This window comes from Crotalus tigris, unplaced genomic scaffold (assembly GCF_016545835.1).
Source record: "Crotalus tigris isolate CLP2741 ecotype Arizona unplaced genomic scaffold, ASM1654583v1 scf7180000017771.5222438, whole genome shotgun sequence".
Taxonomy (NCBI): Eukaryota; Metazoa; Chordata; class Lepidosauria; order Squamata; family Viperidae; genus Crotalus; species Crotalus tigris.
Window position 1 is genome coordinate 4,999,816 of NW_024096622.1, and position 222,623 is coordinate 5,222,438.

At 47.3% G+C, this 222,623-nt stretch overlaps 8 protein-coding genes across 27 annotated transcripts; 6 read left to right on the forward strand and 2 right to left on the reverse strand.

Annotated features, from left to right (window-relative positions):
• The first annotated feature begins 554 nt into the window (after window positions 1–554).
• On the forward strand, window positions 555–5,541 carry SCN2B (sodium voltage-gated channel beta subunit 2). The gene is made up of 4 exons (XM_039341797.1): window positions 555–1,253; window positions 3,014–3,180; window positions 3,510–3,720; window positions 3,942–5,541. The coding sequence occupies exons 1-4, from the start codon at window positions 1,205–1,207 to the stop codon at window positions 4,139–4,141; spliced, it is 627 nt and encodes a 208-aa protein (XP_039197731.1). The 5' UTR covers window positions 555–1,204; the 3' UTR covers window positions 4,142–5,541.
• A 3,189-nt stretch (window positions 5,542–8,730) lies between these two features.
• Window positions 8,731–18,064, forward strand: SCN4B (sodium voltage-gated channel beta subunit 4). 3 transcript variants are annotated; one of them, XM_039341798.1, is made up of 5 exons: window positions 8,735–10,012; window positions 13,938–14,098; window positions 15,197–15,443; window positions 15,669–15,798; window positions 16,095–18,064. In XM_039341798.1, the coding sequence occupies exons 1-5, from the start codon at window positions 9,730–9,732 to the stop codon at window positions 16,183–16,185; spliced, it is 912 nt and encodes a 303-aa protein (XP_039197732.1). In that variant the 5' UTR covers window positions 8,735–9,729; the 3' UTR covers window positions 16,186–18,064. The 3 variants fall into 3 exon arrangements, with proteins under 3 accessions (XP_039197734.1, XP_039197732.1, XP_039197733.1); XM_039341799.1 differs by lacking the exon at window positions 8,735–10,012 and adding an exon at window positions 10,022–10,403; XM_039341800.1 differs by lacking the exon at window positions 13,938–14,098 and having other exon boundaries at window positions 8,731–10,012.
• A 1,614-nt stretch (window positions 18,065–19,678) lies between these two features.
• Window positions 19,679–25,696, forward strand: SMIM35 (small integral membrane protein 35). The gene is made up of 4 exons (XM_039341808.1): window positions 19,679–19,934; window positions 22,424–22,540; window positions 23,111–23,144; window positions 23,623–25,696. Exons 1-4 carry the CDS (start codon window positions 19,928–19,930, stop codon window positions 23,747–23,749), a joined length of 285 nt encoding a protein of 94 aa, XP_039197742.1. The 5' UTR covers window positions 19,679–19,927; the 3' UTR covers window positions 23,750–25,696.
• A 279-nt stretch (window positions 25,697–25,975) lies between these two features.
• On the reverse strand, window positions 25,976–32,568 carry IL10RA (interleukin 10 receptor subunit alpha). 2 transcript variants are annotated; one of them, XM_039341801.1, is made up of 6 exons: window positions 30,808–32,562; window positions 30,492–30,667; window positions 30,116–30,279; window positions 29,775–29,925; window positions 28,932–29,053; window positions 25,976–28,178 (listed from the first exon to the last, which is right to left on the reverse strand). In XM_039341801.1, the coding sequence occupies exons 1-6, from the start codon at window positions 31,113–31,115 to the stop codon at window positions 27,546–27,548; spliced, it is 1,554 nt and encodes a 517-aa protein (XP_039197735.1). In that variant the 5' UTR covers window positions 31,116–32,562; the 3' UTR covers window positions 25,976–27,545. The 2 variants fall into 2 exon arrangements, with proteins under 2 accessions (XP_039197735.1, XP_039197736.1); XM_039341802.1 differs by lacking the exon at window positions 28,932–29,053 and having other exon boundaries at window positions 27,984–28,178; window positions 30,808–32,568.
• A 2,516-nt stretch (window positions 32,569–35,084) lies between these two features.
• Window positions 35,085–50,847, forward strand: LOC120307258 (transmembrane protease serine 13-like). Of its 3 annotated transcripts, none has more exons than XM_039341803.1 (13): window positions 35,089–35,811; window positions 40,213–40,384; window positions 40,836–40,946; window positions 43,957–44,079; window positions 44,197–44,326; window positions 44,756–44,848; window positions 45,852–45,895; window positions 46,408–46,567; window positions 46,973–47,145; window positions 47,248–47,346; window positions 47,588–47,730; window positions 49,187–49,339; window positions 50,047–50,847. In XM_039341803.1, the coding sequence occupies exons 1-13, from the start codon at window positions 35,791–35,793 to the stop codon at window positions 50,059–50,061; spliced, it is 1,437 nt and encodes a 478-aa protein (XP_039197737.1). In that variant the 5' UTR covers window positions 35,089–35,790; the 3' UTR covers window positions 50,062–50,847. The 3 variants fall into 3 exon arrangements, with proteins under 3 accessions (XP_039197739.1, XP_039197737.1, XP_039197738.1); XM_039341804.1 differs by having other exon boundaries at window positions 35,091–35,811; window positions 40,213–40,294; XM_039341805.1 differs by lacking the exon at window positions 49,187–49,339 and having other exon boundaries at window positions 35,085–35,811.
• A 1,090-nt stretch (window positions 50,848–51,937) lies between these two features.
• Window positions 51,938–64,003, forward strand: LOC120307260 (FXYD domain-containing ion transport regulator 6-like). Of its 2 annotated transcripts, none has more exons than XM_039341807.1 (8): window positions 51,938–52,409; window positions 60,657–60,724; window positions 60,984–61,022; window positions 61,128–61,202; window positions 61,719–61,755; window positions 61,854–61,903; window positions 62,236–62,273; window positions 62,605–64,003. In XM_039341807.1, exons 2-7 carry the CDS (start codon window positions 60,664–60,666, stop codon window positions 62,256–62,258), a joined length of 285 nt encoding a protein of 94 aa, XP_039197741.1. In that variant the 5' UTR covers window positions 51,938–52,409; window positions 60,657–60,663; the 3' UTR covers window positions 62,259–62,273; window positions 62,605–64,003. The 2 variants fall into 2 exon arrangements, with proteins under 2 accessions (XP_039197741.1, XP_039197740.1); XM_039341806.1 differs by having other exon boundaries at window positions 51,947–52,409; window positions 62,233–62,273.
• Window positions 64,004–77,261: 13,258 nt separating this feature from the next.
• On the forward strand, window positions 77,262–184,761 carry DSCAML1 (DS cell adhesion molecule like 1). Of its 8 annotated transcripts, none has more exons than XM_039341811.1 (33): window positions 77,262–77,684; window positions 86,518–86,835; window positions 88,630–88,776; window positions 137,338–137,484; window positions 140,248–140,526; window positions 141,270–141,545; window positions 142,270–142,566; window positions 143,890–144,162; window positions 148,220–148,498; window positions 148,765–148,884; window positions 149,081–149,257; window positions 154,821–155,020; window positions 155,490–155,586; window positions 156,419–156,547; window positions 160,493–160,660; window positions 161,557–161,627; window positions 165,163–165,403; window positions 166,771–166,917; window positions 168,179–168,334; window positions 169,425–169,564; window positions 173,858–174,038; window positions 174,119–174,236; window positions 174,318–174,481; window positions 174,650–174,748; window positions 176,021–176,209; window positions 177,442–177,729; window positions 177,832–177,987; window positions 178,702–178,732; window positions 178,830–178,948; window positions 179,339–179,491; window positions 180,396–180,590; window positions 181,583–181,894; window positions 182,550–184,761. In XM_039341811.1, the coding sequence occupies exons 3-33, from the start codon at window positions 88,674–88,676 to the stop codon at window positions 182,990–182,992; spliced, it is 5,748 nt and encodes a 1,915-aa protein (XP_039197745.1). In that variant the 5' UTR covers window positions 77,262–77,684; window positions 86,518–86,835; window positions 88,630–88,673; the 3' UTR covers window positions 182,993–184,761. The 8 variants fall into 8 exon arrangements, 7 of the variants coding, with proteins under 7 accessions (XP_039197745.1, XP_039197743.1, XP_039197744.1 ...); XM_039341809.1 differs by lacking the exon at window positions 77,262–77,684 and adding an exon at window positions 78,014–78,207; XM_039341810.1 differs by lacking the exon at window positions 77,262–77,684 and adding an exon at window positions 78,014–78,207 and having other exon boundaries at window positions 173,885–174,038.
• An 84-nt stretch (window positions 184,762–184,845) lies between these two features.
• CEP164 (centrosomal protein 164) lies at window positions 184,846–214,366 on the reverse strand. Of its 7 annotated transcripts, none has more exons than XM_039341817.1 (25): window positions 214,193–214,364; window positions 214,002–214,113; window positions 213,209–213,419; window positions 211,116–212,600; window positions 209,963–210,073; window positions 208,878–208,985; window positions 207,308–207,396; window positions 205,461–205,655; window positions 202,269–202,400; window positions 201,040–201,256; window positions 200,329–200,406; window positions 199,432–199,608; window positions 197,827–197,949; window positions 196,620–196,751; window positions 193,845–193,913; window positions 193,116–193,294; window positions 192,700–192,832; window positions 191,809–191,876; window positions 191,459–191,663; window positions 190,839–190,946; window positions 190,240–190,354; window positions 189,059–189,409; window positions 187,905–187,980; window positions 187,413–187,535; window positions 184,846–186,048 (listed from the first exon to the last, which is right to left on the reverse strand). In XM_039341817.1, exons 1-25 carry the CDS (start codon window positions 214,272–214,274, stop codon window positions 185,949–185,951), a joined length of 4,779 nt encoding a protein of 1,592 aa, XP_039197751.1. In that variant the 5' UTR covers window positions 214,275–214,364; the 3' UTR covers window positions 184,846–185,948. The 7 variants fall into 7 exon arrangements, 5 of the variants coding, with proteins under 5 accessions (XP_039197751.1, XP_039197752.1, XP_039197753.1 ...); XM_039341818.1 differs by having other exon boundaries at window positions 199,432–199,563; window positions 214,193–214,363; XR_005556485.1 differs by lacking the exon at window positions 184,846–186,048 and adding an exon at window positions 188,529–188,657 and having other exon boundaries at window positions 187,478–187,535; window positions 214,193–214,365.
• Between the last annotated feature and the right edge of the window lie 8,257 nt (window positions 214,367–222,623).

Genomic DNA, 222,623 nt, shown 5'->3' on the forward strand with positions numbered 1-222,623 from the left:
GTTGGCTACCTATCTCTGGGATTGAAGGAAAAGTAAGCCAGGACTCGGACCGGCCGCGCTTCTTCTCCCTCTGAGAGACCCGAGGGGGTCTTCTTCGGGGTCTCGCCTCGGATGTCAACAGGGAGCACCGTGAGCTTTGGAAACCCAGCAAGAAGCCGCGTCCACCCTTGCACGGGTCTGCAGGCAGAGCAGGACGTTCGTCCGGCTCCAGCCGGGGACGATCCCATCTCGGGCCTCATCTTTTCTCCGCCGGGAGCGTCGCCCTCCGCCCCGACCGCCCCGACGCCGTTTCTGCCGAGTCCTGCAGGAGTCCAGAGCGGGAGGGGAAACGCCGCTCCTGCAGGACAACGGACAGCGACGCGGCAGAAGCCGAGCCGCCGCAGAGCCCAACTGCTCCGGCGGCGGCGCGGCGGTGACACTCCCGGGCCTTAAAAGAAGCGAACCCAGGGCAGAGAGGAGCCCCCCCCGCCGCCGCCCCGCCCCGCCCCGCGCCTCCCGAAGGCGCAGCCCAGTTCGCCGCGCTGCAGGCGGCCGAAAACGGTGGGGGCAGCCCCCCCTCCGCCAGAGCCTTGGCAGACACCCCGCTGCAACCTCTTGTTTCACGTCTCCACCCGCTCAAATTTGCTAGCAGGAGCAACGGCGCTCGCGGCTGCTTTTGAACTGGAAGCGCGGCGCAAAGGGGCTCGGGGCTTTTTCTCGGTGTGCGCGAGAAATTACACCCACCACTCTTTCCATGGTAACCGTAGGAGCCGCTACTTGGAGGTGGCTACTGTATAATCCTTGGGTTATATGCAATGGTTCCAGAAGAGGGGAAGGGGGCCAACGCGCTGACCCCAGCCCCAGGAGCTGCGACGTTTCCCGCCTGCCCTTCTCCGGGAATCAGCAATTGAGCCAGAAGAGCTGCGGTCCGCGGGAGGATCGCGTCGAGGACCAACCCCACGCTTGTTCTTAGCCACAGCCCTTTCCCGCCCTCCCGAATCCTTCTTTGCTATCCATCAACCAAAGAATTTTTCTGTCCCCCGATTTTTGGCAGTGGCGGCGGCGGCGGCGGCGGCAACAGTGGCCGCCGCCCCTCCAGCCGGCCATCTTGGAGCCAAACCCCGCCGCTGCCCAAGGACGATGAGTGCTCCGGACGGACGGACGGACGGGCACTTGACCTTCGCCCTATCCAGCTGCTGAGCCCCGCGCCCTGCCGTCCTTGAGGATGAGCTCCGCAAACCCGGCGCTGCGGCTGCTGCTGCTCTTCCCGCTGGGTAAGTACCGCGGGGATGGCGGGGTGGTGGTGGTGGTGGTGGTGAGGCAGGTTTCCGAGCTCCGACAGGTCGGGCGGGTGGGGGGCAGAGGACACCTGATGACGAGTCACCCTCTTCACATGCGCTCCCAAGGGCTGGCCTGCATGGCGGTTGGAGCGGGAATCATTGGAGAAGAGGGGTGCAGGGGGTGGGGTCGAGCTATCAACCCAGGGTTATTTTCCTGAAGGCTAGCTTTGACTCTTCCTCCTAGATAGCAGGGGAGTGGGGGCTTAGGTAGTGGACGAGAGGAGACCCCCCCCTCTTCCCTTCTTTGTCTGAAGCAAAGGCCAGACATGATGTGAATTCATGTGGGAATACTGAGCAGGGGCACGGATCCCCTTTCTCCAGGCCACCCCTCCCCCTGCCTTGCGTTAATTCACCACCCTGCCCTGCTGCTGCTCCTGCAGTGGGGGATTCAGCAGCTGCTTCTGGCTGGCCAAGCAGATCTCTCTTAGTGTGCCCGCACAAAGCTGCAGAGGAGGTGCCAATTTAAGCTGAAATTAGATCTGGGCAGAACTGGATAACCCCCACCCCACTCCCCAGTAGCTGCATCTTGTCCCCTGCAGAGTGGACTGGTCCTACAGCCCCTGAGTCCAGCTCTGCTGGGTGTAGCCTGGGTCTCTCCCTCCATTAATGTATCCTGGACAGTGACTCTGGCAAGGGTGGGCACTGGCACTGGTATCATGCTGGTAAATTAAGCAGTGAATGTCGGAAGCAGAGCAGTTCTCTGCAGATACAGCAGTGGGAAGGAAGAGCAGGGATCTGCTGGGAATCCCCAGGGCTGAATGCTAGAACCTGTCGCTAAGCCCACCCTTGCCCTAGTATGATCATGGATTGCCCCGCAGACCTTGGGTGCTATCCCCTTGGACTTTTCCTGCCTTTCTCAAGAATGATCCCCTAAAAGCTGTCCTCCCTCTCTCTCTCTCTCTCTCTCTCTCTCTGATGTCCCTTTTGCCCAGGGCTCAGGGGAGTTAGCTTATGTACAGCTTATGTACTTCCACCAATCCGCAGCTGCCAGTTTGGGGTTTGAGGGCTTCTGGCTGAAGACAACATGAAAAGCATCTGAAAGCCAAAGGCAGGAGACCTCTTGTTCCCAGTGCAGGTGTGGGGAGACTCACTGGAGTGGGGAGGGTTTTTTTCTTGTACTCTACTCCTGCCTCAGCCTGCCTAGAGATACAGGATTAGAGGGCTTCTTGCTGCATCCAACTTTTTTCTAGTGGAATCTTCTGTGGATGCTCTATGATTCCAGCTGCGTTAGCAGCTCTCTGCTGCTTTGGCCATGGCTACTCAAGGGGCATCTGGCAACTCCCAGTGCTTCCAAAGAGCTCCAAAAGATCTTGGAGTTTTTTCTGGGGGGTTTTTTTTGGGGGGGGGAAGAGCACAGCTGAGAATTCATCTCCACCTGGATGAAGAAAAAGAAAGGCTGCATTACTCAGCATACCAGCCTTCCCCTGGACTCCCCCCCCCCAAAGCACATCATTTCCCATCATTCTTGCTCTCTCTCTCCTGAAGGGTGGTAAATGCCAGCATGCCCAGGGGCCCTCCAAGGTTTGCAACAATATACACTCAAGGTAGGAAACTTAGCCAGACATGGCAGTGCCAGTTCCGTGGTAGCCACAGTTTCTATACTGTTGCCCCCCCCCCTTGGAAGGATCTGCAGTATGTCTTAGTGCAAACAGGAATAACAGCATTGTGTGGGGGGGCTCTTCTCTCCTTGCTAGTGCTGAACACGCTGGGCATGGAGCTGATGGCCCCAGCCACTGTCTATGCTCTGAATGGCTCTTCCATCCGGCTCAGCTGCACTTTCAATTCCTGCTACCAGGTAGACAAGAAGCAGTTCTCACTGAACTGGACCTATCAAACCTGCCAGAACTGCACCGAAGAGATGGTGAGTATCTGGACCGGAGGGCTGGACAATCCCTGTGCCCCATGCTTGAATGCTGCTTGTGCCTCTTGGCCTATCAACTGTGCCAGGAGGAGGGGAGCCAGTTTCCTCACCCTCCACAGCTGGGCTTTGCAGCACCTGGGTGGGGGGGAGGCATGGGCCATGAACTGGGTGACCCTTGTCCAAGTTTCCTAAGCTCTCTGCCTATGCTCCCTCCCACTCTGCCCACCACTGCCAGGAATTCCAGAGAGCGGGCCAGACTGGAGTGTGGGGTGCTCCGAAGACCCTGCAATTCTTCTGATTTTCCCATTCTTGTCCACTCTCCTCTCCAGTTCCTGCAGTTTAAGCTGAAAGTGGTTCCTGTGGAGCTGAAGCGTTTTGAGGATCGTGTGGAGTTTACAGGGAACCCCAGGAAGAATGATGTGTCTTTCACCCTCCATAACGTGCAGCTGGAGGATGCAGGGCTGTACAACTGCTACGTGATGAACCCGCCTGACCGACAAAAGGGCCATGGCCAGATCAGCCTCAAAGTCCTCACAGAAGGTCAGGATGTGACTCCACCCCCTTCCCTTCTCACTTGCTCCCCTTCCTGGAGGACCCCAGAAGCCCACTGTGGGACACAGGGGGATCCTCTCCTCCCCAGGTTGCTCTTTCCCCAGTTTTCTGGAAAAGGGCCAAGAAGCCTTTCCTGCTGCTTGTGCTGCTGCTACTGGGAGTGGATCCCTGGTGCTGTGCCTTGCCTGATACTGGGCTTCTCTCCGCAGAGCCCCCAGAACGGGACTCCACTGTGGCTGTGATCGTGGGGGCCACTGTGGGGGGCTTCCTTGCTGTGGTGATCCTCGCCTTGGTCATTGTTAAGTGTGTCCGGCGCAAGAAGCAGCAGAGGCTCAACACGGATGACCAGAAGACTGAAGAAGAGGGCAAGACAGATGGGGAAGGGAACCCAGAGGAAGGCATGAAGTAGGGGCACTCTCCCCCCAGGCTGGTCTCCCTGCTCCTCCTTGTCCCTGGCCACTTCTCCCACGGACTTTCTCAAAAGCAAAGAGCTCCACCCAACATCTCAGAAAGACCCGGGTACTTTCTCCCTCCTCACCAGGGTGCTCTTGGACCAGAGCACAGCAGGGACTGGCGGCTAGCAGTGGGTTTTTATGGGGGGGGGACTTTGCTGAAATTGGAAACTGCCTGGGATGAATCTGTATTCCTGTCCCAGACAGGTGGCTCCTCCATTTGGACAGAAGAGGCCCTGCTTTATGTCCCTGGCAAGAAGGCCTACCCCACCCTCCACCCTGCTGCTGCTGCCTTCATGGCAAGTCTTGGGGAGGTGAAAGCTTGTTTCCTTTCCTCATGGAGCACTGGGTTCCCTGCTGGAAGGGGCCTGAGAGGAGGCAGCTGGCTTAGGAGCCGATGGGGTGAGGGCTCACAGCTGGAGGGGGGAGAAACTTCCAAAGCAGAAACTGCCATTTCTCACTTCCCACCTTGAATGCCAAGCACAACTCGCCACTGCCAAGAGAATTCACTGCCTGCCATGGGCCAGCAGCCATCTCTCTTGCAGGACAGCACTGTGCCCCCCCATCTTGCAAACCCACTGCTGGATTGTTTGGAAGGAGTGCTGTTGACCCTCGCACCCTTCTCATGAAAAACCCTGAAGGTTTTCTGCCTGGCATAAGCAGGAGATGTGTGCAAGTGCACATGTATGATCTGAGGGGGAAGGAAGGAAGGAAGGAAGGAAGGAAGGAAGGAAGGAAGGAAGGAAGGAAGGAAGGAAGGAAGGAAGGAAGGTTGGTTGGTTGTTTGGGGCTTAATAGAAGAATTTCCACCTGGACCCACTGCAGCCAACTGGTCTTTGCTTTCTCTGCTTACATCTTTCCTGCTAGTTAGAGCCTCAAAGCAAGAATGGCCCTGGAGGCCTCCATCCCCCCCCCCCATTTCCGCTGCTGGGATTCTCCACTCAGCAACCCCTGAACAAGCTCTGGGAAGGTGGCTCCTTTCCTAGGATGCTCCCTGGGGGGTGAGAGCAAGTGATTCCCCGGTTGGCTTCTGACTGTGCTGATGTCTTTGGCTCTGCTGCTTCTCCCTGGAATTGCACTTTGCTGTCTGTTGATTGCAAATCATCCCCCTCAACCCCCCCCCTCATGTTCCCAACACCTGCCCTCTGCTGAGATGGATTATGCAACCTTTCTGTCCTTATTTTGCAAAATCTGCCATTCAGTTTGATAAGTCTCAACCTGAAAAGTTTTCATCACTCTTTTTGTAACTGCAGAATTGAGGTGACCTCCATTTGCATGGACATCAATATTTCTTATCCTGGGTCTGCTCAGGAAGTCCAACAGTCACCTGAAATAAAGCAGAGCTTGCCTCTCAACACAGGCAGACCTCTGCTTCTTTCCCTGGGGGGATGGGACCCTGGGGCAAGTCCTCTCTGTTTCCCCATCTTGACACACCCCGTGGGCCTTCTTCCCTATTTATTCCTACCAGTGAAAAGGGAGGGAAGGGGGCTGTTTGTTGATGTTGCCCCTTTTTCCTCAATTGAGGAAAAAGGTCTCTCCAATGGGCAAGTGGCCTTTCCCTTTCTTCAACCGCTCTCCACTGGGCCAACTGGATTCAAAGCCAACGGATCTGAAGGGGGCTGAGAGCAGAAGCTGCTTGCATTGCTGTTGAAGGGGAACCCGGGGCAATCAGGACCTCTGAAGCGGCTTTTGGCCCAGAATGCCTGTGCATTGGGGCCTCAAGGAAGGCTGTGGGGTGACGCTCTTTGAAACTTAGGGTCACCAACCTGAACCTCCTAGCACAGATGGAGGGTCTGAAAGACTCCCACCCACCCCTGCCAGCCACTTTATAGCAGGTTAAGTAGTTTGGGGTTCAGTACTTACACAACTCTTGAAAGCCTTTCGAGAGGGGAGCCGTCTCGGGTGCTGAGGAAGAGAATAGCCGGGACAAAAGTCGAAACTGCCGGAGGCCGGTACTGCAGCAAGCGGCACTGGGGAGATTGCAGAGGCCGCTGGCTGCTGTCCCTCCCTCCCTCCCTCCCTCCCTCCCTCCCTCCCTCGAGAAAGGGATTGAATCCCTTCCCAAGATGCACTAAAGCCCAAGGCGAGAGACTGAGTAAGCCCCCCTCCCCGCAGCCTTCCTCAATCTTGGCTCCCTTTCTTGGCCGGAAGGCTAGCGTGGCTGCGGAGGTTTCTTCTCTTTCAGCCCTCGGCCAGGCAAGGGAATCCGCCGCCCCTTTGGGTAAGCAGACCTGCTATCCGGCCTGGAGGCGCTCAGGAAGTGCCTGGTCTCAGCTGTGACCCTGAGCATCCGCAGCGCCCGTGGATTGGGCCCGCCATCGTGGCAATTTGGCCACAGAATCTTGGCGTCGGAGAGCTAGGGAAGGAGCACCAACATGCTACAGACCCCACTTTAGTTGGGCGGGTAGCTGGCCGCCCCCGAGGATCAGAGCCGACTGAGCTGCTGGGCCCGGTTTCTCCTTTTCCTCTCTTCTTTTCCTTGGATGCTGCTGCGCCTCAGGCTGCTCCGGATCAGGGCTTTCCTCGGCCCTCAGTAAGTTCTGCAGCGGCTCATCCAAGAAGGGCTGCGGGGGCGCCTGACTCTCTGTTTCTCCATCCCACCGGGGCTGAGCGTCTGCGACCAGAAGGGCGGGAAGGAAAGAAATAGGGCAGGACTGTATAGCGGTCCTTGCTGGAGCTACAAACCCGCTCGGGCCGACGGACAGCGGACGACAGCTGCGGGGTTCTTGGCTCCCTCCCGGGCAGGCCAACAGCGTACCAACGAGAGAGGTGCCTCTTCTCTGCCGCGCTTCTTCCGCTCCTGGCGGGCGGCGGCTTCTTTCCTGGAGGATTCCCAGAACTCCGCTGCAACACTTCGGCGGAGCAGGAGGCAAAGGCGGCCACCTGGTTTGCAGCCCAGGTGCGGGAGATCCCGGTAGAGCGAGAGCCGCTATGGCTCCGGACTCCTTTGGCCGGGAAGACGAAGCGCTGGCTTAGGTCGGGTTTTCTCAGGAGTTTCTCCGAGGGGCGGTGTCCCTCGGGCGTCTGCAAGCATCTCCCTTGGCGGCCGGAGAAAGCGGCCTCGTTGCGCTTCTCAGCCTCCCTTGAGGGGCTTCGCAGCAGGACGTCCGAGTGCGCGCGCTAGACCCTTTCTGGTCGGGAGAAATTCCGAAAGAAAGGGACAATCAAAGCTCCCTGGCCCGACTCGCGTCCTGCCCTCCGAATAGCCCAGAAACGCGAACCGTCCCCTCATCTGAAGGAGCCCGTTTCCTTGCCTGGTGCGGAAGAGAACTGGCTTCAGAAACCGGCAGTGCCCCCGAGGAAGCCTGGCTGTCTGGCCCTGCAACTTCCCCGCGCTCGGGTGAGGTCAGCGGGAAGAGGCCCTGCTTCAGGCTGGGGAGGGGGGCAAGCGATGCCGCGAGTGCGGAGCAGCCAGCAGAGGAGAGGCTGAAGCAGCAGACCGCTCAAGCCGACTGGGCGGCCAGCAGCGAGAGCTGGGTGTCCCAGGGCAGAGGACGTCCGCAGAGGTTCTTGGGGCGTGTGCAAAGCGCCTGGTCAACTCGTGCTTGCTGTCCTCTGGAAAGACACCCCCCCCCGGAGGCGGAGAAACCCAACTCCTCAGCCTCGACAGCAGCTTGAAATCCACGGACGAGAAGTTCTTCCGGGACGCCCTGCTTTCCGCCGCCCTCCTCCCCCCCCCCGGAAGGGAAGATTGCTAAGACAGCAGTTTGCTTCGCGCCAGCCGGGCGCGCTCCCGGGCCCTTCTATTATTGCGCCCGACGATCGCTCGTGGAGAGCGAGAGGGTGCAAGGAGGACAAGCCGCCGGCCGCAGCCGCGCACCTGCGAAGGCGGGGACAGCCTGAGAGAGAGGATCGCCTCCGCGGGAGAGGGCTTGGCGGCCAGAGAGCCAGGCCACGTGCCCCTCCCTCTCCTGCGAGGGCCCTTTTCGGGGTCAGGGAAGCCACCGGATTTCCTCGGTGAAGTCTTCGTAAGAATTCGCCGGCGCCGACACGGAGAGGCTGCGTGCTGCCGTTAGGCTTCGCAGAGCCGCAGAAAGCTTTGCGGGACCGATAGCTGTGAGGTCTTGGGGATAAACTGCCCCCTCCCGGCTTCCTTCCTTGGAGGGGTACAAGCGGCAGAAAAGAACAGAAGAGCGTCGGAAAAACGGAGCAAGGTTGCGTTGCTGCGGCCGCAAGAAGCCAAGCGTCTCCAGCGAGCGCTGGGATTTCTCTCCGGTGCTCGCTCTTTGAGCGCTGAGGCTCCCTGGCACCAATAAAACTCCCCTTTGCATGGGGAGCAGGAAGGCCTCTTCTCCTCTGGAGAGTCCTGGCCAGCTCCTGGCTGAGGTCCAGCTGGCCTCAATGGGGCTAGGCTCTTGGCCTAGTGCCCCTGACTTTCTGCAATGGTCACCCGCAACAGAGACATGGAAAAAGAATTCCCCTCCTCCCATGCAGTAAGAGTTGCTCATCCCCACCCCCCACCCCTAGGCTGCTGCCCAGAATTTCTGGCACCTTTACAGCTTTTTCTTTCTTTTTTTCTTTCTTTTTTTTTTTTTTTTTTTTTTTGATCTTTCACTGCACAATCCCTGAGTCATGATTCTTTGGGAGCTTCAGAAGCTGCCACTACCGCAGCATCTCCGCACCATTTACCTGCCACATCAGCAGAACCCAGCCTGTGGCTCAGGATGCCCCTCCCCAAGACTGGCTCCTCTGCCCTGCCCCACAGCTCTGCCCCTTCAGCCAGGAACTTTTCCTGCCTTCTTTTCTCCATCTCTTCCCTTTCTATGCAGCACCAGAAGGAATTCATTGCGGGGTGGGGGGGTCTAGTTTAGGTGGTATTTCTCTGGCACACGCTAGGCCAGGCCAGGCCGAGGATCGCTCTCCTGAAATGGCCACTGGCTGCTTCCCAGAGAGTGGGATGCTGGAGCCCAACCTGTCCTTAAAGCTGGCTGAGCAAAATTGGCAGCAAGATCCCAGCACCCCAAAAGTGAAAGAAGTCCTTCCCTAATCAGCACAAGGTCTTCCCTCCTGCTGCTTCAGCAGTAACTACTCCTTTGTATGTGAGAAAGAATCTTCTCTGTGCTCCCTCACCTGATTTTCCTTTTCCCTGCTCCAAAAGTTCGAACCACCGCCTGTCTAACCATCTGGGGAAACCTTCTCAAGCCCGACATATCCCACTGGAGAGATAGATATCTGTAGCTTCCCCATTGCCCTGCGGGGGATCCAGGGCTGAGAAGAGCCAAGCTGAGCAGGGCTTCCTTCCTATTCTAGTAAACAGATAAAGGTGTCACCTCGCCTGCCCCTTTTTCGCCCCCAAAAGCTTCCTTTGTTGAATGCTTGGAAGTTCCCAAGGCCTAATTCAGCAGTGCGCGCACCGGCCAACCCACAGTTTGCTTAACCATGGTTGGGGGAACAGACCAGGCGAACACTGCATCCCGGCGGGGTAAATTCAAAGCAGCCAACGCTGGGAGGGCTTGGCGTGTCTGCTCCAGCCGTCTATCCGGCGCTGCGGGCGGCAGGAGGACAACGGCCTTCGAGGAGGACGGCGCTGCTCCCCAGGCCCGGTATGACGAGGCTGCGCGCGCCCTCCGCGCCTCTGCGGGACGCCTGGCATCAGCGCGGAGGCGGTTCCGGGAGTGTCCGCCTCCTCCTCCTCCTCTCGCTGCCTTTTGGGCTGCCGGCTGCTGGAAGGGGCGGCCCGTGCGAGGAGCCAGAAGCGGCAACTGCGGCGGCTGGTCTGTCGCGAAAGCAACTTCGGGAGTCGGAGACTGGGGCGTCCACGGGAGAGGAAAGAGGCGGCCAAGTAGTTGCGGAGATGGCCTTGGACTGGCTGGGAGTCGCCTTGCTGGGTAAGGACGCGGAGCCGCTCTGAGCTTCGGGGAACCCTCGGTCACCTGGGGGCCGAGCCCACCGATCCGTCCGCGCTCACTTAGCAGGGCGCGGGGCTCGGATAGAAAGCGGGGGAACCTCTGCCTTCCCCGTTCCACTGGCGCGTGCCACGACTGCAGTTCCCTTGACCCCGTCCCGCCTCCGCCCGGCTGCCGTCCCTGCGCGAGGTCGGGGGCAGGCTAGGGGAAGCCCGGGACTGGCACGTTCTTCCGCACTTGCTGTAGCGTGTTCGGAGACTTTTTGCTCTAGCTGGCGGTGTCTTCTGCGTGCCTCTTCTCCCTCACTCTTCCCCCTCCCTCTCCCGGATATCTTTTTAAAGATTCGAGTAGAATCCTAAACAACGCCCATGAAGTAAGTACGACATCGCTGCAAGTTTGCTTTAGCTCCAAGAAACTTGGTTTACACACAGTTTGTGGCCGTTCGCGCTGAACTTCTTGAAAGTGGGGTGCGGGGAGGGTGCTGAATCTCCCGGTTGCTCTGAGAGGTTCAGAGAAGAGGATCCGAGGCACCTTCCCTTCCCCGTCTTTACAGGTGATGCTGTTTTCTTTCCCTGGAATGTGAGTGTAAGGACCCACCCCACTTTGCGTCTTAAGAAGACAGAACTCTTGGAATAATTCTTCCAACAGGAATCCTTTATTAAGAGAAAATGGTTGCAGGCGTTCTAGACAGGACTTGGGGTCCAAGCTCTCCCATTCGAGGTTTTAAGGGGTTCCCCAGTAGTCCCATCCAATCACCCCCCTCTTCCAGTGACAGTTTCAGGCATCACAATCCCACCCCCTTTTCCTTTCTGCCGGCTGGATGGAGACTTCAGAGAAAACTACATGAAAGGTAAATAGCCTTTTGGTGCTATCCACATTCAATCCCTTTGAAGTTGTACCGAAGGAAGTGAGGGCCATAAAGCCCCTTTGTTCACCCCCTTCTCTTTCTTGTATGACAGAATCCAGAGAGGGCAGAAATGGGGTTTTCTATAATTGATAACTGGAGATGAAGTATAATTGGATTCTGACAGTGAGTATCCCATCCAAGACCCCTGAACAAGTCAGAAGGATGCCAGGTCCCTTAGTCTCAAGTCCTTTCTCTGGAGCAAAGGCAAGATGGCATGCATTCAAGGAGAATCAGATGGGCCTTGTAGTCCCCCTACTTTAAATGAATTCTTTTCCCCTACTGAGAATGCAATTTTAATTGAGCTCTTGCAAAAAGGAAAAGGGGGGAAAAATCACTCTACTAATGTTAGCAAGATCAGCCCTAAGTTATTTTGTTTTCTGAATGGCAAATACCTGTAGTCAAATAATGTAGTGTCTGATAATTACTTCTGAAAAACTTTAATTACAAAGCCTCCCCCCTCCCATTTTCCTCCCTGGCTCAGTTGTGTAAGAGAGCTTGACAATTGCTCTGCTTTAGGAGTCCCAGAGAAACCAGAGGCTCCTGGGGTGCCAGCTTGCATTGGCTAATCAGCTGGATCCCACTCAAGGGTTTGGCACCTTGCAGAGGTCTTGTTCCATTCAAATCCCTGTTAATGCTTCCACCTTACCTACATCTGGGCCAAAAATATTCAGAGCTCCATGACTTTGCAGAATCTTTGGTGCTGTGGGGAGCAGGCTGGATGACTCTCTGAGCAAGGACTAGTGCTGGGCTGGTACCTCCCACCAGTGACTGCCAAAGGAGGCTGAACCCACTGGAAAGCTGAGCCAGAGGTGAAGAGGCTCTCGGTTTTTGGACAGGCAGCTACCTTTGCCTTTGACAGTGGAGGCTTCCCCCTTGAGTCTGAGAGAGCTCTCTTCCTTGAGACACCAGCTCTATCCATGGTGACGCACCTGAGTTGCTCTGGGGTCAGGTTCCCTTTGGGGCAGAAATGGAGAAACTGCCATTGGCTCAGGGAGTGAGATGGGTGGATCTGAGTCTATATCCCTTTTGTTTGGTAGAGGCGTCTTTCTTCCAACGGCTGAAGACAGCTTCCTTGAGTCTCTTCTTTCAGGTTATTCCCATAGCAGCTACCTCATGGGGAGGGCTGAGAGAAAATGATGGGGCCAAAGTTACCCAGGGAGTTTCCATGGCTGAGAGTGGATTAGAACCTGGGCCTGCCCTTCCCAACTGACCCCATGGTCTCCCTTCTTTGGGTGTGTAGCTTTTGAATTCTAGGCATTGGCTAGGTTACAAGAATGGGGTGGATTGACCATGCACCTATGTGCTTCTGATCAGCAGGCAGAAGAGCAGCACACCCTGCCACAGATAGCAGGGGCTCCTGTTGGACAGCTGCCATTTCCTCCCATGGAACCCAGCTTGACAATACTTAGGGAGGGGATTCTTCCAGGGCTGCCCTCATTTGTGATCATGCCACAAACAAGTTTAGTTCAAGACACACAGCAATTCAATGTCTGGAATAGGGATTGCACCCATCTCAGGCCATGGTCCCAAGTCCCCTTGTTGATGGGGTGACCTGGCTGGCCAGTCCTGCCAAGAACTGGGCTGACTTGGGCACATGTAAGATGGCTTGGAGGAGGTGCTGGAAGAGAATGTAAACAGAAGCTAAACCCCTGAGTGTCCTTGAGCCATGAAAGAATACAGCTGACTCTTCTCTGTACCACCATCCCCCCTCCCCCGCTGCACCTGCTCCAGGAACTCTGCTCTTCCGCCATTTCATGGGCTCTAGAGAGCTGCCCTTGGCCAAGTTTCAGGGAGCACAACATAAAGAAGTCTTCTTTTTTAGGCATATGTGGGACCTAGATGTCTGAACTGGGAACCAGAGCTGAAATTGCAACTGGGTCCCCTAACCTACTTCATACAAAATGCCAATTTGTTTTAGCTTGTCTAGCATGTCCTGTGAACTTAGTCTGTATGTTAAGCTGCAAAGAAGGGGGAAAGTGGGCCATCTAAGAAGTTTGAACAGTCACCATTTTCAAAGAGCCCCATAACTCTATTATTGGCTTACAAGAGGTAGAGCTATCCTTCCCTTCAGACAATTCTGTTTGGTTGGTAGCATCGTTGGAAGACATACTTTGGCTGAATTGGGACCTTCTCGGCATTCTGCTTAATTTGCCCAATTGTTGCATCTTCAGTTGAGGGTATAGAGGCTCCTTATTTTATAAATTGATTTATGATGTCAGTAAAGATCCAGTTCTTCTGATAGACATATTCTTACACTTGGTCCAGTGTAAGAACATGTTGGTCCAACATGTTTGGACCATTTGGTGCATCATCTGGAAATTTGAGAAAGTAGGGCATGACCAGGTCTTCCAGCATCTTCATTGTGCTTGAACTGCTCTGCTTTCCTAATGGTCATGTCAAAACTCTGAGTTGGGGCTATGAGATCATTTCTGTTTTGCTCAAGAGGAGTAAAGTGGTTGGATGGAGCCTGTAGGCCATGGATCAGGAAGCAAGCTGAAGAACAAAGTTATCTGTGACTGCTGGCTACTAGGGATGATGGCTCTTCCCCCCCCCCCACCAAAGCTGGCTTTGCAGAACCAAGGTCCACATGTACACAGGAAGCTGTTCAGTTTGCTGTGACCTTTTTATGTGGTCATTGGGCAAGCCCCCTTCAAATAAGGGCAAGGACACACACTTGATGTGAAAAGAGTCCATCTGATCCAAAAAAGTCAAGTCAGATAAAAACAATCCTGCCAAGATGTAGGAGAACTCTAGGTAGCAACTGCAAACTCTAGGCAAAATGGACCACAAGGCTCTCTGCCTTCCTCTGTTTAGAAGGTTTTGAGTTCCTTGCCATGGCTGTGTTGGGAAAGCAGCAACACAAATCCAGGAGGGGGGGGGGTTGCCCATTTTTGTAAGCAGAGACTCAACTCTGAGCATCTTTCTTTCTTTCTTTCTTTCTTTCTTTCTTTCTTTCTTTCTTTCTTTCTTTCTTTCTTTCTTTCTTTCTTTCCTCCTTAGGACTTCAGCTGTGTTCTCGGACACTGGCCTTGGAGGTGTCAGTGGGCAAGGCACCTGTTATTTATGCCAAGAATGGCACCAATGTGCTACTGCCCTGTACTTTCAACTCCTGCATCGGCATTGAGAAAGCCAACTTCATATGGAGCCACAATCAGACTGAAGTGCGTGGTCTACTGTGATTGACAATGGGCTGGGCTGGGCTGGGAGGGAAGTTGATAGGCTGCTTGGCTGGAGTGGTAGAGGTTTCAGTGAAACTAGATTCCAAGCAGAAAGCAGAGACACTTATGGCATCTTGAAGATGAATGGATTGTCAGATAGTCCTTGCTTAACAACCACAAATGGGACCGGCAGCTCCATCATTAGTAATGTGGTTGATAAGATACCATGTGACCATGGCTTGCGATTTTATTGCTACCTTCTCCATTGACTCTGTTTGTCAGAAGCTGGCTATGAAACATGCAAATGGCAATCATGTGACTGTGGGATGCTATTTGCAAAAGCAAAGCTGCCACGGTTGTAAGTGTTGAGGACTGGTCATAAAGTTACTTTTCAGTGCCTTTGTAGCTCTGAATAGTCGCTGAACAAGGCAGTCATTAAGCAAGGTCTACCTATACTATTCAGTTTATGAGATAAATTCCTTATTCTTTAAGGTATCATGATTGTTGGTGCTTTTATTAATGGTAATGTAATGTAATGACAACAAGCCTTCACATTTAATAAGTAGCAAGGAAAGAGATTCTCCCAAATCCTCAGCCTTGGCTGTCTCTATTACCAGCCCTACAGAGCCTGATTCTGTTACTTGGTCTGCTTGGAGAACAGCTAGAGAGCATGGACAATTCTTCTGTTCCTTCTTTACAGTGTAGTCCAGAAGCTGCAAAAGAACAGGGTCTACTCCCTGCATTCTAGGGCTTGTGGAAGCAGATGGAAGCAATCTAATTCCCTAGTTCTGAGAGAGGCACAGCATTCTCCCTTGTATGGCCCATTTTCCAAGAAACAGGGTCCAAGTGTGGAGGGGGAAATGTGGGGCCCTTACGGAAAAGTCTACATTGCCAGGAAGCCCAACTGCCACTGTCTGCACAGAAGGGGAGGAGGAGTGGGGACAGCTCCCTCAACCTCACCCACTGTGACTCCTTCTCAGCACTTTGCTGAGAAGATGCTTGGTGAGCTGCACCAGGTAGTTCTTGGATAGCACCTTGACTCCACCTTGGGGAAAGGTTTCGGGAGCCATGCCTTCACTCACTGCTCTTCACCTGCTGCAGATATTCAAAGGGGTCGTGAAGAACAAAGACTCCAAGCCAGAGCCTTATCCAGAGTACAAGTTCAACCTTAAGCACATGTTACCACCTGACCTGCCACTCAGCAAGGACAACCGGGAGTTCAACGTTTCCCTCCTGTTGCTTGATGCTGACTTTGAGGACTCCGGGCCATACACCTGCTTAGTCAAGAACCCCAAAGAGAAGGATGCCAACCACAGTGGCACCTTTACTCTCAAAGTGGTTGTGATGTGTGAGTAGCAGCTGGGCAATGGACCCTGGTTCGGTCGTGCACAGTTAGAGGCAACCGATTGAGGCAGGACTGCATTTTTCAGCTCCATAGTTGGGGTTGTGGGAACGGGCCTTCCTCCGAGCCATTGGCTTGCTGAGCTTGGGTTTGGGGAAGTCTGTGGCTTGAGGGTGCAAGGCAGGGGGCTCCTTTCTCCATGGCCCTCATTGCCTTCTCTGCCTCCCCCAGTGGAGAAGGTTGACAACACATTGACGCTGATCATTTTGTCTGTTGCGGGTGGTGTCATTGGGCTCCTCATCCTTATCATGCTGACCAAGAAACTGGTCCTCTTCATCCTCAAGAAGACACGGAAACAGAAGTGAGTGTGCTTATGCTGCCTTGGATGGAGTGTGGGCAAGCGGCCTTCTTTGGGCCAGTCGTGGCTGGCTCAGTAGCAAGTCTTCAAGCGACAGCCATCTGGTTCTCCAGGCAGGAGGTCTGGTGTGGGAGCAGGCTCTGCTGGCCCTCCTGCCATTGCAAACTCCTCCAGGCAGAGGAGCTCCTGAGAGGCCTTGCCTTCCCACTGAATGGCATGGGAAGGAGGAGCAGCCCCCAGGACAGCCCCTCTGCTTGTATGAAGCAGGACTAAGCCAGTCTGTTCTCTGTCTCCTGCAGGGAGTGCCTGGTGAGCTCTTCAGCGATCGAGAACACGGAGAATGGGCTGCCAGGCTCCAAAATAGACTCTAAATCAGCCCCGAAGGCCTGACTTTACGAAGGGCAGATCTCTGGGATCCAACCCTCCAGGTTGATCTGCCAGGCTCTGGCGAGGGCAAGAGAAGACCCTCTTTCAAAGGACTGACGCTTGAGACACAACTATGTTACTCAACTGGCTGCAAAAAAGTGCTGCTTCTTGGGAGAAACTCTGCAGATATCAAGCCTGGCGCTGCTCATGTCTGAAGGGTGCAGGGTTCTGGGTTCAGACTGGGCTTTGGTTTCAAGAAGCCCTGTAGCTGCAGGAATGGACACGAGACCAAAGACCTGGTTCTCCTTCTGACAATTAAATATCATCATATTGGGGTGTTGATTGGAAATGCTGCCTTCCTCCCTCAGAAAGTAGAGGAGAAAGAGAGGACTGAAGGGCAGGGTGGGAAGCTGGGTCTGCTTTAACTGCATCTTGAAACCAGTAGGTGCTCCTCTGCTGAATACTGGTTTCTGTGATGCATCCCTGTGGAGAGGGAGGCAGGCTTTGCTGGAGAAGGGGCCTTTTGGAGGCCCAGCGGAGCTCAGTGTGGTTTCCTTACCCTCTTTAGTGGTTCTTCAGTGCTTCAGGACTGAAGGTGGCTGCACCTGGACATGGGTCTTTCTCCAGGTCTCCTCCTGGCAAGACAGCAGAGCAGATGTGCAGCGATGCCTTGAGAGCCGGGAATCAGGTGGTGTCTCCTTTGCAAGGTCTCACAGTTTTAGGCTGCCCTTGCTCGGTGAGCAAGCTGATTAAGAAGTGCCCCCTTGCCATGCTGCCGATTCTCCCCCTCAGCTTCTCTTCTTCACTCGCACGCTCACTTCCTGGTCCCCTTGCCAGGCAGATGTCTCCCTGCAGGAGCGAGCTTTTTACTGGAGCTTGAGGAGAGCAGCATTTCTAAGGCCTTATTACTGAATCCATTCCTGGCCCAATTTAACACCCCATCTATAATAAGCAACGAGCACCTGCCCTCGCTGTGGCTCAGATGGATCAGATGCCAAGTCAAGATGGTGGAGGAGCAACTGCATCCTGCTGGGTTCAGTGCCCCCTTCCTTTCCTGACTCTCTGCAGCTGGCAGCCTTTCCCAGATCAGCAGCCAGGCCAAAGGATGTCCAGAGACCTCATGCTCTTCTTGGCCAGGCGGTTCACGCCCCCCCTTGCTTAATTTATGGTGCTCCTCTGCCTGAGGCAACATCTTTAGATTTTTTTATTTATTCTGAGGTATAATTTGGGGCAAGAAATCATTACCAGGTGTAGCTGTTGTGATTGTAAAAGATATGACCCCCACCTAGACACACATCAGCTACATTCACTACCAAACTTACCAGATGTCGTCCTCCCCCCCTCCCCGTCCCCAATACATAAAAGCTCTTATAAAGAGCCCTTGTAAAAGAAACTCTCACAGCAAGCTGAATTGACCAGACTGGTGATAGGGAAAAGACTCAGTCAGGAATCTGTGGTCTGTTCACTCTTCTGAACGATAATATGGCCAGCAAGTGACTTAACAGGAAGGGAAAAATAACAGGAAAGCCTCATGGATGGTTTTATTTCAAATATTCTAACAGCACTTTGTCATTTCCACCGTCTCTGCCTTTTCCTCTCTTTTGTCTGGCTATAGAAGGCCAAAGGTGCATCAGCACTGGCTCTGCTTTTGCTCAGGGCTGCTCATCTTTGCTGGGAGCCCAATATTGTAGTGCTGAAAATCAACCTAGCAAACAAAATGGAGGTGGCATCCTTTCCCCACACCCTGTCCTCTCTTGGGACCCAGGTCCTCTCTTTGCCCAATCCCTTCAGACCCAAACTGACAGCCCCCTGGCCCCAGACAACTTAAAAAACAGATGGGGCCCCTCTTTCTTGTGATGCAGAGACTCAACCATCCTTGCAATAAACACTTTTCTTCTCCCTATGTTGTGCTTCTTATTTTGGCAAAAATCCACAACAGTTTATATCATATGCATTTTAATAAAACTATGCTCTTTATTCAAAGTGATTTGGTTGCCTTAGGTGAGCCAGGATTGGCCACAACACACACAAGACACTATGCCTCAGTGCTCAGAGTTAATATAGTTCTCGAAGAAGATGATATATAAAACCAAGGTGACAAGTGGTGCAAGGAAGGAGAGAGCTTAATGCCTTTCATGAATCCCACATCCGTTTGGGAGGGACCTCTCCTTCTCTTCCCTGGGACTCTTAAGAACTTTTCCACCAGGATGAGAGGCAGTAGGAGGCCCCCAATTCCCAACTGCAGGGAGAAGAGCTAACACCTCAATGCTTCTGGGAAACCCCGGCCCCTCCTTGCCTGTCTCGGAGAGGGTGGCTGCCCAGAGCTATCTGCATTTCCAGCTTCTTCTGAAACCGAAGAGGCTTTCCCTTCGAAGCAGAGGGCTTCATGAGCGAGGAGGAGGCTTGGAGAAAGAAAGCCGAGGAGGCTGGCAGGATTCATTTCCTTTAGCTCATTTCGGCATATGGTATTGTGGCCCAACTCCGCCTCTTTCCGAGCGGGCAGAGGGTCTTCCTGCCTCGGGGAACGGTCAGCCCGCGAGGTGCTCCTTCCAGCTCCACGGACCCCGAGCCGATGGCCTGACGGTTGAAGGGCTTTCAAGATGCTGCCGCTCGCCAGTGCCAAGCGCTCCGGAGCCCGTTTCGCCCCCTTGCAGCGAAATGAGGACGGCACAGCCGCGCCGGAGCGCCGGGCTCGAAGTTTCTCTTGGGGGGCTTCCTCGCGGAGCTCAAGAACCAGCCCGGGAAATGCACACCTCCCTTTTCTCGCTTTCGCCCGGGTGGTCTGACTGGCGGGGGGAGCTGGAGGGCCGGAGGGACTGAGAAGCCCCTCTCGCCCGCGACCGCCGGCGGCCCGGCTACTTCCTCGGATCTCCCGCCCCGGGCGAGGCTTCCGGCTGGGTAGGGCTGCGGTGCGCTGGAACCATTGCGGGGGCGCTTCTCCCTGCGGCACCTGCCGAGTTCCCGCCCTGCGCGCTCAGTTCCGAAACAAGCGAGCCTCCGCCCCCTCCAGCCAAGGCGCCCGGAGCAGCCGCATCGCGACTCCCGCCACTGGCCAGAAGCAGCTGGCCCGGCTGCCAGCCTGTGCACGCGCCTCCCGCTTCCTCCTCACAGCGTTGCTCAGTGATTCCTGGCAGAGCCGGGAGGCTTCCTTTCTCTCCAAGACAATAGCCAGGATGGACTGAGACTCTAGCGGTCAAGGGTGGGCGGAACCGAGCTCTGGGCTAGTGGTGTTAAATCCCGGCCGGAGAAGGAACTTGTCCAACAAGGGCCGCTGCTCTTTTCAGCCATTAAGCCCCAGCTCGGCGTAGGGTGGGCATGACCTGCCCACCTCCCGTCCGAGGCGTCTGGGAGAGGTACCCAGAGAAGGTCCAAGCCTCCATTCTTCATACCAACCGGCTCCGGACAGTGACTTCTTTGCTAGAAGCTGCTGTTTGCCCCCCCCCCCCCCAATGGCTTTGGGTTGTCTGGGCTGCCAGGAGAAAGAGGCGGAGCTTCAGAGCAGCCCGGAAACCAGGAAGCAAGTGCGCTGCTAGGCGACTGTGTCAACTCAAAGATTTGCCCCTGGACCAGTCATTGGGCTTGTGCTAGCGGGGCCGGCCCTGAAGGGAGGGCCTCCCCGGGCAGGAGGATTCCAGGAGAGTCCCTGCAGCTGCCGCCGCCGCCGCCGCCATTGCTGACAGCTCCGGGGGAGCAGCTGCTTTAAGAGCCCTTTTGGCCAGAGCAAAAGCATCAAGTGATCTGCTGTGGGCAACCTTTGCATTTTACAATGACAGGTAAAGGTTGAATTTTCTGGGTTAGCTCCTCCCCCCCCCGCCCCATGAGATGCAGGCCTTTGAAGATGGGTGGGGGTGGAATCCCAGAACTCTGAGAAATAGCAGGGTTGCCATCTGGCTTCTCCTAGAGGTTTAGCATTGCCCTTCTTCTGGGCAGAGGAAGCAGGAGAGCTGGGTGATGTTTCAAGGGCTTTGGCTCAGCACTCTCACCCTAGACCTGTGTCAGTTGTGCTCCAGGGATTCTCTTCCTTCTGATGAAGATGGGTGTGCAAGGAAACATTGCGAGGGGGCTTGTGCCCTTTGGGTCTCTCAATTACTTGGGCAATAGAAGACACTTTCTCTGAGGGTGCCTTGAATTTAGGTGATAAATCTTTGGGGAGAAAATGTGCAGAAATTCTGGAGGACTTGTGATGACAGTTGTTCATCATCTCCTGCTTTGAATGGACTGAGGGCAGTAGCTGTGCTGAACAGGAGAAACAAATGGTACACCTACAGCAAATGTCTGCTGAAAACCTACCAGAGGATGCGCTTAGATTTTGCCCTTATTGGAAGGACATACGTGGCCTCAGTGGCCCATCCTCAGTTATCTGTGTCTTCCAGGGTTGGCACAAGAGGCTATGTGCAAGTCTCCTCTCAGAGGCTGCTAAAGAAAAGAGTTTGCTTTCAGGTAGAGACAATGACTGTTCTCTGCTTCTCCCCTCATGCTACACCCCCCAGTGCAATTCAGGATACTGCCTTTGATCTGGCATGGCTGTTCAGGAAGGATCAGGGCCTTAAGGTTTGCAAACTCTTATCATTCCTTAAGAGGCTGATCAGTTGCTAAAGGAGCACTTCTTCTACTTGACTCCCAGTGCTATTTTTTCAAAATTTACTGGATATCATTTGTATTGCTATATTAGATGCTTAAAATTACATTTTCAAGGGATGCAGCTTACCTTCTTGGAAAGTTTCTCTTAAAAGAAGAGAAATGTATAAACAAAGAAAGAACAAAGAGCACCACTCCCCTGAAAATACATGGAGTTTACTTGGGAGCAGTTGATAAGAGAGGAAATTGTATTGTCTGCTAGTAATTAGATAGTTGCAATTGAGAAATATTGCAAAGAAGTACAGCTCCCAAGATGGTATTTTTGTCAGGCAGATAGGGTGCCAGGATGGCCAGCTGGTTTTGAGTGAGTTTGAGCCCCTTCTGTGAGTGGGTGGCTTGTGACCTGAACACACTTGTGACTGTCTGGGCTGGACGTCACAGCTCCCCCTGCTTCCTGCCAGCCTTTGGGGAGAGGTGAAAGTATGAGCAGATGTCCTACTTGGGGCTGAGTCCCTCAGAAGAAACAGGGCTGCATTGTGTTGACAGGTTGCTACCTGCGGATTTAGGGAGTCCAGATAAGGAAAAGGAGAGGGAGGTGAGGATTTTCAGCTTCCCATCAGATGCTGAAATTGGAAAGCCTTTGCTGCCCCTCTTTTGGCGGATAAAGGATTGTTCTGGGGACAGCTGGAGGCAGAAGGTCCATCCCCCCCCCCACTGCTTAATGGATGCCCGCCACTGAGGGAATGTCAGTGCCAGGCGTGCCATAACCCGGGAGGCCAATGGGCAAGAGGAGCAGGGCTTTAAGTGTAGCTCTGGCGGAAAGACCTCCAGCTGGCAGGAGGGAAAAGACAGCACTGTTAGAAGTGGGAGGGCTGGCTGAGGGGAAAGTGGGGCTCTCCTCCCATCCAATGAGGGTGCCTCAGGTGCAGGCTCACCCTGAAGGCTTCCTCTTTTCTCCAACAGGAGCAGTAAGATGAGGATGTTTGCTAGGCCAAAACAGTGCTGCTCTCTCTGGGCAGCTGCTTCATGTCCAAATTTTGGGGTTCTTAGAGGAATTTTTGTTTTAAGCTTTTATTATAAAGGTGTAGTCACAATATTCTTCAGGGTGACAATAAAACAATAGAAGCTAGAGAGTGAGATGCTTGAGTCAAAATAAGGAAATCAAAAACAACTCAAGGAAAAACTTGCATTAGGGCGAATCTGCCTTTCCTTCTATTATTCCCAGGAACTTCTGCATGTAAGAACATCATCCGGGGGAATTCTGTCCTTTCTTTTCTCTCTCCTTCAGGGCTCCTGTGGCTTTCTTCTTCCCCAGTGATTGTCTTTTGTGGTGCCTTCTTTCATGGAGAGCAGACAGGATTCTTTGGATCTCCGTTTTTGAGGGGAAAAGAGAAAGGGGATGGAGGAAAACCTAGTTTGTAAAAGTTGGGTCCCCCCTTCAAAAGTTTTCAGTCTAAACGTTTGGCTGCAGCTCCCTGGATGTGAGCCAGTGGCTCATGAGCACATCCATTCCCTCCCACACAGATGTTTGCATGTGCACAGCAAAGCCTCCTAGACTGCCCCTCCTGTTGGTCGGGAATGGAGTCAGGTGCTCCAGGCTCAAGCTGAAGGGCCTTTCATTTGGCAACTGATGTCAAACAGCCCACTGCCCCATCTTCCCCTGATCTTACTATTTTATTTTCAGGAAGAGGGTCCATCAGCATCCTTGGTTTGATCCTCGGTGTCAGCCTCTCCCTTTTGATCCTCGGAGTTCTTGGTTATGTCCTGGTCAGGTGGTACCGGGAAGGACCCCGCTGGGACAGTAAGTTGGGCAGAATAGAGTCATAGATAACTGGTGGCCCTTAGAATTTAGGGACAATTGACAAAGCAGGAAACGGGTTCCTGCCTGGGGAGATTTCCTCACCTCAGACAGTGGAGAGTAACTGTAGCCCCGTAGACTTATCACTATGGCAGACAGCAGACTCTCTAATGTTGAAGTCAGATTTTTAAGAATGTAGCCCAATTTTTGCAGGGGATTGAGGGGAACCCGCCCTTATGTGACCCTGCAGCTATGTCAGTGCAGATGGGGGTTCTTATTGTATGTGTAGGGTGGTTAGCTGTGCATGACAAGAGTGATAGAAATGGAATCTATTTTTATTTTATTAAATATGTATGCTGCCCATCTCACTATTGAAAGTCAGTTCGAGGGAAATGATTAATACTTCCACAGCATCCCCCCCAGGCTGCCTGGGCTTGTTCCTTACTATAACAGTAGAACCTTAAAGAGGGACTCCATCATCTCTTTTGTAATTTTTCTAGAGAAGAAGTATTAAAGAATCTGGTGCTCAGAATTTAACTGTCTCTCTTGCTTGCCTTGTTTTATTTCCTCCAGGGCCTAATTTTGTGTTCAGGTTTTATCACATCTGGTAAGTGCATTTCAGGAAATTGATTTGGGGTTCATAAGAGTTGCAATTTATAAAAACATGTTTTCTGCCTTAGAAGCATACTTTTGTTCTGCCTGTTTATTTATTTATTAGATTTATGTGCTGCCCATCTTGTCTTTTTTGCTTTGAGTCCACTGCTGATGCTCTGCTATGTTTTATTAATTTATGGGAGTTGCTGATCAGGGCCATCATGTCTCCTGGAGATAGCCCTTGGAAGGGCAAGAAACAGGCAGCTGCAGTCACTGAGAGCAGCCTCCATCATAGGCCAGCCCAGGGAACAAGTAGAGAGGCTGAGGCCCAGCCCTCCAGGAGGCCTATGTTCAGGGCTGGCCTAATTTATTCTTTGGAACCAGCTCTTTTTTCTCCTTGAATGGATGCATGTGCCTTTTGTAGTCTTATGAATAACACTAAGTCCACCACTGATGTGCTTCTGCCAGATTAATGTCTTTGCCCCCTTTAGCAACCTGAAGACACTGGGACTGGAGCTTGTCCCTCCCTTCACCATCAGTGGCTCCATGCATGGAACAGGACCTGGCTATGGGCAATTTCATGAGAGGGACTGTAGGATGGAGATGTGCATAATCTGACCGTGAGGCTATTCCAGCATCATCCCGGGCCAGTTCCACAGCTCTCATGAGGATCTGAAGTGCTTGGCAGCAGGAGGGCAAGCTTTGGGTGGACTTGAGCAGCTGTGTAATTTCTTCCTGAGAGCAGAACTTTGTGGACATCCGCTGCCCCCACCCCTTCTGTATTGCTCCCTAGTATCCCAGATTGACCTGAAGTTGGCTGGCCAACCACACTCAGTGTATGGTCCTCAATGGAACTACATCTACCTGGAGGGAAGTATACAGTGGGGTTCCTCAGGGTCCTGTCTTGGCCCCAGTGCTCTTCAACATCTTCAGAAATGACCTACATTAAGCAATTAAAGGAGCACTCATCGAACTGTGGATGACATCAAGCTGGGTGAAATTGCTAAGACTCTGAAAGATAGACTCAAGATTCAGAAAGATTTTGACAGATTTGAACATCGGGCCTAATCCAACAAGATGCAGTACAGTGATGAGAAAAGTGAAGTTCTGCATTTAGGCAGGAAAAAGCAGATACACAGGTACAGGATAGAGAGTACCTGTCTCAACTGTAGCTGAGAGGGATCTAGGTGTCCGGATGGGGCCCTGCTTAAGCATAAGCCAGCCGTGTGCTGCAGCTGCCAAAAAAGCCAAAGCAGTTCCAGGCTGCATTAACAGAAGGGTGGCATCAAGCTCACGGGAAACGATAGTACCGCTCTATAAGACACTGGTGAGTTCACACATTTGGAAGGCTGCACCCATCCAGTTCTAGTTGCCATAATACAGAAAAGATGCTGAGGGCCTAGGAAGAGTGCAGAGAAGAGCAACAAAGATGAAAAGGAGCCCCAAGGAAAAACCCTATGAAGAACGACAAAGAAACTAATTATATTTACAATAGCTTAACAAATGTCTAAGAAGATTCTCAATCATCTGGGTCATGGTTATCCTGAAGGTGGTTTTTTTCCAAAAAAAAAAAAAGAACGGAAGAAGCTTCTTGGATGAGAAGTGAAACAAAGAAAAAAACAAGAAAGTCCAGTTACCCTTTGGAAAAAAGCACCTTTGGGGAAATAGTTTAACAAAGAGAATACTTGAAGGGTGACCACAAAGCAGATTTATGTTCTCCAAAGCACCTGAGGTTAAGGCAAGAAGCAATGGGTGGAAACTATTTAGAAGGAGATCCAACTTGGAAATAAGGATGACATTCCTGACAGTGAGAATTGTTAAACAGTTAAACTTTCTTCCTGGAGTTGTGAGCGCTCTATTGCTGGAGGTTTTCAACAAAAGATTGGTCAAGCATTATGTCCGAGATGGCATGAGGACTTCTGCCTTGCATAGGGATTGGATTAGAAAACCTCCAAGGTCCCCTCCAGCTTTATGGTTCTGTGATAAGTGTTGCTGAGAATTTAAAACCATCCTGGAAACAATGCATGGGGGATGTGATCAAGGCTGTGACAAAGAGCAGGAATAACACCCCCACTTGTATCCCTTTTCAGGAGGGAGGGTGCGGGAAGCATGTGATGTTCCTGCAGGTTGAGTCATGTGTCTTATTGGGACTTTAGGGAGGTAAGATGGATTATTCAGATCCCTCCTTAGCTGTTTTGCATGATACTGAATTGTCAGGTCCCAGCAATCCTGACTGTGTACATGCCTCCCTCGTGCTCAAGAAAGTTACAGCAACCCTCCCTTTAGACCAATATTCTTGGCCAGTTGCAGTTCAGAATGAGCTGCAGTAACAATCCTGCAGCAAGCCAGCCCATCTGGACTCTGTTTGGTTGACTGTGGGGCAGTTCACATTTTGGGTTGCTTTTCTTGAATTTTGGATTCTCTGCAGACAGAGAGTAGGTATTGTGTGTGTGTGTAAAGTAGAAGGACAACAGTTGCTTGCAGAGCTGCTGTTTTAACAGAGAAGCGTTCTGGATGGGTTTGTGGCTCAGTCAATGCCCCCCTCTTATAGTGTGAGTAGTTCCCCTCCTCTTCCCATTTCTGAGACAAATCCTTGTTTTTAAATGCTGCCAGAGGGATCCCTGCTTAGGACAACAGGAACTTGCCAGCCCTCCTGGCATAAGCCCCCCTCCCCAGCCATGGGCAAGGAGGTTGAAGCCCTTTAGAGGAATGTTGGAAGGGGCCGCTTTCCTGATAAACATCTAGTCCACCAGGGGAAGGGAGGCCCTGTTCCCCAAAGTCTTAATTTACCATCGTGGGAATGCATTCTTTATTGTGCTGTATTCCAAATTTAATCCTGAAGTATCACATAACTAAACAATATTTATTAAATAAGGCAAAAGACATTGGTGAAGATACTTTAGCTGAGTTTAAAATAAATTAAATAAATAAAGTTGGTTTGATAGTAAGTCATTTGTTGTAAGGTCTCCAGAGTCACACTGTCAGAGATGGGTGGCCATATAAATTCTTTAAATAAACAAACAAATAAATAAATAAATAAAAAGATAGTCTGGGATGCCCTCTTTAGGAAGCTTGGCCTGGGAGGACAGCTCTTGGTGGGGCAAGACTTTATGTGGTGTTGAGTAGCCGCTTGGTGAGCATCCCCTCCCTTTGTTGCACAGAGCCCAGCCAAGAAAGCTCCATTCTAAACCAAGAGCAGATTCTCTACCCCCCACATCCTCAACCCAGAGTCCTTCATGAAATCCAGATGGCTAAGGCTTGAGTCTTTATCACTGCTTCAGTTCCTTCCTAGGTGAGGACTCCAGACAGACCTCTAATACCAGTTCCCTCCTGTTTAGGAAGGTCTGGATCTGGATCTTTGCAGGCCAGTAGAGTGATCACTGCACAGCTTCTCCATCAGGAAAATCCTGCAGATTTTTGAAAAAGCAAAACAGGGCAGGAGGAAGTGATTTCTTAGAGAGAAATGGATGGAGCCTCATTCCAGTTGCAGCTCTGGGCCCTTTGGATTGCACCCAGGCACCCATTTACCAACTGTTGCAGAGGATACAATGCAGGTCTTTTTTCTACTAGAAACCTCCACTCTCCCCTTTCGTAGCACAGCTCTCTACAGACTTGTTCACATTTTCTTGGGCTCTTTCTTGTGTGTAAGGCCCTTTTTGTCTTCCTTTCCTTTTCAGAAAACAAGGGAGAGTGAGCTATACTACAGGTGTTCCTTGCTTAATGATTGCCCTGTTTACCAACTATTCAAAAAGATGATGGTGCTAAAAAAGTAACTTTATGACCAGTCCTCACATTTATGTCTGTTGCAGTGTCCAAACACACGTCCTTGAGATTTGGACACTTTGCATCTAGCGGGCAGTTACAATTATCATAGTGTCCCATGGTCATGAGCCCACCATTTATGAGCTTCCCAGCAGCTTTATACAAGCAGAGCCAACGGAGAAGTTGGCAGTAAAAATACAGGCTGTGGTCACATGATGGCCTGTTTAACTACTACGTCACTTAGTGACGGAGTTGCTGGTCCCAATTGTGCTCATTAAGTGAGGACTGTATTTGTTTCTGTTCCTGCATTTGGAATGCACAGTTTCTCCTCCAACCTCATAGATAGGAGAGTGCCATTTTCAATGTTTGAGCTATGTCCAATGAAAAGAAGAGAAAATGTAATGAGGCTATCAGGAGCTTTGCCTCCTGGATCCCTCTCCCCTTCTGTACACTCAGTTCTCAAGACAGATTCTCAGTTCTCTGCAGGGTTCTCCCATTGTGGATCCTGGGGAGGAAGCGGACCTCTTATATCCAGCACCGAGAAAGAAAGCTCTGGGGATGGGATTCCAGATCAGCTGTCACTGGAGGGGAACAGCAGGTATGTCTCTTGTCCAGAGAAGCCCAGTCCCTGAGCTGACTTGCAGGGCAATTCCTATGGTCCCACAACATCCAAGGACATGCTGCTTGTGAATTGCTCTTTCTCCTGATCCACACGATGAAGAAAGTCCTTTGGGAAAACAATCCCCTGCAAGCCAGGGGGGTCTCCGAGGAAGGTCTGCTTCAAATAGCCAGCAGGAAGACTAGGATGAGAAAGTGTCTCCCCATTCATGCTGGAGGGAGGCCTCAGGCAATCCTCAGGATCCAAAGGAGCTCCTGACTGTTGCCTGTACCCAGAAAAATGGACCTGAGTCACATCCTTGGATGCTAACCCCTCACCCAGTTGCTTTTTTACCCCCAAACTGCCTGCCTCTTTCTGCATGCCCGTCTTTTGACCAATGTCCAGAGTGAAGTGCAGATTGCCCACACTGCCAGAGGTTTCCCGCAAGCAGATGCCACTGTCTGCACTGCAGCCACTTCCTTCCTTTGGCCCTCTGCCCTCTTCCCGTTGGCAGTTCCTCTCTGGAAGCGCCACTCCAGTGCGATGGCTCCCTCTCCTCTCCAAGTGTGCATGATCTTGTGGACCCAGGGAGAACAGCTGCTGGATGGACTCAGTCTCCAGGTGTAGTATGCGGCTTTCACTTTCCTCCATCAGCCCCCAGCAGAAGCTGTGCCCAAGGGGAGATTTCTGGTATCCAAAAGAAAAGAGGGGGGAGAGTCAGCCTGCAGAGCCCTCTGGCAGCCCAGCTAGTGGTCATTCCAGCTTTTCCAGGAATCTCAGCCAATTCATGAGATTCTTCCCAGAAAGAAGATTCTTCCCCCCTGCTTTTTTCAGGCAGACAACAATCCCTTCCAGGGGAAAGAAGAGTCAGCAGTGGACAATGGCTGAATCAATCAATCAGAATAGAGCTGGAAGGGACCTTGGAGAGACCTTGGAGCTATCTGGCCTGGGCTATGGAGATTCAGATCCCTCCTCTATAGCGGTGGATTGATCATCCTCTCTTAGCTTCAGGTAGCATGCTAAGCTGTGATTTGTCTAACTACAGCTCAGTCACAGCTGACTGAGCCCAAGCACCCCATTATGGTTTAGCAAATCTTGTGAACAGCTGCAGTCTTAATCTGGACAATGGAAATATAATAACTAATTTTATGAGGGCTGTGATGGTAGGGTTTTCTTTTTTTTTGACAAACATTGGCTTGTAAGGGGAAGTTTAAAGGAAGTTGACAGTTTGACTAAGTCATTGTTGGGGATGGCAAAATACCCTGGAAACGGGGGGGGGGGAGCGGGCCTCTCGCCCTTTGAAGAGCAGATACAATTCCTTGTTTGAGAGTTTTTGAGGGGCTGGGATTTGGACATCAAAGAACTTTCCTATTTGCTTCTCTGAGGGCCCGCTGGTTTTGGGAAGCAGTGGTTATTTTGGGGGCGGGTGAGGAGTCTTACCAGGACTGAAGGCATCCTTGTGGGCTTCTTCTTGTAGGCAGAGGCCAAGCCCAGCCCTGCACCCAGAATTCCAAGACTTAGAAGACCCAGGAGGGCCAAACTCGGGGTAAGGACAATGTGCTCTGCAAAGGAATGTCCCCACATGTGATTTATAAGGGTAGCCATTCATCCAAGATAGGCAGTGCTGGGCAAATTGTGCCCTCTCTCTCTAGCCACCACATGTACCAGCAGTTGTGTAGGAAACAACCAACAGCTTGATCCAAAAAGACACAGCCACCAAGAATGGTTATCATATTTAGGACAGTAAAAGAACTAGGAAGATCCTAATGCTGGGGAGCTAGATAAAGGCCACTCCCCGTTAGTCTTGGGCTGAGATCAATAGAGCCCCTCCCCACTCAACCAATTTCTAGTCTAGAAATACCAAAACCAAATTGTATCTCAAAGCTGCTCAGAGGCCTCCAGACTTTTAAAGATGGACCAACAGAGGGTTGCCTATCAGATAAGCTTCTCTCTCTCTCTCTCTCTCTCTCTCTCTCTCTCTCTCTCTCTCTCTCTCTCTCTCTGTGTGTGTGTGTGTGTGTGTGCGCGTGTGTGCGTGTGTGTATAAGAGAGAGACAGACAGAGAGAGACGAGGGGGGAGAAAGGGAGAGAATCAGGTTCTGGTAGTACCTGCTCCTCCTTTGTGATCTCCTCCAGTGCCTCACCCTAACCCCAGTTCAGACACCATCTTGTCCTCAGCTGAGCTCTCTGTGGAAGCTTGGCTGGGCTGGCTTTGCCACAGGCTCTGGCTTCCTCGGGATGAAAGGGGTGAGCCAAAGGTACAGAGAGAAGGCTGGTGCTCACCTTCTAGGGGGGGTATTGAGACACACTGCTCCTCTGTCCAGTCGGCAGCATTTGGCCTGGAGGCCACACGAGGCTTTACACTGATGCAGTACTGCTCCCCCCATAGCAATGGGGGGAGGTCAAATTCCAGGCTGTTGTGGACATGCACCAGCTGTGGAGGAGAATGGGCAGTCCCTCGTCAGACCAAATCAGTCTGCCTCCCTGCCAGGCTCAGGTCAGGCCACTTGTCCCAGCCATGGCACCCTTAGGCTCCTGAGAGACTCCTGCTGGTGCTTCAGCAGCTGCCATTTCAACTTCCCCAGTCAGCTCCACCTGGGTGCTGGCAAAGGACAGAGGCTCACCTCTTGATTGTTGGACACTTTTCTGACTCGGACAAGATATTCCCCCCATGCCTCATAGCTGCTTTCATAAGTGAGGTTGGCCCAGCAGCTGGTGGGAAGCTTCACGGAGGCACGGAGCTGGTTGCCGCTCCTGGAGAGGGTCACCTTGGAGAGCCACAGAGTTGCTGGGAGGGGGGAAGGAGGTGAGCAGTAAACCTGGAGGAAGCTGCGCGGCTTGCCACCCCAGGGGTCGCCCTGAACAGCTCCCCCTCCCAGGTTCGCCTCCTGGGACAGCCACCGCCACCCGGCATGGCTGCCTCGCCCTTGCAGGAAAAGCTAGCGGCTCTCGGGTCGTTTCTTCTCCCCGAAGGCGAGGACCTTGGGCCTCTTGCGCTACCTTCGCTAGGCGTAAATCGGCGCGTCCGTATCCAGGGGGAGGAGCGGTTCCCGGCTACGGCGCGCACCCGGGCCAAGTAGTGAACCGCGGGTTGCTGCGTTTCGCAGGTGAGATCACAGAAGTCGAGTGCGATCCGGGTACAATTGGCGGCGGCCCTCCAGCTGTCGTCGCCGACCCTGCGGATGCGGGAAGTGAAGCTGAAGGCTGTTCTGACACGGGAGACGGGCAAGGACCCGACCCGGCCGGCCTCTCTCTCCTGCCCTGCCCGGCCCGGCCCGGCCCGGCCCGGCCCGGCCCGGCCCGGCCCGGCCCTTACCGCCGATACTGCACATCGTACAGGATCCCGCCGCCTGGCTTAGGGCCCGGCTTCCAGCGAAGCAGGTGATGGAAGACGCGGGCCTGGAAGTGTAGGTCCGAGGGCGCGGCGAGGATCCTCTCTCCTCCTGAGGTCACAGGCAGCCCCGGGCGGTTAGCAGGTCCTGCGCCCGTCCCTCCCTCTCCCGCTCGCCTCCTGCGGGTCGGCCGCTCGGCAGTGGCCGCGATGGCTCTTCGCTCACCGTGGCCCGGAAGGCAGGGCAGCAGGAGCGGCAGCAGCACCAGCGCGGACACCAACATCTCGGCCATCCGAAGCGTTTGCCGGAGGGCGACTGAAAGTCGAGCGTTTGCCGGCGGGCGCCGGAGCAGCTGGCTCTGCTTTCACTTCCTCTGGGCATTCCCCGCTGGCCCCCTCTTGGGGAAAGCCCCGCCCGCGCCTCCTCTCTGCCGCTTTCTCCAAGCACCCGCCCTTTCCGCCCAGAGAAGGAGCGCAATGATGAGCCCTGCGGGGGGGGGGAAGGAGAAGGGGTCGAGAGGGCTACCGGAAGCCCTTCGCCGGCCTGTCCAGCCCGTAGCTGGCGGCTTGCCCACCCTGCCGCGACTCCCCGCCTGACTGCTTCTGAACTGGGACCCTTCCTCAACTCTAGACGGCCCGCTGTCTGGAAGGAGCTGGAGAATCAGTTTGGTCTAGTGGTTAAGGCACCAGGCTAGAAACCGGGTGCCCGTAAGTTCTAGTCTCGCTTTAGCCACGAAAGCCGGCTGGGTGACCTCGGGCCAGTCCCTCTCTCTCAGCCCAATCCACCTGACATGGTTGCTGTTGCGGGGAAAAGAGGAGGAAGGAGGAGCATTAGAGGCTTTCCCGGCGCCTGTCTTGACTTTCAACGGCTCGGCCTTGGGTTGTCCTCACCAAAGATGAGCCCCCGCGTGTCCGTCCCGTGCAGAATTTACGAGTTCCACAACTCACACTCCGTCCTTCTCATTTTGTAAAACTCACCCATTGGGTGGGGGGAGTGACATTGGGAAGGCTTTAGATGCAGCTCGTTTCGTTTTCACCTCCCCAGGTAGGGTCAGACGCCTCTGACTGGCCGGCTTTCCCGGTGCGCAGAGGCGGGCTTGAAAGCAGCCTCTCCTTTGGATAACCTGGCGCCGCCTGGGCAAGGTCCACCTCGAAGCTGAAGCCAAGCTCCTTTCACCAAGGGGGAGCAAGACTGTCATGAATCTGGTACTTGCCTCCTTCGCCCCCCCCCCAAATCGCCCCTCCCTCAGAGCCTCTGGCTCTTCCTGGGCTCACCAGTGGCCAACTGGTGCTCGGTGGCCATCTAAAGTGTGGCTCTTGTAAACAAAAACCAGGTATCATATTGGGTGGACATGCCCTAGATCTAAAAGATTTTGGTCAAAAATACACATATGGTTGGAAAAAATGACTAAAAAACATATAATTTCAAGCCAGAACTGTTTCTGTTAGGCATAATAGGAGGAAACTACGAGAAAGATTGTACATATATAATTTTACATGTATTAACTGCAGCAAGAATTGTATTTACCCAATATTGGAAAAATTGAAAGAACTAATTAAGAAAATTTTAGATTGTGCAAAAATGGACAGATTGACATTAAAGATAAAGAGAAAGAAGACTCAGTGTACTTTAGAACATGGGACAATTTTAACCAATGGCTAGAAAAGTGAGTTAGAAAGGAACATGATATGTACTATGTAATATTGAATATATGCTAGTAAGAAGACTATTGAGCGATTAACATATTGATTATAATATAGAAATTAACTCTTACTTATTGTTTTTTAAATACATGAACTCAGACAATATGCTGTCTGCTAAATATTAAGAATGTTATTTTTAAAAAAACCCAACCCTAACCCTAACCCTAACCCTACAACACACACACACACACACACACACACACACACACACACACAATGTGGCTCTGTGTGCAGCAGCACCTGTCCATACTGCTAGGCGAGCTTCAGTGGAGTAGGCTCGGACTTCTTCCTTTGCCCCCTACGAGAAAAGGCTGTGTCCCTGGCAGGAGTCTGGCTCGGTCTGGCCACCTTCCAGGCTTCTCCCTGGCCCAGAAGCCTCCATGTGTGCAGGGCAGTTGAAGATAGGTGGGGGGGAGGAGGAGGAGGAGGAGGAGGAGGAGGAGGAGGAGGAGGAGGAAGGCATCTGAAGCCACAGGGAGGGACTCATGTCCAGCTTCTTTCCAGCCTTTTCTCTGAGCCCTCAGCCTTCCCAACTGGCTACCTTATGTCAGACTAATCTCTGGTTAGCCCAACAACTTGACAATTGTGCAGAAGAAATTTGCCACTGCCTCCTTTTGGGATGTTTTGTCACTTCCCAGCCTGATCTTTGGTCCAGGGATCCTCTGGTGGGCTCCCATCAGAGTATGTTTAGTTTCTTCCAATTAATCTGATGAAAGAAATAGTGGTCACTGAAGCCCTCCCTTTGGTGCATTGGCTTATTCCCCTCCCTCACTACTCTTGTTCTTGCCCATTAGGAAGTATACATTCCTTAGTTTAATTGTGCTGGATGCAAAAAAGAACTTCCTTAATCTTTCCTGAATTTCTCACCATTCAACTTCACTAAATTCTGGTATTATAAGAAATTAAAATCATAAGGTTAAAATCTCTCACAATTTTCTTGGGAGTGAGAATGATTTTATAAATATATATCATGTTTCCCTTTTAAGAAAGAAACAGAAACAGGAAATCCCCAAATGTTGTAATCGTTCTGCGCTGAGGAATTTGTTCAACCCACTTCCCAATTTCACTCATGTTCCAGTTGAGCAGTTCCCCCCTGAGAAATAGTCACCATATCTGTACACAGATTTGTCTCCACCACCTCTGCCAGTAGCAGTTTTATTTTCAGTTCCTTAAGGGCCTCAGGAGCACGTCTGCTTTTTCAGTTGGCGAGGAGTAGGAGTGGGAGATGGCTCCATTCTTCAGGCTGTTCAATGCAGATCTGTGCATGTGAGGCTGGTGTCAAGCTTTGGAATGAGAAGCACCTGTTTATACTAACTGGAGCCAGTCGGGGGAGAGCTGGTTACTTTTGGTAGCCAAATATCATTGGTGTCTGTTGCTGCCCGACTCCTCCTGATTTTAGACATTAGAACTATGGTTCCAACTTTCACAGGCAATCCAAGGGGCTGGATCTCCATATTTTTATGGATTCCCACTCCTCACAGCTTCTGAGCCAACAGCAGGGGTGGGTCTTTCTGGTCCTTGGCAATTTGCTGATGTGGGGGAGAAGAAATGAGTGTTTTCCATCAGTAAACTTGCCCACTCAGACTGACTCCACTCAGTACGATGATCCTGGGCTCATTCAGAGAGTGAAGTCCATTCTTTGAGTCATAGGGATAAGTTCTGTAATCCCCTGGATTCACTTCTTTGGGCTTTTGCTCTGAGTTACCTCCCTTCCCTCCCGCTGTCATTGCTATAGGGAAACTGCTGCTTCTGATGACGGCCTTCTCCCCCCCCCCCCAGCTTTCTGACAAGAGGCATGAATGGCCCATGGGCAAAAGCACTCCAGCTGCAGAAGGGTCCCCTTCAGGGCCCCTCTGAAGGCCATTTGGCTTCCAGGCAAACCAAGACCCTTCCATTTGGCCTGGTTTCTTTCATTGTGGTGGGATGTTTTGTCCTTGGAGACTATACTGTTTGCAATGTGCTTATTTAAATTTGCTTCATTTTTTCATAAGCTGTTTGGGCATTTTGATGAAGGGTGAGGAAGTTATGAAAAATGAAAGAATTATTTTTTCCTTCTAGGTCTCTAACCACCCCAGTTGCTGTCCTCTGGACATATTCCAGTTGTCTTTCCTAAAATCTGGCATCCAGAATTGGCTGTTATATTCTAGCTGAAGTCTGACAGCAGAAAAGAGGAATATTTGCTTTTACTTTTGATGATAAACTTATGTTGATGTAGCCTAGGATTGCATGTGTCTCCTTGACAACTGCGTCCCTCTTAGTGGATGTTCACAATTTGACCCAACCAGAACGTCTTCCCAAGAACTGCTACCAACCATAGTTTCTCCAACCACAGGCCTTTGATTTTGCAGAAGAGCTGTAGAAATTGGGAATCTTTAGCCTGTAGAAGAAAAGATTATGGAATACATTGTAGTTGCCTCTAAGGATCTGAAAGATTGTTATGTGGAAGATTGGGCAGATTTATTCAAAAAACCAAGGAAAGAAATGATGAGTTTAATTGGCAAGAAACAGCAGCAGCAAAAAAAAAAAAAAAAAAAATCTCAACAGCAAGAGCAACCTGGGAGAGGGTTCTTCAGGAAGTTTCTCTTTTGCTAGAAATGTGTAAAAAAAGGGTAGGTGGCGATTGAATGGCTTTGGAGATGGTCTCCAATGCCTCTTCACCACTCTAGGATTCCAGAAATGCTCTCCCGCCTACCTCTTCCAGTGGCATGCAATCTGGTGGGAAGTAGAATGGACTGTTTTTTCTTTCTCACTCTTCCTGTTCTCCTGAGTCAGGTACTCCCTTTGGATGCCCTGCCTTGGGTGGGGCTGCCCTGATACTGCCTCCTTGCCTGGGGAGACCAGCTCAGGACCATGGCCAGGGAGCTTCAGAATGAAAGAGCGTTCAGCAAAAGTCCCATGTGAGGGTCCATTGACTAGCCAGGAAGAAAAACCAATTTCTCTTATCAAGGGAGGGTCTCCATTGGGAGACCTGAAGCCAGCTGCTCTCATAAACCTGGCAGGAAGGCTGGGCTACGCAGAGTAATCTTTCAGGTCAAGCCAGTTTCTTCCCTGCCTAGCTCTGGAGGTTGCCACACACAGCTAGCAGGGAGGGAGCCAGGCAAGTAAGACAGGTGAGCTTCCCACTCAGCACAGTTGTCCCAGAGCTACATTGTTGGCTGCTGGCAAACCTCTGAAGCTCCTATGTATGCTTGAAGGAAGGCAGAGGGCCATGGGCCTTGAAAGGTTGCAGTGACCCACCAGGGCTCCTGGTGGTGGGAAGAGGCCATGGAACAGCCCCCCCACCTGGTAAGTCAGCTCAGGGAGGGAGGGAGGGAGGGAAGGAAGGACTTGCTGATCACTGGAGTGATGGGATGTGGTCACTAGACAATACATATTCCTGAATTGGTAGAAATGAACACCAGAGAGGAAGGAGGAGTGGCCTGGGTCTCCAACAGTCCTAGGACTGGATGGCTTTCTATTCTCTGAGGCTGTTCCGGGGGTGGGGCACCCTGGGCAAGACCAAAGCAGCTCTCCTTGGGCAAATGCTGTAAACCCCCCCCCCCGGCCCTCTTCCCTTGCCCAGTGCTCTCACCAGAATTTGGGGTGGGGGGGTGAGGGCTAGAACAGATTGTGGGCAGTCTTTCTATTCTGTGATTCTGTGATTCTTCCCTTGTGATAATCATCTTAAGAGCATTTGCCACCCCACCCACCCCACCCCCACCCCCATTACAGTCCCCTCTCATTTCCTGTATCTAAGATGGCAGGAATAAGCTGGTAGGAATAGCCAACACCCCAGAAGACAAGCTTAGGATCCAAAAAGACAGACTTGAACAATGGGCCCTAACCAACAAAATGAAATGTAATATGGAGAAAAGCAAGGTTTTACATTTAGGCAGGAAAAACCAAAGGTATAAGTAGAGAGACCTTGAAGTCCTAGTGGACGATCATTTAAACATGAGCCAGCTGTGTGAGCAGGAGCCAAAAAAGCAAATACAATCCTTAGTTGTATAAACAGAAGCGTAGAATCAAAATCACATGAAGTATTGTGCCACTTTATAAAGCCTTAATAAGGCCACACTTGGAATACTGCATCCAGTTTTGGTCACCACATCACAAAAAAAAGAGGTTGAAACTTTGGAAAAAGTGCAGAGAAGAGCAACTAAGACGATTAAAGGCCTGGAGACTAAAACATATGATGACCGGTTGCAGGAATTGGGTTTGGCTAGTCTAGAGACAAGAAGAACTAGCAGGGGCATGATAGCAGTATTCCAGTATTTGAGAGGTTACCACAAAGAAGAGGGGGTCAACTTATTTTCCAAAGCACCAAAGGTCAGGACAAACAATGGATGGAAACTAATCAAAGAGAGAAGCAACCTGGAATTAAGGAGAAACTTCCTAACAGTGAGGACAATTAACCAGTGGAACGGGTTGCCTTTAGAAGTTGTGGGTGCTTCATCACTGGAGGATTTTAAGAAGAGACTGGACAGTCACTTGTTTGAAATACTTGAGCAGGGATTGGACAAGAAGACCTCCAAGGTCACTTCCAACTCTATTCTGATTGATTGATTGGTAGGCAAGGCTTGGTGCCAACCTCTCACCCTTTCAAGAAGCCCAGCCCTTTTGGAGTAAAAGCAAAAGCTTTGATCTGCAGCAGCCAAGGAACAGCAGCGTTCTTTGCCCCCTTCCAATCTCAATCAGCAGAGAGGGGGCAGGGCTGGGTCATGGTGGTGGGGCTCCTTTCCTCTGGCTCTTTGCCTCCCATCTTCTCCAGACGGTTGGACGGTGCTGGTCTTTCCCATCTCTGTTCTGGCACACTTTCCGAGAATTGGTGCTGCCAGTCCAGGACGCAAAGTGAACTGATGGGAATAGGCTGTGGCACAGGGGCCAAAATGCTGGAACTTTGGCCCAAGGAACTTGTTCCATTGCCTGATGAACTTAATGTGCATTATGCTTCAGTTGCTTTTTGGTTGGCATAACGATCTGATTTAATCCTTGTGAATTATATGAGTTGACTTAATTTATGATTAAAAATAACCTGGGAAATAATTTCCGGATGCATAATAAATAAATCCATCGTGGAAAGACTGAAGGAGGCTGGGTGGGACTGAATGCCAGCCCCCCCCTCTAGATTCAGTGGGTTCTGCCCTTTGGGAAAGAGCAGTATGGGCCAGGAAGCAGAGCGCAGGGATGTTTAGCTGAGCAGCCGGTCTTTGTCCATGGCTTCAGGGAGGCTTTTGTGGTCAGACCGCATCTCTGGCAAGTGATATGTCTGGCAAGCCTTGGAAGGAAGATGTTTGATGGAGGTGGGTGCATTTGCCAGAGGGCTCTGGGCCAAGGTTTCTCAACTCCCCTCCCCCTGAGCTTCTGATCAAAAGAAATGGGCATGGCCAAGGTCTGCATTGTCCGGCCTGAAGGAGCATCTGCCAACACTGGCATATCTAACTGGAGGGCTCTAGACTCCTTTTTGCCCCTGCTGTGGGGTAAAAGGCAGCATCTCCAGGATAGTCCAGTGTCCTCCTTGAGTCCCGGTCAATCTCCCAGCCACAAAAGAACCATAGCAGAAGGGAAGTGGGGGAGAGAAGGATAAGTTATCTAGACCCCTTTCAGTTAGGTATGAGGCCCGATCATGCAACAGAAACAGAATTGGTCACACTTGTTGATCTCTGGTGAGAGTAAGATGGTGGTAGGGCATCTATCCTCACTCTCCTTGACCTCTCGGCACCTTTCAGTGCCATTAACCATGGTATCCTTTTGGATTGGCTCTGGGATTTGGGACTGGGCAGGGTAGTGTTGCAGTGGTTCAATGCTTTTTTCTGTATCTGGTTCCAATCAGCATTAATAGGGGGCCAGAGCCTCTCCTTTGTGGGGTACCACTGGGCTCAGTACTCTTTCTGCCCAACTTTAACACATACATCACATGTGTCTAACCTTTTGGCTTCCCTGGGTTGCATTAAAGAAGAATTGTCTTGGGCAGCATATAAAATATATAATATACTTAATGTATATAATGCAAATAAATCACATAATAGTGTTAAAAGCTCACAAACTTGTTGGGCCCCATTACTAGCTGTCCAGGGCTGCATGCAGCCTGCAGCCTGTAGATTAAATACCCCATATCTGCATGGAACCACTGGGTGAGCTCATCCAACAAGAATGGGATGAGAGATTTCATCCCTGGTGACCCAAGTGATACCCTGGCTGCCCTTTTGCAGTGCCTGGAAGCCATGGGGGCCTGGATGGGGGACAACAGGCTTCAAGGGAACCCCGGTAAGAGGGAGCAGCTGTGTGCATGCAGAGCCTTGGGATCCAGAGACTTATCATCTTTGGTTCTGAATGGGGTGCAGACCTGGTGTGCATCCTGAGGGTTCTCTGCTCAAAGAGCATGTGGAAGTCATGGCCAAGAGAGCGTTCACACAATTTTGCATGGTGTGCCAATTGCATCCTTTTCTGGATCGTGAGGCCCTGTGGCACAGCCACTCATGCCCTGGGCATCTCCTATTTGGATTATTGCAATGCTGTCTTCATGGGCCTACCCATAATGTGAACTGCACTGGCTGCCGATCTGCTTCTGGGTGCAATGCAGGGTGTTGGTTATTCTCTTAAAGCCATTTAGGGAATGGGTCTAGGATATCTGTGGAACCGTCTTTCTCCAAAAGGATTGGCCCACCCCACTATGCTGGCAGGAGAGGCCTACTACAGATCTCAGCAGCATGGCTCCTGCCCTTTAGAACATCTTGCCAGAAGAAGTAAGGTCCTTTCTTTTAGCCTTCAGAAAAGTCCTCACAACTTGGCTATGCCAATTGACATTGAGTCCTGAAGGAGGAGCTGTTGGCTGGAGGTGGTTCGTGGGCTAACAGAGAAGGCACCTCACCCCACCTCTTTACTCCAATCCATGGTTTTTAGATTGTTTTAATTTTTTGTAATTTTAATATGTTTAATATTTTAATTGTAATTTTAATATGTAATATGTTTGATATTTGTATATTTTATCATATTATAAGCTGCTTAGAATTTCCTGAAACCACAAGATGGGCAGCTAATGAATTTACTACTAATGATAAGGTTGCAAGTGAATCACAAACTGAGAATCTGATCCTCGGGGTGACATCAGGGTCCAGCAGGATTCCGGGTGGCCCAGGAGGAAGTTGCTACTTTGCAAGCAACCAGGGCAGGATGACTCAGAGGGGACTAAGAGCCACATTGCCCAATCCTGAGTCCTTTTGGGTGGCTGGGGTCCAGGCAGACTTCCAGTCAGGGGCCTGGACTGGCTGGTCAGGAGATTCACGGAGGAAGAGTCCCCTGCTGGTGCAGCTCCAACAAGCACAACACACACACCTCAGGTTGCTCCTCCTAAGAGGGTCAGGGCTGGGCCCTTTCAGAGCAGAAACAGCCAGAAGGAAGAGCAATGCAGCCCTTGCCCTTGCCCTTGCCCTTGCCCTGCCTTGCCTTGCCTTGCCTTGAAAATGGAGCATAGCACCGGTGTCCTAGTTTAGATAGGCAGCTGCAACAGGAGCACACCCAGTTCCTTGGCAAAGAGGCCTGCTCAGAAGCAGCTCCGGAGGAGTCCCTGGGTATTCTCTTGGCCTGTGGTGCCTCTGGTAGAAAGAGTCCTTGGCTGTGAACAGCAAGCTTGCTGGAGAGAAAAGAGGGGGTTTAGGACCACCACTCCTGTTTGATCCTTGATCCTTTGGTCTTCTTTGTCCATAGGAAGGTCCATTGCCTTCTCAGGAGGTGCTGAGCTCTGTTTTCTATGCCTTCCCACCTGGTGTCTCTCAAGAAGCCCCATCAGGTAAGACCATTCAAGTTGCCACTCTCAGACCTTATGCTACAGAAGCCAGACCAAGCTCCCCACCCTGCATAGCTGGTGCAAGTCCAAGTGGTAAGACCCTGCTGGAACCTCCTGATGAGGGTGGGAGAATACATATAATGATGGAGCAGTTACACTGGGGAGGTCTAGTCTTGCAATAGAGAGGAGCCCTAAGTAGGAGACTGGGAAAGGTAGCATTGGGGGGTGGGCTGAAAGAAACAGAAGCAGCCATCTGGGAAGCAACCAGCCGGCTCTTCCTTGTAGCTCCAAAGCCTCTTGTCACTCTGCTCTGTTGTGCAAGATGGCAGCTTCAGCAGTCCAGCCCTCTGGTTATAGAGGGAAAGGATGGAGGAAGGCTGAATTCAGCCTGCAATTTAGCCTAACTCTTCCCTGCTTCCCAGTTCCCTCAGCTCCAGCCTGCTGGAGATTCCCAGAAGAGAAACCTCTTGCTGCTCAGCATCCCTCTCCTCAGTCTTCTCCTGTGTAAAGACTTCAGCTTGTCCCACAACTTTCCCATCCACAGCTTCCTCCAGCCCTGCTGCCAAGGTATTTTGGGAAATGGGCCCGAAGAGGGTGGCCCTCATCACCTGTCTTATCATCCTCATTGTGCTGCTGGTTGCCCTCATCCTGCTCTGTGAGTTTTTTTCCTTTTCTCTTAGAATAATAGGATTGGAAGGGACCTTCTAGTCCAACCCCCTGCCCATGGCAGGAGACCCTGGCCTATATCATTCCAGACAAATGGCTATCCAATTTCTTCTTTAAAATCTCCAGTGATGGAGCACCCACAGCTGCAGGAGAGAAGCCATTCCAGGAATTAATTGTTCTCACTGTCAGAAAATTTCTCCTTAGTTCTAGGTTGGAACTGTAATTATCCTCCACCAGTTACTTCTTGTTCTGCCCCCTATGTTTTGCAGGAATGACTTCCTGGTTCTTTCCACCTAGGCAGAAGCTCTGCTGATATCTGAGGGGAGGCTCAGCCCAAAGAGCCAGGTCTCTTTGGTGACCAAAGGAATTATCAGCACAGTTTCCATTTCTGGTGAGATCAGGTTCCATGACGGAAGGAGTAATATTTGGAACCTCGGATGTATGGCCATGCCCAGTGGCTCTGCCTCAGACCAACCACTCTCTGCTCTGATGGGGTGAGGGACAACTACAGACACCCCTCAATTTTCTCTTGTCTTCTGTTGCAGGACAGGAAACACGGCTGAGTCCCTGGGAGGGAGGGTCAATCTCACCCCCCCAGGATTACTTTGTCTTTTTGCAAGAATGTTGCTGCCTCATACAAAGACGTCATCATCTCCCTCCTCCCATGTTTTTTCATATTTTAGGCAATATCACTGCACATTCTGTATCCCTAAATCTCACCCTGGTGGAGGAGGACTACCCTTTTTTTCTGAGCCAAACACTGGCCAGTGACTTTCTGAGCAGGAAGAGGTCCATCTTTTTCTCTTTCTCAGAGATTCACAGATTGTCCTCCAGAAGGGGCATGAGCAGTAATTTCTGAAAAAGGAAATAGCCTACTCTGATACAGAGAAATGCATGTAAGTTGGTGTAAATGGGTGTCCCAAATTTCCAAGTGATGACTCTGCAAAGCCTCAAGGAGAAAACCAGATTGTGACCTGGTTTCATAGTTATTCCTACTTCATGGAAGTTTGCTGGGCCCATATTGCTCACAGGACATGCCAGAAACATTTTCTTTCCTTTCTCTATTGTTGACTTTGGAATCCATACAGAGGAAGAGAAGGAAATAGAAGGAAACCAGCTGCATGCCAGGACTCTGTCTCCCTCTCCTCCTCTTCTTCCATTCATGCAGTGGATGGAAACTAATCAAGGAGAGAAGCAACCCAGAATTAAAAAAAAAAAAACTTTCCAACAGTGAGGACAATTAATCAGTGGAACAGTTTGCCTCCAAAAGTTGTGGGTGCTCCATCATTGGAGGCTTTTAAGAAAAAACTGGACAGCCACATATGAAATGGTATAGCCAGGTTTCACCTAATTTGCATTCATACATTTAGTTTTTCCTGGCAAAGTGTAAAACCTTACTTTTCTCTACATTAAATTTCATTTTGTTGGATAGGGCCTAGTGTTCAAGTCTATCACCTGGGGTGTTGGCTATTTCTGCCAGTTTATGTCGTCTGCAAATTTGATAGTCCCCCTTCTATTCCCTCATCTAAGTCATTGATGAAGATATTGAGGTGTACTGGGCCTAAAACAGAACCCTGGGGTGGGGTACCTCACTGTTTACTTCCCTCCAAGTAATGTATTACCATTAAGAACCACACATTGAGTATGATTTGTCAGCCAGTTACAAATCCTTCTAGTGTTCATGCTGTCTATCCCACATTTTTCTACTTTAACAAGAAGTGGGTTGTGGTCAAATGCCTTACTGAAATCCAAGTATACTATGTCCAGAGCATTTTGCTGCCCTTCTCCAAAGCTGCTCAAAAGTACAATGTCTGGAACTGGTCAATGCAAAATAAATTGAAATGATTCATTATGTACTTTGGAAACGACACATGACCCCCTCTGTGCCACATGTCTGGCCCCTTCTGCTCCTTGGGATGTGAGATGTTTCATGAATGTGCCTAGGATTGGACTTAGATCATTTTGGAAACTGGCATCTGATCCCTAGCAAATACTACTCAGATTTCGATGATGCTTCAGAAGCATTCTCATCCCCTCGTGCCACTTGCACAAGCAGCCCCAACTTGTCCCTCTTTTTGTGCCTCTTGGAGACACAGAAGGGGGGGGGGTGAGAAAGGGAAACAGGATAAGAAAGAGAAGCAATTATCCTCTTAGCAAGTTTGCTGTCACAAGGAAAGGGCTTCCATGTCCTTTCTTCTCAATTGTTGAGGCTGCTGCACAAGCTGGTTTTTAATAGCATGGACATCTTTGAATAGATGAGAAATGAACAAACTGTTGCATTTCTGTGCCCCAGAGCACTTTCCCCGGAATCAAGGAGGTTCTGCTAGCATCCTTTGCATTATCATATTTTATTAAGAGGCAAGCTTTCACGAGCTGCAGCTGACTTCACCAGATATATGGATACAGTTTGGTGGTCAGAAATGATGCTACCAGACTCCACCTGATTTTTGGCTATCCTGGACTAACATAGATCTCCTTTAAAACTTTCCCCCTAGAGACTCATCTATGGCGATGCTTGTGCATTACAATGCTGAGGAATGGCCTCTGGCACAGATGCTGCTTCCAATTCTCTGCAAGAGTCTCTGAAGGGAGCATATCTGTCGCCCGCTGCCTAATAACAATAGGAACTGGGAACTTGTTCAGCTGACAGTGCCAATGCTGAAGAGGTGCAGTTGCAAGTGCCGTGTGTCAGATATTCCTCCTGGCAATTTAGATAGGACAGTTTATCCAAAGAGTGAGAAGCTCAGAAGCTCTAATCAATAGCCTTTATGAGAAGGAAAGCTGAGGGGATGCACAAGAATTCCAACAAGTCCCTTGTTTGTTTATTTCTCCCACTTTCTAGGGGGGGGGCAGAAAGTTTGCATCTTTTGGGGGCCGTCTGCATTGGTTTCCTGCTTGGTGATCTGGAGTCTGGATTCCTTTTCTCAATGTAAGAAATAATTCCTCTGCTCACCTAAGCCTCAGTTTGTTCATTGTTCTTGCTTATGTCCTATTCCCAGTTTTGTTCTGGCGGTCCAGCACCGGCATTGTGTACAAGCAGCCAGTGGAGAGCTGCACTGACCATGCTGTGCGGTGCGATGGGGTTCCTGACTGTTCTCAGAGCAGCGATGAACTGGACTGTGGTAAGTCCAGAAGGTTTGGGGGAGCCAGAAGACGAAGCTTGGACTGAGGGGCTGGGAGGCTACTTCCCTCCCAGGAATGCCCATTTGGGTTCCTTCCTGTTCTCGCCTGTTCTGCAGTGCGCTTTGGGTGGAACCAGTCCTTGCTCCATGTCTACTCGGGAGCAGAGAGGCAGTGGCTGCCTGTCTGCAGTCAAGCCTGGACGGAGGCCTTCTCCCGAAAGACCTGTCAGCAGCTGGGATTCCTCAAGTAATTCTGGGTCTCCTCATAAGGTGGGGAGGGAGTCCACTGAAGGAAGGAGAGAAGCTCCTGTTTTCTCTCAGCCTCTTGCTTGCTTTGCTGGTCCTGTTCATGTGCAGAGTGCCCTGGTGGCAACTTTGTAAGCAGTAGAAAGAGTTGTTTGTGGACTGTACTCCTTCAGATGAATGGGGGTGGGGTGGGGGACTTGTGGTGAAAAGAGATGAGGCTACTCATAAACTGAGGGTCTTGAGGGGCTGCATGCTGTGCTGGAGATATTTTGTAGTACATATAATGCTGACTTTTTAGCCACTCCTGACCAAGCTGTGTACATGGTGGCCTGGCCTGCCAGGTGCTGGGGAGCTACTCCACAGCTACTCTGTGCAACAAAACTGTCCTCCCCAGGCCTCCTTTAACTTCAGCTCCCTTCTGCCTCCCCAGCACTTCCGACACAGAATATGTCCCTCTGTCGTTTTCTGGGAAAAGTCTTGTGGCTGGCGAGATGCGAAAAACCATTCAGCAGAGTCTCAACAGGTAATGGGCTGCTTGGGATGAAGTGGTGGGTTGGAAGGAAGTCTCCACTGTGATCCCTGCCAAGTGCTAGCAAATCCACGCCATTTGGGGCAGATGGACTCCGGGGACTTCCTGGCCAAGGACAACTTGGTCTGCTAGGATCGCCCTTGGCTCAGTGACCCTCAGGGGTCATAGAGGATCACAGACCTGGTAAGGTTTGCGATTCATTGTTAGTGCATCAATGCACATGCACAAAGACACACCAAATTCTAGTCTTTTAACTGAAAAATGAAAAAAAACTAGCTCATCTTTGGCTTGTTCATTATTTGGCCAAAAATTGCTTTGGAAATGGAGTTGTACATTTCTCAAGATAGTTTGCTATGTGTTGCAGAGCCATCTGCTATGACCTATTATTACTGAAGACATCAATTTCCTTTAAGGAACAAGATCCCAATACATCAATAGAGTAATGAAGAATTAGAACATTCACACTAGCCTTGACTGTGACCCTCAAGACTAAGTGTAACAATTAATGCTTAGTTAAGCTCTTAGATCATGCTTTGGTGGAAGGTACTTGATCCTCCCATTTGGAATCACCACCAGAGGTGCCCACCTGCCCAAATCCAAATTCTGCTGTCATTTGGCACTTGGCTTTGTAGTTCCCCTCCCCTCTAAATATTTCCACTTATCTCCCATCTTCTGCCCTGGCTTGACCATCTATAGGCTGGCAGATATCATTTGGTGCAGGCAGAGACCACAGCATTATGTCTGCAGGGACCACAGCACCGTGTCATGGAGGACTTGAACCATTCGTCCTCAGCGTCATGTGTGGGAAGGGACTCACCCGTCCCTCATTGCTCTCTGCAGCTTCCCTCTTGCTGGGCCCTCGAGAAAATGTGTCTTTCTTCCAGACAGGCAGACCGACTTGGGGATTCTGTGCGCTTCCCCTTTGGCTGGTGAAAGTCCCTGTTGGCTGCAGGCTCTATTTCTCACTTAACTTCTGATTTGTTGATCTCCTCTATAGCTCCAAGTGCCGTTCTGGAAAGCATGTTTCTCTCCGATGCACAAGTAAGGAGACAGAGGAAGGTGGAAGTGGTGGGCCCTGGCTCTGACACCAAGGGGCTTTTTTATTTCTGTGCCATAGTTGAGGAGGGAGGAGGTAGCACCCTAGGGCTGACCTCATGCCCAGGCTAGGCTTAGCCACACTCTTTCTCCTTCTTTCATAAGCTCCTATCTAAAGAGATTAAAGCAGCAGGCAATGCCAAGCCACCGAGTGCCCCTGCCTTTCAGGGCAGTACAGAGAATACTGTACTGTCTTCACACTTTGAAAAGCAATGAAAGTTATAAACATCATGGAGCAGAGCCTGTCAGAGTGGGGGAGAGAACCACCCTTGAAAACCTAGGACATGCACATCATGCGGGTTCTGCATGGGGCTGGGGGCTGGGTGGGAAAGGTAGAACAAAGACGGCTAATAAAAGGACCTTACATACATCTCTAGGTGGGTAGGTGTGGTGCATGTGTATGTGGAGGGCTTGTCTGTGCTCCCCCAACTGAGGTTCTTGGCTGTTTCTTCCTGCAGACTGTGGGCAACGGATATCCGGCCGCATTGTGGGAGGCACTGAAGCATCAGCCAGTAAATGGCCTTGGCAAGTGAGCCTCCAATATGGCTCTGTTCACATCTGTGGTGGCACTATCATTGATGCGCAGTGGGTGATGACTGCAGCCCACTGCTTCTTCATGTAAGGTTAACCTCTGGATTAACTTGGGAGGGCAGTGGGAGGCTCTGAAGATGCCCATGGAAGGGAAGCTCCCCACCAGGATGTCTGCCAGAAGGAGGAAGCCAAAGGGCCAGGCTACTGCAGAGAGGCACAACTTCCCATCCGGTGTCCTGTCCATTATTCTGTCATTTCTTGAGACCCAGCAAAGAAATGAGGTCAACCCCCACCCCACCCCCATAACTGTCTCTCATCAACGTCTTCTTTCAGATCAATTTGCTGTCTCAATTTGAATAATTAATTGGATTGATTTTCCAAAACAACCCTTTGTGTAGGATCAGCCTCATCTCAGAGAAATCTCCCTCTGGATATCTATGCTCTGAGCCAAAGGCAGAGACTCCTGTAAACTTTTGCCTTTGGACTTTTTAGAAATAGCGTGAAAATCCTGGATGAATGGAAGGTCTATGCTGGTATCTCTGATCTCAAGCAGATGAAGGAGGGGATCCTGGTCTCTGAGGTCATCATTAATGCAAATTACAGTGATGACCATGATGACTATGACATTGCCCTGATGAAGCTCTCCCAGCCCTTGGGCCTCTCAGGTGAAGTTCTTGGATGCCTTCTGAGCGGCTCAGCTCAAATGCTAGTAGGTCCGTTTAAATTTTGTTCAAGGAAGGGCTCACTTGCTTGTCCCTCTGTTCCAGCTCAGGTTCGCCCAGCCTGCCTTCCCATGTCAGGCCAAAGGTTTCTTCCTGGGAGAGCTTGCTTCATCACAGGCTTTGGCAAAATCAGTGAAAATGAAGGTAAGATGCGCGAGTGGACCTCATTTGCTAGACTGTGGCACAGAAAAGGTGAGGTTCCCCCCACTGAACATGTTCTAATAAAGGCTGAGCAGTCACCTGCCAATATGCTTTAGGAGTGGGGTGGGGACTTCTTGGCTATAATGAACTTTTTCCATCTGAGTTTCCATGATAATTCCAGCACAGGAGGCTGAGAGATGTCCAGGGCTCTCTTTTCATCACATAATTTGTTTGCCTTTTGCAGAGAATACATCGCCCAAGCTGCGGGAAGCAGAAGTGAAGATCATTGACTATCGGCTCTGCAACAGCCATAATGTCTACGAGGGATTCTTGACCCCCAGGATGATGTGTGCTGGATTTTTGCAAGGGGGCAAAGACTCTTGCCAGGTAAAAGAGGCTTTCTTGCTTGGAGAGGAAGCGGAAGAGTTCTCCTATGCAACTTTAGACTGATGCAACTAGTTACAAGTCTGGCAGGTTTTAGTAACTTGTAAATTTTCCCACACAAACTGAGACAGAGATAAGGGAAGATTATTAGGAAGATACTAGCAAATGTCCTTGAGGAAAAGAAAAGTGCTCATCTAGTCTGTGGTTCCATGTGAAGTCCTTGAAAGCAGATCCAGAATCCAATCCCTGGGCAAAGAACAGGCAAGACCTGGAAGGGATGGCCTCAGGACACAGGTCAGAAAGCAGGAGACTTTCTTCCGGGTAGGAAAGGGTGGGGGGTATCTGGAGGATATGCTTCTATATTCGGAGTTCCCAGTTAAAGCTGCCTCCCTCCCTCTTGAGGTCTCCAATCTCCCCTGCCTGGTCATTTTTACCTGATGGCTTGACTGTGGACCTCCCTGAAACAACAACCAGATGCGCTGAGCCTAACTCGCAAGGGATGAGTAGCCTCCTCAGCTGGAGACTCAGAGTCCATCGGAGCTCACAAAATCAGGGGTGTCCATTACTGAGGTACCACAAGAACAAAGTCGAGGGGAGTCCCTTCTGGCAACCCTTCCTGATATCTTGCACGCTTGCAGCAGATTTCGAGCTTTGGAGAGCTGCTGCTGCGGCTCTGGCCCCCAGGGCTCTGATCCCCCCCCCCAGTGGGACGGTGCTTTCACATTCAAAATTACGTTGTTATCACTTTTACAGTATTTGAATGTGCTACATCTTGCTGATTTAAAATTAGCTTTAAAATGATTTTATTTCTGTGATTTTAAAAATATTCTACAAATGTGATAGAACAGCTTTCAAACTAGAACTTTCAAACAGTAGTTTAAGATACTGATCTTAAAATGAAACCATAAAAACCCCCAGTTTTCTATCATCCCCGCTGAGCACAATATTGAGAGTTTTAGAAAATAAGTTCTGAAGAGTTAGTGATATTGTGTTATGCAACTATACCAACTTCATTTAAATGATATTTCACTAAACTTGAAAATTACAGACAGAAAAGCTGATGGAAATATCCTGTTAAAAAAGAAATGGGCTAATCCAAAGATGCCACCTGTAAAGGTGATGGTGGCTGCATGTTGTGCTGTGACTAGACCTTCCAACTCACTGCCTCATCACCTGAACACTCTGCAGTTGGCATTTTTTTTCAGGAGAAAATCAGATCTTTGGCACTTTTAGGAAAGTTAGATGGACCACCAGGGAACATTGTTGAGGGCACACCAACACACTTCATAAAAGAAGAAAAGACACTTCCCTTGCAGGATAGGGAGGCGCCCTCCACTCAGGGTCGGGCTCTTTTTCTATGAAACCCCAGTTCTGGGCCTATCAGTGGTACAAATTACCAAACATGGAAATGCTAGGTGGGGATTGCGACCCCCAGTAATGCCTGTCTCTCTTTGCCTAGGGTGACAGCGGTGGCCCCCTGGTTTGTCAGGATAGTAATCGATGGTACTTGGCTGGGGTCACCAGCTGGGGAACTGGCTGTGGTCAGCAAAACAAGCCAGGCGTCTATACCCAAGTCACCAAGTTCCTTGGTTGGATTTACAGCCAAATGGAGGTGAGAGGGTCCTTGCTTGCTCACTTGTTTGGAGGGCTGTGAAGAGAGGAATTCGGGTGGCATGCAAAAATTAGAAACGGGCATGGAAAGAAGCTAGAGCAAGAGGGGCACTTGGACCCACTCCCGACATGCTTGATTAAACATAGGACAGAGGCAGGCGTAATTGAGCCCCCCCCACCTGATGTGGCAGGGATTTGATTCAGGCCTGGCCATACTTGGCATCCTGCAAACCGCTCTCTGGGAGAAGGACTGAGCCCTTCCTTGTTTTTCCCAGAAAACATGCAAGCACAGAGCCTCCTTTCTCCTACCCTCCTATGCAGCTATCAGGGAGGGGGAAAATAAGCAGAAATGACTGGGAGTGGGAACTACCCCTCCAACTCAGATTACGCCTGGTGCTGCCTTGGGGCACAGCAAAGGAAGGTTTGCCTTCCAATGACTGGGAGAGGTGAGCTATTCAGGCTGTGCAAAGGGGTCACTGTAGATTTAAATGGCAGTCCTGAAATACTGTTTATGCAATGTTGCCGCTAGCTTGGGAATTTGCTTTAGCTGAGCGGTGTTTCCCTCTTTCCTTTGACCCTCAGCTGGCACTGACCAGACAGAGGCTTGCTGGCTACTCTGTGCCTGGGATGGATTTTCTCCCACCAGACCAAAGGCTGATTCTAGACCTTGTTCAGGAATTCCCTCCTTCTTCTTGTTTTGCCTTGCAGAGTCAGAGCCCCTAGAAGAGAATGGCACCTTCACTCCTTTCCAGGGAAGTGGAAGAAGCGCGTGGAGGTGGGCCGACCTCACCAGCTGGGCTTCTCCCAACATCCTCTGGGACCTCTGGGCTGCTTGTTTGAAGGATGAAGCTGGTACTGAGGCTAGAGCCAAGTCCTTGGCGAGACATGCTAGGGCAGGATGGGATGACCTTGCTCTGTGGAAGTGCCCTTCTGAGATCTGGCCACATGTGAACACCAGACAGTGTCTCTTCGGAGTTCTCAGCAGACCAAACAGGGTCAGCCGCAACCCCTCCTAGGGCAGGATCTGACTGGCAGCACTACAGGCCCCTGGAAACTGGACTCGCTAGACCAGCTCTCTGAAACCTCGCCACTTCAGTGCTTCTGTACCTTTGCCTTGGTGGCCCACTGTGACCCCTCCCCTGGAGGGGGAATTGCAGACGTAACACCTCCACCCACCCACCCAGTATTGACTTTCTACTCCCAAGCACACATCTCCTTCTGTCTCTGAAGTCTTTTCCTGAAAAGGAACATTTTATTTGCTGAAAACAGAACTGCCATTCTGGGCCTGCTCATTCTGCAGATTCCTTGCCCCAATTTGCTTCTCTGAATCATGGGAGCAGCTGCCCCTTGCTGCCTCCCCACCCTCCCTGTCACCTTCTTTCTCTGTCTCTCCTTCTGCGATGGCTGGGAAATGGCCTCTGATAGCTAAGCCAGAGAGGGTCTTCTTAAACTCCACTGTCAGGGATTACCTTGCACATTGGCTGGTGTTACAATTGGAACCTGAAATATGATTTGTGTTTGTGCATGTGTGTGTTAAAGGTTCTAAGACATGGGGAAAAGGAGAGGCAGCAGAAGCGACTCAGAGGCACCTCTTGCCCCAAGGAGCTGTGGCCAGCAGTGCTAGGAGAGGCCTCCAATCTGTGTCCAGTCAGGACCTCCCATTCCCTCCTTTGATCACATCATAAGAGACAGGCAATTACTTCTTCTGAAACCACATGTAAATGGAGAACTTTAGGGTGTGACCTTTCCCCATCTGTGGCCAATGTAATGCATCTCATAAGCAGACAGGTGTGGACAGTACCTTTTGCTCTCACTGTTCTGAAAACTCCATTTAGCTTTCTCCTCTGGCTGTGCTATCTCCCCCCTTGATAAAGACCCCCACTGGTCAAGATATAGCAGGAATGGGGAGGGGAGAGCATTGGGACCCCTGCCTGGGCTTCTCTAGTCTGCTTGCCTGCTCTCTGGACACACACTCTCAAGTCCACCAGCTAGGTCCTGGAGAACAGGAGAACTGCAACTGACCAGCGGCGGGCACCTCAATCTCAGGCTTTAGAGGTGTGGGGGGAAAGGATTGAAACCAGCAGATAGAAGAACCCAGGCAGTCAAGCTGCACCCCAGTTCACCCTCCCGTTTGCTTTTGGGACCTGACAAGCAAAGGCAGAGCCTCTGTGTGGAAAAAAAAAAAGACTGCGGGACTGCAGAAACGAAGTGGCTTCAGTATAGTGGATGCCATGGGCAGGGCCACCACGAGATTTGTGTTCCAGTTGCCTTTCTTGCACAACCCAGCAGTGGGATCATCCAGGTGACTGGGATAGGTTCTGACCCACCTGGAAGCTATAGTTTGTTGACCTGCATGGTTGGCTCAGTGGTACCTAGATGAATTAACTTCCAACACTAATTGGATCAGGGCTGAAGGGCTCCCTTTTATGACTCCTGGAGATTCCAAGCCAGAGGAGGCAAGCTTCCCAGCCCAGGCACGGGACCTCTCGGGCCTCTCCGCTGTCAGATAGCACAGCTGGCAACAGGTGGACTCAAAAATCCAGTTTTCTCTCTAGGTAGAAAGCTGCTTCCCCTTCCCCGCTCCAGGAAGGGCCCCATCCGCAACGGCAGGGACCCGCGCACCGGAACAGTTCCCAGCGAAGAGGAGGCACGGAGGGCTGTATCTTGGCTGCCCGGCCCTCCTTCGCCAACCCGGCTGGGAGACCGGGGCTTGCTCGAGAGCCTCGGCTCAGAAGGCCTGGGCGAAAGGGCTCCCGGTGCGGCCGCACGTGCTGACATCACAGGCGTAGGGAGGGAAGGAACCCCGACCCCGCCCGGGCACGTCGAGCGCAGCCAGCAGCCGCCCGCCTTTCCTCCGGGCGCGCGCCTAGGTCTCCACTTTCGCCTAGCGCCTGCCTTACTCCCGGCCGAGCGCGGCCATGCCCGAGCCCCTTGCACGCCCAGCCCTTGCCAGCTGCGAGGAGACGCGGGCTTGAGCCGCGCCACAGTCGGGAGGCAGGAGACGCCCAACCTGGTGCGCGGGTTTTCCCTCTGCGGACGCCGCCTGCCCGGGAAGGACGCCCGAGGGGAAGGTAGGAGGCGGGACGGGAGGAGCCAAACGGCCGCACCGACGGCCTCTCCCCTTCTTATGCTCGGCTGGTCGAGGGCTCCGTGGCTGGGTGTTCGAGGAGTCCTGCGTCCCTGGGAGGCGGACGGGCGGCCCCTCTGGGCGGCGGGGGCCCTCCGTTTCCCGAGACCGAGCGCTTCGGACTCCGGAGATCCTCTCTGCAAGGGGAGGGGTCCGGGGACAAGAACCATCGCGGCTCCACGGAGAAGCGGCTTCTGAGCACGTGCAGGCCGACCCGCAGTCCGCTTGTCGAGCACAGCCGGGCGGCGAGGGGCGGTGGACTGGTCGGGCGGAAACGCTGTTCTTCCGCACCCCGCCCTTCTGGGTTGCTGATCGCGACCTCCGCCGGCGGGGAGGCGGCGCGCGTGGGTCTGTCTGGCGCGGCCTCCCGCCCAGACTCGCAATTGGCTTTCAGGTTGCCGTGTCAACCGCGGGCTGGCACGGCACTCTTGCGCGGGGTTGCCTGGTTACCGCTCATCTCCCTCCATGGAGCGCGGGGCTGCCCCTCCCCGCCCGTCTGCCGCGCCGTGACCGGCGGAGAACCGCGCGCTCCTCCCCGCCACAGCTGGGGCGCCGCGGCGGACTCTCGTCCGCCCCTTGGAGTCGCGCTGCTCGGGCCTGGGGAGGCTCCTGCTCTCAGCCCGCGGCCCCCGCGCCACGACTCTCGGAGACCCGGGCGGGTCTCTCTGGCGCGCCTCGCTTCCTTTCGGCCAAAAGGGCTGCGAGCCCCGGCGGGCAGCTTGGCGGGCGGGTCGCGCTTTGTTTACCGGCCTTGCGGGGCGGGACTGACATCGGCCGGCGCCGTTACGCGCAAAACATCTCGGGCAGCCCCCCCCTTCCCATCGTGGCGCAGGCGCAATTTTGGCAATGCCGGGTGGGGGGAGAAGGCTGGCTGCGTCGGGCTTTTCGTTGTTCTCTCTTCTATATTTGGAAATAAACACCGTCCCCTCCCCCCTCCAAACAGTTGGGAAGCAGCCGTGGCGCGAGGCGCCCACCAGCCAATTCGCTTGGATGCCTAACCAGAAACGGGCGGGTTGTTTCGTCGGGCTCTGGAATGAAAGGAAGGACAGGCGCCGCCCTGCGAGGGGGGCCCAGAGGGCGCTTGGAGGTTGGGGGAGAAACTGTCAAGGTCGTGCAGCTCTGCCCGGCCAGAACTCTCTCACTTCCACCAGGTGGCCTTGCAAACATCTGGGGGGGGGGCTGTCATTACAAGACCACAGCCTGAAGGAAGTTGGCCTCAGTTAAGAAGTGAATGGATGAGAGCTGGGCCTCCTCTTGAGACTCCTTTGGTCTTCACCCATGGAAATGGCTGTGGGGGAGCTCAGTGAGATTTCTCACACCCTCCTTTCTTCCAAGAGGCTCTTACTGATGAGAGATGCACTTGCTTCAGACATGAATGGCACTCTGCCCTCTTTACCTGTGTCCAGAGGACCCCCGCAGCCCACCAGCTGCCACAATTCTTGAAAGCACAGTATGAGTCGGACCCTTCTTGACCTCTGCAGCACTGCCTGCCAGACAAATGGGAGGGCAGCTCTTTTCTGATCATCCTCCTGGTTTTGAAATAGTTGCATGTGTGCAGTAGTTAATGCCAACTGCATGATAGATTTTTAATCTGCTTTGTGATGGTTCTGTGCATTGGCTTAAGAGGGCTGTTTGGTCAGGGACAGGCTGGGAAGCCACCTTTCTGGGTCTGTCAGTTTCCTAAACAGAGATTTCTCTGTCTAACTCTGCTTCTTGGCCCAGTGATGGTCCTGATCCAGAGGGAGTCAGGTGCATCTATCTGGGTTACAATACTGTGGCAAGTTCCCAAACATGACTGAGTTTAGCTTATTCAACTCCTGCAGTTCAGTATGTTCAAAGATCCCAGTCCACTGGCTTGCTCAATGCAATCATGGTTAACAAAACAGTACATGGCTTTTTGCTTTGGTCTTGAGCTGGTTGGCAGATAGATAGATAGATAGATAGATAGATAGATAGATAGATAGATAGATAGATAATCTTTATTGTTTTTTTTACTGTGGGCACAATGGCACACAGAATGGTTGCCTCTCAATGTGAGAATGTATTCTAGACCACAATCACCTTGCATAGTGAGGGGGAGAAATTTATCTGGATGAGGCCTTTCCTTGTGGCCTCACTATCCATGTGTCAGATCAGTTAAAATGGGGAGAGAAACTGCTGATGAGGATTTTGGTGCCTGAATGATCAGTATGTAAGGTGTTTTCCTGACTTCTATAACATGGGAGGAGAATTTTATTTATTTATTTGTATCTTGATTGTATTTGTACAAATATTTTTACAAATAACTCAAGATGATGAACAAATCCAACATATCTTCCTCCTATTTTTTCCACCAAAACCACGCTGTGAAGTGAGTTGGACTGAGACTTGCCCAAAATCACCTAGCCAGCTTTCATGACTAAGGCCAGACTAGAACTCAGTCTTATGTTTTCCAGTCTGGTGCCTTAGCCACTAGACCAAACTGGCTCTCACTGAGGACCGAAATGGCTAAAAATGTGGGCCAATGTGGCCGTGAGAACCATTAGTTGCTCTTGTTCTTCTTTCTGGCATTGGTGGGGTAGGATGGAGGCCAAACAGCCACTGCTTGAGAAGGAGGCGTTCTTCTCCCTCTTGCTAGGACTCCTGCAATGGAGTTCCTGTTCCCTCCCATGAAAGGCCTGCAGATCTTGCTCCAAAAACCCCATAGCTTTGAAGCCTCTGGAACAAGACCCTGAAAATGCTTCTCTTGGTTGGTTTTGGATCCTTCTGCAGGATTCAAACTGAGTTAGCTTTCAGGCTTGTGCTGGAGCCCCTCCCCAGGGCTCTAAAGACACACTCTGGAATGAAGGCGAATCTACACATCCCAGAATAACTTTGCAGGATCCAATCTGGATCAGTCACTGGGACCAGAGGTTTGGTCTTCCGAGCTTTAGGACTCCTGGTGGAGCCCATCCTGAGGGAACGTCTCTCTTGCAGCTTTTGGCTGTTCTCTGCGTGGGGTATTTATATAGTGCCTGGTTGTTTGTGGCTTTTCTGAGTTCCCTGAGGATGAAAGCTTGAAAGAATAAAACTTTGATCCCAGAGACAGATTGGATCCTGCAACATTATCCTGGGACTGCTACATTGGCTTTCATTCTCTGCCATGCTGGCAGATGCCTCCCATTCCTTCTAAGGTGGATAAGTTACCCAGACAGTGCTGGAGCTCTCAGCCCCACCTCCTGACAACTGGGGTTACTTGGGAGGTCTGGCAGCTCAGCAGGGCCTCTATGTTTAGAAAAGGCATTTATCCTTTGAGACCTGACAAATAATTTGCAGCCCTGTTGTTGAGATGAATTGTCAATTTCTTTAGCTGGTGAGGTAGCAAATAGATGTTTTTGTACCTGCCTACTCTAGGGGACAGATAAAGAAAAAGGAACATGTAATACAGCAGAGGAGAGAATTCTTAATGATTAATTCTGGTATGCCAAGGAGAACCCATGTGACGTTTCATTTATATGGCTAATGCCATAATGCTATATGTGGGGTTCAAGAGAGCTGGGAAGAACTGGCCACGGAGGGCAACCTGTGGCTCTTGGGGGGTTCTGGAGTCTGCTTGGGATTGCCAGGCCTCCGGGCTGCACCTTCTTTTGGCCTAGGGCAGGGAAAAGGAGGTGCACCTGAGCAGCGCCATGATGGTGCAGCATGGTGTTTTTGCACCTGCTCCAATATCCTTCTGGGCAGGGAGGCAAGGTCTGCAGCAAGGACTTGGGGGCAAGGCAGAGACCCCTTCTCCTTCCAGTCTTCCTTCTGCCTGGTTCTTAACTCAGGGTGTGCTGGGCTACTTGGCTTGCAACATCTCACCTTGGAGTGGTGCTAAAAACTGATAAATGAAGAACTCCCATCATATATCCATGTGGCCACTCTGTGAATCTGATGAAGTGCTTGGGAGCTGATAAAAGCTTGTGCCTTTTAAAGAAATTTGTTATTTGGAAAAGCTGCTGTCAGACTCCCAACCTGGCTCTTCTTTTGTGATGACCCCAGGAAAGACCACAATCTGCTTTCCGTTCTGCAGTTTTCCCCCTTGGAGACTGTCTTGTTTGCCGCTGCACCAGAGACAAAGCAGCCTATCTTCTGCTTTTCAGATATTGGAATGTTGCTACCAGATCTTCCCTTAACCATGTCTAGACAGAACATCCTAGAAGGCTCACTGTCCCTCAGCTGGTCCTGGATTTCAGGTGCATCTTAGTTGGTGTCTCTTCCTGTAATCTGGACATCCAGCTTCTGTTACTGCGAGCAAAGGTCACACAACCACTAAGCATTGCTGGAAGAGTTTTTGTTTCGAGATGAATAGATTTCCTTGCAAGTGCACCCATCTCTCTTCCTCCCCACCTCCAGCTTCTTCCATTCGAAAAACAAGATTCAAGTCTTGAATCTTCTTCACAAAGTCTTTGTAATACTTATAAAATCACATTTATCTCTTCATATGCTCATCTTTTTTTCTTGTTCAAGTTTCCTCAGAAACTGCGTTTCTACGCAGATTTTGGAGGACTTTCACCTGAATTTACCTTTAAATGATCAAGGGTTAGGATTTTCTCAATTTGAACACTATTTCCCTGACCATAAATTGATAAAGGCCTAAGGTTTTAGAATTTACTCTGTTGCCCTTTCTAGACTCTTGAGCATCGCCAGCCCTTTCCCTGGGACCTGCAGAGATGTGTCTTGAGCATAACATGGTTCACTTCCCTACCTCTATTCTGAGGAATAAATTCTGATGGTGGCAATCAGTGTGTGGGAATATAGGTCTTTTTATAGGGGAGGAGCCCTGACTGCCATTGAGTAGAATCGCTGGCTCAATTTACCCCGATAACACAGTGTGGATTACCGTATTTTAGGGCTTCGCATACCTTTTACAGCAAAGACTTGGTGTTCAGTAAAGACATGACACAGAACACTGTTTTAATGTTGTTTGTTTAGTCAAAATCTGTTTATTTATTACAAGTAGCCCTTGTTTACAGACCACGCATTTGGCAACTGTACAATAGTGCTGAAAAAAATAAATTTATACCCAATTTACAACTATTTATGACCTTCACAGCATCCCTCAGTCTCGTGATTTCTATTACATTCAGTATGCAACCTGTGTTTTTGTTTTCCTCTCCTTGCGGAACTTCTGATGTGTACCAGAGAGTAATCAAGCATCCCAGTGCTCCAGGGAGGTGGGAGCAGGGTAGGAGGCAAGCAAAAGCAGAAGGTAGGAAGCCGACTCATCTTGCCTTTTTCCATCGGAGAGCACATTCCCAGTCATTGATTTCCCACATAGCCAACTCTTTGCTTAGCATTAGGGTGATCCCACTAGGGTTGTTAAGCGAGGACTACCTGTAAGAAGATGTTGATGAAGGTCTGGTCACTTCTGGGGGTCCTCAAGGATCCCAGGGTCCCAAAATATTCTGTTGCAGCTGAGCTGTTCATACTTGCTGGGAGCCATTTGGAGAAGCCGTACCCTCCCGGATTGGATATCCGGCCCTTGGAGTCTATCTACGACCGGAATTCCCAGGAAGCTCCGCAGCCCCCAGGCAAATAGCCTAGGCCAGTTTTTCTCAACCTGGGCAGTTTTAAGATGCAGGGACTTCAACTCCAGGAATTCCCCAGCCAGGAGTTGAAAGTTGTTGGGGTTGAACGCCACTCTAGGCTGATAGTTGCTGATCCAAGGACTGTCATGAATCAGTCAACCCTTTTTTGAAGCCAGAGAAACTGTTATCCAGCATGACACCTCATGGTAGCAAATTCCAAAATTTAATTATGTATAAAAAAAAATCTGAAAGTGAGTTGAGTGGTACCTTAATCTGACAAACAAATAAGAAATAAATAAGAACATCCTCTGAAAATTTTAGCTTTTGTGGCAGTCATGTTTACACAGCCCACTACTTTTTCCCAAAAAGTAGTGTATTTAGTGATACACAAAATTGTAAAAACACGTATTTAAGGAAGCATTCCCTGTTTTCTGTTGAAAACTATGCCATAATGCAGAGTTTCCCATTTCCTCTTTAGCTTCCAACATAAACTGCCCAGTGGACTTCCAGCTATGATTCGTCCAAGGTTTCTGGGAGAAAAACAGCAGCATCCTGGAAGGATGGAACCCTGGGTGCTCTGTGGTTAGACGTGCAGCATTGCAGGCAAACTGCCCACAGCCTGGAGTTCGATCCCGATGGGCTCAAGATTGACTCAGCCTTCCATCCTTCTGAGGTCTATAAAATGAGGATCCAGACTGCTGGGGGCAACACGCTGATTGTAAACCACACAGAGAGTGCTGTAAACTGCTGTGGGGCAGTATACAAGTGCTATTGCTGTTGGTATCACCCAAAGTCAGTTACTATTGTTTTTAAGAAATTTTAAAGACTACTTTTATGAACATTTCCCCTGATGAAATGTTCCAGAACAATCAAATGTTCCCCCACTCCTTTGTGCCATTTTGGAAGAGCCTGTCCACCAGCAATCAGCACCTAAATGAGCATACATTAATTCCAAGATTAACACCAGACCAACAATCGAACAATACATCAATCAAGAAACTATCAAATAAACCAACAATAAACAGTCCAACCAAAGAATCTCTTACTCCCACCAACACTGACAGAGCAAGCCACTAGAACATAAACTGAGAGCAAATCCCATTACTTACTAGTACTGATGATGTTATCTAGTTTGGGTGATGAAACAACTGCAAGAAAACAACTGAGCTCAGAGAGCGCCAAACTCCTTCATTTCAACCCCGAGCTGCAAATATTCCCTTTATAGGAAGGGTGGGTCAAATGAATAATTGAGTCAATTAAAGATTGTTGCTGGGTTCCCCATCACCACCTATGAAATGTGCCCCAGAGCTACTGCCTCTTAGCCCCATTACACAAAGAACACTTGCTGGAGGCTAAGGATAGAAGCAGCCACAGACTTTTCAGGCAGTCCCCAGTGTGTGTGTGTGTGTGTGTGTGTGTGTGTGTGTGTGGTGTACTTTGGGAAAGCCCTTGTGCCGTCCCCTTCCTTGGTTGTCTTGCAGCTGCTGAGGCTGCTGTGCTGAGCTGTGGACTGAACTTTGGGTGGGGATTCAGAGGCAGGCAGGCAGACAGATGGAGAAGCAGAATCTGCTTCTTGCTGGGCTGAGAAATGACCTGGGTCTGGAGAGAAGTGTCTTCTGGAGGATGCCTCTCTGTATATAGAAATCTCTTTGGGTGGGGGTGGCTGAGGTTTGGGTCCCTGCCTTGCTGAGCCAGGAGACTTCTGCAGGAGGAATGGTGGCTGGTGGGGAGAGCCCCTGGCCCACGGGAACGGCAGGAGAAGAAAGCCGGGTGCTCTCCCTGGACCTGGGATTCTCTGCCAAAAAACTTGAGCAACAGACTTCCCTCAGCCTGAGCTGCAAGCCAGTCCATCTTGTCATGATCCAGCCAGATTGGTTTCTTAGCAAGAGAAGATAGCACAGAAGTGAGCTGCGCGGACAGGAGATCACAGTTCTGCAAGCTGCAGGTGATCCGAAATAAAGTTGTTGTTGTTAACTGCGAAGTCGTGTCCGACCCATCGCGACCCCATGGACAACGTTTCTCCAGGTCTTCCTGTCCTCTACCATCTTCTGGAGTCCATTTAAATTCACACCTACTGCTTCAGTGACTCCATCCAGCCATCTCATTCTCTGTCGTCCCCTTCTTCTATTGCCCTCAATCTTTCCCAGCATTAGGCTCTTATCCAGTGAATCCTTCCTTCTCATTAGGTGGCCAAAGTACTTGAGTTTCAACTTCAGGATCTGGCCTTCTAAAGAGCAGACGGGGTTGATCTCTTCTAGGACTGACTGGTTTGAACGCCTTGCAGTCCAAGGGACTCTCAGGAGTCTTCTCCAGCACCATAGTTCAAAGGCCTCAATTCTTTTGCGCTCAGCCTTTCTTATGGTCCAACTTTCACAGCCATACATTGCAACTGGGAAAACCATGGCCTAGACTATACGCACTTTTGTTGGCAGGGTGATGTCTCTGCTTTTTAGAATGCTGTCTAGATTTGCCATTCTAGATTTAGAATGCTGTCTAGAAATACAGTCCCCACAGGCAAAGTGCAGCCTGGATTGTGAGGAGGTTTTGGAAAGTCCACCTGATATTCTGAGCCCAGGAACCCTGACTATACTTGTCTCCTCTCCTGGATCTCTGAGAAGTAGGTCCCCAGGCTATCTGATGTGCTCTCTTTCTGTCTCCTGCAGCACAGCCATGATGGAAGGAAGCCTGCTTTTTCTCTGCTCTTTCCTGATTCCAGTGATCTTGGCAGAGGGTATGTATAGCTTGGGTGGGGTATGTCCCCCCAGAGTCTGTGCCTCAAGCTACTCTTGTGGCAACTGGTGGGAAGGAATAGATTTTGGTGGTTTCCTTGCATGTGCTGCGAAGTCAAAGCAGCAGGCTGAGGTCCAGGATCCAGCCCTCTCTGGCTGCGCTAGGCACGTGCAGAGGAGGAAGAGGAGGAGGACTTGTTCCCCCCCCCTTGGTTGCCCACAGAACTGCCACATTGTGGATGTTTTGTTTGCTCTTTCCAGTGACCGAGCAAGAGAAAGAAAAAGATCCCTTCAACTATGGTGAGACAAATACCTTTATTTGAGCCTGTCCAATATTTCTGAGCATTGCTGCCCCTTTGGAACTGCAACCCCACTTCCCTTTGGTCTTCCTCATTCCTCTCCCAGACTACCAGACCCTGCGGATTGGTGGCCTGACCTTTGCCGTAGTTTTCTTCACGCTCGGCATCCTGCTCATTCTGAGTAAGTGAACTGCACTCATTAAGGGCAGGAATGCCGTTTGCCCAGTGACAAACTGGTGCAGGAAAGGGGTGATGGTGCAGGAAAGGGGTGATGGCCTGCCTCACCTGGCCAAGGTGAGGCTGTGGCAAGAAGGGGACCCCAGGGGATAAAGTTTTCAGCACCCCCTTTGTACACATGAAAAGAAAGATGGAAACAGGAAGCAGCTGACAGCTACATCCCCTGGGCTGGATCTGCCCAAGTTGGCTTTGCGGGTGAGGCCAGAAGGTGCCACTGGCTTTGCTCAGGAGGTGCCCATGCCAGACTTGCCCTTGTCCAATGGAAGAGGAAGGCCAATGATTTGTGCACAAGGCAGCTGCTTTGTCAAGTTCCCTCACTGAGCTCGGCATCTGGTCTGCTCTGCCATGGTGGGAGACATTCCCAGGGTGCCAGGAGAGCCATGGCCAGAGAAGGCTTCTCCAATGTCCCCCACCCAGAGCCATCTCCTCTTGCTTCACTGTGCCGTGTCTTTTTCCCCAGGCAGGCGATGCAGGTGCAGCTTCAACACGAAGGCCAGGTGGGTGAGGTGGCATTGCTTCCTGGCTGCCCTTCTCCCTGTTGCCTCCCTGGGGAGTGGGAAGGTGGTGACACATCCTGTCTGCTCTTGCTCTGCAGGGCTCCTGGTGATGAGGAGGCACAGGCTGAGAACCTGATTGCTTCAAACGGTAAGGCTTGGCCACACCCTGCCCCCATTCAGGAGAAGGTTTTCTGGCCCTGAAAGGGGACAAAGATTTGTGGAGTCTATTAAGTCTTCTGCTTGCCAACCCACCCCCCCCACCCCCACCATGCTTGTGCCCTGCCTTCAGTGCCACTTGCTGGAGCAGGAGATGAGCTTGGGGTTGTCATGTAGTCTGGAAAGAGTGCTGCATTTGCACAGAAGGCGGTCTGGCCTTCTCGAGGGGGCTTCCCTTTTCCTGTGACTGGGAGGGGGGATTGGGCCCACCAGAGCAGCCCTCCTGTATGGGCCATGCATCAAAGGTGTTTTTTTTTCCAGCAGCACCGCAGAAAGCAGAGAACTGAAGCGAAGGTGTACAGGTGAGTTTTCAGAGAAGAAAGTATTTGGGGAGGGGAGGGGTTGAATGGCAGAAACGGAGCAAAACTTGCTAAACTGAAAATTCAGGGACTGTCCTGGGAAGAGGAAGAGGAAGAGCTGACTGTGGAAACCTGAGTGGACAAAGACAAAGAAGCCTTGTTTCTGGGCCTGAACTTTTTGCGAGATTTTCATGAAAAGTGATCTTTGCTTTCTCTTAAGAATGGCTACAATTGGCAAGCCTTTGTTTTAAATGTTTAAAGCCAGATGTACCTTTGTGTGCTGCAGAGGGTCTTTCTGTTTTGCCACTGTCTTCTTCCCCTTCTTCTTCTTCAGCAAAGGAGAGCTGACACTGGACCAGTGGATCCCAATGCAAACCAGATGATAAAGGGACATAGAAGTGATGGCCCCTGGTCCTCTAAGAGAATCTTGACATTTTGGTGTCCATGTTGACCTGTGTCCTGGAAAATCAGTCCTCCGCTTAACTATTCCCCACCAAATCCTTGTCTGATTACATAATGTTCATCTGTCATTACCGTGGTTGTGGTCTTGATATTGTCCTTGTGCAACTATCTCCTCTGTGCCCCTCCCTCTTCTCCCATGCTAGTTTGATATTCTGACCCTCCCAGGAGAAGACCTGGCTGTTGCTGCCTTGGTGTGCACAAAGGTTGTGGCTGCCCTCCCCTCCCCAGCTGAAACAAGAGGAGGGGAGGACAAGGCCTGTGGGGAGGGACCAGACTGAGAGAGGAAAGGGAGTCCAGGAATTTGGTGGTGTTCAGTCTTGGCAACAGCAGCCTGGGGGGGAGGCTGCTGTTGCCCTCTGGCCCTTCTCCTCCCCAGGTGGTGCCTGGGTCCCTCCAGAAGCTACTTGTCAGCAAGGCCATAGTGGTCTGTGAACGTGCCCAGTGTCTCTGAGGCCAGCCAGCCACAGGGCCAGAAAAGGCGTTGGAATGGGAGGGCTCTTCTCAGAAGTCTTCACTTGGCTCCCCAGGAGGCTAAGAGGGAAGTCTGGCAGTGTGCTTTCTTCTCTGGTAGAGATCTGCGGGGAGGGGGGGGGCAGGTCTTGTGAGCTCTTTTGCAAGGCTTTCATGGGGTGGGGTGATTCCTGTTACCATTGACTTGATTTGGATAGGGACATAAGTTCTGCCAAGCTCTCACCCCTGTGGATTGCAACACAATATCCTGCAAGATTTGGGTTCTTGCAAGTACAAGAATGAGAAACTCAATTCCAAGATGGTTTCCATTGGAAGTCCAGAGAGGAGCAAAGACCTCTTCCAGATGAGGGTGGGAAGTAGGGTTGGCCTGACCTTAATACCCCATTTCTCAGCCCTAGAAAGCCCCCCCCCCAAGGCTTCCCTGGTTACTTTTCATCTTCTGCAGCCACCTGGTCAGATGCCACCAGTTGAGGAGAGCAGAAGAGGAGCCAACCCCTTCCCTTCCTCCCCCTCCCCGTCCCCCTTTCCCTTTCCTTTCTCCTCCCCTTCCCCAGTCTTGTCTTTACTGTGGTTGCCACACCTTCTGTGTTGCCACGTGACTCTGTTATCTCTGTAGTGTGCAGTAGATAGCAACCATTGAAAACATCTGTGTACAAATGTTGTAATTCCAAAACTCAAGCCATGGTTGTGCATTCACTTGGTGTAGGCTGCTGTGTGGTTATGATAAAGGACTCCCACATGTTTGTGCTGTGTCTCAACTCAAGAGAAGCATCAAATAAAATATTGTTTCTATTTCAGTGCCTCGGTGTCCTCCTGCACTGCATGAGGGGTCCTTAGGAGGGCTCCCTGAATAAGGAGTTGTGTCTCCTGCACTTACAGTGCAGTGCCCCCCTCCCTTTTCCTGCTTGCAAAGGAGAAATGCAGCTGAGGAGTCTCTCCTTTTCTGTAACAATGACTGGTTATCTATCATCTCTCTCTATATATCATCTCTCTCTCTCTCTCTCTCTCTCTCTCTCTCTCTCTCTCTCTCTCTCTCTCTCTCTCTCTCTCTCTCTCTCTCTCACACACACACACACACACACACACACACAAACATCTCTCATCTCTACTATCTATCTATCTATCTATCTATCTATCTATCTATCTATCTATCATTCTCTCTCTCTCTCTTCTATCATCAGAAAAGGCTGGACAAATAGTGATATTTACAAGTAGGAGACCACTCCACTTGCAGTCACAGAAGGTGGGAAGCAGAGCTATTTGTGTCTGGCCAATTTAGTTGTGTGACCTTGGGAGGGGCTGCCCCCTTTGGATGGGATATCACCAGAGAGCAAAATCCCACAAAAGCTGGACAAAACACAAAGTGTGGTAGGGATTGGAGGGGTAGAGATTTCCTGTCTCTAGGTGGTGGACAAAAAGGAAAAGGGGGGGGTGAATACACCTTCCTGGGAGTGTGGGCTCTGAGTGGAATCTGTACCATTGGAATGTCAGATGGGCAGCCAATAAAGGACCCCAAGGAAGTTGTTCTGCTGAGCGGCTTGATGGCCTGAGAGCCATCAGAGGGTGTTTCTGGTTGACCTTGGAGAAATCCTTCCTGGGCTTTCTGGGGTACACGTTGCTTTAGTCTCCTTTAGGAATTTCCCTGTAATGACAGAGTAGCAGCCGGACAGCAAAAAGCATTTGCTGGCACCTGAAAGATTTAAGTGGATTATTGCAGATGTTTTAGGGGATCACAAGTGATGGAAAAATAAACATGTTGGAGAACTTCGAAATCCACATGACTTGGTTGCTAAGATAAGACTGTTCACAAGTAACACAGTATCTGTGCCTGCACCCCACGTTTACAGCTGATTGTTTTAAGCCTTTCTGCACTGCTACAGCAAACATTTACAGCCATGAGCCAGTGTCAGAAATCCTTCCATTGGAATAGGAGCCTCGCCCAGGAGCTCACTCGAAAGGTTCCCCCAATAAAGGGCCAACCAAGAGGGAGGCTCCAAGGACAGTGCAGTGGCCGACTCTGCTGGCCCTTCCCTCTGGCTGCATCACTCTACTTCTCCAGGCCAGAAAGAGAGGACGCTTTGGCTTTGGGGTGGGAGACCACTCCAGCTGTTTGGCTCTGGGGTACCCCAAGTGCTTCATTGACAGGGAGACCAGGACTGTTTCCAGTCTGGATGCAGACATTCCATTCACTTCCTCTTCCTCCACTGCTGCAATGTGACACTATGGCTGCGTGGAGCTTAGATAGCTGCTCCTCAAAAGAGGGCGAGCCTCCGCATTCCCAGTCTGTGAGATGAAGATCAGCCTCAATGCAGGCAGAAAGACCTGTGTCCAAAGATCAGGACTGAGCCCTCTGCTCATTCAGGAGTGGGTGGTGGCAGGCAAGAGACAGGATGGAGATCAGCTTCTCCAACTGGACCCCTTATTTGCCTCCTCCACAGCTGAGCCTCTCCCTTAACCCTAGTGCCAATTCTGGGGCGGGCAGCCACCCAGGCAGCAGGATGGAGCAGAGCAGAATCGGGAGACCCTTGGGTAATCCAGGCCTTGGCCTGTGCCTTGTTTTCAAGGAGACTGAGCTCTTCCAAAGGAGGGGAGCCTCCCTCAGGCTTTGCGTTGTGACTGGGATAAACATTACGGGCAGCAGGTTAATGTTTATGGAGATATTTGTCCTCCCTGCTCCCTATTACAATGTGTGTGTGATGAAGCTGGAGCTGGCCAGTCTCCAGACAGGCTGGAGAAGGGGAGGTGGTCCAGGCTCTTCACAGCTGGAGAGGAATTACCCCCACCACCAGCCCCCCTTCCCACTTCCTCCAACATAAACGGTTGAATGCCAGAAAGCCGGAGGAGAGAGTAATTCCGAACTGCTGATCCAGCCCACTTGGAGGGCCTAGATGGCCAAGTGGAAGGGTGAATAAAGAGCTCCATAGGTTAAGGCAGCACCGGATTGTGCTCACTGGGGGCACTAGCCAGGGGCGGGGGGAGGGCGGGGGCGTTGGAGTGCTGGAAAAACCCCAGAAGAGGCGTCCTCATCAGACGCAGGAGGGGCTCTTGCTTTGGGCCGGTGCGGGCCCTCTATTTATTGCCTCGCGCAGGTAATCTCCAGTCCTCTCCGCAGCGAGATCTGAGCACCGCCGAGGGACGCCGGCAAAACCACCGGGTGGCGCTATGGGACCGGCTCCTTTCTCCCCCACCGATGGGGCAAGTGGGTCCTTTCTTGTACTTGCCGCACGCACGGGGCGCGGGTGCCCGGTTTCAGGCCGAGGGCCTCTGTGGGGCCTCCCGAGCGCTCCAGGGCTGCCGCACCTTTCCTCGGCTGGAGCTCCTTCGTGGGCTTGGCAGCGTAGCCGGCAGTTTCGCAGTTGCTCCGCCAGCCGGCCGGAAAGTTTCAGGCGCCGAATGCACTGGGTCGCACCGCCCGGCTTCTGATTTGGTTTCTTTTCTCTCCTCCCGTTCCCGCCAGAAAATTTGCCGGAGACCGAGAAAGCCATATTTTCTTATGGTAAGAAGTGGCGAAGGGGCTGACCCTCGGATGGGGCCGTACAGGGAATTGGCCGCCCTCTTTGCTGCCCTGGCAGGGGCTCCAGAGAAAGGGGAGACGGGCTTGCGCTGCTCGGACTACGGTCGACCTCCGAGGAATTATACTGTGAATAAGGGAATTGAGAGGAGACCGAGCACAACTAAGACTTTTCCCTCCCCAAAATATTGATTTTATTTCTATATCGCTTCCCTTTGAGAAAAACACAATAAAACATGTTTACGTAAGAGATCAATAAATATGGGAACACACTCCAACACAATAAAAAAACCCAGTTAAAAAGGACCCCGCCCCGCTTTCCGAGTCGCGCTGTCCGGAGACTAGCGCGTCCTTTGCCACCTTCCTTAAGCCTGGCCGCTCAGATCCGCCGCCCCTCTCCGCGCGTTTTATTCACAGCTTGTTTGGTAAGTAACCAACCGGGGCATTCAGGAGGAGCAGCCCCTCGGGTGCAGTTTAGTGCGGGGTCCTTGCCCGGCCGCAACCAGAGGTAAATTCTGTAACCGCCCCGCTTCTCTCCTATCCGCAGGCTCAGCCCCTGTTTGTGCTGAGCGCTTCTTCTTGTCTACGAGACCATCCGCTACGGGGGGCTCATCTTCGCCGTGGCGGCCTTCCTGATCGGGCTCGCTATACTCTTCAGTAAGCGGCGGGGAGGGAGGGGGCGCGAGGGAGGTTCTTGTGACCTTTCCCGGGACACAGGAAAGCGGGTGAGACGCCAGGCTCGCCCCTTTTTGCGGGGAAGGCGAGAGGGAGGGCATCGGGGCGGCCAGGCTGAACCCCCAACAGTGCCGTTGCAGGTCGGCGGTTCCGTTGCGGAGGGAAGCAGCAGCGACGGTGGGTACCCCTAGCCCAATTATCCAAGACTCCCGGGCCCGGGGACTTTCCTGATCTCCGCCTGCTTTCCCTTCTCTCTCTGCAGACCCGACGAAGCGAACGAACTGTGAGCCCGGGTCTGCCCAGCGCACCTTTCTGAGGGCCTCCGGCTCCTGGGAGCGGGACAGGGGGTGAAGGCGGCCTAGACGGCGGTTGTAGCACCACTCGCGGCGGAGGTGCTTCTACTCTCTCCCGGGAGCAAGAGGCTGCGGACCGCGCAGATGCCGCTTCTTGCTCCGAAGGCTCAATCGGAAGCGTCTCCGGGCGCGCGTCCGAGGAAGCGACTAGCCTAAACCGTGCTTGGCTACTGCCGCGCCGCCTCCCAAGTCGGGTTTTAGCTTGATCATTTTGGCCATCCCAAGTGGGCGGCAGCTGCGACGTTTTTGCGACTGGAGCGTGCTCTCTGATAAGGGGAGCGGGACGTGGGGTCTCGGCCGGCGGGCAGGAAAAAACGGGGGCTTTTCGTGCCTTAGGTCTGGGGACAGAGCTGCCAACCAAAAGAGGCCGGCGGCGTGTGTGTGTGTGGGGGGGGGGAGGCAGGGGGCAGGAAGATTTTCTCCTCTGCAATTCAAAAGCAGAGTTCAGGGCTGAGGACGGCCGGACTGTCTTTCCTTCGATCGATGAAAGGAGAAGGCCGAAAGGGGCGGGAAGCAGCCCGAAGAAGGCGGGAGGGGGTGAGGGGGTGAACTGTGGGCACCAGCATTCTGTATACTGCCACTCTTGAAAGACCCCCTCCCGGGCCAGAAGGCATCTGCATCTTCCTTAAGCCTGAGCCCCAGACTTGAGCTGAGGCTTTTGATGCAATCTTAAAGGGGCAGGCTGATTTCATTGGCAGTCACAAGGAGACCTAGGATGTGAGCTCAGCCAGAGTCCCTGCTAGCCTTCTCTTTCTTTTGACCTTTCTCCACAACTGAGTCCAGGTGCTCTCCTTTGCCATTCTTGAGTTGGCACAAAAATAGACCTGCGTAAAATTGGTGTCCCTATTGCCAATCTCTTTGCCTCTTTCTGAGTCCATGAACTGGTCCTGATTTGTGAGCATGTCCATGGTTGGCTTTCTTTGTAGCTTTGGTGCCCCCCATACACCCCCATTGATAAAGGAAACACCTCCTAGTGAGGAGATGGCAGGAAGAGGGAGGGTGGAACTTTGGGACCTAGCTGGGCTTTGCAGGCAAAACTTAACTTGCTCTGTCTTCATCAAGAGGGCAGGAGGGAGAAACTCTTCTAGGAGGTTGACATTCTTTGTTATTGGAGTTTCTGTTTCCTGACCAGGCCTGCTCCGAAGTGCTGAATGTGGGGATGGTGAAGGCCAGTGAGCTCCCCTTTCTCCTGGCTCTCAGTCAAACCCAATGCTCCCTAGCCATGAACCAGTTGTTGGCCAATAGGGCATCTATTCTGTTCACACATAGCACATTTGACTGCTCCAAGTGAGACTAAGCGGGACAGGAACATACAAGCTGTGGGAAGCTGGCTGGGGACCAGACTTCCCACATTCCTTTGCAATGTTCCTTCTCTTCTCTCTATTCTTAAACGAAAGGAGAACCAAACACCAATACTTTGTAAAGGAGAAAGAAGGCCACAGTCTTCCCTCGTGTGCATCAGCTTTTGCAGCAATGATTGTTTTTTAATTGGGGGGGGGCATGCAACATTTCTGATAAGATAGGTACCGCTCTTGAAATGGAGGACATTGATTGAGTGGCCCGCTTGTATACAAAGTGAAGAACTGCACTTCAAAGAGATCCACTAGAGGTCAGTGTAGGTTCATAATTTGTTTTATAAAAGACAGGCAGAAGAATTGTGTTGGTGGCCTGTAACAGGATCTGTATCTTGGTTAGGGACTTCCAAAATGGCACAAAGAGTGGGTGAGCTTTTGATTTCTCTGGAACACTTCAACAGGGGAGATGATCATAAAAGCTGCCTTTAAAATTTCTTAAAATCAATAGTACCTAGCTGACTTGGGTGATAGCAATAGCACTTACCGCTTCATAATGCTTTATAGCACTCTCTGGGCAGTTTACAATGTCAGCATGTTGCCCACAACCATCTGGGTCCTCATTTTAATGACATGAGCCCCATCAGGAACAAACCTTGAGCCCCATTAGGATCAAACTGCTGGCACTCGGCAAAGTATGCCTGCAATACTATATCCTAACCATTGCTTCACCAGGATGATCTCAAGAAGCTTAAGCAGAGTCAGGCTATATTAATATTTGAATAGGAGACCACCAGGAAATCTCAAAGTGGTGGACTATAGCTGCACTACTAAACAAGTAACATTTCCTTTACCTGTTAAAACAATTTTACCCCAGCACAGATTCAAGGTGTAGAATCATTATCTATTGGTCTTCTCTTTTTCCACCAGTCCTTGGTTCTGGAGTTCCTTTCAACCCCTTCCCCACCCTATTTTAGGCCTAACTCCCCAGAGGAGAGGGCAATAGAGCTCCACTATTCACTGGGGAAGAAAAGGGAATATATTGGAGCCATTTTGCTTCTGCAATCCTGGAGACATAGCTTCATTTTTCCACGCAGAGGCTCTGCCTTTGCATGTTGCCGGGTTCAGAAAGCAAGCAGGAGGGTGCTGCTGGGGTGCTGCTTGACTGCCAGAGTCCCTGGTATCTACTGGTTTCAATCCATTCTTCCCACACCCCTAAAGCCTGAGATTGGGGTGCCCACAGCTGGTCTGCTGCAATTCTCCTGCTCTCCAGGACCTAGCTGGTGGACTCTAGGGTGTGTGGCCAGAGAGGCAGGCAAGCAGCCTATTGAAGCCCAGGCAGAGTCCCAAAGTGTCCCCCTTCCCCTCCCCCTTCCTCCCCCCTATCCTGACCAGTGGATGAGGAAGGAGGGGCAGCAGCAAAGCAAAGGGAGAGAGCCAACCATTGGTGCATCTCAAGTTAGGACAAGATTCAGAAAGAGGCAACAGAGACAAAATAGAGATTGGCAATGGAGATGCCAACTTTTATTGCTAGTCTATTTTTGTGCCACCTCAGGAATGGTGGAGCACATCATCTTCACCAAGTAATAAACTAACCTGGGTAGTATTTCTCCTGAAATGGACAAATTGCTACACTACCTGCATTTCACAGTGAGGTGAAGCCCAGGAGACCCTGCATGGGAAAGTTGCTCAGAGTTGTACCCTTGCATGTTATCAGCTCCCCATTGTTTGGTGTACCAACTATTGGGAGAAATTTGAACACTGTTATCTATGAGTCTGGCACACATACAAAAAAATCAATTTCAATCATATTATTTCTGCCTCGGAAAATTAAATGCAGTTTTGTGTTTGTCTTGGAAGAAAATAATTAATCCCTGCCCTCATGAAGAGAGACCATCTGCCCCTCTGTGGAGTGTCTGAGCTGTAAATCTCAGGGGAGGGGGATTATATCTAGATATATATATATATATATTGTGGAGGGCCAACACCTTGTTTCTCCCTCCCACACTAAAAAGTGCTTTACTGGTAGTAATTTATTCCACATCAAGAACTCAGTGGGATTCTGTGTCAGGCACAGATGGAAGAATAAGACACCATCACTACCAGTGAGCCTCACTGGGAGTTATATTTCCTCTGTGTTTACCCTTTCCTCTTTCAGCAGGTTGTGTCCAGGTAAGCTATTGCAATTGGACACCTGCAAGGTAACTCAGCAAAGGCTTAGCCATAACCCCCTTCCTTCTTCTGGCAAAATCTGGAAAGAGGAAGCACAGGCAGATGGGAATTTACTCTCAGATACTTTCCCCACGACGCTGGAGAACAGATTTTGCTTCTTGGTCATTCCAGACCTTTTTGCAAGGACAATATTCCCTTTCCACAAAACACCCCTGGAACCGAGATGTATCTAATTTGGGGACAATCATCTCTAGGGAATCCAATGAGCTGACCAGACCCTGTGAAAAACTGAGCAAAGAGCACCCTGCAGGGCTTATAAGTCTCTGAGCCTAAGAGAGGCGAGATCAAGCTCTCCAGGAGAAAGAAAATATTGTAGACACCCCGATGAATGCTGGTGAACTCTCTGGCCTAGGAAGGGCCCTTCCGGCATGGCTCCTCTGAATGAGCCCAATCTGGAGGGCTGCTTCCCGCAGGGTCTTACTCTGGGAATTAATCCAGGCCCAGAACGGGGAGGCAGTAGAAGAACAGGGATTGGAAAGGTCTGCAGATAGAGGAGCCCATCCATGCTTAGAGGAAGGAGATCTGGGGTTCCTAAATTTCTGGGCCAGGCAGGGCTCTATTCATGAACACAACGACTGTTTTGATTTTAAAAAAGAGTTGCAGTCAATAGCAGGAATGGCTTCCCTATCTAGACTGGGATCTCAGTGAAGGGTGAATAGATTTTTATTTATCTATAATATCTGTGTAGCCCCTAACAGGTTTTCTGGTCATATGCAGAAAAATTGAAAAGCACATACAAATACAGAGCAATATTAAAATAAGAAAATACAGGTAGTCCTTGGCTTACAACCACAATTGAGCCCAAAATTTCTGTTGCTAAGCAAGAGTTGTTAAGTGAATTTTGCCCCATTTTGCAACCTTCCTTGATGCAGTTGTTGAGTGAATCACTGCAGTTAACTTAGCAACATAGTTGTTAAGTAAATCTGGCTTCCCCATTGACTTTGCTTGTCAGAAGATCGCAAAAACCCAGGACACTGCAATCGTCATAAATACGAGTCAGTTGCCAAGCATCTGAATTTTAAACACATAACCACGGGGATGCTGTAATGGCTGTAAGTGTGAAAAATGGTCATAAGTCTATTTTTTGGTGCTGTTGTAATTTTGAATAATCACTAAATGAACTATTGTGAGTTGTAGCCAGTTCAAGACATTAGAATACAAAGTCAACAACTTGTGCTGAAAATGACACATACCCCAATACCCCTGCCACCCATGTGATATAACTACTGATGAAAGGCCTTCAGCTGAGGAATACCAAGCTCTTCTTATCTGACTATGTGGACCAACTAGCATGCGTGAGACTTGGTGCCATGACCTCCAATGGCCATATCTGAAGCCCTCAAAAAAGTTCAGGACCAAGAACAAATGTGGCACAGGATTAATCTGTACAACTGTGGATGGAACAGAGCTGGCACCACAAAAATAGTGACTGGGCAGCAGGGCCAGAGTTCAAGAGCTCTTGAAACTCCACAGTTGGATCCAGGACCCTCCCTCCAAGCATCATCAGAGTAAAGCTTGTTCCTGGGTCTGCGGTTCACTCAAGAGCAATCAGTTCTTGAAGTTACCACCATAACCATTTCACCAAAAATTGACCCATCATAATGATTTCCATGAATCTCTGTAACCCATCAATTATGGGTGCCCTCTATACATGAAATGGACATCTATGATTAAGCAGTAGTTTGGAGGAACTCATAAGGGACTTATGTTTTGTGCTTCTTAGAGCGTAAAAACAGATTTGAGGATCTCTTCTGGGGGCTAAGATGAACCTGAGAACAAATTATGAGTTGTGAATTTTACTGGGTTCACAGAACCTTCTCTCTTCCTGTTGCTTTTATTGATCTGTTCCTTTCCCTGTTGCCTTTGGTCAGCTGGGCTATCATCTCTGCCCCCCCATATGTCTCTTGATCCCTTTGAATCTACAATATCATTTTTCCACCCTTTCATCTTTCATCTGGTTGCATTTAGTCTTCCTCCTGTGCCCCCCCCCAGGCAGTCTTTGCTTTTTCCTTCTCCAGCTTGCTTTGAGGGCTTGCTGGGCTACACCCATCATTTCTGAATTCTGGGTGGCTTTGGGCAACTCAGATTGCAAGCCTGCACACTGAGAATTTTGATCAGGGAAGCTCTAATTTCTCCATACGTAATGGTACCTTCAGGTAGGTAAAGCAGTTCCTGCAGATTTTAATCTGTTAGTCATTGCCTTTAGGGGGCAGTGCTCATCTCCATTTTGAGACTGTTGAGCCAGCACTGTCCAAAGATATTTTTGCATTTATGGGTCCAGCATGACATCATGGAACACTGTTACCTTCCCTCCAAAGTGGTACTTATTTATCTACTCGCATTTACATGTTTTCGAATTGCTAGGTTAGCAGGAGCTCAGGCGAGGATGGGAGTTCACCCCATCATGCAATGCTTGGGTCTTGAACCTTGAAGCCCAGTGTCTTAAGCAGTGAGCCACCACACCACACTTCAGGACCTGTAAAGTAATGAGAAAGGTAGTCCAAGGAGCAGATCTCAAGTCCCAGTGTCTAGTGACCTCCATCACCACCTGACATTACTCTGAGGGGATCACTGGCAATGGCCTACCTGGAAACTTTACACATCAGGAGAAGAAAAAAGATCATCGCCTCCAGGGAGTCATTAGCCCAGAATTGACCAGCTTATCTCTGCTGGCCTCCTGTTAACCACAGAATGTTTGTGTCCAATTATAGTAAATCAAAGATGAGTTTATTAAGGACAGCAAAGACAACCACATGGCAAAGGGAGAACACAGCAGCCTTCCAGCTGGGCAAGTGACAAATGTGATCTGCAAAAGATTGCCTACCTGGTTGAGGGCAAAGACTGAGGTCATGGGGATCGTTCCATGGCTAGTTCCTCCCTGGAGGAACATGCAGCCTCCCATAGGATACAGTTTCTCCCTCAAAGAAGCCAGGCTCCAATTAGTATCTTGGCAGAATGGCAGGGGAGCAACTGACCATCACCTGTGGCCCATACTTTACATTTTGCACTGCATATTTGGCAAAGCAGCATAAGTACCCTTCTATTCTCCTGTCCACTTCCAAAAGGCTCCTAAGACTTCCTTTAACTTGGTTTCAAAAAATTAAGGGCCTCTGATAGTTTGAAGTAGCTTATTTGAATTTCATTAAACAGTTTTAATGCTTTTAAACATTTTTTGTCTGTTTTTGGTTAGACTTAACTTTGATTTTGTGTGGTTTTTATTTTTGCCTTTGCTTGCCTTTTGTTTGATTTTATCATAGCAAAATGGGCTATATATTCCAGTAAAAAGTTTTTTCCTATTATTTTATCTTAGCCCTGAAAAGAAACATTTTCTGGGTTATTTTCTGCATTCTTCCAGGCCAGAGAAGATTGGACAGAGGAAACTGAGAAGAACAAAGGGGTTGAGGCTTTGAAGAAGGGCAACGCAGAAGATCAAGAGAAGGCATGGTCATCTCTGAGGAGAGAAGATGGTGAGGGGTTAGAAGGATAACACTTTTTGAATATCTAATTTTAGGGAAAGGAAGGCAGGTTTCTGAGGAAGACAAAAAAGAACCTCACCTTCCCAAGAGTAAGTAATCTGACAGCAATGAAGAGCAGAGTAAGGGCCCTTCTGCCGACTATGGGTGAATGCCAGTCTTCCTGTATGCAGATGGGGGGGGGGAACTCAGAGAGAGGCAGTGTGGTGAATAAGCTCCCAAAGAATTTAAGACACAGAGGTGCATCCCTCATCACAGGGATGGCTGTGGGGTGTGTGTGACTAGACCTGGGCCTTCTCAGTCAAAGGATCGGACTGCAGAATCCCCTACTGGGGGGAGGCGTGGAAGGCTATATCACAGTCAAAGGTTCTATACCCCCCAATGAAAGAAAACACCAGCCATGCTCCAGCCCCTTGGTATTGCTTGCTTGCTCTTTATTTACAGTACTTTTGTGCTGTTCAGTTCCATTTTGATTCCAGGCAAGTTACATAAAATGTAACATAAAACATAAGACATGTAGAAACATGTAGAAACAACAGGGTTCTACCAGAACAAAAACAGAAATGAAAACAAAAATAGTTGCCCACATAAGTCACCATCCTATTGAACTCTAAATCTCTGCAGAAATGTAATGTTTTTGCTAATTTGTGAAAGGCTAAAAGGGCAGAGGCTAGGCAAACCTGGCAGGCAGTAGGGGGCGTATCGGAAAGCGTGGGGCTGTCCTGTTTTCCCTACCCCCAATTGTTGTAGGGATGGGATCTTTGGCATCTCTTCTTGCATGTTGTGAGACAGGATAGTTTTTCCTGAACAAAACAGTTCCCAAGTTCTTGTAAGTCTTGTTCACAAAAGAGACGAGGCTCCTCCCACTGTATCAAAAATTATGAAAAAAGTCAGAATCTTGCCAACTTAAATTGCCTATATAAAGGTTTCTCGTTTGAGAGTTGAATGCCTTTTGGAATCGGAGTTTTTTCCAATAAATATTACTAATCAGAGCTCTGAGAGACTTGATTTTTGTATTAATTATTTCCTCCCAAGGTATCCTTCCCACAGAGCCTTCCTCCCCAGGTTACTATACTTAGGCCTCGACTTACAACCACAGTTGAACCCAAAATTTATGTTGCTAAGTGAGACATTTGTTAAGTGAGTTTTGCCCCAGTTTACCTTTCTTGCCACAGTTGTTAAGTGACTCACTGCAGTTAAGTTAGTAACATGGTTGTTAAGTGAATATGGCTTCCCCATTCACTTCGCATGTTAGAAGGTCACAAAAGATGATTACATAAACCTGGGACACCACAACCGTTATAAATACGAGGCAGTTACCAAGCATCTGAATAGTGATCACATGACCATGGGGATGCCGCAATGATCATAAATGTGAAAAATGGTCATGTCACTTTTTTCAGTGCTGCTGTAACTTCAAACAGGTCACTAAATGAACTGCTGTAAATCAAGGACTACCTGTATTAAGATATTATTATATTAAGGAGCCCCCTCCCTTCCCTGACTTCAGAGGGAGCTCCCTCGGGGAACTGGACAGGGCCAGTCCAGATCCGTTTCTTCAGCACAGCTCCTTTAGTAGTGTCAAGGCACAATCATCTCTGGAGAATATGTCATCAGCAAAATGTGCCAGGGATGACTAAATCTTGATTATTCTCCTCTAATTTCTGGAGGAGATTTTGATCAAAAGACTTCAGAGTTTAAAAATTCCTCACCCATGAGAGATTCCTTCAGGGGACCTCTCCAGAATACGCTGCTGCCTTTGCATTATTTAGGGCAGGGGTGGGGAACTATGGCCTTTTTATGAAGTGTAGACTTCAGCTCCCAGAATTCTTGCATGCTGGCTCAGGAATTCTGGGAATTGAAGTCCTTAGTTCCCCACCTCTAATTTAAGGGAAGAAGTCCCAGCTGAGCTGGCTTTGGGATCACATCTCCACAGAGCAAGCAAGTAGAGCTGAGTCTAGCTTGCTCTTCCTCTCCTGACTATGCAGACCCCATACATCCCCCAGAAACCTCTCCCGTTCCAGGGGAATCTTCTCAAGGGAGGCTTCCCTGTCCAGGAGAGAGGGGAGGTGGCCTGGGAGGAACGCATCAGGAAGTCAAGGCTTCACCGACCCTGCCTATTCAGACTTGGGCCGTTCGCTCTGATCGCTCAACCCAGGACCGGCCGGGGGGGGGGCGAGCTCGCCAGGACCCAGCGCGGAGAGCAGGAAGAGCGGCGTCCGTCGGGGCCGAGAAACGGGGCTGCCTGAGAGGACGTCACTGGAAGGAGGGAGGGGCGGGGGGAGCCGCCGAGTGTTGAGGCGTAGCTCGGGAGGGTCGGTCCTCGGCCCTCCGGGGCACACCGGCGGCCCCGTCTGACCGCTTCGAGAGGGGAGCTCCTGGTCCGTTTCCTCAGGCGGAGGCCGCCTCCCCGTCTGCCGAAAGGTCCCCTCGTTCTCAGGCGCGGGACGCGGCCCTCCAACAGACGAGCGGAGATTGGCTCCGGCTCACGCTCCGGTAGTGGGGATGAAGCTGTGGCGCGACCAGCGGGAAGCCAGTGGTCCTCCGGAGGGCCTTACCCGTGGCACCTTGGTTGGCCGGGGATTGGAATTCGACACGTGAAGGGCTGGGGTCCCGCACCTGCCGGGCAGGCAAGCTCCGGGGTCGCTTGCCTTGGGCCTTTCGAGGGGACCCAACGCCGCCGGAGGGCCGGCTGCCAAGTCCCCGACGGGTCCGCAAAACTTTTGTCCGCCTCGGAGAGGAGACGCGGGCAGTTCCTCCCTTACCGGCTGCGCTAAGGGGAAACCAGCTGCACGGCGCCGGAACCGCCTGCCCGCCCCAGGTTCGGCCGGGAGCGAGAACAGGCCGCCGCCGCCGCCGTCGTTCTGGGGAGCGCTCTTTTCCCACGGCCTCCTTCCTCGGAAAGGCGAGGCCAACCGAGAGGAGGCCGCTCCCAGCTGCCAGAGGTAAACGGGGCACCCAAAGCGGCGCCCGGGGGCTTCGACGGGAGCCGGCCGGGCTGAGGGGAGGGCGGGTTCCCGGGCGGGAGGGCGAGCGGGCCACACGGATCCCTGTGAGGTGGGAGATACGGCACGCGCCGGCCCGCCCGCCTTAGCGGGGCACCTGCTCAGGGCCGGGCGCGGAGGTGTCCCTTCTCCCCCTCCCGGCTGGTGGGCGGGGATGTGGGAGGCCGCCCGCTCCTCCTCCTCCTTCGCCGCCCGCCCGCGCGTTCGTTCTTTCGTTCCTTCGCTCGCTCGCTCGCTCGCTCGCCGGCTGACAGTCGGAGCGCCTGAGCGTAGCGCGAGGCTGGCGGGCGGGCGGGCTGGCGGTGCGGAGCGCGGAGTATCCTACGACGGGGGAAGCTGGCGAGGGCCGGCCGGGGACACGGGCAGAGGCAGGGCGCCCGCCCGCCCGCGGCACCGGCCCCCCTGGATGGCATGTGGCTGGTCACTTCTTGCCTCCTGCTGCTCAACTCCTGGACCAGCCCAGGTAGGAGGCGGCGGGGCGAGCGGGCGGCGGCGGGGCGCCCCGTCGAGGGCGGGAACTTCAGGAGTTTCTGCGGGAGCTGTTTCCCTGTCCTGGACGTCCTTCCCTCCAGAAGAGGCCGGAGCAGCTTGCGATCCCTCTGCCCTCCCCGGCTCAGTTAGGGGCAGCGGCTAAGCGCGCCCAGGCTTGCCACTGAGGTTTCTCCCGGCCGGCCGGCTGACAGCGTCCCCTCTGGCGAAGGGATGGCGGCCTCCCTTGAGCCCCGGTTGGCCGCCGCCCCTTTGTCCTGTCGCCCACGGTGGGTTCGGGAAGCCTCTTCCGAAGAGGCAAGGACTGCTGCGGGACCATTTGCCTCCCGGCCTCTGCCGGGATTGAGCTGGCAACTCTCCTCCGAATCCCAGCTGGCAGTCGCACCGTTAGAGCCCTGAAATCATTCAATAGGAAATTAAAATGAATCCCACCCTCCTCCCTCAGCCCATCGCCGCAGAAACGTTCTTAATTACATGAATGTCGGGTAGGCTCTAGCGCAGCGTTTTTGCCTGTGCTCCAAGCGAGAATGTTCAAGGCTTAACGCGGAGCGCGTTACTTTTAGAGCTTTGTTCTCTTGTCTCCAGTTTTCAAAGTAGATGGAGAACCATCTTTGAAACCCAGGAAACAAATATTCCCTAGCCCGGCGGGCCTTTAAAATCTGGAGGTGCTTCCATAAATCCAACCCAGCAGCTTGATAGAGATGGGATCGAGACGAAGGGGGTAGATGAAAAATGCAATTCCTTCAGAAGCTTAAGCTTCAGCTTCAGATCAGGAGCAGCGATCTTGTGTGTCAAAACTGGGGCCAAACTAATGAAGCTGTTGAAATGAGAAGGCGATGGGAGGTTGCCTTGGATGAAATTACAATCCGATGTAGAGTAATCGATCTGCGCTGCATAAAAGAACGGGCAGCGGCAGCTTCTGCCATCTGTTTGGTGCAGGAGCCTCCAGCCCCATCGTGCAGCCGCGGCGCCGGCGGCATTTCGGGGGTGACTGGCTCTCCTCCGGCTTCATAGGTTCTGGCATCAGCTTATTCTCTCCTGCTGAGCAAGTGTCTCTCCCTTTTGGTTCAGTCGGAGACAGAGGGCAAGATGCAGAAAACATTTACTTATTCCTATTTATTCCTTCTAGGGACATGTCCAGGTACCTGAAAATGGGTGATTAATCATCCCAAAACTTTTTAATTAAAGCCAGGGCTCTCCTGTTTTTCCAGAATACTACCCAGATCTTTCTCCTTGTCGCTGCCATCCATGCCAGCGTCTGATTTGCCTTCATTTGCATTTTGACTGTGCGAAAGGCAGGGGAAAAAGAAGACACAATCTGAGCTGAGACCCTTTGATTTTTCACAGCCAGACTAATAACTTCATGTGAGATGCAATGATAGTTTTCAGTGCCAGTGGCGTGGAAGGTGTTGGGGCTGGTTTGGTTTTTGAGACGACCAAATTGAACAACCTTCATTCTGAAAGAGAATCTTCTCCAGCCTCATCCCTTTTTGGAAGCCATGATTAAAAAACAAGAACCCTAACTGCTTCTTTGTTACAAAGTATTATACTGAAGCAGTTCCAGAAAGTGAATAATAATGCTACTGAGGTTAGGTGACATTAAGAAAAGAAATTGAATCCCTTAATGCATGAAAAACCTTTTGGATATTTAATATATTGGTGCATCAAAGCACAGAAGCTTAATGGTTTGTTCCGTATGAAATGGGCTCCTATAGAACAAAAAACCTGACTATTTGTTCCAGGAGAACATGTAAGTTTGGGAATATCTCTCAGTAGATTAGACCCATTTTGTTTTCTTTATTATTAAAAATCCTCACTTCCCAATGAATGGTTTGCAAGAACAGGTTGGGAGTTTGCCGGGTGGAGCTGGGTGCCATGGCTTTTGTGACAGGAGAAGGAATGGAAAAGAGCACCTTGGCTTCCTGTCACAGGCGGGAGGTGGTCCAGGTGGCTTGGTGTGATGGGAATACCAGTCATGTTTTGTCTTCTTATTTAGTTCAGGCAGCCATAGGGTCTCCATTGAAAAACCTTCTCACCACACCCCCCCCCCATGCTTTGTTTGCTGTGGAAATTAAACATGGATTCTCATTAAACTGGGAAAAAACTGGCTTTACGCATCCCAAGTTCTGCTGAGCAGTTGCATTCAGAGCAGGTAATAGATGGGGCAGCTGTACCTTTCCCACACCCACTCAGCACTGATGGACCTTAAAGCCCTCCAAAACTGGGCAGTGGCTGCAAAAGATATCTTGGTTGGAATCCACCTGGAAAAGTTGCCCTTGTCTAGAGGGAGCTGGGCAGAATTTCTGGCTATGCCATTCATGCTATAGGCATTTCCTGTCCCTGGCAGCACAGCAAGAGAAGAAGGGGGGTGAGCCTCCCCATCTGTTCCTGTCTGCATCAAAGCTCTGGGGGAGAAGAAAAAAAGCTGCCTTCCTTTCTGTGTTGAGCCTCCCAACATGGCGGCCCACCCATTCTGCAGTGTGCTGCTGGGAGGTGTGAATTCATCCTTTGGTCAAGGAACAGAGACCAAACCCTTGCCACTCTCCAGCAGCCAGGAGGCAACTGTTCTCAGAGCAGGAAAGGGAACAGCCAGTTTCCAAATAAGGAATTGCATTTTCAGAGGCCTCGTCAATTTTAGTTCCTTGGGAAATCAGAAATGGGCAAAACCATTTATTGCATCTCAGTAGATGGAAGGAACCTGCTGATTCCAGGATGTGCTATTTTTGTGGAACATTTAGTTCCTTCCAGTTATAGGATTGCCTTCAGAGGACAGCCTTTGCTTTGTGCACACTTTTTAAGGGTTCTTTGGCAGCTGGACTTCAAGACACTGCATGCCAGGGTCCCCCTACTGGCTCATCGGTGGCTTATTCTGCGGTCAAGCTTTGTCTTCCAAAGCCCCTGACCCGATAGGGTCCCCAGTGGATGTGACCTTGCCCTGATGTGGGTAGGGGCAGGAGCCAGATGCAGTGGATGAATTCTTCCCTCCCCCTGGCCCATCTGCTCATAAATCCCAGTGAGGAAATGCTGGCTCTTAATGCCAGAGGAGGGCACAGCACAACCCACCTCCTTCCTTTGCCCGTTTGATCCCCAAACAATGAGGCAGGCCTGGAAAAGGCATGCACAGCGTTGGGAGGTAGGGGCTCATTTGGATGCAGCTTCCCCCACTAACTGTGACAGGGTCTTCCTTATGAGTTGCAACATTTGCATATTCATGGCTCGAACCCTGAGGCTGTCTTCATCTGGTGTGGCTCCTCTTGTCACATTTTGACAAAGGCTATTGCCTCTCAGAGAGACACAGCCTCAGCCTCCCTGCCATGAGTGGTACCTGGGCAGAGAAGGACTTACTGGGCAGCCTCTCTGTAGCCTCCATTGGGTGAGCCTGGGTCACCTGGCCCTGCCTGTTTCCTCTCCTGCTGCTCAGCCAGGAACAGAACCCTGCCTTTGTGAGGACAGAAGCTTGTCTGTGGGCTATCTGGTCTCCTACCTGGCTTTTCTAAGGAGGCAAAATCCTTGCTGAAAACACTAGGTCACCAATGCCAGGGTCCCCCTACTGGCTCATCGGTGGCTTATTCTGTGGTCAAGCTTTGTCTTCCAAAGCCCCTGACCTGACAGGGTCCCCAGTGGGTGTGACCTTGCCCTGATGTGGGTAGGGGTGAAGTGGGAGGAACGACATTTAGGCTGGACCAAGCTCATGAGAAGGGACAGGATGTGTCTTCTTCCAATCTCAGAGGACAAATATTTGCTCTTCTACAGTTGTCATCCAATATTGCTGCACCAGTTCAGTTCTGGTCAGCTAAGCAATAGCACTTAGGCTTATATAGTAGTTTACGGTCCTCTCTAGGCCCTCTTCATTTGGGAGGGCTGTTCTTTGGCATTCCAAATCTTTGTGCAAGAGCAGCTAACTCACAGTTACCCCTTTTTCTCTGAAGATGGCTAACTGATAGTGATATCCACATCCTTCCTGTTTTGGACCTCCTGGGCCAAACTGATCTGCTGGGTTTGGAAACACCTCTGGGATTTACAACTGTAAATGGGGGGGGGGGGTGTTCCCCAGCTAGGCTTTGCCAACATTGTAAAAGTTGAGCTAGGAAAACAAGTCAATATTGGAGTAGAACAATAACAAATATTCCTTGAATAAAGCAGAAGTGTTAATATTTCAATACTTTTAGATTGCAATATCCTGCAGTTTTGGTAGATTGCTCACTGAGAACTTGAAAATGTATTTTTTCCAGTGCTGGGAATGCAGAGTCTTTATCTGGGTACCACTGTTGTTCTGCCCTTTTTTACATCATTTCTGAAGGTAGAATCTAAATTAATGCCTTTGGTATGTAGGTTACATCCAAGGCTTGTGACCAGATGCCAGAAGTGATTTCTGTTTTAAAAATATTGCAGGCTTTTTCTACATTTTTAATCTCTCTTGCTGATTTGAAGGCAGTTTTATGAAAGATGGAATTAGGATGATGTACACCGTTAAATGGTAAAGGAGATTAGATGGATTTAACTCTATGCGTCTGTCTCATAACTACTACCAATCCTGTAACTTCCATTTTACATGAAAAATCTATTCTGCCCTTTTTGACCTGCAGAGGCTTTACCAGCAGTCTGAATTTCTTCTCTTTATTTATGAGATATTTTGCTGTTTTCCATTCCTGGATTTGCACTCTCCGCTGCTATTCTGCTGGGGACTCTCTTTCAAGGAAGGTGTGTGCCAAGTAGTGGCTTGGCCACAGAGAGAGCTCCATGGGAGGCAGCTGCCACTTCTTGGGTGCCCCTTTGTCTCTAGAAAGTGCATTCAGTGGCTCAAGGGGCTGGAACTGCTCCATTCTCCATTCTCATCTAGGCTGTGTGTCGATTTCATTAAGGACTTCCTGAAATATTTGTCAGCCACTTTTCACCTCCCCCAAGGGTCTTATATTAAAAGAAATAAAAGAAGTTAAAATATTGCATAGCAGGGGTACAGTAAGGGTTGCAACATGTGCTTACTGTTAATGGTCTTGTAGAATCATAGGGAATCATCATTATTTTGAGTGAGGATCTTTCTCTACAAAGCTGTTCTCTCCCCAGGCCCCACGGAAAACCAATCCACACACTCTCTTCTCACTTCCAGCTCTTGGAAGGCTGCTGGCAGGAGAGTCCCTCTCAGTTGTGAGTGGTCACCTTCTCTTCTTTAGGCTAAAAGAGACTCTGCTCTTTTAACCATTGTTCACAGAATTTAGTCGCTTTGCCTTTTTGTATTTTTTATATTTTATTATGAATAATTATTTGTATCTACAAGAGCATAGCGATATAAATGGAGGTATATAAATGGAGGTTCTCATATAAATGTGGTTTTGTGTTGGTAAGCATAAAGTATAAAAGTAGGTAGATTGCAAATTTATTATTTTAACTGAGTCACCAAAATGGCCAGGCTGACACCACAGGTAATCAGTCCCTCAGATAGAAGGTTCTGTGTCATGAAGGGCTTGATAGATTATAGCCAGCACTTTAAACCTCACCTGGAAGCAAGCAAATGCAGTTATCACAGGGGCAACTTAAGGCATGCCTGTTGCTGCCAGTGCTGCTGCATTCTAGACCATTTGAAGTTTCCGGGTGCTCTTCAAGGGTATCCCTGAATTTCCACAAACATTCCACAAATTAGCTAAGATAATTTATTAGTGAAGTAAAATAGAGACTACAATAAAATCATAAGGTGCCAGGCAATATCAAATTCTGATGAGAGGCTCTGCTTATTCTGCTCTCTCTGAGCCAAGATTTTCATGATGTATAATTGCATGATGTTCCAGGTGCCATATTTGCTAGTGAGATTCTGAATGAGCCGAGGGCAGAGTTTCCTGAAACTCTGATTGTCTGTGCCGAGGATCCTTTGCCCTAGAAGAGTATACAGCATGGGGCAGTTTCAGCTGTTTTGAAATCCACCAGCTTCAAGGGGCATTTGTGAAGCTGGGAAGCGAAGGAAAGCATTTGAGTTGCTGTTTTTCTGAACACCAGCCAAAAGGACTTTGGTGCTCCAGCTTCCAAATGGCTGCCATGATGATGAAAAGACAAACATTTTTCCCACCTTGCTTAGCGCTAATGGCCTCATCACTGCTTTGTGATGGGATGTGAATTGCTGCTGTGCCCAATGCAGCTTTAATTCCTTTCCTCAAATGAGCAGTTGGGACGCATCCTCCCTGGAGGGCCAGTAAAGTACTTGGCTTGGAATATTAATATAGGAGCTGTTTTGCGGCTGCGGCTGTTCCTTCTCCTCCAATTTCCTTAAAAACAGCCCTAGGGAAATAGGCAGGCAATGGGGAGCCCCTTGCTTGTAGGGCTGGCGCAGGAAGGCTCTGCCCTCCATCTTGGTCTTGCCACCTGCCTAAGCATAGCTGAAGAGAGGGCTCAGTCCAAATGGCTCTGGGGCCTCCAGCCACCACCGAACCCTTCAGCAGCCAGGGAGAGACCTGTGGGTGAAAGGGGCCATGAGAGAGTTGGGGGGGAGGGCTGGATCGCAGCCTTGCAGGGAGTAACCAGAACATCTCGGTGAGGCCTGGAGCACAGCAGGGCTTGGGAAATGGCAGTGGGGGCAGTAGTGCTGTGAGGGGCTGGATTGTTTTAGGCCAGACTAAAATGCCAAAGCTTCTTTTGCTTTGGCAGGGGTGTTACGTGGGCATGTTGCCTCCTGGATTCCATTCCTTCCCTTAACTTGTCAGCTTCTTGTTCCCAACAATATTCATTGGTGATTCCGAAATATCCGCATCTTCCTAGATTTCCTGTTAGTGCGGGTGAAGTCTTTTGGGACTGGGAGTCTCAGTCTTGACATGGCAGTAGATTTAGTTCAGAAAGGCTGGCTCTGGAGATGGCCTGGGCTGGGGAAAAGCCCACCTGATCTTGGCCTTCAAGAAAATCTTGTACTTTCCCCTCAGGAGCCCATTCCCTGGCCTGGAGCACTTTGGGGAAATTTTGGTGATCCCTAGGCCTACGAGTGCTAACTCATGAAGTTTCTCCTAGCATTTAGTGACAATGTGGCTTCTTTTCAGTAAAAGCCATGATTTGTGTTCTTCTCTCTGGGGTGATGGAGGAAACTGCTGCCCTACCCGCTCCTCCCAGGGAATCTATGGGGCACGGCTGGTGAGATAAGAGACCCGCTGGATGAGCCGGCCATTCTTATGCCAGCCTTGGCTTTCCTCCCAGGGCCCAAAGGGATATCTCTAGGAATGCACAAGCAGGAGGTGGGGACCTTTCCTCTCCCACCATAGTTTTCCTGCAATGGGTATATGAAGACAAGCCACCCTTGCCTCAGAAATAAGACTAGCCCTCATTGTTCATGAATTTCTTCAGTCTTCTTTTAAGATACCCAGGTTACTCATCATTGTCCCATCTTGTAGGAATGAATTCCACAGCTTACTGATGTGCCCAATTCCAGTATGAATTCTTGCTGATTTATAGTTAAAAATAAATCAATCCAATGCCATTTAGGTGTGAATCAGATCATTGAGTGACCATTGATCCTACTGTTTGGGTAATGAGTGCGTGTATGTTTGTGTGTGCCTTTAAGTCAGTGTTGACTGCAAGCAACTGCCTGGGCAAGTCCCTGTGATTTTGTTGGCAAGATTGTGGAACTGGTTTGCTACTGCCTGCTTGCTAGGGCTGTGACAGAGTGACTGGCCCAAGGTCATTCAGCCAAGGTGGCCCTAAAATAGAAGGCCTCTCAGTTTCTAACCCAGTGCTAGGTGCAAGAAATCAGGAAGAAGGCAATTCAAATGAATATAGATTTATTGCATGCTAACACTCTCTACAAGAATCTGAACTACTAATGGTCCAAGCAAATTGGGGATAGATAAGAGTCAATGGAACTCAAGGTGGACTGGACTTAGGTCTCTTGTGGGTGTAAAGGGACTCCAAACTGATGATGCGGTTGACCCCTTGCTTGGGCTTTGCCTGGTCATCTCCTACAGCCGGTGCCTTCACCACTATGCTGAACTGTCACAAATCAAACTGGAGGAGGGAAAAAAATACTGATGGCCCACTTTTCCCTGCTAGGCATCATGTTCCAAGTCTGAACTGTATTCATTCCCCCCTGCCCCCCCCCGCCAAGCTTTCTCAGCAAAAGCATCTAATCTCTACTAGCCTCCAGGTCATTTGGGCTGCTCTTTTCTGCACTTTTCCCAACTTGCTTCTCTCCTCCTTCGAATCGGTCGAAGGGGAGTGCTGAGCCAGGAGGAACAAGGAAGGGAGGCAGGGGCTTGGCAGGCTCAGATGATTTTGTTCTTTGGGAACTGCATTCACTTTCTGCTTGCCCCCACAGCGCACACTGAAGATGTGGGTACCAGCCTCTATTTTGTGAACGACTCCATTCAGCAGGTGACCTTCTCCAGCTCTGTGGGAGTGGTCATCCCTTGTCCAGCAGCAGGATCTCCCAGTGTCACCCTTCGCTGGTACCTTGCTACTGGGGATGACATCTACGATGTCCCACACATCCGCCACGTCCATGCCAATGGGACTCTACAACTTTACCCCTTCTCGCCATCTGCCTTCAACAGCTTTATCCACAACAATGTTTACTTCTGTACTGCAGAGAACTCTGTGGGCAAAATCAGGAGCCCAAACATCCGGGTCAAAGCAGGTATTGGCTGGCTGAGGGAGGGCACCCTTTCTTCTTGACTGGTAGGAGAGGGTGTTGCTAGCTAAGTTTGGACCCAGAGAATGATATTTGCTGGGGGAAGGAAAATACACTGGGGTGCAATAGGTCTTCACTTGCCATGGTGGAGATCTGATTCTGCTTTCTGGATGGCATTTGGGCCTCAGACACATCCTTTTGTGAGCTTCAGGCTAAGCATTGGAGGACCAATTAAGCAGAGGAAAGGGAGGAGCAGATGGGAGAGCATTTTTGGTCAATGATCAACCAAGTGGGTGGACGAGGAGCCCCATCGGTTCCATTAGGTAAACTATTAAACACCGATTGTTGAAGTGCACACACACCAGCTTGGTACCCAGCTTTTTCCTTCCTTGCCTCACAGGGTGAGATAGGACATTAAAGACCAAAAAGTGAATTATTTACTTGAATTACAATACTAGTTATAAAAATGCTTCTATTTGTGCACATGGTTTTATTTTTATTTTGAGGGCACTATGCCATGATGATTTCCTTAGAATTCTTAAAAGGCAGCCTTTAACCTTCTTTTATATTCTGTTCCCTTGGATGTGAGGAGCAAGGGGGAAGAGACTCTTTTAAAATAGACTTGCGATAGTCCTTGTTTCTTATTTCTTATAAATTTATTTCTTGTTTCCTCCTAGTTGGGAAATTAGCTCAATAGTTTCACATGGGGCTAGCCAAATAAATGCATTGCAGCACCCAGCTAGATCTTTGGAACACCAAGACTAGATCATTGTTGGGTGGTGTCAATAATCCAACATTGGGATGTGGTTCTGGATTCTAACTCACATTGCAGTGGGATCCACTCATTCCTGGAAAACAAACAAAATTTTGTTTGCATTTATCTTTGTCTATGGCTGCTTCAGAAGAGGTGCCTAAGGATAATAAAGGCAGGATATAAACAAAAAAGTAAAAAAAGAAAGCTGGTCTCGTCCATTGGGCAATGGGAGCTGCCTTGCTCTTCTGCATTTGCATCGGGGGGGGGCCCCCCGTCCACTGGCTCATTTCCCACTGCAGTGGAAGTTCAGCAGGGGCCAGGCCTATGGAAATCCTCCCAGGTGTTGAGTCCAAAATGACCTGTCTCCATTTCTTAAGTTGTTAGGGCCCAGCACAGAAAGGAGCAGCATCAAGTGCCAAGAAACTTGAAGTCTGTCTGGAGAAAATGAGGCACAGCTGTGCTGGGAGTGAGATTTCACTGAAGGGCCCCGCAAGCCCCTAGAAAAACCTAGTGCATCTGATCATGCTGGAGGAAAGTTTGTTCAGCTGGAGGAAGCTAGAAGATTTGTCCACTCTGGTCAGGTGGGGAGAGATGCACCTCTGCCCATAGGCCAAACCTTAGGTACTCATGGGGAGCAGCTGATCCACTTGAAGCTGAGTCAGGGCTATGATTGTCTGGCTTCAGTTTGGACTTCAATTGGCTGCGGCAACTCAAAAGATACCCTGTGGAACCAGAAGAAAGCACAGAACCTTTTGGTTGGTGATTGGAACAACTTTCTTGGAGTAAGAACTCCAATATTTGGGGCTTCATTAATTAGAAAAATAAGTGGGTGAATGTGAACATGATAGAAGGTATAAAGTTATGCATGCTTTGAAACAGATTAAAGCATTTTTCTCCAGACTTCTCCCAATTAATGAAGCTATGGTCTGGGGTATTCTTGGATGTACATCCTGTAGGGTGAAGGGATGTGGGAAGGTGTGAAATTAATTTTGGGTGAAATACACAAGTTGCTAATCTATCTGCTCACCTGTTGTTTTTCTTCCCAGTGTTCAGGGAACCTTATACAGTTCGAGTGGAGGATCAAAGATCAATGCGTGGAAACGTGGCTGTTTTTAAGTGCCTCATTCCTTCTTCAGTGCAAGAATATGTTAATGTTGTATCCTGGGAGAAAGATACAGTTTCTATCATCTCTGGTAAGAGAGTTAGCGGCAGTGTTCCCCCTTCTATTGCATGGCATTTCTAGGGGGGGGGGGTCTCCTGAAGGTCTACTTTGGGTGTGTCTCCAAAAGTCATTGGTCAAAAGTACAATCTAATCAGGCTGATCACAAACCTTGGCTAGGTTTTCCTCAATAGTAGATCTCTCTGAGGATCTTTTTGCTTCAAGTGGTTTGCCAAGCTTCTAACAAGTTTTTCACCATTTTCCCAGTATCTTTGACTCAGGATATTAACACAAGTTTAGTTTGCTGTGGTATTATTCAGCTCAGACCTGTTTTGTTGCACCTCCCTGCTTAAACTTTGGTAGGACATCTGGCCATGTATACCCAGAGTTTTTAATTTATGTTTCAAATTTGTCTCATATATATTTTAATGGTTTTTCTTTTACACAGCTTGTGTGATAATACAACTGTGCATGTCACATTTATAAGTTTTGCATTCAAAAATTGGAGGAAGATCCATTCCTGCATGTAATTTAAAAGAGAAAATGTGAAGCTGATTTTTTATTCATGTCAAGAGATAAAAGGATTGGGATTGGTTGCAGTCATGGAATAGGAACTAAAACTAGTCCTCATTTAATGACAGTAATTAGAATGGAAATTTCCATCGCTAAGCGATGCAGTCATAAAGCACAATATCAGTGACTAGGCCTCATAGCGGTGACAAGTTTGTGCTTGATTTGGAAATACATTAAAACAGAATCCACCATAGATGGGTGGCTTTCTTGAATCTGGCTTACAGTGAAATGCTTTTTTGAGTGAAGTCTAGAACTCTACAAGGCCCCATGTTGGATCTTCCAAGGCCATCCAAGAGAAGATTTCATGACCTTCAGTTTTGCAAACACTATATGAATAGTCCTGGAAGAGAAAGAAAGGCATGTGTCTCACCCCTTTCCAGTATACGATCTGCGTGATGAAAAGAAGAGGAAACAATAAATAGCTCATTGATCTGTAAGTTGCACTTGCCTGGAGCATTTTCTGTTTGATCTGTAGGATAAATGTTGTCCCTTTTTGAGAAATTCTGAATAGATCCTACTGGTCTTGTGATCCACCAAGCTGCTGGTGGTTTGGGCAGCTTGGAAGCGTGAATGAAGTACTTGGCTGTCAAGGAACTTCAGAAAGCTGGCCTCTATAATCCAGACGTTTTCCTCTACAGTCTAATGGTGAAAATCCAACTCCATGTTGATGGGTGAGAGGGAATCATTCAAGTCTTTCTTGGCTATGTTGCTGCTCCTGTTGGAGGTATGGCATATGTGTGTGTGTGTGTGTGTGTAGATCTTGCTTTCTTTGAAAAAAAAAACCCTGCAAAAGTGATTGCCTTGTGGCAGAGACTTGAACCAGTCTGCCATTGAGCAAATACTTGTGTTGTATATTGGAGGGGAGCTGAAGAGGAAAACAGTTTTGGCATTAAGGCCTCTTATGGTACCTGGCAAGCCTTTTGGGCTATTGGTGGAACATAATTCTGTCAGTCATAATTCATATTCAGGAAGCAAGTGGAAATTGAGAAGGGCACATGAAATGTCTGTGTTATACTGGAGTCGTTCAGTTTCCAAAGATGGGTCTGGATTGCAAGGGTTAAACTTATGTCCTAGCCTGACTTGGTGTGGTGGCTCTGAGGTGCCCCTGACTTCTAGGTGACAGGAAAATTCTTATAATGTCAAACTGATTTTTTTTTTCATTTCTTTTTTTTACATTCAATCATCTCCCAAGTCTTTAGTCCTTGAAGCAGCTTACTATCAGTTTTGAATATTTGGCAATATCCAATGTGAATTGGCAAAGAAGACGGGAAAATCAGCTTGACAAGATATTGTTAATATCCAGTTACTGGATATTAATATTTCCTATTGTATTGTTAACTATCCACCTATTTAAGCATTTTTTTGGGGGAAAGTAACCTACCAAAGAGTGAAAAAAGAATTGGCTAATAATTCCTTTTCTGAGGCTTGTCATCTTGCCAGGTAACAGAGTGTGGTTGCCAAACACATGGCTGATTTAATACCAGATCACTAGTAGATGCTGTTTCTCTGAAGCATCTCACTTGTTTAACATCTGAAGCCTGTTATTGGAGACTGACACCCACAACCTTCCTCTTGAAGTGAAGTCTTTTTAATCAGAGTACTGCCGACACCATGGATTGGGTCCAGAAAATAACTGGTATTTAATCCTAACACTTAATATTGACATGGTAACTGGGAGTGGGTTGTTTCCATTTGTCTCATGTGCTGCTGGCAACCTTAGAAAAAGAGATGATGAAGTTCCTGCCTTGCTGCCATCACGTCACATAAACTCCTACACCAGGTCTTGTGGAAAACTTTAGCAAGACCTCTAGTGCTGCAGCTTCAATTTGCCTGTATCTTTGAGCCATCCCATCTCTAAAACTAGGCTTGCCTGGAAGCGATTATTGTTGATTCATGGATTTTAAGTGTTGAATTGAATTGAATTGAATACTTAATTGGCCAAATATGATTAGACCCACAAGGAGCTTGTCTCTGGTACAGAAGGACTTAGTGTTGTGTTCACTATTTGATAGATTTCACCAAGAAAAATGGAATGGGCTTACATCTGATGGTTGACATGCAACACTTTAGCAGTCTTATCCAGGTACCAAAGTTTCTTATTGTTGCTCCTCAAAAGATCATGCCACTGTTGAAGAAAGAAGACTTTCACTTTGTAATCTGGTTTGACATCATCATTGCCTGAGATTTATGGTGATGCGCTCGCTCAATCTTTGACTTACCCATAGGTTTTTATTAAAGGCATGTTTGGTGCTGCAGTCCCCACTCTTAGCTATCCCACAGCTGGTGGCTTCTGGTCACCACCTTGTGTATCTTACTGCAGAAGCAAATTGCCTCATTTGAGAACTGGTCAACTTTCCTAGCATAAAAGTCCTTTTCCCCCCAGGGTCTCTGTTAATGAGGTTCAGGGGTGAGAAGGTTTGCTGCCCCTTGGAGCTCTCCTTTATTCTTTATCAACCGGATGCATCATAGCAATGGCAAAAAAGTCATGATATGTCACGACACATCACGTGACGTTGCGAGTTTGACACCCCTGCTTTAAGTGTCATCACCTTTGCCATGCTTTCCAGGCTGCTTGGCTTGTTTCTTGAGCTTCTCAGATGTATCCACTGTGAGGCAAACGGATGGCCTGTTTTCAAAGCCAATATTTTAATGCCTCCAATTGGCTGTTCTTCATCAGTTCCAGGCTGCTGCAGCTGCAGTAGCTTCCTCCTCTCCCCCTTGTTAAATTGTTGACTGTATTATTTGATTAATTTGGCAAAGCTGAAATTTACCCTGAAATCAAAGATAAATTCCCTTATAGAAGGTTATCCTATACATGAACCACTATTAGTCTGCCTATTTTTGTTTAATGCCTAGCTCACTCTGCTTCTGTCTAAAAATGTGTGTTTAGTCAAGTCAAGGGTTGCAGAGAAATTATAGGTTTCTGAAAACCCATTTACTTTGCTGGTGCTCCTGTCAAGATCAGTGTCGCCTTGAATTCTGAGTCCTCCTGCCAAGAAGTCCTTGTTATGGATGCAGGAGTTTAAGGAAAGGTCGTGGGACTAGAAATGGGGCCATCCCCAAACAGCCATGGTGTGTCTCTCAACTTTGTGGCTGGACAGGCATCTGGATCTACTGGGGCTCTAATGGGAAGTATGACACAATTCAGAAAATCTGGAATAATGTACTGCAAAAATTCATTTTAAGCAGCAAAGCCTGGCCTGGCAGAGGTGAGACAATGCAGCACAAATGATATTTTGCCAAGTGTGAGGAGGAAGCAAATGCAGATATCCGAGAGCCTGGAAATATTCAGGTGCCAACCACGGCTTCCTTTCTCCATTCCTTCTCCTCCTTTAGGACTTTGTATCCTTTCTGTTGGATCTGTTCTTCAGAGACAAGTAGATTCAACTACAGTAATGTTGTACCTCTTCTGAAACCTTAGGAGGCATCTTGGAGAATAAGGCTCAGTTTCCCCAAAGGAGGCCATCTTTCTTCAGCTGGGAGGTGGGGGTGGGGTGTGTGGAAAAGCTTCCTTGTTCTGCAGGCAGTGCTAATTCCCCTCTTTGAATTTTGGAACTGGCTGTTCTAGAGATATATGTCCTCATCTGTCCCAGAGCTTCATAGGTATCTTGAAAAATGTGCTGTTCATCCCATGATAATTTAAAGCTGATAGACATATCACTTTGAGTTGGGGATAGGTGGGTGGGCTTTGAAGCAGAAGGCTGGGAGGCAGTTGGTAATCAACTGGAAGAGAACCATTTTCTGTGGTGACCCCCTTTGAGACAGGGATTACAAGGCACTCTGTGGCAATCCAGGCCTCCCACTCTGTCCAACTGACATGGACTGGGAGCAAGCTGCCTGCGCCCTCCCAGGCCCTTGACTGGGAGTCTGCTTTATTGGACGAGGGCAGGAGATTTACTGTCCAGAGAAGTAAATGCAGAGGCGACCCGTGTCCGTGCTGTGAAAACCTTGGTCTGCCCTAGACTTGTCCTTCTTTTCCCTTCCTACCCAGCCCCAACCCTCCCACCCCCAATTCTAAGCTTTGCTTCTAGCAGTGGTCAGCTTGTGGGACATTCTGAAGCTGATTTGGTGGCAATACTTTTTAGGATGCTTTGTCATGGATTAAATTTTAGCCTTTAATAATCTGGGAATTTCACAAAATTATATTTTTAGAAGTTGTTTATTTCCTTTCCAAATGTAATGAACTACTGGAGATTCAGCATGAAGCTACACCAAATTAAGGCTGCTGGCGATATTTACGGCTGTAGCATCCACATTCATATTCTGCTGTCTGAGCCAAGCCTTTGCATCATAGAGTGCCCAGAGGTCTTGAACAATGCTACCTCCTGCCTTGTGGCCTGATCCAAAGAATCCGTATGCTGGGCACATGTCACCCTGCCCTGCCTTTTCTCCAGGACCCCTCTCTCTGAGGGCCAGCAAAGTCTCCCACCAAAGACTGTGTGCTACCATGAGGGGAAATTGGGTTGTCCCTCCCCAGGGCAGTGGCTTCCTGTCCACTGTCCCGCCCCTCCCTCCTTACAGACTGCAATTGCAAGACTCTTCTCTGGAGGGAAGGCATGAGTTGGACTGGGATGTGTGTGTGGATGATCTGAAACAATCTGAAATAACGTCCCTGTTATTAGTGAGTCATGGTTTTGTGTCACTCTGTGGATGAAGCTCTGCCTCTCTGTCCATTCCCACCCTTAGCTGGGAGTTCACAGTTTGGGACAGAAGAATTGCATTCTGCTAAGGAAGCATCATCAGCTGCAAGGATTCCCTCCTCAGGTGACCCTTTTGCTTGCTTGAGTGGAGCGCAATGAACAATCCCTTTCCAGGAGTTGTTGAGCAGGTTCCTAAGGTGACCTGGGTCAGCGATGGGAGGGTGGGGTGGGATGAGGCTCTAGCTCATCTCCTAGATCTGTACTGTGGGAGGTGGGAATGTGCATTGGGGCCACTGCTGGTCAGCATAATTCAAATCCAGGTTCCCGTTGAAAGCATTTCAGCCATATTAAGTAACTCCTTTGGTTGGGCAAAATCTTCAGCTTTTCATTCCACTCAAGCCAGCCAAATTATGCAAGTCTTGACATGTGTGCAAAAAAGCTCCTCAGTGGGGCATGTGCTGTGAAATGTGAAATAATGATCTGTCCTCATTTGAATATATTCTGTCTCTCCTTGGGAATTTCTGTGTGTGTCTGATGCTTTCAAGAAATCCCACAGGGGCTTTGCAGCAAAGCCGCCCACTGGTGCACCTGTGACCATGCCAGCTTTTCCTCCCACCACTGCTGACCAGCCCCTTCCTGAGGCTTATGCCAGTTCAGAGAGGTCAAAAGCATGGCATCCTTAGCACAAATCTCAACAACAGGATGAGATTCTGTCTGCAATAATTCACCCCTCCCTCCAGTCTTGGTGTGAATTTTATCTAATCACCATGGCAACAAGATAAAAAAAGTGTGAACACCACGTCTCTTTTACTGTGATAATTCAGATTTAGATATTCAGATCAGATGGATATGAAGATTTCAGATGGAGTAGCAAGACGAGAGATGCTGCTGCGGGTGTGAGTGATCATCCTGCCCTTTTGAGAGAGGAGGGGGCAACATGTCGCCTGCTGATGTATTTGAAAGACAATTAATTTGTCAAATGTGCCTTAATAATTCAGTTTTGTGTTTGTGTGTGTGTGTGTGTGTGTAGCTAAGGCAGAAATGTTTGCATTCTGTTGGTGCTCCTATACATTTTGAATATGGTGGTTTGAAAGCTTTGACACTATTTTACAACCATGGGTAGTATTACTTTAAACATGGATCCTGGGAACAGCTATACTTTTTTCCAAAGGCCCAGAGAGATTTAAAAGTTCCATTTTAAGTTCTGCCCCTCAGCTAAGCGCTTTTGTTCCTTGTTCTCCTTCTCACCCCATGTGTGCTCTGCTTACACGGCAGCACCCAACTGCTCCATGGGCCTCCTCCTCCTCTTCCTCCTCCCCCCATCAGTAGATCCTGCTTCCTGAACTTTAGTGGGCAATTAGCTTTGGCTGCCTCAAGTATCTCTTGCCTTGGGCACAAGGAGCTGCTCCCCAGCCAAGCCCTGTGGAGGAAGGGGCTTTTACCCATCTCCCTGCCTGCTGAGTGGAACATGGGAAGGGGAGGTTGGGGGAGGAGGGAAAAGACCCCGGTAGATCCCTGGCCCACTGGTAAGAAGGTGGTTCCAATGATTTTGAGAACTCTTAACCTATTTATAATTTCCCAAGTCACCAGCTTGTTGTTAGTTGTTTATATTAGTGCTTCATGGGGTAGATCTTATTTTCTAGGATTTTTTGGCCAGATGCTGAATAATTTAGCAAAATACCAGACAAGAACAAGACCTGGTGATCTGAAGTTGTAAGTGCTGTGGGAACCTAGGCCAGCTCCACAGAAGGAGCTGTTTCTCTGCTTTGGTCTTCAGAGTGGCTAGATGGTTTCCAAGCCTCTGTAGGGCAGGACTGAAAGCACCTTTGTGCCTCAGGCCTTAAGGGAGGCCCTGGCCAAGGTGAGTTTCCTGGGGTCTCCTGAGAAGATGATATCATTTCCACAAAGAGGAAGGGGTCCTGTGTGGAAAGGCAGAATGGCCATCAAAGGCTGGGCTTGTTAGCCACATGGACTCTGACCTGCTAAGTGAAGAGGGATGGCTTGCAGAGGATGGGTAGGGTGGAGGGCTGTGTGGGTCTCCAAGGGTGCTGAAGCCAGTGCAAGTGGCAGTCCCAGTAAGCTAAGCTATGAGCAGTTGACTTTGGACTTTGGCTGAACATCACCTTCCTTTGCTGTTCTGGGCGTCGGTCTTTAGGAGCTGGAGGGAGATGGCCAGTTCAGCTGGGAGCAGATGACCTTAGATTGCAGTAGGGAACGTCCTGGCTCAGGGCTGAGGATGGGAGCCTCTGGCTCACACAGTCAACAGCTCTGTGCAAAAAGAGTGAATCGGGGTCTGGGTCAGCACTTGAGGAGGGGGGAGATAAAGGATCTCTGTCTGTTCAGGTCCCCTGTGACTTTTTCTCCGAAGAAGCTTCAAAGCTCTTCCTGCAGTCTCTCCCTTCTTCAAGTGAAAATACAGTCCTTGACCATAAATGAGGCTAGAGTTATGGTTATAAGTCATTGCAGTCATAAGTTGAGGCACCCATATGACTGGAAGTAAAGTTTCAGCTTTTTTGTATGGCAGTTGTTAAGCAAATACAACAGTTATTAAGTGAACACATTTATTTGAAAAGGCATTTTTTGTTGGAAACCAGCAAAAAACATCACAATTCATAGTCATATGACTGTGGAAATGCCACTACAATGGTAAAGCTAACCTTCCTGACATGCAGTTGTGTAACTGAGAGGCATGTGACCGTTGGGTCAGCTTTATGGGCCATAAAACACTCATTCTGTGGCTGTTGTAAGTCAAATGGTCATAAAACGTAAAATGACTGGTTGTTAAGCGGGGACTACATGCAATTTCTGGTTTTTTTACTCTCACTGCTCAAGGCAATATGCAACATGTTCAAACTGGGGGGTGGAGAATTGATATTTTTCCTAGTGCTAGCTGGTAGGGTGTCTCCCCAGCAAGCTGTGGCATTAACTGCCATTTGTTAGGAGAGGCCTCCAATGTCTGTTCACTTCATGAGCTCCGAAAGATGATTCCCTCCCCATCCCCCTATGCTCAAACAGGCATGTTAGGGCATGGATACAAGCATCCTCCTCCTCTTGCCCCAGAGGCAGAGCTGGAAAAGTTTGTGAAGTTGGTCCCTCGGGACGCCATCCTTCTCTTCCCTGCCCCATCCCTGCCTTGCCCCAGGAAACATGTGTGCCTTGCTCACCTCTCCTCTTGCCCACTTTCCCTCTTCTTGGCACTTTGTTTTTACCTACCTTCACCTTGGCTGTTCACCTAAATCTCTCAGCAACCATCCCTTCAAAACTCTTGCTGGACCTGCTGGTGTGGCAGAAGGTTTCCCAATAGTCTAGAACACCTCTAGGCCTTTCCTGAGCTAAACCCTCAAAATCTGAGGAGGAAGACCTCTTCTTGGCTACAGATATGCTCTAGACTCGCTGAAAGTCACCCGTGATTGCCCTGTGGCAGCATGGATTTCAGGGGCTGTAGCAAACGCTGTTGGGAATGATCCCCAGACACACAGCAGGCAAAAACACAGATCTTTCAATGCAGAGTACATAAGATAACTATTCTATCTATAGTAGCCTTCCTGGCTACCTCATTGTTTGGCCCAAATAGCTCTTCATAGGAATCTCCAAGGACAGCCATGTGTGTGTGTGTAAATAGGCTACCTAAGGCAAGAGATTGTATGGCTCCTGGTCCAAATAGCAACAGCACTTAGACTTATATATGGCTCCACAGCTTTACAGCAGGGTCTCCAATCCCTGGGCCATGGCCCACTACCAGGCCGTGGCCTGTTCAGAACTGGGCCACAGAAGCGGTGAGCGAGCACATGCATATGTGCAGCTCTACTTGCGCACACAGCAGGCAGGCAAGCACATGCGTACAGCTTCATTTGTGCAAGTGACAGAACCATCTCCTCTCCTCCCCTCCCCCCCCGCTGGTCTGCAAAGCCAGAAATACCACTGCTTTACAGCACTCTCTGAGCGATTTATAATGTCAGCATGTTGCCCCCTATAATCTAGGTTCTCATTTTACCAACCTTGGAAGAATGGAAGACTGAGTCAGCCTTGAGCCGGTCAGGATTGAACTCCTGGCAGTGGGCAGAGTTTGCCTGCTGTACTGCATTCCAACCTCTGTGCCACCAGGGCTCCCTAATAATTCACCATTCCTGAGAAAGACAAGGAATGACATGCCACCTTGGATCTCAAATGCACGCATCATGCAATCAAATACTATTAGTCATGGAAGAAAGCTCTGAGAACCAGAAAATAATTGTCTGGCACTCAGTGGGCTTACAGGATGGCTATCTACAACTTCTTTCCAGAAATTCCTCAGGGATCCACCACCAGTTCAAGGCTCTCTCTTTTGGCCTGTTGTCAGTTCCCAGAATATTCATGAATATGATGGAGAGCACTGTAGTTTAGTTCAAATTCATACTTCAACCAGTACAACAGCATCCTCCAATTGTCACACACCCTACAGCATCTTGGTGCCATCTTGGATATCAGAAGTGGCCCATTTTCCCTCTTAAAGGAGCAGCAAATGGAAACATTCAAATGGTGGTTGTCCTAATCAAGTTCATGTACCTTGCACTAGATCCACTTCATCAAAGATGCCATGGATGGGAGCCAAAGATAGCAGGACTTTCCTGGAACTGCAGTCAACATGGTAAAATCTGAACAAATTATAGATTATTTCAAAAGGTCAGTATATACTAGCAGGTTGTTAAAGACCACATCAAGAAAGAGGGAAGCAGCAGATCAAGGCAGCTCTTGAGGATGATGGAGGCAGACAAACTTCTACACTGGGCAAAGGAAACCATACCCTCTCTCATGGCAGATCTTACTGGGGGAGCCGCAAAAAAGCATCAGAATATTTTAGCTTAAAGAAGCTGGATCCTGGCAAATAGTTGCTGATCTTTGGGATTGCATCAATGGAGTTCCTAGCAATTTCCTTCGATTGCACCAGCTCCAATTTAGAGAAGGATTCACCTGAACAGAATGGGAGAATTCAATCTTGAATAATCTTGTTTTATTTTAAAAGCCCTAGTTAGGCTCCAAAGCTTACCTCATTATAATCTCCAGGTTGACCAACTAGCCTACAAGATTCAGAATAAGCCTACCCCCTCCCCTCCAATGCCAAGGCCCTGGCTGTCCTCAAAGTGAATGCTCCATTGGTCTTCCATGTCTTCTTTTATACTGTCATCAGTATAATATTATCTTGTGCATCTTGGCTGCAGCATCTTTCAGTTGAATTATAGAAAACTGTTCGCTGTTAAAACTGGTCTCCTCCCAGGGAGAATCTCTCTTGGGAATGCCCTGATTCCACTGAAGGAAAACAATATATTGAATTTACCACAAAGATCCTTTTTTCACAGTTCTTGCGGCCCGAGCAAACATTGCCAGGAAAAAGAGAAATCCTCACTGAGAGGCCCCTCTGTATTGGCAACTGACATGTAGATGGTTGCTTCCATCCAGTATTTCTGCTTTCTCAAATTTTATTTCTTGAAGCTCTTTGATTTGTCATTTTGAAACTGGGGAAAGGACTCTCCTCTAATCTCACACACTTTTCCAGCCCCGCAACTGAAGCTGGTGGAAGGGAATTCACAATGGAAAGGGAGCCTTCACAGCAAGTCCAGCATTGTGCATTTCTTTCGTGTGCAGAGGTTAGGTTCTTGTGGTAGTGAAGAGCAGGTGCTGAACCCTTGGATGGGTGACAGTTGCATGTTTCCACCCCACCTGCAGTGCAAAGATGACTGCATAATGTATGCAGTGGCAGAAGCTGAGGGATGTTGACTGTTCCCCCTCCCCCCCTTCCTAAAACAGGCTAGGCTTTATTCCTGCTTTCCAAGTCTTTCGTTTTGTAGGAGAAACAGATGTGTGGGCTGCAAGCCTGTTCTTCCCCGAAGAGAGAGGGTTGCCTTGTTTTCATCTCCATCTCCTCTCATTTTAGGACAAGGAGAGCCCTATTTCTCCCCACACACTATGGAGATGCAGCTGATCCAGCAGTATGTTATTTTCATCCTGGAGGGTGTGAAGGGAAAGGTCGCTCTTCTTGTGCTGATCTCTTTCCTTCCGTCCTTCTATTCTTCTAGAGGGAACCTCACAGCTTTCCCCAGACTTGGTTTCTTACTGGCCTAAGTTGTTGGGCCACACTCTTCTCCTGCAAGAGAGTCCTTGTGTGTGCTGAAGCACAGAGGGAAGGGAAGAGGAAGGGGAAGGGGAAGCCACTCATTCAAGTCAAGTGCCCTTCTCTGCCCAAAAAAAGGGGGAGCAATGACCTAGAGCTATGGGGGAAGTCTCTAACATAGTTAACCTAATAGAGGGGGGAATTATGAAATACATATTGCATTCATTTCATGTCAGCATTAAATCTTAAATTAAGCTTTCTTTTGTCCTGGCCCAGCCCATTTTTTAGAATTTGATCTTGCCACCCAAAGGCTGCAGACTTAGTCTGCAAAAGATTCCATACATTTCCCTAATTTAGAAAAACATTAATCAGACCAGTTTGGATTACTGCTAATTCATCCAAAGTTATTAAAATGCATTCAGAAAAAAGTATGTTTGGTGAGTCAGTGGCAGCTAAGTGGAGGTGTGTCACATTCAGTGACGAAGCTAGAGAGGTGCTAGACAGGTGCCCACCCTGAATCCAGAGCACTTTCCTTGCCTTGGATCAGAAGATGCTGCTTCAGCCCCACTGACCCGACTTCTTCTCATGATTGGTCAGTTAGCCCTTCCCCTCTCAAAATCAGGGAGAGGGTTGCTGCTCTCATTATCACCCCCTCTTCTGTCTCTGTCCTATTCTGGGTTATCCTGATGTCCCCCCAATGGTGTGTTGGTCAACCCTCATTGTTTTTTATGCACCTTGGAGCCATCCTTGGGTAGTTTTGGAAAAGGGGAAAGTTTGGCTAAGGAAAACCTAAGCCTGTTTCCCCCTAGAGCTAGTGACAAGGTCAAGACAGGGATCCCCAGGCCCTGCATGTGTGTGTGTGTCAGGATGAGGACAGGTGTAAGCAGGACATCACCCAAAGTAGCAGCTTGATGTTTAGAAGGTCATGGCCAGTTGAGATGTTTGAAGCACATAGGGCACTGCATCAGGCAGTACTTCCTTGCTGGGCATTAAATGTTTTGGGCCATTGGGAATCAGGAGTATTCTTAGCAAGTATCTGATCATGAGTTTCCTTGAGTTGGTCACTTTCTATCAACCCTAGGAAGGAGGCAATAGCAAACTGCTTGTCGAGAAACTCCAGACAGTCTCCAAGAATTGGACATGACTGAGCAAGGAAAAAAGTCTGTTTAGAGAGATACTTTTTGGAGGAAAAGCTCCAAACACCAGGGAATCCCCCCCTAACACTCTTTTTCCTTTGAAGTCTATCCAACTTCTTCTTATTCATGTTACCATGTTTTGATGGCCTTCAGGAATGGCTTGCTTCAAAAGTGATGAATCTTCAGATTTACAACAAGCCTGTGACTCTTGAAGAGGCCACTGAAAATGGATCCCTGTCTCATAGGGTATCAGCAGTTCAGCCCTTGCCCTTGCCTGGATCTGCACGGACAGAACAATGCTTCTAATCCTGACTACAGCTGGAAGCAAAGCACTTGCTCTGAGGCTGCTCCTACTGGATTGCTGTAGGCCTTTGTGTTGAAGGAGGAGCTGTGCAAACGTGCCAGTATGGATAGCAGTGGTTATGCCATCTGGCATCTGGAGGTATGGAGATGCCCTTCACTTGGCAGAACTGCCAGTCACCCACAGTAGCCAGGATGTGGGGATGAGGATGGAAACTCAGTTCCTGGACTGAGCCCTTGTTGATCTATGTGCACGGCAGTTGGGCGCCCCAACCCTTCCCCCGGCATTCCTGAAGTGGTCCTCAGAGCCTTCTGCCCGTTACCCTCGTTACCCTCGGGGCTCTGGTTTAGAGAGGATCTTGTGACTGTGAGGTCTTCTGTCCACTCTGGGGGCGCTTTGAAGGGTACGGATTCTGGAAAAGTATGGCTATTCTTTTGACTTTTCTACAAGAGCAAGACTAGCAACTGTCTGTCCCTGGGGGCCCTCCAGCCCATTTATAGTATCTTCTGCACAATGTACCACAGGATGTTGCTGAAAATGAGCCTTGTTGTGTTTCTGCTAAGCAGTGAAATATGGAGTCTCAGCATGTTCTCTGGGCTGGGAAGGATTAGGATTGCAATTTATATCTAGAATTGCCTTCCTGTGAGAAAGGGCTTCCTGATGATCATGCTGTTACATGGTGCTTCCTTAAAACTATGGATAGCTGTTTCCATGTGGCCACTAAGTCCTGACCTGCCAGCTTCTGGGGGTCCCTCCCCTATTACCCCCCCCCATTTATTGTTGACCCTGCAGAGGAGAGGAGTAGTGATTCTAATGTATCCATCAAGTCTGCTGTGTCTCTGGCCGTGAAACAAGGAGGGCTTTTCTGTGTTCTAATTAGGTAGTTCTTTGCCCCAAGATACACAGCTTGGAGCCGGTGGTGGCTGTGAGGGTCAGTTGTGCTCAGTGTTGTTGGGACTTCTTGGGTAGGATTTTTATCATCAGTGATGGAGTAGTTATTTGTTCTTTTTAGGAGGCATCTGAAAAGTGGCTTCTGGAGAGAGAGGCAGAATGGGAGGGCAGAGATATTTAGGAGGCAGATTTTGTAGCAACTGATGTATTCCAGCAAATCAGAGAAAGTCTTTGCAGTGACGTACATGATTAAATATATTTTCAGTAGGTGAGAGAAAATTTAAAATTAAGGAAAGAAAATGGTCTAGTGGTAACTTTGAAAGAGGCAGAAAGTAATTTGGAGGAAGGAATTTTGACTCTTTCCCCAGGCATTTGGACCAGAGTGTTAGGTAAGTTCTGCTGCTGTTGATATATGAGAGGGAGGGAGGGAGGAAGACTGGTGTGTGTGTGTGTGTGTGTGTGTGTGTGTGTGTGTGTGTGTGTGTGTGTGTGAGAGATTATTTTATCCTTGGGTACCAGGTTTTAGGCTTGTAGTTTTCAGGTTGGCAATCTTTGCATGTTTCCCAGAGTCATCTGCAAGAGAAGAGTGGCCAACAGACCAATACGTTTTCCACAGCCACTATGTTTTTTTGTGTGAGAGTACTTTCTAAATGTTTAGATAGTTTATATTGGTATTTGCCTAACAGTCATCAAATGCTTGGGTGTTTGGTCTTAGGCTGAGCCCCCTGAAGGTGATCTTTGGAGAGCAAAAGGCCTGAGATCTCGATACCTGCTTTTCAGACAACCATGAGGTTCTTAGTTAGAATCTTCTTTAATAGTTATTAAATATTAATTTATTTAATATGTATTGTTATCTACTAGCCAATCTCTCAAGGCTAGTATGAATTGCTCTGGTTTTGGTCAAAGGAAGCCATTTCCAAAATTGAGTGCTAATTCCAACATTTACTCAATAGCACATTTGTACAGCAGTCTTAGACTCCAGCAATTTTTATCTCTGTGATGAAGCCATGTTTTTAATCAATATTCTTGCATTTCTCTTAAACATCAGATAAGATACTATGTCTCTCTCCAGAAAAATTATGCTTGATCTTTATTTCTATTGGATGGCCGGGGGGGGGGGGAGGGAGACAGCTTTTAAGCACTAAGAAAATGCATGGAGCCAAACAATTGGCATTTTAATCATGTTTTTCCATAATTTGAGCAATTTTTTTGAGTCAACTGGATTTGAGAGAAGGATAAAAATTAAAGCACAATTACAGGTGGATTTGTTTTCAGGGGACAGGTGCACAAACAGAAAATCCCATTTTGCTTTTGTCCTTCTGTCTGTTCCAGTTAAGAGCAGCCACTGAAGGATCAAAAGTTTGGTCTGTGCTGCCTCCTTCTGGTGTCCCTCTGCATTCTGCAGAGGCTCCTGAAGAGCCCTGGAGAGGACAGGATCTGGCATTCTCTTCCTCAGACCCCTGCCCTGCTTGGCTTCCATCACACAAAAACCGCTTCTAACATACTCATATTTTTAGCTGTGCACATGTCTGGTACCTGGACGATCACTGCTTTCTTTGTTAAAACTGTGCCTATCTCATAGTTTCTGTTCCATTGGAGGAGGGATGCTGAAGCCGCTTATCATGTCTCCACCAGAATAGCATCCAGTCCTTGCCTTAGTTTCCAGCCCACACCATCCAATTGTGCACACTTCTCTTAGATGATGGAGTGATATGGGGAGGGGGGAATTCGACTTTGCAGAGGGAGTTAAGGGAACCTGCTGGAGAGGCATTGTTTTGCTTGAAGTAGTGGCAGTTGCCTCTGTTCAAACACTCCCAGCAAAAGAGAGTCAAGAGTCTGCCGTGTTCCCCTCCAGTCTTCTCTTCTCCTGCTAAACATATCCATCCTTCCAGTTTTTATTTGCAGGCCCTTTTCTCTTGGCTGCTTTCTTTTCGATCCACTCCAGTTTGTCCGTGTCTTTCTGCAAGTACGATGCTCAGAGCTGGACTCAGGATTCTAGTGCAGCCCAACCAAGACAGCCTAAAGAGGAGCTGTGACTTCTCTTGATTCCAGCAGTTTCTCTCTGTTAGCGCAGCCTAAGATTGATTTATTTTATTTGCAGCTGGGTTATGGCTTGAATTCAGCTTGTGATTCCTCACAACTTCTCAGTTTCTGTCTTTTGTTCCAGTTTATCCGAATCTTCCTGAATCTTGATATTCTTCTCTAAAGCATTTTCTATCCTATTTTTGCATCATCTGCAGATTTGTTAACTCTTATCCTGATTTTCCTCCAGAACAATTGATCAGCATGGAGCAGAATGGTTTCTTCTGAAAAGACCAGTTTCTAAACTCCGTAAGAGCACTACCCATGGAAGCAAACAAACCAGATAACCATTTGTCTGAAATGATATAGGGTTTCCTGCCTGAACAGAACTAGAAGACCTCAAAGATCCCTTCCAACTTCATTATTATTATTATTATTATTATTATTATTATTATTATTATTATTATTATTATTATTGATGGATCATTGCACAGTCAGCCAGATGTTCAGACTGGATTTGGCATTTTGTCTACCTATCGAGTCCTTACCCAGGACCTGGGATAGGCAGATGTGGATCTTTGATGATATTACAGGTATCGTCGCAGGATGGAAGCAGTTCCTAGTAAGGCCGCTTTTTGCAATTGACTAATAGCGAATTTGTCAATGCCAATGGTGTTCAAGTGGTGCTCCAGTTGTTTTGGGATTGCACTCAAGGAGCCTATTACTGTTGGTACTACCCTTGCTTGCTTTTGCCACAGTCTTTCTATTTCTATTTGTAGGTCTTTGTATTTTGTTATCTTCTCCAGTTCTTTCTCGTCTATTCTGCTGTCTCCAGGCACTGCCACGTCCACTATCCAGACTTTTTTGTCTTTCTTATCGACAATTGTTAAGTCTGGGGTGTTATGTTGCAGGTGCTTGTCTGTTTGAATTCTGAAGTCCCAGAGCAGTTTAATTTTATCATTTTCTATGACTTTCTCTATTTTATGATCCCACCAGTTTTTGCTTACAGGCAAATGATATTTTTTGCAGATCTTCCAATGCACCATTGTTGCTACTTTGTCATGCCGCTGCTTGTAGTCAGTCTGTGCAATCTTCTTGCAACAGCTTACCAGGTGGTCCACTGTTTCTTCAGCTTCTTTGCATAGGCGGCACTTACTGTCTGTTGCTGTCTTCTCAATTTTGACTTTATATGCATTTGTCCTTAAGGCTTGGTCTTGTGCAGCCAGAATTAGTCCCTCGGTCTCTTTCTTCAATTTTCCTGCTCTTAGCCATTGCCAGGTCTTGTTATTATCTGCTTTCCCAGCTATTTTTTTAATGTATTGGCCATGTAGTGCTTTGTCTTCCCATGCCTCTATTTTGTTCTTCATTTGGTCTTTCTTGTAGGCCAGTTTGGTCTCTCCAGTAGTCAGTAAGCCTTCCTGATATACTAATTTCAGTGCATCTTCATCATTGTTCTTCAGATATTCTTCCAAAGCCATTTTTTCTTCTTCAACCATCTGATGTACTTATAGCATTCCACACCCACTTATTTGCCTTGGTGGATAAAGTCTGTCAATGTCACTATTATTATTATTATTATTATTATTATTATTATTATTATTATTATTATTTGTGTTTAATGTTTTTTATTACCATAATTAGACAGCAGAAGATTCTTTGCATGAATTAATATCTTAAGAAGTTCCTGTGCTTTTTGTTTGTGGCTTAGGGGAAGCTATTACTTATTTACTTAACATTTCTGCAGTCAACTCTGAATCAAAATCAAACAAATTAGACAAGAAACTCCCCTTTACAGATAGAAAATGAATGCCACAAAATGATCAACTCAGATTGAAAGAAAAAAGGACTTGTTGTGACTGACTTTCACAAAACTAGGAGGAAGAGAAGTCATAATGTCAAAAATTCCAGAATACATGCTGGTATTCTGATAAGAATAGTTTCAAAGCATAGCTTTGGATTGTTTGATTTGAATAGCTGAACCATCTGAAAATGCTTAATACGAGTACTAGAATTGGGGGTGTTCAGAAGAGAGATGGATTAGATCCCAGTCTATCGAGGGCACTGGAGAAATTCCCCATTTCAAGTTTCCACCTGATGGGCTGGCAATTTTTCCACCAGACCTGGAAGCCAGACTGCCAAGGGCAGTTGGGCAGGAAGGGGGGCTGTCTTAGCCTGATTGATGCATGATATATGATGTGAGGGACTAAGGTGACAAGTTTATTGCTTGTTTCTGATTCATTATATGCTTTATCTCTATACCATGGTAAGGATATTTCCTGGGTGATTTTAACCCAATGAACCTTTGCTCTCCCAAAGGAACAATAGAAATAAAGAGGAAACAAGGGTATCATCTGAAGGTTGCCATATGCAACCCTAAACTTTGAGCTGTCAAAGGATCTGGTGAAAAGGTGAGCAGAGGGAATTAATATGGATGGGTAGCTCTTTTATTGCATCCCTAGAGAAAATGTTGTAAGGTGAAACTGGAGAGAGTGAAGGACTAGTCTGGGAGTCCTTCTGAAAGGAAGGGATGAAGGGGGCGAGGGGAATGATGCTTCCCTAGGGAATCCTATGCAGCATTGCTTGCCCAGTCAGTTCCAAGGCTTGGAATTTGGAAGACAGAGCAGTCCCGTTTTGCAGAGTAGTGGTTGGGTTCAAGACAAAGCTGGATTTGTATGGCATAATTGCCAAGGATGAACTTTTGGCAACTTTGTGCCTCTGCAGTTCATCTTGCCTTTAGAGTAAGGTGGGGCGGGGGGGGGGAGATGTTACTTTCAAGTGGGTTAAATGGAGAAATGAAACCTCTTCGATTCAGCTGAAGACCATGAGAGCCTGAAGCCTCGTCAAGGATATCAGAACAGGTGTGGATTTGAAGCAGATGGTTCCCATAACAAAGTGAACTTATTGATATGAATGATATAAGACGTTGGGGATTTAGCTGGGAAAATTATTATATATGTATGTCTATGAACTGGTGTTGGAAACTCAGAGCTAGGTTTGCTTTGACAAAACCATGTAATATATTCAATAAACAGTAAGATTTTCAGAAACAGAATGAACTCTTGAGCTGGATGTTGACAATAATAATAATTAGTTGCTCTACAATCACTTTCCAGTCTTGTGTTTAAAGTTCTATTGGAAGATCTCCAGAATCTGCATGGGAGCTTTGAGCTCTGCCCATGGAGGGCTGAGCAAAATGAAGGGGAAGCTGAACCTGCCCCTCATGCACAGGACATCCCACTGCAGGACTTCTTGTCTCTCCCCCTCTGCCACTCAGAATGCGGCAGCTGACCAAGGATCCTTCAGCTTTGAGATGAGACACTTGGTGGCATTCACATTGCTTGGCCAGAAAGTTGCGGGCAGGAAATTTCCAGCCATTGGTGGCAGTTTCACTTTGACAAATTTCTTAACTTTAGCTGGAAAGACAAAGAAACAGAAACTGGATTAAAATCTTGCATGGACTGAAAAACAAGGACAGATACTTTTACTTTCTCACGTGCAGTTTTAGAACTTGGGGGATCCTTAATGAAACTAAATTTGGGAAAGTTGTGGACCAAGATAAAAATCTTCCTTGTACACTGTGCAGAGTTACACTATGGTGGTAATGGCAACTACTTTAGTGGACAAATTCATGGTGGGCAGAACAACCCAGGCCATGAATTCTGATCTTGACATGGAATCGTGAGATCTTGCCCCCCTTGTTGCAAGTTCTCCAGATGTTTCTGGTTGACTAGCGTGGGTCAGATCTGGCAGAGTGTAAGGATACTCTATATTCATTCATTCATTCATTTCTCAGGCTTATATGCTCCTTCAGTTGCAAATAACCCTAAGCAATATACAGGTATGCTCTATTCAGTAGTGGGATTCAGCTGGTTCATACCAGTTTGGTAGAACTGGTAGCTAATTTTTTGTTGACTTCGGCAAACTGGCTGAAGCTCTGGCCCTTTTTTGTAAGGCTCAGAATGGACCGCTGGAAGTGCATGGACGCTGCTTCTGGAAGTTCGTTCTGGTCCTCAGAGACCCAGTCCCAGAATGGACTTCCAGAAGCAGCGTCCACGGAGAGAACCAGTTGTTCAAGTATTTGAATCCTACCACTGGCTCTATTTGAGTAAAAAGTGTTAAAATGATACAAAGCAAGATAGTAACAATGCCACCCATTCTTTTGTACCAAGCAACATACTCCCAACACTATAAATCATCACTTCCTATGCAGGAGAGTCTATTTCCAGTCCCCAAATTAGGTTTGATTGCTGGCTCCCCAGTCCCACTCCTGGTTTGGTCCCCCTGCCTTTTCCAAGAGGAGATGAACTATTGTGTGGCCATGCATGACGGTAGCGGCTGCTTTCCAAGGAACAGGCATTTGGTGGGCATTTTGTGAGGTAATTCGCATGATAGGGAAGAACATTCTCTTGAAGCTGGGGCTCTGGCTGTTGCAAATGAATGTATTCATTTTATTTATTTAAAACATTTATACAACCACCCACCTTTTGAACAACCCTGGGCGGCTCCCAATGACAGGTTGCTCTCCCAAATTGCCTTTGGGACCCACAAAGGCGAACAAGGTTGTGAGCGCCCCTTCCCAGCGGGCCCCTGGTGAGGGCCTTCCTCAAGCCTGGCTGGAGTGTGAAACATCCTCTTGGCTCTTTTGGGGCTGGGAAAAAAATGTGTTTGCAGGCCTCAAAAGGAAGCGTTGGGGCAGTGCGGCCCACAGTCCTCCTGCAGTGAGACTTCACTCAGGCCAGAGTGTTCCAGAATGGCAGGGCTGCCTCCCCACGAGGGGCCCCTTGGTGGGTAGACCAGGTGCCCACCCCCCCTTCAGTTTAAGACTCCCTCTTTTCCTCCTCTCCTTTCTGCCCAGGTGGCCAAGAAAGAAAGGCCAAAGTCACAAGGCTGAGCCAAAGTGTCTCTCCCCCTGCGCTGGGGGGCTGGGGTGGTGGTGGGCATTGTGGCACTGAAGCCTGCCCTTGCAACTCCATCTGGTCAGAAGCCTCCCTCTTCAGATCTGGCCAGGGGCTTCATAGTGGAGGCTTGAGCAAGGGGATTACTTGGGAGGGAGGTGCTTTTGGCTCTCCGCCAGCTGTTGGGGGTCAGGGCCCTTGTGGCTTACATGAGCTTGTCAGCCAAGATGAAATGTTACTAAGATTAAATGCTACACAGAACCCAGTTAAGCTTCCCACTTTTGCATTTCAGGAGGGCTTTAGTCAGCCTGCCACGGGGTTTCAGAGGGACCAGCCTCTAAAGTTGTGTCTCTGTGTTTCTGCATGTGCACAGGCAAACGCACCCACCATATGCACAGAGAAAACTCCTCTGATCCCCTGGACTAGCTCCTTCTGTGCCCCTGAGAAATCAAAGTTGCTGCTAAAAGAAGTGAAGGCTAAAAAACGGTTATTTGCACACTCATGTATAAAAAAAGTCTATATTCCTGGAAATCCCATTTGCAGGTTGATGTTTTTGAAGCTGCAAAAACGTTGAGGATGTCTGTGGTTATAGCAGCATTTTGTAGCTTTGACATGACAGACTATTAGCTAAGCTTTGGTGAATAAAAAAACATATATATATTTAAATAGAAATACAAGGAAAGAAGTTTGGATGTTATGTTTTCTTTGACAGCTTTTTTTATCCAGACTAGCTGCTTAAATATAACAAACATCTGGCATTTGGGGTTAAAGATTGAATACTATGTAAGCCAGTGGTTCTCAACGTTTGTGTGATGGCACCCCGTCACACGGACGTGCCGCCCCCATGCGCGGCGCGGCGCGCATGCGCGGCGCCACCCACATGCGTGGCGCGCATGTGCGGCGGCGCCCCCTGATAGCGTTGTTTGGCGACCCCCATAAAATGGTCGTTCGACCCCAAATGGGGTCGCGACCCATAGGTTGAGAACCGCTGATGTAAGCAAAGAATTTCCTCTGAGTTAAATACATTCTTAATGTATTTTGTATATCTCTCAACAGTGTTGTTGAGTTCAGAAGAGCTTACCCCCAGTTATGTTTTTTATGTTGAACTCCTGGAGACTTCTTGGATTGTCCCCTCAGTTTTCTTGGCAAGTTTTTTTGACAATGGTCTGCCATTGCCTCCTTCCTAGGACTGAAAAAGAAGGACTGGTCCCATGTTCCCCAGCCAGTTGCATGCCCAAAGCAGACTCAGTCAAGTCTTCTGGACTCTAGTTTAGAGTTCCAATACAGGTTGTTGGAAGATTGAAAAGTGCAGCTTGATAATAACAGGAACACATAGACCTTTCCATCTAACCTGCTTTATATAATAATTTCTCAAATAAAAGTCTACATATCTGTGAGAGTAGCCTTTGCACTTGGCTACATTTGAAAGTTTTGAATTAAAACTTAAGAGCATTGTGAAACTGTGATTAGTTCAGAATTATTATGAGACCCCAGGTAAAGATAATTCCACGCCAAACATTTGGTTTCCTAATAAACTCCAATTAGGTCAGTGGCAGTGGCCATGAAGGCACCTCCTTGGGTCCTCCTACAAAAAAGTCAGAGCAGTTGGAGTCCTGGCTCTTCATTTGGGAGACACAGTACAAGAGAGTTTCTCTCTGTGGAGCTTGACCCTTGGTTTCTCTATGTGGACCTCTCCCCATACAGTAAGATTGTCAGATCTGACAGTCTCACATCCAAGAACTAATCCCTCCGACATTGCTATCAGCCAAGGTCACTGTAATTCTTTTTGTAGACTACATTGCTATGAGGTTCTCTTTTAGTTAAGGATATTTTGCTGCATTTGGTTTTTCAGGGGCCCTAAGGCAAGTGCAGGAGACAAGAGGCACAGGCCTGAATCTGGATCATCCCGGCCTAATAGGGACAGATGGTGTGTGAAAGAGAATGAGCACATGAGTGTGTCAATTTGACATGTCCTGTGTGCATAGTGGCTGCCCTTCCATCTAGCCACAACTTTTCTTTGATTGCTGTGGCCTCTTCTCACATTCCCATATCTACTAGTTCACCTGGCCTGAAGATCACAGGGAAGCCTTTGGCTGGGCTAGATTTTGGGTGCTTGGTTTGAAGCACACACAATTTGAGTCCTTTTTATCTTGTGGCGACTCTCCTTTTGATCATGAGCTCATTCTTTAAGATCTCATTTTCAGATAGTCGTGGCCTGCACCTTTTATAAATTTGTAAAATATACTCTGTCTGATAGAATTCATCCCAAAGTCCTTCTTTTGGGAGCCCAGCTATTTTATAGGATAATCCAACTAGCTAGCAGGCTTTTAGTTCCCTCCTTGAAGCAGTGGGTTGAAATTAGACGGTGAGGGAATGATTTGAACCCTTTTTGGAAGTGACTCTTGGTAGCGCTACATTTTTAGGCTCTTGGTAGAATACAGGCTGTGTATTCTTCCACTCCTTGACTTGCTTTGGAACTGGGACAGAGAATGGAACGTCCCTTCCTTCTATCCTCCAGGTGGCTATGCTTTGTGGGCACCTGGAGCCTGGTAGAGTGGGGCATGGTGGGGAGAAAAATGTCTGGGAAAGACATTTGTCTCTGTCTCCTTTGACCTCCCTTCCTTTCTACAGTTATTTGCTACAGCAAGAGTCTGGGTGTGCATGCGTGTCTGTCCAGGTATATAAGGGTAGATAAGAAGAAACTGGGATGGTATCCCTGATAGCCAAGGAAAGTTCATGAGTCTGTTTCTCTGAGAAAGAGCTCTAGCCAGCCCAGAAGCAACTGCAGGAGGATTATTGTAGTGAAAGCCAATGCTCATTCTGAAAACTGATAATTTGGGCTGGATGGCAGAAAGAGGGAACCACCCATCCCATCTGTGGTTTTGTGCTCATAGTATTTTTGAAGGTGAGCCCTGAGCTTGGACTGTGGCCCACAACTTGTCCCCAGAGTGCTGTGCTGCACCTTTAATTTCCATCCTCCCCAAAGGAATTCATCCTGCCCTCCATGGATGTTTCTCTCCCCTCTGAGTTAGGGAAAGGCTGATGCATTTGCAGAGGTGGGTCAGGAGAGACTTTAGCTATGCTCTCTCCCAAAGTTGAAAGAGCAGCTGCTCCTTCTGGGTTTTTCAGGGCCTTTGCCACAGATTCTGGATGAGGTGTCTGTTCTATTCCTGCATCTGGAAGAACCCTTTTCTGCTTTCTTCCAGAAAAACCAGGATTTCCCTGAGCCACTTTGACTTGCAGCTATGGCTTGGAGAACAGAATGCTTGTTTGAAGCTGTCAGACAGGATCCTCCTTGAATTGTCTGGTGGGAAAAGGCACCGTGGCAGAGGGGCTTCAACAGCCCCAGGTGGCAGTGGAGGAGGCATGGATCTGTCCTTCACTTGTAAAGTGGCCACCTTTGGGCAGGGAAGTGGGAGTGTCTGACACAAATAGCTTTTCATGCTTCTTTAACTGAAAGTGTCAGGTGATCTTTCCTCATATTTTTCCACTTGGAGTAGCCAATGTATTAATACCAGCACAGAACCCTAGCAGCCTTGTAGGATCGATACAGTCAGGTTATGCCTGTGACATTTATATTACTGCAGTAACGCCAGCAAAGTGTTGCTAAAGGCTTTAACAACATGATGCAGCCCAGGGGGTCAAGGATGTACAATAGTTGCAAGTGCTTTTATTTGGTAACAACTTTATTGAATGAGTCTAAAAGGACCAAGATGACAGGTACATAGTCCACTCACAAGATGCTGAAATTACCACTTCACCAGGAGAAGATTGCAATCTGGTACCCAGGCAACTGTTGGGCAGGAAGGCCTCATTTCCTATGTGTTCTTTAGATGTTGCTTTTTCAACAAAGAAAAAAAGCTTTCAAACAGCATAAGGGAATCCCGTTCTCCTCAGTCTGAACTGGTTGTGTCCCACCTATCTGAACCTAGTACAATTGCAACATTAGTCATGAATGTCTTGGATATTGGTTTCAGTCATGAAGGTTCCTGGAATCTGCAACTACTGTCCCATCTGTAGTGCAGGACGATGTCTGCACAGGTAGAGCAGGAAAATGGCCAGAATCTTTCATAATATTACGTGTGTGTGTGTGTGTGTGTGTGTGTGTGTGTGTGTGTGTGATGTGGGGGGAGTCTTTAACAAGAGCCTCTGTTTGCAAATCCATCAGATAAAGGAGAAAGGTGAGTCCTTCACCCCCAGCTGTTTCCTCAGAGGAGATTTCCTGTAGGTTGTCTGCAGCATGCCAGGAGCCTGAGGACTGGTGCCTGCTTTTAATCCTGGAGACCCCTCCCTGCTGCCAGCTCCCTTACATGGATCTTCCCTCCCACCTCTTGAAAATCAACCTAGTTTTGCAGGATTCTGCAATGTTGGACTCATTTAGCATATTTCTGGCTGGAATATGGAATGCTTGTTGACTGTTTAAATAAACCAGGACAGTTAAGGGAACTTAGACTGCCTGCATCTTGTGACTCATATGCTATAGGGTGAGGCCAGGTAATCCTTTGAAATCACTTGGGCAAAGTTTGACTTGTGGGAAGACTATACACAAGGGTATCTACCTCTTGAAAGTCCTGGAGAAATCTGCCATTCTCTGACAGCTTAGCACAAAGTGGGTGGAGCAAAGCCATTGTGACCTAATTTCTAAGGCTGACCACTGGACCTAAGCACTGCTCCCTCTTAAGCCATGCTGGCAACCAACAGGCGAGCCTCCCACATCATTTAGTCTAATCCTTCCAGGTTTGCTTGCCTGCTGGGATTTCATGACTGCTTGGAGGATTCTGGCTGGGGAAGAGTGGAGCCCTCTTTGGATTAATTTGTGAGTTGCTTTCTCTCTAGATTATGCAGGTGCTTGGCCCTTCTCTGTCCCCTGAGAAATCCCCATGTCCAGTGACTGATACATCTGGTATCTGAAGCTGGCCTCAATTGCTGCTGAACTGGATTTGGAGGTGTCTTCAGCAGCGGATACTGGAGCTCTGTAACATCAGGTTAGGAGGCACTCTTCTCCTGGAACAGGTGCCCCATTTGGTCCTGGATGCTGATTGTTGGCACCCTGAGTGGAGGGTGCATCCCAACCCCCCCCTCTTTGTGCAGCTGTTGTATCTCCAGACAGAATCTTCCAAGTGCACTTCTTTGTCTCATGACGTGATTGCTAAGTTGAAAGGGAGGGACATTTTTTGGCTCTTTGTACTGATGTATGTCACCAAACTTCTACAAATGTATTAAGAACATTCTTTTCCTTGATATTTTTTGTTTAAAAGTTATATTCCTCTAACTGGGTCAACCAACCTTATACTGTAAGCCTCTGAGAGCTTGCTGAAAAAATTCTGTCTGAGTGCACATTTTCCAGACTTTCCCTTTGCCTGCCAGTCATTCCTCTTTCTGAAGAAAGAACCCACCTATTAGTGGATAATGAGCACCTGGGGCAATGGCCAGCATTGGAAGTGGCCTTCTTGAGATGGAGAGCACTGAAGGGTCGATGGGATATAGCCCTTCTGCACTGGGGCTGAGGAGGTGGGCAGCAGTGCAGCCAACTAGGTGGATGTTTGGGCAGGACTAAGCACTGCAGACATGGTTCCAGAGATACTCAGAAAATCAGAAGCAGACGAAAGATTGGTGGCAGGACAGCTAAAGCATGCTTGGGAGCCTTGGATGAGAGAGTTGTATGGGTGTGAAGGAAGGTTTGATGGACGTCTTTATTGTGTGATGCAGAGGGAGGCCAAGACTTTGCAATTATTTGACAAAGGAACTGTATGTGTATTTTGATCTGCTGCCACTTTCTGCTTGTCCTCTTGTGCCATGCTGGAGGAAGGCAGTTTGCATATGCTCAGAATAACACTTGTTGCACCAGAGTGCTGCCTGCTAGTTTAAACCCAGTGGTAGGTCCAGGAGTCTTTTGAACATTTAGCCAGCAAAGCTGAATTTGGGTGAGAGAAATGCAGTGGGTGAACAAGAATTAGAAAATTAATGGTCTCCTGCAATTAGTGTAATGACCTCTGCTAGAAGAGTTTATTTACACTGGAAATAGAACTCTTGGCTATAGACACCAGAGTGTCTTTGTTAAGCAGAAAGCTAATAGTGAGCAGGCTTGGCCAGGAAATCAGAGGTGCTGCCTTCCATAGGTTTTTGAATAAAGATAGTGCATGTGAATATCTAGATGCATAGCAACCTCCCAAAAGTGAGCTTATTGCTGGAACAGTCTGTTGGGCTGAAAAAAAACCCTCTCTCTGAATGCAAGGGGATTGGTGCCTTGTGCTCTGTTACAGAAAGGGCCGTATGTGCATGCAAGTCCAGTGAAGCTGAGACTGGCCTGGGTCCTTTCTTCTGGGCTGATCTATCTAGGACAGAGTTTCTTAACCTTGGCAACTTTAAGATGTATGGGTTTCCAGAATTTCCCAGCCAACATGGAGAAGAAAGAATTACAAGATCTCACCCCTTTGGACTTTATTGCAAGCCACAGCTCATGTTTTTTTCCAGGGGAAATTGTGGATAGGCTTCGCCATAAGATGGCCCATCTCTGCCAAACAGACAGCCTGAAATTCTACCCATGATGCCAGCAGTTGATGAGTTTTTTTTGCTGGGTAGGAAGAGGTTGACGTTGTGACCCAAGGTGCCTGGGCCTGTGAGATGCTTGCTAGTTTGGTGTTGTCTTCCTGTTGCTCTCTCCTCCCTTTACCTTTTCAGTCCATGATGAGGCAGGGTAGGCAGTCTTGGAGACCATCTCGGCAGCATTTTCCTCTTTAGGCAGTCCTGACTCACCATGCTGTTCTGGGCCGCTTGTCATTTTAGTCCGGAGGAAAGCAAATGTGCGGATACAGCGTGCCCATGTGCCAGCCACTTCCCCTGCCTAGTGCCAGTGGTGACGACAGTTTCCAGCTTGCCATCCTTGCAGGTGAGCAACAGGCAAATGACTCGTCCCCGAGGGTGAATGCTTGCCACTCTTCACCCTCCTGCTGTATGATACTTGCCAGTGTTGCGGAGGCCCGAAACAGTGAACAGGAACCTCCAGACGACGTCTGCTGCTTTTCCACTCTGCTGGAGAGAGCTGGGCCGTTTGTACTGTGCAGGGTGATGACTGCCAGGGATTTGTTCCAAGCACTGTTGAGATGGGGCTTACATCTGTAAATCCTTTTCCGCATCACAGCCCAGCCACAAGGCTTTGTCCATGTGACTGCCCATCGCAGTGGCCAGGCCTCTGCTGGCTGAGGCACCTAGGGCAAAGAGAAGGCAGCCCCAGGGTGTTGCTGCTGCTGCACTCACCTTCCAGGGGCAGGCGGCAGCAACCTGTCTAGGCTGAGCTTGCTCTGGACTGGAGCTGAGCGTCCAGCCCCGAATCCTGATCAGCAGCTCCTTCTGTGACTGTACTGGACCCTGTGGATGACTCTTTCATGGCAGGGGGAAACTGGTTGTATAGCCAAGTGCCCCTGGTGGATGCTGACCAGGGAAGGTGAGCAACCGTCTGCTCTCCCTCCACCCTTTGCTCTGAGCTGCTGCTTCGCTCTTGGGCCAGAGAAAGGTTTTCCTCAGGTGAGTAAGGTTTGTCTGCATCGAGCTGAAGAGGTGGCTGGAAACATGAGGAGGGCAGTTCCTGGTCTGAGCGCCTGTGCTGGAGTCTCTCTTCACCTGGGATTATGGCAGGATTGGGGTAACTTAATCATGAAGTCACCTTTTCCCATTTTTAAGGAAGTCACAAGAACAAGCATCTTCCCAGATGGCTTCTGTTCCTCACTATCAGAGAGAAAGATCAAGAGAAGATACAGACTAAGGTCAGTTAGGAGCAATCACAGTGAGCAATCATTAAGATGTCAATAGCTAATAATGTGCTTTAGGAATACCTAGGAAAAAACCACTATTGATAGTAATTCATGACTATTGCTAAACAAGGAACATGGTCTACTCTGCAAATAATAAAAATAATCCAAGTGGTTTCTTTCTCAAATCCAAAGGAGTTTGCATCTAAATGCCCATCCCGCAAAACTTCTCTCCAGCAAAGCACTCATGTAGCCTGCTAGAGTGAAGAAGGGGCTTGCACCAAGGGACGCCTTTTCATGGAGCTGGAAGCAGAAGACCGTAAAAGTGGTGAGTGTAACAACATGACTATAGAGCATGTAAGCTCTGTATTGCTGCTGTTCTTCTGGGTTATGACTAGAGCCCTGGAACCCAGGGTGAATGAGAACACCTGGTGGATCTCACGGCACTGGAACCTGTCCCCTTCATTCAGGGTTTCTCCAGAACTGCCATCTAAGGCCAATTGTAGGCTGACCTGACAGCATCTGAAAGTGTCTTTTCCCGTGCCAAGGAGAGAGTGTGCCCAGTGCAGAGTCATTCTTTTTGTGGGGCTCTTCGGGTGCTGCCCCAAACAAGTACTTCCCCCTTCTTTTTATCCTGGACAAGAAGTTAAGATCCCCGTGATCCCAAACTTGTGGGTGCTGCCCATTTGGGGGTATGGTATTGGATTACTGCTGGTATGATTAATTGACTTCCCAGCTACTCTTCTCAGACTTCTATTTGAGTGGAGACTAATTTCTGTATAATAACATTTTGTTATTTGCAATAAATCATCCACAGTAAGGTGACTGGGTTATGTCATTATTTGCAAACCTACAAGTATAATTACCCTGAGCCTGAAAAACCTTCCTTTGAAGTGTTGGTTGTGCCAAATCGGAATACAGTAGACATGTGCCTCCTTGCCGACTGTCCTGACTGAAAAATGACGGGTGCAGGGAGAGGAAAGGTCCACCTGCGTCCTGCCCTTCCCAAAGAGGCTTGAAGCTTCCTCAGTGATCCCAAGGGAGGGAGGAGAGACCCACGAAGCCACAGCAGTCATGGGAAACCCCCCCCACCCTGGGTAAGGAGAATCTTCTCTGTGGGTCAGCCTTTAGTTAATGTTATTAGAAGACCTTTGTTCATCTGAGCCCCAGGTGCCAACTTCTCAGCTATCCACTAGTGAACATAAAGCAAATAATGCAGGGAAAACTTATATTTTTTTAAAAAATATGTTTCTGCTTATTTATCTGCTCACGTATTTGTGGAATACTTATTGACACATCCCATACCTCTCAAACAGTGTGGTTAAGTAGCAGTTAGCCGGATAGGGCTTTAGTGATAACTTTTCATTCATTAACTTATGTCAAAGGGCCCTTATGGCATAGTAGAGGTTTGCTCCATAGCTTTTTCTGCCATGACAGGAAATGCATTTTTTTTAGGGTGGAGCCGATGAGCAGCTGGGCCACTTTGGTTCAGTTCAACTCAATTCAGAATTGCCTTTCTGAAGATCCTGCTCCCCTCTCACTGAACCACTGCCCTCGTGGGGCTGGAATTCCAGAATTCTAAAACATGAATGTTTCCCTGTTGTGAGTGTTCTGGGGGCAGAGATGTTGCAGGCAGGATCCTTTCTCTTGTTCTGAGAAGTGCCCTCTCCTCTGTCACTGGCAGTCCTTGCAAGCCCTGGGAGATGGCAGAGCTGCCATTTGGCAGAAGAACCCAAAGTAACGTGGGTTGTTTCTACAAGTTGTGGTGGTGGACTTGGGTGGCTTTGAAAGGGGAGCACTAAATTCAAGGAAGACAGATTTATTTATTTATGCCATTTATTCACTATCTCAATCCTAGGAAGTTTTAAATTTTAGAGATAAATTTAATTAATTTAGTTTTAATTAAAATTAAATTTTGATACAGACATAGACATATGCCTGTAAGTGTGCTGTTGGAATCCTAACCAGATTATTACCAGCTTCTACTCAGAAGGGTGCGAGTAAGGGTCTTTTAGCTTCAGGAGGAAAGGTTGTTTCATTGAAGAGGAACTTTTGTCGGTCCCCTCTTGCTATGCCTACTCTTGGAGGGGGGCAGAAACATAGAATCTTAGGGCTGGAAGGGACCTTAAAGGTCTTCTAGTCCAACCTCCTGCTCAAGCCAGAAGTCCTCATACCATCTCAGCCAAATGCTTGTCCAGTTCCTGACAGTGAGAACTATTAAGCAGTGGAACAGCTTCAGGTCCCACAACTTTGGGAGGCAAGCTGTCTCACTGTTTAATAATTCTCACTGTCAAGAGCTTCCTCCTTATTTCCAGGTGGAACTCCCCCTGACCAGCTTTCACCTGTTGATTTGGGTCCTATACTCAGGTGCTGTTGAGAATAAATTGATGATGTCTTGCCTGTGGCAGCTCTTCAAGTTTTGGAAGATACTATCAGGTCTCTCCTAAACCTCCTCTTTGTTAGGCTAAACGTACCTACCATAGTTCCCTTAGTTGTTCATTCACAGTTTAATTTCCAGATCCCTTATCATCTTTGTTGTTCTTCTCTGCATTCTTTCTAGGGCCTCAGCATCTTTTTGTATGGTGGTGACCAGAACTGGATTCAGTCTTCCAAATGTGGCCTCACCAATATAGTAGAGAGTGGCACTACCATTCTCTAGATCAGTGGTTCTCAACCTGTGGGGCGGGACCCCATTTGGGGTCGAACGACCATTTCACGGGGGTCGCCAAACAACGCAGTCCGCCATTTCCCCCCCTTTTCCTTAGCTGTGCTACTCCCTTTTATTCTATTGGCTTTTGAAATAGAGTCTAATTCTATTGGCTTTCAAAAGCCAATAGGAATTGTCCAGGCTGTCTCTACCCTGCTGAGCCTGCCAAAAGTCCCATTCTGCAAATGGTGCTGCAAGTTGTCTGCAGTGAAGGCGAGCTGTCTGGAAGTTTCCACCCTTCCCTGCTGAGCAACTACTAAAAATGTAAGTAAAAGAGGGCCAGGGGTGGGAGGTCGTAGGCCGGCGGGCGCAGGGAGGGTTGCTGGCGCGTGTGGGGCCCGGCGGGTGCCTTACTTCCCTTGGGCTGGGCCATTGCTGCCACTTGCCAGCTACGCCTCAGCCGGCGCAGGGGGCGGCACCACGCATGCACGACGCTCCCGGGCAGGGAAAGTCCTCGACTTATGACCAGTTGGGTAGTCCTCGACTTACGACCGGTTGGGTAATCCTCAACTTACGACCGGTTGGGGTCACAGCATTAAAAAGGTTGAGAACCACTGCTCTAGATCTTGATGCTATCATCCCTCTGCCAACACAGCCTAGGACCACACGGGGGTTTTGGAAGCTGCAGCACATTTCTGACTCATATACATTCAGGGCACCTAGATCCCTCTCAACTACTGTTGAACCAGGCCTATCTTGTATCTGATTTTTCCTGCCTAAGTGCAGGACCTTACTTTTCTCACCACCAAATTACATCTTGCTGGATAGGGCCCAATGCTCAAGTCTGTCAAGCTCCTTCTGAATTTTGAGTATTTTCCAAAGTGTTAGCTATTCTCCCCAACTTAGTGTTGTCTGTAAACTTGATGAGAACCCCTTCAAGCCCCTCATGTTGGTCATTTATGAAGATATTGAAGAGCACTGGGCCCCAGACAATACCCTCAGGATCCCAACTGCATACTTCCTTCCACGTAGATGTGGTTCCACTGAGGACCATACACTGAGTGTGGTTGGCCAGCCAACTGCAGATCAATCTGGTGATGATACTTTGTATCATACATTGTTCTATCTCATTAAGAAATAGGCTGTGGTCTACTTCATCAAGTGCCTGATTGAAATCTAAGTATGCCATATCCACAGAATTTCCACTAATTTAGTCATTTTATCAAAGAAGAAAGTAAGGTTTGTTTGGCATTATCTGACATCTTTTCCAGCATTTCCCCAGCCCTAGTAAGTCCTCGCTTTCTGTTTGGACAGGTGAAATCCATGTGGGGGAAATGGTCTCTTAGATACTCATTGCTCCACAATGAGGATAAGAGTGACCATCCTCCTTTCATCCTCTTCCAGTTGTTGTGCCTCAGTTGTGCTTACAGCCCCAGGCCATGGCTTACTTATTTGTTGAGGGCCTCATATTATCAGCCAACTCTGGCAAGATTCAGAATGCTTTTGAATTAACAGGCACTCCATCTTGCTCAGGTTGAGTCTCAGCTTGTTTTTCCCTGATCTTAAGTCTGACGGATTCCAATCACAGGATCAGGGTCTGCATAACATCTCCCATTTGGCCTGTTGAGGACCTCTCACTCTGAGCTGGATGGCCTCTCCCCATGGTTTTGTGTAGATGTTAACAGATCTATCAAGCCCTGAAGACTTGGGGAGCCTCCAAAGAGTAGGGAAGCTACTGTGGGAGAAGAGGATGTCTCTATGGCAGCGGTTCTCAACTTGTGGGTCGGGACCCCATTTGGGGTCGAACGACCATTTCATGGGGGTCACCAAACAATGCGGTCCGCCATTTTTCCCCCCTTTTCCTTAGCTGTGCTACTCCCTTTTATTCTATTGGCTTTTGAAAGCCAATAGAATAGACTCACTTGAATAGAGTCTAATTCTATTGGCTTTCAAAAGCCAATAGGAATTGTCCAGGCTGTCTCTGCCCTGCTGAGCCTGCCAAAAGTCTGCAAACGGTGCTGCAAGTTGTCTGCAGCGAAGGCGAGCTGTCTGGAAGCTTCCACCCCTCCCTGCTGAGCAACTACTAAAAATGTAAGTAAAAGAAGGCCAAGGGTGGAAGGTGGTAGGGCGGCGGGCGCAGGGAGGGTTGCTGGCATGCGTGGGGCCCGGCAAGTGCCTTACTTCCCTTGGGCTGGGCCAGCTGGTGGCTCAGCTGGTGGTTGCCCTGCGCCATCGCTGCCGCTTGCCAGCTATGCCTCGGCCGGCGCAGGGGGTGGCACCATGCATGCACAGCGGTCCCGGGAAGGGAAAGTCCTCGACTTACGACCAGTTGGGGTCGCGGCATTAAAAAGGTTGAGAACCACTGCTCTATGGCCTGCTTGTAAGCACCCAAAATAACTGGTTGTCCCTTGGCAGAAACCTAAGGTTGGATTGGGATGTTCTTCTGGTGATGGGCATGCTGGGAAGGAGGGCTGGGACTTCCAATTCAACTACCAGTAGCTGCCAGCACCTTGCAACTGTGGTGGATTTCCCCCAGCCACTTTATCCCTTGAGCAGCAATAGAATGCAGAACAACAGAGTTGGAAGGGGCCTTGGAGGTCTTCTAGTCCAACCCTACTGCTCAGTCAGGAGATCCTATACCATTCCAGACAAATGACTGTCCAATCTCTTCTTAAAAGCCTCCAGTGACGCAGCACCCTCAACTTTCAGAGGCAAGCTGTTCCACTGGTTAATTGTGCCCATTGTCAGGAAATGTTTCCTTAGTTCTATATTGCTTCTCTGTTTGATAAGTTTCTTCTTGACTTTATGTTTTGATCCCCCTCTTCTTTGTGGCAGCCTCTCAAATATTGGAACCTGAAGCAACTGCTCCAAGGGTTGTGGCGATGCCTCCAGTTCTAGTGGAAAGCCATGATGGAGAGAGTTTTCCTGCTCCTGTTTGCCACTGTCCCATTCTCAGCTTTGGATAGGAAAGCCCTTTGCTGCCTCCAATGCTGCAATAGTCACCTTGCTCTCCAGCTGTTCTCCAGATGCCTCTCAGGGGTCTCTTCCTCAGGGGTGGTGGGGCTTTCTTCTCAAGCAGTTTCCTCCTTCTCTATCCTCGTCCCCAAAGCAAGGCCCAAAGCTCCCGTGACAATCTAGAAATAGGTGAAATAAACAACTCCCACACCAGATTTCAAAGTTAGAATCAGCTGGATAACAAGTTTCTTGGAATGGGACAGCTTGGCACGGCCAGCTCACTGCCACTGGCTCGCCACTGCTAAGTCGCTTCTGCCAACTCACCGCCACCAAGTTGCCGCAGAACAACTCCACACAGCCAACTCGACATGGGGACAACTTGCCATGGGTAGACAGAGGGAAACCCAGGTGGGTGAGCAAGCGAGCGGGTCGGTGGGTGGGCAGAGCACAGAGCAGTGGCAGTGGCTGGGGGCATCCCATTTTCACACACTCCTCTGCCTCCCCCGCTACTTCTGCCGAACACTGGGCTGAAGAGGGCTGGGGGGGGGAACAGGTGATGGGATGCAGCGGCTGGGGGCATCCTGTTTTCATTTTCATTCATTGAGCTGAGGTGGCGCAGCAGTTAGAGTGCAGTACTGCAGGCCACTTTAGCTGACTGTGTTCAGCAGGTCAGCAGTTCAAATCTCACCGGCTCAAGGTTGACTCAGCCTTCCATCCTTCCGGGGTAGGTAAAATGAGGACCCAGATTGTTGGGGGCAATGTAAATATATATATACATTGCTTACTGGTGTACACCGCTTACAGAGTGCTCGCACTTAAAGCAGTATATAAGTCTCATAAATAAATATAAATAAATAGATAAATATCACCTGCTTCTTCAGTCTGGGGCTCAGCGAGGCAGTGATGGCAGGGTGTGTGAAAATGGGAAGCCCCCAGCTGCCATCCTCACTGTGCACTCTGCCCACCCGCTCGCTCAGCTGCCTGGGCAGGTCTCCCTCTGGCTGTCCGCATCAATTTGTCCCCATGGCAAGATGGCTGTGTGGAGTTGTCCTGCAGCAACTTGGTGGTAGTGAGTTGGCAGAGGCGACTTGGTGGTGGTGAGCTGGTAGCAGTGAGCTGGCCATACCAAGTTGACTGTGGTGAGTTGTCCTAGACACCAAGTTTCTCCTCTCTCCCTGCTGCCATTGTCCCCAGTCTGCAATATCAGTGGCCTGGACTCGAGCCATCCTTCCAGCCTTTTTTCCAGCCTCTTGCAAGTTTGCCTTCCTTTTCCTCAGGCTGTTGTGCTTGCGACTGGAATAGCTGTGATGGATTCCACCAACACAACACCTACACTCCTCTCCATTATCATAAATATTTAAGAATAATTGAATAAGCATTCATTCTGCATCTATTTCTGCTCCATTTCTTCTGTGGCTGCTCTGGGCTGGTGGCTAGTCTGGGTAGCAGCTGGCTGATCTTTGGGTCTTCAGGGCTGCCCAATAGCATCTTTGCCCATTGGCAATGTGGCCAGCATGAGCAGAAAGAGCTGCTCTGGGTCTGGCACCTTAGTTCTGGCATTGAGATAGAACTCAGTTTGATTCTACTGGAATCGAAGGTGCTTAATTAAACTGCCTGTGAAGACATCTGCAAAAAGAGTGATGATCTCAGGAAAGCTGTCTCTCAGAAGCCCCATGGAATCTCTGCACTTAAGCTTGGGCGGTGGTGTCACTCAGCGAAGGTCCTGCCCTCTTGGATTATTCCCTACCAATCCCAGAATAAGAGTCTTAACTTTAATTGCATTCCCTTTGTCCGGCTGTGACATTCTATTAGGGAAAGAAAGCTTTTCCTAGTGGCCCATTGATTATTCAGCCAAGTCTGATTAATGGTCAATAGCTTATAGCTTCATTAAGCATCAAGACCTTTTTTTACATAAGCAAGGAATATGAGAAAAAATGGGAGCAGGCTGTACCATTTAGAAATGCCCTGAATCCTATAGCAGATTTGGAAAACTAACCATGTCATTTATGTGTGAGGGGCACCCTTTGCCTACCTCCCTACCCCATCAATCCTTCTAGGGCTGGCTGCCTTCTAGGGAATGGTGATCTTATGGGAAAGGTGTTCTTTGAGTCTAATCTGGATGGCTTTTTCAGGCATGTGGTCAGGAAGCCCAGGGCTGTGGGTTTCTTGATGTCCCTTTAGAAGGCCTTTGGCGTATCTTGCCAGACAGGGCATTCTCCACTACAGAGATAAGGTCTTGAGAATGAAATTTCTCTCTCTTCCCTCAGCTTTTAGAAGGCTGCGCTTGGATGATTCTGACATTCTGGAAAATCTGGTCCAAACTTCATTCTAATAAGAAAGTGTCTATTTGGTTTAAAATAAGAGGAGGAAGGAGAATTAGGTATGTTCACTGCCCCGAGTTATTTATAAAAATAGTAAAGGTGAGATGAAACATAAACAAATAAACACTTTGCCTCTCATGTTCCATGTCCAGCATTTGTATGATTACATTGGAAAGATTGGAATGAAAATGGAATTTTTGTGGGGAGGAAAGGAGGAACTATTTGAATCTGTTCTGGAGCATATTTCCACAAGGCTTTTTGTGATAAAAGTCATAGCTAAAGACACTTGTATGTCTTTTTGGCTAGTTGTCCCACAAAAGCCAAAATGAACTTTTATGCTTTTGCCCATCATGTATCTCTGTAGTTTGGGGTTTTGCAGGAAAAAGATGTTTATCTTATAGTGTATTCTATAGAGATGTCATTAATGTGCAGAGGTAGCTCTAACAAACCTGTCATCTGCAGTGGCTTTTCTGAAAGGAACCTGTTCAAGTTTGGTGGGGAGCAAGTTTGAGGTAGGAAGAAAGATGGATATGCCTCATGTTCTTTCTGTGTTTGGCCCTTGATCTTTCTGGGACAAGAAGATTCAGAAACTATGTGAGAATTGGGAAATGCAGAAAAATTTTCCACCAACCTCCATAACTTACGATTGAGAATATTTTCCATCACTAGATTGTTGACCTGATGGCTAAGGAGGATAAGATACAGTAACATTTTGATACTGAAATAAACACAATGATGGTTTCTTTTATTATTGTTCTTCAAGAATGGTGACCCTCTTTAGTTTTAAAAGTGTGATTCCTTTGCATCCAGAATGAGAGATTATACTGTAAGCTGGCACTTTTTACATTTCCTGCAGTTTGGAAATAGTGGCTCTTGTTTGTCCATGTTGCCTTTCCCGCGACTGGAGCTGGGCCTGAAGTTTCTCGCTAGAAAGCTCCTACTCAACTAATTCACCTTTGCATTTCTGCAGTGCGGTCTCCCCTTATATTGTCCATTGGAAATCCACTTTTTGGTTTTCTGATCAACTCAGATATAATGCCTTTAAAATAAAGAATTATAAATGAATGGTTTAGCACCACTAGAAATGATGCTTCATTTCCCATGGAGAACTTGAAGCAGCTGTTTAACCATTCAGATAGTTGTGGCTCCCTGAAAGCTCTCCAGGAGACAGATGCTCTCCCTCAGAATGCAGGGAGCATTTGCTGCATTCCTATTGGAAGACCCTCACCTCTAGCCAATCCTCGCTGGGGCTTCTCTCAGCCCGTGAGCCTCTCGGGACTCTTCTTAAGGAGGGGTGCCATTCAAGCAAACTCCTCACCACCTCCCCTGTCCCATTGGTGGCCAGGGTTTCCAGGACAGGGGATGCTCTGGGGTCAAGTTAGAAATCAGTAGCGGTGGACATTTTGGACTTTGCATTCAGGCTTCCCAGAGTGAAGTAATGAACTAAGCATCTTGAGGCTTTCCACAAATCCTGGTGGGAAGTTAACCCTGGCAAGGAGCAGAGATTTACATAGTAAGCAGGAAAAATCATTAGCAGTGCTGCTAGTGTCCTGCTTAATTAAGACATACAGCCTTCGTGTGGGCAGGAAAGGGGGGGGGACAATCTCTATTTATGGTCTGTGCAGAGGCATCTGTCAGGGAGAAAACACAGAGCTTGTTAGTGTGCAGAAGATGTCGCTTGCCCTGGATTTCAGCAAGCCCCAATTGCAGTCATTTTTCCCCAAGCTGTTGTAATGGCAGCAGTGAAGAGAGTAGATGGAAAAATAGCAAATATTATTTTTAACCTGTTTTGTACTCCAGATTGCTTCTTTTTTTCAGGAGGCAACAATTCTGGAACATCCTTAAGACATTCCTTTTTCTAGGCCTAATACTTTATAACTATAAGGAGTTCCTTCTTATTTTATGTCTGAGAAAATGTGTTCCTTGGCTGTGTGGCTTATTTTTAAATCTACAGATGGTTTTGGCTTCTTCTGCCCTCAGCTTTTGCTGCAGCTTTCCACCTCAGTAAACTGCTTTCTAATTTAGCCAGAGGCTTAGAGCAACTGTGCTGTCATATTTGGTTGTCCATTCTCATCTCCTTTGCATGTTCTCATTCCTTCTTTGATAATGAGCAGCTAGAGTGCACATCTGTGCTAGCTTGCTCACTTTGTAATTCTTGTCCTGTCTGTAGAAATAATGGTGGAAACTCAGGGCCAGAGCTTGCCACATGGTGAATATCTTCTGTGGAACCATGTTTGAGGCAGGGATATACTTGAAAGAGGGCCACAGAGATCAGGGACATTGGAACCACAGAAGGTGAAGGTGATCTAGCTAACTAACTGTAATTTTGAGAACTCTAGGAGCACCAAAGATTGGAGGAGAAATAACATTGTTCTAGTTTTTTTTTTTAAAAAAGGAGGAAAGTAGACTCAGGAAACTATTGTTTGACAATACCCAGAAAAGATAATCAAGCAATAGGGCTACAAGCCCTTCGGAAGAAACAAGGTAATCACCTTGTTTCTTCCGAAGGGCTTGTAGCCCTATCTAGAAGCCAGCATGAGTTTCTTAAAAATTGATTGTGCCAAACTAATCTTGCTCCTTTTTTTTTTTTACATTCATAGACAAAGGGAATGAAATGGATGCAGTCCACATAGACTTCAATAAAACATTGGTTAAAGTTGACTGTAGACCCCATTTCCATAAAGTAGAACAGTGCAGGATGGATGATCCCACTACCAGGTGGATTTGTTGTTAGCTGTCCATGGTCCTTAATGGATCTATGTCTACAGTATGTGAATATCCCAGATGCAGTGGGATACCTCGGGGTTCTGTCCTGGGTCCAGAGCTCCTCAACACAGACAAAGGGCTAAAAAGGTTTGTTGGAGACATGAAGCTGGGGGGGGGGGGGAGGTTAAGGGGATTGCTAATACCTCAGAATTGGGGTTCATATTTGATAGATTTGAATATTGGGTCCTTTAAAGTAGTTCTGTTTTCCTCAGCAATAATGCTTGTGAGAAGGATGTGGGAATCCTGGTAGACTGCAAATTAAACCTGAGCAGCAGTGTGTTGCAGCTGCCAAAAGAGCCAATACAGTCTTGGGTTGCAATATCAGAGGCATAATGTTGAGATTATGGGCAATGACAGTTCCACTCTACAGTTCTAGTCAAACCACATCTGTTGCCAGTTTTGGTTACTACAATACAAGAGGTGACTAAGGACCTGGAAAGAATGCAGAGAAATGCAACAAAAATATATTTTTTTAATTGAAAAGTTTTATACAAGTTTTTAACAATATCCCCCCCAAGAATAACCCCCCTCCCTCCTTCCCCCTCACTTCCCAGAGCTGGTTACAGGGTTACAAATAAACAAGCAAATTCTAAATAAACTTATCCAACTATACAAATAACAAAATCAATAATGTGCTTTAACCCAAATACAAAATAAATTTAAGCAAATTAAAAAAAACAAAAATAACAATATAAGCAATTCCAAATTAAAAACTAAAAATTATTCATAATCTAAATAATACTTTTTAGTCCCATATCAACTCTGATCATAATTTATCCATTAAATCCCATATTTACTCTGCATGTAATTTTCTCCACGCCGAGGTGTATATTTCTTTTAAACAACCATTCATCCATAATAAACACAACATTAACCCAACCAACAAACTTACATTCGATAAACTTGGCTCTTTGCTTTTTTTCCCCACCCCTAGGTAAATTAACCCTCCTACTTAAGAAGTTTTAGCAAACCTTAATCACTAAAATTCTCACCAACAGAGATCATTAAAATTTAAATTCTTTTACATCTTTACCCATAACATCTCATAATTATTTTTATACACTTTAAATTAAAATGTATAATATATACTCCCAAATATTTAAACTTTTCCACTAAATCAACACCTTCTATTATTCTTTTTCTTTACATCTACATACTACACAAGTCATTCACTATTCCTTTAAAACATACTAAATCAAACTACCAGTTAAACTAACATTTATTGTTCTTTTTCTTTACATCTACATATTACATGAATCATTCACTATTCCTTTAAAACATCTTCTATCTCAAAAAACTACTACAAAAGTTCATCATTTCCTTTTCTTTATTCCTTCTGCTGTTCTTTTTCTTTACGTCTATAGGCTGCATGAGTCATTCTCGGTTTCTTTAAAAAATCTTCTGTCACAAGAGACTGCTGCAGAGATTCAGCCTGTATGTCTCCTACATCCAATAACATAGCACCTTCAACCGGCTGCTCTTCCAACTTTTCTTCTATTATCTCAGGTCGTGAAGATGATGGAGAGCCCGCCTTCAAAACAAAAATGTAAAAATCTTTCGCCTTTGAAATTGTATTAAATCTATAATATATCCCGGCATAATTCACCACTATTCCAGCCAGTATCTCCCATCTGAACCGGACCTGTCATTTTTTAAGCTCATCAGCCAAAAAAGAAAAATCCTTTCTTTTTCTAAGAATTTTTGAAGGTATTTCTTTTAAAATTATAACATCTTGTGCTGCAATTTGAAATCTCTGCTTATAAAAAGCCTGTAAAATTTCATTACAAAGTGATATCCTAGAAAAATAAATAACCACGTCTCGTGGCAAATTCCTTTGCCTCGCAACCCTTGAATTAACCCTAAAAACTTTTTCCGTCTCTCTCAGTATTTCTTCAGGCTCAGCCCCCAAAATAAAAACTATATCTTTTACCACCACTTGTCTCAAATCCTCTTGCGTATTTTCCTTCATTCCCCTTATTCTTAAAACAAATTCCATGTCTCTATATTGTAACATAGTAATTTTATCCTGTATTATTTCCACCTTATTTTCTACTTTGTCAATTCGATCTTCCAGTTTTTCAAAATTTTCCACAGCATCATCAATACAATCATCCAGACGCTCTATATGACCAATGAACTTTTGAAACACAAACACTATGTCCTCTCTCATTTCCCTGATTTTATTTTCAAAATATTCCTCCATCTCTTCTTTAATCTGTTGTACCATATTTCCCAAGGCATCCTGTAAATCTTTAAGTGTACATGTTGATGATGATGGAGAAGATGGTGGTAACTTAAACTTAGCTTGCTGAGCTGTCTGCATTACCGGGAAGATTGAGGCTTTAAAAACAACAGAGGCTCCGAGACGCTTTGAAGCCATTTTATTTTTAAAACCACTCGTTAAAAAGTCTGCTAAAATCTTATAAAATCAACAAATACCAAAAAAAAAAGAAAAAAAGGGGAGGAAAAAAAAAAAGACAAAAGCCCCCTTAAAAGAAAAAAAAAGATTCTTGCATTTTATATAAATACAAAATCTGTTACATTGTTCCAAATAGAAGTTCCGGTCCTTTCACTCAAAGAATCAACATCTCAACGCCATTTTTCACTACTCTTAATTGAAAAAAGGAGAAGATAAATTCTTTTCCAGAGTTAAAGTCTCAAAGTAATCACCATTTTAATCTCTTCTGGTCAGCTCTGTCTGCTTTAAATTTTACTCACAAATTCATTTCAAGCGCAGATGTGGAAGCAGTGTCTAGCTTTGCCCTGGAGAAAAATCAGGGCAAAGGCATCCTGGAATGTGGAGAACACCTCAGACTCCGTGGGAGCTCTCACCCTCTGACCACCAAAAAAGAAAGCTTTGGGGTCTCGGGGAGCTCTACCACTATCTGAGGAAAGCTCACCTCCTCCCCTTTTCCCGGGGAGAGAGGTTCCGAGCCGCGAGACAGCTGTTGCTCGCTCTCTCAGCAGGCTTTGACACATCCCAGGGCGGACGGCTTAAAAAAAAAAAGCCGCCATCGGCGCGGCCGTCACCACTGGAAGTCCACAACAAAAATATTGAGGGTTGTGGAGCCAAGTCCTATGAAGAACTCTTAAAGGAACTGATATTTCTTCCTATGAAATCAAAATGATTTTCCTCACAGTAGAAAAGACTACGGGGACATGATAGCGGTCTTCCAATACTTGGAGATTTGTCACAGGAAAGGGTGTAGATCAGGCCTGCACAAACACGTGACCTGCCAAACAGCCTTGTATGATCCACGAGTGTTGATTAATAAAGAATAAATCCGCTGTCATCCTGGAAGTCATGCTGCTGAGCATCTCTGAGCCTCAATGCCATTGCCAGCTCCAGCACAGCTGCCAAACAGCTGATCAATAGACCAGCTATTATTTGTGGCTCCAAAGATTTTTAATTTATTGAAGTTGCCTTTTCTACTCTATGAATTGTGTAGGACTGGTGTAGATTTTTCCTCTTTAGTGACAAAATCTAATGGGTGGGAGCTCTACAGAGATTCAAACTTGAAAGAAGGAGAAACTTCTGCTTATGAGAGCTACTCTGCAATCCTGTGGGCTTTGCTGCAGGAGGGTTTCAAGCAAAGGTTGGCTAGACTTTTATTTGGGATGTGCTGAGGATTCCTGCCCTGGACTCTGAGCTACTTTGATTCTGTGATTCTCAAATTCCAGGACTTCCCTGTTGAAGTGGAGGCTCTGAGATGGTCAATCAATCCTTTGCTAAAGGCCCCTTTCCTAGAAACCAGTGGCTGCCCCAATGTGGAGCTGCCTTTCCTTCCTCGCTTTTCATTCCTGGCTCCTTCTCAGCCCACTTGGGCAGCCATGGAGTTACAACCATGGCTCTTCCCCCCCCCCGCCTTTTCCGGGGGGGGGGCTGCTGCAAATGAGGAGACACCTTTCCCAGAATAATAAATTGGAGTTGCACATGGGTTTTTTTTGAGAAATGTTTCCCCCTTATTTGAAAGAACCTTTCTTTTTCTGTTTCTTTCATTTATAATTGTCCTTCTCTCCACCAGAGTGATTCAGAGTTTGTGCCTTGAGCGGGAAATTGGGAAATTGCTATGGAGCTCATCAATCCTTGCATTTCATTGTTGTTTCATGGAGAATGCAGACTGGGGGATCCTCTTCTAAAGAGGAGTCTTGGATCCTAAAAAGTTGTTTTGTATGTATCCTAATTTACAGCCCAAATGTTGGAGATACGGTAGTTTGGATGCTACTTATTTTCATATCTGGTGGACTTGCAGAAATATAAAAGCTTTTTGGATTAAGATTTGGTGGAACATTCAAAAGATTTTTAGGAGAAAGATAAAATTTACTCCACAATTATTTTTATTGGGTGTTATTGTAGATTGTGATGCTAAAGAAACTAATTTGATGTTGAATTTGATAACAGCTGCAAGGTTATTGGTAGGGCAATATTGGAAAAAGGATTGTTTGCCTACTATAGAAGAATGGACAAAGTCTCAAATTTAGCAGAAATGGCTAAGATTTCTGCTTATTTGAAGGATCATTCACAAGAAAGATAAATTTCGGTTTGGAGAAGATGGATAGATTATATTCAGAATAAATATGGGACTAAAAAGTTCCATTTACTTTATGAGTAAATTTTAGAGTATTATTATTATTAATAGTTTACTATAGTGGAATTTTTATTAGTTTTATTACTATTTTTAGTATTAATATTTTTTAACAATTTGGATATTGTATTATTCAAGAATTAGGATATTAACTTGTTTATATTATTATGTTTATTTTTAATTTGTTTATTTTTATGTTAAAGGGGAGTTAAAGCGCATTATGGACTTGGTTATTTACATAGTTGGTTAATGTTAGAGTATGATTATTATATTTGTTACCCTGTACTCAGCTCTGGGAAGTGGGGGAGGGAGAGGGGGGGGTTAGGGTGGGTGGGTTTTGGGGTGTATATTGTAGCTTTTATAAAACTTTTCAATAAAAATAAATAAATAAAGAGGAGAGTCTTCGTTCTCGGGACCAGAAGCAAATTCTTACTTAGTGCAAAGCAACCAGCTCCTGCTGGTATCGGAGCCCCTCCTGGTGCAGGGAGGTGTTTCAGTTGGCCCATCATCCAGACAGAGAAGCCATCTGGAGACGTCTCTGCTGCAAGCGATGGCTGCTGAACCTGAAGCTCTTCTCAGCTTTGTGTTCCAAAGGCTCCTTCTTTTGTAGCATTTGGTGATGAGCCCCCCCCCCCGGGTTTTCTTTACAGTACCACAGTATCTCACATGGACTTTTGTTCCTGCTCTGGCTTGTTCCTTCTTACGTAGCCACAGATTTAGGGTAGCTTTCAGCCTGGCAGTGCTTAGTTAGCAGCTTAATAGTAACCATGTAGGCCAATTGTACTTATCTTATTCTGAAGTTGCAGAGTTATTTGCCCTCCTCTTTTCCCACAGACTGCTGGGTTGCAGAATGTACAGGATGGGTTGCTGTTCATTTTCCAGGAAGAAGAGGAATTCCTTTGTCTTTAAAAGTTAGGGAGGGGTGTGAATTTTTCTGAACTTCATATTCAGGGTGGGTGAGGTTAGTCTCTCTCTCTCTCTCTCTCTCTCTCTCTCCCCCTCCCTCCCTCTCTCTCTCCTTCCTCCCCACCTACCTGTACCTGTTTCCTTAAACATTTTCTAACCTAGGCAGAATATTTGTGAAAGTGCAGTTTCCTGAATGCTGGATTTTTGGAATTAGAGAACTTCAGGGGGAGATAGAGCATGATCTTTTTCCAGGTTCCATCTCATGGGGCTTTGTAGTACATTGCAAAATCCAGATATTGGAAGAGTTCCAAGAGATTCTTAGGAGTGGAGCAGGAGTGGAGTTGCCCAAGGTTGATGAAACTGAAGTGACAAACCAAGAAGTCTTGCTTAATAATCTGGGTATAATGAGGGTGGGGAGGGAGGGAGACCACTATGCCCAGTCAAGCCTGTTCTCTGTTTCATGGTTTGAGATGCATCTTGATCAGATTTTTTTGTTCATTAGCATGAAATTTGATTTGTTCCACATTTTAGTGGGAAAAAAAAGAATCTAACTGGAAGAAGAGACATGGGAGACTATGGTATTTGGGAAATAATAGGCTCAGCCATGCATGGATCCCTAAAGCAGGTAGAGAATTTGTATCTCCTTTTTGCCTCTTAGCTAGGATGAAGATGGGAACACTCTGCCTTAGTGGTGGAAACATTCCCTCACCTCCAAAATTGAGTTTCTTTCAAAACTGCAGACGTAGAACCCAAACTCTACTGGTCAGAATTTGCACGGAGACTCTGCTTTTGCTCTGTGCAAGTCCAAGAAGGAAAGCTTTGAGGGAAATCAGCCCTCTAACCTGCATCTCCCTTGTTAAATCATTTTCTGGGAAATGGTTCTTTGGTGCTAGACTTGCACCCCTTGTAAAAAAAGGTTTAATTTTTGTTTTGGGGCAAACTCAGCACCTTTCCTAAAAGGAGCAGAGAGTGATGGAAGAGCAGCAGTGATACCCACTTCTCTGAGAATGAGATTAAATTGCTGAGGTTGGTTGCAGGGAGGCAGAATTCATAAGAAATTCTGTTTCACTCCCTACCATCTTATAGCCTGCCCATATCTATTCAAGGACTTCCTGCCTTTCTTCTCCTTAGCACCCATCCTGACCAAAATTGCAGCCACTGAGTGGTAGTTGGGGAGGGTACCCAGAAAAGGTCTCAGCATAGAAACTCCAGTCCAGCCAAGAAGTTGACATGTTCCTGCTCTGCCACTAGACGAAATAATAATTTATATACCAGCCTATTTTATCTTGAGTCTGGGTGATTCACAATCAAATGACAAATACGGACAAGGTTCCCTATAGCTGGATCAGCCTGTCCCAGAGAGTCACATTCCTACAGATTCCATTCTCCCGCTATCAATTATTTTAGCTTTTTATTAATTTGTTAATCTGTTTGGATTTGGTATCTACCAAAAGATACCAATTTCATTCATTCTGGCAAGAAATCTTCCTTTTTGTTTCTTCTGCATCTTTCAGCTTTTGGTTTCTTTGGAGCCTCCTCGATGCAATGCTGACCCAACAAGCCATGAAAAATTGGTAGATTTTCCTTCCTTCTTCCACTGAAAAGGGCAGCTGCCTCTATTTCAGGGACTTCAGCCAGCGTGGAGTTGTCAGGGAAGCCTGCCTGAATTTGTTGTGACTGCATAGGATGCTGGTTGTCCCCTAGAAAGTTTCAGATTGAGGGTCAGGATTGCCAAAGGCTAGTGGCTGTGCACATCCCTTTTGTGGATGAGGAGTTATCTAGCTCTTTGCAATGTGTTCCAATGTGGTAACTCAGACAATCACTGCTCTATTATGCCACAGGGGTCGGCTCCACTCTGTTGGGTGCATGAAATGTTATTCTAGTTACAAGTAAAATACAGTATTGGAAAGAGAAGAAAGGAGGAAGCACTGAGAAGGGGTGACATAAAATGTAAACAACAGAGTTTATGTATTAATTCTATGCAAAAATAATTGCAGCATAAAAGCTGCATTTTACCAAAATCCTGTCTTGCCTGTTTTCATCTCTGGCATGTGTGGTTTGTTGGCAGGCCAGGTAGGATGCCCTCCAAAGAGCCCAGCCCCTGTTAACTCCTCCCCCTCTCGCTTCCCTTCTCTCCCCCCCCTCCTCCTCCTCCTCCCCCTCCCTATTCTCCCTCCTTCCCAGGAAATCCATTTAAATGCAATTCTATTCTTCAGTCCTCTCCTTCATGCATGTCTAATGAATGTCAGAGAAAATGCTATTACAATGCAGCCAAGTAGGATCCAATCTTGTAGAGTGTCTACAAGTCATTTGGCGAAAACCCTGGGAGCGCTCCCAGTTTTATTACGATGTAATTAGAAATAAAATCTCATTGCCATAGTTGAATGAGGGATGGGTGTTAATCCTTTAACCGGGAAAGATAGAGCTGTACTTAGAGAAGAGATTAAGGGCAGGAGTCTGCCAGCTTAGGCAGGCCTGGTGGTTGAGGGACGGTGAAACCCCCAAGCCTGATGGGGAAAAGGTTTTTATGAATGGGAGCCTCCTTTCTTTGTATTTGTCATTCAGGATTTGGCGGTGGGTGGACTGAAAAGGTAAAACTCTCACAGTGTTTTGGTTAGGTTGAAATAGTTGAAACCAGCTCTTGGCTTGGTGAGCTGATAACCAGGCCATCAGATAAATTTGTGTGAGTTTTTGAAAATGGTTTCTTAAGCCTCTATGAAATGACCTAGCTACTGATTCAGCTGGGGAGAAGGCCCGTCCCTGGAGATAGCATAAGACTGGCACCTTGCTAAGGGGGAGAGACAATGAACCCTCCCTGGCCCTTTGGGGCACAGCCCAAACACAGAGCAGTAGGTGGCCAGGATCCTCCTTTTCCGCCCTCTCCACAGGAAAAGATTGACCCACGATAACAGATCTGAGGGCCCCTCTGGGCTGGCGGCAGAGCTCAGATAGCAGTTCCCTTTTCAGCCTGTTGGCTTAAAGGACTTCTGGCTGCTGATGTTCCTTTCTTTTGGGGAGGATCTGCCCCCACCCCATATTTCCCAGAGTAGGGAATCCTTTAGCAGGCTCTTTGTTAGTGCAGCCTCCTTCCCCCAAGGCCTTTTCCTTCCTTGCAGAATATAAGATTCAATGCTTCTGAAAAGCTACTCCATCAATTAAATGTGCATACAAATTGGACAGGGGAGAGCAGCCATTTGCAAAGCAGTGGTTGCCTGTTGCCATAGCAACTGCCTCTCCCCCCCACCACCAAATTCTGAGGCAGACAGGCTCCAGGCTGTTGGTTCGCAGGCAGCTGGGAGAATCTGTATTCTTTGTCCCCCTTCTCTGGCCCCCCCTCTCCCCAATTCCAGACTGATGACTTTGAACTTCAACCCATGGCTTGTACTGAGGATAATTGTAGTCCTCCAGAGAAAAGGACCTTGCCAGGGTACATCTCTCCAATGTTGGGATGCCCTGGGGAGGAAGCTGGTTTTGAGCAATGCTTTCAGCTGGGGATTGGCTGGGCAAGTGGGGACTGCTGGACAGCTGGAGCCCATTCCCTCCAGGCTGCAGAGAAACTTACCCCTCTCCCTCTGATGGTCAGTGACCAATTACATTTCATTGCATTCCTTGGCAGGGCTTCTCTGCCAAAGTCTCTTGGTGGATGGCCCCTTGCCTTCACTTGCCAACACAGTGGTGTGGGTAAGTGAAGCACACCTTATTGCTGGCATCTCATCTCCAATGTGTGTCTATACTTTGTACCTGCACAGACACATGCAGTGTGTGGATGAGATTGCAGACAAGTATAAACTGCTCTCTCTTTCTGACGGGCTTAACCAGAATGTTTGTTTTAGTCCTAAAGCTATTTAAGACACCTCAATATCTAAGGAGTAGAAATAACTGTTAATTTGGGGGCTTAACCAGATTAATTCCCACTTGCCAGAAGGAAAAGTCCCCTTGCAGTCTGGGCCTTGGCCCCTTTCTGGGATTCTGTTGCCCTTTGCTTTCCAGTGGAAGAGGTTAGAGCCTGCAAGATGTCTCCTTCTGTTGTGTTGCTGCTGATTCCCCTCTGCACTGATTCTTTTAGTCTTCAGGGACCTAAACATGCTGACATTACACTCTTTTCTCTGCTCTCTTCTAGAAAATAGGTTTTTCATTACTTTCTATGGTGGATTGTACATATCAGATGTCCAGAAGGAAGATGCCCTGTCCACCTATAGATGCATTACAAAGCACAAGTATAGTGGGGAGACGCGGCAGAGCAATGGTGCCCGCTTGTCTGTCTCAGGTAGGTGTTGCTGGGTCATTTGCCAGGGAGTTGGGCTAAGCTTTTGGCTTGCTTCAATGGGCTCCCAGAAGGGAGAAGCAGGGGTGGCCATCTGGAAGCAAGGGTTACTGAAGAAAGATTAGCCTATGGCAAAGCCCGAGATTGTCCTTGAACACTTTCCTGAGTTGGGGGGGGGGCAGGCAAGGATGTTTGTGGCTTCTGTGGAGCCCTGCTGATGTGAGGAAGTCCCCCGGGACAGGAAGGCCTGCCCACAGCAGCAACATGCTTCTTCTGAAGAACTATCAATATGAAAAGCAGCCTGAGAGCCAGCAGTTCTCGGGGCTGAGGACCTGCCAACAGCAGATTCCTTCACTGGAGAGGGGGTTGCACCAGCTGATCTGTAGGATCTCTTCTGATCTTTCCATTTTGTGATTCTGCTTAATTTCAAAGCCACCAAACAATGCTCAAACAGTTCTTAAATGTATAGGAAAAACAGGAAGAAAACACCCTGGATTTGAACCAGTGGAGCAGGCAGTCAGGTGCCTGCTAGTTTGTAGCTAAGATCATTTTCTAATCTATCTGTGTCTCTTTCTGTTTAATCCTACTCAAGAGAAACAAGGTAGGAGGTCTAAGTGCTGGTCAGGGGAGTCTGAACATCGGTCTGTTTTCTATACTGGACAGAAGTGTTGGGGTTAGCACCAAGTGAGGCTTAACACCCAAAATGGAAAGGAGACTTACTTTGGGACAACTAAGGAAAAGAAAGAAAAACAAAAACAGGGTGGTACAAAAATACTTTAGTGCTTCTTGAGTTGTAGGAAACAGGGCTTTCTTCTTTCTTCCTCCACTGAACCTGCCCATCTACTCAACCTTCAGCTGCTGCAATCGTTTGGGGCAGCGGAAGAAAATCTGCTTCTGGCTAAGCCTGAGCCTTCTCCCCTCTTGCTTACCAGCAGCAGAAGCTTCATGGATACTGAGGGGAGAGCCTGGAGCAGCTTATCCAAGCAGCTCCAGTCTTCCCACTCTGCCCAGTGAGGGGAAGAGGCTTTTCCTCATCCTGTCTAGGCCTAAAAGAAGCCATTCAGTAAATCCCTGCAGAGAACAGGTCTGTGGAAGTGCTGGGCTCTTGAAAGGTCAGCTAGACAAGAGACTGTTCTTCTAATTCCTTTGCCCCCATGCCAAGTTGCTTCGATCTCCTTTCTTCACATATCTTGAATAACAAACTTCTCATCTCCCACTGGTCAAGATTGCAGAAGGCCCAACTCACGATTTTGGTCACCTGTTTTTCTTTTGGGACAGTGTTGATGTGATCGGTATTGGGGGTGTAACTGGGGGGTCCTTTGTTGTAGTCAGATCATTCTCTATGGGCATCAGTATTATTTGCAGACATTCCCTAATGCAGGAAGAAGGATCTATTTGATTGGTCCATCTCAGGAATTTGGTAGATCCTGTTAGATTCCAGTGGGATTCCAGGCTTGTTCTTGAGACTTTGATGGCTTAACTAATACACCTTAGTCTGTCCCTGGAAGATGGGGTAGCAATGACCTTGGATCAGATCATATCTCTGCTTCTGGATCCTGAAAACTCTGTGGTTTTCAGAGGTGCTCCAGAGATAACTGGAGTGCACTGACAGAAAACAAAAAGTGAGTGAGACATTTATTAAGTACAACCTTGTAGTGATGAGTGGCAAAACATGCTAATTTCTCTGCTCTTACAACATCCACATATAGCCAGCTGGTGGTCCACAGTTGGTCCAATATGCAGCAGCACAGGTAATTATGAGCAAACGATGGTACACCCATGTAACATCTCTGTTTTGTGAGCTTCATTAGCCCAGGGCTGGGTTATTTGCAAGACCCCACTCTCCATTTGTGTCTGTCAAGAGTTGCTTTGGATAGTGAAATGGTTGGCATACTAAACAAATGAACAAAATTCCATGAATAGGAATATGAAAAACTAGTTTGCATTCCCTTCACAAAATAATACCATCTGATGACACCTAGAAGGGATTCTCTATTAGCACCTGCACTTTGGAACGTACCCTCCCCCCCAAGATTTTGATGGTCTGACCCTGCTGGCCTTTAAAGTCTTTAAAAACTAGATTTTCCTTCTCAAGCTCTTGGCTGATACATTGAATGAACCCATCTGGAAAAAAAGTCATTTCAAAACGAGATGGAGAGGCAAATAAATTTAATAATTAAAAAAATTAAAAAATTAGTTTAGGGTTTTAAATATGTTGCATTGTTGGCCTTTATATATACTGTTTTGTATTGTATTGCCTTTTTATAATTATTGTTGTTTTGTTTTTAATCCCATGCTAGTCAGCTGGAGGTGAATTGTCTGATTTGGGTGCTCATACAAATAGTTTGTTTAAAGGGAAAGAAAAAAAATTGGTATGCGGCGTCATAGAGATGGGATCCAGAGTGCTCTGCGTCAAATTTTCTACTGTTTTGCGCAACTCGGGAAAGCTGCTCTGCACATTTCTTTTGGATAGCAGGAGCGGAGTCACCCCTATTGATATCACTTTCATCCGGAGCAGTCACTGAATATTTGTCCAAATGGCCACAGGCCAACAAGAAGGCCCAGAAGATTCTACTTTTAAGTTCTGCTGGGCGAGAACTTTAAATCGATGTCCATCACTTGCAGAGACCAGGGAGCCAATTCAGGAGGAGAGACAAATTGCTAAAAGGGCTTGAGAGTATCTTGCATCGTCATGCACTGCATTCATAGAATTTGGACTGGGGCTGGATTGCCCCACCTGAATTCAGTTTTTTTCTCTGTTCTCAGACCCTGCAGAGTCCATCCCAACTGTTCTAGACAGTTTCCAGATCCAGGAAGCAAAGATGGGGCAACTGGTGGAATTGCCATGCATTGCCTCTGGATACCCGAATCCTGCCATCCGATGGGTAAAGGATGGAAGGCCCCTGCCTACTGATAGTCGATGGACCAAGCGTATCACAGGCCTGACGATCAGTGGTTTGCGGGTGGAAGACAGTGGGACCTACATCTGTGAAATCACAAACACTTTTGGGTCTGCTGAGGTCACTGGGACCCTGACAGTAATAGGTGAGTGGGTGAAGACTTAATTAATTCTCAGATGCTGTGTAATAAAATACTTTTACTGGGGGGGGAGGATAGAAGAAAGAGCATGGAGGTGCTCCAAGATCTTCCATATTTTTACAGAAAATGCACACCTGGGGGACCCGGCTGCTTGGGAGACTAGTAACCTACCCATATTTATGAATGAAATGTAACTTATTCAGGATGCAAAACCAAAATTATTCTGAAGAGCTCCAGAAGGGTGTCCTGTGTGATTTTCCAATTAAAGAACAAATGCATTTCCACTGAAGTCAGCGAACTTATTTAAAGAACATTGACCATTGGGGCAAATCCCTTCAGATTCACAGATACAGTTGGGGAACCGGCTGTCTATAACTAACTACTGTAGGAAAAGGATCTTGGGGTTATAGTGGATAATTTAAATAATATGGTGACGTCACATAGCTGTGAAAAATAAACTTTCAAAGACCTGATCCATCAAGAGGAATTCCCACAGCAATTGTTGTGGGTCAGGTGATCATCTTGCTCTAAGACTCTGGAAAACTTTGATGCATTTTTTCTAGCCAACTAGATGTCTTTTTCCTGACATTCCCACTTCTTGGTTTCAACTTTGTGTTAGCATCTCTGCAGAGAAGCCATGGATGATGGGATTGGGAAGAGAGGTTGGGTTGTCTGATAGCCAGACAAAGATGGCTCCTATTTGGATCTCCTCCTATCTTTAAATGGGTTGTACTCTTTATCTTTCACAGAGCCACTGCGGGTCACCCTCACACCAAAGAAGCTAAAGACTGGAATTGGAAGCACCGTTATTCTCTCTTGTGCGCTTTCTGGCTCACCAGAATACTCCATCCGTTGGTTCCGCAATACAGAACTGGTGGTTCAAGATGACTTTGTCTCCATCCGGGGAATCCACAATGAGACGCTGCTCATCACAGCTGCCCAAAAGAGCCACTCAGGGGCCTATCAGTGTTTTGCCACTAGAAAGGTTCAGACAGCTCAGGACTTTGCTGTGATTGTCTTGGAGGGTGAGCATCCAGCCCTGGAGAGGGGCTTCTAAGCTCCTGGCCTAGTCCTGGGTTTATTCTAAAGAAGGAGAGATCCTGAATCAGACCGTTGTTCTGCCTAACTGAGGCTCCCTGTTTTGCTGAAGTGGTTCTCTGTGGAGAGGGAGAGGGAGAGGAAGGGTGGAAGAGAGAGAGGGGGGGAGAGGGAGAGAGAGCTACAATGCAGTTAGGTTGTGCAGTGAAGCTGAATGACAGAGCATTTAGGGTGGGCAAAGGCCTACCTTCTTCAAGCAACATTTAAATTAATGGACGTCGCTACCCCTGAATGTTCTGATAATGAAGGGTTAGAACTAAAAAAGAAAAGTTGGGATAATGTTTTGTAATCTCTGGTATAATAAGAGAAAAGGGAGGTATGTTGCCTGATGGTCCCACTTTTGAGTTTCCAGTAAATTCTCATTTACTACAAGGAAGAAAGGGGATCATTGGGCTGGAAGCTGTCGAACAGGGCGGGGAGGGCTTTAGTTCAGCAAGGCTAATATAGTTTCACAATGTATTTATTCTGTAAAAGGCTGAGGGGCCTACAAAGTTATGCCCTACTCTTTCCAGGCTTTCGGGAATGTTTTGAGATTTAGGGCTTGAAATGTGGTGCTTCAACATTTTTCAGTCCTCCTATTGTTAAAAAGATGCGCTTGGATGGAAAGAACAATTGTGTTGATCCACCATTCTGCTGTGTTCTCTCTCCTAGATGGGACCCCCCGGATTGTCTCCTCCTTCAGTGAGAAGGTGGTGAACCCTGGTGAGCAGTTCTCCCTGATGTGTGCAGCCAAGGGAGCCCCTCCCCCCACGATCACTTGGTCTTTGGACGATGAGCCCATCCAGAGAGATGGCAGCCACCGCACCAACCAGTACACCATGTCTGATGGCACCACTGTGAGCCACATGAATGTGACAGGCCCACACATCAGGGATGGAGGCGTCTACCGATGTACTGCGCGGAACTCGGTGGGCAGTGCCGAATACCAAGCGCGAATAAACGTAAGAGGTGCCTGTCTACTTTTCAATATCAGTCTAGGCTCTTCTTGCATTGTTTTTTGTTTCTGGTTGGTTGTACTGTTTGTTCTGCCTTGTTCCCTTACCTTTGTGTGTAATTTCACCATAGGATGTCCTTTAGCAGAGCAGAGGGTGCTGGGGGAGAATGCAGATCGCACCTGTCCAAGCAAAGCGTGGGTAGACTGTTGCCCCCATGGGACCTGGGTGGGAGTGCAGAAAAGGCGAGTGGTGGTGGAGATGGAGCTGAATTCCCTTCTGATATGGCAGAGTGCCATTCTGCGCACTAGCCCTTGGCAAAATTGGTAATGTTAAGCCAAATTGCACCCCTTCCCTTTTTATTTAAGTTTAAAAATGGTGTGCCTGCTTTTCTATCCTGAATCAGAGGCATCTATACCAGTTAGAGAAAGCTGTAAAATTATGGTTGTGGGGGCAAAATAATTGGCTCAGAAATGGTTCCCATAGAATAAATGTTGGTTCTTTGCAAAGGGTGTGTCCTTGATTCCTGAAGACACTCTTCCTCCTGAAACCGTTGCAGGCTGGAAACTAGTCTGGGACCATAGAAGAGGACAGATGCCTTGTTTAGAATACCCTAGGAGGATCACTGTGTGCTGGAAAGAGCCATTCCCTAGTTTCCTGCAGCACAGTTCGGTGTCCTGTGCATTTCTTTGGGATACTTGCTATGCTTCCTCCGTGCTTCTTTGTGGGGTGCCTGGAAGCCTTTTGGCTCTTGCCCAGCAGAAGGGCAACAAGCACTCAGTCTCTCTCTAGCTTCAGGCTTACCATTCATAAAATAGCCCACCAGCAAGGCAGAGTTGTTGCTTGCTGTTGCTAGAGTTCCAAAAGTGCTTTTTCAAAAGGCAACTGGACTGGACATTTTGCTCCTCATCTGAAAAGCTTCTCCAGTTCTGTCAGAACTGAAGAAGCTTCTTGGATGAGAAGTGAAACATCTTCAAGCAAAGCAAAGCAAAGCAAGTTTTTTCTTGAGAAAAATATTCGCTCCTCATCTGAGAAGCTTCTTCAGTTCTGACAGAACTGAAGTTGCTTCTTGGATGAGAAGCAAAATGTCTTCAAGCAAAGCAAAAAATATCCAGTTGCCTTTTGAAAAAGCACCTTTGGGATAGCCATGACCTGGGTGACTGAGAATCTCTACAGACATGTCACTTGGAGTGTTTGAAGTCACTTGAAGAAAGCCACCTTGACAGAAATATTGCTGGGCACGGGTGAGGGTCCCTCTCCCACGTTCCTCCTTCTTGGAAGCAGAGCCATCCTTTCCTTGAATTGCCCTAGCCTGCCTTTTTCTCCTCCCCTGCTTCAGGCCCTCCCAGCATTCGTGCCATGAAGAACCTCACAGCTGTGGCAGGCCGGGACACCTTCATCAACTGCAGGGTGATTGGCTACCCTTATTACTCAATTAAGTGGTATAAGGACTCATTGTTCCTGCCAGACAACCACCGACAAGTGGTCTTTGAAAATGGCACTCTCAAGCTGATGGATGTCCAGAAGGGGATGGACGAAGGGGAATACCTTTGCAGCGTCCTCATTCAGCCGCAACTCTCCATCAGCCAGAGCGTCCATGTCACTGTGAAAGGTGGGTAGCCACAAGTAGGAGTTCTTCCTGGCACTCTTACACTTCTCCTTCCACGGCAGGCCTGCTCTCTGGCCAGGCCGCTCCTCTGACGGGTTCCATGGCTGGCCAGCAGATGGAGCAGGACTGGTATGTGGTCTCCATAATGCTGTCTATGGCTATGCCTGGGAGAGGGTCAGGCAGGAGTTCCAAAAGATGGCACCCTGGTGTGCTTGTGGGCTTGTGGGCAAGGGCTTCCATTGGTAAATAGCCAGCCAAGGAAGGGGATAGAGAGCCAGATGTGTGGCGCACTTGTTTCTTGGAAGAGGGGAATGGTTTTGAGCAGGTAAGGGCAGAGGCAGCCATCAGCAGGAATGGCTTGGCAGGCTGCTGTGCTCCAAAGAGGTTTCCAGCAGCAGTGGTGGGTGGGTGGGCATGTGGTGTGTCCTACCTCTACCTGGTCCTTAGTCCCAGGTGACCTCATCTGGCATTTTCAGTGGTATTATGCCACTCCCCTTTTTCTGTGTAAATGTGCCAAAGGCTGAACAGGGGAAAGCCCCCCCCCCCAAACCCCACCTCTCCACTCAGCCAGTTCCCACCTATGAATCCTGTTCTTCTCCATTGGAACCCCCCCAAAAAAAACACACTAGTAACTGGCTCACATAAACCAAACTGAAGTGGTTCAAGACACTCTGCTTGAAACCTTCCTTGAGTTGCCTGGAAAGGATTGTGGGTAGTGCCAGGTAAGGAAAGCAGATGAACCCAGCCTTCATTTCTTTTGGGGCTCACAATCTTGCCTTGCATTTACTTTTCACATCACTCTTCACTGCTTCATTCAATTGCTTGAAAGGATTACCCAGCTGTTGCAGTCCAGATCCACTCTCTCCTCCACCTCCCAATCCATGGGATCTACAGTATTTCCAACAGTAAGCTCTGGAGTCAGGTGGACGAGTGTGCCATGTAAGCATGCCACTTTGAAACAGCTGACCTTTGCTCAGAGCACCTTTGGAGTGGCTTTCTCTGTTTGCGGCTCTGTAAAGGATCGTTCTCTCATCCTGCCAAGCGCACAGAACATTGTAAGCATTCTCCAATTCATCCATTATTTAGCTCTGTTTGGGGAGCCATCAGCCCTTAGGAACAGAAAAAGAGGTGGGCTTGCCTTGACTTTCCACCCCAGGGCTTGCTCAGCTTGAGCTCACGACTGGACTGGCCCTTGCCAGACCACATTTTGGGGGCAAGGACTTCTGGGGGGGGGGGGTCAGAGATGGTTTTGAGCTGTGCCAGTGCTTGCAATTGGCAGGCAGTTGCTGCAGTTCTGGAGAAGGTGTAGCAGCTGTTTTGGCTTCCCTGGGATTGAGTGTTGTGGGAGGGGGGAGTTCAGCTTCCCCCCCCCCCCCAGGCTGCTTGCATCCTATAGACTGGTTTGAAAGTGTCAGAGAAGCAACTCATGGCTGCTTGTTAATGGTTTCCTGCTGCCCTGGCCTTCTTCTTTCAAGCAAGTTTGCCTGGACTTTAGGTGAACAAGGTTGGCTCAGCCTTCAGGTTCCCTTCCCTACTTGCTCATGGACAGTTCTTTGCATCTGCCAGATTTTATGCAAATTTCTTAGCTGCCCTGCTGGTTCTTCCTTCCCCAAAGGGCAGAGCAGGGGGAAGCCCTAGTTTTGAAGCTGGAGATCTTTCTTTGTGCCTGCCTTAAAAGCCCAAGAAATGGGAGGCCAGCCGTTCCCTACTTCAGGGAGATGAGAGGCTGAGGCTTAGCAGCCTGCTTTTCTGTGGGGATGGCCTGTCTCAGTGGCCCTTGAGTGGCCTCGACCTTGACTCTCTTCTGGAGGGCATTTAGTCTTACTTTGGTAATCATTTGGTTTAATTAATTTAATTCAATATTTTTGTTATTTTGTTACTTGTATTCGTTTGGTTATTTTTCTTGTAAACCACTAAGGAACAGGAAAAACTCAGATATGTTTGAGGGTCAGGAGTTGCTCAGATGTAGCACCTTGGTTCTTGGTATAAGTGCCCACCAGGAATGGAGCAACATGATGGAACATACATCATGGTGCAAACTCCACCTCTTTGAACTTTTGTCTGAAGCTGCATTGCAAATCCTAAAGAATGAAGCTAGCATTGTGGCATCACAATACATTTAAACATTTTGACATCTCTATGGTTAGGAATGCTGTTTCCACCAATAAATCCAATCGGTCAAAGCATGCCTTCCTCCTGGCTGGGTGGAAGAGCCAGGTCTTAACTGCCTTTCAGAACTGCCAGGAGAGAAGAGGTAGGCCAGATATCCATGGGAAGAAGGAGATTCAAAGCCGAAGGGCAGCGATCAAAAATTCCTGGGTCTCGTCAGATAATATTCACAGGAAATGGGATCTGGAAGAAGATAACCCTATTTGATTGGATTGGACAGACAGATAAATAAGAGAGAAGATGCTCCCAAAGATAATCCATCCCAGAGCCATATAGAACCTTAAAAGTGATGATTAGTGCGTTGAATCCCACTTAGAAGCTATTTGGAATCTAGGACACCTCCGGAAGCTGTCTAATATAATGGGAAACACCATCTCTGCCCAGGCTGTTCATTTTGTACCAGCTACAGCTCCGGAAGGTGTTCAAGGACAGCTCTGTGCCAAGCATAACACATTCACCCAGCAGGAGGCAGCTAGAGTGACTGAGCATCCTGATCCAGGAGGAGACACAATTGGTGCAGAGGAAGCAGCTGTGCAAAAGTCCTCACCACAGCTGCCCTTGGTCCTCCAGCAAGGGCTGAATCTAGAAAGACCCTCTGCTTGTGGAGTGCCTCCAAGTAGGAGAGAAGACCCTGTTTAGAGCCCAAACCACTCTTATCTTGGAGGAAGTCATTCTGGCTCTGTTCTTCACCATCCAGAAATCGGTCACTCAGGATTATTAAGATGGTTATTATGCTTAAAATCTTTTGATTGAATGAATGAATCTCTTTTGCCCACAAGCTCACAAAGCCCTGTGTGTGGGCAAACGTTTCACACGTTTTGTGGGTGCTGTGGCAAATTATATGGGGCCATGTCAAACGTGTGGGGCAGTTTGGGGAGAGTAATTAGATTTGTGTGTGTGTTTTGACTGATCCATCTGTCTTAGGACTTGCCTCTAATTGATATGAATTTCTCATCTCAAAATAGTAGGAAACATTTCCAGCAGTGATGATCAAAGGTATTTGTGAGGCTGCCATAGGCCTTGAAATGGGGTGAGCTTTCATTCAATTCATACTGAACCTTCCACCAGGGTCTCTCTAGCCCTTTGTCTACCCTTTCATCATCATGGGCTCCTTGGGAAGAGCAAGGGACCTGCGCAGCTCCCTCAGCAGGGAAAGGGCACCCAGGAACGATTGCATCAATTGTCGCAGAGAGGATTAGAGAGAACCAACAGTTTTGGTGCAAGATATTTTCTGAAAATACCAGAAAACAATCTGGATCTAAGAGGTTATCAGATCTTCCAAGCCACAGTCAGGATTGCAGAAGACCAGCAAAGTAGCTCAGATTAATAAGATTTATTAGGAAAATGGTTTTATACAAGAATTCTAGTAACTAACCTTGTTTTCAAATGGGACAACTCATAGCTGTTGGATTGTAGCTTTCTTTCTCTTGTGCTTGCATAATGGTTTCTAGCCACATTCTCAATGTGAGAATTTTCCTTTTTAGTGGTAGTGAAGTGTTCCTGTAAGTCCTGTATATTCTAATGGGTAAGGATTTCTCCATAGCAAAGAATTATCTGCTGTCCATCAATATTCAGGTTCTTGCTCTTTTACAAATCTGCTGTTCACCAAGGTTGAGTATGCCATGAGGGCTTGCAACTGTCTTGCAAAATAGGTAAGATTTTCCATGAAGGGAGAGCTGTGGCTAAAAAAGGACTTTGTGCCCCCTGAACTTGTGGCTGAGAGTTCCCCTGGTCCCCCAGAGCTACTTCCAAGCTCCCAGTCACTGTGCAGAATCTCTCTCCATTGTCTGAGCAGGCTTCTCCTCGAACCATGGGCTGCACTGGGTGACCTCTTCCTGCTTTTCCACCCTCCAGAGGTCAGTGGTGTCCAACACATTACTCTTTTTGACAGTTCCTCCTCTTATCCAGCCATTTGAGTTCCCCCCGGCCTCCATTGGGCAGCTCCTGTACATTCCATGTGTGGTCTCTTCGGGTGACATGCCGATCCGCATCACTTGGAGGAAGGACGGGCAGGTGATTGTCTCAGGCCCTGGCATCACCATTGAGAGCAAGGAGTTCATGAGCTCCTTGCAGATCTCCAGCGTCTCCCTGAAGCACAACGGCAATTACACCTGCATTGCCAGCAATGCCGCTGCCACCATTAGCCGAGAGCGGCAGTTGATAGTGCGAGGTAAGGAGCCTAGTGGGGAAAAACCCTGATGGCTCCCAAGGTTGGTCTGGTTGGCTTCCTAGAAACTGCCCAGGAAGGGGCTGGGCCACTTCTCTCTTCAGCATTTCTTCAGGCCTGGCATTTTTGAGATGTTAAGCCAGATAAGGGAAGGAGATGGGATGGGAATACTGAAGTGAAGGGAAAAACTGGCAGTAAAGGATCCACGAATGAAGGAAGGTTTTGGGAATGTCCCTGTGCTGTTCCTCACCTGTTCCCTTGTTCCACAGTGCCTCCTCGTTTTGTGGTCCAGCCCAACAATCAGGATGGGATCTATGGCAAAGCTGGGGTCTTGAACTGTTCAGTGGATGGGTATCCCCCTCCCAAAGTCATGTGGAAACACGCTAAAGGTTTGTGAGATCTTTCCTTTGGGGCTGCAGGGGAGGGGGCTACGCCTTCAAAGTGTATGGAGCAGGGACTTTGATCCACAGCTGGAAGAAGACAGACCAGCATTGAGAAGAGAATCAGAGGTGACCTGGTGGATGGCTTGGTCAGGTCTTTCCCCATCCATTTAGGGGCCTTTTTCTCTTTGTTGTTTTCTTCCAGGCAGTGGGAACCCTCAGCAGTACCACCCTGTCCCCCTGACAGGCCGCATCCAGATCCTGCCAAACAGTTCGCTGCTCATCCGGCATGTTTTAGAAGAAGATATCGGCTATTACCTGTGCCAGGCCAGCAATGGGGTTGGGACAGACATCAGCAAGTCCATGTTTCTCACCGTGAAGAGTGAGTGAGGCAGCCATGCCTGCCCTTCTCTCAGGGAGAGCACAGTTTGTGTGAACTACAGTTTTTGTGGGCAACCAAGAGACTGCTTTTGTTCATGGGATGGGGCCATTCCTAGATGTTTTGTGCATCTATTAGCCCCCCTCCTGAATATAAAAGTTGTTCACTTGATATCCCTCCTTTACACTATTTGCCAGGTTATTTTGCCCCTCTGATCAAGGTCTTGGTTGCTTCATTAGTTGGGCTTGTCACCCAAGTAATCTCTGATCACAGATACTGTGTGCTTAGCATATCAGATTGGCCACCTGTTGGCACTTCAGTTACTCTGGCAAGGTTCACTTCTAGTACTTCTCTTGCAGTCCTGGAAGTCAGTATGCAAGGAAGGGGATGTTCTCCTGGGACACGTTGACTTTAATAAAACCAGGCCCTCAGCTGATCTTGATGGGAGGCAAGAGACAGCCATCCCTAATAGCACACATCCCATCGAGAAGCCCAGAACAGTTGGGGACAGGCGAATAGAAAGACATGTGAAACAGCTGGGCAATGTTCTCTGGTCTTGCCACCAGGAGAAGTACCCTAGTGGCACTAAATCCCTCCTTTCATCCCTTGCATTGGAGTTTTGCATGAGCCTAATTATTTCCCCCACTTGTCAGTCATTATTCTGATGGTTCTAGGAAGACCTTCCCCCTAAGATGATTATAGGTTATGAAATCTCCCTCTTCAGTTTTTATGTTCTACTCATGCCATACTCTTGGCACTGACAGCGAGACTGGGGGGGGGGGAGAGCTGTCCCAAGGCCATAATAGGGCCTTTACCCATTTTGCAGTCATTGCTCACATGCTTCTGGTAGTCAGCAGGTGCACGAAGGCTGGAAAGGTGGCCTCACTGTCTAAGCATTACTGATTGCTTCCATGCATTTTAAATTAATCTCATGCTTCAGGTGAAATGCAGCTAATCAGGGTAGACAAGAAGCTGAAAAGGGTGCAATCAAATTAACATCACAGAGCTTGCATTTAAGACCACGCCCATGTTTGCTTTGGCTCTCTTCCCTTTCAGTACTCTGTTCCTATTTTATTTGCTGCTATGCTCTAGTGGGACTTGGGAGGGAGGAATATCCCAAACACTGACAATTCCCTTTGTAGCTGCCTTATCTCAGACTATCCAATGAAACTAGCTTCTTGTCTGCAACTTGTTCACAAGACACCAAAATGAAGAGCCTGAAAAGGGTGTGCTTGGGGGGTGGGGTGATGGCCTTTTGCAAAATTTGCTTCTTCAGGAGAGATGGAACAGATGGGGTGTGGGGAGAGCTCACCTCCAGAGGCATGCCTGTGGTCTACTCTTTCACAATGAAGGGCTGGTGGGCACACGGAATGTCTGCCTTCCCCTTTGCTGTACTGCACTAACACTCTCTTCTCAAGTACCAAACAGCATTCCAGTAGGAGTCTAGGACCAGCCTTGCTCATGGCAGGGAATTCATTTCCTTATGTGTCCTCTGAAAAGGTCCTTTTCCTAACCCGACTTTCCCATTATTCAAATCTATTGGATGATCTTCAGAGCCTTCTTGCTGTCTCCTTATCTGATATAACTTAGAAGACGGTGACCCCAGGGCCCATTTTGAATAGAAAAATAGTTTCTGGGAGTCAGGGATGAGTATAACTAGCAGTGGCCTTGACAACCATTCAAGGTTCTAGACAGCTTTTAAGAGCCATCAGGGGGCAATGGGCACATGAGAGTGGGTTGCTTCTTTTTGCTTTCCCAGCTCCAGTTTTTTTCTCTGGGGTATTGGGGAGGGCTCTTAAGATAAACATTAGAGCTGACAGGCTTTGGGGTATGGCATAATTTTCTGCTTTGTGGGGGTGTTGGTTGGGAGCTTAGTTCAAATGGTTTGAGCTAGTAACCAAGCCAAAAATTGAGGCCAGTAAGTTCTTAATTTGTCTAAAATACATATACATTTAGAGGATTTACATCGCTGCCTATCTCATACAGTTACCCTAAGCTGTTCAAATAATCCATAAAATATTGTTTAAGAAGTACCCTCCCTCTGCGGTGCTAGGCCCAACTTCCTCTCAGCTCAATTTCCCATCCTAGTTCAGTGCTTGAGGGAAGAACCAGGTCTTCACGTCTTCCAGAAGGCTAAAAGGGTCCCTCTTTTACTGAAAACCCACATTCCCCCCAAAATACCCTTTATGGTTAACCATTGCAGTTATCAGCACAGCAGCACATGTTTGGGAAGGAGAAGGTCTCTTTCATCCATGGAAAGGGTGGTATCTGGGCCATCTCCAAAAGAAGGTTGTGACTGGCCAATAGGCATACCTGAGAGGGGATTTCCCCTTGCTGGTTGCCACTCATATGCCCCCAGTTGGGCTCCAAGTCACCCTCCTGGTTCTCTCTCCTTTTTTGCCTCTGATCCTTCTCACTCTCTCGGGATTCATGGCGCTGTTTTGGGCCATCTGCCCTGCAGTTTCTGTTCTGCTAAATTGCCCAAGTGGGCACTTTCCCAACTGAATGGCCAGCATTAAATGCACACTGTTCTTTTGCTTGCCCTTGCCTGCCTCCCCTCTTCAGCCAGCAGGTTATGTGGCACTCCAGTTCTACACACAAAATTGTTTGTGCGGCGATGTGGCGTCACAGTCCGCCCTTCGTTGTGTCCACATGCTGCTAATGGGAGCAAGCTGAAAGTCAGCCTTTTCCCAGCTGCTAATTGAATTAGATTGCCATGGAAAGTGGAGAAGCTGTAGCTCATTAAAGCCCCCAGTGTCCCATTAGAACTGTGTGTGTTGCCTTTGCTGATTGTCATTACCATACATTACCACACTCTTTGGATAAGCTGTGCCTTTTTTTAATCTCTGCCCCCTGAGCCAGTCTGGTTGCATACTCAACATTCCCCCCCCCCATCCTTTTTGGATTAGGAAGAAGAGGAGGGGTTAGCATGTGGTAGCGTGACTTCGTGGCAACTGCCCCTGTGATGAGCAAAAGGTTCTGGCTGCCACTGGAATCTTTTCCGAAGCTTAATGGGCAGGCTAAGCTGCTGTGGAAGCTGAGGGGTGGGGGTGGGGGGACCTTGGCACAGGCAGCTGGCAGCCAAAGCAGCCCATGCAAGAGCAATGGAGAGCAGAAAAGGGGGAAGAAAAATGCCCCCTTCAACTTGGCCCGCGGTGAAAAGGAGCCCATCCATTCCTCCATCTACTGTACAAACTCAGATTTTGGCTGCTCACCTGGTCTCCTATGCCCTGAGCTCTTCAATCAAGCTTCCTGCCCTGCAGCTGTCCCTGTGTGGGCAGCCTCCCACAGACCTTTGGGAATCCTGTCCCCCATGTCCAGCAGGAAGATCATTCAAACTCAATGCTCTGGGAAGGGCACATGCAACTCCAGGCTGAGTCTCCAGCCTAAAAAGAAGCAATGGGGCTTTGTGCTCACTGAAGCAAACTGTCTTGTGGCCTGACCCAAGGCTCTTGTGCAGAAAGCAGGTCGTTGCAACTTCTCACTTTCCACCACCAATGTTTGAGAAGTCCCATGCGCTGCTAGGCTCTGACAATGCAACCTGCTTCTGCATGTCTGTCGGTGTGTGTGTGTGTGTTATTTGGAGATGGCTTTGCCTTGCCTTTTGTCGATTCTCCCCCCCTCCAGTTCAGAAGCTGTGAACAGTTGCTGCAGGTTGACTGTCTTGCTGGTTCAGCTCAGCTGATGTTTGCACTACACAGAGGCTCTGGAATTCTGTCAATTGCAGCTAAAGAAAGCAACAGAGATCCCTCTGCTTTGCTAAGGCCCATTTGATCAAAATGACCAAAGTGTGAAAAGGTTCCCTTTGACCATAGCTGGAAACTCTGGACAACTGCCCAATTAGGTGCTGGCCTTGGTCACAGCTTTCATGTCAGCAGCTGCTGACCACCTTTTGAGCTCCTGGAATGAAAGGAGGCCCCTTCGTGAGCTTTTTATCTTTGCGTTCCCTCACAAGCCAAGCCTCTCTCTTGTAAAACCTCCCTCGTGTGTGTTCTGCCCAGTTCCTCAGAGGAAATTATGCAGATCCCTGTTTGAAAAGTATTCCACGGCACATCCTTGAAAGTAAAAAACCTTAGTCAATAATTCATATGGGCTTCACCCTGGCTGCAGCTTTTTCATGATTAAATCTTGTACTTGGTTATTTGTCTTTTACAATTTATTGTGGATCCAGATGTGCATTATATATTGTGCCTGCTTCATTATTCCATGCACTTGAACTATGGTGGAAGACAGGGGAGTTCCTTCCTGGTTCATGTTCTCACTCCTTCGCTAAGAATTAACAGGCAGTATCTAGCCAGAGAGTATTTAGCCTCTCTGCGGCTGGGAGTGGGGTTTCTTTGGGCAGTTCTGGTCATTTGTGGATGTGCATCTGAATGCCAGGGGTCTTGGTGGCTTCCTCCACCAAGTGGATGCTAGGTGGAAAGGAATCATGGATTCCCCCTTGTTTCTCTTTCCTGGACCGGTTTCCCCCTGTGACTAGCCTCTGGGGGAAGAAAGGCAAGTGGGGGGGGGGGAGAGTGTCTCTGAGAAGCAAGAGTGGGTGCTCTTGACTGATTTTTCTTTAAGCGCTGGTTTATTTATTTATTAAATTTATATGCTTCTCATCTCACTGTTATAATACTGTTGTTCATTTTCCGTGTTTGCGTTAGCCTCCTTGTGTAACATTTGGAAGAGAAAAGCAGGATAATCTCTCCAAACAGGAGTCCCCTGATTAGCGCTCTATAGTAGATCTTTCTCCATGCTCTCTAGTGCAGCAGATCTGGGGAACTTAAGCCTTCATCATGGCTGCCTTTGTGACCCACAAAGCTCTCTGGTGACTCAGATCCTTTTTGCTCATCAGATTAAGCTCTGGGTTGCAAGGGTGGATAAATATCCCAACATAGAGCTCTTTGGTGAAGGGAATGCCTCAAAGGTGCTGTTTGTCCAACTGAGGGTGCTTTTCCCATACTGTTGGAAGGTTTGTTGAGCTTGCTTCCCCAAAGGGCAGGACCCTGCTGCAATCGCCAGATCTTTAAACTTCCAGCTGCGCTGTTCAAGTTCCTTAGATGCTCATTTAGTTTCCCTTTTCAGGGAGTTACGGTATAATACAAAAATAATCTAAGTCCTTCTCAGGTATTATCGCCTCCTCCTGCCTGAATGTTCTGATTCAGAGGAAAACATTACAAGCAACAGAGACTTCAACAGACTTCCCTGTATGCATTATAGGAGTGTGATTGGTTCATTTTTTGTATGAAAGTATTTCCTTCCCTGCTCTGTCCCTCTCATAACTTCGTATTTATGTCTCTGAAAATATTTTACATAGAATTATTTTTAATTTATAGCAATTTGTATTTCAATTCCTCTTTCTTTATTTCAGTTATGCTTTATATTAAATCAGTTTGAAGGTAGTATAGAAATTGGTTAATTAACTAGATTGGCCAAAAGCCTGTCTATTCTGTTCCTGCCCTTCAGAAATTGGCATAAACAGAATTTCTGATGATGGTCTTGAAGGGTTTTTGAAGCATCTACTCCTTTTCTTTGAGGTTCTTCTCTTGGCAATCACAGCTTGCTTCTCTTCTCTTGGCAGTCCCAGCTATGATCACCTCCCACCCCAACACCACCATTGCCATCAAGGGCCAGGCTAAAGAGCTGAATTGCACAGCTCGTGGTGAGCGCCCCATTATCATTCGTTGGGAGAAAGGGGACACTGTGATCGATCCTGACCGAAACATCCGATACACCATTGCTACGAAGGATAATAGTGATGAGGTCATCTCTACCCTCAAAGTAAGAAGCACAGCTGCAGTGTCGAGTGGGTATGGGCAGGGCTGCAGCTGGGCCCTTAACATGCTGGGAGCCATGGTAGTGCAGTAGTTAAAATGCAGTACTGCAAGCTACTTCTGCTGATTGCCGGCTGCCAGAAGTTCGGCAGTTTGATTCTCACCGGCTTAAGATTGACTTAGCGTTCCATGCTTCCCAGGTCGGTAAAATGAGGAGCCAGATTGTTGGGGATAGTATGCTGACTCTGTAAACCGCTTAGAGAGGGCTGTAAAACACTGTGAAGTGGTATATAAGTCTAAGTGGTATTGCTATTTGTGGCAAGGGAGACCATAGCTAGCCTGGAGCTTTGGATCACTCTTGGATGCAATAGGGGGTGCAACTTTCCTTTGCTGCTGAAAACTCCAACTTGCTGCCTTGTCTAGAGATCTTTCAGAGAATGGCATTGAGATTTCAGCTGATGTTGCCTTGTCCACAGCTCAAGCCTGCTGAACGAGGAGACTCTGTTTTTTTCTCCTGCCATGCGATCAACTCCTATGGTGAAGACCGAGGACTTATTCAGCTTACTGTACAAGGTATTGGTCTTTGTCGGATGTGTATGCATGTATGCAATGGTGCCTTTTGTGGAGACCTTTCAGACACTGCTGGTGGCTTTTGTGTGTAATTTCTGCTGGGGTTATCCCCAGTTTATGACAAGTGCTACTTTGAGGGTGGCAGAACACTGACCACATTTTAGAAAAGCTGCTATTAGCAATAAAAACCTAAGGGAGTCAGCCCAATTTCTAATTTTTCATGGACAATTTCCTGAAAAAGCAGGATATGAACATGGATGGAAGGGTGCTTCCTCCTCCACCCCCCCCCCAAACAGTGCCCAAATTTTGGAAGATGGGGAGCTGCTGATCTCCCATTCAAAAGGCCTCCGTTCTGCTTTGTGTCTCAGGAGAACTAGCCAGGGGCTTTTGAGGCATGGCAAATTTCCCTGATTGGACTGAGCTGCCATGGAAAGTAGTTCAGTGACCCACACCGGGCTCTTTGGCGCTGCCCTTAGCAATGGTCCAAGTCATCCTTCATCCACCATCTGGTATGCAGTGGTCCTTCCAAAATGGTCTTTTGTCCCTCTCAGCTTTTACATTTTGTGCAATTTGCTGGATATGCAATTTTAATTTATTCACTCTTTGATATATATTGAGATATTGTTCAATTCGCTAACCTATTTTTACCTGCATTTTCAAGAAAACCTACTGAATGTGGAAGTCCTTCTTGGCACCTCTACCCTTCTTGCTAATTTTTCCAACTTGCATTTTCCGGGTGTCTGGTGTATGCTTTTTGTATGCTGTGCATGGGGTGGGGGGTGGGGTGGGGGTAGCATTTCCTATTTCTTACTGCTGCCCTTCTGTCCCTCCCCAGAGCCACCAGACCCTCCAGAACTGGAGATCCGAGAAGTGAAAGCCCGGAGTATGAACTTACGGTGGACTCAGAGGTTTGATGGCAACAGCATCATCACAGGTTTTGATATTGAGTACAAGAATAAGTCTGGTGAGCAGAACTAATGAAGTTCTGAATGGAAACCAGAACTGGGAAATGCCTTGCTTAAGATTCACATGCATGAAAAAAAAACCACATGTCATTTATAGGTCAGTGATGGCGAACCTTTTAGAGACCGAGTGCCCAAACTGCAACCCAAAACCCACTTATTTATTGCCGTGTGCCAGGTGGGCGTGGCTGTGGTGGTCATGGCAGATTGGGTGGGCGTGGCCAAGGTGGGCGTGATCATCTTGATGTTCCTTGTGGGGAGGGACGCCTGTGGGGACTGGGCAGGTTGGAGGAGATCCAGGGGGTCTCTGGCAGGTGGGGTGGTGGGCAGTAGGCTTGTCCTGCAGGGTGAGGCGAGGCAAGGCGAGGCAGGGTGGGGGTGCCATTGTCACAGGGCAAGATGAGGCAGGGGCCGGGGCGGCTGCTGCCTGACACCATCAGCCCCCGCACACAGAGGCTAGCGAGCGCATGGGTGCTGGGATGCATTTAGCCATGTGGGACCTCATTGAGTTAGCAGGCGGCTGGTTGAAGAGGGACAGTTGCAATCTCCGGGCCATGGTGCATGTGCCCACAGAGAGGGCTCTGAGTGCCGCCTCTGGCACGCATGCCATAGGTTCGCCACCACTGCTCGACTCACAACAATTCATTTAGCAACCTTTCCAAGTTACAACGGCACTGAAAAAAGTGACATGATCGTTTTTCACAGTTATGATCATTGCAGCATCCCCAGGGTCATCTGATCAGAATTGGAATGCTAGGCAACTGGCATGTATTTACGATAACTTCAGTGTCCCGGGGTCTCGTGATCACATTTTGTGACCACCTGACAAGCAAAGTCAATGGGAAAGCCAGATTCATTTAACAACCATGTTACTAACTTAACAACTGCAGTGATTCACTTAACAACTGTGGTAAGAAAGGTTATAAAATGGGGGAAACTCACTTAGCAATAGAAAGTTTGAACTCAATTGTGGCCATAAGTTGACGACTACCTGTACTGAGAAAATGGGAGAAATTCAACTTGAATAGAATGCTGGCTTGGCTGGCCTCGAACAATGTGGCAGGAAAAAAGTGCCAGGAAAAATGGGTTTTGGAAGAGGTGCAAGTAAAGGTTCAGTGTTGCTGAACACTGAACACTCGTAGATGCAGTTCTATTGAGGATTCCGTGTCAAGTGTGGTTGGTCAGCTAGTTGTGAATCCATCTGCTGGTAATGCTGTCTATTCCACATTTTTTTTTTTGCCTTACTGGTCTATGTAAACTATGTCCATAGCATTTCCCTGATGTTTTTTTTTTTTTTTTTTAGTCACTTTGTCAAAGAAGGCAACAAGATTTGTCTGGCATAATCTGTTTTTAACAAGCCCATATTGGCTTCTAGTAATCACTTTGCCATTTCTAGGTTTTTGCAAATCCACTGCTTGATTATCTTTTTCCAGGATTTTCCCAGGTATTATTGTCAGGCTGATTGGCCTCTAGTTTCCTAGATTCTGTTTTCTTTTCCTTTTTGAAGACTGGAACTACATGAACTCTTTTCCAGTCCTCTGGCACTTCCTTGGTTCTCCAGGAGCTTTGAAAGATTTTGTTCAGTGGTTCCGAGATCACTTCTGCTAGCTTCTTCAGAACTCTGGGATGCAATCCATCTGGTCTGGCGATTTGAACTCATAGGTGATGTCTTACCATTTTCTTGCCTAATTTGACTTGTATTCCTACTCTGCCATCTACTGTACTCCTTTTGATAGGTTCAACAGAGGCAAAAATGGATTAGGCAGTTCCATTTTCTACCTGTTACCCATCACTTCCTTGCCATCTTTCTCCCTTTAGTGATCATTTCCTTGACTTTTTTTCTTGTTTCTTACATGTTGAAAAAGGGGGCACAATGGCTCAGTGGTTAAAGATGCTGAGCTTGTCAGCTGGAAAGCTGACAGCCCAGGTTGGAGACTTGAGCGCCTTGCCCACCTAGCATTTTGAAAGCATACAAATGTGAGTAGATTAATAGGTACAACTTTGATGGGACAGTAACAGTATTCTGTGCATCTTTGGTGTATAGCCCTGCTGGCCACATGACCATAGAAAATGTCTTTGGACAACCCTGGCTTCCCCGGACAAGAAACAGAGATGAGCACCACGCCCTAGAGCCAGACACGACTGGATAGGAAACCTTTACTTTTACATGTTGAAAATTTTTTTTATTATTTATTTATAGTTCTTCGCATAGTCAGCCAGATGTTCAGACTGAATTTGGCATTTTTATCCATCTATCAGGTCCTTTGGAAGGATCTGGGATAGGCCAAAGTGGATGATTGAAGATATTACAGATATCATTGCAGGATGTCAGCTGTTCTAAGTAAAGCTGCAATTGTCAATGCCCATGGTGTTCAAGTGGTGCTCCAGTTGTTTTGGGATTGCACCCAATACTATTGGTAGCATCTTTGCTTTTGTTTGCCACAATTGTCTCATTTCTATTTCTCTTTGTATTTTGTTATCTTCCCAGTTCTTTCTCTACTATCTCCAGATACTGCCACATCCACTATCCAGATGGTTTTTGTCCTTCTTATGGACAATTGTTAAGTCTGACCTGTTGTGCGTCAGATGCCTGTCCATTTGAATTCTAAAGTTCCAGAGCACTTTAGCTTCTCCATTTTCTATTACTTTATTTTATGGTCACACCAGTTCTTCTTTGCAGGCACATGGCATTACTTGCAAATCTTCCAATGCACCAGTGTTGCTATTTTGTCATGCTGTTGTTTGTGCAATCTTCTTGCAGCAGCTAACCAGGTGGTCCACTGTTTCTTCAGCTTCTTCACATAGGCAGCACTTGCTATCTATTGCTATGTTTTCAATTCTGGCTTGCTGTGCATTTGTTCTTTAAGGCTTGTGCAGCCAGAATTACTGTAGCCCCTCTGTCTCTTTCTTCAACTTTCTTGTTCTTAGCCATTGCCACATTTTGTTGTTATCTGCTTTGCCTACTAATTTTTTTTAATGTACTGGCCACATAATGCTTTGTCTTTCCATGCCTCCTTTCTGTTCTTCATTTGGTCTTTCTTGTAGGCCAGTTTGGTCTCTCTGGTACTTGGTAAGCCTTCCCGGTATACTAGTTTCGGTGCATTTTCTTCACTGTCCTTCAGATATTCTTCCAATGCCCTTTTTTCTTCTTCAACTGTCTGCTGTACTTGCAGCATTCCAGGCCCAACTATTTTCCTAGGTAAGTAGAGTCTATCAATGTCACTCCAAGGATGAAGGGCATGATTCTTTTCATTATTTTTCTGGCCTTCCTATCTAAAGCCTTTAGTTCTACTTGAGTCCAGTCTACTATTCCAGCTGTGTATCTAATGATAGGGATTACCTAGATGTTAATTGCCTTGATAGTATTTCCTCCACTGAGTTTGGACTTTAAGATCTTCACTCTAATTATGTTATTTATATTTAACCTTCTTCTTTACTTCAGTGTAGATGTTAGCCTGAAGGATGCCCAGGTATTGTAGTGATTGTCTTCATCCAGATTCTTGATGTTATTCCTTCAGTTTTCACTATTTTTCCTTGTTTGATGGTAAGCATGGTACATTTGTCCAGTCTAAATTCCCTTGCAAAAGTTTGGCTGTGTTCAGCAGCGATTCTATTTCACATACAGTTTCAAATCATCCATGTAAAGAAGGTGGGATAGTCTGGGAGATCTTTTTGATGTTTGATAGCCATAGCTATTTGTTATTTATTGGTTGACATTATTTAACTTTTCTGTGCAACTACTTTGGCTGACTTATTACTGTCTTTTAACCTATAGCCTCTGAGGAGCATACAATTTTAGAAGTGTGAGCAGAAAGCTCAAAAGTAAAGCTTCTTGACACCCTTTCCCACCTTCTGAATTATTTGTGGTTTCAAAATGTCATAAACACACAGCTGTACTTGGAACTCTAGATCAACAAATAATCCCACAACCATTCTGTTTATTCCAGATTCTTGGGACTTTAAGCAATCCACCCGGAACATCTCTCCCTCCATTAACCAGGCCAATATTGTGGATCTCCACCCAGCCTCCGTATACAGCATCCGCATGTTTTCATTCAACAAGATTGGCCGCAGTGAGCCAAGCAAGGATCTGACCATCAGCACAGAGGAAGCAGGTGCCCATTCACCTCAGGACTGTATCCACAAGATAATTTATGAAACAAATAAGGTGATGGGCAAAGTGTGAGAAAGAGGAAGTCATAAAGGTTAAGAACACACAATTGCTATCTGTGCTTAAGACCCATTTCTTCTTTGCCCACCACCCTTTTTCTGGCCAAGAGTCTGTTGTTGTCACCTAAAAGTCTTTGCTCCATAGACAAGATTTGTGCCTGTATGGGTGGGGGGGGGGGATGCTTAAGCCTCTATGGCAACCATGTGGGTGTGAGTGCACATGACCTTGTCAAGTTAGCAGAAGTCCTTGTTCCTTGACGCAAAAGCCATTTGCTTGTTTCCTTGGGCTGGTCCTATCAGGAAGCTCCCTTCCTGAGCTGAGCTGTGGGTTAATCGGGTTAATCCATTCTTCAGAAAGAACTGGGCCTGGTCTCTCTTTAAAAGCTTGCCTATAAAAACATTGGTTGAATAGAATCTATCTGATGAAATGACTCATATCAAATAAACAGGTCTGTCTTCCAAAATGCCACAGAATAATTATTTTTCAATATAGGGTATCATCTCCAGCATTCTCTGAGGTTCACTCTTTGAGCTGAAGAACTTTGTGGGTTTTCCAGTTGCTCTGTTGCTTGCTGTCTTCACTACTGGTCTTTCCCCACCCTACCCCCTTCACAGCAAGCTAAAGCAACTTCTGCCATCTCTGAAGTCTGTAGAACAGATGCCTAAATCCATCCCACTAGGTCTTTTTTTCCTTGGCATTTCGGAGGCATGAGCCACAGGCATGCAAAGCCACTGTCAGAAATACTTCACATTCAGCCACTTCTTTTTTCTACCTTTAAAGAACTGGGAACAAAGAAAGAATCTGACTGTGCCATGTGTAATGTGATTTCCACTCTTTCAGCTCCTGATGGTCCCCCATTAGATGTCACCTTGCAGCCAATGACATCCCAAAGCATCCAGGTCACCTGGAAGGCAAGTATGTGCGTTCCATGCTTGAAGGAGGGCTGGGATCAGTGGCACTTCTTGTTTATTTGAACTACAAAAATAACAGCTCATGACCAGGCATGGTCCATCGGCTGATGTGGTGCAGAAGGTGCTCTTGTTCTTTCCCCAGGAGACACATATGAGAAGGCTGGCCCCATCCTTGCTCCTATTTTGAAGCTCTGGGCCTTTGACATCTGAAGCAACCAGAGAGGGATGGAATGGTGATGCATCCCAGAGGGGGGCAACGTGGGAAAGACCCTGTGGTCTTTAGCCCACCAGCCTTTGCTGCTGGTTTGTAGTGCACTGAAGTTTGTGTGGGTCACTACAGAGCCTCTGTTTCAGTTGTGCTGAACTGAAGAGCACTTACAAGAAGGCATTCAACTCCTTGGCATGTGATTGGATAATCAAATGCCTAGAAATAATAACAGCCAGTAGAAACATCAGAAATTTTGTGCAAAGATCAGTGGCACAATGGAAGACACGGTTGCCGGTCAATTATGATGGACCGGGAGAAGTTAATATCAAGAGAGGAGTCTTTCAAGGAGATTCACTATCACCAATACTATTTGTCATTGCACTGATTCCTTTTTCAACAATACTGAACAAATTAGGCCATGGCTATTAAACATTAAAAACATCCGCCAGGCTCTCCCACCTCCATTACATGGATGAGCTGAAGCTGTAAGGAAAAACATAATCTGAAATAGAATTTATGCTCAGCACTGTCCATATATACCAATGTTTCTCAACCTTGACAATTTTAAGGCATGTGGACTTCAACTCCCAGAATTCCACAGCCAGCATTGGAATAAACAAGTCCACATGCCTTAAAATTGTCAAGGTTGAGAAACACTGATATATACAACCACAAAACTGCAATGGAGTTTGGAATGGACAAATGTGCATCTTACCATCAACATGAGAAAAAAAGTGAAAACTAAAGGAATCAAGATATCCTATGGAAATAACTCTGGAGCCTGGATGAAGAAGATCACTACAAATACTTGGGCATCCTTCAAACTGACAATAACAGCTACACTGAAGTAAAGAAAAGGTTAAACATAAATACATGATTAGAGTGAAGAAAATCTTAAAAGCCAAACTCAATAGAGGAAATACTATTGAGGCAATTAACATCTGGGCAATTCCTGTCATAGATACACAGCTGGAATAGTAGACTGGACTCAAGCAGAACTAAACGCCCTGGATAGGAATGCCAGAAAAATAATGGTAATGAATTATGCCCTTCATTCACACATACTGTAGGTGTTGACAGACTTTACTTATCAAGGAAAATAAGTGAGCGTGGAATGTTGCAAGTACGCCAGACAGCTGAAGAAGAAAAAAGGGCATTGGAAGAATCTCTGAAAGACAGTGAAGAAGATGCATTGAAACGAGTATACAGTACTAGGAAGGCTTACTGAATATGGGAGAGACCAAACTGGCCTACAATGGACCAAATGAAGAATGGGGAAAAAAAATATTGCAAATATTACTTGGCCAGTACATTAAAAAAAGCTAGCAGGCAAAGCAGGTAACAACAAGTCCCGGCAATGGCTAAGAACAGGAAAGCTGAAGAAAGAGACAGAGGAGATAATTCTGGCTGCCCAAGACTAAGCCTTAAGAACAAATGCATGCACAGCCAGAATTGAGAAGACAGCAATACACAGCAAATGCTGCCTCTGTAAAGAGGCTGAATAAAGAGGAGGGGGTCAATTTATTTTCCAAAGCACCAGAAGACAAGACAAGAAACAACGGATGGAAGGAGAAAAAAAACCTGGAATTAAGGAGAAACTTCCTAACAGTGAGGACAATTGACCAGTGGAACAGTTTGCCTTCATCACTCAAGGTTTTTAAGAAGTCATTTGTCTGAAATGATATTGTGTCTCCTGCTTGAGCAGGGGGCTGGACTAGAAGACCTCCAAGGTCTCTTCCAGCTGTATTCTGATTGAATGAAACTGGACCACCTAGTTAGCTGCTGCCAAAAGATCATGCAGACTGAGTGCAAACAATGGCATGACAGAACCAATAATAGAAGATCTGCAAGAAATGCCATTTGCCTGCAATCAAGAATTGGTGGGACCACAAAACAGACATAAAAACAGTGATCTGGGACATTAGAATTCAAACAGATAAGCACCTGCTACAAAACAATCCAAACTTAACAATTGTTGATAAGAAGACAAAAAAGTCTGGATAGGGGACATGGCGGTACCTAGAGAGAGCAGAAGAATGGGAGAAAGTCACAAAACATAAAGACCTGCAAATAGAAGTAGAACAACTGGCAAAAGAAAGCAAAGCACCAATATATGCCTTAAGCATAATCTCAAAATATCTGAAGCACCCCTTGAACACCACTGGCATTGAAAAAATCCCCATCAGTCAATTGCAAAGGCAGCTTCCCTAACCCTAACCTTTAACACAGAGGTCCCCAACCCCCCAAGTCATGGCTCACTACCGGGCCTTCAGCTGTTTGGAATCGGACTGTGGAAGTGGTGGCAAGCATGCACATGTGCATCCCCACTTGCGTGAGCAGCAGCTGAACACGTGTATGCATGGTACATTTGCGTGAGCAGTGTACGTGCATGCCCGCCACTCACACAAATGGAGCTGCATGCACGTGCTTGCCCACTGCTCCCATGGAACCATCCCCTCCCCTGCCGGTCCGCAAAGCTGGAAAGGTTGGGGAACTCTGCTTTAATGCCCTCAAACAACATCTGCCTATCCCAGGTTCTTGAGAGGATTCGATAGATGAAAATGCCAAATCTAAACATCTGGCTGACTGTGTGACCAACCATAATGATAATTTATTAAATTTACATGCCACCTGACTCCCAGTGCCCAACTCCCAGCAACTCTGAGTGGTTATTTTGAAAATAAATAGATAAATACTTTTTTTAAATTTATTTGTTTTTAAATACCGAGGAGAGAATTTTATTTGCAGAAAGTCCTTGAGTTGAGTGACTGGGTTAAATATCTGAGGCAGGGGCTTCCTTTTTGGCCTGCAAGGAGCTTGCACTGTCTTAAGAGGAAGGTAAAAACAAGAGTGCTCTTGGCTTGTACTAAAATCAGTCAGCTTCTTGGTGGGGGTCTCGGCCTCAAGGGTCCTGCTCCTCATCTCAGAGTGCTTCTTTCCCAAGGTACTGGCTGAGTGCTGTAGAGGGCTTCCACCTGTCCACTTTTTCTGTTTGTCCCTCTTTTTGGATCTGTACCAAAAGGAAGACCAACTCTTCTGCCTTTCTCGTGTTGGTGCTTCCATTGCCAGCTGGGATCCTGTCATCCAGAGCATGTGAATGTAAGGAGGGCAGGCTACACTGATTGCTTGGTAGACTCTTGGGCCATTTGAACAAGCCTGAGTATCAGCTGGTTGAAACTGGGATGGGAATGCAGGCAGTTAACATTTAGATGGTTGGATAGGGGAGTCACTCCCCTCTCTCATCCTGAATCTGCCTGCCGTGCTCTGACTCTGCCATGGACTCTCTCCCCTATTTTTACTCATCCTCTTTACTCACCCACCTCATAGGCCCCAAAGAAAGAACTCCAGAATGGGGTTATCCGGGGCTACCAGATTGGCTATCGAGAGAACAGCCCAGGAAGCAGCGGGCAGTACAGCATTGTGGAGATGAAGGCCACGGGGGACAGTGAAGTCTACACCCTTGACAACTTGAAGAAATTTGCCCAGTATGGTGTGGTGGTGCAGGCCTTCAACCGGGCAGGCACTGGCCCCTCGTCCAGTGAAATCAATGCCACCACACTGGAGGATGGTAAGTCCTGGCAATTTCTTGGCTTTTCAGCGGCTGTTACATTTTATTTCAGTCCAGCCAGACTTTCCTGCAAGATGGCATCCTTCCACCCAAAGCTGCTACTATCTTCCCAAAGGCAGGCCTGTTTCTGTTTTCCATACATAAGAGGGTTTATTTGTTTCATCATCAGGAGGCAGAGATACTTGTTAGGCAAAGTTAGGTTTTATTATGTTTTAGACATTTTGGGGTTCTAGGTACGTACAAATAGGTGGCAATTTCTGTGGGAGCTAAAATAAATAGTGGTCACCATTCTGTGATGGTCACCATTAGAACAAGTCTGTGAGACTGAGTGAGTGGGAGAGAGTGAGCCTTCCCTTCCCTTTTCAAAATCGGCACAGGATACAATTCTGGACCTGGAATGCCCCCTCCCTCTTTCTCATTCTCTCTCTCTCCTCCCCCCCCCAGTATTAGTGTGACATCTGGAGATGAAAGGGCCTGCGTAGGCTGCCTGTCTGATTTCAGTGACTGTGCTCCTCCTTACCCCAGGGGCACCCTGGGCCTTCCTTGAATGCCATTCTGGTGAGAGCCTGAAGTGTGCCATCCTTCAGCACCCCAGTCTGGACGGGCGAGAGTAACTTTGAGTCTCTCCAGGGCTCCCTTGTGCAGCTGCTACCCCGTCTCTGAACTCTCCACCCACAATGCCTTGTGCAGAATGCAGCCGGTGACCCTGCCAAGGAGTAGCTCTGTTGTGCCCACAGCTGCCCCCATTTCCTCTGGGGATTCTCCACAGGTTTCATGGGCTAAGAGATCAGCACTTGGAAAACAAAATAGAAGTTTCTTCCTCACTAGTTCAGCAATTTATCATACTTAATTAAGACCCTCATTAGTCTGTCAAAGCAGCATCATTTCCTGCCTAGATTAGCACTCCTCCTGGGGTATTCAAGGGCCCCTGTTTTAGCAATAGTGTTATTTCCCATAATTATATTACCTTCATTTTCTTCAAACGGACTCTCTGTTAGTTTATAACACCAGCCTCTAATTACACCATGCATTCAGCTTTGCACCTAAATAAATGGAAACAATCATCCTTTTCCGAGTGGATCATTAGGATGATATATCGTCATTTAAATGCTCATAAAAATTAGAGATCTGTCTTTGGGGGGCAGCGGGTTCTCATTACCTCTACCCCAATCACTCGCTGAGTATTCCCTTCTTCAAGCAACTGCACAGCTTTGCGGGTCTAGTAGAAAATTCCATGGCAGAGGCCTCATCCTGGGACTCTGGGGAGCATGGATGGATTGGCAAATTAATCTGCCCACCTGTTTGAAAGAACAGCCAAGGGGCTATGGCAACCAGGGGTATCCCTTTGCATGTGATTCCCTGTTCAGTTCCCAGCCAGCCCCCTGAAAACGTGAGGGCCTTGTCCATCACCTCTGATGTGGCTGTCATCTCATGGTCCGAACCCCCTCGGAGCACCCTCAATGGCATCTTGAAGGGCTACCGGGTCATCTTCTGGTCTCTCTACATGGATGGTGGTGAGTTGGGAGCAATGTGCTCATTTCATTTTCATTAACTGAATTTAGTGTAGTATCATATCTGGAGGGCAGAAGGCTGTTTTTCATCCACTAACACATCAGATCTTCAGATGGTTCATGTCAGAACTGTCAGAACTACCCTCTAACTGGATACTGGAGGCCAAGCTGGTGCTGCCTGTCACTCAATGCCCCTGACACAACTGCAAGATAAGGGAATTCAACTCCACTCTCCTTTGGGAACCTCTTGTAATTATTTGTCTTGTTCTGTTAGCTGGCTGTTGCTGCGTTTGGCACAATGGACCCAGCGCACTTTCTCAGGGATGCCTGGAGTCACTTTGCAGACTGCAGTGCTCCTTAAACTGTCTCCTGCTCAGTGCAAGCAAATAACAGGAAGGACCACTTGGACTGTGGCAGAAAAAGCACATTCCTTTCTGAGCCCCAGAGCCTCCCCCAGCTGGGTTTCTGGCAAGTGAACCATGCTCTGTGCAGGAGCTCCTGGGGTGTGGGGGGGGGAGGCTCTAAGCCAGTGGTTCTCAATATGGGCCATAGAGGTCCCTGAGGCCATGTCATATTTCTAAGGAGGCACAGTAAGTTTCTGATGTGGCCTCCATCCTTACATAAATATTGACATTTATTACCATTTACACTATATGATACAAATCAGAGTAATAAACATACAGGTAGTAAATTACCTTTTGTTTCTAGAGAACAATGATTGTGAGGTGGGGGGGCATAAAGGTAAACGAGGCTTACAAGGGGGCCATTAAAAAAAATTGAGAGCAGTTTCTTTCTTTGCTCCCCAACATCCAGTGCAGGCTTACTACTTTTGAGGGTTCTGTGGGATGGTTTATTAGGGGTTCTTTTAGGCTGTAGCAACAACTCTTTGTGTGTGCATAAGAGCCCGTGGGAGTGAGTGTGTGCTTCCTTCCACAAAATGTGGCTAACCCTTGAAAGGCTTCCTCTGTTGTTTTCAGGGCCCTTGTGTCCTATGGGGGTGGGGGGAAGCAAGCTGAAGGTGGCGGGGCAGGGTACTGCCACTGTACTGTGTCCTGGCTTTGTCCACCTGCTGGGTAGCAAGTGGCAGCTCTGTCCCATTTGTGAGCCTTGGGGCAGCCTTCAGCCAGATCCCCAAGCTCTTTCCCCACTTCTGTGCTGGAGGCTTGCTAGGCAAATCAAGCTATGGCAGGCTGAGTTGGGAGGCTGCAGAGGGCAGCGGGAGCCTTACCTGCCTCTGCACGGAGTGTTCTTGCTTCCTGAACAGAGTGGGGGGAGATGCAGAATGTCACCACCACTCGGGAGCGAGCAGAGCTGCGGGGCATGGAGAAGTTCACCAACTACAGCGTGCAGGTCCTGGCCTACACCCAGGCAGGTGATGGGGTCCGCAGCAACGTCCTCCACATCCAGACTAAAGAAGACAGTGAGTGCCTGCAGCTGAGCTCTATGAAGCTGGATAGTGTGTTCCTGTTCCTTGGCCTGTGTAGAGCTCTCCCACAGCTTCTGTACAGGGGACAGATGTCCTCTTTGGGGTGTGGATGATTCTGCTGTACTATGGCTCCATAGGGCCCACTCTGGTGGTTTGGGGCTTCGCTTCTCCTCTTTTCCTCCCTCCCTCTGGAGTTGGGGAAACTCCAGAGTTTTTTACCCCACTTATCTCAGTTATGTGGCCTGCCTCGCTGCAGTCAGTGGGCTTGGCTTGTTTCTCTTGTGGCTGGACCTCTGATGTCCCTCCTGGGAGGAGACAGGGCATCTTTCGGACAGCAGGACAGAAACAGAGGCCCTAGAAAAGCCAGGGTGCCAGAAGGCTTGGAAGGACAAAGACCTGCAGGGCGGAAGGGACTCAGAGTCCATACGGGGAGAGCAACCCATCGAAGAACCAGAAAACAGCCTCTGGATCACATGCTGGCTTTGGCCAGCCTGCCTTTTTGGTCCATCTCAGAGCTGGAAAGGGATGCTTCACCTGGGTTCCGCTCTAGTGGTTCAGGGGTGGGGGAACTGTAGAGGCTGGTGAAGAGCAGCCAGAAGGAACTGGGATTCCTTTCTAGCTGTGACATGATTTGAATGGTGGGCTGGATTGGTACTGGGGACACCCAGGTGAAGCCCACCTGAATGGCAGCATTCCCAAGTGTGGGCTGGCCAGCTGATCCCTTCCAGCAGCCTTCCATGCATGGCAAGAGAACATTCTGCTGGAGCCCCACTTCCTTGAACCCTTGCTCAGCTTGTCTCGGTTGATCAAGAATCTGTCAGAAGCAGACTGGGCTGGAAGCAAGCTGCTGCCAGGACTTTCCCTCTAATGGCAGAAGTTGCTCTAAAGGGAGACACTGGTGTCCTGCCAGTGAGACCTTTGGTGGCTGGCACAACTGGGGTAAAAGAAGAGGACTGTTCCTTCCCCCCTCACTCCCAGCAGGGCACTGCAGTGAGTTGTGCTCCTTCCTTCCTGCAACAGCATGGCTGCAGTGCGGCCCACCTAGACAGGCCTTGAGAATCATGCCTCTTCTTTCCTCTTGCAGTTCCTGGTCCTCCTGCCGGGATCAAAGCGGTGCCTTCCTCTGCCAGCAGCGTTGTGGTATCTTGGTTGCCACCCTCAAAACCTAATGGGGTTATCCGGAAGTATACCATTTTCTGCTCCAGCCCAGGCTCTGGCCAACCGGTGAGCAGCTGTGATGGGGCTCCTGGGAGAGTGGGCGCGCCATAGTTGCCTGGCTACTAAGCCAGCAGGTTGCCAAGCCTTGTCTGTCCCCTGAAGAGAGGACTGGCCTCAGGTAGCTTTACCCTGGGGATCCTCAGCCCGGGTTGTAATCAGGAGCTGCCAGAAGCAGCCTGCAGTTCGGTGGATCATCTCAGTCTATTTTGGACACTAGGATGGGGTAGGAAAGAACAATACAATAGTGGATCAGACCTTTGTCCCGCGAGGTTTTCTCTCCCTCCTCCCCGCCATTGTTTCTCTTTCACCACATTCCATAACTTACAGGCTGACAAATGTATCATTGCTTATTTTACAAAGCAGAAATAGATTTAAATAGCCAGCATTTATTTACTAATTTAACTTAAATCGTGCTTAGTAGCTAACCCCAATAATGCACAAATCTATATTTAAAACACGGCATTTAACAACACACCAGTAAAAGTCAAGGATAAATGGCATTCATGAGTTAAAATTTACCTTGGCAGAATCATCTATTTGAGATATGCCTTTTCCAATGAGGAGGATTTCACCTGCTGCATCGGGCAGCCCTTCCCTCGGGTCAGTCTGAGAGGAGGGTAGAGAGTTAAGGGCACCCAGACAACATTGTCCTTCTAGCACAGAGTTTCTCAACCTTGACCATTTTAAGGCATGCTGGCTGTGGAATTCTGGGAGTTGAAGTCCACATGCCTTAAAATGGTCAAGGTTGAGAAACACTGTAATCTATCCATTTGCTTGGCCTTGCCAGTCAAAGGTAGAGGTCCAATGGTCCCCTCCAGGGTTTCTGTGTTCTCTAAGATGGCCTTGGCTTTTGCTAAAGAGCTGGATGCAAATTAGGAGAGAGTTTTTGGCAGGTTCTGCTCTGAGCTCCCTGCCATAGAATGGACTGAGGCTGGTGTGCTGATCTACAGGAAAGGCTTTAGAGAGAAAAAAAGTGCTTCCCTTCCTGCACAATAGGATGGCTGCCCCTCGGTTTAGGCTCCTACTTTGGTAGCTGCAGAGGGTAGGATCAGTTAGGATGGTCTGTCTTAGGCCTCTATAGATCTTGCTGATTTTCAAGCATGTTTTGGGAATTTCCTAGTGATTTGGCAGATAATTTGACCTCAAGCTTAATTGAAGCATGACTACTTCCATGTCCTTAATGCACCAGCAGCTGGTTGAGGTTATCTCAACTGTGTTGGGTTTTGAAGAAGTACCTTCAAGCCACGACAACCTTTTTTAGTTAGTCACATTGAAGATAAAATCACTCATAGCTTCTTGAACTGGACAACGACCAATGAGATGCAGCAATCTGTGCCTTGCAAAATCACGAGAAATTCATTTGAACCATGAACCCCCAAGAAGGTTGACAAGGTTTTCTGTGGGATGATCTTTGCCATATGTAGGCTAGCTCCTTGTCCCGCCTGGCTTTTCAGAGATGCCAGGAGAGGATGATATGAGGAACTGGAGAAATGACAAATGCCTTTTTGAAAGTGGGAATGATATTGCTATTAAGTGAGCATCTGCTTCCAGCCCAAACTTGCCCTTCTTTGTAGAAGAAGGTATTAGGGCCCTGGGATGAAGTGGATATGGATTCTAGATTGTGCTCACGCCTGGATAGGGGACACAAGTTGCATTGTTTACTCTTGTGGGTGACCTGTAGCAGGACCAGGAAGAACAGTGGTCCTTCTAGAGTTCTCAGCAGCATCCAGTGCCATTTGTCTGGAAATTAGTAATAGTCTTTGACAGTGCCTCTCCTCTTTCTTGACCTCTAGGTTTGGTTGGTGGGAAGGAGCCACTCTAACATGGAGAGCCTCTCAACCATTTTTGTTAACATGTAGGTAGGGTGAGGTCTCATTAGCTACCCATTCCCTGTCTCCAGTTGAGCAGGAGATGCAGAGACATCCTGACTCCATCTTTGCAGGGAGGAAACAGATTGCAGAAAGGTGAAGCCCTCTGTTTCTAGATTCCATCTCTTGCATTCCCCTGAAGGAGCAAGTGGACAGTCTGAGGTTCTCCTAGACCTGAATGAGCAGATAAAGGCTGTGGCCAGGAGAACCTTGTCCCAGCTTCAGCTGAGGTGCTACTTGTGGCCTCTTTTGGAGCAGAGGGCTTTGTCAACAGTGACTCATGCCATTATCTTCTGGCATTTGGACTACTATAATCATGAAGGCTACCTTGAAGATCATTTAGAAGTTATGGTTGATGCAAAAGGCAGCTGCCCACATACCAACAGGGGAAATCCGTTATTGTTGACTAATACCAATATTGTGAAAGCTGTCCCAGTTGTTAGTTTGTCTCTAGGCCAATTCAGTTTGGTGGTGATTACTTGTAAAGTCCTTCGTGGTTCAGGCTCAGATTGCATTCAAAACTGCTGGCTGCAAGTAGAAGCCCCCAGTGCCAGCAGGCCAGGTTGCAGCCCTCCCCCCCCCATGTTAGAGAAGTAGGGCCACATGATTACATGCTAGAGTTAGAGCTTTTAGTTGTAAAAGCTTCACTGTGAAATAGCTTTCCACCTGAGCTTAGGATGCTCCCTATTGTCCCTAGAAAGGCTGTGAAGATGGTCTCCTCCTATAGAGACTTCAAGGCAGATGTCCTGGTAATACTGATTTCAAATTTTATTTATTGCAATATGAATATGATTTTACAATTCTTGTGTATCATCATTTCACCGTTTTTAGGAGGCCGTGACCCATCTTGTAATAAACAAACAAACAAATAAATAAATACAACAGAAGCATCTTCTACAGAACAGGCTGCTGCCCCTCTGGTCGGTTGCTACTTCTGGTCCTTGCAGGACACGGGCTCTTTTGTTCCATCTCGTGTAGTTGCACCAGTGGCAGCAGCAACACAGAAATGGATGCAGCCCAGACCTTAGTTGGCCCCCAAAGCTTCCTGGGAACATTCAGGCTCTGTTAGCTTGGAAAGGAGGGCGGGGACAACATTTGCTTATCAAAATCGCTTTCTGCAGTTCATTTTAACATCTGAGCCCTTCGTTTCCAGGGCAACATAATCTTTTCATCAAAGCAACTGGTGAAGCTGCTGGGATCTGATATTGTTTCCTTGGCATCTTGTCAAGGCTGCCATTTGGCTTAAAATTGTGCATGCAATGCAATATTTATGCTTGCATATTTAAACATTGGTTATATTGAAGTATTCTGCCTGTGGATCTATCAGTCCATGTTCCAAGCATGCCAAACCAAAACTGTTTGGGCACAGAGGTGAGATATTTGTCTGCCAGTCAGGCTTGGCATTGGCCCTGATGGAGCTTCCCAGGCAGTCGCATGTGCCCACAGGTGGCAGCTCTGGGAAGTTATGGCAGCCTTGCATCTGGAATGTAAGACTTCCCCAGGGAGGGGGAAGGGAGAGCCTCCCTTCCTCCTGACCCCAGAGAGGAGCCCAGATGCTGAGAACCTGAGGGCTCTGCGGGGGGCCTGCCTGGCTGGTTCCACGGGGATGTGCCTCGGGCTACAGTTTAAAAGTGGTCCAGCCAGGCAACCTGGACGGTCTGTCAAATCAGCAATCAGTGCAAGTCCCAGCAGCCTGAAGCCTCTCTTGAACAGGCATTTCCTCTTCTTGCCCAGATCTGTCTTGCAAGAGTCAGAAACAGGGCATGCTGGGAGTTGTGAATTGTAATAGGGCGACAAACAAACAACTAGGTAGCATCTGTCAGCTCCAGGCCAATGTAAACCTTGTGTTCTGATTGCCCAAGAGACAGGGTGAGGTCCAGGACCTCAGAGCTGAGGTCTGAGTTATTTTCCCCTTTAGGTTCTTGTAAACAGCAGAGATTGGGGCTATTTAACTTGTTTATAAAAGAGCCCAAGTTAGAGGTCAAAAGTGAAGTTGCCCCTATTTTTTTGCTTAAAACAGAAACAGGCACTGAAGAAATCCAAAAGTATCTGTCTAGCTTGAAGAAATGGAGAGTAAATAATAAATTTGATCCATTGTAGAAAGAATAACCTATCTGCACAAATGTATGAAATCTTGTAGAAGTTGAGGAAAGCTCTTAGGGAAAAGCCTTTCTCCTAAGACCAGAAAGCAAGGGAGTTTCAGGGAGGCCAAGTTACTGAGATTTTGGACAGATCAAGAAGGAAATGAAGGTGTATATCGAGGGCCCCTAAACCCAAGAAAGGCAAATTTAGCAATGGCTCAGGAGTTGCTAGTGCAGGCTGCTAATGCTGCCTCCAGGGCCACAGGCCTATAGGTGGCAGCTGTTGGGGTACGTGGGCTCCCGAGAGGCCTCCACTGGGCAAGCAGGAAAGCAGTCTGATCCAGCTGCAGGCCTGTTCTCCTTCGGTTCTCCTGCAGGCTCCCAGCGAATATGAAACAAGTCCAGAGCAGCTGTTCTATCGCATTGCACACCTGAACCGTGGGCAACAGTACCTGCTCTGGGTTGCCGCTGTCACCTCTGCAGGGCGGGGCAACATGAGCGAGAAAGTCACCATTGAGCCTGCTGGAAAAGGTTTGGCAGTGGAATGGGGAGCGCCTGGCAGCTCAGCTGCTGTGGACCCCTCACCATGTCACCCTCCCCATCTTTTGCAGCTCCAGCCAAGATCATCTCATTTGGGGGCACAGTTACCACCCCTTGGATGAAAGATGTACGACTGCCATGCAGTTCAGTGGGGGATCCTCTCCCAGCTATGAAGTGGACTAAAGACAGGTATTTTTTGCCAAGGGGGGAGGGGCTTGGAAGGTCTCTGGCCAGACCATGCCTTTCTAATGTTGAGGTTTTCTTTTGCAGTGATGATTCAGCTATTCCGGTCATTTTGGATGGTCACCGTCAGATCCAATCCAATGGCACCCTGATTCTGCGTTCTGTGAAAGCAGAAGACTCGGGGTATTACACTTGCACTGCCACAAATACCTGGGGATTTGATACCATCATTGTCAACTTGCTGGTGCAAGGTGAGCTATCAGAAGGAACTCCCCTCCCCCACCCCGGGGGGGATTTTGTCTAGGACAAAGGCCTGCCTAACTTCCCTGCCCCAGAGTGCCCAGCTTGATGAACTCTTACAGCTGAATGTGGAGGAGCCGGGTGACAAGGAAGCTGACCCAAATGGCCTTCCCTTTCAGTCCCTCCAGACCAGCCCCGGCTGATGGTGTCCAAGACTTCGGCTTCATCTATCACCTTGGCCTGGATCCCTGGTGACAATGGTGGCAGCTCCATCCGAGGCAAGTTGAGGGAGGGTGGCTGCACTTGCTGGATAGATAGACAAAGCTTGGCTATTCCTGAATGTCTCCCCAATTCTGTCTCCCCTTCCTTCTCTGGGTTTGGGCCTTTTTTCTGCAGGGTGGGCTCTTGGTCTTCTGGGCGCAGCTGCCTCATGTTGCTGTGGCCAAAGATTTAGCAAGGGAAGGTGGTATTGGGTGAAGGCATTCTTTTGAGGAGCACTAAATGGTTCCTTGGCTCTGTGAAAGACTCCTTAGAGCTTCATCTGAGGTTGTGTGTCTGTGTAAGCTCCAAATAGTTCTGACTGCAGCTTATTTAGCAAAGGCAGAGCAGGTCAGGCAGTTCCTTCTTACCTGAGCTCAGATTCTTTGTACCTCCCAACCAGCTTGTTTAGGGAGGAGGAGGAGGAGGAAGATCCTATTCTCCATTTTTATTTCACAACAGGGCTTAGTTTGGTAGGGTTGAAAGGTAGCAGCTGGTGGAAGATTAGGCCAAAATCAGTGGAGATTCCGAGATGCATTTCCCCAGTCTCGGCCTGATTCCTGGCATGAAGCTGTGTGCCAGTGCCGCCTTGTTCATCCGCTTCAGTGCCCTCAGGGAAACAATGGCAGCCCCAGAAGAAGAAGTGAAGGGAGTCTTCACATCGCAATTAATTAAACTTATGGAATTAATTACAAGGCAGTCTCCCTAGCCAGCAGCATTTGTGGATGTGTTTCCTTTTAATTGAAACAGCCAGAAACAGCCAGAAGTGCTGCAGTGGGGGTAGAATCCTCTGCCTGGACTGATTCATTGCTTGGTTGGGGGCAGGGGGGGGGGTTGTGACTTCCAAGAGGAGCAAGCAGAGGAGCAGGAAGATAGCTGGAAAAAGGATGGGCATGGAAGAGCATAACTGAAGGAGCCATTTTCTACTTCATGGCTGGGGGGGGAGGGGGTGGCAGCCTGAATGGAACCCCCTCCCTCTCTGGCACAAGCACACGTGTAGGAGCCACACTCCTCCTTGATGACATGCACAGATGGGCCCTGAGAAAGCGTGCATCTTTTTGTTTGGCTTTGCTTATTGAGATGGTTGTCTAGAAGGCTGGGCACCCAATGGAAGTTTTGCGGTTTCTTTCTTTGGAGGAGACCCCCCAGCTGTCCTGGGGTATGGGGGGGGGCTTCAGGGACTTAAGCCTGAGCTGCTGGCATGAACTGGAGGGCGGGGGGAGGAGATGGCAGAGGCTCCTGCTGCATGGACTCCCCTTCTCCAAAGTGCTCCCTTTTCTGCACCTCTGCAGGCTTTGTGCTCCAGTACTCAGTGGATAATAGTGAGGAGTGGAAGGACGTGTTAATTGCTTCCGCAGAGCGCTCCTTCAAGCTGGGCAGCCTGAAATGCGGGACCTGGTACAAGTTGAAGCTGGCAGCCAAGAACAGCGTTGGAGCTGGCCGCATCAGTGAGATCATTGAGGCCAAGACCCACGGCAGAGGTGACTGGTGCCTGGGGCTGGGGGAGGAGCCAGGCAGAGGCAGCAGCTGGGAGCCTCTGGCCCGGAGGAAGGAAGGAAGGAAGGAAGGAAGTCTTGCAAAGTGGACGTTGGGATTTGTCCTGAGGAAGACCGAGAGGCTTTCTTAGAGTTGGAGTTAATTGGGAAGGAAAGACTTCAGAGAGGGAAATTGTGGTTCCCACACACGTTTTAACAAATTATGCATAAAAACGTTGTCCATCCTGACTTTCTTCTGGCCTGGAACTCATCTGAAGGAGGAACAGCCTTCTGTGGGAATATTTCACCCTGGCCTTGTAAGGAGCTCGTTTTAAACAAGGCAGACAAGTTTATTATAATGGTTTGCAGTCACTCTCAAAGGTTTCAAAGGTTTGTCAATTTCAGGAATGCCAGAGAGAAGTACATCACCTGAAGCCTAATTGAAATATTACACCCATCAAGTTGATTGCAAGCTTGGTGCAGATCTTAGCTAGACCATTTAGGATCAAAGCCCACTGCAAATTTCCTTGTATTAAGGAGGCCTCCTAATGAATACAGGATCCTTATGGAAGAATCATGAACACTTTTCCCTTTAAATTCTGCCGTGAGTTTGTCTGTAGAAAAAAACAAACCTTGCTTTCCCCAAACCAAGAAAATTAGAAAAAGCATTTAGATAGCCCCCTATCTCTCCCCATTTTTCCTTCTTTTCTGGAGATATTTTGAACATTTGAACTTCTATTACTAATATTTTAAATTTTTATATAGCTAGCAATGGATATGGATGCTGTGCAGCCTGCAACTCAAGAAATATTAATTCAATATTTTTGGGGGAGGGAAGAGGGAAATTAATTAACCCCTTTTTAGAGGGGGGAGCTGATCCTTTGTGGGGAAGGGTCTCTGCAGCAGATCATCTGCCATTGCACAGTTGGGAAAGGGCAGCTGCCTGAGGAGCCTGGCTGAAGGGAGCACCTGCCCAGGCTGTGCTACTGTGGTGGCAGACAGCTCATGGAAAGCATATTGGGAGCTCTGGGTTTTGTAGTGCCTAAATTGATGATGATGATGATGATGATGATGATGATACTTAATGTGTGTGCTCTACATTTTATTGGTTAGCGGGTTAGGCAGTACACTTTAAGGGAACATACGTCATGAAAGAAATCCTTGGTGCCTCTTTCCAGAACCTGGCAAACTGCTCTATTCTATTCTGCCCAAGCTCACCTGCTTCCTTCTCCTTGTAGAACCATCTTTCAATAAGGACCAACATCTGTTCACCCACATCAACTCCACCCATGCCAGGCTGAGCCTGCAAGGCTGGAACAATGGGGGCTGCCCCATTGTAGCCATCGTCCTGGAGTTCCGGCCCAAAAGCACCTGGGCTTGGCAGAGCCTGCGAGCCAATTATTCCAGTGAAGTCTTTCTGACTGACTTGCACGAAGCCACTTGGTATGAGCTGCGCATGAAAGCATGCAACAGTGCCGGCTGTGGCAATGAGACTCTGCAGTTCGCCACCCTGGACTACGATGGCAGTGAGTGTGGATTGGCTGGGGGGGTTTAGAAGGCCCCGTTCCCTGTGGGTCGGGCTTTTTCAGGAGGTGCACAGATTGTGCTTTGATGCTTCTTCTGCACAGGCACTATTCCGCCTATTAAGTCTGCACAAGGAGAAGGAGATGATGTCAAGAAGCTTTTCACCATCGCTTGCCCTGTCATCTTGGCCACACTTGGTGTGGCGTTGCTCTTTGTCGTTCGAAAGAAGCGGAAGGAGAAGCGTCTGAAGCGTTTGCGAGGTGAATGTTTGGTTCTTGGGAATCCCTTTTCAACAGCCAGGAGAGAAACCCCAGGGCTAGATGAGCCTGAGCAGGTATCAATCTGGCTTTCCCCTCTAGAGGATTCGGTCCCTGCAGCTGCCTATGTAGGTAGGGCTGGTGGAAGAAAGGTGGGTGCTGCAGGATAGGACCCTCATTAGAGCTGGCGGTACAGATAGTCCTTGACTTACAACCACTTGACTTGAAAATTCATGGTTAAGGGGCGCAGCCTTTAAGTGAGGCCTCAGAGGACAACACCTGGCTTTACAGTCTCTTTTGCTGCAATCACTACTCGGACATCATGTGATCATGATTTGCAACCTTCCCTGCCAGCTTCCCCATTGACTTTGCTTGTCAGAAGCTGTTTGGGAAGGACACCAGTGGTGGGCGTGGGAGCTGCAACTGTCAGTTGCCAAGCACCCAAATTGCAATCAGGTGATTGTAGGGATGCTGCGACAGTCATAAGTACAAGTGCTAGTCGTAAGTCACTTTTTCGGTGCTGTCGTCACTAAAGGAACACTGGTAAGTCGAGGGCTACCTGCATAGGCATGCACCCCTCTTTGATCTTTCCTTTAGCCTTAGCTCCCCATAGAGAGGTGACCTCGCGGCCTGATTCAAGCTGCACAAGAGCAGCTGGGGCAGAGGGCTGCTGCTTCTGCTGCCCCCATTCAGGCCACTCTGCTCTTTCCCTTGCAGATGCCAAGAGTTTGGCTGAAATGCTCATCAGGTAGGTAACCACATTCAAATCTTGTTGGTTAGCATTTCAATGCAGAGTGGATACAGACAACCTCCAGTCCCAATTGTCTCCTTCTTCTCCTTTGCAGTAAGAATAATCGTAGCTTTGACACGCCCGTGAAGGGTCCTCCCCAAGGCCCTCGGCTGCACATCGACATCCCCCGGGTTCAGCTGCTCATTGAGGACAAGGAGGGGATCAAGCAGATTGGTGAGCGGCTTTGCTTCACCTCCCAGTTTAGGGGACTGGCCTTATCCCCACAGCTGCCTCCTTTGCGTTTTGCCCTTGTCCAATTACTCTCCCTGGCTCTGGGAATGGGGTCGCTTTTCGTGCAGATATGACTACAGTCCTAGGTGGAGTCTGGGTTCTCTCCTTCCCAGATCAACTGGGTTGAATAGTGTTTTGGGACTCCTGGCAAGCATTTTGGGTGTGGCCAATTGCATGCGTTGGTCTTCCTATCTACCCCCAATGAGGCTCTAAGAACATAAAGGGACACACTCCAACTCTGTGGACTTCTCTTGCAGGAGGGGCCAAAGTGGGGGTTATTGCTTCTTAGCCATCCCAGGGTGGGATGTCATTATCCAAATTTATTTCCCATAGGAGATGACAAAGCAACAGTCCCAGTCTCTGACCCAGAATTCAACCAGACTGTCAATCCACAGACCTTCTGCACAGGGGTGTCACTACACCATCCAGCACTGATCCAGAACACGGGGCCTTTGATTGATATGTCTGACATCCGCCCTGGCACAAGTAAGCACTGCAGACAATCTTCCACTCTGGCCCCAGCAGGAAAAAGATCAGAGGTCTTTGCCCAAGCAGAGACGCTTTAAAGCAAATGCCTCTGAAGGCAGACGATCACTAGGCATGGAGGGAGGGAAGAGGTCTCTGGGGGACCCTTGGCCCTACTTGTAGCCAAATTCTCTGATTCTACTAAGGTTTCATTTCTCACAGTAACCAGCTCTGATAAGAGGCTTTGAATCGTGTGTCTATGTTAACCTAAACTGACAGTGCTGGAACGGTGAGGTTGTGAGAACTTGACCATTTATGCCCTTTATCTGCAAAATAAATGTATTGCAGTTTGGCATGTGGCTTTTAGTGATTTCAGGTCTTGCCTCCCCAAAATTTAAAGGGATCTAATGACACTAGTTTGTCTGGCCCTTCTCTGCCCTCTGATGGTTCTACCTGACCTGCATGCCAGGGCCTGCTTTATCTCCTGTGTGCCTTGCTCAAGCCCACAGGTAGCACTCCAGTCAGCCCCATAGCTGCCCCACTCTTCCCTGACTGGTTCATCTTCTCCAGCTGCTCAGCACTTTCCTATCCCCCGTCTTGTCAGGGCTCCTGTCCTCACACACCAATGGTTTTGTGTTTGGTTTGCTGCCTCTGGCCATAGAATGGGGCTTCTAGGTCCAGGCTTGGTCTGTGTTTTGATCCGTGTCATGTTCCATCTCATACACTGCACATGACACGGGAGAGAGAATGATCTACAAAAAAACATTTTAGATACAAGGCATCGCTGACGTAAAAATGTACCTGTTGGTAAGAAACTACTACAGCAACTGCATGAGGCAGATTTCAGCCCAGCCTCATAAGGTCCAATCTACACAGTTCTTATTTCTCCTTCCAAAGGCAGAAAGGCAGCCATTTTCTTTTGCAGATCCTGTTTCAAGGAAAAGTGTGAAATCTACACACAGTACCCGGAACAGATACTCCAGCCAGTGGACTCTCACCAAGTGCCAGGCCTCCACGCCAGCACGGACTCTGGCCTCTGACTGGAGAGCAGTTGGCTCCCAGCATGGCATCACAGTGACTGAAAGTGACAGTTTCAGTGCTAGTTTGTCCCAGGACACAGGTGAGTTGAGTTACAGCCACGAAACACAGCCTTCCAAATCCAGCTGCAGTTTGTTGTGGCCTGCCACCCCAGAACTTCCAAGAGATAAAAATCTTCTTTCCGCATATTTTGCGGAGGTTTTATTTGCTTATTTTAATTTATATGCATATAGAGAAACTAGATTCTTAAATGGTTCCACAAAATAACACATTAAATTAAAAACAACAAAAATTATAACATAAACCAGGCTAATTTTACTAATAGCTACTACCCCCTTTCATGCATCATCACACCAAGGAATGTCACTTACAACTTCTATCATACATCAAAGACTTGACAGAATAGTCAGATCTAAGTAACTCTTCTGAACACCAGCAGCTTGTTCACGATCTGAATTCAGGTGCAGGACCAGGAGAGGGGCAGCAAAGGAAAAGCCATCCATCTGTCATGGTGCCTTATTGTGGGGTTGAAAGGGTATCCTTTCTTTTGGAGCTTAGTGAACAGATAGAAGCTTCTGGGAGAGCTCATTGCAGGAGTTAAATCAAGAGGTGATGAAGAAATAAGTAGCTGTGAACAGATAACTTCTTATCCAGAAAGTGTTGTTACTAACATGCAAGATGGAGTTGCACAAAAACTTTCCTAGCCACAGCTGCCTTCTACCCCTTGAGCAGATGTGCAAATCCAAGAGGATCTCTTTATTTCTGAAACATTTGGGGCTTAGGGAGCATGACTCTGTCCAGAAAAAAAGATGGGATACCACTAGCTTCCAATGTCGCATCCACTCATTTCTTATCAGGATTGAACTTGACTTTGTTTGTTCCTGCCCAGATCTTCAAAGACTCTGAGATAATATCTCCACCATGTCTCTTCTTTGGCTCCAGAGTTAGGAAGTGCAGGAACTGTCTTCATGCATTCCCAGCTGTTTCTGCTTAGCAAAGGAGAGTGGGAGAGCAATTAACTGGCTTGCAGGTTGTCCTGGCAGGGTTTGCATTGTCTCCCTCTTGTTTCCACAGACAAAGGCCGAAACAGCATGGTGTCCACAGAGAGTGCCTCATCCACTTATGAAGAGTTGGCTCGGGCTTATGAGCATGCCAAGTTAGAGGAGCAGCTGCAGCATGCCAAGTTTGAAATCACAGAGTGCTTCATTTCTGACAGCTCCTCTGACCAGATGACCACTGGCACCAATGAGAATGCTGACAGCATGACTTCCATGAGCACTCCCTCTGAGCCAGGCATCTGCCGCTTCACAGCCTCTCCTCCCAAACCACAAGACAGTGACCGTGGCAAGGGTGTAGCTGTGCCTATCCCTCACCGAGCAAATAAAAGTGAGCTATGATGCAGCTGCTGCCTTTTGGTGCCCCAAATGAAGAGCTCAGCCCCAAATAGCGACAGCATTTAGGCTTGTATACTGCCCCATAACGCTTTACAGCACACTCTGGGTAGTTTACAATGTCAGCATACTGCCCCCAACAATCTGGATCCTCATTTTACTGACCTTGGAAGGATGGAAGGCTGAGTCAACTTTGAGCCAGTCAGGATCGAACTCCAGGTTGTGGGCAGTCTGCCTCCAATGCTGCACTTTAGCCACTGTGCTAAATCAAGAGCTCTTGATTGCAGCTCTTCATGAGGCAGCTCAGGACAGTCTTCCCATAAAGTGTTTGAATGAGCTTGGATAGTGGAATGGGAGGCACTCTGTACAGGGAAGAGCAACCAATCTTCAAGTTAGGTAGTCAGAGCCAGTCTGAGAGCTTTAGAAACGGGGATGGTAATGCTTGCTGGCGGTCTGAAGGGGATGCGGGGAGGGAGTGCTGATGCTTGCCAGTCGCAGAGTGGGCTGGATCTTTAGACTTCTTTCACCTGCTTTGCCTTTTCCCTGAAGGAGTTGCTTGTTTTCAGTGGACTGGATGAATTTTTTCTCTGGTCCTGTTGCATCCCATTTATACTTGAGTAACCTCTGCTCACCTTTTCTACCTTTTACAGGTGACTACTGCAACCTGCCTTTGTATATGAAATCTGAAACGTTCTTCCGCAAGCCAGACCTTCAAGACCCTTGTCCTGTAGTGCCACCCCGGGAAGCCTCCATACGAAATCTGGCTCGAACCTATCACACACAAGCAAGACACTTGACTTTAGATGCCAGCGGCAAAGCCTCGGCTGCACCACACGCAACTGCAGCCACCACCTTACCTCAGAGAACTCTTGCCATGCCAGGCTCAGCCAGTGGTGCCCCTCTTGCTGCTCCCACTGTTGCTCCTGCCCCGGCCCCTGAACCTAGCCCGGGTCCTGCTGCTGAGCCACGCTTGCCTACGCATAGCAAAATTGGGGGGTCCAAAGACTCATTATTAGAAATGAGCACATCTGGCGTAGGGAGGCCACAGAAGCAGGGAACTGGTGCCTACTCCAAATCCTATACGCTGGTCTAGAGTGGGTAGGAAGGACAGATGTGGTTCTTTCTCCAAGTCATTTATACTGGAATTAAGTGGAGCTCTTGTACAGAATGGATTTTTTGTTTTTGTATAAATGAAACTATTTTTCTCTTCTCCAGAATTGGGGGGGAAGTCACGAGGGCTCCGAGCATTTGCAGGAATTTCTTTTATGGAAGAAGCCCTGCTCTCCTTTTAGTGTTGTGGAAGAGAGTGCTGAATTCTGCTGGGCACACGCTCTTTCTCATCCTATTGCCCTCACCATGCAGACTTTTTTTTTTTTTAAAGACCCCTTTGGGAGACACTGCATGTTGTTTTACTGTTTGGTAAACTATGGGATTTGCTTCCAGTTGCATCTGCCTAATACTTTTTTCTATTTAAAAAAAAAGCCAGCGCAGTGTGCAATAAAAGTTATGTTTCTATAACACGAGAGTCCTTTGTTTGGTATAGGCTGATCTCCAAGAACAAACAGGAAGCTGTGATGCAGATGGCAGAGGCAGCTTTGAAAGAATAAATTCTGGAATCCTATTTCAGAGCCCTTGCAATTCACATCCTCTGTTTTAACATGAATTAAGCTATTCTAGGAAATGTCAGATATTAAGCAGATCATTATTTTATATATACATCTCTTAGGCATCACAGCTATTTAAAAGCTGTAATGTCTAATAAAACCTTTTAAAATGCCATTTTCCTTTCCTTAGCACAGTCAATAAAATAGGAATTGTCAGACAGGGAGAGACAGTAGGCCACTATTTTTTTCTTACCGGCAAACAAAGCTTCCAGTTGTTAGAACCCCTCAAATGGGTTTAGTAGGGCAGGTTCAGGTGGGGAGAGACCTTGCATCAGCTCCCCTGGTTGGCAAGGAGAGTTTCAGACCGGGCAATGCTCCACCTTGCCTAGCAGAGGGCAGCAAGTCCATCACTAGAGAATTCGTTTTCCCTCCTGGATGGCCTTTGTCTGAGCAAGTGAACTGTTTACTGTAGGTGCCACGAGTAAAGACAAATGCAGCAGCCAATTAGATGGCCACACTGGAAGCTGCCACCATGCAAGACATGGTGGTAACCTTCTAAGCAGAGGGCTGGGATGGGAAACAAGCTGGTGGCATGTCAATACAAAGACCTGAAGACTGGCATAGAAATTAAAAGTCCATAGCCTCCCAGCCTATCAGCCGCTTGTATTGCTGAGATATAATATACAATGCTGTACAACTTTGTGCAAATGTCTCAGAGTGATTTACTTCCTGAGAAGGGAGGTGGGTTATTGAGTCCTTTGCCCTGTAATGTCACACAGCTAATTCCATCATTCCCTAATAAGAGGATGCAAGCGAACTCCCTCCTCCCTCTGCTTCTGATCAAAGGGACGGATTTACCAGAATGCTCCCAGCATGGGATGGAACTTCACAGCCAGCCTTCAGCAGAGACGGGGCTGCCTGATGCTAGCAGCGCTCACTCAACGGCCTCCCCGTTTCGGAACCTTTCATCTTCATTCATGATGCCGAGGCAGGTCACCTTCCAATGGTGCCCACCAGGGGAGAGGGAAAGGGGAGGGCAAGGATTAGGCATGGAGCAGAAGGCACAGGACTTCTGCTCAGCATAGAATCTCTACCATTTACATTCCGATTACAAAAGGCCACCAGAAAAATCTGGCTGAAGCTGATCTGCTGGGTATCCAAAGAGAGACACACTTTTCTCCTAGCAATCTCCATGATTGCCTCTGCCTTGATTAAGGAATGGAGCAACTCACAAAATAACGTTGGGACCAGATGAAGCGATGCAAATGTGAGCCATTTTAGAATCTGTCTGTAAAAAAAATCTTCCTGACTGCAGCAGGGAAAAAGCAACAAAGCCATGAAAGATGTAGAAAAGAATACATTTAATCAGAATTTAAAAATACAGTTAATAGCTGAAGGATGCACACCACCAGTCCTCTGCTATAATATGCATTTCATTTATTGGAAGGCCAATAAAACAAGTCCTTCCAGTCCTGGTACAAACAAGGACAGGAGAAAAGTTGCTGTGGACTACCCAGAGGGAGAGATCTGCCCCACAACGGAGAGGCCTGAGGCCACTTGTAGCACCAGCCCTTGGGGAGGATGGTTTCTGCTGTCTGTTTAGACACATGGTGATCATTGTTTGAAAAGCAACCCGAGATCAGCGGTCCACTTGAAAACAGAGGTGGGGGAGGGGAGGTTGTTGAAAAATTTAGCTTTCTTCTGGCAGCTTAATCAAAGGATATACCAACCACTTTCAAGGAAGAGTACATTGGGCCATTGCCTGATCTAATTTACCCCAAATCTCTGTTTACCTTCTGGTGTTGCTGGGAGCACCAAAGAATCTGCCTAGTGAGTGCCATGGATACAGTGCCAGTGCTCCAGACAGCATACCAGCAGGTTGGGTACACGAGTCCTTAGGAAAAACAGAAACCAGGAGTAGAAATGAACTCCCAGAATCCAGAAGCACCTGGGGAATTGGACCTGCTCATGACCTGCTTCAGCCTCTGCAAAGACTGATTTTGTAGTTCATATTCCCAGTTGCTGCGGGAGCAGAAGCACGCTGCCAGCCCCTTCAGCAGTCATACCTGAATAGTGGGTTCTGAGATGCGAACGGTGACAGTGGAAAGAGGAAGCTGAGCAAGAGAGAAGATGTTGGCCCCTCAAGCCCCTGTCTTTCAGATGGGCCCTTTCTTTCTCTGGCTTCCTAAGTATGGACAGGTAACCTACCAGCCACCTTTCTCCATTCAGCACACACGTCTTTCTCTTTTACATTTATGACGTTTCCCTGGGATGAAAAATCCACAAAAAGGCTTGAATTAATTTCCCAAGAGAAATATGGCTAAGAATCAATCTCTGCAGCCCAAAAAAACATGTGGAGGCTGTTGGGTACAGAGATAATAATATCATATATTGATGTTCGACAGGTAGCCAGGCTTTTTGCAGACAAGCAGGATTTTTGTCCATCTAGAAGTGGTAGACCTTGATCTGATTGTTCTCATCCAGCCCAAGCTGCACCAAACCGGAGCCACTGCTGGAGGAATGCGAAGGACTCGGCAAGAGAGCTCTGGCAACTTGAGTGAAGGAAAAACAGAAGGACATGGCGACAGAAACTAGAAAGGGGCGGAAGCACTCTGACCACAGCCAGGCCTGGAAGAGAACTCCCCTAGAAATGATTTTTTTTAAAAAAAAAACAACACCTGGGCTTTCTATTGCCATGCAGCTGGTCACAGACCAAATTGGAGGGATACGTTTCATTAGGAGGATTCAGAGAATCAGGATTCATCTGATTCTCACCCCAAAAATCAGGATTTACCTGAAACAAAAAAAGGGTCCACTAAATCACTCAGAAGCAAATCCCTCCTAACAACTCAGGAGAAACTCCGAAAGAACTATGAATGTACAATAGAGTCCTCCCACTCATGCTATCTGTCCTATTAGTAAATCAGCATGGCCAAAAACAAAAAAAAACAAACAAACCACAAAACAAAACCAGAAATTGAGGGTTCTGAAATGGCCAAGTCAAAGCTCAGATTTAAATCCAATTGAGATGCTGTGGGTGATTTAAAGCAAGCTGTGCATGGCATGAAACCCCTCAAGCATCACACAGCTGAGCAAATTTTGCATGGAGATGCGGAGAAAAATTCCTCCAAGTCAAAGCCAGAGACTGGTAGATAGTTATAAAAAATGTCTACTTGAGGTGGTTTCTGCCAAGTGGAGAAATACCCATTATTAGAGCCAAGGATGCACTTCCCATTTCCACTGAAGAAAATCTGTTAATTTTTGGATGAATAACTGATTGCAAAGTCAAATTTTCATTGTGTCTTTGTTCAATTACATCATCTTTAACCTTTACATATTGTTGGAGTCAAGCTAATGTATTGATAAAGTCCACATATGTAAAAAAAAAATTACAAGGGGTGTACTTACTTTTGCACATGGGAAATTTGCAATTATATTTATTTAAATTACAGAATGGATGACAAAATGTAACTGATGCACGTATATTATATCCTCTTTATCAACATTGTAGATCAAATATCTATAGATTGAAGTATGTTGAAAAAGTCAAAACTTTCAGTGGGGTGTTTTTCTTACTTTTTCACATAACATACAAAGCTGTGAGAGAAGGGAAGGATGCACAGCTTTGTTGTCTGCAGCTTCATGAGAAGCTTGATGAACAAATCTGATTGAAAACGAAAAGGGCAAGAAACAATCTGCCTGCCAGGCCAAGCCCACAGCTGTGTTCTAAACTCCTCTCCTGCCTCCATGGATACAAACTGTAAATGCAGATTAGTTTTATTGCACTTGGCCAGTATAGACACAGCTTATTATTTTCAGCATCTCTCAATCTCAATGCCTTTTTGGGAACTGGCTGCAGTGGGAGATATCAGTTAACAGCTACGGGACTTAGTCAGGACAAAAGGATACCCTTTGCAATCATGCTTGAAACCCTCCAGCCATTTCTTATTGGCATCAATCATGCGCTGGATGTTTGACTTCTCAGCCTTGGAGCCCTGAAAGTGAGGGGACTGGAACAGGCAGACTTGCTCGCTGTTGGGAAGCAGGAGGTGGGGAGAATCAACCAGGAAAAGTGGTCAAGCAGCAGACAAATTGGTTGCGTTCAAGCAGCAACCTTAATCAGGTTGGGTGAAGAACCAGGAGACCCATGGAGGCCTGTGGGGAGGGTTTTTGCTCTTCTGAGAGCACTGTTGATATCAGAACAGGCTTAATTCTCTCTAACATCTTGCTGGCTTCCTCAGATCTGAGGAGGACATCCCTTCTCTCTCCTGAGCTAGAGGAGGAGAACATTTTTCAAGTTGCAAAATGGCTACTCTAAAACACTCCCTAGGAGACAGATCTTGTTTTATGTTAGCTGATATAGTCAATGCTGTAAGGCAAAACACAATGATCTCAACTTACCCAGTTACTCCAGTTATTAAGGAGTCCAGCTTTTCATCTTGAACACCGAGCCCACCACATGGCAATGGAAACTTCCCTGAACAGAAAAGACTACATTTACCAAATAACAAAGAGCTTTCCATTATTAGAACCATTCAGAGTCTAAAGGCAAGTTGTATTTTTCATCAGACATCAATCCATTCCAAGAGCTTTGGATTTTTCAAGTTTCTAATAAATCATATTACTTATTCGAAATCTAGTCTCCAAGAGCTGGGTAGATTTCTTTAGATGCTTCCATCCCCCAAACTCCATGTTTGGAAAACCAAATTAATTTTGGTTCAGACACTGGGTGTTCTTCAAAGAATCCTTTAGGAAAGATTTTTTCAATAACTAAAAGGTTTTCTTTACTACTATTACATCATAGAGCTCAACTCAGTGCTCATTCTTAAACTTAGATCAGTCATCGATCAGGAATGGAATTGGATTGCTGACTAGTGAATAAACAGAACACACTTTATAGGTAAATAAATTCTCAGCTTTTTCACATAAGAGAAATCATTCTACAACAGGTTCAACCAACCCACCCACCCAACCTATACATAAAATCTGTACTAAATAAGAGCATCAGCTTGCTGATTCGCACACCTTTTGAAGAAAAGGATTCTACACCATGGACCAAGGATAACTGAGTCTTAAACATCCTCACTTGTAGATCTTACGTTAGTCCTTGAAGATGATTTTATTGAAGATGATTTTATTTCTGCTCTTGCCCCACTGGTAATTAAAAGCAAAGACGGTCATCTGTAAAGAAAATTTCCCATGTACCAGGCTCCAAATAAAACCTACTACTGGGAACACAATCTTTAGAAAATGCTCAGAATGCTGTTGGGATAGAAAACGAAAGCACCCAAAAGAGAAAATCTCAGGCATCCTTTGAAAGGAAGTCTCAAACAAGACAACAGCTCCTAGCACAGCTGCAAATTATGGTGTCACACGGACTCTCAATAATCCAAATCCTGCTTCTGGAATCTACCAATCATGCCTCATTTTTGGTGAGGGAAAGGGGGAGAAGAAACAAGCTCTGCTGGTCATTTCAGCTGAAACATGAGCCCTTCAACCAGGAATAGAGTTCAAATTGGCATCAAAGAATCATGGTGGCAAGAATCCACTCTCACCTGGGAAATACTTGAGCCATTTCTCCATCAGCAGACTGTCCACAGACTGTCTGCTCACAGCAGCAGAACTGGGACCTGAGTTACACCAGGCTGACTGAAGTCCAGTGGAAGGTGCAAATGGTGTGGCCGAATAGGCACATGCCAGGGAGGTATATGCAGTCAGAGGAATTCCATCCCTGGCCAGTGGAGTCAGTCGGCCTTGGGTGGAAGTTAAGAGAGACTGCTGGCTGTTGAAGGTACTCAGGAGATGAAGGACACAGTTCAGGTCACTGGTGATGCGCTGCAGTGACTCAGTCAAATACTGAATCTTGTCAAAGGGAGAAAACTGGACATCTGGTTTCAAGTCAGCTGCTGTGAAGGGGAGGGGAGGCAGGGAAAAAACTATTGATTATTACTGGACAAAGAATACAGAGGTAATAAAACTCCAGACCCAGAAAAATAAAATCCAGCCACAATTTGGAATTAAAAGCTTCCGGTATGGAGGGGGGGCAGAGAGAGGGCGGTAGCTTTCTAGAAGATTAAAGTTAGCTATTCAGACCAATTTAATCCGCTATTCATCCACACCGAGAAACTAGAGGAAAAAAGACCCTGTCAAAATCATCAAGGAAAAATAGGGCTGCTGGTGGGAGTTTATGGGGGGGGGAGTCTCTCCTGGCAACTCTGTAAGGGAGATGACAAATAAATGACTGGACTTCTACGGCAGGGTTTCCCAGTTAAGGTTAGGAAGGTACAGAGAGAGACAGTCCAGGGACAGGTGAAGAACCTTTCAGTTGCATTATTATGATAGATCCACCTTTCCCAAAGTCTCACTGTATTGTTTTCATTGTTCATTTGTGTTCATTTTGGATTTTTAAGAGAGTTATGTATGTTAAGATTGCAGTAAAGGGGTGTGTGAAAGTTTAGGAATGTATTCTATAGCAACACTTGTGTTAGGAAACACAAATCCTGACACACGCCACGTCTTTTTGGCAAGTAGGAAAAGTGGAACTATGGGTACAGTGTGTCCCTTCTTCAGCCCAAATGCTTTCCAGATGTGTGGCCAGAATTCTCAGCAGCTGCAGATTAGCTGAGCCTGAATGGGAATGAAAGGGTATCCACCTGAAAGGTAAACAGGTTCACAAAAATGAGTGTAAAATCACAGATTGTAGGTTGCTGGTCTTAGCATTCTTCCAAACACTTACTCTTGTGAGGAGACCGATCAGCACTCATAAGGCTACTTGTGTCTTCAGAGTCACTGAGGTCAAAAGTCACCATTTTCTTGCAGGCCACTCCCTTGATTGTATCTTCATCAGAAAACTAGTAAAGAAGAAGTGGTTTTCCTTGCTGTTGTGTCTCAACAACTCGGGATAAAAAACAACAGCCACTCATCACCAGACAGGGCCAGCTTGCTTAGTTTCTTTGACTAGGCCAAAATCGGCAGTAGAGCCAGGTGTTCGCAATTAGCATGATCCCCAATTGGGTTGCGGGTTACTGGCAGAGACAGTGATTGAAGCACCCAGGCCACCTTGTTCAGCTCCATCTTCTACAAGCACATCCCATAGTTAGATCTCAATCAATTTTGAATAGGCAAAATGACAGGTAGATGCCCTGGCTGATTATATGACAACAACATGTAAAATGGGACCTCCCCACACCCTGAGATGTGGTAAATAAGAGTGGGACGAAAGCTGCTCTGACAGTTCAGAGGCTCTTTCCCGCTACTCCTTCCCACAAGGATAAGCAGCTGCAATGGCATTGAGGAAGACTTGGGGTGCTTCCTGGCTGGCTCCAACAGAGCTACCTCTTCCAGAAGAGAGGTCTCCAGTTGGCTGAGCCTCTCTTCTTTCTTCTTCAGGAGTTCCTTCCCTTTCCGCATGGCAGATTTCATTTCATCTAGCTGCCTCCCTTCCTAGGGGGAAAGAAAGTCATACTGCGGTAACAGAAGCCAATAAACGAGGAACTTTTGTTAAGACCGATTTAAATGTGTGCTGCCACTGTTATCCAATGTTAAAGTCTTCTTAATAACAGTGTCTCCTCATCTGTGAGCTGCTGCTTGCAGGGATGCAAGCATTGTGGGAAAGGAAGGGGCCACCTGCTCAATCCTCTCCCCCCCCCCAAGTGGTTTGCAGTGTGACTCATTGCAAAGGCAGAAGGGGCAGCCCTTCCTCACTGCACGGCCACTTGTCCAGCTGCCAAACTGCAGCAAGGCACAGTCCAAAGCAAGCCAGGTGGTTTCCCCTTCGATGGTATTCTCAACCCCAAAGGAAGCTTTCTACCACTACCTGCCCCTTCCCCCTCTTTCTCAATCCCTTTTTCTGCAGGCACCAAATAAAGTTAGCATCGCCAGGGTGAGTTGTTCCAAAGTTCAGCCCAGGCTGATGGTTTCAAGAACCGCCTTGCTTTGTCTAACTCACCACTCACCTCTTCCAGGTTCCTGTGCACTCCCTCTAACACCTGAGAATGGACTGAGTCTTGCACAGCTGGTGTTCCCTGGAGACCACCATACCAATGCTGCTTTGCTGCTCTCAAGGCCGTCTGCCTTTTTCTCATGGAACGAGTCTGGCACACCAAGAATTCCTTTGCTGTCTTCAGGGAGGCTCCCTCAGTGGAAATGTAGTGTCGTACTCTGTAAGAACAGGAAGAAAAAAAAAATCTGAGCAAGATTTGCTGCTTAAAAGAGGCCTAATAGCCGCTCCCCTCTCTCCTGTCCCTATAGTCACAGATACCACACGTATAGTTATTTCAGGGTATCTTTCCCCCCACACACTTACTGGTTCAGGAGAAGGCCGTTTTCTTCATTGCTTTTTGGTATTTCAGATGTCATTTCTCTGGAGGAAGGCTTAAGGATTAAACATTTTTAAAGTTAAGTAATGGCAAATGAAGCGGAAACATCAAGAACAAATATATGGTGTGGTTCCTTAATGGAGGGAGCTTAAGTCAAAGCAGTGGAGTATTAAGTAGGCAATATTATTTCCCATCTCTTCTCAGCCAGAGGATCTTCCTCCTGCTTACATCAATATCTGGAATATCTGATCCATATGGAATCAGACAGACAGTGATTTGTTTCTTCCAGATGGTAACAGTGAAGGCCTCTCTTTTCGGCAGCAGGGGGTTGGTTTTCACAGTTCCACGACCAAAGAGCCAAGGGGGAATCCCACACATTTTCAATAAAGCGTGCTTCTTTAGGTACTCCAGTCCCCGCACACCAGGGCCTTTCCCAAATTTCGGCCTCCCCAGACCTCTCTTCTCCAGCCCCAGAAGTCCATTTTCATAAGATATACCCTGCAGTTCAAGCCATATTTGAAGCACTCCCCCACCCACCCACCCCACTTTCAAGAAGGTGGAGGAAGTGACTGTGGGAGTCTCTTCTCCAGTGTAGCGACTGGTTAGGGTGGCATCCCTCACAAAAGGTTTTGTCTTTCCCATTCCTCACCATCCCTTCAATATTAGCTGTTTCCTTTTATAGGCAGAACTGTAAGGCATTTAACAAGAATGCTGTCAAGAAACTATTAGAATGACATGCTATAATATATATTGCTTTTCTTGATCTATATTCTCACTGTAAAGTCCAGGTTGATCTATGCCACTAAAAGTTCATTTTATGGAGCAGAATGTTCCCCTTCTATCTGGTTCCCTTCACCTCTGACCCTGCTTCCACTGACCTCTGGATAGTCCCCTTGTAGGTCTTCCACTCGGAGCGCTTCTTCCTTTTCCCTTGGAGAAGTTGCTTCACTCCATTCTTTATCCAGTTTCTTTAGCAGCTCTTGCTTGGTCCTGATGGTCTTCTGCAAGTCACTGAAAGTGCCAAGGAAAAAGTCAGATGCCACCCAGGATCTACCTCTGAACTTCTGGCTCTCTCCTTTGGGTAGTGGCCAATTCTTGTTCAACATTTGGAAAGTGAAAGTTGAGAAACATTGCTGAATTCAAAGCACGGTGGCACAAGGGCCTGAAACACAGTGGACACCTCCAGGTCAGATTCTCCACCAGTCACTGGCATAGCTCTATATGTACGTGTCACATGGCTTATTACCACATAATGCCTGGTCCATTCCTGCTTGTCTAATGAAGAACATCTCACCTGGTACACCTCTCAAGCTGTTGGCCCTGTATCTGAAGCAATTCCACCTGAGACTCCAACTTTGTTTTCTGATCCTGGAGTTCCGCCAGAGCTCTGTGCAGCTGCTGTAAGGTATCTTCAAGATTCTCCTGTGCTTTTTGACACTCCTCAAGGCGGGAATGAGCTGCCAAAGCAGCTTCCTGGAAAAAAAAAATAAGGGGGGAGGAAGAGGGAGAGTCTAGCAGATACAACTTTAAATATCCAGTTGACCTGCAAAGCTTTTTGGTAAGGTTGGTGCATCCTTGGCCACAGATAGATGAGCAAATACTCAACTGCAGCAGTGCAAAAGGGCAACTAATCCTGCCAGCTTGTTTCGATTCTACTACTGCCTTCCCACTCATGTCTAGAGAAACAGCCCCATTAACTTGCTCCAGGCCAAAAATCCGTTCTGGGCAATTTTCTGGGCAAAAGCTCTTGCCTGCAACTTTAGAAAACGACCACCAGAGAAGACTCTACTGCTAGTTGGAGAACAACAGCATCTCCTAATTATCAGCCTTAAGGTAGCCCTCAGGTAAAGAAGACCGGCTTAGAGTCAAGAGACGGAAACCTGTACCTAGAACTGTGCTGCTTCTGCCTCCCTATTGCCTCCCTCCCTTTGGCCATTTGCATTAACTGCAGGGCAAGACTTCCCTTATCTCATCCTATGGAAAAAGAGATTCCTAGCTCATTGCAAGAGCTGCCAGTGCATACATTTCTTTCTTCTTCCAGCTGCTTCTCTTCTTCTAGGACCTGCTGCCTTTTCTTCTTCCAGGCCTCCTCCTACACATAAACGAGAAATAATCTAAGTAAGCTGGGAAGACCACAAAATTCCTCCCTAGGGACAAAGGTTTACGGGGGCTAAAAAACCGGACCCGCTGCCAGCCCTACATGTATGTTCCAGAGCACTGATTGGCCTGGAGTGCCCAGTAGTGTGATTCAAATAATTTAACAACCAGTTCTCTCTGAAATCACAGAACCCTTTAAGAGGTGCACGCCTAAAAACCAAGCTAGGGCGGGGGGGAGCTGCCCCATATGCCCGGCACCTGCTTACTTCAGGGTCCTCGCACCCAGGCCACTCCCCGCTTGGTGACCTCCCCCTGCCGGTTCAATGACCTGGCTGCCCACCCGCCTCTTTCCTTTCACTCCCCTCCCGAGCCAGACTGCCATGATATGGAGGATGGACCTTACCCAGTCCCCCTCCACCATTTTGGAGTCTGGGGGGAGTGATGGTGAAAGGCTCTGCCACTGGTGTGCAACAGCCATGTCTGCTGCTGGAGGGGCTTTCTTCGGTTCCTGCCGTCCCTGCCACCCTTGCTTTGCCCCACAGATCACTGCCACCTCCTTCTCCTCCGCCAACTCTCCCGTGGCTTGCGTCATGACCAGGGGGCACAAGCCTCCCCTGCCGGCTCCCTCTGCCAGCCTTGGTATCCCTCCACCAGCCTTCCATCGCCGCCATCAAGCACCTGCTTGCATGAAGCAGCAGCCCATGTGGGCTACCTTCTTCCCAGCCAAGAAAGAGAGAAAGGGAGAAGGGCGGCTTACGGTAGCTTCCTTTGCTTCCCCGGGTGTCTTCCTTCCTTCCTTCCTTCCTTCCTTCCTTCCTTCCTTCCTTCCTTCCTTCCTTTCCTTCCTTCCTTCCTTCCTTTTCCTTCCTTCCTTCCTTCCTTCCTTCCTTCCTTCCTTCCTTTCCTCCCTCCCTCTCTCCCTTCCTTCCTTCCTTCCTTCCTTCCTTCCTTCCTTCCTTCCTTCCTTCCTTCCTTCCTTCCTTTCCTTCCTTCCTTTTCCTTCCTTCCTTCCTTCCTTTCCTCCCTCCCTCCCTTCCTTCCTTCCTTCCTTCCTTCCTTCCCTCCTTCCTTCCTTCTGCTGGTCCGCACTTTCTTGCTGCCCTGCATCGACCGGTGTCACCCTTCTCCGTTCTGGAAGTGGCAGCCCCATTTTCTGTCGCTTTCTTCCCAGCAGAAGGGAGGAAAGGAAGGATGCTTCATATGGAAGGACGCTAAGCTCCGGGAAAATACTCCAGCTGGAGAAAGAAGGCCAGGCTCCCCTTCCCTGATGGCTCTGCAAAGCCCTTGAGAAACGGATCCACTTCCTGCAGGTTCGGCCTTGGCACCCACTTTGGACAGCAAACAGAAGAGCTTTGCTCTTTTTCTCCAGGAGGCCCTTTGAAATTGTCCTCTCTGCTTCGCTTTTCTGCCTTAAAATCCAGAGCAGACACTCAGCTTCCTACAAAAATCATACCGGTAGCTATCGTATCCTCAGCTGATCAGGAGGAAAAAGTGCCTGCTCTGGATTTTAAGGCAGAAAAGCGATGGGGGGGGGGACAATTTCAAAAGGCCTCCTGTATCAAAAGAGCAAAGCTCTTCTGTTTTGCAATCCGAAATGGGTGGATGCCGAGGCTGAACCTGAGGGAAGCGAATCCGCTTCTCAAGGGCTTTGCAGAGCCATCAGGGAAGGGGAGCCTGGCCTTCTTTCTCCAGCTGGAGTAGTTTTCCCGGAGCTTAGCGTCCTTCCATACGAAGTGTCCTTCCTTTCCTCCCTTCTGCCAGGAGGAAAGCGGCAGAAAACGGGGCTGCCACTTCCAGAATGGAGAAGGGAGACACCCGCCGATGCAGGGCAGCAAGGAAATGTGCGCAAGAAAGTGCAATGGCAGCAATGGAGGGCTGGCGGAGGGATACCAGGGCTGGCGGAGGGAGGCGGCAGGGGAGGCTTGTGTAGATTTATCATAACCAGTTCGCTGAACTCAACAAAAAATTAGATATCAGTTCTGCCAAACTGGTGGGAACCGGCTGAATCCCACCACTCAAAGCACCCCTTGGACAATTCAGGGCACCAAAGACTGAGGACAGCAAAACCTTATAAGGATCAAGAGCTGCTTAAGTTTCATCTCAGGCTCTATGCAGGAAATTCTACGTCAAAGCTGTGCCAATGTTCTTCCTCTAGAGGAGAGACTGATAAGCCAACAGAAAATAGTGGAAAAGGCATTCAGATGATGGAGGTTTTCCAGAAAGAAAACGTCATCTGTCCTCCCAAAAGATACCCATGGAGATCTGTGTTATCTTCAGCTAAGAGTCCAAGGGGCCATGTTCCGTTCTTCACCACTGGTGCAATGAGCTACACAGCTGTGCATGTGTGTGCTCACCTGGGCAGAGAGTTGAGCTGCTTTTGTCTGGGCATCTTTAGCTTGGAGCTCCAGCTCCAGTTCTGCACCCTGGGCTGCCTTCTCCTTTAGGAAGAAAGCCTTAGGAGATGCGACCTCTCTGTCAAGACCCAGACCAAGAGGACAGCCACATCACGAGGATTGAGGAAAGAAGAATGGGGTGTCAGAGCAAGAAGGGAACCCTCCCCTTCTAGCCATGGGAAATTCAAGAGGAGGTCCAAGGAGGTGGGAGTTACAGCCAGAGAGGCACCCTCAAGCTCTTGAAGAAGCACTGCCAGGGTCTACCTCTTTTGCCCTCCAAAGGCTCACCCCCTCACCATTTTCCCTACCTGCTCCTGGTGCTTCTGGCGCAGCTCCTTTAGCTTCTCCACATGTGTCTTTTGCAAAGCTTCTTGCTGGGCCTTGATGCGCCCCAGCTCCTCCTGTAGCCTTGCAAGCAGCTCGGCCTTCTGCTTCTTCTCCTGCCAGGTATAAGAGTTGACATGACTCAACACGAGGGAGGGAAACAGTAACTCAGACTTTATCACCACCCACCTGGACTGCTGCAATATGGCCTGCGTAAAGCCATTTTTGAAGACCACCAGAAGGGGCAGATGGTACAAGATGCGGGGGCAGACCAGAAGTAAGCTTGGCACCGACTATCAGGAAGGTGTTTCCTCCAGCCCAAATCAATAGATTCTTCCTAAGAGAAATGGCTCGGAATTTCCCTTTCTAAGGAGATGCAGAGGGCTGAACCCAAAACACTAATTTTCAGTTGCAGCTCACCTGACAGCTCCCTTCAGAGGTAAATTCCTTTTCTTTAACTTTATCTATGGAGTTATCTTGATATCCTTCAAAAGCCCTATAAAACTTGGCTGTCAACAGGGAAATGGTGATTTAATGAAATGGCTACTTATTTGTAGTATGTATCATCTCTCCTACCTTTTTAATAATTGTAGAATATAATTAATACAATTATTTTATGGGTTTCTTAATGGTATGCTGCCCAGGTTTTGTGAGGTAGGCAGCCACAAAAATATGAAAAAATGTATGTATGTAAATATTTGTATCCTGCCTTTATTATTTTTATAAATAAATCAAGGCAGCGAACATATCCAGCACAACTTCCTCCTCCTCTTTCCCCCAAACATCAACCCTGTGAAGTGGGCTGGGCTGAGAGGGAGGGACTGGCTCAAAGCCATCTATGTGAACTTCATGGCTAAGGTATGACCTGAACTCAAGTTTCCCACTTTCTGACCTGGTGCCTTAAGCACTAAACCACTATCTATTAGCTTGCACACAGTTGATATTAACAAAAATTACTGTGGATGTCTTATGCTGAACTTTATTATTACTTAGCACGGATGTTATTTTGGATGTTCTGTTGTTAACAGCTAAGAGTCTTTAATAGAATACAGTGGCATAAAAGTCTGATAGACAGTCAGATAAATATATAAAAGATGTTTACAAGCTAGCTCCATCTCTCCCTCGGATGCTGTGAGTAAAACAGCTATAAGCCTATTGGAGCTTTTGCATCCAACTTATTAGTAACCTTACCTTGTCCTCATGTTGCATCTGAATCCTAACTAGAGTCTCCTGGTGTATCTTCTGCATTTTTTCCAACTCTCTAGCATGTTCTTGCTCAACCTCTTGACGCTTCTCTTTCAGAAGATCACTGAGCTACGGTTGGGATAAAGGCATCCAGATTAAACTGCTGTTATTCCCACCATCATCACACAATGACAACAAAAAATGCTGCAAAGCTGCAGTAAAGAATAGCACAGCTACTGTGACCTTTGTGCTGGCACAGGTAGTCTAATGTGTTGTGAGAGTCTGGCAACTGAGTTCTAAATGGCTGCCCTTGTATCTATAATGAACCACCTGCCTCCACCCAGCTCTTCAAGAAAGAACCTGGGGCATTCTGGGGCTTCAGGGAGCTGGCTACCAGGTAGGCTAGAACAGAAAATCAGCTCTACAGGAAGACCAGGATGGCGCTTGATTGAGATTGGCGATCATAACCTTACAAATCTCACTGTGGTATATGTCCCTTCCTCTATTCCAAGGAATTGGGGAAGGGGTTGCCTGAGCCAATTCCTAATATTTTCTTATTTCCCAAACTTAAATAATGTTGCAGTTCCCCTTACCTAGGTAATAGTTCTTATGTATTCCTATCCCCTACTCTCTACACCGTCTTTTCTTGCTTTGTCAACAGCCTCAGAGTCTAAGAGAGAATCAGTGGCTGACTGGAGACACCCCTTGTAGCCCTGAGGTATTTCCGATGAAAGGATCCCCATGGGCTTTAACTGGACTTGTCTTTCCCTTTTAATGCAACAGAAGTGATGGGCCCTTAACAAGGTTGCCCACTCTAGAAGCCTTCTTATGCCAGTGCACTTGCTCTCCTGCCTTTAAGGATCTAACTGAGGGCCTAACTTCTTCACAAGGCATCTGGAAGCTACAGAAGGTGCAGAGTGCGGTGGCGCAGGCAGTTTTGGGGTGCCCAAGAATGGGCTCTGTAACACCAATGCGAGCTGCATTGGCTGCAAATCTGCTTCCTGATGCAATTCAAGGTGTTGCTGATCATCTTTAAAGCCCTTCATCGCATGGGTCCAGGCTACTTGAGGGACCCTGTCAGTCCATCAGGATTGGCCTGTCCCACGCGTGCCGGCAGAGGAAGGCCCAATTATTCTGGCTGGTGGGGTGCAGGAGGAGGGCCTTCTCTGCTGTGGCTCCTGCCCTCTGGAATATCGTGGCCCTCCCCCCATGTGAAGTTGGCCCCAACCTTCCTAACCTTTTGTAAGGGCTCTGCCAGTTGGCCTGGGCCCCAACAGGCAACAGCACAGTGGAAGTGGTTGATCAAGTAACAACTGTCCAATCTCCCTCCACTCTGCCCCCACCCTACCCATGTGTCCTTAGATTTTAACTTTTGATTTTAGTTTATTTGTGTTCAAATGTACATGTATAAATCCATTTTTTTTAGGACAGTGAGCCGCCCAGAGTTATCCTGTGGTAAGATGGTGTCCAATAAATTTTATAAATAAATAAACAAATACACTGAGAAGGGAACATAACAGTCTAACTAAGCAACAGATCCTGCACTAATGTGCAGACTTGATCCTGCACATTAGAGATCACGTTGTAAGAAGTATGGCGTTTCCTTGTTACCTCTCGCTCATACTCTGCTGCTTGATGTCTCTTCTGCTGAACCTTTTGCTCCACACTCTTGAGCTCTTTCTGAAGTTCTGCTTCCTCTCTTCTCTGAGCCTCCATTATTTCCATCCGGAGGGCCAGAATAACCTGGCCAGGAGACAAAGCAGGAGCCTTCAGGGATCTCCAGCCAACCTGCATGGTGTGCAACCCACTAGAGATTTTTCCTAGCTAGTAGGTAAGACCATTTGCTTTTCTTAAGCTAACCATAGTTCATTAAGTATTTAAGTCTGTGTTTACAGAAATAAGCCTCTGTGTCTGCATGAAGAACTTATGAAATTCCAAAAGAGTTTGCACAGGGTGTCTCCCCATTCCCAACAGTATACTCAAGTTTAAGCCTGGCTTGCATATTTCCTTGCTGTTTCTGTCTATAAAAGCCACATGCAGGGAAATCCATACTTTCCTATCTTGATATATTAGGATTGAAAGAAAAGAGCTGATCTGCTTGACAAGAATGTCTTAGCATCCTATGTTTTGCCTGTCTGATACTAAAAATCCCACAGTCCTCCTGACAGACAGGCCAAATACTAGGCAGACATAAGAGACACAGTGTAAATGTACAAATTAGGACGGGGGGAGAGATTTATACAGTTGCCAGTACCTCAGAAAATAAGCATAGCAAAAACAAAAAACAAAAAAACACGGCCATCAAATAAAGGAAAATCTGAGAGACAGCCTCAGTGGTCTCTGGGCCTCAGAACTCTTCTACAGATCTTAAAAATCCAGATGAGGTTCTGCATGGCAGAAACAGCATGAAGGAAGTACCTGCTCAGTTTGTGAAACTGGGATGAAAATTGGAGACCCCAATGCAGCTGCACATATCTTGCTCCGCCCCTTCTGACATATATGTCTCACCTTCTGGTGCTCTTCTGCTGCTGCCGTTTTCTGTTGCTGGATCTCTGCTGCCAGTTGATCCTGCAGTCCCTGGAGAGCCTGCCGAAGGATCAAGGAGGCAGCTTGTAACTAAGTCCATTTATAGCTTTCAAATTTGGAGACAGGCAGATATCCCTGATCTATCTCCATAAATATTTTCACAGTTGTTTTGTATGACCAGTGGTCCACAAATGTCTTCCTGACTTGTGTCCCAATCTACCTGTTGAATATATCTCCTTAATTTTCCTTCACGGTTACAAGCAGGGATGGGAAATTGGTTTTGCACTGACAGCCAAATTCTTTTTGCAATAATAGTAAAACCAGAACTAGACAGAACTCGCCCAATATCATGCAGCAAGTTCCATCCAATGTTCCATCCACACCTGAACGTGGATTTGCCCGTCGTGGCCCAAACTTCTAATGCTGTAAGAGACTGCTTTTCTATCACTGCTAAACTTTCTGAAGGAGTTTGACCTGATGAGTATCAGCTCACTGAATTAATTTCTTCATGGACACATTTTCCGAGAATGATTCCCCCTTCTGAGACCCTGTAATGTGACAGTTTTCACAGGGTCCACATGTCCCAATGGAACACTGTTCCCAGGCAGCTCCAATCTTACCCCAGGGAGCTTCTTCTTGTTGCCCAGCACCTGGGAGGGGTGCATTCTGAATCTGCAACCCAAAGCTCCTCACCAGTTCCTTTTCTCTGCACAACTTCTCCCTCAGTTCATTCAAGGCCCTCTGGTTTTCCTGCTCCAGCACCATCTGTTCAGCCTGCTCAGCCATTTCAGCCTCTTTTTTTATCCGTTCCAGAGAAAGCCACTTGTGCTCTTCGAGCTTTTCTCTCTCCTGTTGCTGAAAGGACTCTAGCTCCTCTTTCAGCCGGGTCAATGCAGTTTCCTGTGCCAGCCTAGAAGGAAGCGACAGAGAGATAAGCAAGAAGGCTTTTCTAAGCTTTCTCCAGACAGCCTTTGCAGGCAGCAAGCCGAGCTCCTTGGGATGCCTTGGTCACAGAAACCCTGCCTTGCATCAACATTTTGACCAGGGTGATCATAGGGCCAAGGAAACCGCAAATTGGAATTCATGGGCAGAGAATCTAGAATTCTGTCACCAGAAAATAGCATGCAAAGTTGCCAAAATTTTCAGCAACATTATTTTTCTTCTTCTTGGTGATGGTGGGAGAGCTTCTGTAGAGGGGAGAGGATTTTATAACAGACCTCTGGGACCAAGTCATGTACAGCTATGAGCTCTTCCAGTTGTACAGAGTTTCAGGGAGAAAGCCTCACAACTCGTCCGCTGAGTTTCCCAAGGAACCTCCAGCATCAACTAGTAGAGGAAGGTGTACACAGAGCACAAGGCCAGAGACCAAGGACAACTAGCAGTTGGCAGGGAAGGTTGATCAGGGAAATACCATCAGTCAGCAGGGTGTAATTCAAGGTGCCAGTAATCAACTATACAGGCCTACCTAGCACAGGGCCAAGTTATCAGTGGTACTGCCGGACTGTTCCTGCTTGCCCTACCAGAACTAGCAGAGAGAGCTGCTTTGGGTCCCTTTTGTTAAAGAGTCTGATCTTGCTGGGCCTGGAGTCTTGCCTTCTTTGTTGCAGCACCTGCCTGTGACACAACATCCTTCTGGGATTCTGTATGGCCCCAACACTGACACCTTTTATAAGGTACTAAGTGTATAAAAAGTATAAAGCCATGAAGTGGGTGTCCATATATATAATTTAAAAAAATAAATACATAATTATTGAATTTTGCTGCTTAAGTGAGATGAAACTGCAAAATCAATCCTATCTTACCCATGTCCAAATGCTCTTGTCTGACATAAAAAGCAGCCTCACCCAAGACGTTTCCCATCCACAAACATTCAAAACTAGGGAGAATGCACACATCGGGCAGACTTAAATGCAATCTGGTACCTGATCTTTTCCTTCTCTGCATTCAACTCAGAACGCATCTCAGTTTGATGTTTTAGAAGTTCCACTCTGACCTCTTCCCTCAACCGTGTCTCTTCTTCCCGCCTAGTTGTCTCCAACTCAGTTTTCAGTGACCTAACAGATAAGCAGATAGTAATTTGGCATGTGAAACTAGCTCCTAAAAACAAAAAGAACACCACCACTAAAGTCTGTAGAAACCTTCAGCAATTTACAGTAAAAGCGAACAGCATGAGTTCTAAGCAAGGAAGATGTGAATGAGTAAAGTCAATATGGCTCTAGAGAAAGATTTTAAAAGTCCATCTTGCATGTATTTTGGGGTCAGCCCTGGCAACATTCCTTGAAAACAGAATGTAGAATCAACCGTGCAAAGTAAGTTGTGACATTTTTGCATGTGATATTCTAATCTTTACAACCCAAAGTCTCTGAGGAACCTTCCAATCTCATCTGTCCTTTCCCTTCTAATTCAATTTGTTTATTGATTAGTCATTCAACCATGTCAAGAAGCAATAAAAACAGCACAAGAAAAAGTGGAAAGCCATAGTTTTAATATGCTGCTGCTCCTGAAGTCAATTCCAATCTGTTCTAAGTGGCACTTAGACTTTTCTGGATGCTTTTTGATACAGAAGTCATGTTTCTCCTAGTAATATGCAAGTTCACTCCCAACAAAAGGCATGCCATGTTATTCTGACTCAACATTTCTTAGGTTTTCCTTCCACATCCTTGTCCCAGAAACCACTTTGAACTTTCATCTTCTTGCTGTCTTCTCATCCTTCCCCTTTTTCTGTTTACAGTTATCGCTAAACTAATCAGACAATGGATTGATTGGGATGTCTCCCCCATCCCACAGCTTGGTGAATCCCTGCACTCTTTCTCATGCCTATGTGGGTTATATTTTAGTCAAAAACTCTCTACACTTTCCCATCTCAAGACATTGGAGTCAGCTGTGTAGTTTTACATTTAAAAATGTGGCGAGATTTTGTTAGTTTAAGTGAACTATCAACAATATGCTAATGAAAACCAACTGTAATGAGAGATGCTGCAGACATCTTCACCTGGCACTTGGAAGATGCGATAAATTGGATAGGATAAAACAATTGAATCTCAACAAGAAATGCTAGTGCTCATTCAGAAGTTATCTAGCTTCCTGATTATTCTGAGTTAGTATCAGCATGGGATTGCATGCCCCTGAAGAAGCAAGGTGACTGCTTAAGCAGTCTCCTAGACTTACAGTTCTCTCTTGACCAGCAGCTGAACTCCATGGTTGGGGAGCTTTTGCCCAGCTGCAGGTGATGCACTAGTTGTGGGCCATCTTTGAGAGAAACAGCAACACGTAGTTTCATCACATTAAGGTTGGATGACTACAATATGCTTTGAAGACTACTCAGAAACTATAGTTGGTCTAAAATGCAGGAGGCTGCTAGCAGGGGGGACTCCTTTAATAACATTAGTCTTACCAATCAGTTTTGGAATGCAATTCAAAATGCAAGTTTTAGTCTATAAATCCTTAGAGGGCCTGATTCCAGTTATCTTAGAGACTGTTTCCTTCAGAGGATATATGCCTGGCCTGTGTGGTCATTGACTAACCACAGGGCAGTGACTATACACTGATCAGACTGCACCTAGAATATGAGTCTAGTTTTAGCCAGCATGTTTTAAGGAGGACTCTGAGATATGATCTATTGGAATGAATTGAGAGATATGCAACCCAAATGATAAAGAACTGGGAAAGAAAAAAGGTTTGAGGAATAGAGATGCTGGATGTTTACCATGGAGAAGAGAAAACTGTGAAGAGCTGATGTAGAAGACAGGCAGAATTTTTCAAAGTTCCAAAAGATGGAATGAAAAACAATGGGAACAAGGTTTGGTTGAACATCAGAAGAATGGGAGAGAAAATGGAGCAAACAGACTGTCTTGGGAAGAGGTGGAATTGTTGACTCGGAATTAGGAGACAGCATAGGAAGTATCAGTTGTGAATATGAGCAAATGGCCCTGCTGTCTTTGGGCACTTGCAGAGTCATGGATGCAGGGTCATGAAAGGACAACAAGGAAAACACCCAATGTCCTAACTCACCAGGGAACATACGATGTCTTTAGGGAAACACCCAAAAGGGAACATTTTTAGCTACTTCTGCTTCCTCCTTTCTTATCTACAGTATGCCAGACTTACTGGGTGAAATCTTTATATTATGTGTGTCAGCTTTGTTGGGTGGATTGCTTATGTAATCAGAAAGAATAAATACAAGGATTTCTTGTCATTTGAGGTTTCTCTCTTTTAGAGGAGCCTGTCTTTGTTCAGCTGAATAAAAATGTATAGCTTAAAGGCAACTTCTGGTTTCCTGTATTTTTTTATCAAGCAAAATCTCAGAACCTGCACAGCAGAATCTTCTCTGGAAGCCTTTAAACAAAGGCTACATGGCAATCTGTCAAGGAGGCTGAAGTAATGAATTTCTGACCTATGCAGAGGGTTGGTTCTACCAAATCCTTTCCAGTCCTGACAGTCTGTATTTTAATCATTGGTGACAGTCAATGTAGTATAACACTGAGAGTATTATATAGAAACCCAGTAGAAGGAGGTTCAGTCTTCACACGTTCACAGAGATCACTTAGTGACTTCACTGTAGCTCTACTGCATCTCTCAGGCTGCTCTCATGGGAATAACTTATGTTATTCTTTCATGTTTGAAACTTACTACGTTATAAGCTATTCTGGTTAAGAGAGAAAAGATGCATACAATCACAATGCAGGAATAGAAAAAAATGGAAGGAGAAGAATCACCAAAATATCAGGCAACACCAGAGTCCTACACAGAACACAAATCATATCAACCCAATCCACAAGTTATGAGAAGCCCAATGGATGTGTCAAATATCTTTGTATTGATCAGACAAAGTTACATAAAGACAGCCAATTATTCTTTTAATGGATGAGCTTTTCCTAAAAGTTTCTAATTAAGTAGCTTCTTTTATATTTTCTCTTGGGAGTTTGGATCTCAGTGTTGCAACAAATACTCCTTGCCTCCTTGCAGTAAAAAATCTTAAAACACCAAGACTTCATACTTGCACCCTTAATCTAAGTGACCAAAGATGAGAACTACTGGCATTTAATGGCTGGGGGTGGGGGGAGAAGACAGGAAGGAAAGCCAAGTATCTATTGTATAGGTGCAAAGACACTCACAGGAGGGCAGACTCTTTCTGCTGATGTAATATTTGGATCTCCTCTCCTTCTCGCAGTTGCAGTTCTTCCTGCAAATTCTGAACATGTATCTGTTTTTCTTCTAGCAAATAAATGTTCGTTTCTTCCACTTTGGTTATTTTCTCCAGTGACCCCCCAGTATGGATATTCCATGGCTTTATTTCAATCTCAAACTGCCTATTAAGAGAAACAAGTTCACACCAATTATTACTTGAAATGGATCAGGGTTGAATACAGAAGCCTAAAAAGACCTGATGCAGAAAAAGGACCCACTAGCAAATGGAAGCCTACTTAGGACAATTCTTTACCACCCAGTAACACAATTCATTCAATTCTGATATCCTCGGGTTGCTTCCAGCTCACACAGCCTGAACAATCGTTTTAATCTAATGTGCTTTAATCTTATGCTTTTATCACTTGCATTAAGGTCACTTCTTTACATCTCCAGCTTCTCAAACAGGAGACCCAGAGAATCAAAATATGCAAGGCTCAGAAAGCCTTTAATCAATTGTTCATCTCAATATAACATACTTGGCTGTAACTTTCCCCATTAAGTAGCATTAGTGTAAAATGGCTTTTCTTTTCTAAATCCTTAGAGTCGAGGAAGGGAATTTACCTCCCTAGATGCTTAGTTTTATATGTACTTTCTCTTTACAAAATAATGGTTTACCACAATATCAGGATCAGATAACAGTATCACATTCTATGAATGGTCTTAATACCTTTAAATGCAATGTATCTTGTATAGTTTAATTTTCCTAATAATCTGGATTCTGGATATCAGCACCATGGGGGTAAGTGGCTAACATGGTATAATATAAATGGCTTTTTGTTAATAAGTTTATTTTGTTTTCCTGGGTTGTTTAAAGTTTACAGGTACACCTTAGAAGCATCAAAATCGTTATTTGCGGGACGCTTTTGCAATTAGTCTAGAAAATTTAATTACTGCAGAATTCGGCAGCCAACTGGTCTCTGGAAAAAGTCAAAAAAGGTGTATTTCATTTATACTAAAAAAAATATTACTCTTGGAGAAATTCCAGACACTGGTTATTACCTGTTTATCACTGTAAGACTCTAAAAGGCACTCAAGATGCCACTTTTTTTCTAGAGTCACATTTCATCCTACTGAGTTCATTAAAAAAAGCTTTTCCTACAGATACTGCACCTTGCTATGCAGGGACTCAAGAATTAAGCCTTTTTAGCAGCTTATCCTGGTCCCTGATATGATCTCCTTTCTAAGTTGAAGGAACCTACCTGTTTTATTAGAATTTTTTAAAAATGTTTAAAATGCCTATTTTGAGCAAACTGTTAATAATTATTTGAATTTTATATATACATATTTGGCTTTAAGTTTTTTTTTGTTTTTTGTTTTTTACTGTAAACTAGTGAGAGGCATCAGTACCATAATGATGAATCAGTAAATAAATCAAATGCACAGCATTGCTACAGCCTCTGTTCTACTCTTAAATGCATTCATGCAAGTCAGTGCGCAGAAGCTGCTGTTATTTTCAGAGACAGCGTACTCTTAGTGACCTGGTCACAGGCTGATCTTCATTTGGGGCTTCCAGCAGCCCAAGACAATGTTGTTGGCCTTTAAATCCATAATGCCAACCTATGAAAAATTGGTAACTCTCAATACCAACCAAATAACTGGCTCCGAGTGACAATCCATTATACCCAACTACTCGCAGACAGTGCTGCCAGAAGGAGGGTGGGAAACAAGTGGAGACAGAGTGGAATTAAAAGAAGCAAGAGCCCTGAAGAAAGCCAAGTCTTGGGGGATGGATGTGCAACAGCCGTGCTTTCCACAAAGCATTTGGGTTCTATACCTCTCTTCTGCCACAGCAGATCCACTATTTTTCTCCTCTCCCAAGCTGCCTTTGTCCTTGTTTTTCTCCTGCACCAAACAGTTTTTGTCCTGCAAGAGAAAGGAAAGGTAGAAGCTTCGCCACAACATATTTCAGTGAAAAGATGATGAATATCACAGATCCAATCTGGACAAGAGATTTCTAGATTTAACTGTGACAGCACGATACAATGCAAGATTTTATGTAGTTTGGAACCAACAGGAAATAGTCATCATAACACCATTATGTGTGTGCAAAATTGCAAGGAGTGTGCAATACTTCACACTGTACTGCAAAAGAGAATGAAAAATAAGGGAACTGATGGAAAAGATTGAAAGAAAAAGTCAAGAGGACCAAATCGCTCAACAAGGTCTGGAGGATATTTAAAATAACTGACACTCAGCAAGAATGCTGAGTCCAGAAGAGTTGGCATGGCTCTTTAGTCATGTTCAGGAAGTTTTAAAACTTCTGAAGGGGCCCTTTAAGAATGTTTGCCCTAAGGAGGAGAACAGAATGGAGCATAAAAAGTGTATGGAATGCAAAAAGAATTTCAGTAGTGCACATGGGAAGAAATGTTAAACGTTAAACTTTTAAATATATATTTGAAACAGGAAACTGCAGTTGGGCCATAGGCAACAAAGGAGCAAAAGAAATGCTTAAGGAAAATACAGAGATTAGTAAGAAACCTAGTTAGGCTTTCTGTCTCTCTTTGCTATTGAATGGATAGGCCTTGGATTGATTTTCACAGGGAAGAACCAGAATTGTTGAGCAAATTGAGATGACAAGGTACTCTAGATTATTCGAAGACATTACAAATAACAAATCATTGAGTCCTCATGGTATCTATCCCACAGATCTTAAAATAGTTCAATTGAGGACTTGCTGACTTCTTAGAAAAAACATGTAATCCCTCAAATTGGGCGCAGCGCTAGAAGTAGCAAGTGTGGCATTGATTTTTAAGAAAGGACCCAAGAAGATGCAGAAAATTAGCTTAATGTCTGTTCTTGAGAAACTGGCAGAAATAAACAAGCATAATGAAGAAGCCTGGTGGAAAGAAAATCTGTATGGATGCCACAAAATCTGTATGGATGCCTGACTGTCCTTTGAGGTAGGCCAGGTCTGAAAACTTGCACTATAGAGTTCCTGGCGCTCCATTTTATTGTTAGAGGATATAATATCAGAATTTGAAAGTCTGACCAAGTTTCTTTTTCCCTCCCTTGATACCCAAGAGAGTCAAGGTGGAGCAGTCTTGAATTTCTTCTTCAGCCCCTCCTGTCTTTCCGGGCAAAGCTGATGTTTCTGTAATCATTGTTGCACACATCCTTCGAGGCTCTCTCTATACTCCTCTGCAAATATTGCCTCAACGAATAGCCAGTATTTTTGAGGTTCAACAAACATGCGAACAGAAGTAGCTCTGTAATGTCATATACACAGACTTTGAAAAAGGCTTTGATGACATTTCTTATCAAAAGGTCTTGTGTAAATTTCAGGTCATAGGTAAGAGAAGCTGTTTTTGGATGCATTGCTAACTGGTTAAAAAAACACAACTTACTTTCTCTTTCGAAGCACTTTCAATGGTGGCTCTGTTCACCCCAAATTTTGGACTGTTCAGGACTGGAGGAAGTTCAGCCACATCCAGGACTTTTTCTAGAACAAGATTCTGGAAACCAAAGGCCACAGAAGACAAAAAAGCATGTGGAAAAGGAAAGTTATCTAGAGACCATTAGTCTTCCTATGTGACCTACAACCAACACAAAGTCGTTGAAGAACATAAAGGAAAACAAATTATGGGGACAAGGTGGCCTAGGATATTTCTAGGACTGCATTCTTGAATAAGTTCTTCAGAAACCAATGAGTCCTGAGTTCAAAGATGTAATTTCAAGGTAACAACTTGGTTTGGGATAAAAAAGCAAGTAATTGAAGAACTAGCATTGAGCACAGAATCCTAGATGAAAAGAACCCCAGAGAAAGCCTTCCCACCCAGTGGCTTTTCTCCTCCACTGGAACGCATTCAGGGAAATGCCTCCTCGAGTTACAGATACTGCTCTCAGCCTGGTCAACCTGCATTTTAAAAGATGGATGGATTTTCGAACAGATTAGTTGCTCAGTGTTCCTTCTAACTTTATTAACCACCCTCATTAACTTGGTTCAAACTTTCCTGCGGGTTAGGGTGTTGAGGACCTGCCTGGATGGGCCAATTCAGTTCTGTCAAGGTGCTGCTTGGTGCTTCCTGGTGCTACGCCATTTAAGTTTTAAAGATAATGAGCAATTTGAACTGGGTTTGGAAACCTTCTGAGAAGCAGCACAATGATTTTAGGATTCTGTTATCTTGTCTACAAAGGGCTACCACAAAACCAGGCAACTACTGCATTTCACAATAACTATAGTTGTTGAACCACATAAAACACATTTAGGATGGACTAGAAAGTGGTCCCCGTAGCATTAAATGCACTCTTGCCCAGTTTATTTTACAGGAATACATCACCCCTCCCCTGCCATTTGGGAGCTGATTTCCCAGGCTCACAGAGGCAATACTGGGAAAGTCTTTTTCAAAGAGCCTTCTGGGATACATTATGAACAAAAACACATCCCCTTCAGAGATATCTCAGATGTGTTTGATGAAAAAAAAAATACTACCTCACTGACTTCTTTCTTTTCTGTCACATCAGATATCAAGTAATGCAAACAAGCTTCTTCTTTTTCCTCCTCATTTTTGGATTTTGAAGTATTTTTTCCATAGCTGCTGGGCTATCAAAGGGAAACCAATCAAAGTATCAATGGATTAAAATGCGAAAGGAGTCACAAAGCCAGTACAATCTGCAATCACATCCCTTACCATTGTTCAAGAGAACACGCTAGTCCTACAGAGCTCTTCCCATTTGTTCTTAGGGAGCTGTGAAGAGCACTGGATGAGAAAGCCACAATGTCACATAATCAGGACACAAGACTCTCTTGAAAAGCCTGGACCAGAGAAGGGAAAAGGGGACATCTGGATGGGCATTGTGAGAAACTAAGTGTTGGAATACTTTGATCCAATACAGCAGGACTATTATAGTGTTATATATTACGAGAGAGGGAACAAGTCTTCTCCCACACTATATATATATAGCTTTTATCTTGACCATCTCTCCAATCTTGTCCAGTATTTTAATTGTAATCTACATCTTTGCAAATTTTACTTTTTTGAAGTTAGTTTAAAGTTCCACATGCAGTCACACCACCAAATATAACAGCATATAAAACTGTAAAGGGCAAACAATGTTGCAAGTTTTATTTCAATCATTTTATATGAAATCTTTTTTTCACCAAGCTCCCCAAAAGGATCCTGAGATCCTTTCTCTGGTTGCTCACTGTATGCAATTAGAATAGGGCTTTCTCCCAACAGGCATCACTTTGTACTTGCATACGCTAAAAGAAATTTACCATTTTAATAGCTGTTCCCCAAGCTTAAGTGGGTTCTTTTGGAGTTATTGAAAACTTTACTGCTCACTTCTAAGTCCAGATGATTTCTGAACAAGTTAATAATATAAACAGTTCCCTTCTTAAAGTTATCCAATAGAGGATATTCCTATTCTCTCTTCCCTGTTCCTTTAAGTATTCAGTAGCCAGTCAATAAGGTAGGAAGCTGGAGTTCAAATCCAGACAATAATTCTCGGCTTACCGAATCTTGGACCAGTTATTCATTCTTGGCCTAACCAGCCCTGAGAGTATTGGGATAATACAATAGTTTATAGTGGGGGGAAATCTGTCTTCTCAGAGAAAAGACAGATTATAAATGCCAGCTGCCTACCTCTTCAATTCCATCTCCGTCTTTTGGAAGCCCAACCCTGCAGGCTTCCTCCATCAGAGCTGTATTGTGCACCAGCTGTTCCCCTGCCTGATTGTCTTGAAGGATGCATGCCTGACCCTCATAGGGCTTCAATCTCTCTTCTTCAAGAGCGGCTGCTTTTGCTACTGCTGTTTCTGTACTTCCTTCTCCAGCAACATCAGACTCTACAGTGTGATCAGAACCAGGCCCTTTGCTGCTGCCTTTCTGACCCTTGAGAAACTTGGGTACCCTTGATTCTGTTCTCCTAGATTTCTTCACCATATGGAGGACATGTTGATAGAACTTCTGGTCCTCTGAATAGCACTCACTAGCTGACTGATTGTCTGGGGAGCTTTGTGCTTGTATATTTAAAGCTTCCAAAAACAGTTTTTGGGAAGAAGGCAGGTGCTTTGTGGGATGTTCAGATTCACAAGAGCTCTGTAAGTCCCAGGAGAAATTGTCTACTTCACCTAAGACCTGAGAAGCAAGGTGGTCAGACAGGCTGCTAGCAACACTGATGCTATTACCACTGTCGGATTCTATCTTTGGATCGTGTTTTTTGCCCTCTGTGAATTGTTCTGGTGTAGGAGATGACACTTCACTCCCCGAAACTCCTGTCTTGGCTCCAAGCTCAACAGAACCCTGCAGATGAGGATGAGGAACAGGAGCCTTCATCTGCCACGGGCTGGACTCTGTGGCCTGGCAATGTTCAGAAGGGTTCTTTTTTTTCCTTCTGCTCTCCTTTATTCTTTCCAGAGGCCTCGATACTTCATTTTGAAAATAATGGATGTCACCTTGTCCCTCCAAAGTCCTGGATGCAATCAATGTGAAAGCAGCGGCAGAAGGAGAAAGCTGCATTTCCTTTTCAACACTATGCAAGAAATCTCCCTTCCTGACCAGTCCGTCTCCCTCTGCATGGCCTTTCCCGCAGTCCTCACCTTGTTTTTCTCCCTCTAAGAACAGTCTTTTCTCCTTGACTCCCCCCAGGGCTAACACAGTCATAGCACCTGCTATAGTTTGAGAGGATTTCTTCAGTGTTTGGAAAAAAGGCTTTATGAGGTGGATGCTATCTACGTCCTCAGCTTCCAAGTCTGATAAAATACCATCAGCAGCTGCACATCTGGTTTCTGTATTCGCATCTTTGTGTGCTTGATGATTAACGTCTGACCTACTGGAGGATGCATTTTTTCCAAGAATTTTCTCCACATCTGCAAGGATCTGTTGAGTCCGGTTTGATTTTTCTGGCAGAAGAGGTTGTAGTTTCCCTGGGACAGGGCTTGATAGCAGCCTGGACAAATCACCTGTATCTGAAATCTTTCCCTTGGGGTTTTTCAGGAAGGGGTCATTCTGTGTCACCAGGCTGCCTTGTTGCTCTAGGTCAGGACTAGCATGCTCTGAATACAGGATAGGAGATGATACTCCATAAAAGGACGTTAATGGAAGAATCCCTGGCTCTGATTGCATCTCCTAAGTAGGCAAAAACCATCAGGTTAGTGATTTTGTAAATAGGCTAACTTTTCTTCTATATGAGCCTTGCAAGGAAAAATAAGTCTGCATTTCTTGCTCTTGCTTGCCAGAGGAACCCATCATTATGGTTGCCAGGCTTTTGATATCAGCTTGGATATGGTAATCAGATGTCTGAATAACATACATGGTTGCAATAGTTTTTATGGGGGAAAAATTCAAGGCAACTAATTTATTCAAACCCTGCCAAATCTTCAGCACCAGAGACTGGAAGAAACACCCATGAAAAAAGAGCAAGTGCCAAGGCTAAAACTGGTCTCTACGTTTCGGGAATGGTTTGAAAAGCAGTACAAAATACATCATTATCTCCAGTTATTTCTTAGATTTTTTTTAAAAGAAACCTTTCCCAGCAGTGTCAGGAAAGGGTTAAACAAAACTGAAAGTGGAAAAATCACTAGTCAGGTGTATTTAAAGCTCAGGTCCTTTATCCCATGGGGGGGACAGGTCTTTGGAGGGAGGGATGAAGAACAAGAACAAAAGGAGAAACCAGGAAGATTTTATCTGTTTCCCTATTCTGATAGTGAAAAGCTAATGCTTGTTCAAGTACTCACCACAAGATTCTTTGACAAGTCTCTTTCTTTCTTATCCTTTTTCTTTTCTGCCCTTTTCTTCTTTTTCTCTTTCTTTTTAAGACCACTATGTTCCAGAATTTTTTCCCTTTCCTGGATCACAAGTTGGCGGTAGCGCTCATCACACGGATGGTCCCAGGTCGACTGGCCATTGGCAAAATTGAAGTAATAGATATCACCAGTGATATCTTGGCTGCAGACACAGAGAGAGAGAGAGCGCGCAAGGAGCAACTGCTCAGAGAGACCTTTCCCAGGAGGAACTGAGGGCCCCAAAGGACAGAGAAAAAGAGCACGCCAGGACTTATCATGGGGGGGGTGGTGCGCGATTGTGACTGTGGTGCTCAGATTCCTGTCCTCCTTCATCCTTTCTGGGAGAACCAGAAGGCATCACATGGCCTCCCAACTAGAGGAACGCAGCGCGCTTTCTTTTGCTTCCGGAAACTAAGCAATCCACGGGACTTGGTGGAAACCGCGAGCGTCGCCACCGCATCCGAAGCCGGCGCTTCAGTCGAATTTGTTACCCAGGCAGGAAGGCTTTTGGGGGCCCGCCGGGGGGGGGGGAGACTGGGCAGTTGCGGCGCTTCCTGGGACCGGCTGACTCTCTGGAGCGCCTCCGTCCGCCCGGCCTCGCCTCCCTCCTGATCCTGTAGCCCAGCTGAGCTGCAGCATCGCCTCCGCCCGGGACCTTTGGAACGGGCCAGAACCGCGCCCGGGAGGAGGAGCGGGAGAGCCGCCCCGGCCGCAGTCCCTGCGCGGGAGCGGCGTCACAGCTTACCACGGTTTCCACTCGGCGGGCAACGGGGCTACGATGCCCTCCCGGGCCAGCCACATCAGCTCTGGCTCGTGCTCGGGGTCGATACCCACCACGCGCGCGAACTCCTGGATCTCTGCGAAAGAGAAGCGCCCGGTGAAACGACCCCGCCGGGCCCCGGCTGGCTGGAGGAGCCCGACCGTCCGCCCGCGCACCTCGCTCGCTGGGGATGTAGCTCTCGTCGTAGTCCTCCTCCAGGATGAGCTGGTCGCCGATGCGCAGGGCGGGCCCAGCCATGGCCCGCTGGGGTGAAGCCGGGCGGACGCCACGCAGCAGAGGACCGCGCGCCCCGCTGCCCCAACGGAAAAGCCCCGCCCCCGGAAAGCGACGCGGCCGTTGCCATGGCGCCGCTCCGTTTCCTAGCGACACGGCGCGCGCCGGCCTCCCGGGAGGCCCCGATCGAAAGGGCCGCGGCTCGGAGCGCGGTTCTCCGTGTTGTTCGGGTGGCGAGTGTGGAAGCGACGGGGCAAAGCCCCACGTGGTGGCCTCGGACGCCCTTCCACCGGTCTCCCGATCGAGGCGGCCTCACCGCCCGAGTCGCGGGGTTTTTATCTACGCTCCCGATCACACACCCATCGCGCAGCAGCCAGCGGCGACTGCTGCGCTTGCCCCGATAGCCAGCTGGCCCTGCCCGCATCGGCTTTTTTGGCAGCTGCAGCTTCCTCCGGAGCCGAAGGATGGGTATCGCCTTTTAACGCTTTCAACGGCTCGGCGCCAACCGCGCCAGGAACGCGCCCAGCAGGATAGGAACTTCAGTTTTGCGATGCCGCAACGGTACTGCCAGAGGGGCCTTCTCAAGGCTGCGGAAGGCAGTCTCTTTGACCTCCTTCCCCGCTAATTAGGACAGTAAAACCGTTTCCAATAACGCAGAATCATCAATTCCAACATTTAGTTTTGACATTAAGCATACCGATGTCCTAACTTACGTTTTACCTTTTTGATTTTACTTTTGTAAGAGTGCCTTGAAGATGGAAGAAATGGATGATGTAGGTAGACATGAATCGTCAAAGGGAAACAAAAGACAGACTACACTTTGCCACTGTTTGTCTTTTAATGGTAGTCTGTCTTTTGTTTCCCTTCTTTGACTTTGTTGCTGCTGTTGCTTTTCCTCGCAGCTCACTCACCCACTGCCTCTTCTCAGTCTCTGATGATTTTAATGTATGCCAATTAGCATACAAAATGACAATAAACTTGTTATTCTATTCTAAATTCTTTTAAGGTAAAAAAGACGGTATCGGTTGTTTATTATCATGAGGTTGGATATAAATTTCAGTGATGCTGGGCTTATTTGCAAGGTCTCCATGCAGGTGCCAGAAGAGAGAGAGCAGGACATTGTACATTGTAACAGTGCCTTGAAGTGCCTTGAAGCACTACGTCAGAAATAGCTGACGTAGGCAGACATAAAACATTTTAATAAATGTATCAATTTCAAAACTAACAGTGGTAAAATCTAACCTCACTAACTCACTTTAATATTAACTATAGCAATACATTTATGTATGTTTGGTGAAGTATATTTTTAAACTTAGCACCCATCAAAGTAACCTTAATTCATCATCCTAGGACATAGGCCTTTTCCATGGCCGTGCCATCTATCACCAAAGAACAGAAAACAGTGCCCTCCTGTGTTCCAAGCAGGTACAGCAGCCACCAAAAGAAATTACCTTTTAAGTGGCATTTTAAGATTATTATTCTTTATTAATAAAACCTTATTAATATTAGGCCTTCTTCTTCTTCGCCTGTGTCGCAGCAAAATGGCCTCCTGTTGCCCTATTAATATTAATAAGGCGTTAATAATAAAGATAGAATCCCATTCAAAAGGTTTTTCTTTCTGCGGCCACAATACCTGCTTTGACCACAGGTGGGCACAGTTTTCCGTCCCATAGCATTAGCACCGAGACCTTCTCGGCATGGTGGACTTCCTGTCCTTCCGCTTCGGCCGTCCCGCAGTGGATTTGGAAACGACCTTCCTGTCATGGCCGACGTCCTGTCCATTTACCATAGCTTTCCCCTATCCTCCTTTCAAGCAACCTTGAAAGAGAAGGCCCTTTCCTACGGGTCTGATGCTTTACTTTCTGCCTTGCTATTTCTTTAAGGAGATTGTACATATGTAAATTTGTATTTATGTTATGTTTGATGTTTCTAAACTATATTTCTTAGAGATATCAATATATTAATATACGTTGAATATTAAATATCTAATTGAAATAAATTGTGTACATTTTTATTAAGAAACGATAAATATAAATGAACAGAAAATATAAGAGGTGAAGTTTATCTGTAAAAAAAAACCTGGCCCACTGATTTTTTTTTTTTTAATCGCAAAAGTAGTCTAGTTACAGCAGAGATCAGAATACACACAGTAAGCGATCCCATTTGCAAGTTGAGGTATCAAACAAGCAGAATAGTATTTTACAACCACAGGATTTCCACCCACCTATGGAAGGGGAGCAAGGGGAGCAAGGTAGAGCACCTTTGTTTCGCACGCTAAAGAGTAACTCATTCCTTCTGCTTCTCCATATCTGTCTTCTGCTTCAAGTTCTTATTCTTTCTTTCTCTTTTTTATGTATCTCCTCCTGCTTCTGCTTCCGCTTCTGCTTCTATCTGTCACTTTCTGCTTCCATCTGTGTTCTTTTGTTTTTATTGTTTTCTTCTATCTTTTGCTTCAGTTTTCCATTTGGCTGGATGTCAACAGTCACTTCTAGGGGAGGAAGCCCCAATTTTAATCTATCTTAACGTAAACCCAAAGTAAATTCAACAAAACGTATAATATCCCCACTCGTAAGAGACTGCAGAATCAGCAGCCCAGGCTTTATGTCGGCATCAGGGCAAGGCCAGGGCAGGGGGTCTACAAATTTAGCCAATACAAAATTTTAATTATAGCCCGATACACAATTTTGGGAACCGAAGAGATTCTAACAGGGCGTTAAAATGTTATTTTTCACGGAAGCATTCCATCTTCTCCAACTCATGATGTCTTCCTTTGTTAGCGATATAGGAGGGGAGGTCATCTTTTTCAATAAGCAGTCCTAGAGTGAGAGTCCGAGTCCTGCGGTCAAAGAAGGAACAGTAGGCACAAAAGGAAATAAAACCTTTTAATGTAATTTTAAGATTATTCTGCATCTACAGAAGCTCTCACAGGCCTCTTTAACTGTTTAAGGCTTTTAAAGCAGGATTCCTCCTCCCGCGTCTGTTCTGGGGGCCAGAAAATAGCAGCCACCAAAAGAAATAAACCTTTTTAATGGCATTTTAAGGTTATTATTCTTTATTAATAAAACCTTATTAATATTAGGGCCTCCTAGGCTTTCTTAACTAGGTTTAAGGCTTTTGAAGCAGATTTCTTGTTCTGCGCCTGGTTGCAGTAAATAGGCCTCCCGTAGCCCTATTAATAAAGCATTTATACCGTTAATAAAGATAGAGAATACCATAATCTTAAAATGCCATTAAAAAGGTTTATTTGTTTTGGCGACCGCAATACCCGCTTAGATCACCGGAGGGCATAGTTTTCCATCCCATAGCATTAGCATTGAGGCCAAAGTAGGGCTTTTTAATGCCCTCAATGCTAAGGGATGGAAAACTGTGCCATCCCATGGTCAAATCAGGTATCCCAGTCACAAAAAGAAATAAACCTTTTCAATGGCATTTTAAGATTATTCTCTGTCTATTGAAGCTATCCTAGTCCTTTTTTTAAGTTCAACACTTTTGAAACAGGATTCCTTCTTCTGTGCCAGTTCTGCAGCCCTCAGGGATGGAAAACCGTGCCATCTTGTGGTCCAAGTAGGTATAGCAGCCACAAAAATAAACCTTTTTAACGGCATTTTTAAATTATTATTCTTTATTATTAAAATTATTAATATTAATACGCCATCGTAGGCTTTAATTTGGTTTAAGGCTTCTGAAGCAGGATTTCTTCTGTGCCTGTGTTGCAGCAAACGGGCCTCTCTTTTAATATTAATATTAATAATAAAGCATTAATAATATTAATATTTAATAAGGTGTTAATAATAAAGATAATAATAACCTTAAAATCCCATTTTATTTCTTTTGGGCGGCCACAATACCCAGTTTGACCACAGGAGGGGACGCTTTTCTGTCCCATCGCATTAGCATCGAGGCCCCCGTAGACCTTTTGCCTAGGATCGGGACACCGAGAAGCAAAGCCTCAAAGCACAGCCAAAGTGTTGCCACTCTACGCTCCTTTGAAAGGGACGAGCTGCTTCCGTCAGCCTTCTCCGCATACGCTGCCAGCTCGTTCTTCACGAGTTATCTCAAAGAGACCTTCTCAGCATGGCGGACTTCCTGTCCGATCAAATCAGATGTCTCCCTGGGCCTCTGAAAAACGACCTTTTTCCGGTCCATCCTTCTTAGTCATCCTCCAACTTCCTTTTGCGGCGACCCTCTGGGCACGGTGGACTTCAGGTCTGATCAACGTTAGACCATAGACTTAAATGCCATTAAAAAAGGTTTATTTCTTTTGGTGGCTGCAATTCCCGTTTTGACCACAGGATGGCAGTTTTCTGTCCCATAGCATTAGCATGGAGGCCTTCGTAGGCCTTTTCTGTGGCCTCAACGCTGCTATCACTAAGGGACAGAAAACAGTCCCTCCAAGCTGGTATAGCAGCCACCCAAAAAAATAAAACCTTTTAAATGGCGTTTTAAGTTTATTATTATTTTTCTTTTTATTAAAAAGTTTTACAAAAATTACAAAATATACCCCAAAACCCACCCACCCTAACCCCCCTCCCCTCCCCCTCCCCAACTTCCCAGAACTGAAAACAGGGTAACAAATATAATAATCATAATCTAACTAACATTAACCAACTATATAAAAAAAACAAATATAATGCACTTTAACTCCCCTTTCACACAGAATAAACAATTTGCAAATAAACTTAATCATATAAAATTAAAATCCTAATTCATAGACATATGAATATAATAAAATATAATAAAAGGATATAATAAAAATTTCACTATAATAAACTATTAATAATAATAATAACAACAATAATTCTAAAATTTATTCATAAAATAAATAGAACTTTTTAGTCCCATATTTATTCTGAATATAGTTTACCCATCTTCTCCAAACCGAAATATATCTCTCTTGTGAATGATCCTTCAAATAAGCCGAGATTTTTGCCATTTCTGCTAAATTTGAAACCTTAAGAGTACATTCTTCTATAGTCGGCAAGGAATCTTTCTTCCAATATTGCCCGGCCAACAGCCTTGCTGCTCTTATTAAATTCAACATCAAATTAGTTTCCTTAACATCAAAATCTACAATAATACCCAACAAAAATAGTTGAGGAGTAAACTTTATCTTTCCCCTTAGGTTGGGGAACGCGAAAAAAACATGTGTTTTCCGGATGCGACCTTTCCTTCAAAAGTTAGGCCTCGACCTATATCGCATTTGTTGGCAAATAGCCAATTAACCATGAAAACACAAAATGTGAAACTGACCTCAAATTCAAAAAGAATGCATATATTCAGGTTCCCCAAAGGTTGGGGAACCCAAAAAAAACATGTGTTTTCCGGATGCGACCTTTATATCGCATATGTTTGCGAAAGGACAATTTAGCATGAAAACTCAAAATGTGAAACTGACCTCAAATTCGAAATGTATACATATACTCAAGTTCCCCACAGGTTAGGGAACCCGAAAAAACATGTGTTTTCCGTATCCAACCGTTCCTTCAAAAGGTAAGCCTGGGACAATATCACATTTGTTGACAAATAAGCCAATTAAGCATGAAAACTCAAAATGTGAAACTGACCTCAAATTCGAAATGTATACATATACTCAAGTTCCCCACAGGTTGGGGAACCTGAAAAAAAGTGTATTTTCAGTATCCGACCTTTCCTTTAAAAGGTAGGCCTGGGCCAATATCACAATTGTTTGCAAATGGCCAATTTAGCATTAAAACTCAAAATGTGAAACTGACCTCAAATAAGAAATGTATGCATATTCTCAGGTTCCCCACAGGTTGGGCAACCCGAAAAAACATATGTTTTCCGTATCGGACCTTTCCTTTAAAAGGTAGGCCTGGGCCTATATCGCATTTTTTGGCAAATGGCCAATTAAGCATGAAAACTCAAAATGTGAAACTGACCTCAAATTCGAAATGTATGCATATACTCAGGTTCCCCACAGGTTGGGGAACCCGAAAAAACATGTGTTTTCCATATGTGACCTTTCCTTCAAAAGGTAGGCCTGGGCCAATATCACAATTGTTGGCAAATAAGCCAATTAAGCATGAAAACTCAAAATGTGAAACTGACCTGAAATTCGCAATGTATTCATATACTCAGGTTGCCCACAGGTTGGGGAACCCGAAAAAACATGTGTTTTCCGTATCTGACCTTTCCTTCAAAAGGTAGGCCTGGGCCAATATCACAATTGTTGGCAAATAAGCCAATTAAGCATGAAAACTCAAAATGTGAAACTGACCTGAAATTCGCAATGTATGCATATACTCAGGTTGCCCACAGGTTGGGGAACCCGAAAAAACATGTGTTTTCCGTATCTGACCTTTCCTTCAAAAGGTAGGCCTGGGCCAATATCACAATTGTTGGCAAATGGCCAATTAGCATGAAAACTCAAAATGTGAAACTGACCTCAAATTCGAAATGTATGCATATACTCAGGTTCCCCACAGGTTGGGGAACCCGAAAAAAAATGTGTTTTCCGTATCCAACCTTTCCTTCAAAAGGTAGGCTTGGGCCTATATCGCATATGTTTGCGAAAGGACAATTTAGCATGAAAAGTCAAAATGTGAAACTGACCTCAAATTCGAAATGTATACATATACTCAAGTTCCCCACAGGTTGGGGAACCTGAAAAAACGTGTATTTTCCGTATCCAACCTTTCCTTCAAAAGGTAGGCTTTGCCTATATCGCATATGTTTGCAAATGGCCAATTAAGGATGAAAACTCAAAATGTGAAACTGACCTCAAATTCGAAATGTATACATATACTCGGGGTTCCCCACAGGTTATGGAACCCGAAAAAACATGTGTTTTCCGTATCCAACCTTTCCTTCAAAAGGTAGGCCTGGGACAATATCACATTTGTTGACAAATAAGCCAATTAAGGATGAAAACTCAAAATGTGAAACTGACCTCAAATTTGAAATGTATACATATACTCAAGTTCCCCACAGGTTGGGGAACCTGAAAAAAAGTGTATTTTCAGTATCCGACCTTTCCTTTAAAAGGTAGGCCTGGGCCAATATCACAATTGTTTGCAAATGGCCAATTTAGCATGAAAACTCAAAATGTGAAACTGACCTCAAATAAGAAATGTATGCATATACTCAGGTTCCCCACAGGTTGGGCAACCCGAAAAATCATGTGTTTTCCGTATCCAACCTTTCCTTCAAAAGGTAGGCCTGGGCCAATATCACAATTGTTGGCAAATAAGCCAATTAAGCATGAAAACTGAAAATGTGAAACTGACCTGAAATCGCAATGTATTCATATACTCAGGTTGCCCACAGGTTGGGGAACCCGAAAAAACATGTGTTTTCCAAATCCAAACCTTTCCTTTTTTTTTTTTTTTTTTTTTTTTTTTTTTTTTTTTTTTTTTTTTTTTTTTTTTTCAAAAGGTTAGGCCTGGGCCAATATCACAATTGTTGGCAAATAGCAATTAAGAATGAAAAATCAAATGTGAAACTGACCTCAAATTCGAAATGTATGCATATGCTCAGGTTCCCCACAGGTTGGGCAACCCGAAAAAACATGTGTTTTCCGTATCGGACCTTTCCTTCAAAAGGTAGGCCTGGGCCAATATCACATTTGATGACAAATAAGCCAATTAAGGATGAAAACTCAAAATGTGAAACTGACCTCAAATTCGAAATGTATACATATACTCAAGTACCCCACAGGTTGGGGAACCTAAAAAAAAGTGTATTTTCAGTATCCGACCTTTCCTTCAAAAGGTAGGCCTGGGCCAATATCACAATTGTTTGCAAATGGCCAATTTAGCATGAAAACTCAAAATGTGAAACTGACCTCAAATAAGAAATGTATGTATATACTCAGGTTCCTCACAGGTTTGGGAACCCGAAAAAACATGTGTTTTCCATATCCAACCTTTCCTTCAAAAGATAGGCCTGGGCCAATATCACATTTGTTCGCAAATAACCCAAATAAGGATGAAAACTCAAAATGTGAAACTGACCTCAAATTCGAAATGTATGCATATGGGCAACCCGAAAAAACATGTGTTTTCCGTATCTGACCTTTCCTTCAAAAGGTAGGCCTGGGCCAATATCACAATTGTTGGCAAATAAGCAATTAAGCATGAAAACTCAAAATGTGAAACTGACCTCAAATTCGAAATGTATGCATATGCTCAGGTTCCCCACAGGTTGGGCAACCCGAAGAAACATGTGTTTTCCGTATCGGACCTTTTGTTCAAAAGGTAGGCCTGGGCCAATATCACAATTGTTTGCAAATGGCCAATTTAGCATGAAAACTCAAAATGTGAAACTGACCTCAAATAAGAAATGTATGCATATACTCAGGTTCCCCACAGGTTGGGCAACCCGAAAAATCATGTGTTTTCCGTATCCAACCTT

Bases quoted from the DNA above. Each gene is read 5' to 3' on its own strand.
- DSCAML1 (XM_039341809.1), top strand. From the start codon at position 78,156: ATGTGGCTGGTCACTTCTTGCCTCCTGCTGCTCAACTCCTGGACCAGC. The intron at 177,988-178,701 runs GTGAATGTTTGG...TTTCCCTTGCAG, and splicing joins GCGTCTGAAGCGTTTGCGAG to ATGCCAAGAGTTTGGCTGAA. The intron at 178,733-178,829 runs GTAGGTAACCAC...TCTCCTTTGCAG, and splicing joins TTGGCTGAAATGCTCATCAG to TAAGAATAATCGTAGCTTTG.
- SCN2B (XM_039341797.1), top strand. From the start codon at position 1,205: ATGAGCTCCGCAAACCCGGCGCTGCGGCTGCTGCTGCTCTTCCCGCTG. The intron at 1,254-3,013 runs GTAAGTACCGCG...TCTCCTTGCTAG, and splicing joins GCTGCTGCTCTTCCCGCTGG to TGCTGAACACGCTGGGCATG. The intron at 3,721-3,941 runs GTCAGGATGTGA...TTCTCTCCGCAG, and splicing joins CCTCAAAGTCCTCACAGAAG to AGCCCCCAGAACGGGACTCC.
- IL10RA (XM_039341801.1), bottom strand. From the start codon at position 31,115: ATGGCCGAGATGTTGGTGTCCGCGCTGGTGCTGCTGCCGCTCCTGCTG. The intron at 30,668-30,807 runs GTAAGGGCCGGG...CCGCATCCGCAG, and splicing joins TACGATGTGCAGTATCGGCG to GGTCGGCGACGACAGCTGGA. The intron at 30,280-30,491 runs GTAGCGCAAGAG...CCCCCCTCCCAG, and splicing joins CCGATTTACGCCTAGCGAAG to CAACTCTGTGGCTCTCCAAG.
- LOC120307258 (XM_039341803.1), top strand. From the start codon at position 35,791: ATGGAACAGCCCCCCCACCTG. The intron at 35,812-40,212 runs GTAAGTCAGCTC...CTTTGTCCATAG, and splicing joins TGGAACAGCCCCCCCACCTG to GAAGGTCCATTGCCTTCTCA. The intron at 44,849-45,851 runs GTAATGGGCTGC...TCTCCTCTATAG, and splicing joins ATTCAGCAGAGTCTCAACAG to CTCCAAGTGCCGTTCTGGAA.
- CEP164 (XM_039341817.1), bottom strand. From the start codon at position 214,274: ATGGCTGGGCCCGCCCTGCGCATCGGCGACCAGCTCATCCTGGAGGAG. The intron at 192,833-193,115 runs GTGAGATGTTCT...TGGCACTTTCAG, and splicing joins CAGCTTGAGAGGTGTACCAG to TGACTTGCAGAAGACCATCA. The intron at 187,981-189,058 runs GTGAGAGTGGAT...TTTTCTGTTCAG, and splicing joins ATGGCTCAAGTATTTCCCAG to GGAAGTTTCCATTGCCATGT.
- SCN4B (XM_039341798.1), top strand. From the start codon at position 9,730: ATGACGAGGCTGCGCGCGCCCTCCGCGCCTCTGCGGGACGCCTGGCAT. The intron at 14,099-15,196 runs GTGCGTGGTCTA...CACCTGCTGCAG, and splicing joins GGAGCCACAATCAGACTGAA to ATATTCAAAGGGGTCGTGAA. The intron at 15,444-15,668 runs GTGAGTAGCAGC...TGCCTCCCCCAG, and splicing joins TCTCAAAGTGGTTGTGATGT to TGGAGAAGGTTGACAACACA.
- LOC120307260 (XM_039341806.1), top strand. From the start codon at position 60,664: ATGATGGAAGGAAGCCTGCTTTTTCTCTGCTCTTTCCTGATTCCAGTG. The intron at 61,023-61,127 runs GTGAGACAAATA...TTCCTCTCCCAG, and splicing joins AAAAGATCCCTTCAACTATG to ACTACCAGACCCTGCGGATT. The intron at 61,904-62,232 runs GTAAGGCTTGGC...TTTTTTTTCCAG, and splicing joins GAACCTGATTGCTTCAAACG to CAGCACCGCAGAAAGCAGAG.
- SMIM35 (XM_039341808.1), top strand. The intron at 22,541-23,110 runs GTAAGTTGGGCA...TATTTCCTCCAG, and splicing joins GGAAGGACCCCGCTGGGACA to GGCCTAATTTTGTGTTCAGG. The intron at 23,145-23,622 runs GTAAGTGCATTT...TGCCCCCTTTAG, and splicing joins TTCAGGTTTTATCACATCTG to CAACCTGAAGACACTGGGAC.